The sequence below is a fragment of the Panthera uncia genome (assembly GCF_023721935.1).
Source record: "Panthera uncia isolate 11264 chromosome C1 unlocalized genomic scaffold, Puncia_PCG_1.0 HiC_scaffold_3, whole genome shotgun sequence".
NCBI classification, from domain to species: Eukaryota; Metazoa; Chordata; class Mammalia; order Carnivora; family Felidae; genus Panthera; species Panthera uncia.
In genome coordinates this window covers 26273948-26562305 of record NW_026057584.1, presented here as the reverse complement: position 1 = coordinate 26562305, position 288358 = coordinate 26273948, and the positions used below count along the sequence as shown (strand labels likewise).

General features: G+C 36.7%; 3 protein-coding genes, 1 long non-coding RNA gene and 2 pseudogenes across 10 annotated transcripts in view; 3 read left to right on the top strand and 3 right to left on the bottom strand.

Moving 5' to 3' along the window:
- KANSL1L (KAT8 regulatory NSL complex subunit 1 like) overlaps positions 1-82805 on the bottom strand; it is a 134076-nt gene extending 51271 nt beyond the window's left edge. For 4 of the 6 annotated variants that reach the window (XM_049614992.1, XM_049614995.1, XM_049614996.1 and 1 more), the window contains exons 1-6: positions 82721-82805; positions 63423-64539; positions 42715-42856; positions 33879-34076; positions 29696-29817; positions 10636-10840 (exon numbers count right to left, since the gene is read on the bottom strand). In XM_049614992.1, coding sequence (XP_049470949.1) covers positions 10636-10840; positions 29696-29817; positions 33879-34076; positions 42715-42856; positions 63423-64510 — 1755 coding nt within the window. In that variant the 5' untranslated portion in view covers positions 64511-64539; positions 82721-82805. The remainder of the gene's footprint in view (positions 1-10635; positions 10841-29695; positions 29818-33878; positions 34077-42714; positions 42857-63422; positions 64540-82720) is intronic. The other 2 variants (XM_049614993.1, XM_049614994.1) reach the window with 2 other exon arrangements.
- Positions 45232-45858, top strand: LOC125911243 (60S ribosomal protein L26-like; annotated as a pseudogene).
- Positions 66286-66932, top strand: LOC125911242 (60S ribosomal protein L9-like; annotated as a pseudogene).
- Positions 82806-98607: 15802 nt separating the features above from the next.
- ACADL (acyl-CoA dehydrogenase long chain) lies at positions 98608-156154 on the bottom strand. Of its 2 annotated transcripts, XM_049614989.1 has the most exons (11): positions 156070-156154; positions 150730-150885; positions 142617-142754; positions 140688-140852; positions 133434-133500; positions 128319-128483; positions 127426-127527; positions 126202-126315; positions 115125-115252; positions 105212-105298; positions 98608-99551 (listed from the first exon to the last, which is right to left on the bottom strand). In XM_049614989.1, the coding sequence occupies exons 1-11, from the start codon at positions 156144-156146 to the stop codon at positions 99458-99460; spliced, it is 1293 nt and encodes a 430-aa protein (XP_049470946.1). In that variant the 5' UTR covers positions 156147-156154; the 3' UTR covers positions 98608-99457. The 2 variants fall into 2 exon arrangements, with proteins under 2 accessions (XP_049470946.1, XP_049470947.1); XM_049614990.1 differs by lacking the exon at positions 126202-126315 and having other exon boundaries at positions 98610-99551.
- Positions 156155-156284: 130 nt separating this feature from the next.
- LOC125911238 (uncharacterized) lies at positions 156285-220904 on the top strand. The gene is made up of 4 exons (XR_007454292.1): positions 156285-156559; positions 161601-161754; positions 210486-210610; positions 220393-220904. It is a non-coding gene; the product is annotated as an uncharacterized LOC125911238 (long non-coding RNA).
- MYL1 (myosin light chain 1) lies at positions 220016-242023 on the bottom strand. The gene is made up of 7 exons (XM_049614991.1): positions 241889-242023; positions 229750-229777; positions 225778-225921; positions 223703-223876; positions 223172-223249; positions 220915-220957; positions 220016-220343 (listed from the first exon to the last, which is right to left on the bottom strand). Exons 1-6 carry the CDS (start codon positions 242012-242014, stop codon positions 220929-220931), a joined length of 579 nt encoding a protein of 192 aa, XP_049470948.1. The 5' UTR covers positions 242015-242023; the 3' UTR covers positions 220016-220343; positions 220915-220928.
- Positions 242024-288358: the final 46335 nt, after the last annotated feature.

Here is a 288358-nt window from a genome sequence, read left to right as displayed (position 1 = left end):
CTCTATTCCTCCCATTCCCCATCTGAACAGAGTGTCTATTCTGATTATCACCTGTCCACTATTGTATGTTGGGTATGTGTAAAGCAAGTAATAATATTAGTTCACAAGTTAATAGTCTTTTAATCCAGAGGAGCCATACTTGAGCTATACCCAAAGAACCACACACGATGGACCTACACCTAAAAAGTCTCATTTCAGGGATGCCTGGTGGGCTCAGTCGATAGAGCATGTGACTCTTGATCTCCAGGTCATGAGTGTGAGCCCCACATTAGGAGTAGAGTTTACCTAGGAAAATAAAATAGAAAAACTAAAAAAAAAAAAGTCTCAATTCAGGTACCTGACCATCATTTAATATGATAAAATTCAGGACTTTTAAGCCTGAGCTTAATGAGGTAACAAGATGAGACACAGGGATCTTCAGGAAAAAGATTACGTGATTTTTACATATTGAGAGGTCAATAAATAGGAAACAGAAATGAACTATAGTAGTTAGCCTCCCCTGATGGCTTCCAATGAACCATGTCTCCCTCCTGGTATTCTAGCCCTTGAATAGTCCCTCCCATATTAAATCTCACACTGATTTGCTTAACCCGAGAAATTGAACAAAAAAGCTCTATCCTAGTTCTAGGCCTAACTCTTAAGAAGAGCTGGCAGCTTTCATATTTGCATTTTGGAGAGGCTGAGCCACCATGTAAAACTACTCTGCTAAAGAAACCATGTGAAAGCCCACATGGAAAGGCCTGAGACTACATAAAAAAGAAAAAGAAGCCCAGATCACCAGTCCATTCCAGCCTCCAAATGATTCCGATTCATCACCATCTTATTACAACTGTATGAGAGACCTTAGACAAGACTGAAAGAACCATTCAGGCAATTCACAGAATTATGAAAAATAATTGTTTTAAATCACTAAATTTTAGAATAGTTTATTATGTAACAGTAGATCATAAAAATAAAAAAGGATGGGGCAACTCTGAAGGTGTAGCAGCAGACCCAGGCCCACTTCTATGATGAAGAACATACCTAACATAACATTTTACATATGTATATACCTGGTAACCACATCACCACTTCGATCAAGATATGAAGCAGTTCCAACCACCCAAAAACCTTGGTTACATCCTTTGCTGATCAACTCCCATCCTCCATATAAAAGTCACCACAATTCTAATTTATATTACCACCAGTTAAGTTTTGTCTGTATTTATCAGAGACTATGTACTCTTTCCTTTCACTCAACATAATGTCTGGGAGATACATATTTTTGTATCAGTAGTCCATCTTTTTTATTGCTATATGTATATACACCACAATTCTCCTGCTGATGGGACATTGAGACTGCTTTCTGTTCGGGGCTTTAATGAGTAAAGCTGTTATGATCACTCTTAACACAAGTATTTTTGTGTACATAAGTATTCATTTCTCTGAGGAAAGTTCCTAAAAGTGGATTTGCTATTAGAAGGGTAGGCGTATGTAGTGGTATCTTGTTGTAATTTTAATTGCATTTCCTTGATGAGTAATGATTTTAAAAACATTTTCATATGTGTATTGGCCATTTGGATATCCTCTTTTATGAAAGATCTGTTCATAACTTATGCCTTTCTTTTTTACTTAAAAGAAGTTCTTGTGGTAAAATACACATAAAATTTATGATTTTGACCATTTTAAAGTGTACAACTCTGGGACACCTGGGTGGCTCAATTGGTTGAGCATTGGACTCTTAGTTTCAGCTCAGGTCATGATCTCGCAGTTTGTGGGTTCGAGCCCCACAAGTGCAGAGCCTGCTTGGGAGTCTCCCTCTCTCTTTCTGCCCCTCTACTGCTCATATGCTCTTGCTCTTTCTCAAAATAAACAAACATTTTCAAAAAGTGTACAACTGTTTATGCCTATTTTTAATTGGACTGTTGGTCCTTTTCTTGTTTTATTAGTTTAAAATGCATATATATATATATATATACACACACACATATGTGTGTATATATATATATATATATTCAAGATACAAAATCTTTTTCTTCAGTGTATACTTTGACTTTCTTAATGCTACCTTTTATATAAATAAGTTAATAATTTTAACAGAGTCTAAATTAATTTTTTCTTTTATTGTTGTGTCCTGATTAAGAAAGACAGGAAGGTATTTTCCTATGTTTTCTTCTAGCTTTAATGTTTTCCTCTCACCTTCAGGTCTATGATTCACCTTTTTTTTTTTTTTTTTTTTTTTTTTTTTTTTAGGGTAGTACATATTTGTAGCTGAGTAGGTAGCTCTCTTGCCTATTTCCTGCCCATAAAATTTTCGGGATCCAATAGCTTTCTTTCATCCAGTCTGTGCCCTTTTTAGTCTAAGCTGATACTGTTTTTGTTAATATAAAATTCTCAAAAACCTTGTTATGTCAAGATGATCCATGTCATTAGACAAGAGGGTGCCCTCCAGGTCTTTTATGGATAGCCTCATCTTTATTCTTTGACTTCTGCTAAGATGGTTGACTGGATCTGTGAGTAGGTCCTATGCCTAATCTCTTCAGGAAAAGTCTGTCCAGCCACACCCCCTGAATTCTCTCCAAGACAGAGTACATGGTTTTTGTTTGGTTTTGGCAACAGAATGAAAACTTTCCAAATTATCAATTTCTGCTTCCTTTTTGGTTAACAATTGCTTCCTCAACTTATCCATTTCTTCTAATATTTTACTATAAATAGCAAGAAGAAACTACACTGTAAATTCCATACTTTGATAATTTTGTAAGCTAAATACCTAAGAGTTCAATGCTTATAGGTTCTATTTTCCATTCAACAGAGTATTTTCAGCCAAGTTTTCCACCACTTTATAACAAAGATCATCTTTCTTCTAGTTTCTAATCTTTCTAAAATCTTATCAGAAGTACCTTTGTCTTCTATCCTCTTCACTTATTTCTGAACTCTCATCAGAATCTAGGCTCACCTCAAAATTCTTCCAGCCTCTACTCATTACATAATTCCAAAATTGCTTCAACAATTTTATGTACTTGTTAGTGCGGCATCCTACTCCCTGGTACCAAACTCTGTATTAGTTTCCTAGGGATGTCATAATAAATGGCCACAAATTGGGTGACTCAAAACCACAAAAGTTTATTTTCTCACAGTTTTGGAGGCCAAATGTCCAAAACAGGTATTGGCAGGGCTGAGTTTCCTTTGAAGGCTCTGTGGGAGGATTGTTCCTTGCCTCTTTCAGCTTCCGGTGGCTCCTGGTGTTCCTTGGGTTGTGGTAATATAATTCCAATCTCTGCTTCCGTCTTTACATAGCCTTCTCTGTGCCTCAAATCTCTCCTTATTTTATGAAAACACTAGTCATAGGCCTATCCTAAATCCCAAATTATGTTATCTCAAGATCTTTAACTTAATTACATCTATAATGACCCTGTTTCCAAATAAGTTACTGTATTAGTTTGCTAAGTCTGCAATAACAAGGTACCACAACCAAGTGGTTGAAACAACAGACTTACTGTTTCCTATTTCTGGTGGCTAGAAGTCAGATCAAGCTGTCAATAAAATCGGTTTCTTTTGGAAAGAAGGAAGAATCTTTCCATGCCTCTCCCCTAGCTTCTTTTTTTGCTTCCAATCTTTGGTGTTCCTTGGTTAATTGAAGAATAACTCTGATCTCAGTCTTCATCTTCACATGACGATCACCCTGTGTACATGCATCCATTTCTGAATTTTCCTTTTTAAAAAAATTTTTTTTATTGTTTATTTATTTTTGAGAGAGACAGAGTGAAAAGTGGGGGAAGGGCAGAGAGAGAGGGAGACACAGATCCAAAGCAGGCTCTAGTCTCCTAGGTGTCAGTAGAGAGCCTGACGCGGGGCTCAAACTACAAACCATGAGATCATGACCTGGGCGGAAGTCGGATGCTTAACCGACTCAGCCACCCTGGTGTCCCTGAATTTTCCTTTTTATAAAGACATCAGTCATATGGGATTAGGGCTCATCCCAATAACCTCATCTTAACTAATTATATCTACAACAACCCTTTTTCCAAATAGGCTCAAATTCTGAAATACTAGGGGTTAGCACTTCAACATATAAATTTTGATGGACACAAATCAACCCATAACATTCATAGATACCAAGAGTTAGGGCATGGACAGGTTTTTTTGTGGGGAGACACAATTATGCCCACTAGTTGTTTTTTTTTTTCTTTCAATACTTTGAATATTTCATTCTACTCTCTGCTTACACGGTTTCTGATGAGAAGTCAGCTGCAATTCTTATACTTGTTCTTCTATAGGTAAGAGTTTTTGTTTTTATTTTTGTTTTTCCTCTGCCTTTCCTCAAGATTTTCTGTCTTTGGTCTTCTGCAGTTTGAATATGTTATACCTAAGTGTTTTATTTTTTGTTACTTCTGTTGTTTTTTAGGTATTTATCCTGCTTGATGTTCTCCTGCTTGAGTTTTCTGGATATATGGTTTGGTGCTGGTCATTAACTTTATAAAATTCTCATGTATTATTACTTCAAATATTTTTTTGCTCCATTCTTTTTCTCTTCCTTGTTCCAACTACATATCTGATAGACCTTCTGAAATTACCCCAAGGTTCTTGAATGTGCTATTCTGTTTTTTCATTCATTTTTCTCTTTGCATTTCAGTTTGCAAAGCTTCAGTTTGACTTACCCAAGCTTGCTGATTCTTTCCTCAGCCATGTCCAGTCTATAGGTGAGGCCATGAAATGAATGCTTCATTTAGGTTACAGTGTTTTTGATTTCTAGCATTTACTTTTGATTCTTAAAAGTTTACATCTCTCTGCTTACATTACCCATATAGTCTTACCTGTTTTCTACTTAAATCTATTAAAGACTTTAACATATTAATCATACTTATTTAAGAGAATTTCAGTATCTTTGTCATATTTGAGCCTGGTTCTTTTTTTTTTAATATTAAAAAATTTTTTTTGATGTTTATTTTTGAGAGAGAGAGAAGCATGAGTGGGGGACAGAGAGAGGAACACACAGAATGTGAAGCAGGCTCCAGGCTCCAAGCTGTCAGCACACAGCCTGATGCAGGGCTTGAACTCACAAACTGTGAGATCATGACCTGAGCCCAAGTCGGATGCTTAACTGACTGAGCCATCCTGGCACCCCTGTGAGCCTGGTTCTGATGGTTTCCTTGTCTTGTCAGAGTGTGTTTTTCCTAGCATGCCTTGTAATTTTTGTTGAAAGCTGGATATGATGTATCAGGTAATAGGACTGGAGGTAAACAGAATGTGTGTTTTTTTGGGTTTTTTTTGTTTTTATTTTGTTTTTTGTTTTTTGTTTTTTTTTTTTTTCCAGTAATCTATACCCAACATAGGGCTTGAACTCACAACCTGGAGATCAACAGCTGCATGCCCCTCCATCTGAGCCAGCCAGGTGCTCTGATGTAAAGAGAATTTTACTGTGAAGCATTACGTTAATCTGGCTAAGCGTGGGCAGTGTTTAATGGCTAATATCGTTGTAGGTGCCAGAGGCCTCAAAATTCCTCTAGTGTCTTTGTCTCCCTGTTAATTTTTGACTTCTTAAGCACTCCTCCTCAGAGAAAGTCTATGCTTTGCAGCTGTACCCTACTGTTATAGTACCAGAAACTTGTTGGTATGGTGGTAAAGTGTGAGGAAAAGGAAGCATACAAGGGGTGCCTGGCTGGCTCAGTCAGTAGAGCCTGTGACTCTTGATCAGGGTCATGAGTTCATGCCCCATGTTGGGCATGGAGCCTACTTTAAAAAAAAAGGGGGTGGTGCTTGGGTCACTCAGTCAGTTAAGCACCCAACTTTGGCTCAGGTCATGATCTCACGGTTTGTGGGTTCCAACCCAGCGTTGGACTCTGTGATGGCAGCCTGCTTTGGATTCTGTGTCTCCCTCTCTCTCTGCCCCTCCCCTGCTCATGCTCTGTCCCTCTCAGTCTCAAATATAAATAAAACATTAAAAAAATTTTTTTTAAAGAAAAAAGAACAAAAGGAAGCCTACCTACCACAGTAGCATAATGTACTATATTCTTACAATTAAATCGTCTTTTAGTGGGTCTACTTAGACAAGTGTTTCTTATTTTCTACACTCATTGCCTCTATAGGGGGGCAGCAGTGGGAAAATGCTTTTCTCCCAGGCAAAGTAAGACTTTACTGAAGTCTTTCCACTGGAAGAAAAAGCTGTGTTACAGACAATGCTCTGAACTCATTTCATAAAAGTTATCTCTTCCCTTTCCATACTTAAGCCACTAAGGATTCTTCTTAGCTCTTCATTATGAGAACCTTGTGGGGTCGTAGAAGTAAAGCCCATGAAAGTGTTGGGGGGGGACTTTTAAGACAGGAGTACCTAGGAGTTTTTTAATCTCAAGGTAATCCACACTCAGCCTCAAATAATTCATCCAAGTTACCATGTAAGTGTTCCTAACAGTTTAGTTAATGGTTACTGTGGCTTCTGCGCTAGGAGAGCACATCTTGGCTGTAGCTCTCTGAAGTTGCTTTTCTCTCCGTATTTCAGGGTGGCAATTTGTCCTATAGTCTTAATTCTTTGATGGGACCATGGAAACGCAGTGATTTTCAGTTTGTTCACCTTTCTCTTACTGTAAAGGTAGCAGTGATGACTTCCAGGGTCCTTATGTGCTGGAGCTGAAACCAGAAGTCTTCCTAATGTCTTTACTAGTATGATTTTTTTCTCTGCAATTTATACATGTAGTTGTTGCAATGAAAGTGAGGATCAGCCAATTACTATATGCTATGTAGTAGCAGAGGACTCCTACTTCTCCATTGTCTTTATATAAGCTTTTTACAGCCAGTACTCTGCTAGAGAGTTAAGTCTATAAAAAGTAATTTAAATAATTATTTTCTCAACTCTGCCAAGGATGCTACATGGCTACATTCTACATGCGCAGGAGTTAATTTATTACATAAAATGGATGCCTTAGCCACTTTATCCCTTAATATTTCAATGTGCATTTAAAATAAGGATATTTTCTTACATAATGGCAAAACAGTTACCACATTTAATACTGATACAGTGATACAATATTTTTATATAATCTACCATAGTACAACTGTACAGTTTTCTTAATACCCAAGAATCCCCCCTCTCTCCCCCCTCCCAAGATAATTCTAATCTGGATGAAATATTTCTTTAACTGTCATATATTTTTTTAAACTCTTTTAATCTAAAATATTCCCTTAGTCTTTCTTGCCTTTCACAACATTGACTTTTTTAAAAAGAATACAGGCTAGCTGGGGCACCTGGGTGGCTCAATCAGCTAAGCGTCTGGCTCTTGACCTCGGCTCAGGTTGCGATCTCATGGTTCATGAGTTCAAGCTCTGCATCAGGAGCCACACTGACAGTGTGGAGCCTGCTTGGGATTCTCTCTCTCCCTCTCTCTCTTCCCCTCCCTGCTTGTGCTCTCTTTCTCTCTCAAAATAAAAAAAATAAACTTAAAAAAAATTGTTAAAAAAAAAAAGAATACAGGCCAGTTTTCACAGTTTCTTAACAACATGTTGCTGATTTTGGCTTTGTCTAATATTTCCTTATAATTATATTCAGGCCATGCATCCCTGGCCAAAATACTCCATAGCGATACTGTATCCTTTTCATATGCTATGTTAGTTTTGACCACCTATTGATGACTCTTGCCCAATCAGTCTTTACTATGAATACTGCAATAATTCTCTACTTGGGCTCACTCCACATTTATTAATCAGCAACCTACTATACAGAAAAGTCCTTCCTTTCTCCTTTTTATCTATCGATCTAACAGTAGTGTGGACTCATGGTTTCCTATTTCTTCAATGGTTCACTACTGTCCTTAGTTATTTTGATGCTCAAATAGTCGTAAATTTGGCCAGCAGCACAGCCTCTTCAAACTAGCTTCTGGGTTCTTTTGACATGCCCATCATTTTCTTTTTTTTTTTTTTTGTAATATTTCCTTGCCTTCTGGTAACTTTGAGATGTTCCAGGCTCATCTTACACCTTCTGTTCCCCATGTCTGGAGACTGACCATTTCTCCAAAGATCCCTGTTTCCTCTCAGTAGGGAATAGTATTAGAAAACAAGAATGAGGGCCATATGTTACTCACTGCTGTCAGGGTAAATACAAGTCTAGACCAGTCATATCCAATTTGGTAGCCAGTATCCATATGTGGCTATTTAAATCAAAATAGATAAAAGTTCAGTCCCTCAGTTGCACTAGCCACATTTCATGTGCTAAATGTATTTAGTTACTACCATATTGGACAGAACAAGTATTCATAGAACATTTCCATCATTACAAGAAAATTCTATTGGACATTACATACTAAGACCCCTTCACAAAGCAAATTGAGGACACAAACACATACACACACTCATTCTCATTCTTCATTACCTTTTAAATAACCTCTTATATCCATTACATTAATTCTTTCACACATTAAACAATTATTTAGGGGCACCTGGGTGGCTCTGCAGGTTAAACGTCTGACTCTTAATTTCGGCTCAGGTCATGATCTCATGGTTGTGAGATCAAGCCCTGTGTTGGGTTCTGTGCTGACAGCACAGAGACTGTCTGGGATTCTCTCGCTCCTACTCCCTCTGCCCCTCCCCTGCTCTTGCTCGTGTGCCCTTTTTCTCTCGTGCACGCACTTGCTCTCTCTCAAAAAAAATTAAGCAATTATATATTGAGCATATGTTACAGGGACAGTTATTATTCAAAGCTCTGTAGGGTCAGAAATATATACTCTCTATTCTCTAAGAACGTGTAATGAGAAACAGAAAAATAAATGATTATTAAAAATGGACCATTTTCATAACATAAGGTATTTATTGTATTAATATCCCACTACAGGGATGTCAAGGAAGCCTTCCGGAGAGAAAGGACATTTATTAAGTTTAGAAAGGCAAATAACTATTTTCCTGGCAATTTGGAGGATAAATTAGGGGTGGGGGCATTTTCTATTTTCCATCATTTTCTCATCTCTGTTTCTATTAAAATTCTTTCTCTACCTCTCCTATGACTTTTCAATATTCTGTTTATCTTTCAAAACCCATATTTTATGATGCATTTCTGAATACTTCTAACCAGATAAGCCCCTTCCCTCAATCCCCAAATATAGTGTCTTTACTGATTTCAAAAGCACAAAAGATTTGGTCTATTTTTGGCATTATCGATACACTGGGTAAGAACATGGGCTTTGGAATCAGACTTAGTGCTTACTAGGTGTGTGACCTTGGGTAAATTACTTAATCTCTCTGCACTTCAACTTTTGTATCTAAAGAGGGGATTAACTATACTGCAATACTGTTATATTTTGAGATAATAATAAATAATAATGTATTGAAAATACTTGGCATTGTGAATGGAATATGACAAAGTATATGGTCTACCAGTAACAATAATGTGACACTTATTTCTTCATTTGTTTGCTGTACAAAGGCCCACGTTTACAATGTCAGGGTATATGAAGTATTCCAGCAACATCTAGCAAATCTCCAAAATTACTCAAGCAAATTCCTTCCAGTCAGAATATTTTGGCATAGTCATATGCTCAATATTTTAGACAATTCTACTTATAATTCTGAAATTACAAAATCAATTTCAAAAATATTATTGTTTACAGCATCTTTAAAAATAAAAATAAAATGTGATTTTGTATATAAAAACTTTAAATAAAAAATATTTTCCTATTTGGTTGATTACGTAGAATTTCTTAAAATTCTGAAACAAACTTAAGTTTTAAAAAAATATTTTCAAGTTGGGAAATAGTAATAAAATCTAAACTACTTAAATGGTAAAAATCAACCTATTAATAAAAACTAATTTGTCAGAATGCACATTTCTATTTAAAATTGGAGCCTATAAAACCAAATTTAAAATTGGTTTCTAATGAAACAAGCATCTTGATTTTTATACAAATATATTTAAAATAGTTAAATATATTTAATAGTTAATATAGTAATAATCAGAAACAATATTAAATGATAGTATCATTTCTTTCCTTTGACATAGTATTTAAAAATGTAATAGAAAAAAAGCAGGTCATATAACAAAAACTAGAGGTAACTCATCTTCCCTTTACCACAGTTTGTTCAGATATGCACTGAAAGATGCATACTTAACATTTTGTGAACAAGTGAAAAATATGATTTTTAAAATGAATGGCTTTAATGAAGTACATTTTAATTATAAAAAGTATAAGCACGGATACATAAACTTGCATTGCTTGTATTCCAGAAAAAGAAAAAGGCGTGCTCACAAGAATTAACAAATACCAAACCTAAAAAGGAGAGCAATGCCATTTCCTACAAAATAACTGACAGCTATACAGATTTTCTTTACTTTTTTCTTTACTAAGCAAAGGACAAATACGTAGTACACTTGTGTTTTCTTTATTACCCTTACCAGTAAAATTTTTAAATAACCATGATATGTAATATTCCTTCAAATTGGTTTAAACATAACAGTGCATTTAAAAAAATGGAGATGTGAGAAGTTTCAGAATACACTGCTATGTTAAAAAATTACTAATTCCACTTAGATATTATCAATACCTACATGATTTATAAACTATATATGTAAAGCTTTCTAGATGTAATTATTCTAAATAACCAGGTACAATCCATACCCTCCTGTATGTGAAATATACTGATGATAAAATCTTTATGTTTCCCCATAGGCAGCCTTACCTGTGGAGTCCAATAAAAAGTAGGGCTCAATCGGTAGAGTTTTCGTTTGTGGAAACTCTGAAGTGGCCTTGTTCGAGCTGCTGTACTCATGATAGTCAAGGATGGAGCTTTCAATCTTGTCCTGTCTTTTCTCCTTTTCTTACTGTGCTTCTGGTTAAGTAACCAGCTACTGGAGGAAGAGAGCTCATCTAAATTCTCTGAAGCACTGAAATGCCATGAAATAATTGGGGAGTGGAGGGAATAAAACAAAACAAACAAACAAACAAAAAAGACAAAGAAAACTAAATGTAAATTGCCTTGATCTATTAGGACAGAAGAGTATTAATTTTAGCCAATTTTGTGGTAACAATTGGCAAAAGAATTGATATTAATGGGGAATTACATATTCAAGTTGTGAAAATAATTTCTACTTCTATTTCCTCCTGCAAAACAAAAATCCCATACGTTAGAAATGCTCACATGAGTTCGCTGGTGCAACGTAAATGTTCACTGTAAATTAATAATTCACGCATGTTGCATAGTGTTGTAACTATTTACATCATATGTTTTTTGCATGTGGGTGAAATTACATAAGATTATTAGTCTGAAAAGGGCTAAAATCCCATACTGAAAATCATTAGTTGCTCTGAAATAAACACTACATACCATCTCCATGAATTCTGAAACAAACATGCATCCTACTATGTTTTAGGAACTTTTTAAAACTTCTGATGGTATAGAAGCTACAACTATAAACTGAAATAGATCACACAAGCTACACATAAAAATAAGCAATATTAATGTCATCATTATGCTTCATATTAATTTTTAAACATTATATTTAAATATTTTTAAAATCAGAATAGCAAGAGGAAGTTAATGCTCAATGCCACACAAATTTAATTTAATTTATACAGTATATTATATATAAAATAATTTTTTCAGGCACTATAATATACCAATTTCAACCTTGTTTATATAGACAGAAGCTAGTCAATTTAGTTTTTTATTTTTTTTAAGATTTTATTTTATTATTTTTATTTATTTATTTATTTATTTATTTATTTATTTATTTATTTTACATGGAGTGAGACAAAGCGTGAACGGGGGAGGGGCAGAGAGAGTAGGAGACGTAGAATCTGAAGCAGGCTTCAGGCTCTGAGCAAGCGGTCAGCACAGAGCCTGATGCGGGGCTCGAACCCACGAACTGTGAGATCATGACCTGAGCCGAAGTCAGACGCTCAACCGACTGAGCCACCCAGGTGCCCCAAGATTTTATTTTTAAGTAATCTCTATACCCATCGTGGGGCTCGAACTCATTATCCTAAGATCAAGAGTCGCATGTGCTACAGAGTGAGCCAGCCAGGTACTCCAGTATTCTAACATCAACAAGTGAATGTGTTATGTGTTGTACTGCTAATCATCATGTAAGTTCTAAATATGCTATTTGGTTTAAGCAGAATTGGTGTTTAACAGTAAATATAAAATATTGTTTTTCTATAGTAGCACCATTAGTTTTCAATCATCTTTATGGCTGCTATAAAATATTAATAGCTTGTACATAAAAAGCAAGTAATTCAAAACTGCTTTACACAGTATTAACTCAGATATAAAGGTACCTGAATGGCTTTTGTTGGTGACACCAAAAAGAATTAAATATGAAATTTGGGGACTATCGTACATTCAACAAATACTTGAATATGTACTACTGGCCAAACCAGTTTAGGGAAAAGAGCTGATAATAATTATCTATTTCACTTTTAAAATCTTTAGTCTTCAGAGAGCCCTAGTCAAAAATGTCTTAAGTCCCAGTTTGTAAGCATTCTAAAGATCTTCTGAGAAAGATTTAAGATATAACACTACTCTCAAATTAACAGGTCCAATCTCATATCCTGAAGTTATTTTCTGTAACAAGTGTATCAGCGGTCAGTCATAGTCTTCTCTTGAGAAACAGCCATGGAGTCAGGCTATCATGTCAAGGGTGAGCAGAAGGTATAGATGATAGGAATATCAAATTGGGCACAGGGCTGGCACAGAAGTGTCAGGTCAGGAAGAAGACAGGTTTCAGAAGCTGGTTGACTTAAGAAGTCATCAAGTCAGGATGCTAGGATCCAGGAAGGCAGGTCACAAAAAGAGGTTCTTCTGGCAAGTTAGAAATACCTTTAGGCAGATAGGTATATTGGTTCCTTAAAAGAGACAGGTTTTGTAATATCTACAGAATATTAAGAGCTTTTATTCCAGGACCCTGACGCAGTGTTAACCTGGCCCTCTATTTACAATTCTTTAGTTGTTAATGAGTCCTTAGTTCCCCTACCCACAGGAGACTTAGCCCTAAAGAAGGGAACCACAATCTCTTTATAGACTGACAGCAAACAGCTTTTGAACTGGCTAGAGGCTTACAGGTTGGGTTAAAGATAAACAGAAAACATGCCACTTGTTCACTAAATGTTGTTGTATTTTCAAGTTTCTCAAGTGACTGACACAATACCATCAAGGGGAAAAAAGTTTTGTTTTTTTAAATTAAGTATGTTCCTAGCTGTAGACAATTCTTCCTTAATGACTTTCAACACTCTCTGTTAAGCATCCTTGCAAAGTGTCATCAAAATTTATTCTTCTCGGGGTGCCTGGGTGGCTCAGTCTGTTGAGCATCCAACTCCTGATTTTGGCTCAAGTCATGATCCCAGGGTCCTGGTATTGAGTCCTGCTTAGGATTTTCTCCCTCACTCTCTCTCTCTCTCCCTCCCTCCCTCCCTCTCCTTCTCCCTCTCCCCCTCTCCCCACTTGCATGCTCTCTAAAATTAAAAAAAAATTATCCTTCCCAAATAAATGGGGAAATGTACTGAAATTCAAAGATGTGAAATCTGTTTATTTCATAACTAATGTGTAAAACACATTATTCTCACCAAAGCTCATTTGGTACATAAACCAATTTTATAAATAATTAATGAGGTTATTGTAAAGGGTTATTATAAATTACTGATAAATTCACTTATTTTCCACAGTGTTTTACATTAAAGAGAGAGTCAATCAATTAAACTCAATGAAAACCAGAACAAGAGAAAAATGAGGGAATTTGGAAGACAACAACCCTGCTCAAGTAACTCTATAACATAAAGCTTTTTTATCAGGAGATAATATCTAGTAATTAAGCATTACATAAGAATTTAAAACAAAGATATCATTAATAAACCAATATAAGACATCATCATCACGTGACATTCTTAGAAAAAAAAAAAAAAAGAGAGAGAGCTATTATAATATTGGGAGGAGGAGGAGGACATGGAGGCAAAATCCCAGGACAGGGGAAAAAAACATTTCAGTAAGAGAAGGCTTAATGTTCACACTGAGTTGTAGGTACACCCTGGGAACCCCAGAAACAAAGGATGCAATGGGTCACCATAAGGTACTGTCATGTTATAATTATCAAGACAATATCAATAAGTATTAATATACAATTATCACTGAACTTTTGAAATCACAAACTTGTAAGTGGGATAGTAGCAGGTGAGGCAATAAATTATACTTCTGTAGATTTCCAACTGGAAGCTATCACTGAGAGAATAATAAAAATCCCTTTGGGGCACCTGGATGGCTCAGTCAGTTAAGTCTCTGACTTAAGCTCAGGCCATGATCTCACAGTTCCTGAGTTTGGGCCCGACATCAGGCTCTCTTTTGTCAGCACAGACTCCTCTTCAGATCCTCCCTCTCCCTCTCTCCCTCTCCCCCTCTCTCCCTCTCCCCCTCTCCCCCTCTCTCTCTCTCTCTCTCTCCTTCCCCCACTCACATGCACACTTGCTCTCTCCCTCTCTCAAAAATAAGAAAAAATCCCTCAAAGGATAGATCCTTTCTGTTTTCTAGGCAGATAGCATAATTTGGCTTTAAAATGAATTAAATAATTGAGAAGGGAGAGCAGTGAGGGTGGGTTTACATCTTTCTCCATTTCCACCGTCACTCATTTCCCTAATCCAAGCTTGTGTCCAGAAATACTCCAATAGCTTCTAACTGGTCTCCCTCATCCACACTTTTCCCCCTTCAGTCCCTTGTATACCAATCTTGTGGGAAAACAAATCTTATCCTGCTATGCTCTTTCCAAAGACTAGGTCAACCCCTTTTGAGCTCTGATAGCACTGTTCACCTGTCCGCCACAGCATTTTTCATGGTGATAATTTTGCATTCATTTGTATGATTATCTGATTAATGACTGTCTTGCTTTCTAGACTGTAAGTAGTACAGGGAGTATGTCTGTTTTGTTACCCTTGTAACAGAAGTTCCTGATATTGTACCTTGCATACTGCAGATGCTCAATAAACACTTACTGAATAGAGAAATACACATTTATCATTCCAGCTCTGTGCTTATATACGGTGCATGGACAACACACACTACACCTAAATAATCAGCTTAGTGAATGAGTAGACATTGAACACTTTAACCTAAGAGCCAAAATAAGTTCTAAACGGAAGGTTATGAGAGAGCTTTTATTAGAAAGATATATATTCAGATGGCCTTGAGTTCTATTCTAAATCTCTCTTTGGTTTACAAAAGGTAGTTGTTGGTAGTAAAATATGACATATCTTATTTCATCTTATAGTCAAGTATGTCCAACATAAAATTATAAGAAAAAGCTGATGAGAACTATAAGATGTTCTGATTTGTAAAAAGAAAAAGGCATCAATCAAGTCTAAAAAATTTCTTCTAATCTAAAAAGTGCAAAATGACTGAGAGCTTTATCTAATAATTAGAAAGTTGTGAATTCACATTAACACTAACTTCTCTAATAGTTATTTAATGACTTTCTGAAATCACTGGTTTTCTATTAAAATCCTAGAAAATCTTGGCAGTTAATATATTTATGGATAATATATTGCATTCAATTTGCTTGTACAGAGTATAAATGGAAAACTTAAAGTCAATTTTAACAGTATATTCCTATACTTTCATTACTACAGGAACCAAAGGCCCAGAAGTCACTATCAAAATCATTTCCTGCTAATATTATGTACTTATTTCACAATAAATAAAACAATCTAAAGATATAGGGACACCTATTAGATTTTGGGTGTTATCTTGGTGGTAGTATTAACGGTAGCAACATCCTGCTGATAGTTGAATTTACTATCTTGTTTTCCCTTGATAGTATTCGGAGAAATGAATGCATCATACACTCAACTCAATGACATTCAGGATGGCATTAACCAATTTAAAATAAATTACATAAAATAGGGCTTACATAAACTTACTAAAATGGTTCACTAGGGGCATTACTTGTCTTCCAAGCAGCAAAAGTAAAACACCTCTCTCAAATGACCAATGAATCAAGATCAAGATAACAGGCATTAATCTGGTACAGAGAAAACTGTACTTTCGCCAGGTCATTTCCCCTACTCTAGGTATTAATTAGAAGAACTGTACCCCTTACTCAAAAATACAAGTCTCTTCAACTCTAGCAATAAGAAAATGTTTTGAAGTACAATGTAAAACAGCATTCTAATTAGATATATACCTATTCTCAAGAAATAAAGTATATCTTAATGCAGACATTAAAATGGAAAGGAAATATTTTAAGTAGAAAAAGCTTCAGATATAATGTTAAAATAACATCTAAAAGTGCTTCTAATAGAGCTCAACTACGAAAATAATGTATAAAATGACAGAAAAGAAATACACTCTGAGCAATATGATTTCCACTTTTTCAGTATTTTGTGAATTTTCCAATTTTCCTAAAATGAGCTTGTACTGTTTTTCTAAACAAACATATCATCTGGAAATCATTTTTTTTTGTATTACAGACTTTTTTTAAAGATTAAAAAAAATATTTTTTTAATGTGGATTTATTTTTGAGACAGAGAGAGAGAAAGAGAGACAGCGTGAGCAGGGGAGAGGCAGACAGAGGAGACAGAATCTGAAGCAGGCTCCAGGCTCTAAGCTGTCAGCACAGAGCCCAACACAAGACTCAAACCCACGAGCTGTGACATCATGACTTGAGCCAAACTCGGACGCTTAAGTGACTGAGCCACCCAGGCACCCACCCTTTAAGATTTTGTTTTTAAGTAATCTCTATACCCAATGTGGAGCTTGAACTTATAACCACGAGATCAAGAGCTGCATGCTCTCCCAACTGAGCCAGACAGGTGCCCTTGTATTAGAGAATTCTAATAGACTTTTAAATGACTACTTGAGAGGGGCGCCTGGGTGGCGCAGTCGGTTAAGCGTCCGTTCAGCCAGGTCACGATCTCGCGGTCCGTGAGTTCGAGCCCCGCGTCAGGCTCTGGGCTGATGGCTCAGAGCCTGGAGCCTGCTTCCGATTCTGTGTCTCCCTCTCTCTCTGACCCTCCCCCGTTCATGCTCTGTCTCTCTCTGTCCCAAAAATTAAAAAAAAAAAAAAAAAAAAAAAGACTACTTGAGAGTAAGAGACTTAGGAGATAATTACCAAATGTAATATGGATTTTGTTTCAATCCTGATTCATAAACCATATTTTATTAACCATAAAAAGATAATTTTGAAGGAAATCTGAATATGAATAGAAATTTCACGATAGCAGCACATTATGGCTAATAATATAAAAATAATAAGCAGATGATAATACCATGGTGGGTATGTTAAAAAAAAAGAGTTGGTTAAAGAAATAAATACACATAAGTATTTATAAGTTAAAATAACAATCAATATAATTTTTTTTAATTTTTTTTTTAACATTTATTTATTTTTGAGACAGAGAGAGACAGAGCATGAATGGGGGAGGGGCAGAGAGAGAGGGAGACACAGAATCGGAAGCAGGCTCCAGGCTCTGAGCCATCAGCCCAGAGCCTGACGCGGGGCTCGAACTCACGGACCGAGAGATCGTGACCTGAGCTGAAGTCGGACGCTTAACCGACTGAGCCACCCAGACGCCCCTACAATTTGATTTTTAAAAATTCACAGAAAACAATGTGTCAGGAAGGGAAATAGCTGAAATGAATCAGGAAAATCTTGGGAATTTTTTTAAGTAAACTCTATCCCTGATGTGGGGCTTGAACTCACATCTCCAAGATCAAGAATCATATGCTCTACTGACTGAGCCAGCCAGGTACCCCAAAATCTTGGGAATTCTTAAACCTGGGGAATATGTGATTTCATTTTACTATGCTTTCTATATGTCAAACTTGTCCATAATAAAAGGTAGAGAGTAAAAGAGACAATTATAGTGCTATCTGCTATTTTTATCCTGACAACTTCAAGTGGTTTTTTTTTTTGTTTGTTTGTTTTTAGTAATCTCTACGTCTAAATATGGAGCTCAAACTCACAACCTGAGATCAAGAATCCCATATCCTACTGACTGAGCCAGCCAGGTGCCCCTCAAATAGTACTTTGGTTTTAAGGGGTTTTCTGACTTATTTATTCTTGAGAGAGAGAGAGTAGGTGAGGGGCAGAGAGAGAGAGAGCATGAGGGTGTGAGCAGGGGAGGGGCAGAGAGAGAGCAGGAGAGAGAGAATCCCAAGCAGGCCCTGGACTGGCAGCGCAGAACCCAACATGGGGCTTGAAGTCATGAACCCTGAGGTTATGACCTGAGCTGAAAGAGTCAGATGCTTAACCAACTAAAGCACCCAGGCACCTCTCAAGTGGTGCTTTTTAAAGCATTAAGCAAAGAGACTATGAAACCAATGTGGTGGTTATATTTTTGTGAGTATTGAGACCTAAAGTTTGTCAAACAACTCTAGCTAATATATAGTTTGGGAGATACGGTTCAGATTCTTCAATATAATCTCTTAGCTGTTTTTCTGACATGTAATTAATTTGTTTTAAAGTTTGAAATGGAGACTTTCTGTTTTACTAATTACTATTTTTCATTTTAAAGGAAAATTTGGAAATAGAAAAAAGTTGAAAAGGATTTCAAAATCCCATCATCTAAACACAAATACAGCTTTCATTAAAATTATATCCTTCAAGTCTTTTTTTCTATGAAATGTTCCTATACAATGGTTTCGGTATCCTGATTCTTCCACATAACATTCCAAACTAAACATGTTACCATATGATTTTTTAAATACATGATATTCCATCCACTGGTTATAACACTATTTAAACAGTCCCTATAACATTAAGTTTTAGACTTAGAGGTAAAAAGAAGAATTTTTACAAAAGAAAATAACTCCTACTGTCATTACTTAAAAAACACAGCTGGGAAATTTTATTTCCTTATTGATGCCACACATTCTCTATAAAATCAGGTTTTAGAATTACAGGTAAGAAGGGGAAAGAAATGTTTTTACAAAAGAAAATAATTCCTACTGGCATTACTTAAAAAACACAGCTGGGAAATTTTATTTCCTTATTGATGTCACACATTCAGCTAATATGATAATGTGTTGCTCATATGAATCCAAAATTATGTTGAAAATATCAGCCTAGAATATGCAGCTAAGAGGGTTTTCTTGTGAGAAGTAACTATTGAAGATACTATAAGTATAAAAGAATTACTTTCTATGTAATTAGTTTGCCAGTTTTACTGCAGTTTTTCAATTATGATACCCAATTAGAAGGAATGGTTGCATTTCATGAGATAATTACCATTAGTGGAAATAAATAGCATGGCAATGATTCATTGGAATTTAATTTCATATCATGTTCTGGGTCTCATTAAGGCAAAAAGAAGCAACAATAACAATAATAAAAATCTAGACATTACTTCAAATAGAAATTCACTTTCTCAGAGATAATAATACCCCATGGGGTAAACAAGGATCCATTTACATTTTATCTTCATTTTAGAGTAGGAGATCTAAAAACTAATAACTATCTCTGATGATGATAAAATGTAATGCTTCATTTGTTTGAAGACTCAATCTTTTCAGTTTTCTCAGTTCCTGGTGACTCATCTTAGACCCTGTTGCCAAGATGAGTAAAGCTAAAAAAAACAGTTCTAACTTCTGGGAGATACTGCCATTAAATAAGAGGTGGGGATTGGCAATCAATGAATAACAAGTGGGCAAACAGGTAGCCTGGAAAATAATTAACCAAGTGAATTTACTTTAGATATTGTGAGAGAACAGTTCAGTAGGATATTGTAAAAATGACCTGAAATGTCTTTTAAAAATTATATCAAACATTGAGCTACCTCTATGTGATCCACTAAAAATTAATAAACAGAATAGTGGCCAACATTTAAAAATTCAAAACTTGAATTTCTTCTAACCTAATTATAAACAAAAATTATGATATAATGTGATATAAAGCTAGAATAAGTATGCCTTATTAGAAGAAATAAGTGAAGTAATAATAATAATCTTCACTTATGAGATTACTTACTTGGCAACCCCAAGTAGCTAGAATATGGATGAAATCACAAAAGCTTTTTAAATAACAAAAAAACCTCACAGTTCACTCCTGTTACTGTTAGGAGAGGCATTCTTTCTTACTAAGAAATGTCTCTTATAGTATAAATCATTCTACCACTTTGGTTATCTACTTTTCTGGTCCAGAGCTAAGTTAGATGAGAGGAAACAGAACTGCAGGAGATAACCATGAGAGCAATAACTAAAGCATCAATCTGACAATGGGGGAGAAAAGACAAATAAGTACAATTTCTTTTTTTTTTTTTGAGAAACAGAGAGAGAGAGAGAGAGAGAGAGAGAGAGAGAGCGCGCGCGCAGGGGAGGGGCAGAGAGAGGGAGACACAGAATCCAAAGCAGGCTCCAGGCTCTGAGCTGTCAGTACAGAACCCAATGCGGGGCTTGAACTCATAGACCAAGAGATCACGACCTCAGCCAAAGTCAGATGCTTAACAAACAGAGCCACCCAGGTGCCCCAGTACAAAATATTTTTTTATGGAATGCTGATTACCTGCAAGAAATCTTGAAAGACATTTCATTCATTCAACGAACATCTATTCTGCCCATTATGTGACTCTCACTGATGCAGATGCTAGGAAAATAGCAGTTAATAACTCAGACTAAAAAAAACTCCTGCTTTTATGGAGCTTATATTTTCTCATCCAAAAAGATAGACAATAAACAAGTAAAAAAAAAACAAAAAAAAAAAAAAGCAAAACAATGTCACACTTGTTATTTCATTTGATCCTCACAACAATCCAGGAAGCAGACTTTTTTCTTTTGAACTGTGACTTAGAAAGTTGCCCAAGATCACAATGCTACCAAATGGCAGAGTTGGGATTGAGTCAGATTTGTCTGATTCCAAAGGTATATGCTTAACAATGAATTTTCTCATAGTACCCGATCAGAGTTTAAAATTATGCATTTATTTGAGTATTTGGTTGATGGCATTTTTCTTCAACTAGAGCCTATATTGTGAGGACAGAAGCCACATGTATTTTTATTCAACATGTATCCCTAGTGCCCAATCCAATGCCTAGCACACTGAGGTCACACAGTAGATATTTTGTGAACTACTAAGTGAATTCTTTTACAGATATACAACTATTAATCTCCATAGTCCATGAGAATGTGGTCATAGTCATGAGCCTGAGTTATCAAAAACTGAATTCACCACAGTGTCATCCAAGAAAGGCAATATGCAATAAATTTTACTTCAACAATTCTTGGCTTATTTGAAAGTTTCTAGCGTTTGAGTAGAATCCTCATTTCTCCCACTGTCCCGAGTACCTCTTTCATATTAACTTCTTTTATGCTTTTAAGTTATGTTGAATAATTTGTCTCTATTCACTATGTCTCTTGATATAAGCTAACATAAAATGACTACATCCAAAGCAAATCACAAAGTCATGTGACAAAAAGACACATTTTAGGCTGTGTTGAAATCTTTACATTTTTATTGTTCATTTGTTTCAAAAAAAAAAAAAGAGTTCCCCAAAAATAAACATTTAATTGAAAAATATTAGTACTAGAAACTACTTTATAAATAGTTGTGTCCCAGTAAATTTAAAGAAATGAGCTATAAAGAGATTAACTGACTTGCTCAAGGTCACAAAATGTCTAAAACAAAAAGAATATATAAAAATGTATACTCTATACTCTCATAACCACAGGTTACCCCAAAAGAACTAAATTATAAAAACCACTATTAACTGGTTAAAAATGAATACAAGTTAAAACTTTTTTAGGGGGGCAGGGAGAGATTAAATGTCCCAATATGATCTTTTGAGAAGGTATGTTTTATATAATTTGAGAATAAAACCCAACACTATGTTTACCCTGAATTTTTACACGCTTGGTTCAATTACAGGGTACCATACCCACCAGGCAGACCAAAGGTAGGACAGCAACTTATATCTCCCCAAGAGACATGATGGAGAAACAGATGGTATCTCTGATTTCCAGTATCTATATGATGAGTGTTCAGTAACAGGTGGCCCTACATACGCCTTAAAATCCTTATCATAACCAAGACCACTTTGAAGTACTCTTAAAAAAGTAAGGATAGTTTTAAATCAATAACTAGTATAATGCCAGGATATAAAAGACATAACAGACTACCTATAATTTTAATATACAGTTTTAACATATATAATATGTTCTTACATAAGAATATCAATGGTTAACATTATTTGGCTATTTCTTACATGCCAGGCATTGTTATAAGGTTTCTGTATGTACTATCTTATTTACTTCTCATACAATCATGTACTATCTGTCAGTATTTAACGTTTACTGCAAGACATACCTTTAATTCTCAATGATCTGTTTTGTGGTATACTACATTTTAATAGACTAACATGTACCTTTTAAGATAATATGATTGTAAAAATTGGGTAGGAGTGGGAACTGAATAAGGGCCAAATGTTGTTAAGATTTTATAAAATTTTTGGAGCAGAAAGAATGTAAATATTTAGGCACCATTATAACTTTTAAGAACTATAAAGTAAACATATATTATTTATCACAGTAAATCACTAAATTTCCTATCATTTTTAAGTGTACCTTTTGCCTATATCTACATTCTGCAACTTCCTATTATTATACTGCTATTATTAGGTCTGATATTTGAATTAACTTACACATTTCAGTTGAGTATGCACCTCAAAATTCACAAGTGCCTATAAAAGAACTTTTTGATCAGAGGGACAATTAAAAATACACTACAGCTACATGTCCTTTTTATGTTTTTTAGGCATTCTTCATCTGCTTTCCACAAGTATGTATGAATGCTTTCATTTAAAAAGAATGGATATCCTAGATTAAGACAGATTTGACAGATAAAGGGCAAAGGTTATAAAATCAATTAACTGGATCATTCTCAGGGTAAATGTCCGACTTCAGCTCAGGTCATGATCTCATGGTTCATAGGTTTGAGCCCTGCATCGGGCTGTGTGTTGACAGCTCAGAGCCTGGAGCCTGCTTCGGATTCTATGTTCCCGTCTCTCTCTGCTCCTTCCCCACTCGTATTCTCTCTGTCTCAAAAATAATAAACATTAAAAAATTTTTTAATTGTTTTTTTAAACCTATTATGGCCACTGTGTTTTCTATTTATCATTTTTAAAGGGTATAATTTGTATCCTATCTTTCTGAACTTTTTGATTGTGAAATATGTTACCTATAGATAAAAACATAAAATGTTTATCTTATGTTTAACTTATGAAGCAATGCCTCACCTACTCCTCCCTACTCCTCCTACTCCTGTCCCATAATCGTCACTCAGGCCAAGAAATGGAACATTACTGGCACCTATGAAGCCTCCTCCCCCACCACGTGGACTTCCTCTTCATATTTAGCATAGAAAGATAAAAAGTTAAATCAAAATCAGTACTTTTACCAGTGCCCTGAATAATTCAAGGACTTGAGAACAACTTCAAACCATTTTCTTCCTCCTGACCTACATGCTATTGTTGCCATAGATTTTTTTTTTCTTTTTGGCCCCACTAGACATGTTTTACTACTGTTTGTTTAAATATACCCATATAATTATTTACCATTTCATTTGTTCTTCATTGTCTCTTGCATCTCCAATTACTCCTCTAGTATCATCACTTTCCAGTGCCTGACGCACACCCTTTATGGTTATCATTATAATTAGAATTTACTAGTGACATACTCTTCAGTTTTGATTTGTCTGAGAACATTTGTGTTTCACACTCAGGCTTTCAAGATGTTTTCTCTGGGTATAGAATTTCTAGGCTGGCAGTTTTCTTTCAACTCACTGAAGATCCCCTTCCACTGCACTGTGGCTCTTATTCTTGAGAAGTCAGCTGTTAGTCCAACTGTGGCTTCAGTTAAGGTGATATCTTCCTCCTTCCCCCCTCCATTATTGCTTTCAAATGTTCCATTTGTCTTTGTTTTCTCCCCATTTCCTCTGTTTCTATGGACAGATTTTTTTTTTTTTATTTGTCCTGCTCAAGAATCCGTGTTTGGCTTCCTGAATTTGGTGTCATTTATCAGATCAGGTAATTTTTCAACCAAAACCTCTTCAAATATTGCTTCTGCTCCATTCTCTATGTCATCTTCAGGTCTCCATTTAAGACTTACTCAATATGTTTACTTGTTTAAACGACTCTTTGTTATTTCCCACAGTTTTGTCTCTTTTCCTACAATCTGGAATTTTTCTTCTAATCTATCTTCTGTTATATGTTCTCTCTTCAATTGTGTCAATGTTGCCAAACTTACTTATTTTTTTAATTTTTTTAATATTTATCTTTGAGAGAGAGAGACACAGAGAGACATAGAGAGAGACAGAGAGAGACAGAGAGGGAGCAGGGGAGGGGCAGAGAGAGAGGAGACATAGAATCCTCTGGGATTCCAGGTTCTGGGTTCCAGTTTCTGAGCTGTCAACACAGAGCCCAATGTGGGGCTTAAACCCACGAGCCGTGAGATCAAGACCTGAGCTGAAGTTGGATTTTTACCGACTGAGCCACCCAGCTTCCCCAATCTTACTTAGTTCTTTAATTTCAGTATTTTTCAGAAGTTTTATTTGGACCTCTTTCAAATGTGCTACATAACTTTTATAGTTTCTTCCCCGCAGATATTTTCAAGCCTATCTTTTATTTCTAAAATCAGAAGCAGCACTATTTTCTAAAAATTATCAGGGTTTAATAATTCTGGTATCTGAGAACTTGGTAATCTGTTTTTGCTGTTATTTTCCTTATTCTTACTCCTACTGATGTCCTTACATATTTGATTATATTTAACTGTGTGCTGATCACTGCCTTGAAAAATTATTCCTAAGGATTTTCTGGGGCTAAGAAAGAAGGTGTCTTCTTCCAGTGAAGAACTGAATCTACAATTGCCTCTGCCATCTACCTTGTAGTATGACCCATTCCAAAACCATTTTAAACTAGGGATTCCTTGGATCACTCATTAATACAAATTTGAACTGAAAATCAATGTGCAAGTCCCCACCATGGTCAGGCTATAAAGACAGATAAGTTTTGTTTTGTTTCTGTTCTGCTCGGGACCAGGGCAACTCTCCCCCATGGTGCCCTATGTGGGGAAGGGGAACAGTTTTCTTCCTGAGTTACATTTACTCTGAGGCTGTAAACCATGGAGGAAGATTTCATTTCATCTCCCTATCAGAGGCAAGGTTTTGATTTATCTTCCTCTCACCCCACAAGCTATTAAAACTTCACTTGATTTTTGATTTGGCTTTGATTTCTCTTTATCCCTCCACAAAGCTATCAAAACTCAATTTTGTCAGAATTTGTCCTCAGACAATAGTAGATGCTGAGCTTTGCTTACTTTTCTCGTTTCTTGCTTTTTCTTAGCTTTTGGCTTAGAAATATCATTAACATTCACTAATTTCTCATTTTCAAAATACCTAATAAAATATTCTTATTCAATCCAACAATTCCACCTCTGGATATATGTCCAAAAAATTAAAAAGCAAGGACTCAAATGAAAACGAAAAAAAAAAAGGCAAGGACTTAAACACATATTTCTATACTCATGTTCATAGCAGCATTATTCCCAATAGCCAAAAGGTGCAAGCAACCCATATGTTCACCCAGATATCAATGGACTAAAAAAAAGTATTCTATACATAAAATAGAATATTATTCAATCTTAAAAAGGGAATGTTGACACATGTCACAATATGGATGAATCTTGATGACCTTATGTTAAATGAAATCACCCAGTCACAAAAGGACAAATACTGTAGGACTACGTGAGATATCCAAAGTAGTCAAATTCACAGAGACACAAAGCAGAGTGGTGGTTGCCAAGGAATGGAAAGAAGGAAGAATAGGATGTTACTCTTTAATGGGTATGGAGTTTCAGTTTAGAAAGATGAAAAAAAAGTTCTGGAGATGGATAATGGTGATTGTTGCACAACAATGAATGTACTTAACTGCCATTAAACATAAAAATGGTTGCAATGGTAAATTCTATGTTGTATACATTTTATTAGGATTTTATTTTTTAATTTTTTTAATGTTTATTTTTGAGACAGAGAGAGACAGAGACCGAGACAGAGTGCGAGTTGGGGAGGGGCAGGGAGAGAGGGAGACACAGAATCCCAAGCAGGATCCAGGCTCTGTCTGAGCTGTCAGCATAGAGCCCGACACAGGGCTCGAACTCACAGACCTCGAGATCACAACCTGAGCTGAAGTTGGATGCTTAAGGGACTGAGCCACCCAGGTGCCCCTGTTTTATCAGGATTTTAAAAGTTCTTATTCAAATGATTAATTTTCTTACCTTCACATTTACCGAAATACATAAAATGAATAGTATTTATATGCTTAAAAGGGACATCTTCAGAAAGTACTTTCTAGTTAAGTGTCAAGTTTGAATAACATTAAATTAATTAAGTCCTTATTCGTGAAAACCTTTGAGTTTTAAAGATTTTTTTTTTTCACATTTTACATGTGAAGAAAAAAATAACAACAATGCTGAGAAATGACAAAGATATAAGAACTAAATTTAGGCCTCATTCGGCATTTATTTACTTCCAGGATCAAAAGGCTCATAAATAGATAAATTTCACCTTCCTTCAATACAGATATCTTTAAACCAAAGTTTTTTCATGTATTACTGTAATATAAAATTGTGTGTCCAATTAATTTTCTAAATCTATGGTAATATTCTCAAATGTGAGTACTAAAATAATCTGTTAAATGTATAGAATTTCACGATTATGCATTTGCTTATTTTATAAAAAGTTCAATTACAGACTGCTTTTAAATTCTTACTAGTTCTACAAATATCAGCTAAGTATTTTTTGCAATATAGCTAAAGGGTTAACAAAAAAAAAGAAAACAACTTAGAAACCACAAAACATCATTCTCCAGGGGTAGGCTGTTCATGCTACAAAAAAAGGAGGAGGGGCAGAAAGGGAAATGAAGAGAAGAGAAATGTTTGGTCAATGTCTATCCACACCTTTACCTAACTCCTATAGCTCCCTTTGCCACTCTTGGCTAGTCACTTTATACAAACAACTGTGACTTCATCCGTTTTAATCTCTGTCATGCCACTCTCTAGGAACACATGTATTTCCACCTGTTTAAAGGCCCCTCCATAACTTTATGATATGTATTCCTATAGTTACCATCTCTAGCTCTTTTCCTTCATTTTAATAAAGATACTTACATTTCTTCCATTTTAAAAACAAAATACCTTTCTTGACCTTGTACATCCATTTTATTTTGGCCTTTACAGCAAGCAATTTTGAAAATGTAACCTTGACTCCATTGTACTTCATCTCCAATTCTCTTACTAGCTCACGCTTGTCTCTCTCCATCATGCCACTACACTGCTTGTGCTAAGGTCTCAATTTATAACTGACAAAGCCAAGAGACATTTTTTAGTACCTCCCTGTGGCATGTGAGACAACAATCACAAACCCTCAAAACTTTCTACTTTTCCTTCAGAGTTATTACTCTGTTATCTGCAATATGTTCCAGTTTCTGTGTTCCTGGTTAAATAGACTTGTATATTATGGTATATATTTATCACAAACAGAATTTTTACAAAAAATTTAATGAAACGAGAAGTATCCCCCACATCTTTTGTTTCACACAGCAGTTTGCTGGTTATGTGGTAACAAAGCATTTAAAAACAGTTAATAAACTTAAACATAAATTATACATTTTAAACAAAATCTCTAATATTCTAAATTTGCTTACCTTCTCTTTAAATGAAAGGTGGCTATATTACATTTTCTAGCAAATGTTATAAAATCTTTTCTTCACAAGAAATGTACTTTGACAACAAATGTGAGAATGCTTTTTGAAAGGAACTCATGTTATATAGAAGGCATTTTGAAAAAATGCTGATTATTGCCAAAAATAAATGAATTAGTAAAATTAATAAAACTAATGAAAACACTTACATATCAGCATACTTCAAAAAGTTGGAGAGCAAACTTTAATCTGGTCTTAAATCTATCAAACAAAGAATTTAAGTAGATTTTGAACCTGTTATAAACTTTTTTTTTCCTTTTTTTAGTTTTCCCCCCAGGCCCCTTCCTAAACTTTCAAAAACAAACTTTCCAATTAATTTGTAGGAATAAATACCTGAGATCAGGAAAGATGGCAATTATTAGCAGATGTCAACAAGAACCTCTGAACTATTAGTAGACAGAATTGAAAAAGTATCATGATTTAGTAAATAAAGCCCATGTTATACCTCTTTCATTTGGAACCATGTTATCTTTTGAGCTATCTTTTCAACTATGACAGCTATTAAAATCAAATATTCAAACAACTTCACACAATTGCTTTATTATTACATATTTTAAATTATTATGTTTCACCTATGAGACTGCAAGTTAGCTAAAAGTGGAGACTGTCTTCTTCATCTTTGTAACCTAGAACTATGACTATATGACATACAGCAAATAGTTATGCAATATGCTGTGTGAATGAGTAACGAAAAATATAGCCAAGTACATTAAAATGAAAATATGTACACACATGCATATTTATGTAATAGTGTAATACCTGGTTAGGTAAATAAGTGTTACCTAAAATGGGCATGGCCGCAAATCACAATGTTTGCACACCAATTTAATGGTATTTAATGGCTCAACTTGTAATTATGACTTTCTTTTTGTTTTTGTAATTATGACTTCCTTAATTAGCATATGTTCTCATAAATGAAGATATGAGAGTTGTCCTACACAATATGAGAATCTGCTTTCAAAGTGAATCATCAGTGATATAAAGAATGAATATATAAAATCAACAAAAATAAAGTGAAACCAACAGAAGAACTTTTTCTGTAACACAACAATGAATAAAAGACTCAGCACAAATGAAATAGTGAAAGTATCAAAACTTAGATTTTCAAAATAACAAATTAGAAATAAAACCCAAATAACACTATATTTAAGACTCAGTTTATATCCACTAGTCTCATTAAGAATGTGATAGCTACTCTGCATCATTTTTACCATGGTACAAATGTTCCTTTCATGCCATATTAAACAAAATTTAACAATAAATCATATAATTATTAATATAAATATTTCCCAATCCTAAATTATACTCAGTCCTCTATGGTAGTTAAAGGAGCCCACATTACAATTTTATTTGAAAAAAATTAGATGTACACACAAAATAATATTCTATTAGCATCTTTAATTCTAACTGAATCTTTAAAAGAGAAAAATAAGGAAAATAAAAGAGAACAAAAGATGTTCCCAAAAAAGAATTATGATCCCATATATATGTAATTGTGTATCTGCTGATAAATGTAATAAATTGCTAATGATTACAGGAATTTTTATATTAACTACATTCAGAAAAAAATTTTTTCCTTATAAAAGCTGAGATACAGATTAAGTGAAACTTAAACTGAATTTTGCGGATGAAATCTATCCATCTTCTGTGTCCAAAATATATCTAGCGTCTTTTTTCTTAAAATGCATTGAAAAGGCCATATAGAGCTACAGAATAGAAAATGTACAAAATGGAACGTGTGTTAAGTAAAGCAGTACTTCTTTAACAAAGGGTATCGCAGTTTTTCTTTTTCATAAACATTAAACATCCTGGAAAACTTTCTCCCTCGTTCTAAGGTTTACAGTAATCTTAATTATGTAAGTTTGATGCTATCTAAAAATGTATCCATGTTCTATTGATTGTACTCTAATAGTGCTTAAGAAGAAAAAAGCAGCTATACTACTTAAAAGATCAAAAATAAAATAAAATAAAATCACCAACGTCAAATTTAGAAACCAAACTATCTCACTGATACCTACCTCCTGGAAATGCCATTCGCTAGACATTTATGGCTACAGGATTTGGAGGATAGGGGTGATGAAGTTGGGGACAAGTTGAGAGGGGCAATCAGACTGTTGATGATTTCCGTCAACTGTGCACTCTGCAAGAAAACAAGTAACCTTTTTTTACTACTGCTAAGTAAGACATGTGAGTTAAGTCTCACACCTTTAGCACCTACTAAATGCTTGACTTTTCATGAAACAAGTAAATGCTTGTATTTTAGTAAATATTTTAATCTCCAAAGATGATTTATGTCACTACTAATTTTTCCATTTATTATAAGTATGTTCACATTTTAAAGTAGTCCTTTACCATATCCATTTTTGTTACAGGTCATTTATCTACTCATCCTATCCTCTTAAAACATTTGAATTTAGCTAATAGCATCTACAAAATATTTCCTTTGAGGCAGCCAAGTTAATAATAACAAAGTCATAGCTATAATTTATTAAGTGCCTACTATGTGCCAGGCACTATACAAAGCACTAAACAGATTATTTCTAATCTTTATAATTAACCTGCAAAGTAATTAGTATTAGAACTACTGATATTACTATTAAAATCAACTACAGCTGAGGAAATTGAAGCTTGAGCAAGGATTATAAAGTTGGTAAGAAATTCAGGCTTGAATCCAATGCCACACTGTTTCTCAATATTTTTCCTAATTCAAAAATATCAGGGTTTTTTTAGGTACTCCAAATTTTCACTGACCCTTACTCCAAATTTAAATATACATAATATATTTGTAATATGTAATAAATATTAAATTATCCTAAAACAATAACCTACCAATTACAATAAACATAGGCCACGTCAGTGGAAACAGTACGTTTCTACAGAAGAATGACAACTATTTTCATTACATATGTAATCTGTGCTTATTGTAGAAAAAGGGAAAGTATAGAGGGGCTTAAAAAGGGAAAAGAAAGTCTCCTGCATTCATATTTCACAGAGTAAAAACACTGCTAATATCTTGGTATATATCCATCCCTCTAGACTAAGTTTTCTGAGTATATATGAGTATATACAACACGCATACACACACACACACAGTTCTAATTTAATCGTGTCACATCAATTTTCTAAAACCTGGTTTTCTCACTTACTAATGTATGATTTTATTGTTTTAAATATGTAGACCTGTGTCACCATTTTTATTAACTGAAAGATATTCCATTATAAAATAGAGGGGCACATAAAATAATTATTTTAAATTTTTCATTTGTATGAAACTAATAACATACTATTAGAAATAATGAGACTAAAGAATATAATAGAACTAAATCTAATATTTGAATTCTTCAAAAAATCTTTGAAAAGGACCCTGAAAATTTTTTACCATTTATTTTCTTAAAAAGTAATACATACCAAATGACTTCATTTTAAAAATTATCACTCATTTTTCAATTAAAGCTCATTTTCAAAATCAGTACAAATACAGTCTTTATCCACTTGGTAAGCATTCATTAGTTTAGTCATACAAAGAAATTTATAAAGTATCCCATATTTTTCAGTCCAAAACACTGATACACTCTTTTCATTGTTCCACTGCCAAAAATATCATTAAAAATCTTCTAAGCCCCTGGAGGTAACCGGTTAGGTACATGTGAATAATTGGCTCAGAAGAACAGCATAACAACCAACTCAATCCAGCCCAATAAAAATCACAAATATCTGAGTCCATGTTTGGGATAAGAAATTCATAATAAAAATGAGAAAAAAAGTAAAATTAGGAGAGGCATAATTTAAATTCTTAAGATAAAAACTAATCAACTCAAAGTTAAAACACTTACTAGCTATTGGATAACAAGGTTTTTAATGTAAATACACCAGTTTGAAATTTAAATTACCTAAAGTTCTAAAATAAAGTTACCTTTTAATTTATGAATAAAATACATTACCTAATAATGCAAGTATACATTAATATTATAGATCAGTAAGTTGCTTTTTAAAACTCATATCAGTGTACAACTTAATAGTGCCTTTAGTATTTTAATTGCCAACTCTTTCATTGTTTTGAGATACATAAATAAATTTTGTTTGGGAAGCGAACATTTCTCTAATAAAATTAATTCAGGTAAGTCATCAATACCGGATCTATATTCAAGGTCCACTACAGTCAACAAACAGTTATATACCAACAGGTTATCTTAAGAAAAATATGTGTAGTATCAGGGTTGCCAGGCCTGCCACTTAATTCTCATCCCTCTTCAGCAGCATTTGTAAACAATTTTTTAATTGGCCTACGAAAACATTATTAGCATATGTTTCCAGAGCAAATGACCTGTTCATGGGCAATTTACTAATGACCTCTACAAGAGATTGCTGGTGTCCCTTTCTGTATCCTTTTGCTCTACTCTTCCTATACCTAAAACCATTACCATTGTTCTCACAACTCCCGGTTCCCTTCTCTTCCAAAGCCTCTGGCACTCCTGTCAGCAATGGGACCAAAAATAAACATGTGATACCCAGGGTCAACTTCATGGGTGAGCAACCTGAGCAGTCACACAAGGCTGCACTCAGAAGGGTGCCATGCTTGCTTAATGCCCTGCTGCTACTGACTTAAAACTCTTCAAAATTGTTTTTAACAAAGAGCTATGTGATTTCATTTCTCACTAGACCCTGTAAATTAGCCCGTTCTGATATTAATAACTCAGGTCTAACAAAACAAATCGGTGCTAACAAGGAGAAAAAAAAATATTAAAAGAATCTCTTTTCAAAGGATAAATAATGAACTACAGGTAAAAAAAATAAAAACGAAAACAAAAAAACAGAAGACCTGACTGACCAAGCAAGTACATTATTCTGGAATGAGAAACAATTAGGGCCAAACTGAAAGGGTAGTGATCCTATGGGATGAGAGAGAAAAGAGAGTGAAGTGGGAACATAAGCAACACTACTGAAAACACCACCTCTCTGGTAAAGTACATTCCAATTTAATACCAGATGATTATAAAATAACTTTCTGAATTACAAAATAGTCATAAAAGTAGTTTGATTATGCAATTCTGCAATTAAGGAAAACTCCAGGCAACTGTAAATGCAACAAATATGGGGGAAGAGGCGTTGCACCATACCCTGATTTACCGGAAATAAAATAGTAGTAACCTAATACTAAATTATTTCACAATATATGTCAGAAAAACTTAGAAAAATTAGATATGGGCAGGCATGAATCCACATTATCCACTGGAACAAGGTAATCATGCAGCTGTGATCCCAACTGGGTAGATTCCAGCAGATTCAGATCAGCTGCAAGTTAACAAACTCCTAGAAAGTCAGGTCTGTTCAAAAGCCACCAACATCTAAATAAAAATAAATGGTATGATTTTAAAGGATAGATACAGGAAAAAATAATTAGACTTCTAGAGTCAACCATAATAGAATTTAAATATCAGGAAAGGCTTTAGAATCAAAGTAATTTGTTAGGGGCTAATTTGCCATTTATTTACATGACCTTTTTTAAATAAAGGAACTCATATTCTGATATCTTTCATTAAAAATCTCTACCACAGTGATGGAAACATTATATATCAAAACATATTTGATTTGAAAAAGCGGTATTAAAAAGACCTTATTGGGGCGCCTCAGTGGCTCAGTCGGTTAAGCGGCCGACTTCGGCTCAGGTCATATCTCGCAGTCCGTGAGTTCGAGCCCTGCGTCAGGCTCTGTGCTGACAGCTCAGAGCCTGGAGCCTGTTTCAGATTCTGTGTCTCCCTCTCTCTGACCCTCCCCCGTTCATGCTCTGTCTCTCTGTCTCAAAAATAAATAAACGTTAAAAAAAAAAAAAATCTCTACCAATAAATTGATCAAACAACTATTCAGATTCAGATCTATTAAGTGGTATCACTCCTCTTTCCCCAGGAAAGAAAAGTCCAAAGATGAGCAATTTTGTTAGAAAAAAAGATTCTCCAACTCTTGCATAAATGAGTTATCCTATGGCTATGTACAAATACTTTGTATACAATATGTAAATAATCTTGATTCTATCAATATTATGAGAGACCAGTCACATACTAAATATTTTAACTATATTTAATGTCAAATGGCAAACTTTAATAACCAAGATCCCAAGCAGACACACAGGTTTATTTGAAGAGTTCATAAAATTGATTAAAAGTCATTTCGTGCCACTCCCATCTTACTCTTACTTCACATTACCTGTTTTTCTATGTTGCGAAGAAGAAGTGTAGGACTACTTGGTGACATTTCAAAATCTTGTTCTGGTAAAGGATCTTGACTCTCTTGGGGAATCTGGGGATTCCCTGTCGTATTTAATGAAGCCGCTTGGTCAGCAAATTGTATTTGTTTTTTCAGAATGTCTTTTGGAAGCTGACATTCTTCTAGGATCACTATCCCCTAGGCAAACAGCAATTAAAGAGTTGAAATGAAAACAAACTGACTGCTAGATCAGTTTTAATGTTACAATGCACATGAAACCATGCTTCTCATTATTGCTTGGAAATCAGAAAGCACACTTGAAAGTACAGTCTAACTGTAAAAACTTGGCTGATTTAAAACATGTGTAGCTAAAATAAAATGTATGTCTTAAGGGTTAGGTTTGTGAAATATTGTCATAAATTGTATACATGCAATTATTTTCTCTTTTATTGGTTTTAGTTATTAGCAGTAAAAAGCATGACACATTTAAAATAAAGGCTTATACATAGAATATGAATATCTCACGCTGAAATTTGGAACATTTCCTGATACAGTCTTCGAGTATTTTGGTAGCTAGCATTTCCATTTGAGTTTTATATTTGAGTACTCCCAGCTTCATAAATTAAAGTACCAAACTTACAAACATCCAAACAACATTCTGACTTTGTACTAACTTCTTTCCGAGCACTCTAAGGAGTTCCAACTCTGCTGCTGCCACCACCAACAAAGGGCAGGACTGCACTATTGAGAAAAAGTACTCTCGAGGCCACACTAGTGCTTACTAGGTAGATGAGTTAATAATACAGGCACAAGGTTTCAACTGTGCTGTGGTATTTTCTGAAATGTAAGAAACTAGAAGAAAGAGTAGGGATCTAGCTGCCTCTGTCCTCCCTGCCTACCATTCACACACACACGTATACTTACTCACAACTGGCTTGCTAAATATTGTCCCATATTCCCCAGATTCTTCACTCCAACTGTTCTCACCCTTAGGCCCCTCAATGGCAATGAAGACAGAAGAGAAAGGGGAAAAAGAATGCACAGAGATGATCTCAACAGTTTCATAATCAGTTCTCACCGTAAACCTTTTTCCCTCCCTACCGCTTCTACCACTTCCCCCCCCTGCAAAGAATAATATATATTTTCACATAATGTATAAATGTGTGTGTATATGGTTGTATATATGTATACTTGTATATTAATGGTTGTATACACACACACACACACACACAGAAACACACACACACATATGTGGTTGTTTTGCAAAATGCCAATAAGCTCCTAATAGGCTAGTTAGATAAGTATTAAATGGCTATGTGGCTGAAATATATTCTTGTAATGAAAAGCCAACTAAAACACTAATATAAGTACAGTAGTTCATGATGGAAATTAAAAAAAAAACTGTATAGGCCGGCTTATATCATGTATAAGTGCTATTTATAGGATGGAAACAGCCTATAAATTACAATGTTATATATGGATAGTTTCAATTTACACCATAATTTGGAGCACATATCACTGTAGCATGAACACATTCAGGTATGGTATCAAACATACATTTTATTATTTTGTAGCAATATATTACCACTGATGTGTGGTAAAAGTAACAAGTAAGTTATTATTATTTTTAAACTACACTTCCAACAGTGCTAGTAACTTTTACAAAGAGAAGGAGATCCAATTGTTGATCCCATCTCAATAACTATTGTCCTAGAATGCACAGATATGGCTATCAAGATATCTGAAGAAATATATTTTTTAAAAATTTTTGTTTCATTTGATATTTTTCAAGTTAAAGTAGACTTGACAGAGGATCATCAATCTCAAAAGCTCTTGACTGAAAGTATCTGAAATGTCCATTCAAAATTTGTAAAAGCGTCTCACCAGATTTTTCAACAGTATCTGCTTGTAAAACAAATACCAATTTTCATCATATCAATTTAGCTATAATTCCCATTGGTTTGATTATTTTATGAGCCAGGCTGCTGTGAATTAGCCTGTTTTCATAACCCTTACTAATAATCTTGTACATATGGAAAAACTGATCCTGAATTTCAAAAGATCAATTTTTGAACCTTTAGAATACTACCTATTTAGAAGTAGGAAACTTGCTACAATTAGTTCAATGAAAAGTGATATTTTAAAAATTCAACCAGGAAGACATCTATAATAAGGTCATAATCTATTGTTTTCCCCCTTAAACTGTTGCCCTGGACAAAACTCTCACAATGGCCGAGAATAGAGTAAAAAGGGAAGATTATATCCTTTGAAGACACTACAGAGATAGTTTCAGTTCTTAAAAATCAGGAAAAGAATACAGGTGTGTTGGGTCACCATGATGTACACTTAAATATCTTAAAATTTTATTTGTCAATCATACCTGAATAAAGCTGAATTTTTAAAAAACTCAGAAAAAGAATAGTCTAATCATAGAGAAAACAAGGTAAATAACAAAGATATGAAATGTTTTAGTGGGATGAGTTGCAATGACTGAGACCCATGAAAACTCTAGCATAAGATGAAAGCAAGTCAACCTCACCAGAAGACAACTGTTCCTGATATGAACACTTGAAGAGATCCTTACCCAGCAACTAGGTTTAGTGAAAAAATAATTGCTTCAACATCATCATCAGTATTTATATAAAGTCATGAAAGCTAAGGTTTTAAAAAAATTTAAATGAAAAATTTTAAATACACAAAATTACAATGTAAAATATAGGTAACAAACGAAATCTAAGAGAAAACATTTAATATAGGCTAACCAACTTCTCAACCAAGAAAAACTATTTTAATTTTTTTCTGAAAGTGATGAGAAGCTACTGTCTTAGTGAAAGCTGAAGCAAAGAAAAGGAGAAACATGGAAGTTGTAATGTGTTGACAAAGTGTTGGAAGAACAAGGAAGGAATGTTGCTAACATGTGCTTTCTTCTTTCTAAAAATTTAGCAAAACTTAGACTACCCCCAGTGTGTCAAAGAAGAGGCAAATGGCAGCTTAAAGACCTAAAATGTGGGGCGCCTGGGTGGCTCAGTCGGTTGGGCGTCTGACTTCGGCTCAGGTGGTGATCTTGCAGTCCATGAGTTCAAGCCCCGCGTCGGGCTCTGTGCTGACAGCTCAGAGCCTGGTGCTTGTTTCAGTTTCTGTGTCTCCCTCTCTCTGACCCTCCCCCGTTCATGCTCTGTCTCTCTCTGTTTCAAAAATAAATAAACGTTAAAAAAAATTTAAAAAAAAAGACTTAAAATGTTTAGATCTATTAGATCTCAGTGTTTCCTGACCTGTTTAAACAAGATATTTACAAAAGAACATCTCTAGATCTCTTTCCCCTCCTCTTATCTCTAATTTAACTAAGAAAGGATTTTTTTTCACTTTCAAGGTAAGTTAAATAGAAAGTTCCTTCAAGATAACTTAGCCACATGCTTCTCAATTTTTTAATTACAGTAATTCAAGAAGCCAGAAGAGCAAAGAAAGTGTAGTTTTCTCTATTCAGTATAATAATTTAACTACACTACACATAAATAAGCAACTACACACCTTGATTTCCAAGAAATGTAAGAAGAAACTATTAAAAGAAATATTGTAGTGACTTTTCCATAAAGTAAACATAACGTGATCCTTAAGAAAACAAAGGGCCAGATACACATCTAGCCTGAACTAAGAAAAATATAAATTATTAGTGGGAAGTTTAGATTTCTTTCCTAAAAATAATTTATCCCAATAGATGACATAATCAAAATTTAAAAATGTTTAAACAAGTATATAGCACTGTTTAGAACACACAAAACATTAAAACACCAATGAACCAGACTATGCAGATTCAAGTATGAAACTTAGTGATCAATTTTACTAGGAATCTACTTTCTTGGAAATTTCCTAATTGGTTTAAACTTGACTTGTTCTAAGAACTCTATTTACTATAAAAATGCCTGTGATATTATTTCCTTTAAAGAAAATGATCAGAAAGGATAAATTATCTGGTAATCTGAAAGAACTGGGAAATTACTGAAGGTTTCGGTGAAGACAGTTAAGGAACAGTAACGACTTCCATCGGGAAACTATTCTTGAACAAAATTCTCCCAAATCCAACAGAGAGAACAGGTAAGCCTAAGGGTTTAAAGTCTATCCTCCTATTCACCTTCCTACAGACAATCGACAAATTATGCAAGGAATTCAATAACATTCATTCATTCATTCCTAGTTTCCTCTCCCATCCTTGCGCAACTCATACTTTCTGCTCCTTTGAATTTTCATTCTACTTTGTAAATTCCAAAACATATCATGTTGTTCCATGCCATCAGACCTTCAAGGAATGCCCTTTTCCAGTTCCATTGGTTCAAGCAAACTATTTATCCTCCAAAACCATACTGAGGCATCACCTCTTTGCTGATGTTTTCTCTGACCTGCTAACCCCTAAATAAGAGTTATGCATTCTCTCTATGGCACTTCTATATCTTATTAAAAACATGTATCAGTGCACATATTACCTTATATTGCAATTAATTATTTACATGGTTTCTCTTCCCTACCAGAATGTAAACTCATGATAGTACCTAAAACTTACTAATCTTTATTTACATACAGACTCTTGGTACCGTTGGGCTAACCATATGAGTAAACATGTCGTTAAGAACTCTGATTCCTTTCCTTCTCAGCTTTTTCTTTTCAGACCAAAAACCATCAACCTTACAATATTATCTCCATAATGTCCACAGTTTCACTATGTAGAATACAGTTTCTCATAAAAACAAAGCTACAAAGAGATATTTAGCAATATTTAAATTAAATAGTACTTGATGGCATTGTATAAGAACTCCTCATATTATTATTTCAATGGAAAAATATACTTTGAGTTCCAAGCAAAAGCCTATAATTTTGGGGGAAAATTTTTGGTTGGAATTAAAATAACATTTATATGTGTAATCATTTGGTAATTTCACCCCCATTTGACCTAAACCCTAAAAATTTAAGAACTCTGTGCATTTTGTTCTTCACTGTGTACCTTAAGCACACATTATGCTAATAAGTATACGTGAAAGCAAAGATGGGAAAGAATGAAGGAAAGGCAGAGGGAAGGCAGAAGATAAGACAGGATGGAGAGATGAATTTTATTTAAAAACTGATACAGGGGCGCCTGGGTGACTCAGTCAGTTAAGCATCCAACTTCAGCTCAGCTCATGCTCTCACGGTGCGTGAGTTCAAGCCCCACATCAGGCTTTCTGCTGTCAATGTAGAGCCTGCTTCGGATCCTCCCCCCACCCCCCCCACCACCCCTACCCCTCTTGTTCTTGCGCACTCTCTCTCTCTCATAAATAAACATTAAAAAATAAGTTAAAAATAATTTTTTTAAAAAATAACAAAAAGTAAAAATTGATACAATAACATAGCTTTAACTGCCATTTCTACTAAAGTAACTCCAAATCTGTATCTTCCTATAAACTTGCCTTTTCCAATAACTCATATATCCAAGTCTTTCAGGACATCTCAACATGAGTTATCTGATAGAACTTTAAAGTCAATGTGTGAGAAAGCTTATTTTTATCAATTTTCCTATAAAACAAGCACTTTTCTCCAATAACTAATGGGGGAAGAGATAATGGTGATGGTTATACTAATGGGGGAAGAGATAATGGTGATGGTGATTTGTCAAAACTCAGTGAATTGCTAAAAATGTGTCTTCTGAGAACAGATAAAATAGAAATAAATCCATAATTAGACACCTATTGGTAAAAACATGTAGACCATCAAATATACAAAAACAGCTTTTAAGTTACCAGATAGACTGTTCAGCAGAAAACAATGAAATAGGATCTTTAAAGGATGAAGGGAAAAGAGCCATCATATTAGAATTTTATATCAACCTGAAGTATCATTGACGAGTGAGGGTAAAATGAAGGTACTTTGAGATAGAAGCCACTAAAGAATGTATTTCAGCAAAATGTAAACCGAGAGAAAAGGGAATGTAGCAGAGACTACAACAATCTATATCCATTTTCCTCTTCTTTTTAGAACCAAACTCCACACCTACTGGATTTTTAGCTATGCCTACAACTTCTCATTTTAAGACTGTACTGTTCACCTTTCCCTGCTACATATCTAGCTGCAGCCATATGCCTAAATCTAGGCCAATGAATGTGGGACAAAGTAGTGCAATTTCCAAGTCACCTCCAACTTGAAGACAAACTATGCTGCACTTCTCTTCTCACTTCCCAAGGGCCAGAATGAGGAGGTGACCACAACCCTGTTTAATAGTGCCATCACCACTACTCTAGAGGATAGCAGAGCAGCAAGACAGAAAAGACCAAGCTGCTCTATAGCCTGTATTCACTCCCTCGGTTATGAAGTGTTATGTATTGCATAAAGCTGCGATATTTCTCAGTTTCTTTGCTACAGCAGCTTAATCTGTAAACTAGCTTTATAGGGAGAACACAAAAGAAAAGTAAGCACATTTTTAATAAAATTAGTTAGAAACAGAATTAATTACTGATCGTAAAAAAGCAACTACATTGAGTAGACATATGCAATGAGTAGTTAAATAACATTAGAATCCATATTTTAAGTAAAAATATGAAATACTGAGTACTTTTAGTCATTGTTAGGATTATTTATAGTTAAGTATGTTAAAAATTGGGAGTAATAACAAAGAATAAACCTGTACTGAATAGCTTTTAAACCAGCATAGGGAAAAGAAAGGAATGAAGCAAATTCTACCAATCCAAAAAGGTGAAAAAACAAGATATAGGGTGTCTTGAACCTGGGTGGCTGAGTGAGTTGAGAGCCCAACTCTTGATTTTAGCTTAGGTCAGGATCTCACGGTTCATGGGTTCAAGCTCCTAGTCAGGCTCTGTGCTGACAGCTGACAGTGTGGAGCCTGCTTAGGATTGTCTCTTTCCCTCTCTCTCTGCCCTTCCCTTGCTGGCACATGTGCTCTCATGAACTCTCTCTCTCTCAATATAAATAAATACACTTAAAAAAAAAAAAAAAGAAAGAAAACAAGATATAAATACAAAGAGAGGAGAATAATGGCAAATAAAAAATATAAACCAATCAGAGTCGGTTTTTTAAAAAAAATTTTTTAACGTTTATTTATTTTTGAGAGAGACAGATAGAGTATGAGCTGGAGAGGGGCAGAGAGAGAGGGAGACACAGAATCCGAGCTATCAGCACAGAGCCCAACGTGGGGCTCAAACTAACAAACCATGAGAACATGACCTGAAGCAAAGTTGGCCACTTAACCCACTGAGCCACCCAGGCACCCCAGAGTCAATTTTTTTAATCTAGCTATTTATAGTTTATAAAAAGAAACACCTAGAATTATCAAAAATTTGTATCTACCAAGCAGCATTACTTCAAAATGTAAGAGGCAAAAACTAACAACTACCAGAAGAAACTGAAGAATTCACAATGAGAAATTTTAACAAATCTATATCATTAATGGAAAGATATAGAGGTATAAAGATATGGCAGATATATAAAGTCAACAAATTAACAAAGAATTCTATAATGAACACACAAAGAACATGCATTCTTTTCTATTATATATATATTAAAATTGGAAAAAAACTACAACATGAGAGATGTGTAATATTCATAATTGACCACATTAGTCTCCAAAATTTAAAAATATTTCACGAACACATACCTCTACCAACCACTCTCCCCCCAAAAAAAGAGTGAATGCAAAAAATAAGTTAATTCTTAGACAAAAAACATTTGATGGTCAATTACACTGAGGTCCAAATCTCTATACTAAAGAACAGTTAGAGTAAAACAGTAATAAAATAGTATTTCATACTCATTACACTGGAAAAATTAAGAGGTTAAAAATTATGAAATGTTGGCAAGGATGTGAAGAAATATGAGGTCTCATGCACTGCCATTGGGAAAATTCATTACCCAATCACATCAGTAAGAACAGGAAAGCTGAAGATAGCCAGGCCTAAGATCCAGCATTTCCACTTTTAGGCATATACCAAGAACTCTTTTTTGTTCACAAAAAAACACATAGAAGACAGTCATTACAGTATTGTTTTTACTGGCATAAAACTAAACAACGTATATGTCTATCAATAGAAAACAGGAGAAGAGATAAAACATTCCATTTGTACTCATACAAGTCCATCGCATTCATACAATTAAATAACATACAGGACCTATAAAATGTAAAATTTATGCTGAGCAAAAACAAGCAGGTCACAAAAGAGTTTGTAGTATATATATCATCTATATAGACTTTAAAAACAGAAAACTTGGGGTGCGTGGGTGGCTCAGGTGGTTAAGCATCTGACTTCGGCTCAGGTCATGATACCGTGGTTCATGAGTTAGAGCCCCGCATCGGGCTGTGTGCTGACAGCTTCGAGCCTGGAGCCTGCTTCGGATTCTGTGTCTCCCTTTCTCTCTCTCTGCCCCCCACCCCAGCTTGTGTTTTTTTTCTCTCTCTCCCATAAACAAAATTTTTTAAAATAAATAAATAATTTAAAAACCATGGAAAATAGCAGTTGTAGACACAGACATCTATATGCCAATAATATAAAAACATACATAAAAATAATAAATATCAAAACATTTTGGAGTCAAAATATTGGCTACAGTGGCATGGGGAAAGAGAATGGGATCAGGAAGGACTATCAGGACCTCAACTGAAAAGTATCTCAAGTAGCTGAACTGCTCATTGCGATAAATAAAAAGGCATGATAGTGATAGCTTCAACTTATAGCAACTAACATATCAAATATGTTAATATTAACTACATTTTTATAAAGTCTTATAATAATTACTTTGTGTGGAGAGATGAGAAACTAAAACAGTAATAATATTTTTAAAAATACAAGAATACAGACAATACCTTGGAGGCACGAATCTGCCTGTGAACATCCGTTAGCTGTTGGATTTTGTATTCTAGCTCTGAAATCTGGGCTTGAAGCCATGTCCATCGGCTGCCAACTCTTGCTCTGTCTACAAGCCACTTCCATTCAGTACTACAGTTACTGTGAATAAGACAAACACTGTTAGTAAAGGCACAAAGGCAATCAAATTTTCACACACTAAATAAATTCCTGGACTCCTGTCATATAATCCCCAATTCCTTTATAAAACACCTAATTACATGCAAGAATCACATATCAACTTATCAAAGAAAAAGTTTTAACTTCCTTATCTTTCTATCCCAACAAATGCTTGCTTTTATTATTACATACCCAGTAATAAGATCATCTCTTCTGTTACTTAATACTTTATTAATGCACAAGGGCTGAAACAGGTGTGGGCCAGCAAAGGAAAGGAAACAGGAATGATACTAATAACACATAAAAACTTACATGAAGCTTTTATATGTAAACAGAAGTACTGGAAGTACAGTCATTTAAACTGTGCTAGATCTAAATCTATGTAACAAATGTAACAAACCACAGCAATTTTATTATATGCAATTTTCATTCACTAAAACAGTGGTCATTGTTAGCTAAATACCTAAACTCAATTTAAATATATTGTCAAAAAATACCAAAAATATGCCCTACATTTCAAATAAGCCTACCAAATACATAAGTCCTGGGATGTTTATTAAGGTTAACAGTGTGTTAAAACCTGATTCTCAGGATTCAGAGACCAAAGATAATAAGGAATTTATATAAAAGGGGCATCTGGGTGACTCAGTCGGTTAAGCATCTAACTCTTGGTTTCAGCTCACGTCGTGATCTCACTATGTGAGTTTGAGTCCCACGTCAGGCTCTAAGCTGGCAGTGTAGAGTCTGCTTGGAATTCTCTCTTCTCTCTCTGCCCCTCCCCCACTTCCTGTCTCCCAAAAATAAATATATGAACATTTTTTTAAAAAAAAAATTATATAAAGACTTTCTTTCAGGCATATTTGAAATTAAGGGTTGAACCCTAGCTCCTCTACCTTTGAGCAAGGGCACTGCCCTAACCGATAGTTTGTCAGATTACAGTTAATTGTCTTTATGAAAATATTCCAACTAGAAAACAATTATTTGGGATTAGACTAATTAGGAGCTTCAGATTGCAAAGGAAAACATGACAGAAATTGAAGATATAAATGAAAAGCAATAATGGCAGAATACAAACTTTATGAAAATTGCTTAAAAATTCCATTTACAGTCAAAACTCATACAATGTACAACACCAAGAGTGAATCCTAACATAAAGTAAAGAACTAACTGATAACAATTTGTTCACGGACGTTCATAGACTGTTACAAATGAACTACGCTGGTTTGCCGTGTATTAATAGTGGGGGAGGTTCTATCAGTGTAGGGATGGGGGTATATGGGAACTCTCTGCATTTTCTGCTCAAATTTTCTGTGAACCTAAAACTGCTCTAAAAAAATAAAGTTTATTAATTTTTACATATTTAACCATAATTGAATTGAATGTCTTCCATACACACTTTAACCAGAGTAAATATTTCTTTTAAAGATCATTTGTTGGGGTGCCTGGCTGGCTTGGTTGGTAAAGTGTGCTATTTTTGATCTCAGGGTTGTGAGTTCGAGCCCCATGTTGGGTGTGGAGATTAAAGTCTTTAAAAATAATAAAAATAAAATTAAGCAAATAAAAGATCATTTGTTGTGATGAGTGTGTCATATGTAAGTGCTAAATCACTAAACTGTATATCTGAAACTAATATTACACTGTATGGTAACTAACTGGAATTTAAATAAAAACTTAAAAAGAGGGGCAGCTGGATGGCTCAGTCAGTTAAGCATCTGACTGTTGGTTTTGGCTCAGGTTACAATCTTACAGTTGATGAGTTTGAGCCCTGTACTGGGCTCTGTGCTAATAATGCAGAGCCTGCTTGGGATTCTCTCTGTCTCTCTCTGTCCCTTCTCCGCTCATTCTCGGTCTCTCTCAAAATAAATAAATAAGCTAAAAACAATAAATAACTTAAAAATAAATTATCATTTGTTGTCAGAGAAACAATACAATCATTACAACTTTACTATATAGAATATATTCATTATAACAGGATTTTACATTAAATTAATGTTCCTAAAGAGCTATTTTTGTTAAGATTCCAACTGCATACAATATGATTGAGGAGACCTTCATATAAGTTAGGAATTCTCTTGGTATCATTATGTATGTAGTTTGTAGTCATTATTCTGCTTCTGTAAATGACACCCTTTTAAATCATATTTTCATAATTATGAAAACAATAAAAGAGAATGTCTATTCAAAATAATATTTATATAGAGGCACCTGGCTGGTTCAGTTGGAGGAGCATGCGACGCTTGATCTTGGGTCGTGAGTTCGAGCCCCACGTTGAGTGTAGAGATTACTTAAATAAATTTAAAAATATATAATATTAGCTCTTCCCTTTTGCAGCCATTGCTGAAGCACCAGCAGCCAAAATGAAGTTCAATCCCTTTGTGACTTCCGACAGAAGCAAAAATCGCAAAAGGCATTTCAATGCATCTTCCCACATTCACAGGAAGATTATGTCTTCCCTTCTCTCCAAAGAGCTGAGACAGAAGTACAAGTTTCGATCCATGCCCATCCAAAAGGATGATGAAGTACAGGATGTGTGAGGACACTACAAAGGTCAGGAAATTGAAAAAGTAGTTCAGGTTTATGGGAAGAAATACATCATCTACACTGAACGAATACAGTGAGAGAAGGCAAACGGCACACCTGTCCAGGTGGGCATCATCCTATCAAGGTGGTTATCAGTAGACTAAAAGTGGACAAAGATCACAAAAAGATCCTTGAACATAAAGCCAAGTCTCGCCAAGTAGGAAAGGAAAATGGCAAATTAGAAGGAAGAAGCAACTGAGAAGATACAGGAATAAGGTAATCTTATATACAACTTTAAATAGAAACTGTTAAAATGAAAAAAAAATTAAAATAGATATGAATATCTATTATTCATAGATAATAATACTAACTGCCAATCATAAAATTAGTGAGAAAAGCAAGGGCCATGGCATGTAGCACTTGTACAGGTAATCGTAAAGTGTTGGATTTTATGAAAAAAGGAAGTTATTAGCAAGGCAGTAACAAAAAAATTTTTTCCCTAAGCACTCTGGCTACTAGGTAGAGAAAGCATGATAGTGGGATATGAAAGGTAATAAGGAAATCAATTAGATACAACTATAGTAAACTGTGTGTGGTACAGATAATTGTGATCTCTATGTATTTCACTTAGGTTGGATCCATGTAACTAGCTTTGACCAATGGGCTGTGGGCAAAAGTGATATCGTCATTTCCAGTCCACCAGACAACCTTCAAAGCCACTACTGCAGACAGTATAGCTACAAGATGTGTTGGTTGGGGATCACAACCCAAACCACATTAGATTTTATGCACGCCACAGTAAACCTTGGCTGTGTTTAAACTACTGAGATTAGAAGGTTAATTCGTTACTTGAGAGCCTATTCTGACTAAAACACTGAATAAAAAATGAAAATGGCATGAACCAATAAGGGAATGGAAGATAAAGAAGAGATGAAGATAAGAGGATGGGTTCAAGGTTCATTTTAAAGCTGAAAGGACTTGCAGAGTATGGTTTGGGAATAAGCATGGGGAAATCAAAGACGATCTTAAATATTCCTTCATTAAATTTAGTTCCAGTTGAAAATTTCCCTATAACACACAATTTTGTTTGGTTGTCAAACTCACGATTAGCTAAAAAAGAAAAAAAAATATGGGTGGAGTTCATGTTATTGTACTTCTAGCAAAAATATTCTCATAGGGAAGTTGTTTATAAAAATTATGTTTGGGGCACCTGGGCGGCTCAGTCAGTTAAGTGTCTGACTTCAGCTCAGGTCATGGTCATCAGTTCATCATGATGGTCAGGTCAGTTCATCAGTTCGAGCCCCACACTGAGCTGTCTGCTGTCAGCACAGAGTATGCTTCGGATACTCTGTCCCTCTCTTTCTCTCTGCCCTTCCCCCCAACTTGTGCATGCTCTCTCTCTCAAAAATAAACAAACATTGGGGGTAGTGGGTAAAAAATAAATAAATAAGTAAATAAACAAACATTAAAAATTATGTTTATGTTCACACACTATATTAAATTATATTAACACAAAAAAATAGTAATATCAGATCAAATTTATGTAAACTAAATAATCCTGGGACTTGTAATACATGAAATGAATTTTCTATAAAAGATACCTTATCCTTTTTTTTTTTTTTTTTTTGGAAAGTCAATCCAATTTTATAGGATAAAAAAAAAACAATAATTTATCCAAAAGTTTATGCCAGTAGTCAAAATGGGATATGATTTATGGCAAATTTCAACTGAACTAGAATTAAGTATGAGATTATCAGCTTACGTGATGGCTGATCACATATAACCACATTGAAATAATACAGAGATCCATGGGTTTAGATGCACATTTTGGAAAGAGACAGATACCTTATCCTATATTTTAATAGGACCTAATAAAATCTGTTTGGTATGGTTAAAAATGACAAAAAAGCTTCACCACCAAAAATGTTCCCTTGTTTAAAAACATATCTTTCTAAAAAATAATTATGGTTGTAAACATGTTACAGATAAGCACATGGCTATTTCACTCAAAGTATATTAACACCTGTTATATCTCAAAATCAAGACATGTCTTATGTAAACAACTTATATGACCAATGATTTAACAGCTAATAAAACTTAGAAGGTAAGTACTGACAACATAGCTGATACAACAACAAACCAGGAAGAATATGTGTATACCGAGTATCCTCTCTTCCCAATCAGCATATAAACCTGGCCTGCCAGACCACTAAGAAACCTGACTCCCTGCATTGAGTTGAACAAATCACAGACCACCACATGCTGATGATAAGGTGGGGTTCCTACTTCCAGTGAAAATCAGGGCAAAGACATCTGTGAGTGGAAACCACCGGAGGAGTGAGACTAGTCATTCCCCAGGAAGGTAGCATATTCCTTCAGTACCCAACCTTGCTTATTTGTAGTCACCACTTAACTTGCGGGGGGAAAAAAAAAATGCAAGCTATTTAGATCAAGTGGTTTTGAGTACAATTTCTCTTGATACTAACTTCTGGTCGACATCATGAACCTACATCCCTGTTTTGATCTTGAAGTGTAGTTCCCAGAATAAGACAGAGCTTTCTAATATTACATCTTAAAATACCAAGATTAAAGAGAGACTTATATTACTTCTGTTTTAACATAAAGATTTTGTTAGCTTACTGATAACAATGATAAAAAACTAGGATAAAAAATTAGAAAAGAAGATCCAATTGTGAAAAATTACAGTCCTAAGAAAAATAAGGTTTGTCCTGGGAAAAATACATTAAATTAGGCCAAACTTCTCTACTGGTGTTTGCTCACCCAGGAAGAGTTTATCTTTCCCTGGAATTTGATTCCTTCAGACCAGGGTTTTGCAAACATTTTCTGTAAGGAGGGAGACAACTCTGCCATTATAGCATATGAGCAGCCATAAATTAATGGGTGTGATGGTGTTCCAATAAAACTATTCACAAAAATAGGAAATGAGTAATCCTGAAAACAAAGAACAAGGCTGGAGGATCACAATCCCAGATTTCAAGCTATACTACAAAGCTAAACAGAGCAAAACAGTATGGTTCTGGCACAAAAACAGACACATAGATCAACAGAACAAAATAGAGTTCATAAATAAACCCATGCTTATATGATCAATTAATCTATGACAACAGAGGAAAGAAAATACTATCAGTAAAAGATAGTCTCTTCAATAAATGATATTGGGGAAACTAGACAGCTACAGGCAATAGAATGAAACTGAACCATTTTCTTATACCATACACACAAAAAAACTCAAAATGGAATCAAAAATCCTAAATGTAAGACTGGAATTCATAAAACTCCTAAAAGAAAACATTTCTTGGTTACTGATCTTAACAACGTTTTTCTGGATATGTCTCCTCAGGCAAGGGTGACAAAAGCAAATATAGAGTATTGGGACTACATCAAACTAAAAACTTTTGCATAACAAAGGAAATCATCAACAAAACCAAAAAGGCAACCTACCAAATGGGAAAGGAAATGGTATATTTATGTTTTAAAATCCCTTGCATAACATCAAATATTGACAACTAGGAACACATAAATAAAGGTAATAAATGAAATTTTAACTAATCCATAATACAGGGCCTTAAAGGAATACAAAAGCCAACTACCTGCTTTTCCACAACTGACAACAAAAAAAATATATTCCAAGAATCTCTCTTAAGAGTTCTAAGCCACACAATAAGAATGAACCTAGGAGCAAAAATTAGATTAATTCCTACCCAAATGTACTGTTGCAGGTGGCCTCAAAGTAGTAGTCACTGAATTGAGGGAGAGTTGGATGGCCTGAGAAAAATAACTAATAAATTGATTAGTCTATAGGCTCAACAACTATGAACAAATGAAATCTTTGGTTGTGATATTTTCACATTTAACTGACTAGAAGCAAACAGAATGGAAATTCACACTTTTGAGGAAACTCTAGTAGCATAAAACATCCTTTACCTGAGAAACCCAAACTTGCACCAACAAGAAGCAAAGTGGGAATCCAGTACAGCCTCCACTTAAAGGTATGTTCTCCAACATTAACTGCAGATATAGACACAAAGGATAATGGATAAGGAGTAAGTCCCAAAAAACAAAGGCAAGAGACTATGGAGGACAAAGGACAAAGAAGCCTCTCTCAGAAAGGAAAATTAGGATTCTACCAAGACCTTGTTATACTTCTAGAGCAAGATGTCTTATTAATTATTGTAAGAACCTATCATGTGTATCTTATTTTCTTTTCCTAGGAGTTTTTATTGTAGCTTTCCTGTCTCTATTACTACATACATAAAACAAACAAGAGTGTAAGAGGGTTAGAAAATTGTCTATTTATTTAATAGGTCACCACATCATAAGGAATCCAATCTGTACCTGACTGAAAAGACACTACTCCACCTATTGAAAGTGACTTTGAATTGTCATCCTGAGGAGTGGAGGTTTTCTCTATGAGAAGGGAGTATATGGATATTTGGGTGGCCAAAGAGGCAAACTAAACAGACTGTTTATTTTCTCTCAACATCTATTCTCCTCTTTTTTGATAATAGAACCCTTTCAGTTTTAGCTGAGCTCATGGTAGCTCAGCAAGGTACTATATATTTCCCAGTCTTACTTGCAGTTAGGTGTATGTCATTAAGTCCCTAACAATCAGATTTGAGCCCAATCAATGCGTTACTTGACATTAAAAAATGATTGTGTGTGAAAATCAGATGAGCAACTGGTGAGTAAGTTTCAACAATGCAAGCAAGGGCAGCATCCTAGAGGCTGGCAAAGCCAACAGGTCCCTGGCAAAACCCTGTGAAACATACCACATACCTAATTCTTGACTATGAAATGAGAGAAAAATAGATTCTACACATTCATATTGAGGTCTTCTTGCTGTATATGACACCTTAGCATATAACTTAACCAATGCACCCCTCCCTCAAAATTACTTTATGCTTTTAAGAATCATTTAGGTTAGCAAGCTCTCATTTAAAATGTTTATTATCTTTAAGAAGATTATGCCTCATTGACATACAAGTTAACAATGTTAATAATGTACCACCTAGTTGTATATACACACAGGAAAAATAAACAAGCAAACAAAAAAATAAAGGAAAAAAACAGCTGTGGGGGCACCTGGGTGACTTGGTTGGTTAAGTGACCGACTCTTGATTTCGGTTCAGGTCATGATCTCACAAGCTCTGCATTGGGCTCCACGCTTGGGATTCTCTCTCTCCCTCTTTCTCTGCCCTTCCTCTACTCATGCTTTCTCTCTCTCTCTCTCAAAATAAACAAACGAACATTTAAAAGAAAACAGTTGTGAACTCTAGGAAATTTTGGCATGGTGATAAACTAAGTTAAGGGGTAGGGTTTAGGATGTCCAAGGACAAACTGAGACTGGAACTAGAAAAGACATTAGAAATGAAAGGGAACAAGAATAATCATAATATATTGTGCAATCCCGCCTAGAACTCTGGCAGAATCCAGTGTGTCAATTACCTAAACTGAAATTTTTAGTATTAGTTTAAAAGAATTCACATATCAAACTGGCAAATTTAGGTTTGTTCCCCTACCATCTATTCACCCCTTCTCCCAGCCAAAGAGAGGAAGAGAGAAAGAAAAAAGGAGTATAGGGAATATTCATACATACTATCAATATAACCCCCTTTCTCTTATACAGAAAAAATTTTGAAAGCTAATGGCCTGCTAAATAGTCTTAACTGTGTTTTTAAAATCCTTGCATAAATCAAACACTGACAACCAAGAACATATAAGAAAATTAATAACTTTTTAAACTAATCAAAACATATATGCTAATGGAATAGTGTGAAGTCATGCCTGTCAGCATCTCAACAAGCACTGTGTGTGTGCGTGTGTGTATGCGCACATGCATGTCTCTTTTGTTCAAGAAGCCAAGCCACCATGCACCGCGTCCAAACTCTACAGTGCACAAGGGCCCAGCTGAAAGTACAAGCAGTGCTAAATCCAGCAAGAAGTCTATATTTTAAGGCTGTAATTACAAATCTAAATCTGCTCTGAGTTCTTGAAGAAGCACCTTTTTGTTTTGCACAAAAATGGGCTAATGATGGCCCTACGAGCCACTATGATGGGCACTAAAAAAGAATTAGAAAAAAATGATCAAATACCCTTGTTACTCTAAAAGGGGACTACCACAAACCTATAATTGGGCATAGGCATTTCTTCTACTGCTGAATAACCCATGTTCTGTAAAATAAAATTATCTGAACTTACAGAGAAAATAGAATTGGAGCCAGACCACTCAAAATCAATGGAATTTTAAAATCTGAGTTCTAACAAAATAGCAATCCTTATAAAAATATTAGTGTAGTTTTTTCCACTGGCATTTGTATCTACTAGAATAAGCCAGTCCACCCTTTAAAGCTTCATATCCTGGAGCTCATATTTCTTTTGATGTGGGTTCTTAAAGACAATCACTTCTAATAGACACCAGTTTAATAAACATTACAAATATCACTTAGAGATAGACTTCTTCATCAGTAATTTATTTTTAACACAAGGGAACTATCTTTGCAACTTCTGCAAAGCAACCTGCAATTTCCTCAGATCTTTTAACATAGTGGAATATATAGTAACTTTTAAGCCAATAAACCAGCAATTTACTGCACTGCAGGGTGGTACTTTTACAGAATTTTCAGCATTTTTCTTATACCATTAAGGTTTTCTCTCTTTAATTGTGAAAAAGTTTGCCCCTGCTCATTCCAAAACATTAATATGTTTTAGGTGGTTTGAAAAACACCCACACCAAATTCTTTATTATATTGACATCATTCCCCTATATGCCTAATGTTAAGTTTTTTAGAGAGAAGGAAAATCACATAGGTGAGAAACAGATCTACATAAAGAGAGAAAGAACACTGGAGAATAAGTGAAGGTAAAATAGTAACTTTTATTTTTCTTATTCTTTTTTTAAAAAAAAATTTTAGGGGCGCCTGGGTGGCTCAGTCGGTTGAGCATCCGACTTCAGCTCAGGTCACGATCTCACAGTCCGTGAGTTCGAGCCCCGCGTCGGGCTCTGGGCTGATGGCTCAGAGCCTGGAGCCTGCTTCGGATTCTGTGTCTCCCTCTCTCTCTGCCCCTCCCCCGTTCATGCTCTGTCTCTGTCTCAAAAATAAATAAACGTTAAAAAAAAAAAATTAAAAAAAAAAATTTAATGTTTATTTATTTTTGAAGGAGAGAGAGAGAGAGAGAGAGAGAGAGTAGAGGAGGGGCAGAGAGAGAGGGAGACACAGAATCCAAGGCAAGCTCCAGGCTCTGAGCTGTCAGCACAGAGTCTGAAACGGGGCCCCAACTCACAAACCGCGAGATCATGACCTGAGCCAAAGTTGGACGTTTGACCAACTTAGCCATCCAGGCGCCCCTTATTTTTCTTATTCTTAATGGATCTAACAGGTAACAAATCTGACTGGTTCAAAATAATTATAGCAACAATTAGTTGATTATGAATGTGTCCATGCATGTGTGTATGCTTATATATGCCTATGTATGCTATGTATAAGTGAAATAAATGACAGAAGTGATACAAAAAAAAAAAAAACGAGGAAAAATTAGGATTATTTTGTCATTATAAGGTACCTGCAGGTTTATTTGAGAGCAAAGTTGAATTAGCTGTAAATGTAACCTCTAAAAAGAGTTTTTTAAAGAGGGCACCTGGATGGCTCAGTCAGTTGAGCAACCAACTCTTGACTTAGTCTCAGGTCATCATCCCAGGGTCATGGGATCAAGCCCCATGGAAGGCTGTGTGCTGGGCATGAAGCCTGCTTAAGATTGTCCCTTCTCCTCCCCACCCCGCCCCTCTACCCTGTTTGCTCGCTCTCTCTAAAAAGAAAAAAATATAAATAAATAAATAAAGTATAATTGATATTCTAAGAAAGGAAAAAAAGTGGAATCATATGTTTAGTTAAAACCACAAAAGGCATTAAAAATGTGGAAGACAAAAATAGGAGCAAACAACAAGGCAACAAATAGAAAACAGTGACAAATATAGTAGATATTAATCTACTACATCAATAATAACTTTAAACATCAATGGTCTAACTATACCAATTAAAAGACAGTGATTGTCAGAGTGCATAAAAAAATAAGACCCAACTATATGTTATCTATAAGAAACCAACTTTAAATATAAAAACACATACAGATTAAAAGTAAAGAGATGGAGAAAGTTACGGTATGCTAACATTAATCAGAAGCAAGCAGGAGTAGCTATGTTAATTTCAGACAGCAGACTTCAGAGCAAGGGAAGTTATCATGAATTACAGTATAATAAAAGGGTCTACATCCAAGAAGATAACAATCTTTAATGTGTATGTGGCTAACAAAAAGAGCATCAAACTATCTGGGGCAAAACGGACAGAACAGCAAGGAGAAATAGGTGAATCCACTATTACAGTCGAAGACTATAAAACTCCCTCTATCAGAAATGCACAGATCCAACAGGCAGAAAACCAGTAAGGATACAGCTGAACCATTCATTGACTAGACATAACTGACACTGACAGCCTACTTCATCTAACAACAGCGGATTATACGTTCTTCTCAAGTTAACAAGAAACATAAAAGAGGGGTGCCTGGCTGGCTCAGTTGGAAGAGAACGTGAATCTTGATCTCAGGTTGTAAATTTGAACCCCACATAATATGCAGAGATTACATGAAAATAAAATCTCAAAACACACACACACACACACACACACCAAGAGACATAAAAGAGACCACATTCTGGGCCATAAAACAAACTTTAGTTAAAAAAAAAATAGAAATCATGTAATGTCTGCTCTCAGACCACAAGGGAATTAAATTAGAAATCAATAACAAACAGGAGTGCCTGGCTGGCTCAGTTGGAAGAGCATGCAACTTTTGATCTCAAGGTCATGAATTCAAGTCACACAACAGGTATGGAGATTACTAAAATTCAATTAATTAATTTAAAAAATAACTAACTGAAAAATCCCCAAATACTTGGAAATTAAATTACACTTTTAACTAATGCATGGGACAAAGAAGAAATCTGAAGATAAATTTTAAAATACTATAAACTGAATGAAAATGCAAATACAAGTCACCAAAATTTGTAGGATGCAGTGACAACAGTCCTTATGGCGAAGTGTAAGAGAAAGTTACACAATACATAGCATTAAATGCATTATTGGAAAATTTTTTAAAAATCTAAAAACAATCACACAAGCTTCCACTTCAGGAACCCAGAAAAAGAAGAGCATATTAAACCCAAAAGTAACCAGAAAAAAGAAATAATAAAAACTAAAAAAAGTCAATAAAACTGAAAATACAAAGTTGAAAAAAAATCAATGAAACCAAAAAATGGTTCTTTGAAAAGATCAATAAACTCAATAAGTCTTTAGCCAGACTAGAAAAAAAGAGAGATGACACAAATTACTAATATTAGAAAGAGGAGACATCACCACAGATCCTATGGACACTCAAAGGATAATAAAGGAATATTATGAACAATTCTAAGTCCACGAATATGATAACCTAGGTGAAATGGCCAATTCCTTGAAATGCACAACTTGCCAAAACTCATACAAGAAGAAATAGACAGGAAGGTGGATGGGGGTGATGGATTAAACAGGCGATGGGAATTAAGGAGCGTACTTGTGATGATCACTGATTACTGAATGGAAGTGTTGAATCACTATATTGTACACTTGAAACTGTATATTAATTAACTAGATAACCTTAACAAAATACTCCTGGGTTTGATATAAATAAAATATGTAAATTTTTAAAAAAGGGAAAAAAATAGACAATCTGAATAGGTCTATATCTATTAAAGAAAGTGAATCAATAATTAATAACCTTCCAAAAGAGAAAGTACCAGGCCCAAAGGGGTTCACTGGCAAATTCTACCAAAAATTTAAGGAAGAAATTTTACCAATTCTCTACAATCCCTTTCAAAAGATAGAAGCAGAGGGACCACTTCTTAACTCATTCTTTGGGGCCAGCATTACTCTAATACCAAAACCAAAGACATTATAAGAAAACTACAGATCATTTGTTTCATGGAGATAGGTGCAAAAATCCTCAACAAAATATTAGCAAATTAAATTCAACAATGTATAAAAAGACTTACATACCATGACCAAGTGGGATTTATGCCAGGTATGCAAGCCTAGCTCAACATTCAAAAATCAATTAATATAATTCATCATATCATTATATCAATAGATACACAGAAAGCATTTCACAAAATTCAACACCAATTCAGGATAAAAACTCTGTTATACTAAAAACAAATACAAATGAAAAACTCTCAAGTTAACTAGGAATAGAGAGAATTTCCTCAACCTGATAATCTACCAAAAACCTACAGCTACATTATATTTAATGGTGCAAAACCAGAAATTTTCCCACTAAGATTAAGAACAAGGAAATATATGCTCTCACTTCTCATTTTCAACATCACAGAAATCCTAGCTAATGCAATAAGAAAAAGAAATAACGGATACAAAGGTTTGTAAGGAAGAAATAAAACTTTTTGTTCATAGGTAACATGATTATCTATAGGACAAATCCAAAAGAATTACGCACAAAAAACCCTGCAACTAATAATTACAGCAAGGTTGCAGGATACAAAGTAAATATACAGAAGTCAACTGCTTTCCTATATACTAGCAATGTATAAGTGGAATTTGATTTAAAAACATATTACCATTTACATTAGCATGCCCATAAATAAAATACTTAGATATATGTCTTATGAAATATGTGCAAGATCTATATGAGAAAAATTTCAAAACTCTGATGAAAGATATCAAAGAGCTAAATAAATAGATATTCCATGTTCAAAGACTCACTATTGGGGCATCTGGGTGGCTCAGTCGGTTAAGAGGCCGACTCTTGATATTCGCTCAGGTCTTGATCTCACCATTATGAGATAGAGCCCCGTGTCAGGCTCTGTGCTGAGTGTGAGGCCTGCTTGGGATTCTCTCTCTCACTTTCTCTCTGCCCCTCCCCTGCTCACTCTCTCTCTCTCTCTCACTTGCTCTCTCTCAATACTAAATAAACATTAAAAAAAAAAAAAGACTCAATATTGTCAGTATGTCAGCTTTTTCCAACTCAATCTACAGATTCAATAAAATCCCAATCAATTCTTTTTATATCTTACTTCTAAACAATAACAAAATGGACAACCCAATTAAAAAATAGGCAAAGATCGAATAGACACCTAACCAAAGAACATACAGATATGACAATAAGCATATAAAAAAAATGTTCAACATCACATGTCATTAGGGAACTGCAAATTAAAACGACAGTAAGATACCATTACACACCTATTGAAATAACCAAAATCCAAAACACTAACATCAAACGCTGACAAAGATGTGGAGCAACAGCAATCTCATTCATTGATGGTTGGAAGGCACAATGGTATAGCTACTTTGGAAGAGAGTTTGGCAACTTCCTACAAAATTAAACATACTCTTACCATATGATCCAGCAATTGCACTTCTTGGCATTTACCCAAATAAACTGAAAATTTATGTTCACACAAAAAAATATGCACATAAATGTTTATGGAAGTTTTACTCATAATTTCTAAAACCTGGACGTAAGCAAGACATCTTCAACAGGTTTAATATAAGTAAATCATGGTATATCCAGACAAGAGAATATTATTTAGCACCAGAAATATGCTATCAAATCAGGAAAAGACAAAGAAAACTTAAATGCATATTATTAAGTGAAAAAAGGCACTCTGAAAAGACTGCATACTGTATGATTCCAACTATATGACTCTAGAAAAGGCAAAACTATGGAGACAGTAAAAAGATTAGTGGCTGTCAGGGGTTGGAGGAGAGAAGGATAAATAGGCAGAACACGGAAGATATGTAGGGCAGTGAAACTATTCTGTATGATACTACAATGGTGGATATATGTCATATATATTTGTCCAACCCATAGAATGTATAACACCAAAAGTGAATCCTACTAATAAACTATGGACTTTTGGTAATAATGATGTGTCTATACAGTACCGCTGTGGTAGGGGAGGTCAATAATGGGGGAGGTTACACACGTGAGGGGACAGGAGATATATGAGAACTCTCTATACTTTCTACTCAATTTTGCTGTTAACCTAAAACTGCTCTAAAATAAAATTAGCTTAAAAATATATAAAACAAGGAGTTTATTTTAATTGAAATATTACTTTCCTCAGTGATGTCTATATGGCAAGACATAAAGTATTTCTTCACCCTTTTGTAGCTATTACTCCATTTTGCAATTACACTTGAATTTCTGCTCTTCTGTCACAAACTGTCACTTAAGTATCATTACAATTTCTCTAGGATTGTTTTTCATTCAACTTTTTCTGCTTCCCATTCAAGTAAAATAAAAGAAAACCACACTTTTCTCATCTATTTCTGAAGTGTAGAGAATTTAAAAGGTAATAAATGCAAAACTAACTTGCCAACTTCACATTATACAAATATAAAGGTACTCTTATTTGCAATTTATTAATGAAATGTTGTTAGTCTCTTTACTCTCTGAATGTCAGACTGAGTTCATACTTCTATTTGTCCAATTTCTTGAAGGGAAATTCATCACCTGATTTTACCTCTTCTTGTCCTTTCCACTGGTAAAATAGAAAGCACACACTATGAGTATACACTTCTCTAGGTCTGCAAGAAATTACTTATTTTTTCAATCTAGAAAGGTTGACCTGACAGCCTCTAACTGAATAACAACAGTTCTCTCCTTTCCTGGTAAATGTCTAATTTTGCGTAAAAGAATTTCCTTATCAAGACTGCCAATTATCAAAGAAATTTGAATATATAGGGACTAATTTGGGGGAAACAAAGAGATGTTTCTCCCAACACCCAAGACAGCTGGGTGGTTCAGTAGATACTGTCAGGTTTCCTCAAATAAGACTTAACCATGTTTCTTCCTTTTTAACAACCTTGGAGGATCAGAATATGTCTGTGACAAAATCTGTGCGTTTCCCCACATGCATCCTAGATGAAAAGTAACTGATCATCATTTCCCAGAAGAAAATGCTAGCACTCTAAGGTTTTACCACCAGATGAGAGAGAACATAATTGTAGCTGAGTCTGTCAGTGACTCACCCATACCCCCTGACACTTACCAGTTCAGCGCACAAAGACCTGACTTCCAAATGCCAGCACATGCATTTCTTTGACCCAGGGCTTTTCTGTTGTTGCCTGAGCTTGCTTTGTCACCAGAGTGGCAGAACAAAAAGGCAGGGGAATTAACCTTCACCTAGTAACTGAAGGGACTTGATGTATAAATACTCCAGCTTCCTCACCTCTCAAATGGGTTAACTCAGGCATGTATTTTACCATGGTTCCCCAAGTTTCTCATGGAATAATTAAGCTCCAGTCTCTTACACTAAATTACTCGATAAGACACTCTTTATTAGCTTTCAAATCCATGCCTTATTATGTATAGGTACTTTATATTTAGTATTTCATCTAATCATCTCTAGAACTCTTTAAGGTAGGAATCTGATTCAAGGAGTTAAAAATAACATTAACGTTGCTCAGGGTCACAGAGCAAGCCATGACTATTACACAGGAGGTCCAAAACCTGCACTCCTTCACCAAAGGAACAGAACATGGAAGGGGGGGGGGGGTTTCTATTCATATTATAAGGATTATATCTCAAACCTACAAAAACCATAAAATCATATTTTCTTTTCCAAAGGAAAACAGCTTTTAAAAAAATTTTCCAAAACACACTAGTCTCTCAACCAAAAGTTATTTTTAAGGTAATTAGTAATGTCATTATGAATTAATCTATTGCCTACATTTTTTTGGGGGGGAAGAAAAGGGTCAAGTCAAATACACAATGGAAATGGTAATGGCTACAGTGAGTGCTTTCCAATTTCCTAAAAATTATATTCCTTCACAGCTAAATTCCCTAATCAGAATGAAGGAATTTGTTTTTCTTATCAGTACTTAAAAAAAAAATAGGAACAGAAGACATTTATAATAATATAATCCAAGATTTTTTAAATAAATATAATTCATTTTACTTATCAACCTTTAAATTACAAATGTTAAATATTATAATAAAATACTTTTAAATGTACATATTTTGTCATGCTGTATTTCATTTATTCATTCATTGCATAACCACTCATGCTGGTTCTAAGATGTATAAGATACATCTTGTGGCCAGTTTCGTACTAGAGAAAAAGGAAGGGAGTGGGGGGACAAAGTAAAAATAAACTACAGAATGGATGGAGAAAAGACAAACATATGGAGAAAAATTTCATAGACTGCCAACCCCAATTTTTGTATCTTTAAAACTACATTTCCAAATATAAAAAAATTCCTTTAATTAACAAATACAAAAAAAACACTAAAAAGTAGACAATGCTAGGCAGTGAATATACAATGACATCAAAAGTAGTATTTGCCCTTAAGTTACTTAAAATTAAGTTGAAGTAAACTTTAGTATTTGCCACTGTAGACCTCATGATTAAATTCAGAAGTCTGTTCATATTCAGTAGAGATAATGAAAATGTAATTGTATTAGCACTACTTAAAGTTTAGGTCCACAAAATGCATTTTAAATGTATTTTATGTTTAAGGTTTAACTTGAACTTCATTCATTAAAAATATTCATCTACATTTGAAACGTGAATTTCCAGAAACGCACAGGAAATAACAAAAATAAATTAAAAAAAATAAAAGTAGACTAAAAAAACTTATTAGGACAAATGTGTTAAATTATTAAATGAATTTAACCTGTAAAAGAACTCCAATTTAAAAAAACAGAAATCATTTTTATATTCACATCAAAAGATACAAATAATTAAGTTTGCATTATTCTCAAAATTCAGTCAGCATCAAAATTAATAAAATGGAAAAACAATATTTCCCACATTATTAGCATTAGTAAAAATATTCAAAGCAAAGTTAATATCCAATTTTGGGGGAGATACATAAAATCAAGAAATGCAAATAAAGTTCAAATAGCAAAAAAAGAACAAAAAAACCTAAACAATTATCAAATAATTCAGTGGCTTAAAGAAGTCAAAGTTGTTATAAAATTTAGTATTAATGATTTGAATCGATCAGATGAATATAACCTGAGAATGAAGTGGATCTGAACTCTAGAAATATAGGTATTTCTAGAAATACAGAAATATCTAGAAATATCTAGAAATATAGATATGAGCTTTAATAACCAAGGCATCTTAATATAAATGGCCAATAATGCAAGAGGCTTGAAGTATATCTTAAAGAATATTAAACTTCTTAAATTCACTCTTTTCTAAAATATATGTGTAGTGTCCTTGAGCCTTTCCAAGCTGATTATAGGAAAAAGAAAGAATGAGAAATAAACTTTCCAAGCCTGAACCCAATTTTTTTCCAGGCTACTTTACTTCAATTTTCCTTAATAAACTGGCAAAGTTGAGAAGAAAATAAAACGAGATGTATATTGCTTGATGCTCTGTATAAAAAACCTTTTAATAGTTTGAATCTCCCTATTCCTGAATGTTTTATACAAGTGTCTAAACTTAGTGTTCTCTGACTAAACTTAAGGAAGAAAGGCAAATCTTAAAATATCTTGACCAATCAGTAATTATATGCTTAATATATATGAGATTTTTTTTAAGTTTAAAATGTGGTTTTCAGGGATGCCTTGCTGGCTCAGTACAGCATGCAACTCTTGATCTCAGGTTCATGAGTTTGAGCCCCATGTTGGACATAGAGATTACTTAAAAATAGACAGACAGATAGATAGACAGGTAGATAAATAAAACACAATAAAATGTGGTTTCCATTCTTACTATGTGTTGGGTTATTAAGACTAACATAACTTAGGAAATCATATAGAACAAAATAGGACATAAGGATAAACTATATGGCAGATCAAGTACTATAGGAGATCAATGAAAGAAAATCTTAAAATCAGAACAGTCTAGGAAGACATGATTTTCTGATTTTTGTTTCCAACTTAAAAGAGACAAACTTGCCCATTAGCTGTCTACAACAACAGAAAAGTAAATAATTTACTAAGTTTACCTACTAAATTTTAGTAAATTGAATTACTTTAAAAGCATTATATATATGTATATATATATAAATTGGTAAATTTCTTCTTTCAGAACTCATGTACTTAATAATTCCTGTGGCTCTAAGATCAATGAATGATACGCTGACAAAGTTGCACAGTCCAATAGCAAGAACAGTGGTTTTAAGTCTCATATACATGGACAAGAATCCTAGTTCCATCAATTATTTGGCTTTTTGACCATGGGCAAGTTGCTTAACCATGCTGAGACTGTTTCTTCTTAAGTAAGATAAAGATAACAACAGTCACTTCCAATGGTTGTTGAAAGGATTAAATAATACAACATATGTAAACAGCACAATGCCAGTCATGTGCTTAATATTAACTCCCACATTCAAACACATTTCAAATATAGTGATAACAGAACACCAAAAGACTGAAATGCTCTCTTTGTTTTACATTTTATTCTTCACCATAGAAACTGATATACTGACTTTCTATTTATTAGTAAAAATTAATGTGTTCAGCTTCTAATTCTGTAATGACTCTCATTCATCTCTGAGAATTTGATAAAAATGATGGACCTCTTCCTCCCAAAATACCACATATGCACAGCATTTCGCATCAATTTAGGGACATTAACAGATTCTGTGAAAGCTAGATTGAAAATCATGTTCTGGGGCGCCTGGGTGGCGCAGTCGGTTAAGCGTCCGACTTCAGCCAGGTCACGATCTCGCGGTCTGTGAGTTCGAGCCCCGCGTCAGGCTCTGGGCTGATGGCTCGGAGCCTGGAGCCTGTTTCCGATTCTGTGTCTCCCTCTCTCTCTGCCCCTCCCCCGTTCATGCTCTGTCTCTCTCTGTCCCAAAAATAAATTAAAAAACGTTGAAAAAAAAAAAAAAAAAAAGAGAAAATCATGTTCTATCTAGCAATTTAAAAAAACTTAATTCAAATTAAGTAAAATTTTAAAATTCAGTTCCTCAGTTGCACTGGCCACATTTAAGTGCCCAATAGCCACATAAGGCTATTTGATAACACAGATAAAGAACATTTCTATCATCTCAGAAACTTCTATCAGATAGGGCTGTTCTGGAATATTAACACAGTGTGATATATAAAAAACTATTTTACCTCTGTGTTTGTTTGGTTTTAAATATTTGGATACCTCTCTTTAAAGCAGATCCTCAAGAGTGTAGAGACTATGAATATTTTGCCCACAAATAAATCTTCCAGGTCCAGAACATAGTAAGTATTCAATCTAATAGCTGACACTATAATTGACTAAATTGGTAAAGACCAGAGCTGAAAGGTGGGAACTCAAGGAGTATACAAATGTTGTAATTTTTTTTTTGAAATGGGGAGGCGCCTGGGTGACAGTTAAGCATCCAACTTTTGATTTCGGCTCAAGTCATGATCTCACAGTCATGAATTCAAACCCCATGTGGGGCTCCACACTCAGTGTGGAGCCAGCTTAAGATTCTGTCCCTCTCCCTCTGCTCCTACCCCACTTGTGTTCCCTCCCTCTCTGCCTCTCTCTCTCTCAAAAATAAATAGTTCCCAACTTAAAAATGCACACACAGACACACACAAAAAGGAGATCAATTTACATATACTCTCAACTAATAAACTCCTAAAGTCAATGAGGGCTCCCTGCATGCAGACTGAAGTTTTTAATTTTGACTATACGTATTGGCTAAAATATGCAAAATTTTCAGCCTTGTCTATAGCCTATTCTATTCAAGAATAGGAAAGATGTTTACTTTTAGCTAAAGAGCTTACATTACTCCTATATGGATTTTTCCTAGATAGAGCAGTTGAGTAACTCATTTTTAAACAGTATGTATATATTCATACATAGTTCAACAAACATTTTAAAAATTCACCAAAGTTTTATAACTTAAAGATTATGGCACTAAAGTTTTAGAAAACTTATTTCCACTTAACGTATCTTGAAATCAAGACAAAATCGCTGCTATACACAGAACAGTAAAAGGTCTAAGAATAATTTTGCACTTACACTGCCACATTTTTTCTAATGGTATATTCATCCAAATCATCATCAGAGCTGCTATCAGTTGCATCAGAATCCAGACCTTCTTCAACATGAGACAACAGCCCTGTAGCGGACAGTGCAAATCTTTGGATTTCTGCAGCTGTACACCGTGCAAAGCCATTTTTTGTATCACTCCACAATTTATTCTCTGCAGTCAACATGTTGACTTCTGGCTTAATTTCAGTGCATTTAGGTAAACTGCTATCCAAAATTGTGGTAGGTTCATGAAAGATCTTCATTTGGGGGAGTTGATGTTTCATAGAAAATTTCATTTGTTGACCATAGTGCTTAACAACATGCTTTGCCAGGAGCATCTGCAAATGTTTCTGAGTTCTTCTAGCTTGGCTAAGTAAAATTTTCTGTTTACTTACACAATGAAGTAAACGAGCATTCACTTCTTCCTCTTTTTCAGCAGCTGAGAAACCAACAGGCACATTTGAGTGGCCAGGCCCACTTTTCTTTTGAGCACAGTGCAATAAACCTTTTTTAACTTCAGCATCAGTAACTTTATCCAAAAGTGCATTCTTTTGGTACCATTTACAGTTTTGTAGTTGTACTTTATCTACATTAATGTCTTTGGTTGTATTTGAATCCAAAATAATTTGTACATCTGTCATGCACTGGCTTGTGGTATCTGACAGAGGTTCCTTTTTGATGAACTCTTCAGAATGAGAATGACAGATTTTACTAAGCTGAATGTTGCTGCCATTACACAGTATGTTTTTCAGCTTACTGCAATTAGGTTCCCCTAATTTCCTTTGTTTGTAATTTTCATTGTATTTATTTAATGTAGAATTTGAACTCATTAAAAGAACCGTCTGATAATGTTTTGACGACTGAGAGGAGCCAAAATGTTTTAAATTCACAAAGTTAGTGTTAAGAGTAGGTTCAGGAGTTGGAAATCCCAGCATCTGAGACAAAGTGTCTTCCTTTAACTTTTCATCTACAGTTCTTGGACTTTCCATGCATAGCATCTTGTCAGACTCCATGGTACTTGGTAAAGATGAAAAGCAGATACCCTTTGTTGCTGCCTCCCTCAGAGCTGGGGTCATGGCGAATCCTGCAGACAATTACTGGAAACCTAAAATAATGTAAAAATAAATGATCAAATATCTAGAAAAAAAGGTTTCTGCTTACACTTTTTCCAAGGGCAACATTTTCAATGTTTCTGATTAAAATGTAAATGAAACCAAATTCCTCCTTTATTTCCCAACGCCTAATAATATCTCTGTTCTTTCCTAATTCATAAGGAATTCAACAAAGACTAAACTATTCTTCACTCTGACTGTGGGCCCAATTCCAAAAACTCCAATTAAGGTTGCACATTACCTAGCACGTGTTAGACAAATGCTTGTGGATGTGCCTCAGGACTCCTTTTTCCTTTCCTTTTTTTTTTTTTTTTTTTGAGACAATGTTTAGTGAAAGGCAAAAGAAAAAAATTCCAACCTGGAATTGGGGAATTATATTTGCAAATGTAACTTAATCTCATATTTTCTGCCAAAGTAAGAATTACTTATCCTTATAAAATATAGTAAATTGCTCAAAACATCCATTTCTCGACTTAAATTTCATAATCTGAACAGTATAAATATTAACTAAAATAAGCTAAATGTTAAAAGATGTAAGTAACTGAACTAGAAATTAAAAAGTATATAATTTCACAACTGTTAAAATAATATGATAGCAAAAACTTGCTTGATAAGCAATGTGCAAAATTTTTCTGAAAAAGCATCTGTAATAATTTTTTTCCCTTTTCACAATGTAGAGTCATCAGTTATCATTATAAAAGCTGTTACTCCTGCCTGGAAAATAGTGGGGGCTGTAACAGATAACTACTAAAGATTAATCCTATAATTAAACAAATTTCATTGTATTTTATCAAAAGAAAAAGTGTATATACCATACAGTCTGATTCATTAAAAAAGTTAATCCTATACCATTGAAAATTATGAAGACTGAATAGTGAAAAAATTTGTATATCATTAAAAATTACGAGTTTTATAAGATACTGTGCAATGATACTACAGAAGTTTTGTTTCAACGCATGAGAGTTAATAGTCATTTAAATGGCCACACTCTCGTATAGTATGTCCCCAGGTGCTAGCTGTTAACTCTATACCCTCATTCTTATAGAAAAACAGAAAACCAAAAGGGGATTCTTTGCAAAGACTAGCAAATATGATCAAAGGTAAAAGAGCATGAAAGTTTCAATGCAGTTAAAAAAAAAATACTTAAAAGCAAGTTATAGTCTAGGAGAATATATTGGCAACATATATAATAGAAAATAATTTGTATCCAAAATACATAAAGGACTCCTACAAATGAGGAAACTAGTTAGACACTTCACAGATGACATCCAAATGGTCATTAAACACATACTCAATCTCACTAGTAATGAAGGAATTATAGATTAATAAAGCAAGAGAACAGTTTCCCAATCACTAAATTTAAAATAATGTTTTAAATCTAAAATATCACTTATTATGACAATGTGGGTAAATAAGATTTCTCACATCTATTTGGACTATAAGTTAACTCTAAATTTGATATTAATTTGGAAAATGTATTTGTCACAAGTGCACAAGACAGCAGTGTTTGTAACAGCAAAATATTCTTTCAAAGCAACCTAGTTATCTAGCAATAAGAGGATGCATAATAAAGCACAATGGAATACTATACAGCAACTAAAAAGAATGATCTTAATCTATATATATATATATCAATATGCACAAATCTAAGAGTATAAAGTTAAAAAGAATGGTACAGTATATGCTACCAAATAAATACAATACAAACACAAGCTCTCTTTGCTACAACTACTGTGAGAATGAGAATCATTCTCAGTAATCAAACTGTAGACTTTCAAGAAAATGTTGATGTCACTCTGAAGAGACGCACTGTTATTGTGAAGGGTCCCAGAGGAACCCTGCAAAGGAACTTCAATTACCTCAATGTAGAACTAAGTCTCCTTGAAAAGAAAAAGAGGCTCCAAGCTGACAAATGGTGGAGAAACAGAAAAGAACTGGCTACTATTCCCACTACCTATAGCCATAATCAAGGGCATTACACTGGCTTCCAAGATGAGATCTGTGTATTCTCACTTCCCCATCAACACTGTTAGTTATAAAAATGGTTCTCCTGTTGAAATCCAAAATTTCTTGGGTGAAAATACTTCCACAGGATTTGGATGAGACCAGGTGCTGCTTGTTCAGTATCTCAAGCCAAGATAGATGAGTTAATTCTTGAAGAAAATGACATTGAACTTGTATCAAATGCAGCTGCTTTGATTCAACAAGCCACAACAATTAAAAACAAAGATATCAAAAAAAATTCTTGGATGGCATCTATGTTTCTGAAAAAGGAACACTTCAGCAGGCTGATAAGATCTAAGTTGTCCAGCTATAGAAACAGCAAGATGCCAGATGTATTTTAGACTTGAGGTATTTTAACTTTTTTTTAAGTTTTTTCATTTATGAGAGACAGAGACAGAGCCTGAGTGGGGGAGGAACAGAGAGAGACAGGGAGACACAGAATCCGAAGCAGGCTCCAGGCTCTGAGCTATCAGCACAGAGCTTAACGTGGGGCTCGATCTCATGAACTGTGAGATCATGACCTGAGCCAAAATCAGACGCTTAACTGACTGAGCCACCCAGGCGCCCCTGAGAGATTTTGAAAATACAATAAAACCTACATTGATATGGGGGGAAAATACAAACACAAGACCACACCATATATACGTAAGTGTGTGCGTGTTTATGTGTTTACAAGAATAAAAAATGAACCAGAAAAATGTCCACCAAATCTGTGAATATCTGTGAGCTGCACATCAGATAACTTCCATGAAACAGAACTAAAAGTGGTAGTTTAAGAGAAGTTGAGTTTCAACTACAAACTTTAGTACTGGGAGGAAAATGACTTAAATGCAAAATGAACAAATGTTATTGGTTGTTAATTCTATGTGATAAAAATATAGATGTTTGGGGGCACCTGGCTGGCTCAGTCAATACAGCATGCAACTCTTGATCTCAAGGTTGTGAGTTCAAGCCCCACATTGCATGTAGAGATTACTTAAAAAATAGAGAGATGTTTGCTCTTTTTATATTTTTCTGTGTAATGTCTCAAAAAATATGTAGACATTCTTCTCTCCCCAAAGTCTATTTTTAGTTTCTAATTTTATAAGAAATATTCTATTATATTCTAATCTATAAACATCTACAATAGTATTTAGATAACTACACTGCTCTCTAAGGAAAACTGTGTTAATCACAGATGAGGTAGTCATATTCAAAAGGTCCTATACTCTATCCCCTCCCTCCCCACCTTCTCTCTCTCACTTTGAACAAGGTACTAGAAACATAATTAAAGTGACTAGTAGCAGAGGCAGAAGGTAAAATGTCATGAGGCAGCAGAGTTCATCTTAGGCCCTTGATAAACTAAATATAAGGGGAACAAAAATAAGAGGTAAAAAAATAAAGAGATTAATAGTTAAGAACTAGAGCTGGTAGCAAAAAAAAAAAGAAAGAAAGAAAGAAAGAAAGAAAGAAAGAAAGAAAGAAAGAAAAAATGCAGATTTAGACTGGCTAAGACACATTTACGGTATAGAACTAGAATAAAACACACACACAAAAAAAACTCTGGTGAGATCTCTAGGGCTTACTTGGTAGTATCTACCAGTTTCTAAAATGATCTTAATAATCCCTGTCTCCTGGTATTCATGCCCTTTCTATTGGAGTATGGACTGGATTTAGTGACTTGCTTCTAGCAAACAGAATGCAGGAGAGGTGACGGGATAGCACTTCTGAGATTAGGTTACAAAGGGACTGTGGCTTTCATCTCGTCACCCTCATTCTGGAATGCCAGCTGCCATGCTGTGAACTGGGAAGACCCACATGGCAAAGAACTAATGTCTCCAGCAACAACTACCTAAAGCCTGCCAAAATTTATGTGAGTGTTCTGAGAGACCGATCCTTCCCCACTCAAGCCTTCAGATGACAGAAGACCCAGCCAACACATGGAATGCAGCCACGTGCAAAATCTTGAGCCGGAAGCACCCAGCTAAGCCATGCTTAGATTCCTGATGCACAGAAGCTGTGAAATAGACATTAAATTGTTACAAAGCAATAGGTAACTAATACACTTGGATATGAAGACTTTTGGGTTCTAGTCTCTGGAAGCCCCATCCATATCACAGTTACAATTCTAGGATTTCCATAAAGTGCTTCTATATTCTATTCCCAAGCATATCTTATAAAATTCCCAGCCTAAAGCCTTTCTACTTTGCATCCAAAAGAAACTCCTAAAAATAGACATCTCCTGTAAATAAGAGATTAAACTGTGTTTGTATAGTTTTTTTTTTTTTTTTAATGTGATGTATCATACTGATTGATTTACAAACATTGAACTATCCTTGCATCCCTGGAATAAATCTCACTTAATAGTTTTATCATAAAATATAAGTGCATTTAATCTAATTTTAAATTATTAAATATGCGATCATTACATATTAACAATGTATCCTGATTATTCTAAACTTTACCACTTCTGACTTCCTCCATATTACATAAACTACATTTACCACTAATATTTCTAAGGATCTATGAAGGCTTGGATTTTTGACTATTTTGTTAACTACAGGCATCCCTCATTTTATCATACTTCACTTTATTACACTTCACAGATTGTGCATCTTTTACAAAGTGAATGTTTGTGGTAACCCCACATCAAGCAAGTCTACCAATGCCATTTTTTCAACAGCATATGCTCACTTCATGTCTATGTCACATTTTCATTATTCTCACAATATTTCAATTCTCACAATATTTTCATTATTATTATATATGTAATGGTTATCTTGATTGGTGATTATGACTCACTGAAAGCTCAGATACCAGTTTTTAACAACAAAGTATTTTTATAAATTCAGGTATGTACAGTTGACCCTTCAACAATGAAGGGGTTAGGGGTGCCAACTACCAATGCTGTTGAAAATCCATATATAACTTTGATTCCCCAAAACTTAACTACTAGAAACTTTACCAATAATATAGTCAATTAACACATTTCACGTGTTATATGTAATATATAGTATATTCTTACACTAAAGCTAGAGAAAAAAGTTATTAAGAAAATACATTTACAATACTATACTTATTGAAAGCATACTGTGTGTATAAGTGACCATACACAGTTCAAATCTATGTTGCTCAAGGGTCAACTGTATATTGTTTTTTTTCAGACATAATGCTATTGCATATTTAATAGACCACAGTATAGTAAAAACATAACTTTTGTATGCACTGGAAAGCAAAAAAATTCATTTGACTTGCTTTATTGCAGTATTTGCTTTGTTTTTTGGGATGTAGAACTAAACCCACAATATCTCCAAGGTAGGTTTATCATCAACATGAAAAAGTATCTGACATACAGCAGATGCTCAGTAAATATCTGGTGGATAAATAAGTGGTTACCATTATACTTAGAATAAAATCCAAAGTCGCCCTTTCTATGATCTACAAAGTTCTACGTTATCAGGTCCCTGAATGCTTCATATGCTACAGCTCTCTTCTTAGATTTACTACACTCCAACAACACTGGCCTCTGTGCCACTCTTAAAACACACCAGAAAGTCCCTGCTTCAAGGCACTTTGTACTTGTAATTCTCTCAGCCTGGAACAATCTTCCACAGATAAAATGGCTGGCTCCCTCAATTCATTCATATTTCTGCTCTACGATCACCTCACCAGAGTCTTGGCTTGACTAATACATGTTAAATAGCTTGAGCCCCTCAATTCATGACACTCCATTCCCTCATAATGTTTATTGTTCCTGATAGCACTAATCATTACCTATTATTTTATTACATTCTATTGAGGAATTTATTTTAAGAGAACTATATTTTGGTCAACATTCTAATCACTGGCACTGAAAACAATGCCTGGTACACAAAAATTGTCAGATATTTATTGACTGAATTAATAACAAACGAGTCATGATTTTGAAATGTGTTCAGAGATTTAGGTAGTAATAAATAGTAACAACACCTATTTTAATTATTTTTAAAATAATAGATTAGGAAAAGGAGAATTGTTTAAAGAGCATCTACGCAAAAGCCTAAGCGTTACTTCACCATTAATGATGAAAGACTGAATGCCTTTGCCCTATGATTGGTAATGAGTCAAGGTGTCTGTTCTCGCCACTCCTATTCATCACCATACTATTGGCCTAGCCTGTGGAATAGATGAAGAAAGAATAAAAGACACATATTGGAAAGGAAAAAGTAAAACTGTTTCTATTCACAGATGAAATGATTTTCTACATAGAAAATCCCAAGAGATCTATACAAAGAGCTCCTAGATCTAATGAGTTTACTAAGGTAGCAGATAAGGTCAAGATACAAACATCATTTGTATTTCTAAAATTAAAAACATTAAAAAATTTAAAAAAACACCAATTAAAAAAAAATCAAGGAAGACCTAAATAAATGGGAGTGATACACTGTGTTTATGTATTAGTTTATTCAATATTTTAGAGTGTTAATTCTTCTTAAACTGATCTACAGATTCAACACAATCCCAATTAATCTTGGCAGAATTTTTTGCTGATATTAACAAGCCAATTCAAAAATATACTGGAAAAGGCATGGAACTAGAAACTAAAACAAGAAAAACAACAAAGCTAAAGGATTCAAACTACCTATTTACCTAAAGTAGTCAAAATAAGTATGGCACTGGTAAAAGAATGAACACTTAACAGAAAGAATACAGAGCTCCAAAACGAACCAGCACACATATGGTCAACTGATTTTTGACAAAGATACAATGGCAATTCATTAGTAAAAAGGCTAGTTTTTTAAACAGTAAAAACTAGTAAAAAGTTTTTAGTTTTAGTAAAAACTAGTAAAAAGACTAGTTTTTTTAAACATTGTTCTGGAACAGTAAGATAACCATATGCAAAACCTGAAACTTAATCCATACCTCACATGTTATATAAAAATGGTCACATCCAATAGAATGGATCACAGACATAAAAGTTAACTTAAAATCATAAGACTTCTAGAAAAATATGCAGAAGAAAATCTTTGATTCTGGGTTAGACAAAGATTTTTTGGATAGAACGCCAAAAACATTATTCATAGAGGAAAAAAATGATAAACTAGACTTCCTCAAAGTTAAAATACTTGATAAACTAGACTTCCTCAAAATTAAAATACTAAATAAACAAAAGAAATTATTCAAAACGTAACTTAGGAGTTTCTGACATATATATGCACAAGACATATGTTTAAGTTAGTAGAAATCAGATGTGCATACTCCTGAAAGATAAGGAGTTACCATTCAGGTTAACTCTAAATAATGGTTTCAACCATTACATAGTTTTAAATTGTTAACTATTTTTAGTCACCAGCTCATTTTTATGCATAATGGACAACTGGTTAGAGGCAGATGCATAAGGAATACTGATTTAGAGCATAAAATAATGAATTCTGCAAATTCACCTCAATATTGAGCTAAACAATTCCTGGTGACTGTTGATTTGTCCCAAAAGTCCAAGTTCTTGAGTTTTCACACTACAGGTGGCAGTCAATTGTTCAACATACTGTAGCTTTTCCCCCCTAGGAGTACATACACTACAATGTGTTGATGTGGACTCTACAGCCATAATTTTCTTGCAAGTATTTTGGAATGATATATGTTTCTAATATTTTTGTGCTTGCACAGAGTTTTGATGATGGTTGCTTTTTTCCTTATTTAAGGAAAAAAATGGCCAAACAAATTTTAAAGACTTACAAATACCAACTATAAAAAAATGCCAACACGTTAAGAAAATGACATAAGCTTAATTCCATAAGCTGTATTCTGTATGATCACAATTATTTTATAGCACTTAAAGGTATCTCCAGGATTCAGAAGTCAATTTAAAAAACAAGACAGTGAGAATATCTGGCTACAACTCATCTGGTTTTCATTTGAGTATAAAGACTGTCCATACCACAACATGTTATTTATAGAGAAGTACTCGTGAATGGCAGCTGAAAACCAATTTCATCTTTTAAAAACAAAACAAAATAAAAACTTTCCAAAAGTTACAGAAATAAACAAGTTGAAAAAAAAAAGAATTAACTTTTTAAAAGCAGAAAATGAAGAAATGGCCAACTTTGAGTCATAAATATAGTTTTGTCTATTTTTGGTAGAAGCTAGATTTTTAACCTCCATTTAATATATATTCAATCTAAAACCAAACATTTAACAATTCAATTAATACACATTTATTGATCAACATGTAACAGACACTATCCCAGTTACTAGAAACATAAGAGTGAACATGAAAAATAAGGTTTCCATTCTCACAGAGCTTACATTCTAGCAAATGGTAGATATAGAATAAATACACAAATAAGAAAATATCAAGCAAATAAGGATTCCATAGTGTTTTTATAAAAAATTAAATAGTGATACAGCATGCCAGCATTGGGAGTTAATTTAGATTTGTAGATGAACAAAGGCCTTTGTGTTGGTGACATCTGTTCTGAGACCTGAAATGACAATAACATGCCAACCAAGATTTGGGGGTAAGAGCCTTCCAAGAAAAAGGCAACTAATAAAAACCTCGAAAGCAGAAATAAATTTGTTGTGTTTGTGGAACAAAAATAAGAAATATATCTAGAACATAATGAGCCAGAGAGAGAAAGTAAGAGGAAATAAGATCAGAGAAGCAAATGGTTTGCACAGACATTTTATGTAAGTCAAAGGAAAACCACTGAAGATATTTGGATAAGGTAGTAATGTGATCTAATTTACATTTTTATTTTTAAAAAATTACTCTCTAGCTGTTCCATAGAGAAAAGGTTTGTATGGAGAAAGAATGGAAATACCTTCCAGGAACAGAAGTAGGGAGACCAAAAAGCTACTTGAAGTAATCTAAACAAGAGATGGTACTGGTGGCTTAAACTAGTGAGGTAGTTGAGGAAAAAAAAAAAAAAAAAAAAAGGATGAATCTGAATCTAAGATATGTTTCAAGACAGTTAACAAAACTTTTGTCAGCCATGATTTCGTGGGGCCTAAGGTAAAGAAAGCAATTAAGTATGACTCTTAGATTTTTGGGTTGAGCAACTGAGTAATTAGTGATGTTATTTTCTGAAATTGGGCAGACTTGGGGTAACAGGTGGTTGAGGGAGAAAGAACTTTCTGGGTTATGTTGAGTTTGAAGTACCTATTAGCCATCCAAGTGGAAGCAGTCAGATAAACAAGTCTAAAGTTCAAGCAAAAATTCATAGTTAGAGATATTATTTTGGAAAGTCATTGGTTATAAATAGTATTTAAAGCCAAAGGACTAGAAGAGTTTATCTAGGGAGAGAATATAGGTAAAGAAAAGAAAGGAGCCCAGGATCAAGCCCTGGAGTGCATTCACATTTGGGGGGGGGGGGGGCGGCCACAAAGGAGGAGGAGCTACCAAAGAAGAAGAGTCCTAAAAAGTACAGTCAGTAATTGGAAGGAAATTCCCGAGTGTGTGGCAACTGAGATCCCAAAGTGTTTAAAAGTATATAAAGAAAACAGGAGCAGGTCCATCAAATTACAGTGAAGTCAAATAAAAGAAGGATAACAAAGTGACATATATTACTTTCTAAGCAATCTGTTGAAAAGCTTTGCTTTTTCTCAGTTAAGAGTGAATTAAAGAAATACACAAACCCAGCTCCTTCTAGCCATCCTGTTCTTACCTAAGAGGGGGAAAAAAACCCCAGAAGCATTTGTGCAGTTCACAGCCCAGGGGCACAGGCTTCCTAAAAGACAGACCTAATCATCAGACTATAGAATGCTTCCCCAACATCTTAGTAAAGGGCGATTTACTGGAGTTCCTTTTACCCAATACATCATGTCCCCTTTTTCGACAAGAAATTATAAGGCATACCAAAGGGTAAAATATAGTTTGAAGAGACAAAGCAAGCATCAGAACCAGACATAGATATGGTAGGAATGTTGAAATCATGAAACTATAAATTTAAAAGAACTTAAACAACAAGCTATAATTAATTTGCTAAGGACTCTAAAGGAAAAAAAGTAGATGGCATGCAAGAACAGATGCATCATCATAAAAGCAAAGAGATGGAAATTCTAAGAAAGAATCAAAAAGGAATTAGCTAGAGATCAATAACACTGCAACAAAAATGAGAATGCCTTTGATGGGCTCAACAGTAGACTGGACATGGCTGAGAAGAGAATCTCTGAGCTTGAGGATATGCCAACAGAAACTTCCAAAAGTGAAAAGCAAAGAGGAAAAAGACAAAACAACACAAAACAAAACCCAGGGAGAGAACAACCAAGAACTGTGGGACAACTACAAAATGTGTTTACATGTAATTGGAATACCAGAAGGCAAAGATGAAAAAGAAGAACTATTTGAATAACAATTAAGAACTTCTCCAAATTAATTTGATATCAAACTACAGATTCCGAAGTTCAGAGATCATACAAGACAAATGCCAAAAGTAAATTAAAATAGCATATGTCACCAGATAAATGAAGCACTATATTAAAATTATATTACATTAAGTTATACACAATAGCATACTCACAATACTTCATGTAAAAATTTTTACTAAAAATTACTTATCATATGTATTTTTCCCACTAAAATGAAAGCCACATGAAGGCAGGGTTTGAATGTTTTCCTTCAGTACTGTATCCTATAATATTGTTTGGCACACAGCAAGCAGGCCCTTAATAAGTATTTCTTCAACTAATAGCATCAAATATAACAAATTTACAATTGACCCTTAAACAACATGGGTTTGAACTGTGTAGGTTCACTTATATGTGTTTTTTTTTTTTTCCAGTAAATACAGAACAGGTACTGTAAATGTATTGTCTCTCATGACTTTCTTTAGAACATTCTTTTCTCAGGCTTATTTTATTGTAATAGAATATATAGCACATATAACATACAAAATACGTGTTAATCAGCTATTTATGTTATGGCTTTCAATCAACAGTAAGCTATTAGTAGTTGAGTTCTGGGGGAGTCAAAAGTTTTATGTAGATTTGTGACTGTATGGGGGTGGTCAGGACCCCTAGCCCCCATGTTGTGCAAGGGCCAGCTGTATTTTAAAATGTCAAGGAAGGGGGTGCCTGGGTGGCTCAGTAAAGCGGCTGACTTCGGCTCAGGTCATGATCTCAGGATTCTTGAGTTCAAGACTGCATCAGGCTCTGTGCTGACAGCTTGGATCCTGCAGCCTGCTTCGAATTCTGTGTCTCTCTCTGCCCCCTCCCCTGCTTGCACTCTGTCTCTCTCAAAAATAAACAAACATTAAAAAAAAAAAAAATTTATGTCGAGAAAGGAGGTACATGAGATTTTACTATGAAAGGAGTCTTAAGGCTAAGAAATGGTAGTATAGAATATTGCCGTCCAACAAAAATATGATGTGAGTTACACATTTAATTTTAAACTTGCTACTTTAAAAAGAAAAAAACAAAAACCATGAAATTAATTTTAATTCCACTGAACCCATTATACACAAAACATTATTTCAATCTGTAATATAAACATATCTTGAAGGGAAATTTTATGTTTTGTATGTTTGCTAAGTCACAAAATCCAGGGTTTTTTACATTTAGCATGAACTCAATTTGGACTAGCCACATTTCAAATGCTTGATAGTCACATGTGATTAAAGCCTACCTTACTGGACAGTACAAAGTATAAAGTATATAGTCCCCCTAAGTAAACAAGAATCAACCATTAACTAAATATTTCAGTTCCCAAAGTTCTTAGCTAAACATATTGTTTAGTATTTTTAGACACTAATATTTTATGTTATTCAAAAAGAATATGGAAAAGGCAAAAGCTTTCAAAGAAGCATCTTGATCTTATGAATATCTAGTTTCTAATTATTCTGGGTTCTATTATTCAGTTTCTAATCATGCACATAATTGTGTGGGGAAAAAAGCATTTAGACCTTAGCTAAATCTAAGAAATTTCTTTCTAGCTGCTAAAATACTGTAAATACTGTACTCTATTTACTGTAGGCACCATTTATTTCATATGCACCTAAGATAATCAGGCAAAACAGGCCCCCCTTCTAAGAGTTTCATATATAGGACTTTAAAGAACCTGAAACAGGTAACAGAGAAAAACTCCTTTTGACCACAACATAAAAAAGTAAAATATTAAGCAAACAGGATTTAAGAAACAAAACTGCAAGCTTAGGAACCAACCAGTACCCTTTCAAAGAAAGCAACTAGTCAGATTATTCTGATTATCTGTCAAGAAGCAACTCTTCTCGATAATCCAAAAATCAACTATTTCCTGAGCATGAATTTCGCTTCTGTGTTTTTACAACAAAGTTTTCAACTAACATTTCAATTTAAATAGTAATTAATTAATTAAATACCTTAGCACATCCAAGCCCCGACATTTTGTGTGTGGCAAAAAACAAAACCAAAAACCTATCTGTTATAAATCTGTTACAGATAATCCACTTAACTAAATAACCCTACAGCCAACAGTCCATTTTTCCAAAAAATACAAACCAGAGAAAAAACTGCAGTGAAACAAGCCAAAGTTTATGCTTTTTTTTTTTTTAAGTTTATGTATTTATTTTGAGAGGCAGAGAGAGAAATCCAAGCAGGTTCCATGCTGTCAGCACAGAGCCCAATGCAGTGCTTGAGTTCATGAACCGTGAGATCATGACCTGAGCCGAAATTGAGTCTGATGCTTAACCGACTGAGCCACCTATGTGCCCTCAAAGTTTATGCCTTTAAATAACAAACATTTAAAAACCACAAAAAAATCAAAACTTTTTGTCTTTTGTTTTGGCCATATTAAGCTTCACTATTATATACAATCAAATTAATCCACTATAAAAAAGAGTCTAAAGTCTGTATCATAAATTCTGATATTTGGTCTACAATTTAATCCAACACATTCATTGTGAATTAAGAAAGAAATTAGTTGCTATATTACCACAAATAAAAAGCTTTGCCCTGATGTCTACAAAACATTTCCATTAGTAATTTAATATTTATAAATCAGATTTATGAATTTAGTATTAATTAAATGTAAAACACTCCTGTAGACCTCATGAGATAAAGTAAATATGTCATCCCTCAAAACTGGTATGTACGTAATGAGATACTTACGATGTCAATAATTACTGAGTTGGTCCCAACACTTGGCAGATCAAATCTTTACAATATGTAAGTCACATATACCAAATAACGTTTGGCATACATTCTTTAAAAAAAATAAAATCAAAAGTTTGTTAATCTAGGAGTGCATGGGTGACTCAGTCAGTTGAGCATCCAACTGTTGATTTCAGCTCAAGTCATGATGCCAGCATTGCGGGATTGAGCCCCGTGTTAGGCTCCGCATGAGTGTGGAGCCAGTTTGAGATTCTCCTTCTCCCTCTGCTACTCCCCTGCTCCCACATGTGCTCTCTTTCCCTCTAAAAAAAATAATTTTTTAAAAAAGTTTGCTACTCTAGTCTATCTTCAGAATTGAAACTGATAATCTAGATAATTTAGATAAGATAAACCATCCTTCCTTCTGAAAATGAACAAAAATTAAACGCCAAATCTGATTTTCCACCCCCTAAAATACTCCAGACTTTGACTATGATTTATATTCTAGCACATGAATGTACATCCCACAGAGTCCATGGAAAATATCCTATTCAAATCTACCCGGAACATTAATTTACTCTTTGAACTGGAATCTGGATAATCCCAGTTCTCTTAAATGCAGTAACACAAACTAGGAATTACAGTATCACAAATAAGGCAGACTCATCTACAAGTTTAAAACAATAAAAACTACCAACAGCATTATGAGAGAGAGAGAGAAGCCTGAAGTAGGGACAAAAATTATTTTCCACAGTTACAACTTAAATGTGTTTCAGACAGCTGATCCATTATAAAAGTCAGAGAAAGAAAAGGCAAAAAAGCCAAATTCTCTTAGCAAAGTATGAGAGAAGCTCTTTCAAATATTAATAAAATATTTAAAAATTCAAAATTTTAAATTTATAACTCATAAAGAAAAATTCCAATTAAAACAACAGAAGCAATGAGAGTTTATACTGGTATAATTTTACTCCTCAAAAATACAGGAACTGATGGAAGATATAAATATAAAATAGAGTGTCATGTTTTTAAGGTTTGTTACATACAGGCATTCTCAATTTACAGCAGAAAACACTGCAGTAATTGGCATGACCAGGGTACAGTTGGCTCAGTACTCTGTACTCAGTAATGTTTATAGCAAGAACTTCTTCCACTTTGAAAACTATCCCTAAAAAGGAATTCTCTTTGAAGACTAAAGGAATTTAATTAAAGATAAAGCCACTTGGGTGGCCACATAACACATCAAACAGATCATACTTCAAGCAGAATTATTACTATTCAGTTTTAAGTGCATGACTCATAGGAATATAAATGAAGGGTTTTTTTCTGTGTACATCCGCTTGGATTCAGAAATTTACATTTAGAAATACACTATCACATTTGTTTCAATTTAATTTCATGTCGTTAAACAATGATTAATGAATGATCTACTACCAAACGATTTTTTTAAATTACCTTGAAAAACATGCTTGAGAATTCTTGGACTTATAGGACTGGAAACAGACAATAAATACAAGGTGCATTACAAATATTAATAAAACCTCAATATTATAAATGAATTTTCTCCCAATTCTGAATACTTATAGAGAACTGCCACATGTGTGTAGAAATAAAACATGCTTCTAAAAACCTTCATTACGAATCAAGTATTAAAAACCTTCATTACGAATGGTCTTCAGATTTTCATTATACTGTCTACAGGCAAGTACAATATTACCATTTTTATTAACATTTGTTTTTTTACTTATCCTACATGGAATAAGGAGCACAGTTCACGGAAATCTCTCTTTAAGACAACATTTAAGAGGAAAAAAATTAAAAGAAATTGTGTGTAAATGATACACCCTCCTTGCCTTTCTAAATTGAAGATAAAATACAGAAAGTAATGTAAGATTGTATTGATAATTCGGGGTCATCCCTATATACAGCATTCCATTAAAGTACTGTAATACAGTCAGGACTTTAGGATAGAGGTAGAAGATGATATGCTTTAAAGTCAGTAAATTGGTTGCAAAGTCCCTATTACCGGTCACTTCTGTTGCAAGTAGCCCCATTCCTTGCAGTTTTTAACTTGAGGAAGTCAACTAGTAAACAATCCTAAACACAATTCTAAAACCAAAAGAAACAGATTTCTGCCTCCTTCACAATCTAATACAGTATAGACAAATGCCAAAGGACATGAGAGGAAAATAACTGAATAAAGGAAAATAAAAAGTACAGATACATATAAAGTTTATGTAGGTTAAAGGCAGTAAAATATGTTATAGGCAATAATTGGTGGACTATCAAGAACAATGTGAATAAAACAAAGAAACTTTAGACATTAGGCTTTAAAAAAATAATAATAACCCAGTAAAGGCTACCTGTGAAACTAGAATGATCAAAATGAAATTTGTAAGTGAATTCTATACAAGATAGATAAATGAATAAAGGAAATGAAATAGTTTAAGTCATTGTGATAAATGGCATAAAAACTGGATGGAGCTCTTGGATAATGTAGCAGTTGAACAATGAGAAGTCAATGGACCTTTCAGTAGACATCTCTGAGAAGAGCAGTGAGTCCCCCACATGAAGGGAGTACTCTAATGAATCAATCACAATGACAGTATGTTGCCAACAATGTACTGGTAAACTCAATAAGACAAAAAAGGCAAGACATCACTTCCTAATCTTCCAGAGGTCAAAAAGGTAAATATTAATAGCCAAATGGCAAGTATTCACTGATCACCCACTTTGTGATTAGCAGAATGTCAAATATGAAATACACTCTTCTCCTTCCAGCAGCTTACAAGTTAGGAAAATAAAATATATGGGTAACAAAACATCAGTGGAAAAAAAATTTAATGCAAATTAAAGCAAGATTTTTTGTTTCAATACTAATAACTAGAAGAGGAAAAAAAGATATAATGTGAGGTTGGCTCATATACTAGATACACTGTGTCATACTAGTTACAACATTCTGGAAGGTAGTTTGGTGATGTTCAAGAGCCTTAAACACACACACACACACACACACACACACACACACACACACAGACTCTGACCTAGTAATTTCTCTTTTACAAACCTAAGGGGGGAAAATTTTTCAAAGGTTTATGTAAAAGGTGATTCTCTGTAGTGAAGTTTACACTTTAGCAAAACATCAGAAACATCCCAAACATCTGCCAATAGGAAAAATTTTAAATATGATAGTTACATGATATAATTTTAAGCAACTAAAAATAACTTTTCAAAGACTAATGACATCGGAACGTTTACGAGGTAGAGTTAAATGAAAATAACACATGAACCCAGTTATAGGGAAAATACACAAATAGGCATAATTAGAGAGAAACACAAATTGTATTTTTCTTAGTTGCACTCATCTTTATTTTCCAAATTATTTTATAATAAGATTAAGTAAGCAATTGCTATTTAGAAATGGCACGTATGACGCACAAAAAATAAATGTAAAAAATAAATGTGATAGAACTGGCCTGGATTTTTTAAAAATCATGTGAAACCCTAGAAGGGCTGGGGAAGAGAAATAATGATTACCTAGGTTAAAACTACAGAAAAATGGTGGCAACCTTGACGCTGATCTGAGTAAATAGGAGCAAAGTGGAGAAGAATCAAAAATAATAGTTACAACAGGTATTAAAGATATTCAAATATATCCTATTTCATGATTCATTCACCGTTTATACTCTTCCAGTATGCTGGATTAAAAAAAAAAAAAAAACCTGACTTTTGCTATAAAACCGTATTCCTTAGCAATTTCTGTATTTGTAATGCTTGGTGAAGATTTTTACTAACAGAAAGTATTTAATTATCATAACAATCTCTTAAAGTAGGGATATTATGAAACTATCTGCAAGACGAAACAAACATTGAGATCAGAGGGGTTGTGACTTGCCCAAGGAAACAGCTAGTTAAAAATTGGAAACAGCAGAAACCACTCGACGCTAAACCTCTTTCTCAAGTAATCTACATTCCAGAATACCAAGTTTTTCTCCAATATTGAATTATTTTTAAAGCCTCTTTTACCTAGTCAAAAAACACCGCCAGTTTTGTCTGCAGTACTGGTAAATATCTCTTACGTTTAATTGGTAGGTAACAAAACTACCCCAATCCTGCATTTTAAAAACATTCCTACCGACCCAAACTCAGCACCAAGTTAAGCAAACTGAATTAAGACGAAATAAGTTACCCTCTTAAACCTCACCAGCTGACTAAAGTTTGGGGAATCAAAAAGGAATGTGCTTCCCTCAGTTAAAAAAAATAATAAGAAATCGCCAAAACCCCCCACCTCCCCGCGCCGCGCCTCACAGCTGATCCGAGGTAAAGGGTGGAGTGGATCTGCCGGGCAGGGAACCAAACAAACACTAATTCTCTCGAAGTTAAGAAAGCATTACAAGAGGGTCCATCCAGTGCCTTCCCTCTTGTATGCAAAGCTAGCCTCTTCTTTAATTACTAGAAAACAGCTTTGTATTTCTAGCTACCAATCACCACATATCCTCAAATTTTCCAGCAACGTCGGTCCCTTCAGAACACCTAGAAGCAACACAAACTTGGCAACACCATTCCTTAATAATTCTTTAGATTCCTCTCCACCCCATCTAATTCCAAAGACCAAATCAACGTATGCCTGAAACAAAGTATAAAATAAAGAAAACAAGGGTCACATCTAACACAGCTCCGCTTCAGAGCTCTCCCAAAACAGCCGACACCACAACCGCACCCGCAGAGGAGCGGCCGCTAAATCAAGGGGCGGGCCCAGGAAACCACGTGTTCTGCCTTCTGCGCACGCGCCAGCCAAAACAAAAGGGAGGCCTGCCAAGCCCCTCCCCTGCCCCCACGTGACCGCGCCTAGGTCCGCCCCCACCCCTCCCTTCACTCCTTCTCTCCCCTCCCCTCAGCTTCTGCCAAGGCTGTTAGGTTTAGCCGTTTAAATTTGGCTGCGGTCCGACCCCTGCCCTAGAGCGCGATCCTGTGCCGGGACCCAGAGTCCAACAGCCCAGAGAATTCGGGGGGCGAAGGGGCTGCCGTTCGGCTGCCGGGCCCGCAAGTCCACCCGGCGGTCTTCTCCGCTCTCCCCTCCCCGCGCTGCCGCCGTCCCCGGCAGAGGAGACCCACCCCCCTCAGCCCGCCGCTGAGACGCCGGCCACTCGCCTGCTGGGGCGCCCTGGCTCCCCTCCGCCGCCGCACCTTCGGTCCGGCCGTGGTGGGGGCTGCTGAGGTGATCTCTAGCTGCCCGCCCGCCTCCCCCCACCCGGGGCGCCGCTGACTCGTCTCCAGAGCGCGCCCCGCTCCCGCCCCGGCCGCCGCCGCCGCGGTTTAACAGTCCGCCCGCTGCCCGCAGCTCCGGGCGGCTCGGGGACGGAACCCTGCCGTGGCGGAGGGGCAGTGGGCGGGGCGCGACGCCAGCCAATGGCAGCGGGGGAGGGGAAGCGCCATGCAAATGAGCGCGGGTGGCGGGGAAACCCCGGCAAGGGGCGGGGCCTGCATAAGCGACTTGGAGCGTTCTGGAAGTGGCTGAAGCGCAACGCCCGAGCCCTGGTGCAGAGGTACGGCGGCTCCCCGGGGGCGGGTTCCGGGTCGTTCTCGCTTCTTGCCTGTTCCCTTGCCAGCGGGAAACAGGCACGCGCGCGCGCGCACACACGCACCGAAAATACGGGCGGGCGACTTCCCGCCCTTGCTTTGCTATTTCTGTACCACCGTGACAGGAAAAGCAAATCGAAGGGAAAGTCGGGCTGCATGACGCCCTACCGCCCGCGCTGGGGCTGCGCCGGCTCCTGGCGTCCCGATCATCCCGTGTTGCGACTTGAGGGGCAAGTTTTAAAGCTTTGTCACAGTTGCCAAATCTATAAATCTCCTTGCGTTTGCTTGTATACACGCTCTGCGCTCAAATCCAAAGTCCTAATTCTGTACGACCCTCGAGAGGCCCTGAAATAGGGTGACAAAACTGTCCTGGATCCAGCTGGGTCGTTTTATGGTAAAACTCAGGAGCCGCTCGCTCAAGCATTTTTAAATCTGCACAAAGCTAGTTTGAGTGGCGGTAGAGTTAGCTCTGTACCGCAGTAGCGCAAATAAATAAACCGGGTTTTGTGTGGAGATAGTTGGCCAGGGACACATAAAAACGTTTCTGAGAGTTGCACCTGGCCCACCGCTCCACTCACAACTAAACTACACCCGGACATTTCCCCACACGCGCACTTTTTTTTTTTTTTAAATAAACTTTTTAAAATCTAACTCCTTAGATGATGTACTACAGGTTTTCTTAAGCGCCTAATTTACACATAAAAAGATTTAGGGAATAAAGCACACTAGAATTTTAGCTCCAAAAAGACAAATGGCATTATTTCAACCTTATTAATTGGATAAGATCATGGCAGGGGGAGGGGGGAGTCCAAGGAATTGGAGTTACAACAAAGGGTAAGGCATAACACAGATTACTGGAATTAGAAAATAACTGCCTCGTTCTCGATTTTTCTAGTGGATTGGGCCGTTACTGCAATACTTTCTATGACAAGCTGCATTTATAGCAGAGAATGCTTTCTGAAAATTGTTCATGACAATAATTGCACCTTCATATGGGGTAAGGGAAGAGTTTCAGGAAATTGATTTACCTTCACTGGAATAAAAATTGTAAGCGAATAGTGTGTTATGAAAATAGTTAAATCAATAATGACTTATTGGATATTTACTATATTCAAAAGGTTGTCCTTGTCCTTTTGGACAGAAATGCAAAAATAAGACATTGAAGTGTTTTATTTATTTTTTGAGTTTATTTTTGAAAGAGAGAGAGTGAATGGGGGAGGGGCAGACAGAGAGGGAGAGAAAGAGAATCTCAAGCCGACTCCGAGCCACCAGCACAGAGCCCAGTGTGGGGCTCAAACTCAGGAAACAGTGGTATCTGATTTTGGCCAAAACCAAGAGTTGGAAGCCTAACCAACTGAGCCACCCAGGTGCCCCTAAATGTTTTATTTTTTAATTAACAGTCTGAGAAGTCAAATGAGTGTTGAGGTAGTTCAAAGGAAAATTTTAATTTGAGCTGGATATTTTTAAAGACTTTGGGCAGAGAAGAGAGAAGACCTCAATCAGGAGATAGTATCTTTGAGTAGAGGTTGTGTTTATGATATCATTGGCCTTGAAAAGTACACGTCAACTAGACTGAGTAAATCTTGAATAGCAGGAATTCAGATTTTAACCTGAAGGAATTGTAGTGCATTCAAATGAGTGGAGGATACAGTTTTCTTTTATGAAATAATGATCATTTACAAAAACAAAGTATTCATGTACTTACTAAATGTTTATTGCACACATGTTTTGTGATGGGTATTGGAGATATGGCCATAAACAAAGTTCCTGCCCTGGTGGAATTTGTAGAGGATGGTACAGGCATTAAGCTTTGTAATTAAACAAGTTATAATTCAGAAGGCGTTTTTACATACATTATCTAGTTTGTTCATCAAACAACCCGAAGATAGGCTATTTCCAATACTCCAGGTTAAATCTTCTATCTTGTGGTCAGTCCTACAGCCTGCCAAATTTGTAGACCTTAAATAAATATTTCAATCAAAGCCATCATTCAAATAGAAGTTCTCATTTCTTTCATATTCAGTTCTTGAACCTTCAAAAATAATAGAAATTTGGGGGGGGGTAGGAAGTGATTAATAATACAGGTTTGGTCTAAAAAAATGTAGAAAAACCAAGGGGCGCCAGCGTGGCTCACTCGCTTAAGTGTTCAACTTCAGCTCAGGTCATGATCTCATAGTTCATGAGTTCCAGCCTCATGTCAGGCTCTGTACTGACAGCTCAGATGGAGCCTGGAGCCTGCTTCTGATTCTGTGTCTCCCTCTCTCTCTGCCCCTCCCCCAACAAGCACTCTGTCTCTCTGTCTCTCCCTCTCAAAAATAAATAAACATTAAAAAAAATATTAAAAAGTAAAAATAAAAAATGTAGAAAAGCCCAAAGAAGAAAAGCACAGTCATCTGTAAATCCTGCTGTACTTTATATGTATGAGATGATATTGCACACAGTTGTTTGTGGGTTTTTTTGCCCCACTTAACCGAATATTAAGCACATTATCTATTGACACTGGACATTACTCTAAATACTCTAATATTTGTAGCATATGCATGATGATTTTCCAGAAATGTAGACTACCAAAGCTCTTTAATATGAAAGCTGACATATTGAACCATTTCTCAAACTGTTTTCCGTATTCCTTATTCTGCAAATCCTGAAAAATGCACATAGTTAATTTTTTTTTAGCAAGGATATATTATTATAAAGAGGGTACATTAAAGACATTCTGATTTCTAAGAAAAAATATAACGATGGCTAGGAGACTTACAGAATCCAGCAAGAACAAGGAGAAGGGAAGGGCACCATTCTTGCTGACATAATTATTACCTGTCTAGAAGCACATAAAAGTGTCCAGGTAAGCAGTATTACAATGATTTCATGAGATAAACTTCTCTCCTCAACACTGGTTTTTATTCTGTCACTCTTTTCATTCAGGAAACATGTGTGCAGCATTTAATATACAGCTGACATTATGATAAATGCTAGTGATACAGGAAAAAGATCATATTCTAGTCTCAAGCAGGACACAGTCAAGGAGGAGTTACAAGTGCATCCTTTTCTCTCTTCCCTGTTCTATTTTTCCCCATGGTACCTTCCACCATCTAACAACACTGATTTTGATTCTTTTGTTTTTCATTGTCTTGTCTCTCTGGGTAGAATGTAAACTCCATGAGGTCACGAACTTTTACTGTTTTGCTCACTGCTGTATCCCCAGATCCTAGGCAGGGCCCAGCACATGTAGGTTTCCAATACATATTTGTTGAATGCATGCATGCATTTAATTCTCACATTTTGCAAAATGAGTTTTATATTCAATTTCCAGGTTGGGGTGTGTGTGGGGAGGGGGGAAGCAACTCAGTGAGGTTAATAAGGTATGGCCAATGTGGGATGTGAAGACAGACCTGCCCAGCTCCAAATCCAGAGTCTCTTCCCCACTACCTCTCATGGAACAGAAAGCTAATTTGAAAGCCTGTACGATTTATTCCAAAAATTTCCATGCCCAGGGCAAGTGTTCTCCACTTTTATATGCTAGTATATTTAATTCCTTCGTTTTACGGTCATGTTTACAGAGTGGGATAGGAGAAGTAGCAGGGCTAATAGATGATAACTCCTATTCAGGATAGATTTACCTCAAACTAGTCAGTGTCAACAACAAGCAGACAAAGGGCAGGGCTACGTAGCCAGAGCTATAAGATTCTTAGAACCAGGGCAGGATACAAGAGTGGCCAGAACTGGCCCATGCCTGTAGGGGAATAAAAAATGACTCTTCATGTATACAGATAGCAACTTTATTCACAATAGCCCCAAACTGGAGACAACCCTAAGAACCATCACCTGCTAAAAAGTTAAAAAATGGTGGTACATCCATATAATGAAATATTGCTCGGCAATAAAAAAGAAAAAAAATATATTGATATACAGAACAACATAGATGAGTCTCAAACAGTATGCTGAATGAAAGAAGCCAGACTCAAAAGAGAGTAAATATTTTATGATTCCATTTATATAAAGCTCTAGAAAATTCAAATTTAACCTATCATGACAGAAAGCAGTTGCTTAGGCCTGGGGTAGGGGGAATTGGCCAGGATAAGTATAAAGGGTGTTGGAAATATTCTATAATTTGACCATTTTGGAAGTTAAATGGGTGCATGCATTTGTCAAAACTCATCAAAACATACTTAAAACAGGTACATGCCAATGTCTGAGAATTATACTTCAATAAACTTGATTTTTAAAACAAGGACTCTGCTTGAAGTCAACTCAGAAATTTGAAGGAGCATTGAGTCCAAAATGCAGGCAGAAAAATTAAAAATCAGTCTGTATTGTTAGGATGCAGATAATCCATATGAAATGTATCCAAAAGCCCAAAATAATGACCACTGTAAGCAAAAGAGTTGATTATCTCTGTTATATTTTGCTGATTCTGAAACACGTTTTTTTGTTACAATTTAACATTTCTGAAATTGAAATAACCTCAGTGCTGGTGCAATAAGAATTCATTATATCAGTTTGACTGGTAATGGGCTTTCTTAATAATGCATATAATGATGCACCTTAAGAGTTAATGCAACATTGGAAAAAAAAAAAGTTTAAAGGTAGGTAGCCCCAAGCTGATATAGAAACTCCACAAGGTCACCAAGGACCCAGGCTGCTTTCTATTATTCTCTTCTGCCATTCTCAGTCTTGACTTCATTCTCAAAGTAACTTCATGGTCCCAGATGGCTCCTGAGACCATGCCACCAACACTCCAGCCACCATATCCACTTACCAGGCAGCAGATAGGAAAAGGACGCAAGGGAAACAGAGCTTTTAAGTCTCTCTCTTCCTCTTCTGACGTCCCTCTCCACAATTCTACAGTTTGTTCTTGTGGATATATCTAGTTGCAAGAGAGACTAACAAATACAACTAAAGTTGAACACATTGTTACCTCCAATAATGCATGGATTATTAGGAATAATATAGGATCACTTAGAAAGAAAGGGAGAATAGATGTTGGTTAGTCAATGGTTTCCACCAATTCGCAAAGCAAAATGTGTAAAACTTGAGCTGCTAAATGTAGCAAGCTGCTAGGGGTTGAAAGGATATCAAACAAACAAACAAAAACACCTAAAGAAATTTTTTGAACTACATTCCCTTTTCAGGCTCTGTGGCTGTGTCCAGGAGTGTTGAGAATGATGAACACACTGATGAAATTAGAAAGAATAATGGTGCATCCGTCTGTAAAAGTAGGTTAGGACCAAAATGTAGAAGGCTTCGAGGCAAGACACTAAGTAAGGAATATAAAGTTCAGTAACAGTGGAACCATTGAAGATTATTGTATAAGTAAGTGAAATGATAAAAGCTTTGTTTTCAGAACACTAATCTCATAGGTGCTTCACTAAAGAAGTGTATCTGGAAATGCTGGTCAGACATCACCACATTCAAAAAACTATCCCAACATTCTGATTCATTTCACATGAAATCTGAACATCATGGTATTTCTTGGGATCACTAGTGTTACATTTCTATTGTATTAGTTCTATTTCCTCAGTTACATGTCAATTGTAAGAACATATGAAATTTGTATTTGTCAAGATGGGTCAGGTTAGGAAGCAGTAATGAAAAACACCCAAGTCAATGATTTGAGACCAAAAAAAAGTTTGTTTCTATCTCACACAAGTCTGTTGCAGGTACAGGCAACTATCCAGAGCCCTTTTCTGCCATATGTTGGATCTGTATTCCATGCTTTGATCTTCTGTCACTTCATCACTTCTACAAGTGCTGCCACAGGGTAAGACACACACATCCCTTGTATCCAAAATTCATTGGCAAGGACTAGTCACATGGCTCTGCCCAATTGCAAGATAACCAGGAAATATAAATTTCTCACGTGCCCAGAAAGGAGACTTGTGCATGGATGAATATTAAAACTCTACTAATAAAGTCCCATCAAAAAATTCTTAAATGGCACCAACAAATGAGACATTGTCTCATTTGAGATGTGACAATCTTCAAGGCAAGTTTGTAGTTTTTTGGGTTTTTTTTTTTTCAGAGACTTAAAAAATATTTATTTGAGAGAGAGATAGAGAGAGACAGAGAGACAGAGTGGGAACAAGTGGGGAGGGGCAGAGAAGAGGGTGGGGGACAGAGGATCCAAAGCTGGCTCTGTGCTGATAGCAGAGAGCCCAATGCAGGGCTTGTACTCACAAACTGTGAGATCATGACCTGACCGAAGTCAGACGTTTAACCGACTGAGCCGCCTGGGAGCCCCTAGTTTGTGGTTATTATAGCAGGTATGTGTTAGTTGCCTATTTGGTTTCTATCCCACAATTTCCTTTTCCTAACATTCTCCTGATTTTCATGCTGGTTTCCAGCCCTCCACCAAGCTGATGTACTCTGAGTGAATCTGCTCCTACCACTACGCTTCAAAGTGGGCCCAAATTGGCTTGGGTCAATTAATGCATTTCATTTCCCTTGGCACAGTCATTGGCTCAAAGGTGGGCATGTGACTAAAACTAGCTCCATGAGACTAAATTTCAGCTCTTATGGCCAAAATGCTGGGCAAAAGTGCATTCTTTCACTCTAGACATGAATAATAAAGACCATCCCATGACCATTAGAGGAGCCACTTTTAAAATGAGGCCTATACTATAAATGACAGAACACAGAGATGAAAAGAAACTAGTAAAGTGGGTCCTTAGTGACAAAACTAAGGTGTTTGGTCAACCTGTTTGGAGTCTGCCCTGTCTCTGAGGTTTCCAGTTTCATGAGCCCTTCTTACATTTTTTAAGTCAAATTTGATTTGGGTTTTCTGTTTCTTGCAGCAGAAAACATTCTATCAATCTAAATTTCTACTGTAAAATGGAACATACTATCTCTTGATAAACTTATGTTGAATTTATATTTAAGGACAAGACTGAAGAAAAAGTACAATTTTTAGCAATCATAATATATTCAAGATATTTTTATTAAACAGAAGTTAAAAAAAAATGCCTGGGTAGCTCAGTTGGTTAAACATCTGACTTTGGCTAAGGTCATAATCTCACGGTTTGTGAGTTTGAGCCCTGCTTTTGGTGAGCCCTGCCTGTCTCCTTCTCTCTCTTTCTCCCTCTCTCTGCCCTTCACTCACTTGCGCTCTCTATCAAATGAATGAATGAATGAATGAATGAATAAATAAATAAATAAATAAATAAATTTGGTAGTAGTTTAGAACTAGAAAGACGTCGCTAAAATAAACTAGGGATATTTGGAAAAATGGCTAAATTCAGCTCTAAGTACAGAATTTGTATGGGAAATTTTGTTGTGCCAGACAGCAAGCACACTATCAGAAATAACAAGGTCATGTCAAAATGATTCAGCATTACATGATGCCTGGTATTTGTTTGTTTTTTTAATTTTTTTTTTTACTGTTTATTCATTTTTTGATAGAGACAGAGTGAGCAGAGGAGGGGCAGAGAGAGAGGGAGACAGAATCTGAAGCAAGCTCCAGGCTCTGAACTAACCACACAGAGCCTGACGCAGGGCTCGAACTCACAGACCAAGAGATCATGACCTGAGCTGATGACTGAGCCACCCAGGCGCCCCTGGTATTTGTTTTAAAATAATCCATGACAGAGGTACCTTAGTGGCTCAGTCGGTTAAACAGCCAGCTCTTGGTTTCAGCTCAGGCCTTGATCTTGCAGTTTCATGAGTTCAGCCCCGCATCAGGCTCTGCACACTGACAGCACAGAGCCTGCTTGGGATTCTCCCTCTCTCTCTGCCCCCGTCCCACTCACACACTCTCTGTCTCTCTCAGAACACATAAATAAACTTAAAAAAATAAAGAATCCATGACAGTAGGGGCTATATAGTGCTACAAGGTGACTAAAGATTAGTCATGAGTTGATAATTGTCAAAGTTGGGTGATGTATACATGGTGCTTTATTTTATTGTTCTCCGGACTTTTGTACATGTTTGACATTTTTTATAATAAAAAAGAAAAAAAAATAGGAACAAACTTGCAGAAACTCTTACTGGCCTAAGATGAAACAATTCACACATCAGAAAGAATAATGATTGTAATTAACTAAAATACATCAACATTTCCAAAATCCCTGAGTTCTTATTGAAGCCATTATCATTGGAGGTTCTTGGGACACCCACTCATACTCTAAAAACTGATAAAAGGAAAACAAAAATCAAGAATTTATTTGGCTTTAACTTACAAATTCTATTTCAGGATATGGCAGCCACGGAGGTGCAATTCTCAGATCTCCCTTCAGGAAAGAACTTGCCACTTTGTTGTAGGGAATACGGTTAACTGAGCCTCTAGCTGTTAGCACCACAGGATCCACATTAGCTTTTGAGCTGAGGCCAGGCTCTTTCCAGGCAGTCGCTGGACAATGACTGAGCAGGGAAGAAGAACAAGGGGCTGACCATTTAAGACAAATGTGGGACTCTTCTAATAAAGAGTCTTAACTCCAGAGCTCCTCACTGGGCTGTGCAAGACTTCGTCAGATCTGCTTCATGGTCTAAGGCTCTTTTCTCCTTTCCCACTGACTTCCTTCCATTTTTGTCTTTCACAGATGTTACCTCTCAAAAAACCTCTTGCACTTGTGTCTCCACTTCTGGTTCCTAGACAACTCAAAGCACACACAGACTAAACAAAAAATTGATGAAAATTCTTCTTAATGAAAGTTCATTAATGCAAAAGGAGTTAAAAATTAGAAAACCATCCTTTACCTACCTAACATACCTAATGAATGTTAAAGCCATTAGGTAAAATGTTGACAGGGAATTTCATGGAAATATCAGAGTAATACTATCTTAATCCACTGATCAATCTCAGTATCTCTAAAAGTGAGACAACTAGATATTATGTGTCTTCTGGCACAACGCAATAGAATATTCACAGCACCGTTTACTAAGTTTTCTGGGCAAAAATATTGAGACTGAATCTAATCAAGCCTTTAGCTCTACCAGTGTATAGTAAACATAGGGAATAAAGGGATAAGTTAAAAATCACCATGAAAGATCAGTCAGGTAAATCAATAATGGTGGATATTTTACAAAACAAATGACTAGGCTTTTTTTTCCCCAACAAATCGATGGCATGGAGGAAAAATAATTCTCAATTCATTTTTTGAGGTTAGCATTATTGTGAGAGCAAAACCAGGCAAAGACAGTTCAAGAAAAGAAAATTACAGCTAAAGATAGATGCAAAAATCCCCAGTAAATATATCAAATAGAACCAAGCAATATATAAAAATCATAACACACAATGACCGTATGGGGTTTATCCCAGAATGCAAGGTTGGTTCAATACTTAAAATACAATCAATGTAATTTATATTAATAATCCAAGGAAGAAAAATTATATGATCATATCAATTGATGTAGAAAAGCATTTGACAGAATTTGATATCCATTAATGTAAAAAACTCTCATCAAATTAGGAATACTATAAAACCTCTCAAACCCGATCAAGGGTATCTACTAAAAATCTACTTAAAGAAAATCTGCATTTAATGTGAAAGCCTGAATGCTTTCCTCCTAAGATCAGAAACAAACAAGGAGGTACATTTTCACAACTCCTATGCAATGTTGTAGAGGAAGTCCTAATAAGTACAATAAGAGAAAAAGAAAGAAAGAAATGAAAGGAGGGAGGGGGGAAGAAAGAGAGAAGAAACAAAAGAGAGAAGAAAAAAAAACGAAAGAAAAAAATAATAAAAGATACACAGGTTAAAAAGAAATAAAACTGTCCCTATTCATGAATGACATTATTGTCTATATAGAAAATCCCAAGGAATCTGCAAAACAAAACAAAACAAAACACAACACTCTGGACTTCATAGATGACTTTAGCAGATGCAAAGTCAAAAAACAACAAAACACATTCAGAATCTCCATGTTGAAAACTACAAAATGTTTTAGAAATAAATCAAAGAAGGGGCACCTGGTGGCTCAGTTGGTTAAGCATCTGACTCTTGATTTCAGCTCAGGTCATGACATCATGGTTTGTGAGTTCAAGCCCTGTGTCTGGCTCTGTGCTGACAGTGCAGAGCCTGCTTACAATACTCTCTCTCTCTCTCTCTCTCTCTCTCTCTCTCTCTCTCTCTTTCTGCCCCTCCCCTGCTCACATGCTCTCTCTCTCTCTCAAAATAAATAAATAAACTTTAGAAAAAAGAAATAAATCAAAGAAGATCTAAATAAATTAAAACATTCCCAAATTCCCATTCATGAATTGTAAAATCCAACATAGTAAAAGTGGCAATTCCCTCCAAAGTGATTTATAGATTTACTATAATTCCAATCCAAAACCCTAAAAGGATTTTTTTTTGTAGATACAAAGATTGAAAAATTTGTATGGAAAGGTAAGAGGATTAGAACAGCCAAAACAATTTTGAAAAAGAAGAAGAAAGTTAGAGGAATCCCATTATCTGGAATTGTAAGACTTTCCATAAAACCACTACAACCAAGACAAAGAGGGAGATATATAGATCAATGAAACTGAACAGAGTCCATAAATAAACCCAGACAAATATGGCCAACTGATTTTTGACACAAGTACAAAGGAAAACCAATGAAAAAAAAAGATATTATTTTCAACAAATGGTACTGAAAGAATTAGACATCTATAAGCAAAAAAAAGTAATGACATAAATCTCATATCTTATAAAAATTACCAAATGGAACACAGACCTAAATGAACAATGTAAAATAAAAAATTCTTAGAAGAAAACAGGAGAAAAACTTTATGACTTGAATCTGAGCAAAAAGTTCTTACATATGATACCAAATTCATGATCCATAGAAGAAAAAATTTCCAAATTCATCAAAATTAAAAATGTTTGCTCTATAACATCCACTTCAGAACTAGCTACAAGGGGTGTCTGGGTGGCTCAGTTGGTTAAGCAACTGACTCTTGGTTTTGGTTCAGGTCATGATCTCACAGTTTGTGGGTTTGAGCCACGCTTCAGGCTCCATGCTGGCAGTGCAGAGTCTGCTTGGGATTGTCTTTCTCTCCCTCTCCCTCTCATTCCCTCTCTCTTTCTCTTAAAAATAAATAAATAAACTTAAAAAACAAGAGAGAGAGAACTAGCTACAGATAGAGAGAAAATATTTACAAATCACATATCCGACAAAGGACTTGTATCCATTGAGGAAGAGCCAGAGACTGACGACCTTGCACATTTCCACACAGAATACTTGGTGAGCCCCCTGGAACACGAGAGCATGGGAGACTTGTGAGGTGCTGCTACAAGCTGTTTCTCAATGGCTTCCCTATCTACCCAGACAGCCCTCATTGTTTCAGGTTCTTATGGGGTATGAGGTTTTTCTGCCTTGTCACCCGTAAGGCACACCTACAGCTATAAAAGTAATGAGCAGCCATCATGGAATGGAATCTGCAGCAAGAGAGTGTCCCCTCATTCCTACTATAGTCATCTGGCTTCTTTTGGCTTCTTTTGTTTCAGTGTCATCCCACACAAAGGCCACAGAGAGTGGATACCTTTAAGCTACTCATCTTTTAACTCTGTGTAAACAGTAAATTTAGTCAAAAAAGGGCTCATTGTTTATTTACTGGCTGAATCTGTCAGCCTGGCTTTGCCTTGTGCTTGACAGTATTAGAATAGATAAAGAATTCTTGAAGTTTAATATTAAGAACAAGCAACCCAACTAAAAAATGGGCAAAAGACCTGAACAGAAAATTCACCAAAGAAGGTATATGGAAGGCAGTACTTACGAAAAGCTGTTCAATATCATTAGGCATTAGGGGAATGCAAATTAAAGCCACAGTACCATATCACTGCATACTTATTAGAATGACTAAAATAAAAAATGCAGTGCTATAGAAGATTCAGAGCAACTGGAACTCTTGCATTGTTGGTGGGGAGCAAAATGGTTCAAGTATTCTGGAAAAACAGCTTGGCATTTTCTAGAAAGTTAAACATACAATTACCTTTATGACCTAACAATACCTTTCCTGGGTATTTAATCTCAGCAACCAAAATGTTGTAAAGCAGATGAATGAATGAATAAACTGTAGCCCATCCACAAAGTGACATACTATTTAGCACTAAAAAAAGGAACACCCTATTCACACAACATGCATAAACATTAAATTCATTTTGCTAAGAGAATGAAACCATTCTCAAGAAGTTACATGCTGTATGATTCCATTTTTATGACAGTCCTGAAACAACAAAACCATAATAGAGAACAGATTGGTGGTAAAGGGGGAAGGAGAGTTAGAGGCACAAGAGAAGGTGTGACTATAAAGGATACAAGGTATTTTTGGGGGGTAATGGAACTGTGGTAGGGCTTGCATGAATCTATTTACATGTTACATTCAGAGAACCAAAAAAGGCAATTTTACTGTAGGTATATGTACCAAAAACAGGCACATTTACTACATGTTAATTTACAAAGTAAAATTTAAAAAGACAGAAACAAGAGAGAAGGGAGAATTGTTATAAGATTTAAGAGACAATAGGAAAAATGCAATTTGTGGACGTTGTTCAGATCCTGATTTGAACAAACCAACTACAAGAGGCATTCTTGATACAACCAAGAAAAAAAATCTGTTTAATTTGTATCTATTTATTTTGAGACAGAGAGAGAGAGAGAGGGAGAGAGAGAACCCCAAGTAGATTCCACACTCAGCATAGAGCCCAATGCAGGGCTCCATCTCAGGACCCACAGGGAGGTCACAACCTAAGCAGGTGTCAACATATCAATAGCTACCCAGGAGTCCCAACCACAACACTTTTAATGTTGATTTGGAACTGGAAGTTAAATTTAAGTTTTTAATTATAATGATGGCCTTGTGGTTATGTAAAAAACAAATCTTCATCAGTTAGATATTTATTCTGAAATATACATGTGTGTGTGTGTCTGTGTGTCTGTGTGTGAGAAATAGGATTAAGTCTGGGATGTGATTTCAAAAAAATTGAGAAAAAAAGTGGGGAAGGTACATTAGCAAATATTGAAGCTAGAGGTTCATCATACCATCTTTATTTTTTAGTATGTTTAAAGTTTTCTGTAATTTGTCTTAAAAATAGAAAATGAGATTTCAAAAAGAGAGTAGAACTTCCTTTCCACAGTTAGTATAAAGCAGAAGATATGATAGGCCTACAGGTGGTTTTCATCTCAATGTCAAATCTTTCCAATGACTCCAAATAAATAAATGCTGTGTGTGCCAAAAATAATACTGACATATGAAAAAAAAAAGTCTCCTAGAACTCTTTCATCTTGAACAATGAACTCCTAAAATTACTAGATTAGTAAAGATTTGCAGTCAGATTTTAAAATAGCAAATCAAAACAGCTTCTTTTACATATTTCCACTTTCAACGACACTATCAAAGAAATAAAGGGCAAAAATAATTTTATAGCAATAATTATGATTCTAAAAACCTCAGCTAAAAACCAAAATTACTCAGGCTTTCCGATTCTCATTAATTATTTACACAGTGTGGCTTTCTTGCTGTGTTGGTCCAGTCTGTTCTTTTGAGCATTATTATTATTTATCATTTCTTGAGCACTTAGCACAGCGTGATATACAGATGACAAATTCCCTCCCTAGGGGACAACAATGAAAGCCACACAAGCAAAATACAAAGATTAGCTATTTAAGAAATGAAAACTACATGAAAGGTTAAAAAACACATTCTGTATTCCCTTTTTTTGCTTTCAGCTTTAAGCCCAGGATACAACACATACTTCTCTTAGGGGCCCAAAGCAAGAGTGAAATTGACAAGACAAAGAAAACAACTGGCTTAGAATAGATAGAAAACATCCTAGACATCATTCCAAAAAGATACCCTATCTTACAAATCCTTTTCCTTTCTGAGGTATAAAAATTACTAAAACCTATTCCCAGCTCTAGTGGACTGTAATAGCTTTGTGCGTGGTGTATGATTTAGGTCTGCCCAGCGACTTTTCTGTTCCCTTTTTTTTTGATGATACCACTCTCTGCTTCAGGAACTGCTTCCCCTAGTCTGTGTATTCCTGATGAGACTGTCAATCATAATGCACCTTTCCCCTACCTTATAATGACATTGTGCTGAAAGCTGTAGGCCTAGAGAAGCCCAAGGTCATTTTTACAGACCGTGTAATGAAATTTCTCTACAGAGTCCATTAGGCCAATTTGCAAAAAAAAAAAAAAAAAAAAAAAAAAGTAAAATAAATGGAGGCAATGTAAGTGCTGGCAGTTCTAAGCCCCAGAACCAGGCTTTCTGAGACCCTGGTTCCTATAGTTCTTTACATTGTATGAGCTACTCCACAATCCTTTTAAGCTACCACATTCGAATTTGTGCTTACAATAGTAAAAATTAGGTTTCTTTTGTCATTTGCACCTGAAAGAATCCTGAGAAGTTAAAAGAACTTACCCAAGGTCCAGTGTCTCCTAAAAAGTAGAGTCATTATTCAAACTCAGGTCTGTGCACCTCTACATAGTAGGCTTTTCTTACTATGGCAATTTACTTTTTATGCTATGGATGTTCCTAAAATCTAGTTTCATTAAGATTGAGAAAGGAAGGAAAAGGAGCTGGGAGGAGGGGGGTCCATCTGTCTAATCCAATCTGGTTTCTTGGTAATAGGAGGGAGGTGAAAATTTATTTTAACCTGTTTTGCCTGGTATTTAAGGTATATAAACAAGAACTCCAGGTTGGGACCATACAAACTTCTATCCAAGAGCAAACCAAAGGTGTGGAATTCTAGGAAAGAATGGTATCAAAGTATTTTCTCTTCCCTTTGCTCTACCCAGTTGTAATGGTTGCATTAAAAAAAACAATGTTTGATACCAATAATACCAAATAAAATGTTTAGGTTTTCTAAGTTTACCAAGAATACATCTATTTGTTTCCATTAAAACTGTCTTTATTCACTGTATTGCAAGTATATGTAAAAAGAAAAAAAAAGTACTGAAATAATTCTAGAAGAATACAAATTAAATTAATGGTTTGTTTTTTGATAATTACTTTTAAGTGTCAAATCAAATGTTTCATCACTTTCTTATTTTGTTTTATTTATTTTACTTTTTAAAAGATTTTATTTTTAAGTAATCTCCACACACAATATGGGGCTTGAACTAATATCCCTGAGATCAAGAGTCTCATGCTCTATCAACTCTGCGAGCCAGCCACATACCCCCTTGCCTTCCTATTTTAAATGTTTACTTTGTTATTGCAGTTATCATGATTTGAAAGCATCTTGTTGTTTTTATTTAGTTCTTACTTAATTTATTGTAACTTACTTGTTTATTCACTTATTAGCAGGGATCTTGCCAGTTTCATCTGCCATCATATTTTTAACAGTTTAGCTTATAGAAGACACAATGTACTTGTTAAACAAATTTTTAAAAGTACACTGTTCCAAAATAAAAGTCACTGTTTTGGTATCTATAAATATACCAATATATTGAAACTAAAGGATGATAAATGATTCTGTGTTCTACTATAAATTAAACTGGGATGGTATCTGTTGAAAAGCCCAAGTGCCAGTAGATAAGAGAAACAACCACATTCTCTTTTTTTTTAATGTTTATTTATTTATTTTTTTGAGAGAGAGAGAGCACAAGAGAGAGCAAGCTGGGGAGGGGCAGAGAGAGAGGGAAAGAGAAATCCCAAGCAGGCTCTGTGCTGTCAGCATAGTCTGAAGTGGGACTCGAACTCAAGACCTGAGCCCCAGAAACCAAGAGTCAGACGCTTAACCAACTAAGGCACCCAGGCACCTGATAAGCCACCACATTCTCTAGCTGGAGTTGGGCAAATGAATGCTCAGTTTGAGTCATAGTGGATCCAAGGCAATAAGGCAAGAGGGCTTCCTGCTTCCACTAAAAGCACTCATCACCGTTTCATAGAGACTCTTCATAAGCTTTTGTTTGAAGAAATGATTCCACTGCTTAGAAATAGGTTTAGGGGAGGGTGGTAGAAAACATTTGCATTGTATATTATATTTATTTTTCCCTTTCAAAGTCAATGATCTCTAACTGCTATTAATGTTTTTCTAGTATAATAACAAAACTATTGCTGTCTCAATTTGAAAGCAATTATTTTTTATTTATTTATTTATTTTAGAATTTTAGGGAAAAACCAAACACCAAGGTTTCTAGAATCAGAAAATCTTTGCCTTTTAGCTATATAAAAATTAAAAGTTAAGCCTATACTGGACAATTTTAGAATCTTTGAATTCAAAGATTTCTCCTATCATTGTACTAATCTCATATTTGATTTCTCTTTCAACAGAGAGAACATATAAAAACATGTTTAGCATTTCCTCCCTTTCCAGGTTGCATTTTATCTTGAGTAGATTTAAAAGCAGATTAGTTGTAATAGGATTCCAGGATGTGGGCAGATGTCTACTTGTCACGGATGATCTCTCTTGCAATCAGCTCCTTCATTATTTCATTGGTACCACCATAGATTGGCTGAGCGCGGGCATCCACATAAGCTCTAAGTAAATCAGAAGATGATTGAATGAATAAATAAAAGATATTGGAAGTTATAAGTTTTGTCTCAGCAGGAAACTATTGATTCCTTTAAAGTATTCATTTAATGAAATCCAAAAAATAAAAGTTCTCTATAAATTACTTTTTTTTTCAGTATGGCATTCATCCTAGATTTGTATAATTATCAAATTCTATTAAGGTACTGATCATTTGTACAGCTTTTAGTTTGCTTGATGTTTAGATTACAATTTAGATTACAATTTCAAAATAACATTAAAAAATGTTTATTTATTTTTGAGAGAGAGGGAGCATGAGCAGGGAAGGGACAGGGAGAGAGGGAGAGAGAATCCCAAGCAGGCTCTGAGCCATCAGCACAGAGCCCGATGCAGGGCTTGAATTCACCAACCTTGAGATCATGACCTGAGAAGAAACCAAGAGTTGGTCGCTTAACTGACTGAGCCACCCAGGAACCCCAATAATAACATTTATTAGTATGTTTCATTTGATTTAATTTTGTAAACTTTAGCACATATACTAGCATTCTAAAAAAGGCTGTTTCAGATTTAGAGTGGATAGAATGTCTCAATTTCTTATTATCTTTAATGTTTCCTTAAAAATGTTGAAATCCACTGGTTTTATAGGAAACAAAAGAGAAAAGAAAGTATCTATTTTCTAACATCCCTTAGATTTCACCACCACTGCTGCCATCAGGAGTATAAATCGATGCTTTAGAAAATATTACTTCCCACAAAGTTAACAAGTAACTTATTTTTTAAAAATGGTTAATAGTCATTCCAGTAATGTATGACATTAAAATACTGAGTAGCTGAGTTTACTCACACACACACACACACACACACACACACACACACGTTACCAGGAATTCACTTTCGGTAGCAAAGATAGCAACCGTGATACTGTATAGTTGTTTTTACCTTTTCTCATTTCATTTTATCCTCTCAACTCCAGCATCAGGAAGGATAAATATTATTATTGTTTTGTAGGTAAGGGAACTGAGATGCAGCGTAGTTAATACACATATTAATTAATGGTTGTTATTTAGTGATCACATAACAGATAATTGGCAGGCTGGATTGAGAAGGTAGGTATCCTGCCACTTTGGCAAGTATCTTTTTTATTATATCATAGTATTTTCATTGGCCCAAGCATGTAGGATTAGTTATTGAGCTTTGGACTCAAATTCAAAGGCATTTTTTTTTTCAAGCATAGAATCTATTTTTGGTTTTTGCTTTTTATTTTTTAATGTTTTTTTAATTTAACATCTGAGACAAATTAAATATGCTGGCTCTCTAGGAACATGACCAATACTGGACTCTTCATATTCTTCATGGTACCTTATAAAAAGTAAGCATTCAGTAAATATTTACTGACTTAGTGTATTACCAAGGAATTTTAGAGTCTCAATACCTACTTTTTGTTGAAACTTGGAATCTAAAGACATTTGTATTTTCAAGTATATATATTTTTTCTTTTGAACAGATTTCATTGTTGCTCACAAAATCCAGCACTTGCAGATGGAGAATCTACGTGGCACTTTGGCCTACTTCAGCAATCTCAACGCTTTCAGACATTTTTGGATTGGATTGGGCTTTTTTTTTTTCTTTTTTTCACATTAAAGAAATTCCAATGGAGTAGGTAATGAAAGAGATCAGTAGACCTTTTATAGGTTACTAATTAAATTCAGTCATCAACTAAAATTAACAGAGAAAGGCAGCAGAAGGAATGTTTAACCACACAGTGATGGAGCTCTGTATCTCAGGCTATTCTTCCTAGCATGGCAGAGAGGTCTTGAAACGGCAATGCTTAAACCTCACCTCTTACAGGCCCCAAGCCTAATGAGTAAGAGTGAAATAAGTTCACTAGCTTAAGACCAGTTATTTAAAAAAAAACAACAAAATGAAACAAAGCAAAAAAGCAAAAAAAAAAAAAAAAAAAAAAAAAAGCACCTGTTTTATCTGCAAAATCAAGACTCAGCAACACACACACATAAATACACAAATAAAATAGCTTAATCTGAGGATATAAGAAACACCATTAGAGTGATTTTTTTTCCTATCAAATCAAAATCTGTGCACTGCAACCACATAACCCCTAATGTGTCTAATCAGCCTTTGATATTATCTACTACTCTATCTCTTGTCAACTTATGAAAAGTTCTTTCCTTGTATCTCTGGGGTGAGAAATAGCAGTCTAGTTTAAAAGTTCATACAATCTTTGAACTAACAAACCGGCCAAGAAGGGGATTATTATTCTTGAAAGGAAATATAAGTCTCTCAGATTGAAACCAGGGATTTCAAATAAGCCATCAAGCTACAATTTTTGCTTGCTACTGACCTGAAGGAATCGCCTCTAAGAAAACACAGAGCAAGACTTACTCTGCGCTCTAATCTTAAGTCATGTGGATGGGTGACCCCTCACCTCATGTATCTTCCTTAGAACCCGAACTAGACTAGACAAACTAATCCACTACATGTTTACATTTCCAGCAGCGGTTGGAACAACACATTTAAGTATAAAAATAGAGACATTCATTATGATTTGACTTTCTTAGCATTGTGAATATTGTGAATAAGATGGATTAATACTATGAATAAAACATGAAAATGCACAGAAAAAAATTCCAGTGATGATTTAATTTGTGCTAGCATAACTCAGTGTTTACTTCTGATTTCATGACTACACAAAGATAAAAAAAAAAATCTGCTTTTGATTAAGGCTCGTTTGAAGTAGTTCTGAAAGGATATACCAAAATCCAAGTCCAAGGATTGCCAAAAAAAGAAATATATAAATAAAATCATTTAGTTACTTCACGTCTACATTCCCAAAGAAAGGAAAAGCCCTAGTTGTTGCTGAGTTTTTATAAAGGTTATAAATTATACACACCCTGTGATTAAAGCTTTCTGAACTAATTTTACAGAAAATTAGCAGATTATATCTATGCTGCAGCTTCTGTTCTTAATTTAACTTAACTAAAATGTTTATTTTCCTCATTAAAGACCATAAATGTATCAAATGTTTCCAATTATGTTTGCCAAAATGATAAATGTCAAAGTCAGTTTGAATACTAATTTGATAAATTTCCCTTTAGATAGTATGTATTTACATTAAAATTAGAATAGAAAAAGTTTTTTTTAAGTTTATTTATTTTTGCAAGGAAGAGAGAGTGTGTGTGCACAGGGAAGCAGCAGAGAGAGAGGGAGAGAGAGACAGAGACAGAGACAGAGAGAGAGAGAGAGAGAGAGAATCCTAAGCAGGCTCTGCACCATCAGCACAGAGCCCAATGCAGAGCTTGATGTGGGGCTTGATGTGGGGCTTGAACTCACCAACCATGAGATCATGACCTGAGTCAAAGTTAGACACTTAACCAACAGAGCCACTAAGAAAAAAAAAAAACAAATCAAACCAAAACAAAACAAAAAACAAAAAAACCTAGAAAAAACTAAAAAAACTGAAAACAAAAAGAAAAAAATCTAAAAACTAGAAAAAGTTTTTAGAAGCCCATAGCATCCATATTCTCAGATTCAGAACTAAACCAGACCTGTCTCCATATAGTAAAACTTCTTTAAGTAAGTTTTATAAACTGAAAATATTGTTAAATTAGAGGAAAGGTTTATTTTCTAGAGCGATGATGAGAAATGTCAAGGGGAAGAGGGAAAGAAGAGATTATGGAAGTGAAGAAAGAAATATAGAAGAGGATGCTGCCTACTGACAAACCAGTACTGCTCCAAACTAATAAGAATATTCATGTGTAAGAGAGTAAAAAAGGGTGCATTTAATTTCTTTGGAAGGAAATAAAAATTATATCTGGAAAAAATTATTACTTTTAACTTGTTTTTTAGAGAAAATAATCAAATGCTTAAGATATGACAACTTAGATCTTTTTCATGTGCAAGTTTTTTCCTAAAGTGCCTTTTTTTTTACTTTTAAAAAGTGATATTTTTAAAAGAAGACATATAAATGACCAATGGTATATGAATAAATGCTCACTGTCACCAGTCATCAGGCAAATACAAATCAAAACCACAAGGAGATACCACCTCACACCTGTGAGGATGGCTATTAACAAAAAACAAAGGCCAACAAGTGTTGGTGAGAATGTCGAGAAATTGGAACCCCTGCACACTGTTGGAGGGAATACAAAACAGGGCGGCTGTGATGGAAAATAGTATGGAGGTTCCTCAAGAAATTAAACAGAACTACCACATATCCTAAAATTCCACTTCTAGGCATTTATTGCAAAGAATTGAAATCAGGACCTGCAAGCGATATTAGCACTCACATGTTCATTGCAGTATTATTCACAATAGCCAAGATGTGGAAACAACCTAAGCGTCCACGGACAGACGAATGTATACGGAAAATGGAATGGAATACTAGTCAACCTTCAAACAGAAGGAAATTCTGCAATGTGTGACAACTTGGATGGACTTGAACATTCTGCTACGTGAAATAAGCCAGTCACTGAAAGACAAATACTACATGATTCCTACCTATAATGAAGTATCTAAAATAGCCGAATTCACAGAATCTAAGAGGTATGATGGTTGTCAGGAACAAAGGAAGGGGATAATGGGGAATTATTAATCAATGGGCATAGGGTTTCAGTTAAGCAAGATGAATAGGCCTTAGAGATCTGCAGCACAACGTTGTACCTACACTTAACAGTACAGCATGGCGGGGCGCCTGGGTGGCTCAGTTGGTTAAGCATCTGACTCTTGATTTCGGCTCAGGTCATGATCTCACAGTTCTTGGGTTCAAGCCCTGCATCAGGCTCTGTGCTGATAGTGCAGAGCCAGCTTGGGATTCTCTCCCTCCTCTCTCTCTGACCCTCCCCTGCTGACATGCACGTGTACTTTCTCTCTCTCTCTTTCAAAATAAATAAACATTTAAAAAAATACAGTATGCGACACATAAAAATTTATGAAGAGGGTAGATCTCATGTTAAATGTTCTTGCCAGAGTAAAATAAAATAAAATAAAATAAGATAAAATAACTAATAGCCAATGCAAATTAAAGGAAGAATAATAACCTATTTTCTATGCATTATGTTAGCACAAAGTTTAAAAAGCAAGAACATTCATAGTTTAGGAGGATAAGTTATCCTCAGACTTTTTTCATTTGAGTAAGAGTTGCTACTAACTGGAGAAAATGATTGGGCAATGTATTAAAATTTAAAATGTGCATATTTTTGAAATAGCAATACTACTTTTGGAACTCTGTCCCATTGTAATCGAAAACACATGTATCTAAGACAAACGCATAAAGGTGTTCTGTCGCAGCATTCATTGCTTGTCATAGCAAAAAAGTAGAAATAACCGGATTATGGTTAACCAATAAAATACAATATTCAACTATAACAAAAGTGATATTAGTCCTGTAAAACGATTCAAATAAAGCCAAGTTTTATTATATACTGATCTCTTCCCTTTCTTTAAAAGCGATAAAATCCTTTCTTTAAAAGGTTATCAGGTGGGCTGATAACCTGAAGCTGTTTCATCTGGTTGAACACACTCTGTAGTCAGCTGACAAATGCAAAGATTTTGCATCTCTTTTCCCTCTACACTCAATGCACAAAGTACAGTAAAGAAATTTTCCTTTTTCTTCACATCATCCAGAAGTGCGTACCACAACAGCCATACTCACTTTGTAATCGGGTACTCCCACATGTATCCCCAGGCTCCATGGAGCTGGACACAGTCATAAGCTACAGTGTTTTGTAACTCACTTGCCCTGGATGACCAAAATAAAAAGCAAAAAAGGAACATTTGAAATGGGTTTTCGCGAGGTGCTTCACAATCAGGAAACAAATAATTTATGACTGTTTAAATACATACATTTATCAAACAATTACAATTAGACATATTAGCCAACAAGAGAAGACTGATATAAATTACATATGCAATAAACTTCTGGAAAATTTTCATGTAATGAATACTTTCTGCATCAGTTGGTTCTGGCTGGGTTTTTGTTAAAGCTAGAAATAAAAAATGGAAAGCATAGTCTATTAGGTTTTGGGCTACTTTAGGGTTGAGAAGGACATAATAAAAACTTGAATTTTGTCTAATTTATTTAAATTCTCCATATAATCTCAGTTAAATGTACAGTTATACAGCCATCTATTTTCTTTTGCCTTGTGATATGTCTTTTTCTCCAAAGATGCCACTTCTACCCGAAAATTGCAATTCTGAATTTCAGTAACTGTGAAAAAAATTTTTTAGAGTTTTTCAGAAATAAACTGAAAGTAAAAGTAAAAACCTAAAAAGTACTATTAAAGTACATACCATCATATAGGAAACTTTTAAAAGATTACTTGGGTATTATTATTCCCAAAGTATATGTATATTAATATGAAACACTTGAGAAATATTCTTGTTTGGTCTCATCACAGTAATTTTAACTACCATTAAAATTCATAAGATAACTGGTAGGGATTTTATTCATCTCAACATAAAAATATAAGTTCAAAATTCTTTTCACCCCATTTTTCTTTTTTTTCTTTTTTAATTAGAGATTCCTTTTCATGTTTATTTAGTTTTGAGAGAGAGAGAGAGAGCAAGCAGAAAAGGGGCAGAGAAAGAGGGAGACACAGAATCTGAAGCAGGCTCCACGCTGTCAGCACAAAGCCCGACATGGGGCTCAAACCCACGAACTGTGAGATCATGACCTGGGCCAAAATCGGACACTCAACCAAATGAGCCACCCAGGCATCTCATTTTTCCCTTAAAAAAAATTTTTTTTTATGTTTATTTATTTATTTTTGAGAGACAGACATAGTGTGAGTTGGGGAGGGGCAGAGAGAGAGGGAGACACAGAATCCAAAGCAGGCTCCAGGCTCTGAGCTGTCAGCACAGAGCCAAATGTGGGGCTTGAGCCCACAAATCGTGACATCATGACCTGAGCTGAAGTCTGGCACTTAACCGACTGAGCCACCCAGGTGCCCCTCCTTTTTCTTTTTTTTTTTTTTTAACCTCTGCCCACAACATGGGACTTGAGCTCATGACCCTAAGATCAGGAGTTGCATGCTCTACTGACTGAGCCAGCCAGGCTCCCCTAAAAGTATTTTTCAATAATGGGAAACCTAAAGCAAAAGTAAGCATAGACACATTTGCCTATTTTAAATAATTTTTAACTCTCAGCAATAGCCAAACCATGGAAAGAGCCAAGTGTCCATTGATTGATGAATGATAAAGATGTAGTATATTTATATAATGGACTATTACTCAGCCATTAAAAATAATGAAATCTTGCCATTTGCAACAACGTGGATGGAGCTAGAGAGTATTATGCTAAGCGAAATAAGTCAGTCAGAGAAAGACAAACACCATATGATTTCACTCTTATGTGGAATTTAGATACATGTGGGAAACAGATATACATATGGGAAGGGGGGAAAAAAGAGAGAGAGAGAGGGAAGCGAACCATAAGAGACTCTTCATGATAGAGAACAAACTCAGGGATCGATGGAGGGTGGTGGGTAGGGGATGGGTTAAATGGCTGATAGGTATTAAGGAGGGCATTTGTTATCATGAACACTGGGTGTTACATGTACGTGATAAATCACTAAATTATACTCCTGCAATCAACATTATACTATATGTTAACTAATTAGAATTTAAATAAAAATTTGGGAAAAAAATAAAATAACTTTTAACTCAAGCCATAAGACAGGTGAGGATGTTTCTAAAAAGTACAGCAACAATATAATGATTAACAGGTAAGACTCAGGAGGCAACAATATTTGGAATTCTATAAATTTTTGTATTTTGCAAGTATTTTAGTGAAATATTCACTGGGTATAACTAGCTGCTTCCTCTCCTTCAATGTGAAGTAACAGTATGTCTATAAACTTGGTGTTTTTAAGAACAATGAGGTTAATAGCTATCTGAATATTTTTTTCTAAAAATACCTTACCTAAAAAATTTTTACACTTTTCTAACTAGTCACAGGATTTGCTATAAATGTACATGTAAAATATCTCCCCCTAAAAGAAGTTCCCAGTAATTCCACATCAGTTCCAACCTGGCAGTTTTATTATTTTGGAATCATTTCATAAAGAACTATTCTGCATACTTCTCCACTCTAGTTCTGACTGAACTGAACACAGGTTAATGAATAATGACAGGAATTTTCTTCTAAGTTATTTTTGGGCTAATGAGATATGAGAATGTTTGTTTTTAAAACAGAGGAAACCAAACCCATTTTCAGTATCTGATTTAAACTATGTTCTTGAGAGGTTCCGGAAGATGGCGGCGTAGGAGGACGCGGGGCTCACAACGCGTCCTGCCGATCACTTAGATTCCACCTACACCTGCCTAAAGAACCCAGAAAACCGCCAGAGGATTAGCAGAAGGGAGTCTCCGGAGTCAAGCGCAGACGAGAGGCCCACGGAAGAGGGTAGGAAGGGCGGCGAGGCGGGGCGCGCTCCACGGACTGGCGGGAGGGAGCCGGGGCGGAGGGGCGGCTCGCCGGCCAAGCGGAGCCACCGAGTCTGTCTGGCAAAAGCGGAGGGGCCGGGCGGACTGTGTTCCGACAGCAAGCGCGACTTAGCGTCTGGGAGGTCATAAGTTAACAGCTCCGCTCGGAAAGCGGGAAGGCTGGAGGACAAAGGGAGGGAGAGCTGCTGAGCCCCCGGACGGCAGAGCTCAGCTTGGCGGGGAACAAAGGCGCCAGCGCCATCTCCCCCGCCCCTCCCCCAGCCAAAATCCCAAAGGGAACCAGTTCCTGCCAGGGAACTTGCTCGCTCCGCGCAAACACCCAACTCTGTGCTTCTGCGGAGCCAAACCTCCGGCAACGGATCTGACTCCCTCCCGCTGCCACAGGGCTCCTCCTGGAGTGGATCACCTAAGGAGAAGCGAGCTAAGCCTGCCCCTCCACCCCCCGTGCACCTTGCCTACCCACCCCAGCTAATACGCCAGATCCCCAGCAACACAAGCCTGGCAGTGTGCAAGTAGCCCAGACAGGACACGCCACCCCACAGTGAATCCCGCCCCTAGGAGAGGGGAAGAGAAGGCACACACCAGTCTGACTGTGGCCCCAGCAGTGGGCTGGGGGCAGACATCGGGTCGGACTGCGGCCCCGCCCACTAACTCCAGTTATACACCACAGCACAGGGGAAGTGCACTGCAGGTCCTCACCACGCAAGGGACTCTCCAAAATGACCAAACGGAAGAATTCCCCTCAGAAGAATCTCCAGGAAATAACAACAGCTAATGAACTGATCAAAAAGGATTTAAATAATATAACAGAAAGTGAATTTAGAATAATAGTCATAAAATTAATCGCTGGGCTTGAAAACAGTATACAGGACAGCAGAGAATCTCTTGCCACAAAGATCGAGGGACTAAGGAACAGTCACGAGGAGTTGAAAAACGCTTTAAACGAAATGCAAAACAAAATGGAATCCACGATGGCTCGGCTTGAAGAGGCAGAGGAGAGAATAGGTGAACTAGAAGATAAAGTTATGGAGAAAGAGGAAGCTGAAAGAAAGAGAGATAAAAAAATCCAGGAGTATGAGGGGAAAATTAGAGAACTAAGTGATACACTAAAAAAAAAATAATATACGCATAATTGGTATCCCAGAGGAGGAAGAGAGAGGGAAAGGTGCTGAAGGGGTACTTGAACAAATTATAGCTGAGAACTTCCCTGAACTGGGGAAGGAAAAAGGCATTGAAATCCAAGAGGCACAGAGAACTCCCTTCAGACGTAACTTGAATCGATCTTCTGCACGACATATCATAGTGAAACTGGCAAAATACAAGGATAAAGAGAAAATTCTGAAAGCAGCAAGGGATAAACGTGCCCTCACTTATAACGGGAGACCTATAAGACTCGTGACTGATCTTTCCTTTGAAACTTGGCAGGCCAGAAAGGCTTGGCACGATATCTACAGTGTGCTAAACAGAAAAAATATGCAGCCGAGAATCCTTTATCCAGCAAGTCTGTCATTTAGAATAGAAGGAGAGATAAAGGTCTTCCCAAACAAACAAAAACTGAAGGAATTTGTCACCACGAAACCAGCCCTACAAGAGATCCTAAGGGGGATCCTGTGAGACAAAGTACCAGAGACATCACTACAAGCATAAAACATACAGACATCACAATGACTCTAAACCCATATCTTTCTATAATAACACTGAATGTAAATGGATTAAATGCGCCAACTAAAAGACATAGGGTATCAGAATGGACAAAAAAACAAGACCCATCTATTTGCTGTCTACAAGAGACTCATTTTAGATCTGAGGACACCTTTAGATTGAGAGTGAGGGGATGGAGAACTATTTATCATGCTCCTGGAAGCCAAAAGAAAGCTGGAGTAGCCATACTTATATCAGACAAACTAGACTTTAAATTAAAGGCTGTAACAAGAGATGAAGAAGGGCATTATATAATAATCACAGGGTCTATCCACCAGGAAGAGCTAACTATTATAAATGTCTATGCGCCAAATACCCAAGCCCCCAGATATATAAAACAATTACTCATAAACATAAGCAACCTTATTGATAAGAATGTGGTCATTGCAGGGGACTTTAACACCCCACTTACAGAAATGGATAGATCATCTAGACACACAGTCAATAAAGAAACAAGGGCCCTGAATGATACATTGGATCAGATGGACTTGACAGATGTATTTAGAACTCTGCATCCCAAAGCAACAGAATATACTTTCTTCTCGAGTGCACATGGAACATTCTCCAAGATAGATCATATACTGGGTCACAAAACAGCCCTTCATAAGTTTACAAGAATTGAAATTATACCATGCATACTTTCAGACCACAATGCTATGAAGCTTGAAATCAACCACAGGAAAAAGTCTGGAAAACCTCCAAAAGCATGGAGGTTAAAGAACACCCTACTAACGAATGAGTGGGTCAACCAGGCAATTAGAGAAGAAATTAAAATATACATGGAAACAAACGAAAATGAAAATACAACAATCCAAACGCTTTGGGATGCAGCGAAGGCAGTCCTGAGAGGAAAATACATTGCAATCCAGGCCTATCTCAAGAAACAAGAAAAATCCCAAATACAAAATCTAACAGCACACCTAAAGGAAATAGAAGCAGAACAGCAAAGGCAGCCTAAACCCAGCAGAAGAAGAGAAATAATAAAGATCAGAGCAGAAATAAACCATATAGAATCTAAAAAAACTGTAGAGCAGATCAACGAAACCAAGAGTTGGTTTTTTGAAAAAATAAACAAAATTGACAAACCTCTAGCCAGGCTTCTCAAAAAGAAAAGGGAGATGACCCAAATAGATAAAATCATGAATGAAAATGGAATGATTACAACCAATCCCTCAGAGATACAAACAATTATCAGGGAATACTATGAAAAATTATATGCCAGCAAATTGGACAACCTGGAAGAAATGGACAAATTTCTAAACACCCACACTCTTCCAAAACTCAATCAGGAGGAAATAGAAAGCTTGAACAGACCCATCACCAGCGAAGAAATTGAATCGGTTATCAAAAATCTCCCAACAAATAAGAGTCCAGGACCAGATGGCTTCCCAGGGGAGTTCTACCAGACATTTAAAGCAGAGATAATACCTATCCTTCTCAAGCTATTCCAAGAAATAGAAAGGGAAGGAAAACTTCCAGACTCATTCTATGAAGCCAGTATTACTTTGATTCCTAAACCAGACAGAGACCCAGTAAAAAAAGAGAACTACAGGCCAATATCCCTGATGAATATGGATGCAAAAATTCTTAATAAGATACTAGCAAATCGAATTCAACAGCATATAAAAAGAATTATTCACCATGATCAAGTGGGATTCATTCCTGGGATGCAGGGCTGGTTCAACATTCGCAAATCGATCAATGTGATACATCACATTAACAAAAAAAAAAGAGAAGAACCATATGATCCTGTCAATCGATGCAGAAAAGGCCTTTGACAAAATCCAGCACCCTTTCTTAATAAAAACCCTTGAGAAAGTCGGGATAGAAGGAACATACTTAAAGATCATAAAGGCCATTTATGAAAAGCCCACAGCTAACATCATCCTCAACGGGGAAAAACTGAGAGCTTTTTCCCTGAGATCAGGAAAACGACAGGGATGCCCACTGTCACCGCTGTTGTTCAATATAGTGCTGGAAGTTCTAGCATCAGCAATCAGACAACAAAGGGAAATCAAAGGCATCAAAATTGGCAAAGACGAAGTCAAGCTTTCGCTTTTTGCAGATGACATGATATTATACATGGAAAATCCGATAGACTCCACCAAAAGTCTGCTAGAACTGATACATGAATTCAGCAAAGTTGCAGATACAAAATCAATGTGCAGAAATCAGTTGCATTCTTATACACTAACAATGAAGCAACAGAAAGACAAATGAAGAAACTGATCCCATTCACAATTGCACCAAGAAGCATAAAATACCTAGGAATAAATCTAACCAAAGATGTAAAAGATCTGTATGCTGAAAACTATAGAAAGCTTATGCAGGTAATTGAAGAAGATATAAAGAAATGGAAAGACATTCCCTGCTCATGGATTGGAAGAATAAACATTGTCAAAATGTCAATACTACCCAAAGCTATCTACACATTCAATGCAATCCCAATCAAAATTGCACCAGCATTCTTCTCGAAACTAGAACAAGCAATCCTAAAATTCATATGGAACCACAAAAGGCCCCGAATAGCCAAAGTAATTTTGAAGAAGAAGACCAAAGCAGGAGGCATCACAATCCCAGACTTTAGCCTCTACTACAAAGCTGTCATCATCAAGTCAGCATGGTATTGGCATAAAAACAGACACATAGACCAATGGAATAGAATAGAAACCCCAGAACTAGACCCACAAACGTATGGCCAACTCATCTTTGACAAAGCAGGAAAGAACATCCAATGGAAAAAAGACAGTCTCTTTAACAAATGGTGCTGGGAGAACTGGACAGCAACATGCAGAAGGTTGAAACTAGACCACTTTCTCACACCATTCACAAAAATAAACTCAAAATGGATAAAGGACCTGAATGTGAGACAGGAAACCATCAAAACCTTAGAGGAGAAAGCAGGAAAAGACCTCTCTGACCTCAGCCGTAGCAATCTCTTACTCAGCACATCCCCAAAGGCAAGGGAATTAAGAGCAAAAGTGAATTACTGGGACCTTATGAAGATAAAAAGCTTCTGCACAGCAAAGGAAACAACCAACAAAACTAAAAGGCAACCAACGGAATGGGAAAAGATATTTGCAAATGACACATCGGACAAAGGGCTAGTATCCAAAATCTATAAAGAGCTCATCAAACCCCACACCCGAAAAACAAATAACCCAGTGAAGAAATGGGCAGAAAACATGAATAGACACTTCTCTAAAGAAGACATCCGGATGGCCAACAGGCACATGAAAAGATGTTCAACGTCGCTCCTTATCAGGGAAATACAAATCAAAACCACACTCAGATATCACCTCACACCAGTCAGAGTGGCCAAAATGAAGAAATCAGGAGACTATAGATGCTGGAGAGGATGTGGAGAAACAGGAACCCTCTTGCACTGTTGGTGGGAATGCAAATTGGTGCAGCCGCTCTGGAAAGCAGTGTGGAGGTTCCTCAGAAAATTAAAAATAGACCTACCCTATGACCCAGCAATAGCACTGCTAGGAATTTATCCAAGGGATACAGGAGTACTGATGCATAGGGGCACCTGTACCCCAATGTTTATAGCGGCACTCTCAACAATAGCCAAATTATGGAAAGAGCCTAAATGTCCATCAACTGATGAATGGATAAAGAAATTGTGGTTTATATACACAATGGAATACTATGTGGCAATGAGAAAAAATGAAATATGGCCTTTTGTAGCAACGTGGATGGAACTGGAGAGTGTGATGCTGAGTGAAATAAGCCATACAGAGAAAGACAGATACCATATGGTTTCACTCTTATGTGGATCCTGAGAAACATAACAGAAACCCATGGGGGAGGGGAAGGAAAAAAAAAAAAAAAAAAAGAGGTTAGAGGGGGAGAGAGCCAAAGCATAAGAGACTGTTAAAAACTGAGAACAAATTGAGGGTTGATGGGGGGTGGGAGGGAGGGCAGGGTGGGTGATGGGTATTGAGGAGGGCACCTTTTGGGATGAGCACTGGGTGTTGTATGGAAACCAATTTGACAGTAAATTTCATATATTAAAAAATAAAAAATTAAAAAAAAAAAAAAACTATGTTCTTGCATCTTAAAATACACAAAGGCCTTATAGGAGTCTCTTTTCAATTAACTCATCTTTAATACAATTGCTAGTCATCTTTAATACAAATGAAAGTTCTTTCCAAATTTAATAGGACACTTTCCCTTTCACTTAATAGAGCATGTGCAACTTCTGATTGGATAATCAATTTTTCAGAAATTTTTCTTAGATCTGGACACATTTTAAAATAAAAAATGGAGTCTAATCTACTCATTTCAGAGATATCAAAATGTTGGTCCAGAGAGAATTGTTAATATTTTTAAGTGCATTTATTTATTTTGAGAGAGAGAGAGAGAGAGCGCACAAGAAGAGGAGGGGCAGAGAGAGAGGGAGAGTGAGGATTCCAAGCAGGCTCCAAACTGTCAGCACAGAGCCCAACTCGGGGCTCAAACTCATGAACCGTAAGATCATGACCTGAGCCAGAATTAAAAGTTGGACACTTAACCGAATGGTCAGCCAGATGCCCCAACCCAGGGAGAATTAAATTTAATTATAGTTATTTAATGAAAGAATTGGGATTCAATCTCAGGACTCTAAGTGGTGCTGTTCTTTTGTGGTCTCACTATACTGCCACTCATCAGATAATTTGAAATTAAACTACTACTTGAATGAGTTAATCAGTCATCCTACTTCAATACCTTAATATCTTACTCTCTTTTTTAAATGTTTATTTATTTTAATGTTTATTTATATTTGAGAGAGAAAAAGAGAGAGAGCATGCACGCATTAGTGGGGGAGGGGCAGAGAGAGAGGGAGACACAGAATCTGAAGCAGGCTCCAGGCTCTGAGCTGTCAGCACAGGGCCTGATGTGGGGCTCAAACTCACGAACTATGAGATCATGACCTGAGCCATTAACTGCCTGAGCCACCTAGAGGCCCCAAATGTTTATCTATTTCTGAGAGAGAGAGAGAGAGAAAGAGAGAGACAGAGAGACAAAGTTCAGAAAGCGTGTGTGGAGTTGGGGAGAGGCAGAGAGAGAAGGGAACAGAGGATCCAAAGGTACCTCTGTGGTGACAGCAGAGAGCCCAATGCAGGGCTCGAACTCTCAAACCTTGAGATCATGACCTGAGCCGAAGTCAGACTCTTAACTGACTGAGCCACCCAGGCGCCGCAATATCTTATTCTCAATTGCAAGCTAAAAGTTAAATCAACTTGAGTAATTTTTAGCATACTATAAATAGGCTTAATGGGGCCTTTCAGCGTTTTTTAAAAAGTTGGTTCCTACTGTTAGTTTTCATTTTCACAGCCTTCTTCTTTTAAGACCCTCAAGATTGAGTTTAAAGTTGGAAGAATTCCATAACAGTCTATGCAAACACCACATTTTAATTACTGAGGCACGCATACCAATATTTCGCCATGGCAGCAGTGGCAGAGTCCAGACGTTTCTTTTCATGCAGCTGGAGACAGTTGTCCACAAAAGCTCTGGTTACACAAATGTGTGTTTTTAATTCTGCCAGCTTATGCTGCACTGTCTTGAGTTTAAAAGAAATGAAAGGGGGAAAAAAAGTGAGCATACTAAAAGAGCACATTTTTAGTCACCTAGCATATCTAAAATTATATAATAAAAGACCTTTAGAGCAAAACAAAAGTGGAATTACTGTTTGTTTGTTTGTTTGTTTGTTTTTTTACTCTCCAAAAGAGGCAAATATTAACTAAATGGCTTAAATTTAAAACCCACAATACTCATCACCACTAAGGAAAGTTGTACTAGAAGATGGAAAAAAAAAAAAAAAAAGATAAATGATAAATAACATCTCATGTTTTAGATTAAAAAGTTTAGACCATTTAGGGAAACTGCCTGAAAACCAGCATGACTTTAATAGGTGAGCACCATCTTGTGGTATAGTCCTTTAAGTACAGCTGTTAAAAACACATTTTCCTCTGGAATCTAAAACCATGAAGAATTTCTCTCTCTCTCTCTCTCTCTCTCTCTCTCTCTGTCTCTCTCTCTGTCTCTCTTCTATTTTAGAGAGTGAGAGAGAACTGAGGAGAGGGGCAGAGAAAGAGACAGAGGGAGAGAGAGAGAGAATCTTAAGCAAGTTCCATGCTCAGCATACAGCCTGACTCAGGGCTCCATCCCACGACCCTGGGATCATTGCCTGAGTCAAAATCAAGAGTGGGTTGCTCAACTGACTGAGCCACCCAGGCACCCCCCATCCTTTTTTTTTTTAAGTATACATATTTTTTTAATTAAGTATATATATATCTCTATTCTGATTCTTTGTTCTAGAGTAAAATAACAAAGTAACAAGCTGGAAAGACAACATTAAAAACATTAATTAAACATTATTTTATATTGGGAAGTAGTTAATCTAGATCTATAGAATGCAGTAGAAGAATGACATCAGCACTCAAGAGATCAAAGTCGTATCCTTCAGCCTCTTCCACCTCTCTCCACCCTCCCCCACTGACCCCCCTCAATAGCTAGTCTCTAACTTGAACTGAATGGTCTGGAATGGTCAACAACGTCAACATATTATACTTTCTCTTGCCAGCCACAGACAACCTATAGCAGCCTTGGAAATCATTCTATCTAGACTATTCTCAAGTGTTCTTGACTGCTTTCATTTCAATCAAATATTTTTACATTCCAGATTCTTGGCTCCCACACCTTAAATTCTGAGTTTACATTTGGTCTCTTCGGCACCAACTTTTGAACCTCCTTCAGGAAACTGACTTGATTTTGACATATTGGCTTTCCACTTTGAGTAACTCCCCAAAATACACCCCATTCTAGTTGACCTCTCAAGTTCAAGGCCCAGGACTGGTCAGCTGGCTTTCCCTTCCTTATGAAAATACAGGCAGAAACAGAGTTTTGATCATTCCGCTATAGGATTTATAAGTGAGACCTTCACTGTGGCTAAAAAAAAGCATGGAAGTTAGTGAAAAAGGTTGCACAGTTCAACTCAAACAAGACATTAATATGCCCCACCTATGTACTGGCAAGTTCAAAACCAAGATTGAGTTCCTAATAGGAAGGCTTCAGGGACCAGATTCTCATGAGGATGCTGGCCCTGCCTGCCATTCGTACTGGTTATAGCAATTCTCAAACCACAAAACTGAACCTTTCAACATCATTGTAGTGGGGACAGTTTGGGAACTTTCCATTTCTAGAAAAGGAATATAATAAGACCGTGGACCAGGCAAAACCAGGGTGTCAGGAGGAGTAGGAACTCTGAGGGACAGATTCCTCAGAGGTCTATCAATATAACTACCATACTAATGAAAAACCCAATTGACTGCCTTTCCCTTGGCTTTATTCCATCCTGTTCTAGAAACAGACAATATAGCTGGCACCTAATGGTTCTAAAACCAAACAGTAGGATGGCTGATGCCACACATTTTCCACCTCTGTATCCTGGCCTCTAATTCAGAACATGCTGGGTCACATCAAAACTTTCTTCCCCTCTCACTCTTTCCTTACATTGTCTATCTCCCTTTCTATCCATTTATATTTAATTAGGCCAAATCTCTACACAATAAATCAGCAAAGAGTTTCCCACCTCTGCCAAGATTACTCATAGAAAATCTAGAGAAAGAACAAGAAAAAAAAAGTGGGGAAATATTCTATACATTGAAAACAGATGAGTATATATTCCCTCTGAATCGACTCCTGGCTTCGTTCAAGGACACCAACCATTATACTTCATTTGGAAGATAAGGGAGAATCTGACAAGTGTCCAGATAGTTTTGTCCTCTCCCTATTGTGATGGCACACTTGAAAATTTATGTACTATTTACAGTATGAAGGAATCAAGATCTCTAAGCCCAATTCCCTTCCATGAGAGCTGTTTTTCTGGGAATTCTGGGAGCTTCCAGAAGCTGAAGTTAAATTTTAGACCAGGATGGGCTCATTTAGAACTCTTTCTTTTAAAAGAAAAATGAAAAAAAAAATTGTTTAATGTTTACCTATTTTGAGAGAGAGACAGAGACAGAGAGTGAGCGGGGGAGGGGCAGAGAGACAGAGAGAGGGAGACACAGAATCTGAAGCAGGCTCCAGGCTTCGAGCTGTCAGCACAGATCCCAATGCAGGGCTGGAACCCAGGAATCATAAGATCATGACCTGAGGCAAAGTTGAACACTTAGCTGACTGAGCCACCCAGGCGTTAAAGAACTCTTTCTTTAATTCGCTTAGTGAGGTCCACAGGTTTGAAGAAATTAATGCCTCCAAGAGTACATAATTTACTCTCTGGGGATAAACAGATTATATTTGCATATTCTTGGCATCACATTGGGTGTTACTATATAAAATTTGTCTGGGTTCTTCACCACAGACATTGTATCTAGCTTTCAGAAATTATTGTGTAATGGGTGGTGGCTAATAATTGTACCACACATTATTAGCAAGGTGTTTTTTGTGAATGATCAACACTTGTAACACTACTTTTAAACATTCATTACTAATCGCTAATAGATAATACTACAGCTAGCATTTAAAAAAAATTCCTCAAAACTTACTAAGTGCATCAGATCAAGTCTCTTTCAGAGTTCTGAATGACATTATTCTCAGAATCATGGAATTATAGAATTGGAATACACTTTGGAGAGGTTATTCAGCCCATATTCCATTTAAACAATACTGTTAATTGTACTGTAATATATTATGATTCAAATATAAAATATAACATCTTCGGTTTGCTACCTAATTTTATAATTAACCCCATACTCAAGGTCTTAAGAACAGGATAATTACATTTTGGAGGAATGTAAGGAAGAAGTATCATTTTTTTTTCCTCTCCTATCCTTTTCATAATATTCTGTGCCCTTAGACTCAAGAGCACATCCCACACAGGAAATAACTAAAGTTTGTCTTAGAAAAGAACATTACATTTTCACTTCATCGCCCATGGGTGAGGGAAGTGAGGAAAGAAAAAAGGTCTATCTACTTTCAATTTCTGGGTAGTAAAACTAGGATAGGAGTTAAGAGTGTACGTTCCAGGACCGCCTGAGTGGCTCAGTCAGTTAAGCGTCCAGCATCGGCTCAGGTCACGATCTCAGGGTTCCTGGGTCCCAGCCCCGTGTCGGGCTCTGTACTGACAGCTCGGAACCTGGAATCTGCTTCAGATTCTGTGTCTCCATCTCCTCTGCCCCTTCCCAGCTTGTGCTTTGTCTCTCTCTCTCTCTCTCTCTCTCTCTCTCAAAAATAAACATTTGAGGTGTCTGGGTGGTTCAGTCGGTTAAGCATCTGACTCTTGGTTTTGTCTCAGGTCATGATCTTCCAGGTTTGTGAGTTCGAGCCCCTCATCGTTGGGATCTGCGCCGACAGCAGGGAGCTTGCTTGGGATTCTGTCTCCCTCTCTCTCTGCCCTTCCCCCACTCACGCTGTCTCTGTCTCTCTCAAAATAAATAAATAAACCTAAAAAATAAACATTAAAATTTAAGAAAAGATTTAAAAAAAAAGTGTAGTTTTCAGAGCTATAATGTCTGTGTAATCTTGGGAAACTTGCTTAACCTCTCCATGCCTCAATCTCTTTATCTGTAAAATGAAGGTAAAAAGAATGCTTATAAAGAGAGTTGTGAAGAAAAAAACAAGATAATCCATTTAGCACAGTGTCTAGTACATGGGAACAATGTAACAAATCAGTCATTATCATTATTTAATAACTGAATTTTACCATTTTATTATCTATTCCATGGAAAAATCATAAGATTTGACATCAAATATCTCCATATTTGAATGGATGAAAAGGAATAAAAATCTTATAATAATTGCAACTTAAGTATGGTTAGGTCTCCATTCTACAAAGAAAATGATTTTTTTGTGAAATGCACCGAAATGGTCAGAAAGGCCCCAAATGTTCAAAATTCAAGCATAACAAAGATAAAGGAAACTGAATAGTTAAATGATTGTAAAATGACATTTGGCTGAGTATAATACAACATTTAAAGGTCTTCTATTTCATATTAATAACTGGAACAATAGTGTACCAAGCTCTAGAATAGGAGGTGTAACCATATATTGGTCATTCATCTTCTTTGAATACATTCCTAGATTGACTATGAAAACATTCAAAGATCTTTATTTCAGTACAGCAGAAAGATTAGAAGAAATATCCCAGAAATCTGAGAACATAATAAATTTACTTGAAAAACCAGACTACAGGTAACGTAGTACACTGGTGGAAGTGATACTACTGCCACCTAGTGACAGTTTGGTAAACTCCCTTTGAAAGACGGTAGTGCTTCATAAAATAGCGCTCGCTTTGAAAAAGATTAAAACTATATTCTCTCTTTTTGCTGTCAAAGTGTATGTATTTATTTAGTAAATATTAGTCAAATACACATATTACAGACTTTTTTCTTCTCTGGGAAAACATTATACCAGTTTCTTATTTCCTTTATGGTCAAATGTCAAATCATATTTAACGTTCTGAGCTATAAACAACCTGGGTAATATCATAGTCATCTTTATTGTAATTTAATATGAATTCCATAAAAGGAGATGTAGATTTCCAAGGGGATGGAAAATATGCCTATTTGATTTACTTTTTATAGTGTCCATAACAGGGCCAAAGGCGTGAGGTGGTGATGGTTGGTTTTCAGAAGCAAAAGCTATTACAGGCACACTTTGTTTTATTGCTCTTTGCAGATGTTGCATTTTTTACAAATGAAAGGTCTGTGGCAAATCTGTGGAGCAAGTCAATTGGTGCCATTTTCCCAATAGCATTTGCTCACGTGTCTCTGCGTCGTATTTTGGTAATTTTCACAGTATTTCAAACTTTTTCACTATCATATTTGTTATGGTGATCAGTGATCTTTTTTTTTTTTTTTTTTCAACATTTTTTTTATTTATTTTTGGGACAGAGAGAGACAGAGCATGAACGGGGGAGGGGCAGAGAGAGAGGGAGACACAGAATCGGAAACAGGCTCCAGGCTCCGAGCCATCAGCCCAGAGCCTGACGCGGGGCTCGAACTCACAGACCGCGAGATCGTGACCTGGCTGAAGTCGGACGCTTAACCGACTGCGCCACCCAGGCGCCCCTGATCAGTGATCTTTGATGTTACTCGTCTTCTCGTTTTGAGGCACCATGAACCACGCCCATATAAGATGGCGAATTTGATCGATACATGTGCGTGTTCTGACTGCTCCACTGGCCAGCCGTTCCCCATCTCTCCTTCTCCTTGAGCCTCCTTATTCCCTGAGACCCAACAATACTGAAATGAGACCAATTAATAACCCTACACTGGCTTCTAAGTGTCCAAATGAAAGGAAGAGTCACACGTCTCTCACTTTAAATCAAAAGCTAGAAACGACTAAGCTTACTTATGTCAAAAGCCAAGATAGGCTGAAAGCCAGGCCTCTTGTGCCAGTTAGCCATGCTGTGAATGCAAAGGAAAAGTTCTTAAAGGAAATTAAAAGTGCTACTCCAGTGAACACATGAATGATAAAAAAGTGAAGAAGCCTTATGCTGATATGGAGAAAGTTGTAGTGGTCTAAATAGAAGCTCTAACCAGCCACAACATCCCCTGAAGCCAACACCTAATCCAGAGCAAGGCCCTAACTCTCTTCAATTCTATGAAGGCTGAGAGAGGTAAGGAGCTTGAAGAAGTCTGAAGTTGGCAGAGGTTGGTTCATGAGGCTTAAGGAAAGAAGCCGTCTCCATAACGTAAATGTGCAAGGTGAAGCAGCAAGCGCTGATGCGGAAACTGAGGCAGGCTATCCAGAAATTCTAGCTAAGATAATTAACAAAGGTGGCCACACTAAACAACAGATTTTAAATGTAGATGAAACAGCCTTACAATGCAAGAAGATGACATCTAGGACTTTCACAGCTAGGAAGATGACAATACCTGGCTTCAAAGCTTCAAAGGACAGCTGACTTTCTTATTAGGGGCTATTGCAGCTGGTGACTTTAAGTTGAAGCCAATGTTCACTTACTATTCTGAAAATCCTAGGGCCTTTAAGAATTATGCTAAATCTGTGCCTCTGCTCTAGAACTGGAACAATAAAGTCTGGATGACAGTACATCTATTTACAACGTGTTTGGCTTATTGCATATTTTAAGCCCACTATTGAGATCTACTGCTCAGGAAAAAAATTCCTTTCAAATATTACTGTTCGTTGACAATGCACCCGGTCACCCAAGAGTTCTGACTGAGATGGACAATGAGATTAATGCTGTTTTCATGCTTGCTAAGACAACATCCATTCTGCAGCCCATGCATTAAGGAGTAATTTTGATTTTCAAGTTGTATTATTTAAGAAATACATTGTATAAGGCTGTAGCTGTCATAGATAGTGATTCCTCTAGTGGATCCAGGCAAAGTAAATTGAAAACCTTCTGGAAAGAATCTACCATTCCAGATGCCATGAAAAACATTCATGATGCATAGGAAGAGATTGAAATACTAACAATAACAGGAGTTTCAGAAGTTGATTCCAACCCTCCTGGATGACTCCGAGGGATTCAAGACTTCAGTGGAGAAAGTGACTGTGGGATGTTGTGGGAATAGCGAGAGAATTAGAATCGGGAGCCCACGGGTGCCTGGGTGGCTCAGTCAGTTGAGTGTCCAACTCTTGATCTTGGCTCAGGTCATGATCTCGCAGTTCATGGGACTGAACCCCACATTGGGCTCTGCGTTGACAGCTTGGGATTCTCTCTCCCTCTCTCTCTCTGCCCCTCCCCTGCTTGTGCACACACCTCTCTCTCTCTCTCTCAAAAGAAATAAGCTTAAAAAAAAAAAAAGAAGTGGAGCCTGGGGATACGACTGAATTGTCACAATCTTATAATAAAACTTTAATTGATGAGGAGTTGCTTCTTATGGATGCATAAAAAAAAAGTGGTTTTCTTGAAATGGAACTACTCCTGGGGAAAATGCTGCGAAGATTGTGGAAAAGAAGACAAAAGATACAGAATATTACATAAATTTAGTTGATAAATTTAGTTGATAAAGCATCAGGTTTGAGAGGATTGATTTCAATTTTGAAAGAAGTTCTACTGTGTATAAAATGCTATCAAACAGCACTGCATGCTACAGAGAAATTGTTTGTTGAAGGAAGAGTCAGTTGATGTCGCAAGTTTTGTTGTTGTCTTTTAAAAAAGGCACAGCCACCCAGCCTTCAGCAACCACCACCCTGATCAGTCAGCATCCATCAACATGAAGGCAAGACCCTCCATCAGCAAAAGATTACCACTCACTGAAAGGTAGATGATGGCTAGCACTTTTTAGCAATAAAGTATTTTTTAATAAAGGTATGGACACCATTTAGACATAATGCTATTGCACACTTAACAGACTACAGTATAGTGTAAACACAACTTTTATATGCACTGGGAACACAAAAATTTCATTATAATCGCTTTATTGTGATATTCTGGAACAGAACCTGCAATACTTCCGAGGTATGCCTATAACGCACTTTGGGTAAAGTTCCGAAAGTCACAGAGTAATACCACTTCGTATTGCTAGCAGCTTATAGTGTGTATTTTCAGAATCACACCTATCAAATTACATTTCAGCATCTAACCTTTAGAAGGCAGTCAATACATATTTGCTCAGTGAAACAAAATGGAATAAGTTATGTATATCACTATTTCTCAAAGGGAGACTCTTGGCATTTTGAGTGAGACAATTAGTTGCTATAGGAAACTATCTCTGAATTACAGGACATTTAACCATACTGGCCTCCAGAGCACTAAATACCAAACACACCCCCAGTTGCTGTGTACCCCACCTCCTGAGGGGTTCTAAATGCCTGAGGGGAAGAGGGCAATCACTGAGAATCACTCATAGGTATAAATTAATGATATGCAAATTAAAAGGAATTTACAGTATAAAATCCTCACTCTGTTTTTGTATAAAGTCAATTCTTCTCACTATTTTTTAAATGTTTATTTATTTGTTTTGAGAGACAGAGAGAGAACACGAGTGGGGGAGAGGCAGAGAGAGAGAGGGAGAGAGAGAATCTCAAGCAGGCTCTGCACTGAAGTGTGGAGCCTGACCCAGGGCTCGAACTCCTGAACTGCAAGATCATGACCTCAGCCCAAATCAAGTATTAGATGCTTAACTGACTGAGCCACCCAGGCACCTCTAAAATCCTTACTCTTTTTAAAAATTTTTTTATTATTTTTTCCTTTAAGTTTATTTATTTATTTTGAGAGAGACGGAGCACAAGCTGAGGAGGGGCAGAGAGAAAAAGAGAATCCCCAGCAGACTCCGCAGGGTCAGTGCAGAGCCTGATGTGGGGCTTGAACTCACAATACTGTGTGATCGTGACCTGAGCCGAAGTCAGATTCTCAACCGACTGAGCTACCCAGGCAACCCTAAAATCCTTACTCTTAAGGAAATCACAATTTAGGAAAGTCAAGTCATACTGCTTTTTTAAAATGTTTTCTAAAGTGTGTGCCTCATGTTTACAGATTCAGAACAACTATTTTTGGATCTGTTATGCCAATAAGAAAGTTAGGATCTAAAGAAGCTTTTTCAGAATGGAAAAAAGTTACTTTGATGAACAATGGAATAGGTTCCCTGTATTGGAACAAAATAGAAGACGACATTACATAAGGCAAAAATAGCAAACTGTAATGAGTGCTAAATTTGCCAGGCAATATTCTGACCACTTTGTGTATATTATCTCAGCTAATCCTCACAGCAATTCTATAAGGTAGCTACGGATATCATTCACATCTTGCAAATAAGAAAATGTTTCCTAGAGAGATCACACAACCTGACTAGACCACGGAGATCCAAGTAGCTGAGCTAGGACTTAAAAATGACTGAAGTTAATTCCATAAAGCTGGTCTTCAAAGGCTACCAAAGTGTTTCATCTCCGCCTTGCCCTTCACAAAGCCCTTCATAAGCCATTCCACTTGAAACTGTTTAGGTAGATTTCCAACTCCAGGTTTTTTGCTGGCAAAATGTTGAAGCAACTTTATGGCTAAATTGTTTATAAACTTTTCTTTCATTTAAGAAGAAACTAGAGTCTAATATTTGATTGGCATGGTTAGTGATTATGGCCACCTTACGCTGAGTTTTTTGGCAAATACCTTAAACTTCCTTGCAAAACCTTAAACAATCATCCACCTTCTCTGTGTGTGATCATCAACAGCTAAATCCTTCTAGTAAATCTAAAACACAAAAAAGCAGAAGGTACCACTATACACCCATAATCATTAACCTTATCTGAGTCCTCAATACTGCTCACAGCCTTATTATATTTCTCTAGTTAGTTCAGTCTTTTACTTTGAAAGGGTATTTCAAATATTCCTCTCTCTCCATGGACACCTGCATGCCCCCTTCACTCACCTCTTTTTCAAGAGCTGAGTTTCCCTATGTTATTTAAGGAAAATGGAAGTCTTCATAAAGAGCTTTTGCAATTTTCTACCAACAGAGCTAAGTGTCTGACTGAACCCATACCCATTCTTTCCTCTTTTCTTCCCGTTACAACGGAGGAAACACCTCTGCGGTGGAGGTGGGAAGGACTACCTTTCCATATGCTTTCGCACCCACACCCTGATTCTTTCTCAAATATCATAGCAGTTGTCTTCTTCATATCTACAATCTTTCTTTCTTTACTAAATCCTTTTTCTAGGTATTAAAACATGCTCCCAGGGGCACCTGGGTGGCTCAAGTTGGTTAAGAGTCAGCTCCTAACCAACTTCACCTCAGGTCATGATTTGAGGTTTGTGAGTTCAAGCCCCACGACGGGCTCTGCGCTGACAGCTCAGAGCCTGAAGCCTGCTTCAGCTTCTATGTCCCCCTCTCTCTCTCCCCCTCCCCTGCTTGCTTTCTCTCTACCCCTCTCCTGCTTGCTCTCTCTCTGTCGCTTAAAAATAAACATTAAAAAGTTTTTTAAAAAAGTGCTTCCAGCATTCTTATCCTAATAATAACAAAAAACCCTTAAATCTTACAAATATGTCACTTGACCCCAAGATTCTACCTGTCACCCGCCATCCTCTTCTTACTCCCTAGTAACCTACCTACCATTCACAGCCAAACTCAGGAAAGAGCTGTGTGCCATCAGTATCTTTACTTCCTCATTTCCATTTACCCCTTTACTTACTCTGGCCTGGTGCAACCACACTCTAGTCCGTTATCAGCTCCCTATTGCGATGTCCAATGGGCACTCTTGATTCTCATCTTGTTTTCCCTTTAAGCGACCTGTGGCCCTACTCCTGCCTACTTGAAATCTCCTTTTCTCTTGGCTTCTATGACCCTACTTGCTTGATTTGCTTTTTTCTTTCTAGTCCTTCATTCTGTGTTGTCTTTGCTGGTTTTTCCCTACTAGTCCACCTTTAAATACTAAATTTTTCTCAGGACTCTGTCCTAGGACTTCTTATCTTACTCTCTACTCTTTATCCCTCAATGGTCTCATCCACCTCAATGGATTCTAATACCACCTCTATGAGAGTTATTCCATATTTGTGTTTAGATGAGGAAACTGATGTCGCTCAATACTAAATCATGACAATAAGCTTACCTGTAGATGTGCAACTGTTTTCCCAAAAGCTTTTCTTTGTCTAACGTAATTCCTGGTTTCTTCGAACATGAATTCACTGGCTGAAAGTCCCATTTCAGCAATCAGTAGCCTTTCCTATAACCCCAAATAAGGTCTTAAGCATCATTCTAATTCCACAAGATTTTGATGATAATAAATTCAATAAATAATCGTTATAAAACTCCTAAAAGTTAATTTATTTCTTAATTCTATAAGAAAATGCTCCCATAGATTTATAAGAATATTGGACATAGCCATAGTAATTCTTTAAAACAAATCCTTTATTTTTATAAATGTCTGTCTTTACTACATATACATATATACATAATTTATTTAATTCCTTCATCAGTCATCTATGAGAAAAGAAATATGAAATTGTTGACTTTTATTTATTGATCTCTGCACACTGCATATTCTAATAGGTCTATGGAAATCAACCTTTTAAAGTGGATAGGTTAAATTCTGCCTACTAGTATCCATGGTCAGTTTAAATCCATCTTGCTGGTGATTTTTCTATTCTGTTCTATTTCCATGGCAGTATTCCTAACCTTGTCCCCAATTTAGCCCAGGCTGTGGCAGTCACTAGACAAATGCACCTATGTTTCTATGCTGGCACGTGAGGTTCAACAATCACGTAGGCACTACACTCCAAAAACACAGATGTGAGAGCTAACTATGATGGACTAAAACTTTTCAGTATGATGATTCCCTGGTATCATTAAAAAAAAAAAATCCTGCCAAATATTTTGGCTGATATTTCCTTACAAGGAGATAAGAATTCTTGACTTGTAGCTAAGAAGCTAAAATCATTCTAAGAAGGTATCACAGAACTAAAATACCTAATTTTCCTACTCATTTATAAGCTTTGATTGGATATCCTTGAGTTCAGTTATTTACTTATCTAGGCTACAAAACTCAGGTTTTTTGTTGGTTGGTTGGTTGGTTTATGTAGGCTCCACACCCAGCACAGAGCCCAACGTGGGGCCTGAACTCATGACCCTGAGATCAAGATCTGAGCTGAGATTAAGAGTCAGATGCTTCACTGACTGAGCCATCCTGGCACCCCAAGAAGTCAGGGTTTTTTTCAACTTTAACTTTACTCAAATGATTGGCTATGTCATAAGTTTTATATGCACGAATTTACATAGTTCTATTTCATACCACTTTATTAACTAATCAAAAGATGGAATATTTAATAATTCTGACCTGTGGAAGTTCTTGCATGAGGTGATAGAAGCCTTTATTCTCTTCTCCAAGTAGGGCACTAGCTGGTAACCGTACATCTTCAAAGAATAATTCTGCAGTATCCTAAGGGATCACACAATTAAGTACAGAATGATCTCACTTAAATCTCCCAACACTCTAATGAGGTGACTATTATTTCCATTTAAGAAAACAAAAACAAGAACAAAAGAAACTGGAAGCCAAGTTGGAGTAGTTAATGAATACATCTAGTAGGTAATAAACCATGGATTCAAACCCAGATCCATTTGATTCTAAAAATTTGTGGCTTTCCCACTGCAATACACTGTCATTTTTCTTTTTGGTAATGAAAAAGCTACCAAATAATTACCAAATAATAGAAAAATATTTTCTGCTTTTATTCCATAATTTTCTTCAATCAATTTAATAGAAGGTCTATTAACATATAATTTTGCCATTTCTGAAGCAGATATTCAAAATATGCTGATTCACTTCCACTGCTGAACAACAGAGATAATTTGGATAAATGGAATAAATCTCTCTTACCATTTCTTTTCTTTTTTTCTTTTTAACATTTGTTTGTTTGTAGAGAGCAAGCACGAGTGGGGGAGGGACAGAGAGAGAGTGGGAGAGAAAGAATCCCAACCAGGCTCCGTGCTGACAGCACAGAGCCTGATGCAGGGCTCAAATTCACAAACTGTGAGATCATAACCTGAGTTGAAATCAAGAGTCAGAAACTTAATCAACTGAGCCTCCCAGCACCCCTCTCTTTGCTTTTCTGAAAAGCATATTTTAGGAATCTGGCATAGGAAGGTATGATTTGCTATATGTAGTTCTATAAAGTATATTTGAGTACATGCAATTATTTATAATTAATAATTCATATTGTGACTTACCTGGGCTTTTAGTCCCATTTTATGTAGCTTTCGTCCCTTGATAAATCCTTTCATTCCATTTTCCACCAGAAAAAGGCTAATGCCATGGGCAGGAGAGTGAGCTTCACGATTTGTGATTGCCACTACGATCACAATGTCACTTAGCTGCCCATTACTGATGAATACCTGCAAACCCCAAATTTACTGTGACACTTCACAATAAACCAGGTCGATGTTTAAGTCATGGTGGGAGGAAAGTATATTCAAGAAGACTAAACCAGACAAGACATGCTTTATGCCTCTCTTTGTACTCTACCCAAATATCTTCAGTGTTGATTATTCATATATGAGGTTATTAAAAAGTACAGGGAAAACAACCCATTGCTTCAAAGAATGAAGTCAGTACATTTTCATTCCATAATTAATACTGTAAATAATGAACAGAGCTTATTATGTCTTTTCTAAATTAAAGCAAAATACTCTATGATAACTATATGATAAACTATATTTTAGAAAGAAACTGCAGATGAGAAAAAGGAATCTGTTCTAAATGGCAACATTAAAGTATTTGTACTCTCACAACAGTTTTTGCAAAGGCATGGATTTGATTTTGATGATGGATGGCCTACTTCTTTCCAAATGGCCTCAATAAGGAGATAATGATTAAAGAGGGATAAAATAACATACTAAATAAGAGATATTAGATTACCAGATGATATTTATTTATCAAACAAATATACCCAGCACAAATTATTAACTTATTCTGTGCCTTTCTTGGGTCACCTCAAGCACTTCCATGGCTTTAATTACCATCTATCTGCTAATGACTCCAAATCTTTAAGTGAAATTTCTTGCTAAGTTTCAGACCTGTATACCTACCTGCCTCTGGAGAGTCCACCTGATGACTCATGGGTAGAACATATCTTTTCCTACCCTTAACTCTTAACTAATCTTGAATATAAATCTATTTTTCCTATCTCAGTGAATGGTGCCAAAAAAAAAAAAAAATCATGTTATCATCTTGCTTCATATTCAATTTGACTTCTAATTCTCTCTAATCCATTTCAATACTTTATGAATCCACTCACTTCCTTTCTCTTCTATTGCCATTACCTTATTTCGGGGCCTCATCATTTCTTAAGTTCCTACAACTGATGTCCCTGCACCTCTATTATTCATCATGATCTCAGAGACCTTTTTTACAATGCAATCTAATCATATCGTTTTCATATTTTGAAATTTCTGAATAGCTCATAATAGGCCTCAGGATAAACTGTAAACCTTTAGGAGGACATATAAAACTCATCAAGAACTGGCACTAGCTTATCAGTCCAACCTTATCTTTTATCTCATTTTTCTCATTCCCTGTCCTTAGGTCAACTCCACTGAACTATTTGCTATCCTTTCTATTCTAAGGTCTTCTTTACCTATGTGTCTTCAGAAATCTTGTTTCCTCCACTGGGTGGCTGTTTCCCAACGCTGCTAGGATAAATCCTACCATTCTGGACTAAAGTCTTCCCAAATTCTCCAGGCCAGGTTAAGAGCTCCTGTAAGCACTCTGAATTCACCACCATCTTAGCATTTATCAAACTGTATTCAAATGATCTATTCTTGTCTCTATCCCTTTGAAATACTAGGAGTATAAAATGGCATCGGTTACTTCTATCACCTAACATCTATGCCCTTTTGTAAGATTTATCTTCTCAAATCCACAGTGCTGTACATAAAAATAATGGGAAATAAGCCAATGATGTTAGTGTTGTGTACATGATAGCAAGTGAAGGCCGTGGTGGTGGCCTGGTTATAAGTGACACAACAATCAGAGACTCTCAACATTTCTCTCTACAAGGAACTCCTCAAGGGCAGGGACTGTCATCAGTGCTTAGAGTAGTGTTTGGCATATAGAAGGCTTTCAAGGATGTTTGCTGAATAAATGAGAAAAATGTGTTCCTAGAAAAAAAAATTATACATCATGGCCAATGTATTTTTTTCTACAATATTGCTCCATTATACCACTTGCTCAAAAACCTTTCAAGTCTCCCAATTTCATATTTTTCTAAGAGAATAATGACCATCTGTGTAGGTGCACAGTTGAATTGCTGAAATAGCGCTTTTCTGTTCTGAATCACATGTCCAGGGATTAGTGTCTATAAGCTCTAAATCCACGGCCTCAGACATATATTAACAGAGGTTATTATAGATAAAAGACAAACAATGGAATGAAAGGAAGGGAGGAGCTGTTTATACGAAAAAAATCGTTCACTTTAACACCCTGACTTCAATTTGGAAAAAGTGAATAGAATTCTTCAACAGTTTTTCTTAGACACAATTATGGAAGAAGGTTAATCGATTCTGAACCATGTCTGCAAGAGTCCAACAGAAGGCGAGTATTTCCAGCATGACTGCTTTCCTTTTCTTATAAGAAAATTCTCTTTGTAAAAGGACTTTCTCAATTTCGTTCTTAATTATGACAGTCAAAACTCTTAATAGGGCTGGGATTATCCCTACTGAGGGCCATCATTTTTTTGGGTATTGAATGTTTATAAGTTCATTGTAGACGTTATATATAGTATATTGTTATAAAGAAAAAAAAAAAATCCTCAAGTCCGTCATGTAGATATCATTATGAATTTCCTTTCTGTTTTTTTTTTCCTTTTAACATAGTTGAAATGTATGTGCATTTTGTTACTTAGCTGAAATCTAGGTGTATAAAAGTTAATATGATCTCTTCACTTAATTATTTTCCTAAGCCATTAAAAACTTTGTGTCATCACTTTGATGGGCACGTCTTAGGGTCATTTTTTTAAAGTTTATTTATTTGTGGGTGGGGGGGGGAGGGAAGGGCAGAGAGAGGGAAGAGAAAGAATCCCAAGACACAGGGATTGGTCTCTCGAACCGTGAGATCACGACCTGAGCCGAAATCAAGAGTTGATGCTTAACCTACTGAACCACAAGGCACCCCTTAGGTCATCTTATTGAGGTACTATATTCACTTACGTATTCCTTTACTTTTGCTTCCTTTCAATTTTTTGTTATTTCTAATAGAGGTTTGGACATAGTCAGTGGAGTTTTCTTGGGTGGTTCCCACAGAAGAACTGCTAACAAAGCTGGAGTCATAAGAGAATGTGTTTCCCATTTGATCAAATATCTTAGTCTTCTGTGGCCCTCTGTGTGCAGAGTTAAGTGATTATTATACTGGAATCATCTTTATTATAATCTTTATTATACATCTTTACTATAATCCTTAAGACAAATAGTTTAGACTAAAATTTCTAACCGTTGGGGGGAATAAGCTTAGGAATTCCCTGAGGTTGCACCAATGGCTTAATAAGGCATAAGGAATTAGAAACCCACAGAATGAACACACCCAAGTTTGGCTAAATAAGATTAGGTAAACAAAATTAGGTAAATAGGTTGCAAAGGCCCCAGTATAGGAGAAAGGTATAGGAATAGGAACCAGGATGTTTTCATCATCCAAAATGAGGTAAACAAGATTAGGTATTCAGGGTGAAAATGCCCCCCCCCCCAAGTTAGTACAGTAACAGAAAGCTGCTTTCACAGGAAGGAAGGACAAAAACAGGAAAACAGGACTTTGGACCACAGGAGGATGAAGTTGCCCAGAGCTGGAGATAATTAGCAAAAGAAAGATGCCTTGTTGACTCTGAGGTAGCATGCTCTGCCGTTCTTGTCCCCTAGACCAGTTTAGGTAAACAGAGGTGGCGCCTCATGTCTGCTGTAAACAACTTTCCACCCAGCTCCAGGTTTAGTGTTGACCCAAACCCCTAACACTGAATATCTTCAAAACCCCCTTTCCCTCATGCCCATGAGTTCATGTTCACGATTTCATTGTCTCTTTGTGTAAGTCCATCACGCTTGTAAGCCTTCTGGTCCTAATAAAAATGGAGCAAGGATCCTTATTCGGCACTCTCGTCTCCTCCCTGACATTAGCCTCTCTCACATTTCAATCCTGCATCTGCTCTCTTGCTGGACAAGAGAGAACGCCAGACCTAGAGTCTATGACAAAAAGTATGTTTGGGAAAATACTAGTGACTCAATCTATAAAGATAATTTCCTAGGGCATAAGACATACTATACCAAACTTTTAGAGGTTTATAATGCACATTAGCATGTCAAAGAGTGAGAAATTGCACACATTTTCTAAATTTATTTGACACCACAAATACTGGTTTTTTGTATAACAACTATGAAACTAGATTATGAAATGGTCTTTAGACCTGGGCTGCTCAAAATGTGTTCTTCAGACCCATTCCAGTCCACAAACTGCTATTAGTCCTTGACAACATAAGTACAGAAATCAAGGCTGTTTACAAAATTGAGAGCAATTTGACAGTAGCACAACATTCAAACTTGTGATTTTGTAAATGCAAAGGTATTAGTCTAAAACTAATTAGAAGTTTTAAAAAAATTCAAAGAAAACAAACATAAATTAGTTCTTCAACAGGCTTTGAAACAATTTTCAGAAAGACCTCCTTAGTTGCAGAAAATAAACATCTTTCCTTCACTTAACACTCAGTCAACAATAAATATTTACTGAGTGTATACCAGACACAGTTTTAGGTAAACAAAATCCTCTGTCATCAGTGATATTAGATTCTAAGGGATGTATTTACTCCTAAGCCCATCTGTAACCTTAACTGGAGGGGCTTTCCAATTCATCTAGGCTGATGTGACTCTCAGAAGGACTGAAGGGCTCTCAAATTCTATCAAAGCTATCCTTCTTTCCTAAGAACTTTTGAAAGTCTTCTTGATATTTATAAGAAAATCTTATCTCCAATTTTTCACAAACATCAAGTTTATTAATTATCGTTTGTCTCATATTTGGACAATGTGAGCCTCTCCTTCCCCTTTTCTGGCTTGATAAGGGTCGTTTGGACAGTAAAACATTTGCCATAATAGTGAGGGGAGCATGTAAAATGGAACATACAAGAAGAACAGATCTCATGTAATATAAATGTTGCAAAGTTCACATTGTCCCCCAAACAAAACAACTTAAGTAAATTCAATACTTACATGAGTCCATAGAATGAGACAATCAATAATGAGCACTCTTTGAGACACTGTTACTTGTGGCATGGACTCTGGAGAGAAGGGCTATGGGAGCCCCTCTTTACATACCTTGCTTCCATTGAGAATCCAGTCACTCCCATCCCTTTTGGCATTTGTTCTTATTCCTTGCAAATCACTATAATTTTTTAAATAATGAAGGAAAATTCATTAGTTGGTGCAAACTGAGTTATTCAAGTATTGTTGTATAAGTATGCATATAATGTGCTAATTCAAACTGTTCATACTATGAAAAGAATTGACTTCTAACTAACATTAAGAATGTTCACACAAATGCACTGAAAAACCACATCTGATGTATTATATTCTAAACCACTTACACAAATGAATATATGATTAAGATTACATAAAGTAGCCAGATTTTATAAAGCATAAAAACTCCCAAGTAGATCCCCAAATTGGACTCAGATAGCATCTCAAAGCCCACTATATTTGAAATTATTTGCCACCATATATCTGCCTCCCTCTATTCACCTTGATTCCTTCCCTTATCTCTATCGATCAAAAGTTAGCTATTTAAAAGACTTATGTCTCAAATGCTTCCCTTAACAAGACTGCTCTAAAAGTAGAATAGATTATTTTTTCTAAGTATAAAATAAACAAATATCCATAGTTAAAATACAAAAGATAGACAATATTTCTGACAAAGAAAAAATACTGAAAAAAAAACTTACTTCCTGGAATAAACATTTCTAAAATACATCCTTCCAGAATTTTTCAGTGAAAATAGATACACACATATACATATTTTTATAAAACCAGAGCCATACATATGATTTTGACCTCTTAATAATATCTAACGTTTTTCTATACTTTCATTTCTATCAATGGCATAGAATTACATTGTATAGCTTTATCATTTTTTAAAAACAATCTATTATTGAATACTTAGTTTTCCATTTTCATAAATATCCTACAATGAATACCATCATGTATAAATAGTCTACATCACTTTTTCTGATTCTTCTTCTTGAATATGGTCTTTATATTGTAAGTCAGTATGAAATATTAGTTCTTAAAATCAATACATGGCTTATTAAAATACTTGTTCTATACAGGGCCATATCAAAAGTAACAAAGGTAATGACACAGCTCAGTTTGTGGATTAAAAAAAGCTCTTGAATGGTAAACATGAAATATTAAAAATATACTACTAAAATATATACTACTTAGTATTGCCAAGAATTCAGACCCTTACAATAATCGTATTAAGTAAGTATCACTGATACAGACATTGAGGTTCAGAGATTTCACCCACAATCACACAGCTGGTGTCAGAATACTCTGGATCCAATGTCATCATAGATTAGCTCTATGAGTTTGGTTACAATACTTCATTTCTCATTTTCTGTTCTCCTTTATATAGGAATCACAGTATATCTTCATATAGATTATTGTGATAGTCCAAACAGAAAATCAACATGAAAGATACAAAATGTTAAGGTATCCTACAAATACACATAATTACACATTAAGGAGTCTCATATGTACGTGGAAAGGAAAAGAGGCAGGGATACTCTGAATCTTTTCTAGCAAACTCCACCTTTTTTGGTGAAGGCCAAATGAAAGCAAGAATGTAAGAGTGGCCAAGTTGTTCCTAAAATCCGGCACAACAAACCATCTCCCATCTTTATTCCTTCTCTCCCACATGCTTTTTCTTTCTTTCTTTTGGAAGTCCTGAACACTCAAACACTCTTCTGCATCTGCCGTCTTCCTTCACTCCTGCACTCACTCATATGGCCCCTTTGCTCGGCTCTAAATACCTGACCAATTTGCTACCCTTCCATCACTTATACCAGCCTTCCAAACCATCTGCCTCTTTTCTCCATTCTCCTTCTCAGTTTCCATCTTAAGCATATTCACCTAACCCCAGATGAGGACAGAGAATTTAAATAAGCACAAATCAAGCAGCCTTTGTTTGCTTGTGTAAGTTGGGGACAAGTTAGGATCTCTGATTTATATTGCCTCTAAGTGAGAACTAGCGTTCAGTGGGTTGGAACAGGAACATACTGTTCCAGAGCTAGCATGATGTAATCCAAATTTTGGTCAGTCAGTCACTTATCTTAGAAAAATTATCTAACTTAAAAGCAAAGGAAGATTAAATTTTTATTTCTTTTAGATCACATTTTTAGGCAAAAGAAGCAAACAAAAACCTTTTACCTTTGGCAAAACTAAGAATCAGGATTGGCCTCTAATAATAGGTTTATATTTGGGAAGGAGAAATACAATTCAAGCACGTTGCCAAGTCACACTATGGAGCGCTAAGCCATTTAAAAATAAACAGCAGTATCAGAAAAGCAGTGTAAAACATGAGGGCCTGATCTTTGCAGAAACAAGCCTTGGGTTTTCAATTACTGCTTCTGCCACACCTTTAGGTTGTTGCTCTGCACTGCCTGTTTCCCGTTGGCCTAGAAGTTGCTGTTCCCTTCAACATAAACCCTTCCCCTTACTGTGCTGGCCTGTCACAGCACAGTACTGTCTCTCTTTACACTCTCTTTCACCACAAACTCTGAAAGATTAGTCTGTGTTCTCTACATCTGATTTCTCAATACCCAACTCTCTTCCAAAGTAGCCTCTCCTCTCTACTTGAAATGACGATCTTTCGATTTTCAGGCAGTGGCCTGCCATGACCTTTTCTCAACCCTCAACATTTTTGTGGCCTCGACATTATTAACTTCTCACTCCTGTCCTATCACCTTTTCAAAGTCACTTCACCTCATGCTCATGACAGAGCACTGGTGTAGATCTCCTTCAGACTCCATCCTTTTGTCTCTGTGGCTGCCTTTTGTACAGTTCCAAAGGAAGCATAATGCCCAAGGTTTCCTGTCTGCTCTCCTTGTCATCCTTGAGGGTCAGGTCCCACTATGTGGAAGCTCCTCCCCTCCATTCTTGCAGTTGGTTCTTTCTCATTTGTCACATCTCACTTTATTATTTTTTTAATGTAGTAATATAGGTGTTTATTTTATTTATTAAGTTTTTAATTTTAATTCTAGTAAATAGATAGTGTTATATTAATTTCAGGTATACAATATAGTGATTCAATAATTTCATGTGTTATTCAGTGTTCATCATGATAGGTGCACTACTTACTCCCCATTGCCTATCTCACCCATCCCCCTCACCTCCCTCTGGTAAGCCATCAGTTGGTTCTCTATAGTTAAGAGTTTTTTCTCAGTTTGTCTCTCTCTGTCTTTCTTTTTTCCCTTTGCTCATTTGTTTTGTTTTTTAAATGTCACATATGAGTGAAATCATACAGTATTTGTCTTTGACTTATTTCACTTAGCATTATACTCTCTAGCTCTGTTCATATTTTTGCAAAGGGCAAGATTTCATTCTTTTTTATGGCTAAGAAATATTCCAAAGTACATAAATATATACCACTTCTTTATCCATTCATCTATCAATGGACACTTGGGCTGCTTCCATAATGTGGCTATTATAAATAATGCTGCAATAAACAGAGGGAGATTTATTCCTTTGAGTTAGCATTTTTGTAATTTTTGGGTAATTGCCTACTAGTGCAATTACTGGATTGTAGGACAGTCCTATTTTTAATTTTTTGAGGAAACTCCATACTGTTTTCCACAGTGGCTACACCAGTTTGCATTCCCACTGAGAATGCATGAAGGTTCCTTTTTCTCATCTTCACCTACACTTGTGGTTTCTTATGTTTTTTGACCTAGCCATTCTGACAGGTGTGAGATGATATCTCATTGTAGTTTTGACTTACATTTCTGTGATGATGAATAATGTTGAGCATCCTTTCATGTGTCTGTTGGTCATCTGTATGTCTTTGGATAAATATCTGTTCATGTCTTCTGCCCATTTTCAAATTGGATTGTTTGGTCTTAGGGTGTTGAGTTGTAGAAGTTCTTTATGTATTTTGGATACTAATCTTTTATTGAATATGTCATTTGCAAATATCTTCTCCCATTCAGTGAGTTGTCTTTTAGTTTGGTTGATTGTTTCCTTTGCTGTAAAGGAGCTTTGTATTCTGATGTAGTCCCAATAGTTTATTTTTGCTATGTTGCTATGGCTGATGTCAGAGAAATTACTGCCTGTGCTCTCTTCTAGAATTTTTATGGTTTCAGGTCTCACATTAAGGTCTTATACATTTTGAGTTTATTTTCATGTATAGTGTAAAATGGTCCAGTTTAATTCTTTTGCATGTAGGTGTCCAGTTTTTGCAACACCATTTGTTGAAGAGAGTTTTTCTAATTGTATATTATTTCCTCCTTTGTCAAGGATTAATTGACCATATAATTGTGGGTTTATTTCTGGGTTTTCTATTCTATTCCATTGATCTATGTGTCTATCTTTATGCTAGTACTATACTATTTTGATTAGTACAGCTTTGTAATATGACTTGTAATATAACTGGAACATTCTCCAGAATAGATCACATATTAGGCTACAAAACAAGTTTCAACAAATTCAAAAAGATCAGAGTCATAGCATGCATCTTTTCTGACCACAACATTATGAAACTAGAAATCAACCACAAGAAAAAATCTAGAAAGAGCACAAATACAGGGAGGTTAAATAACATGCTACTAAGCAATTAATGGGTCAAATAAGAAATCAAAGAAAAATCAAAAAGTACATAGAAACAAATAAAAATAAAACACAATAGAATGCAGCAAAAGCAGCTCTAAGAGGGAAGTTTATAGTATTATAGATCTACCTGAAGAAGCAAGAAAAATCTCAAATAAACAACCTAGCCTTACACCTAAAGGAGCTAGAAAAAGAAGAACAAACAAAACCCCAAACCAGGAGAAGGAAGGAAATAATAGAGCAGAAATAAATAATATAGAAACTAAAACAGCAACAAAAACAACAAACAAAACAATAGAACAATCAATGAATCCAGGAGCTGGCTCTTTGAAAACATGAACAAAATTGATAAACCTCTAGCAAGACTCATCCAGAAAGAAAGAAAGAAAGAAAGAGAGAAAGAAAGACAGACAGAAAGAAAGAAACAAAGAAAGAAAAAGAAAAAGAAGATCCAAATAAACAAAATCACAAATGAAAGAAGAAAAATAACAAATACCACAGAAACACAAACAATTGTAAGAGATATGGAAAATTTTATACTTAGAAGAAATGGATAAATTCCCAGAAACATATAATTTACCAAAACTGAAGCAGGAAAATATAGAATATTGGAACAGAGCAATTACCAACAAGGAAAGTGAATTAATAATCAAAAAACTTCCAGCAAACAATAGTTCAAGATCAGTGAGCTTCATAGGCAAATTCTACCAAACATGTAAAGAAGAGTTAATACCTATTCTTCTCAAACTATTTCAAAAAATATTGGGCACCTGGGTGGCTCAGTTGGTTAAGCATCCAGCTCTTGATTTGGCTCAGATCATGATCTTAGGATCGTGCTGGGCTCTGTGCTGGCACCCTGCTTGGGATTCTCTCTCTCCCTCTCTCTCTCTCTGCCCATCCCCCACTTGTGTTTGCATACTCTCTCTCTCTCAATAAACAAACAAACAAATAAATAAATAAACATAAAAAGAAACTATTCCAAAAAATAGAATAGGAAAGAACACTTCCAAATTCATTCTATGAGGTCAGTATTACCCTGATACCAAAATCAGATAGCCCCCACAAAAAACGTGCACTACAGGCTAAAATCTCTGATGAACATAGATACAAAAATCCTCAACAAAATCCTAGCAAAACGAATCCAACAATACATTAAAAAAAATCATTTACCATGTTATTCCCAATCAACGTGATAAATCACCTCAATAAGAGAAAGAGTAGATGCAGAAAAAAAAACCATTTGATGAAGTGCAACATCCATTCATGATAAAAGCTCTCAACAAAGTAGGTCTAGCGGGAACATATCTCAACATAATAAAAGTGTCATATGAAAAACCTACAGTGAACATCATACTCAATGGGGGAAAACTAAAAGTTTTTCCCTTAAGGTCAGGAACAACACAGAACTGTCCACTGTCACCACTTTTATTCCACATTGTACTGAAAGTCCTAGCCACAGCAATTAGACAACAAAAAGAAATAAAAATGCATCCAAATTGGTAAGGAATAAGTAAAACTTTTGCTATTTACAGATAACATGATACTATATATAGAAAACCCTAAAGACTCCATCAAAAATGTATTGGAACTGAAATGGATTCAGTAAAGTTGCAGGCTACAAAATCAATGTACAGAAATCTGTTGCATTCCTGTATACTAATAATGAAGCAGCAGAAAGAGAAATTAAGAAAATAATCCCATTTATACTTGTACCAAAAATAATGAAATATCTAGGAATAAACTTAGCCAAAGAGGTGAAAGACCCATACTCTGAAAACTATAAAACACTGATGAAAGAAATTCAATACAACACAAAGAAATGGAGAGACATTCCATGTCATGGGTTGGAATAACAAATACAGTTAAAATACCTATACTACCCAAAGAAATATTCAGATTTAATGCAATCCCTATCAAAATACTAATAGCATTTTTCATAGAACTGGAACAAACTATCCTAAAATTTGTATAGAATTACCAAGGACCCCGAATAGCAAAGTGATCTTGAAAAACAAAACAAAACAAAACAAAATAAAACAAAACTGGAGGTGTCACAATTCGAGATTTCAATTATATTGTAAAGCTGTCATATCTCAGTTTACATGTAACTACTTTTTATAGGCCTTCTCTAGCACTCATATCTAAATTCATTTTTCCCTTTTCTACCAAACACACATACACCATTAGTCTCTAGCATAGCACCATGTTCCCTTCATAGTACTTATCATAATTTATAATTAGGAATATATTTATTTTTGTGTTTCTCATTATTCTCCTCAATAAGCACAGAGACCACATCTGCTCTAGTTCACCACTGTGTATGTGGCACATTACAGGCACTTAGTAAGTAACCTTCAAATGACTGAATAAATGATCTTATTCTTTCTCATTGCTCCAATTCTTGCCACCCCAGCTTGCATCCAGAATCCCACATCTTTCCTGGACATTGCCATGTGAATGTCGCACCACATCCAAAATCTACCATGCTCCAAATTCTAGTCATACCCTACCATTTTATTTGCATTGCCCTATATTAATATCTGAAAAACAGCATATATTATGTTTTATTGTTCTTTATATATGATAAGGCCTTATTTTCCTACTAGGCTTTGAAGTTACTTGAGATTGTAAATTGAGCTTGTGTTAATCTTTGTATCCTTCCTCGTACATCATGTAAATATTTATACTGTGAAAATATTTGCTGTTAGGGCACTGCTTCCAAAAATCAAAACCAGATCAATGTTGATTTACCTTCCAGCCCCAGGCTCTGTCATCGCTAGGGCGCCAATACATTTCCCAGCAGTCATCTGGGGGATGAAGTGCTTAATCTGTTCTTCAGAGCCATAGTTTACAATATAGGGCATGACAATATCTGAATGAAGACTAAAACCTGGGCCTGTACAATTTGAATATGCTCTTAGAGAGAGAAAAAAGAAGAAAATTTAAAGCACAAAATAGTTATTTTGTTCTGCTTTCAGTTTCTTTGATTTTCAACTAAAGAACAACAAATCATTAAATCTTATCACATTGTGTCACAATAGCCTGTCTCCCCACAAACCTAGAGCTCTTGAGGATTTTCTCTTTGTTTTTACTAATCTTTTAATTTTTGCACATTGACAGTACTGTAACAGAGCTCCATGAGTACTTACCTAATGAATTAAAAGATAAAACATTTCAAAGTATGGATCACCTACAAGTGTATTACCCTAACATAGCAACTGTTTTCATTTTGGCAAATTACCTTTGCCCATAAGCATATATTCTAATATAGTTGCAGTCGTGGTGTGAATTTGTACTTAACTAATTTTTTTTAAGTGTTTATTTATTTTTGAGAGAGAGAGACAGAGTGTAAGTGGAGAAGGGGCAGAGTGAGAGGGAGACGTAGAATCCAAGGCAGGCTCCAGGCTCTGAGTTGTCAGCACAGAGACTGTCTGATGCAGGGCTCAAACTCACAAACCGTGAGATCATGACCTGAGCCGAAGTCGGATGCTTAACCAATTGAGCCACCCAGGCATCTCGTTAACTATTTTTTTTTTTATTATTATATGGCATGAAAAAGTCCTTTTTTTTTTTTACATGTTGTCACAACGATAATCTGAAATAGCTATAAAGTATTCCAAATTGTTTATGTAATATAATTTACATTTTTTTTTATAATTTACTTATTCATTCTCCCAATACCAGACATTTAGATTGCTTCCATATTTGGATGTTTATGATCTAACATGATAATGATTTCTGTACATAGCTCCTCTTTTTTCTATTAAATTATTTCCTTAAGATAAATTCTCCAAAGTGATGCCCTGGATCAAAGAGCAGAAACATTTTCATTTTTTGAATGAAAATTGGTGAATGCTTCACCAAAGCATTTGTTGTTCTAATTTATAATGCCACTAATAGTGTGAGTATGCCATTTTCATGGCAACCTTGTCAGCAGAGGGTATTATGATTTTGAATTTTCACTGACTTTTGCAAATACTCAAAATGATCACCTCCAGGTTAATTTAATTTACATTTGATTGGCAGTAAGGGTGGGCTTTTTTCATCTAGAAGAACCTATTTGGGGGTGTCTAGGTGGCTCAGTTGGTTAAGCATCCTCCTTCGGCTCAGGTCATGATCTTGTGGTTCGTGAGTTGGAGCCCCTTGTGGGGCTCTGTGCTGACAGCTCAGAGGTTGGAGCCTGCTTCTGATTCTGTGTCTTCTTCTGTCTGCCCCTCCCCTGTTCATACTCTGTGTGTGTGTGTCTCTCTCTCTCAAAAATAAATAAACATTAAATAATTTTTTAATAAAAAAATAAAAGAACCTATTTGTATTTTGTTTTGATGAACTGTTGGTTCAAATCTTTTGCCCATTCATCAACTGAAACCTTTATTTCTTCTTATATATTAAACTTTAAGTATATTTGATGGGGATATTTTTCCACTTTTTTTTTAAAAGAAGAAAATGAACACATAAGGCAATTAGAAATGAAGCAATCTCTAATTTTCAGCAGCAACTATTTTAATAACTTAATAGGGCATTTTTCTATCTTCACACATTAAAAAATGTGCAAATGATACATATATTCATTCGCATTTTAGTTTTCAATATTATAAGATTAGAAAGCATATTTTATCATCTCAGAAAAGTGAGCAGTGTCCTTACAAAACAAGATTCCACCTCAGATGTCTGCATACTTACTGTTCTTCCCACATTATAGCTGCTGAATACAAGTCTCCACCAATACCACCATGATGCTTTGCAATATTGACACCGAGAAGTCCTTGTTTGCCAGCTTTTTCCCAAAGCTCCCTGCTCACTTCTCCAGCTTTCTCCCATCTGCAAATAGCAAACATTTTAAAATCAGAGAAGCTTTTTTCATGTTATTTAAATGGTCATAATTTGAATTTATGAATGATCTTGTACTGGAATGTTCCTTTAAGGTAATTGTTGTTGACATTGGCCATAACTTTCTATTTGCATTGGACTCTTTCATCATTTCTCTCCTTATTCTCTTCTTTACTTCTTCATATTTGCCACTGTTCTCCTCCCTTGACTTTTCATCAGACCTATAAATTACATGTACTGACATTCATGGGTACAGTTTGTCTCAGCTGGTCCTCTTAAGATGGAATCTTAGTTGTGCCATATAGTCATGGGAATCTGTCCAACTTATCCTGTAAAGGCAATAGCCCTCTGTATATTTCCTTAAAGTGCTGAACTTAATGGGATGAGCACATAAAAAGGTGACAAGAGCAGACAATCTTATTACAGTTTAAGTTGGAACAACAGAAGCACATAAGCATCTTGCAGCACAACTGCTGTCCAATGAACTTCTGAAAAGAGTGGACATTCAAATAAGATTGTGCAACCTCTGCTTTTTTAAAAACAAGAATAGCAGGGCGCCTGGGTGGCAAGGTCAGTTAAACTGTTAAGGGTCTGACTCATGATTTCAGCTCAGGTTATGATCTCACAGTTTGTGAGATGGAGCGCTGCACTGGGCTCTGTGCTGACGGCTTGGGATTCTCTCCCTCTCTCCCTCTGCCCCTGCTCTGCTCACACGTGCACTCGCTCATTCTCTCTCTCTCTCAAAATAAATAAACATTTTTACAAAATGAGACAGGCATGATGAGGAAAGAGATAGCTAGTTGGAAATAAAGAATCTGAGAATTTTTGTTTCATTTTATTTTTTTAAGTGCGAGTTAGATATACTTACCAAAAATGAGGTATATTTTTGGAGATACTGATGAAAGGGAAACACAGATGCCTCAAGAAATTTTAAAAGAGTTTGATTATCATGTATGTTTTGATGTACATATTGCCTAAATTAGCTTTGGAAACATTTTTATCATTAATCTCAAATCTGTCAACTTCTATCATTTTTACTTCAAATCTTCATCAATAATTTTTCTGGAACAAAGTTTCGAATCAGTAGAGTAATGAATAAAAAAGATTCTCCTAGAGTGTACCATAATAAATTTCTTTCTTTCTTTCTTTCTTTCTTTCTTTCTTTCTTTCTTTTTCTTTCTTTTTAGAAATTGTTGCTTTTCACCAAAGACTAGTCATGGCATTAGGTTTAGCTAATTTTGGTCATTTTTATAGAGAAAGCATTAATAAAATCTTAATGGAAGCTATATAAATATGTTTTAAAAAACATTTTAATTATAGTAAATTACTGGCAGTGAATGAATTTTAGAAATATAGCAAAATTCTACTTTCATAGAAATGAGAGTGTTTTGGTCAAAAAAGTAGGTGATCACTGCCTAAATAACCCAGAAAACCACCAGAAGACTAGCAGAACGGAGTCTCGGGAGCCAAGCACAGACGAGAGGCCCACGGAAGAGGGTAGGAAGGGCGGTGAGGCAGTGCGCGCTCCACGGACTGGTGGGAGGGAGCCGGGGCGGAGGGGCAGCCTCCCGGAGAAGCAGAGCCCCCGAGTCTGGCTTGCAAAAGCGGAGGGGCCGGACGGAGTGTGTTCCGACAGCGAGAGGGACCTGACATCTGGAAGGTTATAAACTAACAGCTCTGCTCGGAGAACGGGAGTGCTGGGGGACAAAAGGAGGGACAGTTGCTGAGCCCCCGGACGACAGAGCTCAGCTTGGCGGGGAACAAAGGCGCTTGCCAGCGCCATCTCCCTTGCCCATCCCCCAGCCAAAATCCCAAAGGGAACCAGTTCCTGCCAGGGAACTTGCTCGCTCCGTGCAAACACCCAACTCTGTGCTTCTGCGGAGCCAAACCTCTGGCAGCGGATCTGACTCCCTCCCGCTGCCACAGGGCCCCTCCTGAAGTGGATCACCTAAGGAGAAGCCAGCTAAGCCTGCCCCTCCTGCTCCCGTGCACCTTGCCTACCCACCCCAGCTAATACGCCAGATCCCCAGCACCACAAGCCTGGCAGTGTGCAAGTAGCCCAGATGGGCCACGCCACCCCACAGTGAATCCCGCCCCTAGGAGAGGGGAAGAGAAGGCACACACCAGTCTGACTATGGCCCCAGCAGTGGGCTGGGGGCAGACATCGGGTCGGACTGCGGCCCCGCCCACTAACTCCAGTTATACACCACAGCACAGGGGAAGTGCCCTGCAGGTCCTCACCACTCCAGGGACTATCCAAAATGACCAAACGGAAGAATTCCCCTCAGAAGAATCTCCAGAAATAACAACAGCTAATGAACTGATCAAAAAGGATTTAAATAATATAACAGAAAGTGAATTTAGAATAATAGTCATAAAATTAATCGCTGGGATTGAAAACAGTATAGAGGACAGCAGAAAATCTATTGCTACAGAGATCAAGGGACTAAGGAACAGTCAGGAGGAGCTGAAAAACGCTTTAAACGAGATGCAAAATAAAATGGAAATGATCACGACTCAGATTGAAGAGGCAGAGGAGAGAATAGGTGAACTAGAAGATAAAATTATGGAAAAAGAGGAAGCTGAGAAAAAGAGAGATAAAAAAATCCAGGAGTATGAGGGGAAAATTAGAGAACTAAGTGATACACTAAAAAGAAATAATATACGCATATGTGGTATCCCAGAGGAGGAAGAGAGAGGGAAAGGTGCTGAAGGGGTACTTGAAGAAATCATAGCTGAGAACTTCCCTGAACTGGGGAAGGAAAAAGGCATTGAAATCCAAGAGGCACAGAGAACTCCCTTCAGACGTAACTTGAATTGATCTTCTGCACAACATATCATAGTGAAATTGGCAAAATACAAGGATAAAGAGAAAATTCTGAAAGCAGCTAGGGATAAAAACTCTCTAACATATAAAGGGAGACCTATAAGACTTGTGACCGATCTCTCTTTTGAAACTTGGCAGGCCAGAAAGAAATGGCAGGAAATCTTCAATGTGATGAACAGAAAAAAATATGCAGCCAAGAATCCTTTATCCAGCAAGTCTGTCATTTAGAATAGAAGGAGAGATAAAGGTCTTCCCAAACAAACAAAAACTGAAGGAATTCGTCACCACTAAACCAGCCCTACAAGAGATCCTAAGGGGGATCCTGTGAGACAAAGTACCAGAGACATCGCTACGAGCATAAAACATACAGACATCACGATGACTCTAAAACCGTATCTTTCTATAATAACACTGAATGTAAATGGATTAAATGCACCAACCAAAAGACATAGGGTATCAGAATGGATAAAAAAAAAACAAGACCCATCTATTTGCTGTCTACAAGAGACTCATTTTGGACCTCAGGACACCTTTAGATTGAGAGTGAGGGGATGGAGAACTATTTATCATGCTACTGGAAGCCAAAAGAAAGCTGGAGTAGCCATACTTATATCAGACAAACTAGACTTTAAATTAAAGGCTGTAACAAGAGATGAAGAAGGGCATTATATAATAATTACAGGGTCTATCCATCAGGAAGAGCTAACAATTATAAATGTCTATGCACCGAATACCAGAGCCCCCAAATATATAAAACAATTACTCACAAACATAAGCAACCTTATTGATAAGAATGTGGTCATTGCAGGGGACTTTAACACTCCACTTACAGAAATGGATAGATCATCTAGATACACCATCAATAAAGAAACAAGGGCCCTGAATGATACATTGGATCAAATGGACTTGACAGATGTATTTAGAACTCTGCATCCCAAAGCAACAGAATATACTTTCTTCTCAAGTGCACATGAAACATTCTCCAAGATAGATCATATACTGGGTCACAAAACAGCCCTTCATAAGTATACAAGAATTGAAATTATACCATGCATACTTTCAGACCACAATGCTATGAAGCTTGAAATCAACCACAGGAAAAAGTCTGGAAAACCTCCAAAAGCATGGAGGTTAAAGAACACCCTACTAAAGAGTGAGTGGGTCAACCAGGCAATTAGAGAAGAAATTAAGAAATATATGGAAACAAGCGAAAATGAAAATACAACAATCCAAACGCTTTGGGATGCAGCGAAGGCACTCATGAGAGGAAAATACATTGCAATCCAGGCCTATCTCAAGAAACAAGAAAAATCCCAAATACAAAATCTAACAGCACACCTAAAGGAAATAGAAGCAGAACAGCAAAGGCAGCCTAAACCCAGCAGAAGAAGAGAAATAATAAAGATCAGAGCAGAAATAAACCATATAGAATCTAAAAAAACTGTAGAGCAGATCAATGAAACCAAGAGTTGGTTTTTTGAAAAAATAAACAAAATTGACAAACCTCTAGCCAGGCTTCTCAAAAAGAAAAGGGAGATGACCCAAATAGATAAAATCATGAATGAAAATGGAATTATTACAACCAATCCCTCAGAGATACAATCAATTATCAGGGAATACTATGAAAAATTATATGCCAACAAATTGGACAACCTGGAAGAAATGGACAAATTCCTAAACACCCACACTCTTCCAAAACTCAATCAGGAGGAAATAGAAAGCTTGAACAGACCCATAACCAGTGAGGAAATTGAATCAGTAATCAAAAATCTCCCAACAAATAAGAGTCCAGGACCAGATGGCTTCCCAGGGGAGTTCTACCAGATGTTTAAAGCAGAAATAATACCTATCCTTCTCAAGCTATTCCAAGAAATAGAAAGGGAAGGAAAACTTCCAGACTCATTCTATGAAGCCAGCATTACTTTGATTCCTAAACCAGACAGAGACCCAGTAAAAAAAGAGAACTACAAGCCAATATCCCTGATGAATATGGATGCAAAAATTCTCAATAAGATACTAGCAAATCGAATTCAACAGCATATAAAAAGAATTATTCACCATGATCAAGTGGGATTCATTCCTGGGATGCAGGGCTGGTTCAACATTCGCAAATCAATCAACATGATGCATCACATTAATAAAAGAAAAGAGAAGAACCATATGATCCTGTCAATCGATGCAGAAAAGGCCTTTGACAAAATTCAGCACCCTTTCTTAATAAAAACCCTTGAGAAAGTTGGGATAGAAAGAACATACTTAAACACCATAAAAGCCATTTATGAAAAGCCCACAGCTAATATCATCCTCAATGGGGAAAAACTGAGAGCTTTTTCCCTGAGATCAGGAACACGACAGGGATGCCCACTCTCACCGCTGTTGTTTAACATAGTGTTGGAAGTTCTAGCATCAGCAATCAGACAACAAAAGGAAATCAAAGGCATCAAAATTGGCAAAGACGAAGTCAAGCTTTCGCTTTTTGCAGATGACACGATACTATACATGGAAAATCCGAAAGACTCCACCAAAAGTCTGCTAGAACTGATACATGAATTCAGCAAAGTTGCAGGATACAAAATCAATGTACAGAAATCAGTTGCATTCTTATACACTAACAATGAAGCAACAGAAAGACAAATAAAGAAACCGATCCCATTCACAATTGCACCAAGAAGCATAAAATACCTAGGACTAAATCTAACCAAGGATATAAAAGATCTGTATGCTGAAAACTATAGAAAGCTTATGAAGGTATTGAAGAAGATATAAAGAAATGGAAAGACATTCCCTATTCATGGATTGGAAGAATAAATATTGTCAAAATGTCAATACTACCCAAAGCTATCTACACATTCAATGCAATCCCAATCAAAATTGCACCAGCATTCTTCTCGAAACTAGAACAAGCAATCCTAAAATTCATATGGAACAACAAAAGGCTCCGAATAGCCAAAGTAATTTTGAAGAAGAAGACCAAAGCAGGAGGCATCACAATCCCAGACTTTAGCCTCTACTACAAAGCTGTCATCATCAAGACAGCATGGTATTGGCACAAAAACAGACACATAGACCAATGGAATAGAATAGAAACCCCAGAACTAGACCCACAAACGTATGGCCGACTAATCTTTGACAAAGCAGGAAAGAACATCCAATGGAAAAAAGACAGTCTCTTTAACAAATGGTGCTGGGAGAACTGGACAGCAACATGCAGAAGGTTGAAACTAGACCACTTTCTCACACCATTCACAAAAATAAACTCAAAATGGATAAAGGACCTGAATGTGAGACAGGAAACCATCAAAACCCTAGAGGAGAAAGCAGGAAACGACCTCTCTGACCTCAGCCGTAGCAATCTCTTACTCGACACATCCCCAAAGGCAAGGGAATTAAAAGCAAAAGTGAATTACTGGGATCTTATGAAGATAAAAAGCTTCTGCACAGCAAAGGAAACAACCAACAAAACTAAAAGGCAACCAACGGAATGGGAAAACATATTTGCAAATGACATATCGGACAAAGGGCTAGTATCCAAAATCTATAAAGAGCTCACCAAACTCCACATCCGAAAAACAAATAACCCAGTGAAGAAATGGGCAGAAAACATGAATAGACATCTCTAAAGAAGACATCCGGATGGCCAACAGACACATGAAAAGATGCTCAACGTTGCTCCTTATCAGGGAAATACAAATCAAAACCACACTCAGATATCACCTCACGCCAGTCAGAGTGGCCAAAATGAACAAATCAAGAGACTATAGATGCTGGAGAGGATGTGGAGAAATGGGAACCCTCTTGCACTGTTGGTGGGAATGCAAATTGGTGCAGCCGCTCTGGAAAACAGTGTGGAGGTTCCTCAGAAAATTAAAAATAGACCTACCCTATGACCCAGCAATAGCACTGCTAGGAATTGACCCAAGGGATACAGGAGTACTGATGCATAGGGGTACTTGTACCCCAATGTTTATAGCAGCACTCTCAACAATAGCCAAATTATGGAAAGAGCCTAAATGTCCATCAACTGATGAATGGATAAAGAAATTGTGGTTTATATACACAATGGAGTACTATGTGGCAATGAGAAAGAACGAAATATGGCCCTTTGTAGCAACGTGGATGGAACTGGAGAGTGTTATGCTAAGTGAAATAAGCCATACAGAGAAAGACAGATACCATATGTTTTCACTCTTATGTGGATCCTGAGAAACTTAATAGAAACCCATGGGGGAGGGGAAGGAAAAAAAAAAAAAGAGGTTAGAGTGGGAGAGAGCCAAAGCATAAGAGACTCTTAAAAACTGAGAACAAACTGAGGGTTGATGGGGGGGAGGGAGGGAGGGGAGGGTGGGTGATGGGTATTGAGGAGGACACCTTTTGGGATGAGCACTGGGTGTTGTATAGAAACCAATTTGACAATAAATTTTATATATTGAAAAAAAAAAGTAGGTGATCAGTAATTAATTAGTTAAGCAATATACATCTCATCCAGTAGTAAAAATACTTTAAGGTGGTCCATTGCCAACCAAGATTTGTCAACTGGCCTGTTGAGCTTTCATGTATTTTAATTCACTCATGAAGCAGAAAAAAAAAAAAAACAAACATTTGGAATTGACTAGTAATTACTTAATTGCCATTTAACCAGAGTATTCAAAATACTACTCTTAGATAGACCTGCAAATTTTCAAATTTACTTACTTTTAATTGTATATTTTAAAATTAATTTAAATAGCTTTGGACTAACTTAAGAATCCTGAGATCTTCGAGTATTACAGTTAAGAACAGCAAAATGTTAATAAAGCAATTAATACAGTATATTTTCTGTAGAACAACATACAACATTCTAGGAAATGGTTCGTTTTTTTCTTTTTTAAATTTATTTATTTTGAAAGAGAGAGAAGAAAGAGAGAGCGGCATACGGAACATGTGAGAGGGAGAGGGGTAGGGAGAGACAGAATCCCAGCAGGCCACGTGTTGTCTGTGCAGAGCCTGACTCAGGGCTCGAACTCATGAACCCTGAGATCATGACCTGAGCCAAAATCAAGAGTCAGACACTTAACCGACTGAGCCACGTAGGCGCCCCCAGGAAATGGTTCTCAATGTTCTCTTTATGCAAATTACTTTAAAGGAAAATGTACCACTTACTCTGCGTGGTGAGGAATCACTTCTTCTTGAAAAAACTTCCTTACACTTTCCCGGAAAATGTCATGTTCTGAAGAAAAGATTCTTCGAGTTCCTATATCTGTTAATTTTTCAGCAGAAGGAGTTTCTAGACGTTTCTCCTCCCCGGAATGAGAAAATCTTTAAAATATACGTATACATTAAGAAAATTAAGTGAAATTGTTACCCTTCATACCCAAATTAATGCCACCGAACAACATGGAAAAATGCTGATTTTCTTTCCCCCAGAGACACTATAGAGGTAGGTAGGAAGAGTGTGAAATTCGACAGACCTGAACATTCAGACAAATCTGAACATTACCACTTTTGATAGGATCTACCTCACCTGGATGAGATCAAGTAGTATGTTCTTACTCAGCTCACTCTTCACTTCCAAACCCATGACTAACCTACATGTCTGAGTTGAGGTAAAATGGTGTTATCACATGATGCAAATTAAATGATGTAAAAATTCCAAAACCACCATAGAATATTGATAAGTGTTCATGTCATGTACAATATTTAAGATATTAACATTTCCAAATTACTATTTCATACAGTACCACCATAGCATATTGAAAAGTTTTCATGTCATGTACAATATTTAAGATGATATTAACATTTCCAAATTACTATTTCATTCCGAATCGCACAATTTGAAATGGCAGGTGTGTAAGATACAACTATGGTGATGCTACTGCCATATTAGAGGCAACCTGGGTATAAATTTAAAAAAAAAAAATGTCCATGAATCTCTGTAAGGATTAGTACAGAATTATTCAAGATCTTCGGAAACTGACCCTTCCCTCTCCATACCCCCCTCATATTACACTTAAAATAAGACTGTTTTGTAGTTCCTTTTAGTTCAACAGTCTTCAGATTTATTTCCCTCTTGGGGTACTCCTGAAAAGATTCTGAAAATCTGTGTGTCAGTTTGTATAATTCAAGCTCATATTTAAAAAACAAAACAAAACAAAACTTTTTATCATATATCGAAATATTAGCAAAGGATGTTTTTCTGTTTTGCATGAAATGCTGTTTGGGGTTTCTCTCTTCCTTAAATGGACCCTTGTTTGTTTGTTTGTTTTCTCTTTCCTTTCCTCCTCCTCTCCTTCTTCACATTTTTGTTTAAAAGACAGTCTTATTTATGGGCAATTAGGTTGTCTCAACCTTTTTTTCCCCATGAAATGAATTATTTTTACTTTATGCATTTTCATTTAACGCTATGAATTGAGTTGTGTCCCTCCCAAATTCATGTTGAAGCTCTAACTCCCACTGTGATTTTACTGAGTTAGTTAAATGAAGCCATGTGGGTGGGATCCTAATCCAAGAGGATATGTGGCCTTATAACAGGAAGAGAGATCTCTCTCTCTCTCTGTCTCGCTCTCCCAGTGTGCATGAAACAAGACCATGTGAAGATACAGAAAGAAGGCAGCCATCTACAAACATGAAACAGCGCTCTCACCAGCACTTTGATCTTGGGTTATCCAGCCTTTAGAACTATGAGAAATAAATTTCTGTTATTTAGGCCACCCAGTCTATGGTATTTTGTTATGGCAGCATGAGCTGAGTAATACATTTAACATGCATTTTCTGTCATTGTGCTTTAGGTTTATCTTTTATATGCAACTTTTAGTGGAGTTTATGAATATAATTTGAGATGCTTTTTAGGTAGTAGTCGTTGGTTGTGAACATGCAGTACTACAAATTTTATACTTAGTCTGCCTTTTGCCTTCTTAGTTACTACCCATTCATCCAAATCATCATTTTTAATAGCTTATTCATTCATTTGGTCAACAAATACTTTGAGTACCCTTTATGTACTAAGCACTGTTCAGGTAACTTGGGATACAACAGTGAGCAAAATAAAGATCCCTGTCTCCAGACTCACATTTCTAGAAGGAGAGTCTGAATAACTATACTATTTATAGTAAGGAAGCAAATTAAAGCATATATGAGAAGATGATAAATTCTATGGAAAAGAAAAGCAGAGTAAAGATCAGAGTGTGTGTCTGGAACAAGGCTGGGACATTGGCTGCAGCATGGAATAGTGCGGTCAGGGTAGGTTAAGTTAGAAAAATGAGAATTTGAGCAAACGTCTCAAGGTGACAGTCAAGCAGATTTCTCAGTAGAATTTAAGTCAAGAAAACAATTAGAGCTGGGTGCATGGGTAGCTCAGTCAGTTAAGCGTCTGACTGCAACTCAGGTCATGATCTCTCAGTTCGTGGGTTCGAACCCCACATAGGGCTCTGTGCTGACAGCTTGGAGCCTGGAGCCTGCTTCAGATCCTGTGTCTCCTTCTCTCTCTGCCCTTCCCCCCGCTCATGCTCTACCTGTCTGTCTCTCTCAAAAATAAACACTAAAAGAATTAAAAAAAAAAAAAAAGAAAGCAATTAGAGCAAAAGCTGTCAGGCACGATGGTATTTGATGCATTCTAGAAAGAGCGGGGACACCAAGTGTGGATTGAGTGCAAACAGTAGATGAAGTGAGAGGTAACAAGATCAGGATGTACAGGGGTCTTACATACCATTGTATCGTTACATCAAATAGACTAAAATTTACTTTATCCTCTAATTGAAATGATTGGTTCCAATTTCCTGCTATTGGAAATAAAACTATCATGCACACTTTTGTCCATATAGCTTTTCTTTTCCATACTGAGAATTTTTCCTCAGGATAAAAATGTGCTGAGACTAGGCAACTGGTGCTCTGCAACACTGAATCATTTGGTAACGTAATTAACAAATAACAGAATGGAATTTATATTCCAGTCTGCCTGGATCTTAAAATTTTATATCCCATATTACCTTAAGAAAACCTTGGAATATTTCTAAGTTAAATACACCAAGACATTAGAAAGTGAAAGAAGTGCCAGAAAGAATAAAGACTTTCAGGCCAGTCAGAAGTATTCAAGAGAGCATATGAAGAAGAAAACCAAAACACTTGCACCAAGTATGTTGGTACATCCATTTCTTGAAGACCAAGAAAACTTCACTGAATTGGCCCCTTTTCTCCCTATAAAGACCAGGAAATCTGTACAAAAAGAAATTTCTACCAATTTAACAGGCTAAGCTCTAATTGTTAGTTTTACATTTTTTTAAATGTTTATTTATATTTGAGAGAGATGGAGACAGAATGTGAGTGGGTTAGGGGCAGAGAGAGAGGGAGACACAATCCGAAGCACAGAGCTTCAGCACAGAGCCTGACGTGGAACTCGAACCCACGATCTGTGAGATCATGACCTGAGCTGAGGTCCAACCGACTGAGCCACCCAGGCGCCCCTAATTGTTATTTTTAAAAAACTTTATTTACATTATAAAAGGGAGACAGCTTCCACCAACACCTTCAGCAATACTTGGGAACTGGTTACAAATATACAATTTCAGATCTCACCCCAGATCTACTGAATCGAATCTGTATTTTTTTTTTAATTTTTTAAGTTTTATTTATTTATTTTTAGAGAGAAAGAGACAGCATGAGCAGGGGAGGAGCAAAGAGAGGGAGAGAGAATCCCAAGCAGGTTTCACACTGTCAGTGCAGAGCCCTATGTGGGGCTCAAACTCACAAACCGTGAGATCATGACCTGAGCTGAAATCAGGAGTTGGATGCTTAACTGACTGAGCCACCCAGGCACCCCAGAATCTATATTTTTAACAACATCCCTGAATGATCCATATGCACATTAAGAAGCCTGCTATAATAAAACAGTCCCAAGCCTATTCAGATGGTCCCTCAGGTCCTCCTTTTCCCAAAATTCCCTGTGAGATTTTCTTCCTATACTTCAACCATAATAACTTACCCCAACAGACGTAATGCAGAAACAGATATGAGAATTGGGCTGTCTTCTACTAAATCGGACATTAAAGAATCCATGAAAATGTAAATAATGTCTCTCTTCTTGTTTTGAAAAAGCTATTTTTCATAAAAATGTTATTTATGTTAACATGCAATGGGCTTATTATTGTTACTTTTACTTATTTATTATTGAGATATAATTGACATAATACCATTACAGTAGTTTCAGATGCACATGATTTCAATATATGTATTCGCTGTAAATAATCAACACGGTAAGTCTAGCTAACATCCATCACTACACATACTCATTTTTTCCTTCTAATGACAACTTTTAAGATATACTCTTTTAACAACTTTGAAATATACATGCAGTATTAACTATGGTCACTGAGCTGTACATTACATTCCCATGACTTACTTTATAGCTGGAAGTTTGTACCTTTTGACCCCCTTCACCCATTTCCATGCCCTGCCCCCAACCACAAATCTGTTCTCTGTGTCTAGGAGTTCTTTTTTTTTTTTTTTTGCTTGTTTTCTGTAAGAGTCAACTTCTAAGTGAAATAATACAGTATCTGTCTGACTTACTTCACTTACCATAATCTCTATTGTTCCTTTTAATGAACTAAATTATGTACTTGTACAATTGGTTTTGATACCCATATGGATAGATACAACCCCCCCCCCAATAAAAACAATCTCTGAGGGGGTCCTTTAACTTTCAGGGCATAAAAAAGTAGTGACACCAAAAATCTGAGGATCACACTCTTATGACGTTCTGGGGAAGAGCTTAGAAAAGTATGTGCATCCTAAAGTCAGGTCACCGCCTCGGTGAAGTCTTCCCAACTCTCCTCTGGAATAACACACATGTTTCCTCTCCCATAGCATCTCAGAGTTCCACCAATGTTGTAATGAGCTAGTTTATCATTCCTGTCATTCTCCTTAATAGCGAATCCCGGACGCTTCCAGTTTATCCGGTGAATGGATTTTATATGATCTAAACCTTTTGATCTTATAAACACTACCTTAATAGGCACAGAGCCACTTAGAAACTCTATTAACTCTTCTGGATTTAATTAATTAAAGGATTTGTTAAATAAATCTCAGTGTCGTTGTGTGATGGGGCTGGTGTCAGGTCTTTGCTGTCCCAGGCTGCCTTCTTCGGGGCACTCCTCCACATAGGCTTCGCAAAGGGTGCTCCTGCGATCTCCAGATCTGCCAGTCGGGGAGTCCCAGTGACCCGTTCACAATCAGGACGCGGCCTTCAGCCACCTTTCTAAGATGAAAGGTTGCAGCCCGAACTCGAGCAACCCCGCGGTGGGCTTTCCCGCGGTGAGGCGGTCACGGCCGACACCCCCGCCCGCCCTCGCCGACGTGGGTCCCACCAGGCCCAGCCCCTATCCGCGGAGTCTCCCGCCCAGTGCGCGCCGCCACGTTCAGGGTCCCCAGGAAGGGTAGGTGTCGCCGCCCGTACCCCGTAGACCACCCCCTGCCCCCGGGCCGTTCAGCTGGAGCCCTACGGACACTGACCTCGCGGCCGGCGGTGAACGCAGGGCACAGCGGCCACCCGACATGCGCAGGGAGCTGCGGAGCAGGCGTGCAGCCATGATGGCTGGACGGCGAAGGGAGGCCGGCGCTCAGGATGCCACTCCTCGGCGACTCTAGGGCGGAGTTCCCCGCGAGCCGACAGTCTTTCACGGTCCTACTCGGCTTAATGGGGATAAATGCGCCCGGCTGCGGAGCCGGAAGCCAGAAGACCTGCCAGCCCTCGAGCAGGCGGGCGGAGCGTAGCCCAGCGTTGCAACACTCCCCTCTTCAGAGTCGCAGCCACCCAAGTAGTATTTGATTTGAATTCCTGCTATGCCAGTTTACAGAAGTCATGAAATACCGTGTAATAACCAACATTCCAACGGGATGATAGTCTGAGCTGTTGAAATTTACGAACTTGGTTTTTGGAGATGGGAAATCTCTGAAGGATTTTGAACTCTAAACAGGGTTTAGCGAGTGGAATTCTAAGGAGGTAAGGGAGGCCATTTAGACGATTCGACTAGTGAAGGACAGTTATCAAGGCCTGAACTTGGGCAAGTGAAAACAAGATTTTGTGTTAGAAATCAAGAACTTATTCACTGAATGCAGAATATCAGGAAGTTAAAAACTAAAAAGGGAGTTAATACCGATCAGGTATTAATATTAGGTGAATAATACTTGTTGACTTGAGGGAAGCACCGGGCTCCGTGCAGGCTTTCCAAAATTCTAGACTTGGCTGGCTGGTGGTCTTAGGACCTCCGCCATTAGGAGTCTGTGCCGGGTATTTATAAGCTTCATGGGACCAGACTTGGTTTTTCAAGATGGTAATTGGCTGATCAAATTACCTGTCTGTATGGGGCAATAAGAGACCTTTTTCTGCATGATCTTGCTGAACGTCTGAAAAAAAATAATACAACACTGCTTTAGAGTGCCTCAGTGTGGTCTGAGAATCAGGCAGCAGCAGCACTACATTTTGAATCATAACATTTGATGATGAGGTCCAGGATCCTATGGTTACACATCTCACAGGTGATTTTTTTTATAGGCTTATTAATTCACTTTTAATTACCTCCTATGAAAACACTGTGGTGGCAACAGCTGGAGACTGGATCCTCTGCATGGAGACTCTTCTGTGTTTTACTAGAAGGTTCATGAACTCCTGTTAGGGAAACTTGGTGAACGGGGCCACTTTCTAGAGGCTGTCTTGTTGAGATAGCCATAGAGCTTAGAGATGGCATAAAAGGTGACCTTGGCAAAATTGCCCGTGGTGGCAGTGCAATCTTTGGTGTAGGTGTGGCTGTTGTCTCTATCAGTTATCCTCAGCAGCTTCTTGGGCCCAGATGAGTCTAGTGCTTCCAGAGGAAGCACTACCAGCTGGAAGCACTACCAGGCTAGCCATACCAGTGATGAAATTTGAAGTGGGGTTTGCAAGAAAACGGCTAAGAAAGAATTATTGAGACATCTTTGGTGCAAAAAAGGTGATTTTATTAAAGCACGTAAACAGGACCTATGGGCAGAAAGCGCTGCACTGGGACTGTGAGATGCGACTGATGATAATACTTTCAAGTTTGTGAAGGGAGGGGGGTATAGCTAACTTAGGTCTCCAAGGAATTTCTGGATGCTGAAAGTAGGGTCTCACAGGACCCTGAAGATTTAGCTATTCTCAAGATAAGGTTGCTTTTAGTTTAGTTTTTTTTTTTTTAATGTTTATTTATTTTTAAGAGAGAGACAAAGTGAGAGTGGGGGAGGGGCAGAGAGAGAGGGAGACAGAATCTGAAGCAGGTTTCAGGCTCTGAGCTGTCAGCACAGGGACTCACACGGGGCTCGAACCCAGGAACCGTGAGACCATGATCTGCGTGGAAGTCAGATGCACTGAGCCACCCAGGTGCCCCTAGTTTTTAAGGAAGTGTAAACGTTAAGGCATTATGGCAACCATAAAGGTCTTGGGGAGTGTTACATGCTGCAGGTCTCTGACATCTATCAGTGGGTTGCAGGCTAGAAGGGAATTTAATTTAAACTACATTTTTCTTGCCTTTATTTACCTCATTTCCCCCCCTGAACAACTTTGACCCTTAAATCTTTAAGGTTGTTAAAGGCAGAAGGTCTCATCTTCTGTAGCATCTTCATGCTGCAATAAGGGCGTAGAGATGGGCTTACCTAAGGGTCAAGGCTAGTCAGTTGAGAATTTAATAGGAGTTAGAAAAGCCTAACTGAGCAGTATCTAGAGGGGATATCATATGGGAGTTTTCTTGAGGAGAAAGGATCATCTGTTGGCTTGAAGTTATAGCATTGAAGGAGTCTCGGCACCAGGTGGAGAGTCATGGGAGAAAACAGCAAAACATGATTAAAGTAACAAAAAGAGGCCCAAATAAGAGTCCTTTGATAGTTGACAAAAATCTTCCTTTAGTTCGGTCCAGGAGTTCAACCACTTATTAAAGGAAAGACAAGGATCATTTAAAGTGCCAATTTGAGTATTTTTCAGTTAGAAACTCAGAAATATTTCTGTGGTAATCTGAATGTATACACAGCACTTTGTTTTTATGAGACCACAAATTCCACCTGTGCAACAGGTAAAATATCTAAGGCATTTTATTTTGAAGAATTGTTTAATGCATTTGAGTTATTTTAGTGTTTAATAATTAATATAATGTTATTTTGAGAATCGTTTAAGGCCTTCATTGTGTAATAGGTAGTGTTAATCATCATACAGATTCTGTTTTGCTTAGTCAGGTGATTAGTAAGTGATAATTATAGAAACAAAAATACAGGTTAATGGTTAAAGCAAAATTATAAACCCAGAGTCTGTCAGTTCTACCAGTGAGATTTTTAGATGTTAACCTTGAGGCATCCTCAGATAGACTGAGAACAGGCAGCAAGAATCAGATGGGGTTTTCTGGTTTGTAATTCAAATGTCTGTGGTGATCCATCTGAATGGCCCATAGAGCAACAGGCACAAAGATTGTCTATACATGAGTTTTGTGACAATTTCTCTGAAGTTTGCCTCAAGTTGTCTAGTGTAGGCAAACAACAAACATTTAAAGGCAATCAGAACTAGAATTTAACATCCATAAAGGTGCGTTATTGAAATATAATTTTTCTCTCTAGTAACCCTGATTTCCAGAGAGAGCCAAATCAAGATGAATACATTTGTAGAATGAGTCCACTTTTAACAAACTCAGCCTAATTATTTACATCAGCTCATCAAGAACAGTGATTGGTCATATAGATCTTTTAAAATTTGCTTTGCTGGAACTTTTTATAAGGAACCTCTAGACTGAACTTCTAGTAGCCTCGCCAGGCCAGAAGCCAAGCCAAGTACTTGCCATCAGACATGCCTGCAATACCTATAGGATTCTGTGAATTCCTCTTCATGAGGTCCCCAAGGTATCCTGAGGTTCCTGCACCTGCCGGGAAGTGACCTTCTTTACTCACCTAGTAAGGCTGCTGGGAACTCTCTAAGCGAGGTATCAGACCAACATTTCCAAGGGGCTTTATTGGCTTCATGCTTCATAAAGTCAATCTTAGTTCCTTAAAACTGTCTGGTCATATCTGAGTCTATGCATGTCGCTCTCAAATATGACATTCCAGTCAAACCCTTGGTAAAATAACCAGTACCTCCAAGGGTGAACTGTTACAAGGAGAACAGATTCTTATTGAATTTATGCAAATAACTGTAATGACCATGAAAGAAAGAATCCTTATTGAGAGCTTTTGAATTTCAGAGGGTTCAGGTAGGGAGAAAATTAAATGCTTTATTTTGTTCACAAAGGAATATTTTATCACATTTTTGTAAGTCATAGGTATCTTAAGAGAAAGTTTCCTTAATCTGGAAGAACAAACATTAGAGGACAAGCAATATTTCCAACAAGAGTCACAAAAACTATAATTTTCCTTTGTGTGTGTGTGTGTGTATATATATATATATATATGTAATTTTTGAGCAGTGACAGCATTTACCCAAGCAATACAACCTCAGGTTTACCATTATTTGTTTGATAGTGAGGAGGAAGCATAAGGCAGGCTGAGGGCAAAGTATAGGCTGACAGCAATCCTGCTTCTCCCCACCTCGCAGGTGGAATATGTGTGATATTCCTTGGATACTCCTGGCCACCCAAAAACAAAGGAAAGGGGTTTAAGTGCTTGCCATGGTGATGTGGGAAACTAAGGCAAATGAAAAATTAAATTCCCTTACTGCCTACAGTCCACTGACAAGTCCTTGAAACAGGCAGAGTGACTTCCCTCTATGAGCTCAGCTGCCTCCGTAATGACACTTTGCTGGGGGCAAAAGGGAATCTTGGCTTAACATTATCCTGACCGCCCCCCACCCCAGGGTCCTGTAAGTCTACTTTAACATATAAAAATTCCTTTGGAAACTTCCTTTATCTCAACTACCTTAACATATATGCTGGCAATCATAGCCTAAGCTTATGGCCCCCTGATATACATCTGAAGGGTCTCATGACTGAGGTTTTACTAAATGGCAATAAATGGTGTTTTCCTAACAGCACCTCCCTTCTCAAGGTCCTGGAAACTTTGCTTCCAAAATGCCTTAGAGACTTACTCCATCCCTAACTCCCTCTCAACCTGAGGGTATATAATTAGTTACCTGTCACAACCTCAGGGCAGCTCTTTCTGACCACAGGTCCTGTCCCCATGCTTTAATAAAATTACCATTTTGTACCAAAACCCCATCACTCACTGCCCTGTGTCTATAGCGAAGTGGGCCAAGACCATGCTCCAGCATGTGGCAGAGGCTGTCTCCTTGGAGCACATAACACCCAGAAACAACTTGGTCATTGTAGTTCCAGATGGTGAAAAATGCCTTGAACTCAGTCTACTGGCCAGCGCAGGTCTCCTTTTGCATGGCCCTAATCTTTAAAGAGACACATTAACAGAAAAAAAGTTGATCTCAAACTCCTTAATAGGCAAGGAGAAGAGTTAGAACGCCAAGGGATATGGTATGAAGTGTTGACCTTTGGAGCCAACTGCCAAAAAAAGAATTCTTGAGACATCTTTGGTGCAAAAAGTGGTTTTATTAAAGCATGGGGACAGGACCCGTGGGCAGAAAGACCTGCACTGAGGTTATGAAGAGTGACTGATTATATACTTTCAGGGTGGGAGGTGGGTAGGGACAGCATAAGTCTCTAAGGTAGTTTGGAAACAAGGTTTCCGGGACCTTGAGGGGCTAGCTGTTGTTAGGAAAAGGTCATTTATTACTGTTTAGTAAAAACTTAGTTATGAGACCCTTCAGAAGTATATCAGTGGGCCATAAGCTTGGAGTATGATTGCCAGCCTATATCTTGGTACAAGAAGTTTCCAAAGGACTTTTTATATGTTAAAGTGGACTTACAGGACGCTGGGGGGTTGGGATAATGTTAAGTTAAGATTGTATTTTGCCCCTTAGCGAAGTGTCATCATTGAGACAGCCGAGCTCCTAGAGGAAGGTCACTCTGCCTGTGTCAAGGACTTGTCAATGGGCTATAGGTTATAAGGAAATTTAATTTTTCATTTACCTTTCTTTCTCACATCACAAGGAGTTTATCTTCATGTCCTTGACCAGGAGGCCCAACTTAGTGAGGAGATATCCTTGGCCTTGCCTTGGCAAGTTCTGCAGCCTCCATCTCACCTGGACCACATCTAGGACCCGGACTAGGGCACTGTTGCTGAAGCCTCTGCATAGAACTTTCTGTAAGTGTAAGCTGTTTTTATTCTCCTCCACTCACATATTCACATTTTCAGGTAATCCTGACTTTTAATAATGGCCTTTAATAATCAATTTGACAACAATCAGATTTTTTCTAACTCAAATAATTGGCTCTGATAGTGATATTTCAGATCAAGAAGATCTGAACAAGATAAAAATTCATTTGCCTCAAGAGGAAATGGAAGTTTTGGGGCAGACCTATGGGGGAGCTGTCTGAAGCAAGCAGGCCTTTGTGGTACTTTGTGGCTATGTTTTGAGTCTCTGAGCAGGACCAGGCATGCCCATGTAGATGGCAAAGGCAAGATTTCTCTAGAGAGTTTTAGAATTATTGCCAAATCCCTAGGAAATGCAGTAACGTAAGTGAGGTGATTTGAAGTGTTGGGGTCCAGAGTCAATGGCCAAGAAAGATTTCTTGAGATGTCTTCAGTGCAAAAAAGTGTTTTTATTATAGCATGACAGGACCCTTGAACAAAAAGAGCTGCACTGAGATTGTGAAGAGCAGTTGACTGTATACTTTGGAGTGGGGGTGGGGTGGGGCGTGTAAAGACAAAGGAAATTTCCAAAAGGATTTTCATATGTTAAAGAAGACTTGCAGGATCCTGGAGGCCTGGCTATTGTCAAGCTAAGGTTCTTTTTCCCTCTAGCCAGGCATCACCATTAACACAGCTGGGGGAGTCCCTGGAGGAATGTTACACTCTGTGTCAAGTATTTGTCAATGGGCTGCAGGTAAAAGGAAATTTATTTTTATCTACGTTTCCTTTTGCCTTTGTTCTCCACATCATTGAAGAAACCCCAAGACTCCTAATTTTAGAGGCAGTGATTAGTGATGTTTGTGGAGATGGGTTTCATTATACATTTCCATTTACATGAAGAGATTAGGAAGATATTATCTATGTGTTTAATGAAATACAACATTAAATGATCTATAAGCCATTTTCAAATGTGAAAATACTAAATAATTGTTTTGGATACTTGCCATACCTCCTTGAAATGTGAGCTGATTGCCCCTTTGACATGTAATCTTGTTATTTTGCAACTTTATCTCTTCTTTTCCTCAATGAACTTTTTTGTTTTTCAAAATAAAGTTTTTTTGAGCACTTTAGGTCATCTTAATTTTTCATCAAAATTAGCTCCTTTGTGGATAGATTGGATACATCATGTCCCGTTCACTTCTAGTGTATATTTCCTAAGAATAAAGGAGTTCTCTTAATAACTGTAGCACAGTTATCCAATGTAGAAATTTAACCCTGATATATATTCTTTATTTAGTTATATTATTCTTATTTTGTAGAGTAAGCTGTACTCCCACTGTGAGGCTTGAATTTACAACCCTGAAATTGAGTCACATGCTCTACTGACTGAGCCAGCCAGGTGCCCTGAACCCTGATATAATATTCTTAAATTATATCTACAGTCCATATTCCAATTTCAACAAGTGTTCTAATAATATCCTTCCATTACAGTGAAGTCTGATAAAATAAAAAATGGAGATCAGCCCTTAAAATTGCCTGAGTGCACAAAACCAGTTCAGTCATAAAACTGAATGTAGCTTATTTTCAAGACTAACTTGACCTGGGTCATTTATTCCTACTGCCTCTGAAAATCGCTGGCAAAACTTGAACTCTTTTTCCAAGATTGATATGAGGACCAACTCCCTTTCATTTAAGAAAATCCCAATATTATAACTAATAACTAACCACTGTGAAGAATAGTCACTGTCTTCCTTACCATACAGTAGTGCTTCCCCACTTACCTGCTGGGGATAAGTTCCAAGACCCCATAGTGGATGCCTGAAACCCTGTATATACCATGTTTTTTATACATACTATTGTACCTGGGATTCAGGAGTGCAAGAGCACCTGACTTCTGGGGTCTGAAACAGACTGGGTTCAGCAATTCTCTGCTGACGAAATCCAAAAGTGGAGAAACCAACTGTGGTGAAACAAGAAAGGAATGTATTTCAGTGAGGGCAACACCAGGAAGACCGTGGACTAGTGTCTCAAAGACTATCTTCAAAGTGCTGAAATACTTCCAGGTTTATATAAGGAAAATCTGGGGCAAAGGTGAGTGGGTCCATGTGGGTAGGCAGTGAAAGTCAAGTCAATCATTGTCTTAGAGTTAATCCAAACTTATTTGTCAGGTCTTGCTGGCTCAGGGCAGCCTTATTGCTTAAGAGGGTAGTTTGGATTCCATCAGGGGATGTTTCGGCCCCAGGGTCTTCTTTTTTTTTTTTCTTTTAATGTTTATTTATTTTTGAGAGAGAGAGAGAGAGAGAGAGAGAAAGAGATAGTGCAAGCTAGGGAGGGGCAGTGAGAGAGGGAGACACAGGATCCAAAGCAGGTTCTGCGCTGACAGCAGACAGCCAGATGTGGGGCTCTAACTAATGAACCATGAGATCACGACCTGAGCTGAAGTCAGACTCTTAACCAACTGAGCTACCTGGGCACCCACCCCCAGGGTCTTCTCCCTGAGTCAAGAAACAAACTGGAAAGAAGAACCCAACTAGAAACTGTGAGGTCAAAATGCGGGCAGCAGAAATCCTCCTTCACTATGATAAAGCTTAATTTATGAGTTAGCCATAGTAACAGATTACCAACAATAATAGAATAATTATAATAATGTACTATTAAAAAGTTATGTGCATATGATCTCTCAAACTGTCTCATTGTACTGTACTCACCATTCTTCCTGTGATGTCTATGTGATGAGATGTAGTGAGGTGAATCACGTGGTCACCATGACATAGTGTTAGGCTACTGACGATTTGTCAGAAGGAAGATCCTCTGCCTCTGGATCACAGATGACCATGGGGAACTGAAACTGTGGAAAGCAAAACTAGATTGGGGTGGGGGTGGGGTACACTACTGTTAAACTGCTTTATAATAATAAACCCCTAAGCCTTATTCTATGTTTTGGTTTGAGTGCGTCCCATTTGTGAACTTTTGGTGTGTGCAGAAGAAACTTTTACTAATTACTTCTTCAATGATTCACTGGTTTGATTTGGCTATTTCTGAACTTACTGACAAGTCCAATGTAGAATATTTTGTTATCTTGCCTCTCTAATATCCTTTCACCTGGCACAGTTCCTTTTGTCTGATAATTCATGACATTAACATTCTTTGAAGAATACAGCCAGGTAATTTCAAAAATATAATTTATTGTCAAATTGGCTAACATACAGTGTCTAAAGTGTGCTCTTGGTTTTGGGGGTAGATTCCCGTGGTTCATCGCTTACATGCAACACCCAGTGTTCATCCCAACAAGTGCCCTCCTCAATGCCCATCACCCATTTCCCCCTCTCCCCTGCCCCACCATCAACTCTCAGTTTGTTCTCTGTATTTAAGAGTCTCTTGTGGTTTGCCTCCCTCCCTCTCTGTTTGTAACTATTTTATTTCCCCTTCCCTTCCCCCATGGTCTTCTGTTAAGTTTCTCAAGGTCCACATATGAGTGAAAACATATGATATATGTCTTTTTCTGACTTATTGCACTCAGCAAAAACCTTCCAATTTCATCCAAGTTGTTGCAAATGGCATGATTTCATTTTTTCTCGTTGCCAAGTAGTATTCCATTATATATATAAACCACATCTTTATCCATTCATCAATTGATGGACATTTAGGATCGTTCCATAATTTGGCTATTGTTGAAAGTGCTGCTCTAAACATTGGGGTACACGTGTCCCTATGAATCAGCACTCCTGTATCCTTTGGATAAATTCCTAGTAGTGCTATTGCTGGGTATTAGGGTAGTTCTATTTTTACTTTTCTGAGGAACCTCCACACTGTTTTCCAGAGTGGCTGCATCAGTTTGCATTCCCACCAACAGTGCAAGAGGGTTCCTGTTTCTCCACATCCTTGCCAGCATCTGTTGTTTCCTGAGTTGTTAATTTTAGCCACTCTGACCGGTGTGAGGTGGTATCTCAGTGTGGTTTTGATTTCTATTTCCCTGATGATGAGTGATGTTGAGCATCTTTTCATGTGTCGGTTGGCCATCTGGATATCTTCTTTGGAAAAGTGTCTATTCATGTCTTCTGCCCATTTCTTCACTGGATTATTTGTTTTTTGGGTGTTGAGTTTGGTAAGTTCTTTATAGATTTTGGATACTAACCCTTTATCCGATATGTCATTGCAAATATCTTGTTCCATTCTGTCAGTTGCCTTTTAGTTTTGTTGTGTTTCCTATGCAGTGCGGAAGCTTTTTATCTTGATGAGGTCCCAATATTTCATTTTTGCTTTTAATTCCTTTGCCTTTAGAGATGTGTCAAGCAATAAATTGCTGAGGCTGAGGTCAAAGAGGTTGTTGCCTGCTTTTCCTCTAGGGTTTTGATGGTTTCCTGTCTCACATTTAGGTCTTTCATCAATTTTGAGTTTATTTTTGTGTATGGAAGAAAGTGGTCTAGTTTCATTCTTCTGCATGTTGCTGTCCAGTTTTCCCAGCACCATTTGCTAAAGACACTGTCTTTTTACCATTGGATACCCTTTCCTGCTTTGTCAAAGATTAGTTGGCCATACATTTGTGGGTCCAATTCTGGGTTCTCTATTCTATTCCATTGGTCTATGTGTCTGTTTTTGTGCCAATATTATACTGTCTTGATGATTACAGCTTTGTAGTAGAGGCTGAAGTCTGCCTTCCACTTTGGTTTTCTTCTTCAATATTACTTTGGCTATTCGGGGTCCTTTGTGGTTGCATACAAATTTTAGTATTGTTTGTCCTAGCTTTGAGAAGAATGCCAGTGCAATTTTGATTGGGATTGCATTGAATGTGTAGATTGCTTCGGGGAGTATTGACATTTTAACAATATTTATTCTTCCAATCCATGAGCATGGGACGTTTTTCCATTTCTTTGTGTCTTCTTCAATTTTTCTCATATGTTTTCTATAGTTTTCAACATACAGATCTTTTATATCTTTGGTTAGTGTTTTTTTAATTTTTAAAACATTTTTATTTATTTTTGAGAGACAGCATGAGTGAGAGACGGGCACAGAGAGAGGGAGACACAGAATCCAAAGCAGGCTCCAGGCTCCAAGCTGTCAGCACAGAGCCCAATGCAGGGCTCAGACCCACAAACTGTGAGATCATGACCTGAGCCGAAGTCAGACACCCAACTGACTGAGCCACCCAAGTGCCCCTTTGGTTAGGTTTATTCCTAGGTATTTTATGCAATTGTATAAATGCAAATGTTCTTTGTGCAATTGTAAATGTGATTAATTTCTTTTTTTTTTTTTTAATGTTTATTTATTTTGGAGACAGAGAGAGAGACAGAGCATGAACAGGGGAGGGTCAGAGAGAGAGGGAGACACAGAATCTGAAACAGGCTCCAGGCTCTGAGCTGTCAGCACAGAGCCCGATGCGGGGCTCGAACTCACGGACCGTGAGATCATGACCTGAGCCGAAGTTGGACGCTCAACCAACTGAGCCACCCAGGTGCCCCGTAAATGTGATTAATTTCTTGATTTCTCTTTCTGTTGCTTCATTATTGGTGTATAGAAATGCAACCAATTTCTGTACATTGATTTTTTACCCTGTGACTTTGCTGAATTCATGTATCAGTTCTAGCAGCCTTTTGGTGGAGTCTTTCGGGTTTTTCATGTAGAGTATCATGTCGTCTGCGAAAAGTGAAAGTTTGACTTCTTTGCCAATTTTGATGCCTTTTATTTGGTTTTGTTGTCTGATTGCTGATGCTAGGACTTCTAACACTATGTTAAACAACAGTGGTGAGAGTGCACATCCCTGTTGTATTCCTGATCTCAAGGGGAAAGCTCACAGTTTTTCTCCATTGAGGATGATATTAGCTGTGGGCTTTTCAAATATGGCTTTTATAATGTTTATGTATGTTCCTTCTATCCTGATTTTTTTGAGGGTTTTTATTAAGAAAAGTTGCTGTATTTTGTCAAATGCTTTTTCTGCATCTATTGACAGGATCATATGATTCTTATACTTTCTTTTATTAATGTGATGTATCACGTTGATTGATGTGCAAATATTGAACCAGCCCTGCAGCCCAGGAATGAATCCCACTTGATCATGGTGAATAATTCTTTTAATATGCTTTTGAATTCTATTTGCTAGTATCTTGTTGAGAATTTCTGCATCCATGTTCATTTGGGATATTGGCCTGTATGTGGGGTCTCTGTCTGGTTTGGGAACCAAGGTAATGCTGGCTTCATAGAATGAATCCTGAAGCTTTCCTTCCATTTCTAGTTTTTGGAATGGCTTGAGAAGGATAGGTATTAAGTCTGGTAGAATTCCCCTGGGAAGACATCTGGCCCAGGACTCTTATTTGTTGGGAGAGTTTTGATAACTAATTCAATTTCTTCACTAGTTATGGGTCTGTTCAAATTTTCTATTTCTTTCTGTTTGATTTTGGTAGTGTGTGGGTGTCTAGGAATTTGTCCATTTCTTCCAGGTTGTCCAGTTTGTTGGCATGTAATTTTTCATAGGGGGCGCCTGGGTGGCTCAGTTGGTTGAGCGTCTGACTTTGGCTCAGGTCATGATCTCGTGGTCTGTGAGTTTGAGCCCGCGTTGGGCTTTGTGCTGCTGACAGCTCAGTGCCTGGAGCCTACTTCGGATTCTGTGTCTCCCTCTCTCTCTGCCCGTCCCCCGCTCATGTTCTGTCTCTGTCTGTCAAAAATAAATAAACATTAAAAAATTTTTTTTTTCATAGTATTCTCTGATAATTGCTTGTATTTCTTGTCTTGGACTCTAAGTCTAAAGTTCTTTCTTGTCTAGCAAGAATGCGGGACACAGGATTAAATGCGAGAGATGACTAATGTCTGGGAAAAGACAAGAGCCCCGATTAAGGGTCCTTGCTCTGTTTTTATTAGGATCATAAGGCTTACAAACATAGTGATGGACGTGCACAAAGAGACAATGAAACTGTGAACATTAATTCATGGATGTGAGGGAAAGGGCATCTTGAAGATATTTGAGGTTAGGGGTTTGGGTTAATACAAAACAAAATCCTGGTGCCAGACAGCTGGGCTGAAGGTTGTTTACAGCAGACATGAGGCACCACCTCTGTTTATCTTAGCTAGCCTAGGGAATAAGACAGAGAGAGCAAGTAACTTCAGCGTTAACAAGGCACCTTTTCTTTTGCTAATCAGCTCTGCTCTGGGCAGCTTCACCTGCAGTTCAGGGGTCTATAGCCCTATTTACCTGTTTGCCTAATTTGGTCCTTCCTTCCTGTGAAAGCAGCTTTCTGCTATAGTACTAAATTGGGGGACACTTTTGCCCTGCATACCTAATCTTGTTTACCTCATATACTGTAATGGGGGCCTTTGCCCCACCCTTTCTATCCTGGGGCCTCAGCCCTGCCTTCTCTATACTGGGGCTTTTGCCCCACCCTCTCTATACTTATTTACTTAATCTTGTTCACCCAAACTTGGGTATGAGCATCCTATGGCTTTGTAATTCTTTTTGCCTTGTTAACTCATCAGCGCAGGCTCAGGGAATTCCTAAGCTTATTCCCCACAATTTCTGAGGGATTGTTGTGATAAATCCGTTTTCATTTGTGATTTTATCTATTTAGTTCCTCTCTCTTTTCTTTTTGAGAAGCCTGGCAGGTGGTTTATCAGTTTTGTGTTGTTGTTTTTTCTTTTTTTTTCTCAAAAAACCAGCTCTTAGTTTCATTGATCTGTTCTACTTTTTTTTTTTATTCTACATTGTTTATTTCTGCTCTGATCTTTATTATTTCTCTTCTTCTGCTGGCCTTGGGGTTTCTTTGTTGTTCTGCTTCTAGTTCCTTCAGGTGAGCTGTTAGATTTTGTATTTGGGATTTTTCTTGTTTCTTGAGATAGGGCTGGATTTTAATGTATTTTCCTCTTAGGATGCCTTTGCTGCACCCCAAAGGGTTGGACTGTTGTGATTTCATTTTCATTTGTTTCCATATATTTTTAAATTTCTTCTTTAATTTCCTGGTTGATCCATTCATTCTTTAGAGGATGTTCTTTAACCTCCATGCATTTGGAGGTTTTCCAAACTTTTCCTGTGGTTGATTTCGAGTTTCATAGCACTGTGATCTGAAAATGTGCATGGTATGATCTCAATTGTTTTATATTTGTTGAGGGCTGTTTTGTGACCCAGTATGTGATCTATCTTGGAGAATGTTCCACGTGCACTCGAGAAGAGTGTGTATACTGCTGCTTTAGGATGAAAAGCTGAATATATCTGTGTCAAGTCCATGTGGTCCAGTGTATCATTCAGGGCCATTGGTTCTTTGTTGATTTTCTGTCTGGATGATCTGTCCATTGTTGTAAGTGGAGTATTAAAGTCCCCTGCAATTACCACATTCTTACCAATAAGATTTCTTATGTTTGTGATTAATTGTTTTAAATATTTGGGTGCCTCTGAATTTGGTGCCTAAACATTTATAATTTTTAGCCCTTCTTGATGGATATACCCCGTAATTATGATATAATGCCCTTCTTCATCTCTTGTTACAGCCTTTAGTTTAAAATCTAGGTTGCCTAATGTAAGTATGGCTACTCCAGCTTTCTTTTAACTTCCAGTAACATGATAGATGGTTCTCCATCCCCTCACTTTCAATCTGAAGGTGTCCTCAGGTCTAAAATGGGTCTCTTGTAGACAGCAAATAGATGGGTCTTTTTTTTTTTTTTAATCCATTCTGATATTCTACGTCTTTTGGTTGGAGCATTTAGTCCAATTACATTCAGTGTTATTATTGAAAGATATGGATTTAGAGTAATTGTGTTATCTGTAGATTTCATGCTTGTAGTGATGTCTCTGGTCCTTCGTGGTCTTTGCAACATTCTACTCAGAGTTCCCCTTAGGATCTCTTCTTATAGGGCTGGTTTAATGGTGATGAATTCCTTCAGTTTTTGTTTGTCTAGGAAAACCTTTATCTTTCCTTCTATTCTGAATGACAGACTTGCTGGATAAAGGATTCTTGGCTGCATATTTTTCATATTGAGCACATTGAATATTTCCTGCCACTCCTTTCTGGCCTGCCAAGTTTCAGTAGATAGGTCTGCTACTACTGTTATGTGTCTGCCCTTGTATGTTAAGGCATGTTTGTCCCTAGCTGCTTTCAGAATTCTCTGTTTATCTTTGATTTTGCCGTTTTTATGATATGTCATGTAGAAGATTGATTCAAGTTATGTCTAAAGGGAGTTCTCTGTGCCTCCTAGATTTCAATGTCTGTTTCCTTACCCAGAGTGGGGAAGTTCTCAGCTATGATTTGTTCAAGTACACCTTCTGCCCCTTTTTCTCTCTTCTTCTTCTGGAACTCCTATGGTACAGATATTATTCCATTTCATTGAATCACTTAGTTCTCTAATTCTCCCCTAGTGGTCCAGAATTTTTTTTTATCTCTGTTTGTCTCAGCTTCATCTTTTCCTATAATTTTATCTTCTGTTTCACCTATTCTCCCCTCTCACTTTTCAATCCTCGCTGTCACTGCCTCTAGTTTATTTTGCACCTCATTTACAGCTTTTTTTAAAATAACCTTCTCGCCCTGTTTTTTTGAATTTTTTTAATGGTTTATTTATTCTTGAGAGAGAGAGAGAGAGAGAGAGACAGAGCACGAGCGGGAGAGTGACAGTACGAAAGAGGGACACAGAATCAGAAGCAGATTCCAGGCTCTGAGCTGTCCGCCCAGAGACCGATGTGGGGCTCAAACTCACAGGCCATGAGATCATGACCTGAGCCGAAGTCGGATGCTTTACTGACTGAGCCACCCAGGTGCCCCTCATTTACAGCTTTTTTAATTCATCATTACTATTTTAGTATTTACTCATTTACTATTTTAGTTCCTTGATCTCTGAAGCAATAGATTCTCTGCTGTCTTCTATGCATTTTTCAAGCCCAGACAAAGAGAGTTATGACAAGGATGGGAAAAAGAAAAGAAAAGAAAATTGACCAGGCAAAGAAAATCTATGGCTTAATCCAGAGAGAGAGAGATGGGAAAATAAAGGAGATACAGAACAGGTATAAAGAGAATAGATTAAATATGTCTGCTTAAACAAACCAATAACCAGGATAACCAGACTAGAGAAGGGAAGAAATAAGGAGAAAAGGAAGAGGAAAAAAAAAAAAAAAAATATATATATATATATATATATATATATATATAATAAGAATTGTCCAATAATTAAATCAGGAAATGAAAAACTGCTGGGTGCCTTGCAACCAGTGGCACTGCTAGTCTGGAGGAGGGGCTGTCTGGTTCATCAGCATCAATTCCGCTCCAGTAGCAATGCAGTTCCCAGGCACAGAGGGTTGTGGTTTGGTGTAGGCTGGTCCTGCCTCCCCTGTGGGCCCTCTTTCCATTCCCTGAGATCCCACCTTATTGGTGATGGGGAGAAAAATGGTGAAATCCCAGTCTCTCCTCTACAGATCGGGTGTCCCAAACCACTCTGTTCTGGCTGTCCTTGCAGTGCCGTGGGCATGAATGAGGCAGTTTGTCTAACTCCGCTGACTCTCGTGCTTCCCTGGTGCTCGACTGGGCTTAAAACCCCAATGTCTTAAAGGGTCCCACTCCGTGCGCCCCAGTACCAGGGGGAGTGCCTCTCCATGCTGCCGCTGCCCATATATGGTCTCTGCTGGCGGGTGCAGGCAGTCTTTGTCCTTTGAACGGTTTTATACCTTCTTCTCACAGCACTCCAGGGAGGGGATTGCTTTCTCCCACTGCAGACTATGCCTCTGAACTAGTCATAGCCCAGGACTGGCTCCCCTCCTCCCCAGGTATGCAAACTGAGCAGCTGGCCCCAGTCTGGAGGAAGCCCCGCAGTTAGAGATTGGATCTTTCTGTCCTAGTCCATGGTTTTTCACTTGTTCAGATACAGATGTACACTCCCCAGCCTCTTGTTCTCTTCCCTGTGTCTCTCCACAGAAGGGGATCCCTCCCCTTCATGCCTATGCCACCCATTTTATCTCTCCCAGTTTGCAATCACACACCTATGGCCCACCAGGTTGTCCCAGTGGGCCCCTGGAGACATTTTTGTCCCTCTACAGCCCGGACTCTTGGAATTCAAGGTCCTTTGGCATCAACACTGCTGTGTTTGAGGGACGAGGGAACTCCGGGTCCCCCTACTTTTCCGCCATGTTGGATCTCTCTTGTCTGAACCACCTTAATTTTAATATCTTAACTTGGTTAAGATGATGTTCACCAGGTTTCTCCATCACAAAGGTAATATTTCATAAGTTCCTGTGTTTCATTTTGTGAATTAAGATCAAATGTGCTTCTGAATGCAGAAATGATTTAGTCAAATTGCCCAGTGTTTCATGAATACTTTGAGCCGTTTATATCTCCTTGGCAGGAATAAGTCACATCTTTTACTTGATAGTTCTACTGGCAGGTTAGCATACTTTTATTAATTGAAATGTAAATTAGGGCCAGAGTAATCAAGGAATGTTCCAGTTAGTGCATATACCTTGAATTTAGAGCTTTAGTAATTAACAGAAGGGAATGAAAGATCAGGACACTAGAGGAGCTTGGAACAAAACTAGGAAGGCTTCTAGAAAGGAAGGACAGTCTGGAGGATGGATATTGGGAAGAAGTAGGAATTCAGGTTCATCAGATAAGTAGTGGCTGGGAGGCACCCTGGGACATAGGCTTGCTGTATGGATTTGGGCATGAGACCACCTGGGTTTAATCCTAACTCTCTTCCTTACCAGTTGCCTGTTGTCATTGTGGGAATTAAGTTCTGATGCTTATGTGAAGGGTATTGCAGAGCCGTTTGCTGCATTGTAGCTATTCAGTTCAGTTACTGTTGGCCAGTATTTTTATTATTACTAAATATCACACCAATTTAGATTTGATGTAGTAGGAGGTAGAGTCCCTAAGACCTAGGAGAGTAGAGTTCATTCATTTATTTATTCTCTTATTCAGTAAATACTAGTTGGGTTCCTCCTAATGTTAAGGGTACAATATTGTACAAGATAAAATATCTGCTTTCAAAGATCTTGGAATACAGTTATGAAAATAAGACTGGTATAAGATAATTTAAAATGTAAGACAGAGCATGATAAATGTAAGAGTAAGGTAACAGTCCAGAACAGGGAACTGACACTGTGGGTGGCCTACTTGATTTGCCTCTTTTTCCCACTTTATTTTTATGGGCTAGTGGAAAAATCATGGGCATATAACATTCCACAGTTCAAGACTGAAGTTGGAAACCTCTCCCTTGAGTTAATTAATCTCTCCTCCATGCCTCTGTTTCCTTATTTGTAAAATGGAGATATTAATAGTGTCTACCTCACAGGGTTATTCTGAGGCTAAAACAAGGCAAAACATGGGTAGCATCCAGTCTGGCAGCAATAAGAGCCCAGTTCATAGTAACATCATTACTGTTTTTCCTTACCTTCATCCTTAGGAGAGGCCATCCTCTTCCCAAGTTGGTAGGGAAACAAAACCCATAGAAACTGCCCCTTCCTTCCAACTGAGTTAGCCCTCATTCATTTGGAAAGCTGCTTCTTCTAGTTTCAGATATTTAGGCCAGTGTCTACTGGTCACTTTAGTTAACCCTTGTATTGTGAGGGTGAGCAAGGGTTACGGGCGCTAGCTTTAAGTCTCTGTTGTGTTGATTTCTTTCCATAGCTTGTTCCCATTTTAGAGAAAGCTAAAGTAAGCCTCCATTACTAATATCATTTGAGAAAATGCTGCCCTTTGCTTGTCCTTCATCTGAGAGTTTGCAACCAACACTAGGGATCTTTCAAGATAAAACAAATGTAAGCTAAGGTGCAAAAGACTTTCATTTGTCCAGATTCTAAAATTGAGCAATAATCCTGGTTAAATGTTCTGATATGGTATAAACAACCACTTTGAATGTTAGACTTTAAGCTTTATTTGCCTTTAGGGGAACAGATATTTTATATTTCATATTTTAATATTTTAAAGGAAAACCCAAGATTACAGACCATGAAGGGACAGATGGGTTGTTAAACTCTCTGGAAACTTTCAAATTTATTTAGCTATGACAATAAATACATCAAAGTCACAGGATCACAAGTCAGACAGCAGTAAAGTCCAGGAAGTGGAGCCAAGAATAAGAGGTAAGATGAGATTGATATCTCATGATTAAGACAGATGCAAGGGAAGGCGTGGCAAGGATAGGGCTCACTGGAATCTATCAGATGTTGGGAAACCTCTCTGGCTTGCTTGGATTTTTTTTTTTTTTTTTTTTGAGAGACGGAGAAATCTTGAAATCGTGAGCGTGCATGGGACGCAGGAGGGGGAGAGGGAGAGGAGCCCAATGGGGTTCCATCTCATGACTGTGAGCCAAAATCAGGAGTCTGATACTTAATCTAGTGAATCACATAGGCACTCCTTGCTTCAATTTTCTTAAGGCTCCTTTGTACACAGTCTGATTGACACAGGTCACCTCAGAGGTGGCATGGACTTAGTAGATACAGCATAATTCTCTTAACTTCCACTTACATGTAAATGAAGAATAACAGTGTCTATATCATGGAATTGTTGGGAGGATTTTTCAGAAAAAGAGGATGAAGTGGTTAGAACAATGGCAGGATTATAGTAAGCGCTCAATAACTTGCAACTATTCTCATCCTTGAGAAATATCTATATTTTGGAATACAAAAAAAAGGCAGAGAAACTCCTAAAAACACTAAAAAAAAACAAACCCACAAAACTACAAGTTTAAAGAAGAAGAAAAAATTACCACCAGTTCTCCAATTGAAATATAAGAATCTTTAACCCTTTGGAGTATATGAAGGAAAAAACATCTCCTTAACTGTATTTAGCTCTCTCTCTCTTAATAGTACTTATTAGAGATTATACAAAGATACACTGTCTTATATGTTTAAGAATTGTGTATGCCATGTCTCTTAATTAGAGGGTAAGTGAGGTATAGGGATTGCATATGTTTCTGTCCTGATACCTGTTTGTAAATATCAGGTCCACATGGTCCTTTTCTGGACTGATGGAAAAGCCAGCTTCTCTAACTTCAGTCACTCGCTGTCTGTTTATAAATCTATACAAATGGAGTGACTAAGATTATTTTATTATTTTATATTTGATCTGAAGAGTATCTTTTTTTTTAATGTTTTATTTTTGAGAGAGAGAGATTGAGAGAGAGAGAGACAAAGTATGACTGGGGGGTGGGGCAGAGAGAGAGAGAGAGAGAGGGAGAGAGAGACAGAATCTGAAGCAGGCTCCAGGCTGCTTGGTATCCCAGGACAAATTTCATTACCAGTGCTCATGGAGGAGAAACAGCCCCAAAGCTTACAGAAGCCACAAGAGACACCCTATGCTTTCAGAGAATGCAACGTTTTGCCTGAACTTCCTGAACTCTGGCTGGTTGCTTGAGGTCTGCAATTTGCTGTTGTCTCGGTCACAAGCTGGGTATACTCTCCAGATTGGTGGTGAATATTGCCTTGGCAAACCAGCAGTGAGAAATGCCAGAGTTTTCTTTATTTACCCAGAGGGTGAAAATGGTTTTCTTTTATTATTCAGAGAGAGAGAGAGAGAGAGAGACTAAATAACAATTGCATTGTGAATTTTCACCCAGATACTTCTGGGTGGAAATACACTTTATCTGTGCTGCAATATATCATCTTTGCAGCTAATGAAAATTCTGGCACAATGTTACCTGTTGAAACTGACAGTCAAAGAGTTGATAAATACTGTCCCATTTTTTCAGTCTAAAGGTATTTACCTTCTGGAATATTTAGCAAAGCATCTTCATGATCTATAAAGCAAGCCATAAATTTGAAGGTAATTACATTTGAAGGTTCACTCAATTAAATAAGATCTATTTATGTATCTCAAAGTTTAACCTAAGTTATGAAGGACATACATACCTTGATCCAAAGCTGTATAAAATTGCTTTAGAGATCACCTTTCTCCTAGTACACTATTACAAAATCAGAGTTGTACTAGAAACATCCCTAGAGTTTAATAATTTAATCCCAGTGGGAAAAAATAAGAGTTCTTTCCTTTTTTAATTTCTTTGAACTTTCTTCTTATCATGGAGGATGATTTTCCCGGTCCTTGGGAGTTATGCAAGAACTCATTATTCCATTAAGTTTATACTCCATTCTTATGATCCCAGATTTTAGAATTTAAACAAGAATACAGTCAACTGATACATTTAGCCATGTGTATTTTTTGCTTAGCTCTTAAAAGCCGAAATATTTTACTGTACCTGTTGTAGTGAACTTCAGTCACAAATAATATATTTAAATTGCTGGAATTAAAGTCTATTAAAAATTATAATAGCAGCAAATATTGGCTCTCCATCTAAAATTATTATTCCTGGGGGTTACTAAATATGGTCTCTTATGATTTTTGAAACTAGGAACTAATTGCTTAACATTTACTCAACATAACTACTACTATAAATGGACTTAAGCCTATTTGGCCACATACAACCCTTAAGATTCTTTTTGTCAGATAATAGTAACCACGGAAAAGTTTGAGGTGGGTGAAGGTTGTCCATTTCCCCACATTTTGATGACAGATTATAGTAAAAGCAAGTCTCAGACAAAATTTTACCCCTTACACAGACATTTATTAAACATGTATTTGCAGGCAAGCACAAAACAGTTCATACTACAAAATAAAAAAAAAAAACCTAGCTCTTTGTTAAGTGTGGGAAGCATGTATGATATATTTCAGCCAATCATGTATCTTGAACACCACGAATTTTCCCAGTGATAATCTGAATAACAATTATGATGACCAGCAAGTCATTAATTTTACCTGTGAAAATATCTTTCTGATATTCACTTTGCTGATTAAGAAAGCATCTGAGTTTGATATCCCTTTGGTAAAACATGAAAAGCAGAAGTATTCTGATGTAACTGAGGCACAGAAAGATAAGTAATTCCTCGAAAGTCACCTAGCCAGCAAGTGGCCCAGTTTGTCTGCTTCTGTATCCCACAACAATGGGCCCGTATTCTTCCTCTTAATCTCTCTAAATTACCGGTATTGGTAAGTTCTCTAGAAGCAAGTTGATCTACTGCTTTGAGGGTAGAACTAAAAAGTATAGGCTGTAATCGAACCTGCAGAAGAGAGAAAAGAAAATCTGACACAAGAAACAGCTCCAGGTTTTAACCATAGAATGCAGAAAGCTATCCTAACTAAAGACATCTATTTTTAGAAAGATAATATCAGATCACCACTTACCTTGATGGTCATTGGGTAGAGATATTCTGGTTAAAAGGAAACATCCTGCTTAGTAGAGATTCACAATAGAATCTCTACTTTGATCTACTCATTTAAAGGGAATCAGATGCTAACCAAATAAACAGGGCACAAACCCTGAATTGAATTGTATTATTTTCTTGATAATATTGATTGTATTGATATCCTGAAAACATCACATGATATTGAGCGCTTCAAGATTTTATGATACTGGTAGAGCATAATTGTTCCTGTTAATAGGAACAAAATACTAATGATTTTTCTAGAAACTCATCCTCCAAGATACCGGAAGGTATCTTTGCAATAAAGGTAATGAGTATGATGAAGAGTTGGCTATAAAGACCTGAGATGAAATTCAGAGTACAACTTCTGAAAATTCTGGTTTTCAAGGAAAGTTTTTGTACTTCAGACTCAGCTAGATGAACATCTTCGATTTATCCCCCTCCATTTCAGTTTTATTTTCTTTTTCTTCACCCATCTATACACTATGTTTAAAATAAAATTTATTGTTTCCTTCACTCCCTTACCCTGAAACTTATCCGAGTCTGATGTACCACTGTTCTCCAGTCCACTTAGGCTTGAATCATTGGGCCAATTTCTCTCACTTCTAAATATAGTCATAAAATACTAATGATTCTACTTCTAACATTTTTCAGACATTGCTTTCTTCACATTTCTACTACTAAACACTCTGTATTAGTTTGTATTTAAAAAGTTTCTTTTAATGTTTATTCATTTTTTGAGAGAGAGATGGAGACAGAGCATGAGTGGGAGAGGGGCAGAGAGAGAGAGGGAGAACAGAATCTGAAGCAGACTCCAGGCTCTGAGCTGTCAGCACAGAGCCTGATGCAGGCCTTGAACCCACGAACTGTGAGATCATGACCTGAGCCAAAGTCAGACACTTAACTGACTGAGCCACCCAGGTGCCCCAGTTAGTTTGTGTTTTATCTTTATTGGACCCTTTATAATAGCATCTGTAGTGAGTTGAATTGTAGCCCCCAAAAAGATATTTCCAAGTTCTAACCCTTGGTACTTGTGAATGTGACCTTATTTGGGAAAAGAGAATTTGCAGATGGAATTAGGGATCTCAAAATGACATCATTCTGGATTAACTAGTGGACCTTGAATCTAATGAAAAGTGCCTAAATTAAAACAATGAGATATACCTGCATACTTACTAAAATGGCCAACTTCTAAAACCCCAATATCTCTAAATGATGAGGTTATGGAACAACAAGAACTCTTACTCATTGCTGGTGGGAATTCAAAATGGTACAGCCATTTTGGAAGACAGTTTTGACAGTTTCTTATGAAACTGAACATATTCTTACCATGTGATCCAACAATCGTGCTTCTTGGTATTTACCCACAAAGGAGCTGAAAGCTTATTGTCCACAAAAAACCTGCACATGAATGTGAACAATTTTACTCATAGTTTCTAAAACTTGGAGGCAACCAAGATGTCCTTCGGTAGGTAAATAGATAAATAAACCAGGGCACATGTAGACAATAGAATAGTATTTAGTACTAAAGGAAATGAGCTATCAAGCCTGAAAAGACACAGAGGACCCTTAAATACATATTACTAAGTGAAATAAGCCAGTCTACAAAGGCCATATGCTGTAAGTTTCCAACTATATGACATTCTAGAAATGGCAAAACGATGGAGAAAATAAAAGATCAGTGGTCGCTAGGTTGCCAAGGGTTCGGGGAGGGGATGATGGGTAAATAGATGGAGTTCAGAAGCTCCCTAGGGCAGCAAAAATACTCTGTATGATACTATTATGATGGATATATGGCATCATACATTTGGACAAACCCATAGAATATACAACACCAAAAGTGAACTGTGGTGTAAACTAACTTTGGGTAATTATAATGTGTCAATGTAGGTTTGTCAAACGTACCTCTTTGGTGTGGAATGTTGATACTGCGGAAGACTAAGCATGTTTGGGAGCAGAGTATATATGGGAAGTCTCTGTACCTTCCTCTCAGTTTTGCTGTGAACCTAAAACTGTGCTCTAAAAAAATAAAGTTTTTTTAAATTTTTAAAATTTTATTTTAAGTAGGTCCCATACCTAACATGGGGCTTGAGCTCATGACCCTGAGATCAAGGGTCACATGCTATACAGACTAAGCCAGCCAGGCACACACCCCTCCTTTGTTTTGTAAAGTTATCTTTTAAGTTTTTTGTACGGGGAAAGGAGAAGGCATATGGAGGAAAAGGCCAAGTGGAGATAGAAGCAGCCATTGGAGTTTTGTAGCCCCAAGCCAAGGAGTGCCAAGAGCCACTGGAAACTGGAAGAGGCAAAGAAAATTTCTTCTCAGACCCCACGGAGGGAGCATTGCCCTGCTGAGACCTTGATTTTAGACTCCTGGACTTGCAACACTGTGAGAGACTAGATTTTTGTTGTTTTAAGCCAGCCCGTTTGTAGCAATACATTATAGCAGCCCTGGGAAACAAATACCATATCTATTTTCCTACACTCTGCTTTCTACTGTGGTCTGTCAGCCAGAAGTAGTCATCTATTGACTTTGCTAACCCGAATCTATTCACCACTTTTTCCATTAATAGCATTCATGTTTTCCTTGGAATAGCATCTCTCTCCCATTCTGCCCATAGGGTATCCAGGGTTGTGGTAGATGGTTCGCTTTAGTGGTCTAAGTCCTTCATCCTTCTTTGTAGTACACCCGTTAGTATGTAACTTTGGGGTTTCTCCTATAAAGTTGAAATTCATTTCCCCAACCTATGTGATTTTCTTTGGCCTATAGCCTTATGGGAAAGTGAATCAAAGCCTCAAGAAGATTTGCATGTTTCTGATTCTTCTTTTGCACTCCTGCTGTGCCATGGAGGTTCACGAAAGGGACCAGAGCCTTCCTATAGCCAACTCCCAGCTCTCCCCCAGGCATGTGAGCAATAATGCTTATTATTGGAGGCTTTTGAAGCTGTGTAGTTGTTTGTTACACAGCATTACTACTGTAATAAGTAATAGATATAATGGGTTATGGTGGGGTTCAGAGCAGGCTTTTCTCAAATATGCCTCTTTGGCATATTGATTATTTTGAGTTAAAGTTACTGAAATAGATGGTACCAGAAGGACACCCTGACTGTCCTTTGTCCCCCTGAAAGCAGGACATGAATTCTTCATGGAAAGACTACTCTCCCTGTTCTCACAAGTTGCCTTCTATCCAGAAAGCATCCTTATTATCAAAGGTAGGAAACTCAGGTCTGACAAGGCTGTATAAACAAGCCTTGTTACTGCTTCATTAATGTGCTACTCCAAACCCCAACTTCTTTGTCTTGTCAATTCTTCACAAGTTTATTTTTTCTTTGTCTGAAAGGTATAAGAGCTATCTGCTTTGGTTACTTCTTTGAGTCTCATTTTTATGAGCTCCTGTAGGTATGAAATTAAATTTGTTTTTCTCCATTTGATCTGTCTTATGTCAATTTAATTATTGTATCAATCAAAGAATGTAGAAGGGAAAAAAAGGAAAAACATTTCCTCCCCAACAGTTTCTATTCTCTGGCAGCCAAGAGCCTGTGACCTGGACCTGAACACAGTGATTATTTTGAGCTGTGCATGTTAATCATGTTCTCTAAAAATAAACTCACTTCTGAGTTACAAAAGAGAATCTTGTTCTGCTGGACTTGATGCTAATAGAAAATAAGATTGGAGTTACTGGGAAACATCATGACTATCATAAGAGATAATAGATAATAGAATAAACTATTACAGGGGAAAGCTGAGTAATCCAGGGAGAGACTGAGTTCAGAGTCTTATTGAAACCCTCAATCCAACTATGCCTGACTTTTTAGTTATGGGAGTCAGTAAATTCTCTTTTCTGATAATTTAACTTGAGTTGTGATTTTATCCCATCCAAAGAACTAAAAGTTTTATCCAGATGACACTGCTGCCATCTAGATTTCCTAAAATACTATTTTGATCGTGTCACTTTTGGAAAATTACTGCTCTTCGTTTGCTTTCAGATTAGTTCATCAATCAAAGCCCTCCTGGCCTCTGACTGGGTGTTTCATTAGGTTTGATTTCTTCTGACTCTTTTCTTTCTTACACTTTGCAACCATTTGATATTATTGTCCTTCCTTTTTGCTTTTGTTCCTGTGGCTCCCTCTGCCTGGAAAGCCATCCTTTTCTGTATTAGTCAGAGCTTAACTACTGTAATAAACAATCCCAACATTTCAAGAGCTCAATATAATAAAAGTTTAATGTTTGCTTATATCACAGTCTTCATGAAAGTGGTAGGGAGGGAGGTGGTTAATGACATGAAGACATTTATGTACCCAGATCTTTCTGTTACATAACACCATGTCTTTGATTTGTGACCTCTAAGATTGTTGAGAAAAAAGAAAAAAATGGAGCAGAAAATCTAAGTGGAGACCGACTTTAGGGGCTGCCCTGAAGTAGCCTACATTCTTTTGACCCATGTCCCATGGGTCATAACTAATCACATGATCCCATATGGCTTCATTTGACCCCATCACGATTAAGTCTGGAAAATATTGTCTTCCTAGGGGCCTGAGTGGCTTAGTTAAGCGTCTGACCTTGGCTCAGGTCATGATCTCACAGTTTGTGGGTTTGAACCCCGTGTTGGGCTGTGTGCTGACAGCTCAGAACCTGGAGCCTGCTTTGGATTCTGTGTCTCCCTCTCTCTCTGCCCCTCCCCCACTCATGCACTGTCTCTCTCTCTCTCTCTTCTCAAAAATAAACATTAAACAAAATTTTTTTTTTATAAAAAAAATATTGTGTTCCTTTGTGTTCAGGTGGGAAAAAAAAAAGGTTGGTGACTTTATAGCCTTGACTCTGTCACATTTGCCATCTCCATCTGTAAAATCCCCCCAGTAAAATGTGATTTTCCATATTCTTTTTGATTTGTCAAGGTGATTTTCTGTCTGTTTACCTTAGCCTCCTTTTAAATTCATTCATTCAATCAGGAACATATGTAAGCACACGTTTGTTGAATTCCACAGATATAAAGATGAATGTGACCTGCTTCCTGTCCACAAGAGCTCACTGTCTTGGAGGAGACATAGACATAAACAATTGTAATCTGATGTAAGAGGCACGGTAATAAAGGTATTTACAAATTGCTAATAAAGCATAGAGGAAATAAGTTTCTTGATGGTAAGGACTATGTCTTTTTTGTCTGTTTATCTCCACAAGTACAAAGAATGTGTGCAGGGGAGGCATGCACATGCTAAACACTCAATGATTTCATTGAGTATGAGTAAGTGAGCTAATAGAGGAAGAATGAGTGAATGAATTCATAAGGACTTTGAGGTATACAGAGGTAGAGTATAGAGGCACCTATACAGATGGGGGTTTTGTTTTTTGTAATTAAATATCAAAAAATATATACAAGAAGATTAAATGAGAGTGTTAGACATGTATAAAAGGCAAAATGCAGAAAAGTCTCAATGAATAAAGGTTTCTCCTGCTATTCAAAAATAGCGTATTCCTTTGAACAAAATAGAAGCAATAACCATTAATTTATATGTTAAAATTTGGGGCATACCCTCACCCCAAAAATAACCTCTTTTAGGCTTTACTGGTACCTCAGGGTACATTTTGCTAACAGATGCACAAAATAAATTGTGATAAAGCACAGAGGATCACAGACACAGTTCAAGTCTACAGTGGCTTGATGGTGAGCTGCTGTGTGGTCCCTGGGGAAGGATCTTGGAGGGGCCCTCCAGCCTCACCAGGTGTATGCCAGCTCAATAACAGCTTGCTACAAAACATACAAAGCTATTTTCGCTTTTTACCTTTCATCGTGAAAGTGAAAATTCTTCAAATCTATTTCAGTTAGTGAAAACAAGTACTAATGTGGATCTTTTATAAAAGCCAAGTGGCCTAACGTGAACTCAAAAAATGGGGGAACCTGTATTGGCAAAGTACCTCCATCTGTGATCTGCCAAGAGGTAAATCTACAAAGAGGTAAAAACCTCTTCATAAAATTGTACTTTATATTATTTTGACTTCATCTTCAATATACTTAGTTCCAATGCTTAATTTCAGTTGCTAGGGGGATATAACAACTTAGGACAGTTATAGATAATCACTGGGATATAATGAAATGTAGTTTTTACCTGGAGTTCTACATCCTGCATCAAATTTTAAGAGATAGTGCTGATCTTTCATTTACCTACCAAAAGCTTTTATCCAAGTGTGAGTGACTATTGGAGGCACTTCAGGAACATTTTCAGAGTAACCTGGTCCCATAAAAGATTTCATAAGTCAGTCACTAGAAGGCAGAGAACCAGTACCTACTTCCTAAAAGTTCTGTCTTCCTGTATTAGTTTCCTTTTGCTGGGATAACAAATTACCACAAAGTTAGTGGCTTAAAACAACACAAACTTATTACCTTACCCTTCTGGAGGTCCGAAGACAAATAAGTTTCACTGGGCTAAAATCAAGGGTGTTGACAGGCATGTGTTCTCCTGGAACCTCCAAGGAGGGCTCTGTTCCCTTGCCTGTTTCATCCTCTAAAGGTTGCCTCCATTTCTTGGTTCATATCTTCTTCAACCACTCTGCTCTGCTTCTGCCTACATATCTATTAATGAGTTAGATCCTCCTCCCTCCCTGCTATAAGGAAGGACCTTTGTGAACATCGGGCTCACCTGGAATCCAGAATCTACCAGTCTTGATTTAATCATTTCTGGGAGGTCCAATCTTACCATGTAAATTAACTTATTCACAGGTTCTGTGGATTAGGACATGGACATCTTTGGGAAGCCTTTATTCAGCCTACTGCATTTCCTTCATATGCAATTAAAAAATATATTTATTTTGAGAGTGAGACTGCAGGCACCCCCAAGTGGGAGAGGAGAGAGAGAATCCCAAGCAGGCTGTGCTTTATCAGTACAGAGCCCGACTTGGGGTTCGATCTCATGAACTGTGAAATCATAACCTGAGCTGACATAAAGAGTCGGACGCTTAACTGACTGAGCCATCCAGACGCCTCCCTTTCATATATAATTTTTAAAAGATGAGGATTAATTTACATTTGTGAGTAGATGAGTAAATTACAAAAGTAAATGAGAAATGCATGTGAATAAAATCATAGGACCTGCTGCATAATCAGTAGCAAAGAAATGTTAGCTATTATACTTTTAAAATGTTTTTTTTTTTAATTTTTTTTTTAATGTTTATTTATTTTTGAGACAGAGAGAGATAGAGCATGAACGGGGGAGGGTCACAGTGAGAGGGAGACACAGAATCTGAAACAGGCTCCAGGCTCTGAGCTGTCAGCACAGAGCCTGACGCGGGGCTCGAACCCACGGACCGTGAGATCATGACCTGAGCCGAAGTCGGACGCTTAACCGACCAAGCCACCCAGGCGCCCCTAAAATATGTTTTTAAATAGAATTCTGATGAGTGTAGCATTGTCTTGCCTTATTCACTGCCACATTTGTCTTGTATAGGGTAAATGTTCAATGAATACTTAGTAAATGAATGAATAAATGCTGAATTTCTACAGTGGGTGCATACTAACTTTTCCTTATGTTCTATTGTTTCCTTATGTTTCACAATCACATGACCGAATTCCTTGTAGGGAGATTATCCATCCTACTGTTCCTGTTCTCTGGAGAACCTGCTTAAAACATACTGAAAATTTGAAAATTTAGAATTCTGGTAGAGCTGGTGGTAGTTGCTTCATTAATTTTCAGTGGGAACTCAAATAGTGAGCTGCCCAGGCTAGGAGTGTGTGATCTAATTTCATGCTCCCCACTTGTATGATCTTTTTTTTGACTTGAATCCAGAGTAAAGCAGCTATTATAGCTGTAGAAAGTAAATAATGCATATTTTGTTTCTGAATATGAAGCTGGAGAATTCTTTTGAAAGCTCTCAGAATTATAAAGATCCAATAATTAGGATTAAGTAATGCAATTCTCTGAAACATTTCTAGGAGGACAGATGCTTTTAATAAACCCATTCATCCCTAATTCAGTTTCCTGCTCCATCTAGAATCATTGCAATTATACCAGTGATCTAATTCTTGATATTAGCAGAAAAATGACATTAAATATGATAGCTTTAAAATGTCTATATTTCTAAATGAGGGAGCACAGGCATGTACTGGCTAGCATTTTAGCCTGAAGGGAAATTCTATGTTGTTTATAGCTTTTAAGTCTGTCTCAAGTGGAAAAAAATAGAGGGGCAGGGGTTTATTTTCTTGTTCCTATCTTGCCCATTCAAAACCAAATACACACTCATTAGCATACTGTGATATAGAATTGTCTCCATGACTCCTCCCCCACCTCCCATTTTTCTTTCTAACCTATCCCATTAGTTTTGAGGAGTGGATTCTCGATGTATACACTATTTCTTGGTTAAAGTAAAAAGATACATGAGACCACAAAATAGAGGAGCAGATGGTTTTTCATTTTGTGGATCATCTCTACCTTTCAGGTAGAGAAGAGCACTTACAAAGCCTGGAGGGAAAGCCTGGAGGAGGAACAGCTTGAAGGTTTAGCCTGTTTGGAATATAATGTAGTGAATGAGTGGGAGGCTGGTGTAAGATGTGGGAAGGGGGCAGCTAATCTGAGGCCAAGTCATACAGAGCATTGGAACCCAGGAGAAGGGTTTGAGATTTTACTTTAGCATCAAAAAGAGGCCAGGGGAGGGTTTTAAGCAGGGGAGTGGAATGATTGTTTACATTTGTGGAGAGGGGATTGGTGGGTGGTTCTGTGGATCCCAGTTAAGAGGTTACTGTGCTCTTTTGGTGAGAGATGATGGTCATCTGGAAATAGATGTAGTGGGGATGGAAGGAAATGAATGGATTCTCAATATATATTTTTTGGAGATAGAATTGACAGGGTTTGACAACAGCCTTGATCTGTTCAGGCTGCCATAACAAAATATCATGCTCTGGGTAGCTTGTTCAAGAGTGGGGTGCCAGTACATAGGTTTTGGTTTCTCTTCCAGGTTACAGACTTCTCATTCTATCCTCACAAGGGGGAAGGGACAAGATATCCTTCTGGAGCCTCTTTTATAAAGGCACAAATTCCATTTCTGAGAGCTCCACCCTTATGACCAAAACACTTCCCAAAGGCCCCATCTCCTTATACCATCCCATTGGGCATTAGGATTTCGACATGAATTTTGTGGAGAAAGAAGGCCACAAACATTCAGACTACAGCATCAACAGATTAGATGTGGAAGCTATAACGCCCCCGATTTCGAATCCGAGAGACCACCAAGGAGCCCATACCGATGCAAACACACGAGCGTTTATTTGCAAGCTCGAGCTTGGGCCCAAGTATACCCGACACAGTGGAGCAGGGACTTGGACCCCTAGCTTAAGAGGCGTGGCAGTTTTATAGGGGCCAGTGGCCAATGAGATTGTAACACACACAGAAAGTTGCATAGTCATGCCAGTCCACACGCAGGTAGCCAATTGAATTACAATTTACCCTATAGTAACTGTTTGAACTAGCCTATCACTCTGGTCAGAATTGGCGTGCAAGTTTGGCGGGCAAAAGGCGGGGTTTACATTCTTTGGCGGTTAGGGGTTCCACATTCCTATATGAGCCAGTTTCCAGTAAGGCTGTGCTCAGCGGCTTGACTAGGGTGGGGGAGTGTCTTAAGCAATAAGTAGGTCACGTGGGGGTTATACATGAGATGGTGGGTGTAGCACAAAATGGAGTTAGTCTTGCTCTGCTTGTCCAGGGGTAGGGGGTTTTTGTTAAATTCCTTGGGTCCCACAGAAGCAACATTTCACTTGAATATTGATAGAAGATATAGCTCAGTAAGTGGTTGGAAATATGGTCGCTTTACAGTCATGAAATAGTCATGAAATAGTTTATGGAAAAATCTGTCATTTCTTGTCACTTCTACCTTGAACTGTTAAGATTTCTCTGGTGTGGATTCTAAGTTTATAAGACTGGTTCAATGAACCATTCTACTCTTAAATAACATGTGACACTATTTAAACAACAGTTACTGGGATTTCATGTTCTCTTCATTTAGGAAGGAAGTCATTGTCTTGTGCTATAAACTCCCCAGTGATTTAATGCAGGAATGGAAAATAGAAAGGGTAAAGTAAGAAGGGAGGAAAAGTGGGGAGAGAGTGGATGAGCTGGAAGCCAGTGAGTAAGGTCTGCAGAAGTGGATCTTTTTCATTAAGTATTAGTCTTTAACTGAAGAGTGAGCCACTTCTGTGGGCCCAGAGGATTCAGGAGGATTTGGGATTCAATATTTTTGAGTGTATTAAACTAAAGTTCTTATCCCATGCTTCAAGGTCTCAGTCCTTTCTAATCCAGGAATCGTTAGATTTAGCAAGATTGAGAATTTAATCTCCTCTGTAGCTCTGACACCGTTATAATTAAGTCCTGGGCCTCATCCTCAATCTTTACCCTCTCTGGCATAAGAATGCTTAAAATTTTCTTTCTTATATCCTTTGTGTATACTAAAATAAAATAAAAAACGTTGTCTTTTATAAAATAAAAAACACTGGTGAATAAAAAATTTCTCAGTAAAGTAAGGATTGATGGATATTTCTTCAAACTATAGACTATTCTATTTCGGCCCCCAAACCAGTATCATGATGACTGGAAGCACTAGAGGTTTTTCATTTCACGTCAAAAAACAAAAAACAAAGACAAAGCTTTCAAATAGGGTATGTGAGGGCAAGGCCCTGGTTTCATCTCTACTGAGGAGACCTGGATAAACAAACAAGCAGAAACGCAATCTCATTTATGTTTAGAGCTTTTAAAGAACGTAATGAAGACTGAGTAAAGTCTTCAGAAAGAGTGAATCATAGAGGATCTGGGTGGCACATCAGAGAGACCTTCAGACATTTCCACCCCCAGGGGCAGTTGTCATGGGAGACAGTGGGCAGAGGAAGTCTACTAGGGCAAGGAGAAGCCAGTTGAATTTTTAGTTTAGTGGCTGAACATAAGCTGGTATGGAGCATTGGGATTTCCAGGAACCCAAACTCAGAGCTAATCATTCCTGTCCAGGTTTCCACCCTGAACTTCTGCTCAGTAAACCTCAGTACCACTAAGAGGATTACACATTATTGGTGGCAAGTGCAAATTGTTACAACCTGTAAGGAAGACAACTTAGTAATAACTGTCCAAATATCAAGTGCTTATACCTTTTGACCCAGTAATACAATTTGGAGGAATTTATCTGATGGTTATGCTTGCATGCCCAGCAAATGATCTATATGTAAATTATTCTTTGCAACGTAGTTTGTAATAGAGGAAAATGTAAATATTACAAATGTAGGCAACTGATCAGCTAAATTATGTTCACTCATGCAATATAATGTAACATGTCTGTATAAAATGAGAAAGCATCATATGTAGAAATGTGGAAAGATCTCCCAAGATATATTGTTAAGTAAGAAAAAAAGCAATGCACAGGATATTGTGTATGGTATGGTGCCTTTTGAATAAAAAGGGGGCTATAATTAGAATATATTTTGTATTTGATTGTACAAGTATAAAGAAAATCTGGAGACGTATACAAGAAGCAGTAGTGGTTACTTGTGGGGTTATTTGTGGCGAGAATTAGTGGCAAGAATATAAGCCAAATCATGATAAAAATGTGGTGTAGAGAGAATTTTCATAGCTTATTTAAAATTTGTTATGCTATATTAATATATTACACTTCGAAATCTACCACAAGAAAAATTTTGGAAAGACAAGAAATACTTGGAGACTAAAGAACATCCTAGTAAAGAATGAATGGGTGGGGCGCCTGGGTGGCTCATTTGGTTAAGTCTCTGACTTCTGCTCAGGTCATGATCTCTCAGTTCTTGAGTTTGAGCCCCACGTTGGGAGCTCTGTGTTGACAGCTCAGAGCCTGGAGCCTTCTTTGGATTCTGTGTCTCCCTTTCTCTGTGCCCCTCTCCCATTTGTGCGCGCTCTCTCTCTGTCTCTGTCTCTCTCAAAAATAAACATAAAAAAAAAAAAAGAATGAATGGGCTAACCAAGAAGTTAAAGAGAAAATTAAAAAGTACATGGAAACCAATGAAAATGATAACACCACAACCCAAAACCTCTGGGATCCAGCAAAGGCGGTCATAAGAGGGAGGTATATAGCAATCCAGACCTTCCTAAAGAAGGAAGAAAGGTCTCAGATACAATGTAACCTTACACCTTAAAGAGCTGGAAAAAGAACAGCAAATAAAACCCCAAACCAACAGAAGATGGGGAAATATTAAGATTAGAGCAGAAATCAATGCTATCGAAACAAACAAACAAACAAACAAACAAAACGGTAGAACAGATCAATGAAACCAGGAGCTTGTTCTTTGAAAGAATTCACAAAATTGATAAACCACTAGCCAGTTTGGTCAAAAAGAAAAAGGACAGGACCCAAATAAATAAAATCAAGAATGAAAGAGGAGAGATCACAACCAACATTGCAGAAATACAAACAATAATAAGAGAATATTATGAGCATTATATGTCAATAAATTGAGCAATCTGGAAGAAATGGACAAATTCCTAGACACATATAAGCTACCAAAACTGAAACAAGAAGAAATAGAAAATTTGAACAGACCTATAACCAGTAAAGAAATCGAATGAGTAATCAAAAGTCTCCCAAAAATCAAGAGTCCAGGGCCACATGGCTTCCCAGGGGAATTCTATCACACATTTAAATAAGAGTTAACACCTATTCTCTTGAAGCTGTTCCAAAAAATATAAATGGAAGGGACACTTCCAAACTCATTGTTGAAGCCAGCGTTACCTTGAATCCAAAACCAGACAAAGACCCCACTAAAAAGGAGAACTACAGACCAATTTCCCTGATGAAAATGGATGCAAAAACCCTCAGCAAGATACTAGCCAACCGGATCCAACAATACATTAAAGGAATTATTCACCACGACCAAGCGGGATTTATACCTGGGATGCAGGGCTGGCTCAATATCCACAAAACAATCAATGTGATATATCACATTAATAAAAGAAAGGACAAGGATGACATTATCCTCTTAATAGATACAGAGAAAGCATTTGACAAAATAGAGCATCTTTTCTTGGTAAAAACCCTCAAGAAAGTTGGGATAGAAGGATCATATCTCAAAATCTTAAAAGCCATATATGAAAGACCCAACGCAAATATCATCCTCAATGGGGAAAAACTGAGAGCTTTCCCCCTAAGATCAGGGACAAGACAGGGATGTCCACTCTGGCTCCTGTTATTCAACATAGTGTTGGAAGTCCTAGCCTCAGCAATCAGACAACACAAAGGAATAAAAAGCATCCAAATTGTCAAGGAGGAAGTCAAACTTTCACTCTTCGCAGATGACATGATACTCTATCTGGAAAACCGAAAAGACTCCACCCCAAAACTGCTAGAACTGATCCACGAATTCAGAAAAGTCTCAGGATACAAAATCAATGCACACTTCTAAAATTTAAATTAAAATTCATAGTCGAATTACAAGAAAGTTAGGTAAAGCCCAGCTATCAAAAATGAAGAGGGAAACAAATAGCAGAGTAAGTGGGAATTGGAAATGTAGTTGCCTTTGGAGGCAGGAAGGGATCTTCCTTGATCTTGGTAATTAAGGGCTTGAGTTTAAGTGTTTAATTTAAAAGGTGGGAAGTAGATACTGAGAACCTACATTAAACTGGAATCCTCAAAGGGCTACATGCTAAGTGAAAAGGCAAAGAAAATGCCTGCTGTTGCTAAAACAGTAGATCTTACAAAGTTCTCATCATCACAAGAAAGAAAAATAATTGTACCTATATGGTGATGGATGTTAACTGGACTTATTGTAGTGATCATTTTGCGGTATATACACATAGAAAATCATTATGCTGTATATCTGGAACTAATAATATGTTATATGGGAATTATATCTCAAAAAAAAAAAGAAAGAAACAAAAAGAAAGAAAAAAGAAAAAGAAAAATGTCTACCCATAAATGCAAGCACATAGGTGATAAGGAAGTTTATGCATCTCAACCTGACTCTGGGTATGAGAAAAATACTTTCCTAAGGATTTAGAACTATTGGCCTGACTTCACTTAGGTTTAGGTTTCAAATATGTACCCACAAGAATGGCTAAAATTAAAAAAAATAACACAAAGTTGTTCATTACTGCCATTATTATTTAACATTTTATTGCAGTCAAGAAAAATATATACATAAAAATTGAAAAGGAAAACTAATTACAGATAATAATATTTTATATCTAGAAACCCAAGAAATCAACTAAAGAAAGTATTTTATACAACAATTTTTGTAAGGTAGCAGGGTAAAAAATAGTGAACAGAAATTTTCCAATACATGAACAAGTAATTTTTTTCTGTGCAAATATATGAACAAGTAGTTTGAAGAAACAATAGAAAAAATATTTTGAGAAAATGGAAAGAAGACACAAATAAATGAAAAACATTGTGGGGAATGTAAATGAGTTAAGCTTGCCAGTTGAAAGACAGATCATCTGGTTGGATTAAAACCATTAAAACAACAACAAACTCCTAAAATTAAAAAAACAAACAAACAAACAACTATGGGCTGTTTATGAGAGACATGCTTAAAACATACTTAAAACCTGGAAAGTTTGTAAGTAAAAACATGTAAAATAGGTTAGCTAAGAGTGAACCAGTAGAAAGCTAATGTAGCTATATTAATATGAAACAAATCAGATTAATGGAAAAATTGTTTGAGAATAAAAGGACCATTTGATAAAATATAAACCAAATCATGACAAAAACTTTTAGTAATGTAGAAGAAAGGAACATCATAAACCCATTAAAGGGTGTGTACAATACAATCTGCAGTAAATATTATAATAAATGTCAAAATCTCACAAGTATTCCTTTTCTGATATCACATCTATCCAAAATTAATTTCTAGTTATTAGAATGGTAAAATTGGGGGTCTCCTGGCTGGCTCAATTGGTAGAGTGTGCAACTCTTGATTTCAGGTTTGTTAGTTTGAGCCCCATGTTGGGTGTAGAGATTACTTAAAAATAATAAAATCTTAAAAAAAAAGAATGGTTGGAAAAGAAATAAAAGTTATAAATAATGAATAGAAAGTACAAAAGTTGTTATTATTATCAGATAAAGATTGCCTGTATGGAAAAATCCAAAGGAATGCTGGGACAAATTATTAGAAATAAGATCTCAAAGTTTACTGTATATGAGATCGGCATTAAAAACTCAATTACTTTCCCATGCACATCAGCAACAGAAAATGTGAAAGTGGCAGAGCTGACTGTGTACCAGACCAACCACCTAGTGTTCATTGTCAAGACTGTTTATTAAGTAATCTGCAATTGATGAGTAATCAGTGTGGATGAAATACAGCTTCACTGAAGAATGGGCACCAGTCACGTAGCCCTGAGAGGACTTCGTGACTAGAGGGTAGAAACCTGGAGGCCCTCAGTGCTGATGGCTTCACTGAGCTGAGCTATTCTGCACATTCAGTTTTGTCTTTCATGACCGCAAATGACCATATGGTGATTTTTGGAAATTAGGAAGCCAGGCCTGGGCAACACCAGACTTTATGTCGTCATGTATGCTGTATGGCTGGCTGTTGTATTTTCTTTCTTCATGTTAAGTAAATGTGGTACTGGATGAAGTCAGTCATTTCTTGTGAATTTAATTGCCAGTCCATACTCAAGACTACTACTGTTCATAGAGAAGAGTGGGTGTTTCTTCTCCTGAAATTATTTTATAAATTTAATAAAATTACCATCAAAGCAAAATCATATATATATATATATATATATATATATATATATATATGACCAAAGGATCAAGAAAAACACATTTCTGAAGAAAGACAAGATGGGGAAGGGGCTTACAAAGTTGTGTTAATTAAGACAGTGTGTTATTAATGAGAAGATAAACAAATGAACCAATAGGACAAATTAAGAGAGCCTCAAAACATACCTTTTCATTTGTGGAAACTTAATTTATGAGAGATGGCATTAAAAAATGGTGTGAGGGGTGCCTGGGTGGTTCAGTTGGTTAAGCATCAGACTCTTGATATTGGCTCAGGTCATGATCTCATAGTTCATGGGGTTTAGCTCCATGTTGGGCTCTGAGCTGACAGCACAGAGCCTGCTTGAGACTCTCTCTCCCTCTCTCTCTGCCCTTCTCTCACTTGCATGTGTGCGTGCGCACACACACACACACACACACACACACACACACATCTTTTTCTCTCTAAATGAATAAATAAAAATAAAGACATTAAAAATTGTGTGAAAATGGGTGAATTGTTCTATATAAATTGTGCTGGGACAACTCCTTACCTATATGTAAAGATAATATACGTTCTTAGTTTATACCTTATCCCAAAATCAACTTTAGATGTAAAGAAAAGCTATAAAACATTTAGAAGAGAAAAATAGGAGATTATCCTTGTGGTCTCAAAGTAGATTTTTAATAAATGTTTTACACAAATTTTAAAGGAAAGGATTGGTAAGTTTGATTATGGTAGAATTGAAATATTCTGTGCATTACAGACATTGGATTATTATCCAAAATATAGGAGCACTGGGTGACTCAGTCCGTTGAGCATCTGACTTCAGCTCAGGTCATGATCTCAGGGTTCATGAGTTTGAACCCTGCATTGGGCTCTGTGCTGACAGCTTGGAGCCTACTTCGGATCCTCTGTCTCCCTCTCTCTCTGGCCTGCTTGTGTGCACGTTCTCTCTCTCTCAAATATAAACATTTAAAAAAACCCCACAAAATACAGAAAATACTTCTACAAATCAGTGAGAAAATGGTCAAAACTCCTAAAATAAACAATGAGAAGAATAGGCAAAAGAGAGAAAAACCAATCGACAAATAAATACATGAAAAGATGATCAATCAGATCAGTAATCAGAAAACTAATTAAATCTATAATGGGATAGCATTTCAAATCTGGCAAGTTGACAAATATAAATATGAAAATACCAAATGTTGAACAAAGAGAATTTACAAAAACTGATAATGGAATTATCAGTTCTTATACTGTCTTTGGAAGTGCAATGTGGCAATATCTAAATAAGTTCAAGATGTATTTATCTTGAATGGAAGTCAGTGTAGATCGTGCATGGAGTGGTTCCATTCTTCAGTGTAGATCGTAATGGAGTGGTTCTCGAAGGGTATCCCTAGACCAGCAGCATCAGGGTCATGTGGGAACTTTTTAGAATTGATAATTTTAGGTTCTCGCCCCTGACCATCTGAATTGGAAAAAATGTTGGAGATGGGGCCTATCAACAGTGTTTTAACCAGCTCTCCAGGTGATACTGTTAAACACTAAATTTTGAGATCCACTCCCCTAGAGAAAAATTATGTGTGACCATGAAGTGACATCTACAAGAATGTTTATTGCAGAGTTATTATAATACTGGAAAAATGAGAAGTATCCTAACTATTCATTAGTGTAGAATAATGTGTAAATAATGTAAAGAATAATGTAAGAATGTATAAATAAATATGTATTTGTATGATTTATTATATTAAATAGAGAATAATTTTACATATAAAATGGATCATATGGGGAGATGTAGTCAGGATTAAGGCAAACTAGAAATCATGCCCCATCCAAAGGGGACACTGTCTACTTGGGGCTAGCCCATTATTACCGTGGAAGAATGCTTATGCAATTGTAGATCTTCCAATTTTTCAAGCACAGTCAAAAGTTATAATTTTATATAAAACACACTAATATTTGAATATTTGTAAGTAATTAAAAAAGAAATCCACTATGCAGAGCTAACAAAGTGGGACTATATTTGCTTCAGTTAGCATGTTATTTAATTTGCTTCTTGTATAGTACAGATAATGTCAACTCTAAGGTATTAAAAGTTTGGGATAATTCCATTTGATTTTGGATTTGTCTTTTCCTATAGTTACATTTGAGTTTATTGGTTCACATTAAAGCTATAGTGTTTTAAGTATGGTAATGGACAACATTCTCCAGCTTGTATGCAGCTGACTACAATGTGTTAATGCTGGGCATTAAGTTAAAGGAAAGAAGGGTGGGGTGTAAGAGTGGAATGGTGTAGACAAGGGCTAGATATTGTTTTCTGTAATTGCTTTAGATTTTTATTCAAATAGTGCTAATTAAGTGCTTCATATAACACTAAAGCATACATGTAACTGGGTGATGATAAACTCGGGCTGCCATATGTCTATGGAACACCTGGGTGGCTTTGAATAAGCCTTTTCCTTTACTTAGGGCTCTAGCTTTTCCTGATGGGATGACCATGTTTTGGTTGTTCTATCACAGGCACTCAGCTCAGTCACAGATTCATTAAAATTTGTTTAATTAATACATGTATTGGGGTGCCTGGGTGGCTCAGTCAGTTGAGTGTCCAACTCTTGATTTCAGCAGATGTCAGGATCCCAGAGTCGTGGGACTGGGCCCCACGTTGGGCTCCTTGCTCAGTGTGGAGCCTGCTTAAAATTCTCTTTCTTTCTTCTTCTGTCCCTCTCCCCCATCATGTGCATGCTCTCTCTCTCGTTCTCTCTCTCGCTCTCTCTCAAATTAAAAAAACAAAACAAAAAAACAAAAAACAAACCCTAAAGGATACCCACTTTAAAAAATAAAATAAATGTGTTAAAAAATAAGTAAACTCATATATAAAGTGAAGAGCTTAGTTTAAAACCATGCTGTGTTGCAATTTCCAGAATTCACATCTTGAAATACATAATGCTATGATGATGTTTCTCACCTAGCTGTGCAACCAGATTAACATTTATAAAGTGCATTTTAGAATAAAACCAGAAGATGGCAATAGAGTAACATAAATCTTAACAGTAGAGGCATTTATGTAGTTTTTCCTAGCCCTTGTCCTTCAATATGCTTATATTGGCTACTTATCCAAACTTTGTCTCAAAATTCTTACAAATAGTTTATTTTGCAAGTAGACTGAAATTCATACTTAAAAAAAAAAAGAAAGAAAAAAGAAAGTCAGTGACAACAAAACCTTACCTGATATCAGCATTCTCTTGTTCTGTGCAAAAGAATCCTCAGGACCCTTTTTTTTCCCCGAAACTTAATTTTCTCTTATGTAAAATAGGAGGAATAATAGCTGTTATTTTGTGGTGATATTGTAAGGATTAGATGAAATGATACATTTAGCTCAGTGCCTGACATGTAATATGAAGCTAAAAAATGTTAGCTATTATTCTTCCCACTAAACTAAGGTGGAAGAAATTTGTGTTGTACTGTTGACCCTTGAACAACACAGGTTTGAACTGTATGGGTCCACTTACATGTGGATTTTTTCCCATAAATACAGAACAGTACTATAAAATGTATTTTCTCTTCCTTATGGTTTTCTTAACATTTTCTTTTCTTTAGCTTACTGTATTGTAAAAATACAGTAGATAACACATATAACATATAAAATATGTGTAAATCTACTGTTTATGTTATCAGTAAGGCTTCTAGTCAATAGGAAACTATTAGTAGCTAAGTTTTTGGTAAATCAAAAGTTATATGCAGATTTTTAAGTTGCCCCTAACCCCACATTATTCAAGGGTCAACTGTAGTTTTGAAAAAACACTAACCATTAGATTCTGTCAAAACATTTTTTGTTGCTTCTTAAGTATATAATTGAAACAAAATAAAATAAATAAAAATTTCCAAGAACAGGTTGCATGTTTCTATTTATGGTGGACACTAATTACTCCCATTATGTCAGAGATAGGTAGAGTGTGGTGTTTTATTTAGAGTGTTTTCCTTTCTTTGCCACAGATACTTTATCCTTAACATGGTGCATTCAATCTCCTCTAATCAGTTTGTGAAGTAAATGCAGGCTCATTTCCACTCATTGATGATGTGATTATAGCTTTATAGAGCAGAACTTGTGAAGTGATCTCATTGTGTCAGTAAAGGTAGTAAAAATATCAATAAACTGAGATCTTTCTATTGCTGGACCTGAGAGATCTGGTACTCTATAGGAATATGTTAAGTTTTGCATTTTAATTTGCATAAAATAACAAACTGGATTCAGATTAGCAGAGGGGGCTCCAATCTATAAATTAAAAGAGAGAGAGATACACACACACACACACACACACACACACACACACACAGAGAAAGAGAGAGAGAGAGGCAGAGACAGAGACTCACAAAGAAAACTACCATTAAGGGTGACTTTTCTTCATAGAAGTCTGTGTGTCTGTAGAGAGAAATTAGCACCATTATTGATAATTTCTTTCATAACAGTTAAAGCAGAGAGTAGTGAACTGTAGTACACAGAATTATCCAATTCACTGTCTTTATAGACATGTTACCTGTACACTGTCATTTTTTCTCCTTATGAAATCTACACAGTACCAATAATTGATGCTAAGTACTTTCCATTTTTCCATTTAAATACCAAAGTTCTATGAAGCCAGAGGTTCTCATGTTTGGCTGCACATTAGTGACCTTCGAGGGTTTTAAAAATGCCAGAGTCTCATCCGGATTTCTTAAATTAGAATTTCCGTGGGCAAGAATATAAATTATTTTTTAAAAAGCATTTCCAGGTGATTCTACTATGCATCTAGGATTGAGAACAACTGAGCTAAGTATTATTAGTATTCGTGAGACTAACACTTCTAGCTTGGCCTTGAACAATCTTTTATCAATTCTCATCCCATTTTCTCTAGCTTTTGTGCAAACGTGTTCCAGTCTCCTCAGCTTTCCCGCCTGTATCTTTTGCCAGGCCTATCCTACTTAACCAGATCTAGTTCATCTGATGGGATTTCCTCAGTTTCCCTCCTCTCTATTCTCCACTGTGCCTCCACTTCATAGATCCAGTTCTCTCCCTTTGTCACAAAGGCAGACACGTCCTTTTTCCTTTCCAGAGGCTTTCTCCTCCACTTCAAACTCTCCCACTTCCTTCAAGACCATCCTCTTTCAATGATCCTCTTGTGTCTTGAATTTTCAGTTCAAGCTCTACAAACTTTTGAGTGTCCCCTATGTGCCCGGAGCTAGGGCTACAAAGGAGAATGAGATAGTTAAGGAGTGCAGTCAAGAAGGAGAGACAAAAATACACACCTAATTATATTGTCGTGTGATTTGGACATGGAAAATATGCAAAGAGCACAGAAATAGCAAAAACGAAAGTGATTGCCAATTTTTCTGTCCCTAATCCCTTCTTTGCTGGAAAAAAGTCAGTTTTGTAGTATTGTAAACGGCAATTACTCTCCCTTGATTTTTAAATTAATTGTCCTTTTCTTCCGTGTCTTTTCTTTCTTTGCCAAGTTTCTTAAAAGGGTAGCTCACATTCTCTGTCTTTAGTTTCTTAGTCTTCTTCTTCTAGCATCCATTTTTACTGCTAACATTTCCTGGCTCACCAGTAGCCTTGCTGTTCAATAACCTAACTCTCAACAGTATCACACACATTGAAACTTTCATTTTTGCTGACTTATGTGATATTACAGTCCCTTCAGTCTCCTCCTGACCTCTCTGAAAAGTCTTTGTCTATTTCTTATTTAGGTTCTTCTTCTTCCTCCCACCCATTAAATAGGTGCTCTTAAATATTCTAATTTAAGACTTCTGTCTTTTTCTGTACCTTTCTTTCCTTGAAGATCTCATCAAATGATTATTCCTATATAGAAAAACAATCTAAAATTTGGATTTCTAGTCTAATAAACAACACATTGAAGTTGGGAAGAGCAAAGTATATTTAAAAACATTTGATAAGTTTTAGATCAATTCAGTTTGATAAATTCCTAAGGTTCAGCTCTTTATTTCTAATTGGTGGTTATCTCTATATGCTCTCAAAAATCTATTTTGTCCTAAACTGATCTTTTAATTTATTCTCCTAAATTAATCTATTCATCTTTTTTTTTTAAAGAAAGTTTATTTATTTTTGAGAGAGAGACAGAGACAGAGACAGAGCATGAGAAGGGGAGGAGCAGAGAGAGAGGAAGACACAGAATCCAAAGCAGGCTTCAGGCTCCGAGCTGTCAGCACAGAGCCTGATGCGGGGCTCCAACCCATGAACTGCGAGATCATGTCCTGAGTAGAAGTTGGTCGCTTAACTGACTAAGCCACCCAGGCGCCCCAATCTACTCATCTTTTGAACATATATGGACCAAATAATCACCAGGTACCATGTACTCTAGCCACAAGGGATACATACATTGTTGAACAAAGATGATCTGATTGCCTTTCTCAATAAAGATTACCCTCTAAGGAGTTCCTGATTTATCACAATACTGTTTACCATTTTTTTTAGATATCTAGGTCTAATAACTGACTTCTCATTCATTGATCAGGTCTTTAATATTTTACCTTCCCAATGTCTCTAGCATAACTGGATCATTGTGATATTCTCTGAATTGCTTTTCAATGTCTTCTTGTCCAAAAAAATATTCCTAGAGCCCTACTCTGAGCATTTTATACTTCTGTTTGAATACCTTCAATAGTTTCCTTTTAAAAAAAATTTTTTTTAATATTTATTTATTTTTGAGAGAGAGAGAGACAGAGCATGAAGAGGGAGGGGCAGAGAGAGAGAGGGAGACACAGAATCTGAAGCAGGCTCCAGGCTCTGAACTGTCAGCACAGATCTGACAAGGGGCTCAAACTCATGAACTGTGAGATTATGACCTGAGCCACAGTCGGATGCTTATCCTACTGAGCCACCCAGATGTCCCCTTTCTTTTTTTCTTTTTTTTTTTTTTTTAAGTAGGCTCTACATCCCACGTGGGGCTCAAACTCATGACCCTGAGATCAAAAGTTGCATGCTCTACCAACTGAGCCAGCCTGGTGCTCCCAGTGGTTTCCATTTCACTTCTCTGCTCACTTTCAGTGGGTTCAGAACCCATAGGCCAATATGCAGGATCTTCTTCAGTAAGGCCCCGCTTCCCTTGCCAGCATTTTCTTGTGTTGCTCTCTTTCAGTACACACCTGTTCCAATCAGACTGGTCACTTCGCTGCTCCCTGAGCACACATTTCACTTATTTTTTTTTTTACTTCTGGGCCCTTACTCTTTCCATGTGTTCTGTAAGATGTGGCCTCCTCTCTTTTCTTATTTATTGGAATCCAAGCCACTTGTAACAGTTTGGCTCAAATACTACCTTCTTTCTGAACCCCTTTGCCTCTGCACAACATAATCTCCTTTACTTAGAAATTGCTGTAAGGATTGCTGTTATCATTGGTTTTTTTTTCCTAGAACTTTTTGGTTACCCCCTATTGCATCCATAATATACTATCTGCATTTATCTTTCTGGTAGCAATATGAATACATAAGACCAACATCCCCAATTCAAGTTTTTTCTGTAGGACCTGTCCTTTCATTGCTCAAGCTGACCAAGTTATTTCATATTATTAGGTATTTCTGTACTTTTTAATAAGAGGAATAAAGTAAAGAACATACATTGCTCATCAAAAAATTGAGTCACAATAACTCATTATATGAATTATTTTACTAATCTGAATTCATAAAGTTAGAAAGAATTGCATGTGGGTTTATAATTTTCCATGTTAGTCAATTAGTGGTATTTTTAGTTTACTTATTATTTCCATTTGAAATAAATTAGTAGATATGAGAAGCCAGCATGTAAACTGAAGTGCTTAGGAATAAAAGAGTATGATATCTACAACTTAGTTCCTTATGTGCGTGCACGAGAGGGAATGATAAAGTAAATGTGGGAAAATGTTAGTGATTACAAATACAGTGAAGTATACATGGGAGTTCTTTGTACTATTCTTGCAACTTTCTTATAAGCTTGAAATTGTTTTACAGTAAATTAAAAAAATTAATCCGGGGTATAAATATCTTTCCTCTAGTTCTTTGTGTTGAGGATAATGCCCAAATAAATTCTGTTGAATGTTAATAAATAAAATTTAAAAATCTTACAACTTTTAAACCCTTAAAATTTCTTTTAAAATTCTTTAAAACAAAAAATTTTAACTCAAAAGAACAATAAAACATTTCTTTTATATTTAAAGATTACTTGGATAGCCTTTATTTTTTATTTTTTTTGTATGACAAATAAGCAAATATTTTTCAGTAAATATTTACTGAAATATCTACTTTGTGCTAGGCACTGTTCAAGGTGCTGCACACAGTCCCTGCCCTTATGAAGTTAAATTCTGCTGGGGGAGGGAGGTGCTGATAAATGAACAAATGATGGCGTATCTGAAGATGATAAGATCTACAGGGATGAATGGAGCAAAACAAGAAAGATAGGTGGTCAAGGTCAGTGTATGGTTCATCTGAGCAGAGATTCATAGGAAGTAATGTAGTGAGCCAAGAGTGTAATCAGTGAAGTGTTGTCCAGTTAGGAGAATAACAGAGGTAAAGACCCTATGTGCTCACCATATTCAGAAAACAGAAAGGGGACTGGAGTAGCAAGCAAAGAATGTGCTAAAGGGAAAATGATTAAGGGACGAAGTGAGAGATGTAGTGGGAGCCAGACAATATAAGACCTTACAGCACATTGTAAGGTCATTGGCTTTTACTCCAAGTGAGCTGGAAATGGATTGGAGAGTTTTAAGCAGGGAGTGAGATAATTCCATTTCTATTTTAAAAAGGATAATTGTGGCCGTGTTGTAGAGAATAGATTGTAAGATGGACAAGATGGAAATTGGTAGATGAATTCAGAGGCTATTGCTATAATCCAGTTGAGATATAGTAGCTTGAACACCAGGGTTCTAGCATTTGTGGTGGAGTGAGGAAAGGTCAGAATTTGAGTCTATTCTAAAGATAGAGTTGACAAGATTTGTTAAAAGATTGGGTGTGCCAAGTGAGAGAAAAAAGACCAATCAAGGCTGATTCCAAGGTTTTTCACTGAGATGGGGGATAATGTGTGAGGAGGAGACTTTGGAGGGGGAAAATCAGAATATTAGTTTTGAATATGCTATGTTTGAGGTAACTGAGACATTTCCATGAAGAGGTTGACCAGAACTTAGATATATGAACCTGGAGTTCAGACGAAAGAACTGGCCTGGAGAATCAATTTGGGAGTTATTAGCACATAGATGGTATTTAAAGTTATAAGACTGGATGGGATCCCCTAGGAAGTGAATGAAGAAAAAAGCCAATGACTGAAGTTATGAAAACAAGTGAACTTTCAGGAGATAGAAGGAAAACCATGAAAGTAGCAGAGTCCTGAAGTAAGCGTTTCAAGGAAGAGGAACGATTGACTTTCTCAAATGCAACTGAAACATCAATTAAATTGCGGACTGAGAATTCACTTATGAAATGAAGTGCTTTGATCAGAACAGTTTTGGCGGAGTGGTGGGAGAGAAAGTCCAGTGGGTTCAAAAGAGAGAATTAGAAGGGAGAAATTAAAAACAATGAGTGGAGACAATGCTTTACTAGTTTCTCTGTAAAGGGCAGCAGAGAATTAGGGAAGAGCTAGAAGAGAGAGTTACATCAAGAGGTAACTTTTTGAAAACATGGGAGGTATTACAATTGTGTATATTGATGGAAATGATCAAGTAGAGAGTGAATATTAATAATGGTGGTGGTGGAGGGATTGTAGAACCTATGTCCTTGAGGAGCCACCAGAGGATGGAATCCATGCACAAGTGAACAAAAGTGGCCACAGCTAGATTTTCCATAATAAAATGGAGATAAGGCAAAGTGTATGGGCACAGATGCATATAGGCTGGTAGAAAGGTTGGGGAGGGCTTGTGGAAGCTCTTTTCTGGTTTATTCTATTCTGTCAGTGATGTAGGAAGTAAGGGCATCCTCTGAGAGTGAGATGGGTTAGGAAGTTTAGAGATTTGAGAGGGGAGGAAGAAGTGAGAAATAGTCATCTAGAAGAGTGAGAAAGTAAATGTCTGAGGAAAATGTAATAGTTTTACTAAACCAACGTCATGGTTGGTTTACTAAACCAAAGTAAATTTAAATGGAGACTAGTCACCACCACTGTTTTTCTAGTCACTCTCAACCGTGCCAGGTGTCACAAAGTAGGCTGTGTGATGGATTTCACCAAGGTTGAGGTTTGGCCATGTGAGTACTACAGACAACAAAAGGGTGAGGAAATTGAAGCTGTGTACAGGGGTGTAATTATAATTATGGATCATGGAAGCTAAACTAGATAAAGTGTGAAGTGATGTGATAAAGGATGTGAAGGGGTGAGAGACAATAGAAAATCAAATGGAAATAAGATCTGTGGTTTGCTGAGTTGTTGGGGTCAAGCTACCAAAGACGGTGAGGAAGAAAATTAGGGAGTGCTATGAAGCTGAAATTTGAGATTTTGGAGGGTGTGTAGTGATGGGTGATGGCAATGGCTTAGGGCATGACCATATGAGTAGGTGGCTGAGACAAGGTTAGAGGACAAGATCATTGAAGTGGAAAGGGCCATGGTACTGTGAGGTCAAAATGTTAGAAAGATCATCTGAATGGATATTTGAATCCTCAATACTTGTGACAGGGAATGACCTAGGGATCTGTAGATGACTATGGTAAGAAGGGACAGCAGCTGACATGGCTTGATAGCAGGAACTTCAAAGCTGGAGTGTTCTAGGGTGAAGGGAGAATTTTCTGGAAGTGGCTCACTTCATCTCCAGATATAATATATAATATCATAGATATGATATATATGTATATGGGATTCAGTGTGGAAAAAAAATAGGTACTACTTGCAGGGCAAACCGAGTCTCTGGGGAAGATCAAATATTGGTTAGAATAAGAAGAGGAAGGGAACTTCAAGAGATTGAGGATATACTTTCTCTCTCACTCCTTCTCTCTCTAAACTGATCCAATGCATTTTCTTTTAAGAGATTAACAGTTGTTCATCCTACCACAAACTGTTTTAAGAATGTTGCTGTCAATCATTGCTACATTAACTTGAGATAAAATGTTTACGAAGTAACCTATATTTTCCTTATGAAGTACAGATTATTGGCAAAAGCAAGTTCAGTTGAATTCTCTAATGAAGTGTACTGTATGCCATTGAACCAATTAATCTAGAAGGCTTATGTAAGACTAAGATTTTTTTTGTAGCTAATCAGATGTTCTGAGCATAATTATCTGAATAAAGAGCAGTATTACTTAAAACAAGACAGAAATAATAGGATCACATCTGATAAATAGTTGCTTCATCTAAAAGTAAATTTTTTTTCTACCAAATGAGGATAAGCATTTGTAATTACATGGGAAGATTTCAAAGGAGACATCTGAAGAATGATGACTTCATTTGGATTTTAAACTCAGTTTGATACACATAACAACTTGGATGGACCTCAAGGAAATTATTCTGAGTGAAAAAAGCTAATCTTGTATGATTCCATTTTTATGACATTCCTGAAATAACACAATTATAGAGATGGGGAATAGATTGAACGTTAGAGATTTGGGAGAAAGAGTGAGTGAGTTTAACAAATTTTTTTTTAATGTTTATTTAGTTTGAGAGAGAGAGAGAGAGACAGAGCACGAGTGGGGGAGGGGCAGAGAGAGAAGGAGACACAGTATCTGAAGCAGGCTCCAGGCTCTGAACTGTCAGTACCGAGCCCAACTTGGGGCTCAAACCCATGAACCACAAGATCATGACCTGAGCAGAAGTCGGACACTTAGCTGACTGAGCCACCCAGGTGCCCCAAGAGTGAGTGTGTTTATAAAGGAGTAGCAAGAGGAAGTTTTGTGGTTATGGCAAGGTTTTGTATTTTGATTATGGTGGTAGTTACATAAAGCTACACATCTGATAAAATTGCATAAAACCACATGCATACACACACACACACACACACACACACACACACACACACACAAATGAATGTCTATAACTGGTGATGTCTGAATAAGCTCTGTGGAGTATACTCATGTCAATTTCCTAGTTTTGTTATTATATAGTAGATATACAAGATGTCGATACTGGTGGAGGAAGAATGATTCATGGCAATTGCCTGCATATTTATTTGCAACTTCAGGTGAATCTACAAAACAAAAAGCTTATAAAAATCTTGCTAGATCTCAAGAAACATACACACAAACACAAAAAAATCATAAAAATAAGTAGATGCATGATTTAGAAATGAATAGTGAGTTGTGGGAGAAGAATGGCATCCAATTTAAAAGTAACACAAACAGGAGTGCCTGGGTGGCTCAGTCGGTTGAGCATCCAACCCTTGGTTTCCACTCAGGTCATGATTTCACGGTTTGTGGGTTCGAGCCCCACATTGGGCTTCTTGCTGACAGCGTGGATCCTGCTTGGGATTCTTTCTCTCTACCCCTTCCCAGCTTGCTCGCCCTCTCAAAATAAATAAATAAAAACTTAGAAAAAAAGTAACACAAAGAACCCTTTCCTATTTTCATGCCTTGTTGAACATGAATAATTATTAACTGCTATCCCAATAGACTTTCCAACATTTAAAGACTAGAAAAGTATTCTCAATACTTTCCACATATTTGTCTTATTAGCTCATCATTATCTAGCTTTTTTCCCCTACATTCTTGACATAATTTTCCTTGGACATGGGTTCCATAAACTCTACTGTGTTTACATGAAGAATTATTAATGCTTCTTCTAGTAGGCGATGATAGCAGTGTAGTCCGCTGTTTCCATTTTGCCTTGACTCTATGGAAATTCAGAGCTAATATATAAGAAATAAAAAATAAGATTTACATACAAGAGCAAAAGGCATTACTTTCATACATAAGTAAATTAATAAGAAAAATATCTTTTTTTTTTTAATTTTTTTTTTCAACGTTTTTTATTTATTTTTGGGACAGAGAGAGACAGAGCATGAACGGGGGAGGGGCAGAGAGAGAGGGAGACACAGAATCGGAAACAGGCTCCAGGCTCCGAGCCATCAGCCCAGAGCCTGACACGGGGCTCCAACTCACGGACCGCGAGATCGTGACCTGGCTGAAGTCGGACGCTTAACCGACTGCGCCACCCAGGCGCCCCAAGAAAAATATCTTTAAAATGTCATTAGAAGTAAATGAGGAGTACTCTTCCACTTACCCTGACTTTGGTTCTTCTGTGGCCCTCTCTGTTTTAGTTTTTCAGTAATTAATCTTACTTTGTTAGCATCCTGCCTCTGCTTGATCCTCTTTCAACTACCAGAGTGCCTCTCTTATACAATAATTTCTGTCTCTTTAGTTTCACTAGTCACCTATAGGAGAAATAAGAAAGATGTCTACAGCAGGTCCTAGGAAAGAATTCAGATTTTCTTAAGGCAGTGTATTGCTCTTTTGGCAAGACTATGTTCAAGTGTTTGATTCTGTTTATTTAAATGAGCACATTCATGGCACCCTGCTCAAAGTCTTAGAGCTAGTTAGACATAGACCCAGGGCTCAGCACTCTCCCTTCAGTGCTCTATCATATGTTTCATGAGGTTGGGAGATGAATTGTTCATATACATGCATGTTGCTGACACTAGCAAATTGTGTAATAATTTTTAAATGCAAGGAATAATTATCTTTTGAAATTTAATTGTAGTAAAAGTACTTCTTGAAAATGTATTGCAGTAATGGTATATATATATATATGTGTGTGTGTATATATATATATATATATATATACACATATATATGTGTATGTATATATATCAGTTTGTATGTTTAGACAATATCCCATTTAGTAAGCATCATTATATGAAGAGTCTTTCATTATAACAGGTTTTCTAGGTCCTTGTGGATAGCAGATGATAACAATGATTTACATTTATCCGGTGCTTTTATAGTTTCTCAAATATTTCCATTTGATAATTCACAGCAACCACGTAAAATAAGCAGAATTGATTTTGCCACCATTTTGTGGCTTAGAAAATTGGCGTTGGCCAGAACCCGTGGCAATGCTGGGATTAGAACCCAGACGCTTTGCTGTTGAACCTTGTGCTCTTCTCACTAAATCAAAGTGTTTCTCAAGTCAGCAAATGTTGCTGAAAGACTCGTGGAGGAACAGGTTGTATGTCTTCACTTGCTGCCGCCTCTGTGAGGAGAAATGGCACATCTTAAGGGCAGGACAGTGCAACTTAAGGTGAACGTGGATCCTGGAAGTATAGTTGAAATCTGGCAGTATATAAATATTTATCCTTCAATTTATGGATTAAGGTATTATTCAAACTATAAAATATTATTTCACAAATTATTTCATGGAAAGTTATGTCCAGCATTGAGATAATATACAGGACTATTTCGTGATTGTAGGATTATGGCTTCTGTCTAAGGGATACTAATCTATGCCTGATCATGTCTGGCAAATTAGGTGAGAGGGCTTTTCAGAAGCTCCTTTGCACAAGGATCCAGGGGTCTTCTGGGATCACTCATTGAAGAAATTGGTGGTGTGCACAATGCATTTGATTGAGGAAGAGAGCCATGATTCTTGATTCCGAGAAGGTGGAGGGAAGGGTGGCTCTGAAACTGCACAGTGTGGGTCTCTTGGTTTGGTTCCTTGCTCCAGCCTCACTAAGTAGATACATGTGCCATGGGTTGCTGCAGCCCTTGTAGTGCTGTTGTGCAAACTAGGAAAAGGCACCGCCTTTGGTCACATGCGGCCCCAGCAGCACAAGGCTCAGTGGCTCAGCAAGATAATGCAGACTTTGTGAGAAGAAAAAGACTTCTCATCCTCCAAGGAGATGTAGCTCCTAGAAGTGTGGGCACTAACAGTCCATACTCGACTCTTCATTTGGGGACCAATTGTGTACTCTTATGCAGTTGCCCTAACATGCCCTATTTGGGGAGGTTATAAAATTGTACCTTAATAAAAACTAATTTCATTTAGACTATAAAATGTTGACCACATCAGCAGCAGTAGGTAGGGACCCTTCCATAGAACTTAACATAAGGGTGAGGAGTGACATTGTCTCCTACTTTTATTTTTATTTATTTTTTTAATGTTTATTTATTTTTGAGACAGAGAGACAGAGCATGAATGGGGGAGGGGCAGAGAGAGAGGGAGACACAGAATTGGAAGCAGGCTCCAGGCTCTGAGCCGTCAGCCCAGAGCCCGACATGGGGCTCGAACTCACGGACCGCGAGATCGTGACCTGAGCTGAAGTTGGACGCTCAACCGACTGAGCCACCCAGGCGACCCTCTCCTACTTTTAAATAGAAAACTGTGTTGTTCTGACAACTTAAGAGACTTTGGTCGCTCCATAGGGGCAAGAGAATAGTGGTGTCCAGCTACATGGCCATATGCAGCAGACACACAGTGGCAAACTGTAGGTGTCCAAAAACATCCTGGTGTCCAGTGGGTGCCTATGGAAAATGGCACTTACACAGCAGAGTTGGTAGGATTTAGCAGCTGCCACCAAGCTAAGGTGCATGGTGGTTTGTACTAGATGTACTTACTCAGTAAGGCAGTGGTGAGGCTCAGCATGGGGGACTTGAATACACAACTGTGAAAAAGACCTGGGGACTTCCAGAAACAACTGCTGGGAGCAGGCAGTACCCTTTGTAGGAGCTTAGAGGTATTGCCTTAACAAGGTGGGGCGTTGGGGGCGGGGGGGGAGAAACATGAGTGAAGTCTGGGTTTTTGCTGTTATCATCTGCCCATCTGTTCCCACAATCTGGTGGGAAGCCTGGAGTAACTCAGGTTACACAAATAAAACATTAGAGATATGCTCCTTAATGTAGCTCACCCTTAATATTTTGCTCGAGGTCAAACATTAAAAGGATTTTAGGAAAAAAACATGTGTGATCCAGTGCCATTCCTATAAGAATATTATATTTTTCTTTTCTGGGAAAGAAAATTTGATAGGCTTGTACTTTTGTTCAAGCCACATCCAAATAATCCTATAATTAATTCTTAATGTAAGAAGGAATGATCCTCCACACCCCATAAATAGCTTTAATAAAAGCGAGCTGGCTGAACAGGTGCAAATTGACAAGGAGGTGATGAGGAGGGTCATTGCATAAGTGATGCACAAATAATAGGTTTTAGAATTTAACTGACTGGTTGAATTCAATGAAGAGGAAAATGACTTTTGGGGAGGTGAGAAAATCACTTAGAAAAGTTCTTTTGGTATTTGGTTTAGTAATTAATTTTGCAGAGAGAGGGCAATGACGCAGTACAAAGGCGGTGGCATAGCTACACAGTCATCATCGTCTTCTGCTGTGAAAGAGGTAGGATCACAAGGAATTAGAGTCCCAAAATAGCCATGCTTTTGAGTGGGCGGCCTTGATTGGGTACAAGCAGAAAACAGCTTCATTTAGCCTCACCACTCTTCTTGAGTCTCTCTGTTGAATCTCTTCCCTTCCGGATCAAATTTTCCATTTGTGATGTATCTCCCACTCACTCTTATGCAATAAAAACATTCCTGTTACTTTCCGGCACTATATTAAGGCATTTCTTAAAAGCATATACGACACTCTTCCTGAGAAAAATCCTACTAAATGTAGTTTTCTCCATCTCATTCCACAAAACATGACTGGTGTAGTTAAATGGACAAGGGAGGGGGAAGTTGTGAAAAGCAAGCCTTTCATTTGTTGACTTTGTCCCCTGTCTGATGGAAGACAGGTGACAGGAGGATTCCTAACAGAGACCATCTCCAGTTATAAATTATTTAATGGTCGTCCTGTTCCAAAACAGCACTATTAAAAGAGAACCACCAATGCATTTGCTTTACATAATTAGAGCTTGCAAGGTGAGGTAATAAGTGTCAGTAATTAAGTAAATCGGGACTTTTTCCTTGGAGGAGGAGAGCTTTAATCCTACTTTTTGAAACATGCTAATCCCCCTTCCGCTCTTCTCCACTTCAAAGGTTTGGGTCATTGCAATGACATTATCAGAGAACTGCCGCTGCTCTTCCTGCAAGCTCAGCATGGTGCTCTTGCTCTATACCACATGGAGTCCCTAGATACAGACTCAAATGTTTCCTCTTTTCAGGTAGGCCATTGTGGTGCCTTTATATGTGTTTGTTAAGAGGCCGATTCATATATTTTCCTTCCCAAAAGTATCTCATCCCTGTCACTATAGTAACATGTCTTTTCAGGATGACAACTTAGGTGACTCCCTAAATGCTGTGAGCAATTAAGGTAAAAGCCACAGTAGTTCACACCCTAAAATGTTGTATATTCAATTCCAGTGGGACCTTTTGGAGAGCATTCAGCACAAATATTGGAAGAAAAGTTAACCAGAGATATCATATTTATATGAACTATATGCAATTTAATTTAGTCATATTTATATGATATGGTATATTATATTATCTATATGATATATATATATATATTACCCGTAGCAAAACTTACAACACAGAGCCATAAGCTGCACATCAGAATAGCAGCTTACACCTAGAGAGTAATTATTATATATGCCAAATGCAGGCAAGATCACCCAGTCCTCACCATGCCTGGGAATGCAGTTTTATCCCTGTTTTTATAAAAAAGGAAACAGAAATTCAGCAAGATTAAGGGACTTGCTTATGATTTCCTATCTAAATCTTTCTGGCTTTTTAGCCCATAACCTTCTAACAAAACAGCCTGCCCAAAGAGCAAAACAAATGCAAATAACTTTTCTTATTACTTTATAAAACGGTAAGCAAGCCATCATTTATTCAATAAATATTTAATTTATAATTGTGTGTTCTACCTCACTCCAGAAAGGATGAGGAAGCTTATCAGAGTAAATATAGTAAACTGAATAGGTTATCAAAGGAAAAAAAAACCCACTACCTACAGGGAATATAAAAGCAAACTAGGTGAATCAAGAGAGATAAAGTTACCATAACATAGGTACAAAAACTGTCTGTATTGCAAGTGTGGACCCAAAGAGTTATGTAACAAAAGGAATGTTCTTTGCCTTTTAGTCTCAGTATTTGCATTATACATTTCCAGTTTTTCAACATGTTCTTTTAATTTATAATCGAATATCTAGTCAACCAACACATGAATATGGAATTGAGGCTGTCTTGCTGCTTTGGTACACTTAATAATTTCCATCTTTGTTGATTTGTTTTATATTTATGGAGCCTATGCTTTTATCAATATCACAAACACTTTCAATTTTCAGTTTTTAACTCATTTTTGTAGAATAGGTACAAAATGCAGTAAATATTCAACTAATTCCAGAAAGACAGAGGTGCAGGCAGTCCACTGAACAAATTCAGTGTTCCTGGCCAAAGGTAAACTTAGTTGGCAGGAAATGACAGAGAGAGATAGGTGGAAGCATCCATTTGACTAGAGGCCAAAAAACAACGAAACCCCCATATTAATTTAGCGTATGAAAAGAGATTAAAGAATTTCACTGAATAGTGTTTAAAAGAATAAGTTGTACAAAAGTTGAACCTCAAAGATTCGCACAGAAACTCATATCATAGAGTCCTTCTGGCACAGTTGCTGGAAATGGGTTGCAAATGTGTCCCATAGATCATGCGATATAGAAACTAAGTCAGTTACAGGTTTTACGGTGTCACAAAATTAGAAAAAAAAATCCATTATCCAGGACAAGTTTTCAAAGAGAAAATCTATGGGGTGCCTGGGTGGCTCAGTCAGTTAAGTGTCAGACTTCGGCTCAAGTCATGATCTTTCAGTTCATGAGTTCAAGCCCCGCATTAGGCTCTGTGCTGACAGCTTGGAGCCTGGAGCGTGCTTTGGAGTCTGTGTCTTTCTCTCTCTCTGCCCCTCCCCCGCTCACACTTTGTTTCTGTCTCTCTCAAAAATAAATAAACATTAAAAAAATTCAAAGAGAAAACCTATGCATACGAATATTTGATGTCTCTCCCTTTAAGAGTCAAGAGGATACCATTTTGGAAAGAAGTCTTCAATGGGTAGAATTGTTTCTTGTTTTCTACAACTTCTCTAGTAAAGTACAGAAATTTGCAAATGGCAACATTGACTTCTAAGCCTACCTAACAATCTGGAAACAAATTTGTATTCGGTACAGATTTTTTATTTGTATTCAAGCTTAGTGTAGTTCAAGAGACAAACAACACACACGATGAAATGATGGTACCACAATCAAGGAAAGAATGGCATGGGGTTTGAATTTCAATCCTGATTCTACAGGTTAGTATGAAGGGAATTTCAAGTGTCAGTTTGACCTCTGAAGTAAGGACACCCACCCTAAGATAGTTGAATTTATCATTATTATTACTATCTTGGGAGGGGTCCTCATATTTTCTATTATATTATGATGACCCTTGTTGATTTTGATTTTTTTTTCAGTTAGAACAGGAAAAAAATAGAATTTTGGTTGTTTAGAAAACTTTAGCTAATTCTCTTTTTATCTGGGTTTAGCAAACTCAGCAAATAATAAGTGTTAAACTCTTAGCCTAAAGCCATGTGAATTTCAAGGGAAATTAAATCTGTTTCTGATTTAGTTATACATTACTCATTGAAATATTATTTGGTGGAAAATGCTTGATGTCCAGAAACCTTATGAGCCATTTTATCATCTTTTTATTTGATCCAGGAAGTTGATTTTCATGGGTAGTAAATAAAGTTTATATCTGGAAAGATGAAACCATGAAGTCTATCAATATGGTTATTATAGTTTATACCACCAATCTTTGCAAACAGATTGAAATGGCTTAAAATAAAAGAAATTTCAATAGGACAGTTAAAGGTAAAAATTGAGATAAAAAAGATGTAAAGAAGAGGAAAATATTATATGGAGAGAATTGTAAAATATATCAAATTTGTTGTGAGCTTCCTGACCACCAAGGCAAAAGGCAAAGTAGATGGTTTTACGTGAAAACAGTCTGACACTTCCTTTCATCGTGGCTAGTGCACCCATCATGTTATGAGAGCAAAAACTAAGTAAAGAAACCAACAATACTGGAACACCTGTTTAGCAATAGTTCTCATAATAAGTAAAAACTTCAGCCTTCTTGCAAAGTACTTCCTAACAGAAATAGCTTTATCCCTGTCTTTTGAAATCACATGGGAAAATTTTATATTATATTATATTATATTATATTATATTATATTAATTATTATATTGTATTATTATAACCATAAACAACTGAAAAATGAAAACTGGGTAATGTGGTAATTACATGGAAATTTTCGTTAAATCTTTACTTTTGATATGGATACCCATTCCTTTTAAAACCTAAACCTCCTTACAATCTTTCTTTCAAGTAAACTGTCTTTTAAAAATGTTTTTGTTACCGTATCTTCCTTTTGACATTAGTTCTACTACTATTATGTGGTATTTCAAAATTCAAAGACTTCAAAATTAAAAAAAGTATTTATTTTGTTTTTAATTGCTAATCACAAAAGCAATATACCCCTACTATGAAAGTCAAGAATTCCTACATAAAGAAAACATGCAAACAAACAAGCAAAAATCTCATCATTATCCATATCGACATCAACAATACTTGTATCTTTCTTAGCCTTTTGAGTGTGTGTGTATATTTTGCAGCATAAAGTTTTATTGTGTTTTATTTGCTGTAACTTATAGAACTTGAATTTGGAATATTGAGACAAAAATCAACTGGAGAGATATACTAATTTTACTGGATTAAATATTGGTAGATTTTATTTGCCATGTGATGTTCAGGGGCTACAACTTAAGGACTTAAAAAAATTTTTTTTTAATGTTTATTTACTTTTGAGAGAGAGCGTGCCTGCACACAAGCGGGGGAGGGGCAGAGAGAGGAGAGAGACAATCCTAAGCCGGGCTAGAACTCACAAACTGTGAGATCATGACCTGACCCGAAATCAAGAGTTGGATATTTAACCTACTGAGCCGCCTAGGTGCCCCCACAACTTAAGGGATTTGACAGATAAATTCTAAACTCCTATATTCACAAGGGATCCACAAGGGAAAACAAGGCAGTGATTTGGATTACTTATCAATGTAATCCAATGGAGACGAAACCATTTTTGGAATTAAATACATGAAACAATTGGCTTAACCTATTCCGAGTTTTTTCTCAGCTTTCTCTGGTCTTCCCTGGTCTGTCCCTAGCCCTCTCCTTCCCTTTTTGCTTTGCATTCCCTCTCCCTACTTTCCATTTCTCTATAACATAATAGCCTTCTAAAATCCTATATTATTTATTTATGTATTTGGTTAGTTATCTGTTTTCCCACCTGCAGAATGGAAATCTATGATGACTGCTGTATTTTTATGTTTTGTTCATTGATGTGCTGAGATAGAACATGGCCCAATGAATAATTTTAAAATGTGATCAGTTCAGTATTGATCTTATAATATCTGACATTATTGAAATGGACTGATTTGATGAAGAAAACTCCCTAGACTCTCAGAAGCAACAAATTCATGGCATGCATGCCATTACTTACCCATCCTATCTTAGGGCAGACTTCACAATACTTATTTTGATGCTAATCAATCACAGCATTCTTTCCTGTTGAACTTGGGCATAGCCACATAATTCTGGTTAAAAAGGTGTTCCACACAAACACTACCAATCAAAAAGAGTTTGTGCCCATTTGTTACCTGGTCCTAGAAGGTGGTTATATACTTCAGAGTATAGGAATTGTATTCAGAGTTGTAGGAATTTTCATTTATTAATACATTCTTATGTAAATTAATTCATGAATACATTCACTGAACTTTTAGTGAATTGAATACCTATTGAGTTTATTATTCACCTAAAAATTCAGGATACACATGTCAATAGGACATGTTTTTTTTTGTTTGTTTTGTTTTTGTTTTTACTTCAAGATTGAGGGAAGGGAAGACATTAAATATAGTTTCATTCATCTATTTATTCATGCTTTTAAAAATATTTAATGCTAACCATGTGTCAGGCACTGTTCTACACTCTGGGGATACAGATATGTTGTGATGCAAACAAGTAATTATGCTATATTATACATATGGTAATAGATACAAGGTACTATAGGATACACATTGGTGAGGATTTCTGGGTGGATGAAGTGAGGAAAGGTCAATGGAAGAGGTGATAGCTGAGTAAAGTCTTAGATGTAACGGGCACCTGGGTGTCCCAGTCAGTAAGCATCTGACTCTTGATTTTGGCTCAGGTCATGATCTCATGGTTTGTGGGTTCCAGCCCTGAGTCAGGCTCTGTGGTGACAGCATGGAGCCTGATTGGGATTCTCTGTCTCTCTCTTTCTTTCTTTGCCCCTCTCAAAAATAAATAAACATTAAAAATGATATGAAATAATTTTTATCAGTAGGAACTTTCATAACAATTTCAAGAGGTGATGATTATAATACCTACCATTTCCTTTGTTTAGATTTCACAATAAATAGCTCTTCCATAGGCACTCTATCTATATTGCCTCATTTAACTCACACAGCGGGGCTTCCTAAGTATTCTATTTTATGTATGATGTAATCAATATTACATATCTAGGATGTGACAGAAAAGATTGAAACCTAAGTCAGAGCTCTTACCCACTGTACCATTCAGTATGATTGGGAGGAAGAGTAATTAAGAAGAAATACCAGGAGACAAAACTGAAAAAGTTCCTAAAAGCTCTTGTGTGTCTTGATAATTTCAGAATTTTATTCTCTCAGTAATGGGGAGTTATTAAAGATTTAACTCAGTACTCCATATAAACCCAGAGGATAGTACTAAAGAAACTGAGAAGAAAAATAGTTGAGTGCTTGCCACATGCCAAATACCTCACATTCTTAATTTATTTTAATCCATAAAACAATCCTTCCTTTTTAAAAGACATTTTATGGAAGATAAACTTGAGACTTGCAAAGGTTGAGTGATTGTGCCATGGTCACACAGCTACTGCTGTTACAGGAGTAGTAGCAGTAAGGATCAAACCCAAGCCTTGACTAAAGCACCCGCCCCTTAAGGTGCCCCTCAAGATCTTCCTAAGAATATCTAACTGATGACGATGGAAAAGTAAGCAAGAGAAACTACATGTTTGCTATTTGAACATTTCTGCTGAATTATGGTTCCAGTGAATCTTACCAGTGGTCATCAAATGATTATCATTAAGCACACTTTTATACAAGTTATGGGTTAAGTCTTTAATATATATATTTTAAGTATAAAAATTTTCTGCAAATATTTTTTTGCCAACCACTTTTTTTTAATGTTTATTTATTTTTGAGAGACAGAGCATGAGCAGGGGAGGGGAAGAGAGAGAGGGAGACACAGAATCTGAAGCAGGCTCCAGGCTCTGAGCTGTCAGCACAGACAGAGCTTGAACTCATGAACTGCAAGATCGTGACCTGCACTGAAGTCGATGCTTAACCAACTGAGCCACCCAGGCGCCCCTGCCCATCACTTTTAAATTCACTTTTTATTTTTTTAATTGTACCACTAAGCATTATTATCCATTACTACTCTTCTAATAGCATTATACTTATTCTTACCCTACACAATGAATATTATGAGATGAGTTGATTTTCTCCTTCATAGGTTGGAGGAAGACAATAGGAAAAGATAATCTTTCTTTTTTTTTAAGTTTATTTACTTTGAGAGAGAGAAAGAGTGAAAGAGTGTGAGTGAGGATGAGGGAGGGGCAGAGAGAGGAGACAGAATCCCAAGCAGGCCCCGTGCTGTCAGCATACAGCCTGATGCCGGGTTCTATCTCACAAACCATGAGATCATGACCTGACCTGAAATCAAGAGTTGGATGCTTAACCAACTGAGCCGCCCAGCCACCCCAGAAAAGGATAAGCTTTTTTGTTTTTTTTTTAAAAATAGAAAGAAAAGCCCAACTTATTTGCTACTCAAATTTTTCTTGGCCACCTATGTGATTACTGACAAAGGAATTTAACTTCTGTTATTTTTTAAAAGTTCAAGAAGAAGAGGAGTATTTCTACTTTTTTTTTTTTTTTTGAGCATTTCTGGGCAACTTCAAGATCTGTCCCTGAAAAGTCTGACTTTGTTCTTTCTCAGCAGGCCTACCCCTACATGTCTGGGGCTTACTCATTGAACTATAAAATTGAGATCATTGACTGAATTATTCCATCATTATGCTCTTCCTTAATTTCAGTTATTCTGGTAATTTAAGGGAACATACCACTTCAGTCTGGACTCCCGATACTTGCTGTTTAATCTCTTTTTTTGGAGGGGGTGGTATAGACTTGGTTCGCTAAATAAATCTATAGATTCATGGTTTCACTAGACTTAGAATTTAAAGGAAGACATTCTTTATCCATTCTATGATAAAGAATGTTTATGAAGTTCCAAGTTTTATTTGCCAGTATAGAAAAAAACATGTAAATATAGTTAGAAAAATATATGTTAAGAGCTCTTTCTGATATGTTTTTTGAGAAATATTACTATGAAGTCTCAAAAACTAATTTTTATTTCCCTGATTTAATAATTGTTTATTTTATTCATAGAGGGGAATAAATTAAGTTCCTGTATGCTAAGTTTCAAATATATATATATATACCTTGAGGCCCACAGTGTATAATATTACATTTTTTTTCAGGAAGGTAACTTGAAGGTAGTTAAAAAAACAAATTTGAGAATATTTGCTTATGCAGCACAGGCTTTCAAAAGTTATTTTTAAAGACTGAGGAATTAAGCACCTGTTGTTTCTGCCAGCTGGTATAGATGTTAAAAATTACTGTCACTCTCCCGCTCGCTGCTCTATTTTGCACCTGCTACTACTTGAGTTATGGGCATTTCACACATGGTAACTTAATAAGGTTAAGTCCCATGATAGTGTACAAGATGTTATTCCACTGGGAGTTAAAGCAGTTTTATAAGGTCTTCAGGGAAAAGCATTAAAGAGGAAGCTTGAGACTAAAACTTTAGTACCTTGTAGACACCACATTTTTCCAATTAAAAAACATTAAAGAAGTGTAAATGTTAAATAAGTGAAATTTAGTCACATATTCCGAAACAAAAATGAGTCTTTTATGATTGGATTATTTGTACCAGCCACCTTCTCTCCATGGTGACATTTGTCATTTTTGAAGAGCCTTTTTATTGCCTGATGTGACAACCGAATTAAATATATATTGAAACCTGTGCTGTTCAGTATGGTATTCATGAGCCACATGTAGCTATTTATATCAATAAAAAATTTAATTTCAGTCACACTGGACACATTTCAAGTGCTCAGGTGCCACATGTGGGTAGTGGTTACCAAATAGGACAATGTACATGAAGATTTCTATATTTACTGAAAGTTCTAGTAGGCAGTGCTGTGCAAAATTTCTGAATCCTGATCTTAGGAAAACGTCCTAGATCCTTGAGGCCATAGTGAATTTTCCTTAAAAGAGTGATTATAGGGGCACCTGGGAGGCTCAGTCAGTTAAGTGTCTGACTTCAGCTCAGGTCATGATCTCACGGTTCCTGAGTTCCAGCCCCATGTCAGACTCTGCTGACAGCTCAGAGCCTGGAGCCTGTTTAGTATTCTATGTCTCCCTGTCTCTCTGCTCCTCCCCCACTCACTCTCTCTCTCTTTCCGTCTCTCTCTCTCAAAAGTAAATAAACAAAAAAAATTTTTTTTTAAAAAGAGTGATTATAATGTCTCAACATCATCTTGGCTACAAAAGCATAGGTCAGAGTTGAAGCTGTTGGCTCCCCGAGCTCTGGGTACCCTTTGCTAAAGGTGGAAGGTCATGTTGACCTGAAGCACCCAAAAATTTCAGCTTCCAAAAATGTATAGGCAGACAGGTACTTTTCAGAGATTTTATAATCACATATATTACAGGTCTCTCTTTAGAGAGCGGGAGAACTATTTGTCACTTTATCTCTTACGTATAGATGACTATTAATTTGCAAATTCTTCCTCTGTTCTAAAGAAAAAAGTGATACCTGATAGCATGATGAGATTATAAAGTAAGTTTACACTCTGAACTTTTCAATCATTAGTCTTACCATTTAGGACAAGTGTTAAAAGGTTGAACCAAGATTCAGGGACATGGGCATGCAAAGTAGAGGGGTCATATTTGGAGACAGAATATAAATAGACAGGATCTTGAGTTCTTGAGTAACAGTCTCATGCAGAGAGGTTTTTTCAAGTAACCATGGAAAGGTCACTTTAAATTTTATCCTTGAAGACATTCAGTGAGAAGGATCAGGGCTTCGTAGGACTTTCTCTTATGAATAGGCTAGATTGTCACTAGAAGTGATAAGTCAAGGCATGTACACGATGATTTACACAAAACTGAAAAAACCTGCTTCATTCTTAAACTGCCTGGATAATTTATATTAAAATGTCTCTGATCCTACCTGAATTTCCTCAGTTCCCTATTTCATATTTTCAATAATATTTTGATGATGATTATTCCATTTGTGATTACTATGCAGACTGCAAGGATTTATTCTTTAGAAGCTTACAATTCATCCATATTCTGTACATTAACAAAAGACTTGAAAATTTAAAAATTATTTTCTCTAAGGAATAAGGTAAAAACACAATGCAACTTGAACGTTCCCGACTGACCAGAATTATTTATTGATTTAGTGTTTTAAGGATGTTCAATGACCCATGGTAGAAAATAAAGAATGGTGCTTGAATTTGAGGTTGTGAGTATTTTATCCTTCTTGTCTAGAGCAGGAAGACACTTGGCTTGTGTGGTATGAATACAATTCATAGAGGAACGTGAAGTATATAAAAATTCAGGGAGTCCTTCCATCTAGAACGGTCCACATCGTTTTGTTTTCTGAATGATGGGACGCAGATCTGGGCAGTGAGTCATGGGTGTTATTGCAATAAGTTTCCAGCCAGTTGTCCTAAAAATGCTTGATCTACAAAGGAAAAGGGAAAATGAGTTAGATGTTGATTGCATCTTTTCAGAAAGAAAGCTGGGGAGGAAATAGTCTGAAGTGCAAAAGAAGAAAAAACACAAAATGAACCAGCACTTCCAAGGTAAGCCTTTTCCTGCTTATAATAACCTTGTTTCAAGTGCTTAACTTTGAACTGTGATAACCTCGTTTTCTAGAGCAGTAATTATTAAAAGTGACATCTATTATTCAAAGAACTTAGGCCCCTACTTTTATTAGTGTTATGTTCCAGATAAATTAATGAACTAGTCTCTGGCTTGTTTGAATCTTCACTGCATAATTACAACACAATCAAAGATAGGGTTTATAGATGGAAGCAAAGGTCTCAGAGATTTTTGCTTACACATTTATACAAAAGCCCTCTATTTCCAAATAACCCATTTCGACGGGTTGATATTTTCTGGTAAATATAAATAAATCTTAATTATGAACTAATACTAATTATGTTTATAGCACAAAGTGAAACTGTTAAATTTATAAAAAAAATACAGCATCAAGAAAGAGCTTATATAATAAAGAGCAAACAGATATTTACCTTGAGAGCTCCATTTAATTAGACATGATATGCTTGACAAAAGCTGTGGGCATAATATAGACGGTTTAGAGTTAGAAAACCATCAAGTTTAATAAAAGAGAGGTTTAGCAAGTTAGTTCAATCTTAATTTTCCTTAGCTGTAATACTAGCATTTATTTTTTTAAAGCTCGGTATAGTCTACTATTCTTCATCCTGGATTCATGGCCTTTCCCCTGACTTTGTAAATTTAATTTTTGGAATAAATGGTACATTAACATGGTTAGAAGTTTCTTTAAAGTATGAAAGAGTTTATAATAAAAAAGAAATATTCCTCACCACTGCCTCGCATCTATCTAGTGTCTCTCTTTATGGTGAAATTGGTGGAGGTATTATGCATGTATGAGAAAATACAAATATGTGTTTCTGAAACTCTTTTTCACCCTAATGGTGGCATATTCTACAAACTATTTTTCTTTTTCTTTTCTCACTTAATGACTGCAAACCAGAGTATCCTTATTATTTGGGGAGTGGGGAGGGAGCTGTGGGGAATTTCATTGTGTAGGCGTATTTCATTGTGTAGTGTACCAGAGTCTATTTGATACATACCACGTTAGTGAACATTAAGTTATTAAAACATTTGGCTATTACCAACAACAACGTAGTGAATAATCATGTATCACTTGTTTCAAGTGCAAGCATATCTAAAAGCTACATTCCGTGATGTAGATTCGCTAGAATTAATAGTTAGTACTACATAACCATATTGGTATCTTAATGATATGCCTTCCCAATGGGAATGCATGAGATTTCCTGTTTCCATCCACTCTTCTCAACCCAAAGTGTTGTCACACTTCTAATGCTTGGCAATCAGCTTATTGAAAAATGGTATCTCCTTGTACTGTTAATCTGCATTTCTTTTATTATTAGTGAAGTTTAACATTGTATTTATAGATTTTTAAAATTTCTTTTTATGTGAATTTCCAATGTACTTATGAATTTTGCTATTGGGTTGTAGTCTTTTTATTAATATGCAATAGTTTTTTTTTAATTAGGAAAATGAGCTTTTTCTGATACTGATTACTTTTTTTAATGGCTTGCTATTTGTCTTTTGGCTTTGCTTCTGGTGGCTTTTGCCATATGGAATTTAAAAAAATTATGTAGTTGAATTTATCAAAACTTGTAATGCCTTCTGGGTTTTTATCAGTGTTAGAAGGACCTTCCCACTCTAAAAGTTATAAAAGAATTCGTCCATGGCTTTTATGCTTTTGGCTTTTATATTTAAATTTTTGAACCATTTGAAATTTATCCTGGTATGAGATCCAGATCTGACTTTATTTTCTAAATGACTAACCATTTGTGCAAACAATATTTATTGAATGATTCTTCTTTTATATAATGCATTTATGGCAATAACCAAACGTAAAACATTGTTTGCAGGGGAAAAAGTGTTTAATTAAGATTGTCAGTGAAAATGTGTTTGGCTGACTGCTTACCTCTTCTCCTGCCCTCTCCTCCCCTCTTCTTCTCCCTGCTTTTCTGTTCTTACTTTTCCCCAAGTCATTAGCCTTCATCTCGACATTTACATCAAAGCTATCAACGTAGCTTTATTGAAAAGTGGCTAGATTAGTCTTTTTGATAGAAAAGTTTCTCAATTTTTTTGGAAGTTTTAAATTTTACAAATTATGTCATGGAATTTTATTTTGCATCTGTATTTTGTGTGGAGTGTTGTTTTTCCAACCCTTTGGGTGAAGCTGCTCTAAATTGGTAGCACAGCATAGAGAGTTGGCCATGAAGGGAAGAACACCAGACAAGGAGAAGAACTAAATTTTAGTACCAGCCCTTCCATTAATGGTGTGACCTTCACTGAGTAACTAAACCTCTTTGGCCCTCAGTTTCCTCATTTTCATAATTACTTGCTGTTAAAGATTTTGAGATCTCTCCAACTTTAATATTCTATTAAACCCTATTCTGGCATAAACCCTGTCTATCTTACAGAAATGTGGTAAAGATCTAGCAAGAAAGAATACATGTGAAAACATTTTAAGCTATTTAACAATGCCCAGGATTGTCAAAACCCACAGGAATAAAAATCTTATGTACACGGGCAGATTCTTAGAGAATATCTTTTTAGAGTTATTGTGTAATTGATTGATAATAAATAACATGTATATGTTCAGTAAAGAAGACAGAGATGAAGTTATTTTAAGCTTGGAAGGAGTCCATCAACAACCCAATCAGTTAAGAGTTGCTGTAAATACCAAAGCACATGAGATTGTACCTTCATAGTTGATGCAGCCATTGGAGTCTTCTTGACCTGCCATCAAGGCTTCCACTTCTTCCTCTTTCATTTTCTCACCTGATGAAAGAAAACTCTTTGTTCAGAAAGAAGGCCAGAGAATATTTTCAGAATTTCACCATAACTGATCAGTTTTGGGTTCCTTGAGACTATGATTAAACTCTTAGAGGATAGAAATCAAGCCCATCCTGTTCTTCTGGTACTTAGTATGTTGTCAATGAATTGTTTCTAATGAATGACCTAAATACACATTATACCTGATCATCCAAGCTCTATCCTATGTGGACTACCATGCTTTACTTTAGTTACTCATTACTAGTAACTTAAGTTACCACTTTCCCCAAACAAACTTGTTGGCACTGAGGCCAGTAGAAATGGTCATTAATTTTTGACTATTCTTTTTTACCAATAGCTTTTCTTCCCTACCTACTTTGTTATAACTTGATTTCCTTAATTCATGCTCTTTCCTATATATTCTGTCCTATGAAGCCTACTGAAATAAATTTTCCTTACCCAATGTGGCTAGAACATGACGGAGTTCAGCACCCATGACTGTGCCATTGCCTTCCTTGTCAAAGACACGCAGACCCTCAACAAAGTCTTCATATGTGGCCTGGTCCTTGTTGTTGGAAATAGCTTGCATCATGGGCAGAAATTGTTCAAACTCAATTTTCTTGGCATTCATCTCTGGAAGAAATTGCAATTTGGAGAGTTATTAGTTACCATAAAATGTCATCTCTGAATCACAAATTGAACTTGAAAGTTCATTCCAGCTGATCTAAAATATCTTCATATAGCTTAAATTTCAGTTAGTAAATTGCTGATGACAAAAAGTTGGTGATAGATGATAGCATGAGTTCTGGAGTCCCAGTGCTTAAACTTCTATCCCCAATCCACCATTTATAACTGTGTGATCACGGGCAACTTTCTCACCCTTTTTTGTACCTCAACTTTTTCATCTGTAAAAGAGAGATTCCTCAGAGTGTTAGTGTGAGCCCTAAATGAGATAACACATGCGAAATTTATTACAATACCTGGGACAAACCGAGTGCTGAATAAGTGTTAACTGCTTTTTATTAGTATTGTCAATTTAATATTTTCTACAAATACTAAAGAAGCAATGTAAAAATATACAACAAACAAGGTAAATCGCATTTACAACAAAAGTATAAAACAGACTATCCAGATGTATGTGAATGGACAAAGTTATGTAGCCCTAAAGTCAAAATTCCCTTTTATTAGTCCTTCCTCATAGAATGGAAATTGAACGATATTGAAAAGACCACATCTGAACATTGAATAAATGAACATTTATTTACCTAATAATGCTGTTAAAGATAGATGTTTGGTAATTTACAAAATGGCGTTTACAAAGTAAGATTTGGCTTATCATTTTCTCACTTTATCTCATGCTCTCAGCTACCTTTTGAATGATTTACCTAGACATTTTCCTCTAAAGAAAGTGAAGTTTGAGAAAAATTCCAGTGGAGTGATTTAGAAGTCCGTTTGCATAAATTCAAGCTCCACTTCCCCCGCTTTGGTATAAAAGGAAAATAGTCTTTTCAGTTATCAAGGGGAAAATGAGATTACTTGTTCTCCCCTCCTTCTTTCCCCCTCATGGCAAAGATAAACAGCTCAAATATCTACTTGAAAAAATTTCAGTTTTTTTCTCATCTTTTTTGTTCAGTGTGCTATTCTCCAATAGACTATTACACTGTGCCATGAATCTTTGGAATTAAAAAAATATTTTTGTTCCAGACTAATAACTGGATGACCATATCAAGCAAATGATGTCTGCAATTTGCCACTTAAATATCTACTGTCTTTTGTCCTGGGATTTACTTTGGGGGACTGAATGTACATTTTGGCTTCAATTTTTAAGTCCTCTTGTGATTCTTTGGGAATAGAAAATACTCTTATTAAAATGACATCCTGTCTATTCTTAATTAGGAGAGGTGAGTTTCTTTTAAAATGGCACAGAGCAGGGTGTCAAGAGACTGAGCACTGGGCAAAGTCAGCAGGCATTGTCAACCTCTTGAAAGCACTGTGATTTTATTTCTACAGCTCTTATCAGAGTAGATCTTTTCTAGAAGTGTGCCATTGCAATTTGCTGAGTTGTTCACAAAATGTATTGTGTTTTGGCCATGTTAAACATCTTTGTCAAAATGTATTTTTGCCTTTGAAGGTTTGGAAAAAATGTGCAGATTTGGATATGATTTTATTCATTAACCTTTAAATTATGAGCATTAGATGGGATGATGATGATGACAATGTTAGCATTAGATTTTATTTCTTTTCATTGGCATGAAATTTTATCATGCTTGCAAATTCTCAAAGGAAGGTTCACTTATTTTATGAGGAAAAACTGAGATTCTAGACAGACAAGAAGCACATTTACCATCAAGAACAAGTTAAGCTCTATTCTATGGATCTTATTTCTCAATAAAGTTCCCTTTCTGTGTCTCTCCCCTCCCCCCTCCTTGTGGTGTGTGTGTGTGTGTGTGTGTGTGTGTGTGTGTGTGTGCGTGTGTGCGTGTGTGCATGCACACACAATCTTGCTTCCCAACTTCTTGGGAAAACACGGTTACCTTCATTGCTGGGGTTTCCCAGAACCTTCTTGACTTCTGCATTGGTGGGATTTGTGCCCAGAGCCCGAAGGACATCACCGACCTGGCTTAAGGTGATCTTAGAATCACCTGTTCTGTCAAACAGGAGAAACGCCTCCTTGAATTCTGCAAGAAGCAAGAAGCTTTAGGATACTTTTTCTCCCTTAGACCTATAAATTACCCCTAATTTCATCAAGGATCCAGTTCACTCTCCTCTGTTTTCACCTTTTGCAACCACTTATGTTGTTATCTTTGAACTCTTCCTTTTCTTAGCTCAAACAGTCATTGGCAATCCTTTCTGACACTTCTTTTGGGGACTATTTTAAAGCAGCATTTCCAGCCTCAAATCATATATTGTTTTTAATCAGATATGGAAATTGAAGCTCCTTGATGTATTTATTCATATTTCCTTCATCTGCCTGAGAAGTATGACTGGGTTAAGAAATTCTGAGGTCTTGAGAAACCTTAAGAACTCCTCATAATTGAGAAAGTTAATAAAATTTCAAGAAGACAAATTTTCAATCAGGGTTGTGTTATAAGAGGTTAACCCAGGTTTCTCAAATTATTTAGAAAACCCTCTTCCTGAAGGACAAATCTCTTAGCCTCCCCCCTGGACTAGTTATCTTCAGGAGCAACTTCATTTCTCAGGAAAAAAAAAATTAGAAAGGTGAAACAAATCTCTGAGTTCAATAGTGTCGTTTAACCACTGTAGTGTATGACTTTAATGGGCTCCCAATGTAATCGATTCAGAAGGAGAAATATTTGTTTGGATATATCACTATCATAATCTGTTTAAACTTTACTCTTTTTCAGATAATACATATGACAGCATGTCGCCATATTGGCTTTAGAATTTAAGTACACATTTTTTTAAATTACAATTTTATGCAGATAATTGTAAATTCACCTGCAATGTTAAGGAAAAAAAATTACAGAGAGATCTCTTAAATACTCTATCTAGTTTCCCCCAATAGTAACATTTTGCAAAATTATGGCAATATTGTCACAAACAGAATATTCACATTGATAGACTCCACCAATTTTATTCAGATATTTCTAGTTTTATTTGAACTTTTATGTGTGTGTATAAGTACATATCTTTAAAGTGTTGTCTATTTTTATCACAATCACTTTGTTGCTGACTTTACCTAAATTTTGTCACTCTATGTTGATGGAATTGTTTTTGCCTTTCAGGATTATGTTAACAAAGTATATGCCAAAAAGACAGAAAAGGGTACTACTATGGATTTAGGGGCCAGAAGTGACATTTTAACTGAAACTTTCTAAACTTAACTAAATTAGACTTTCTGGAGAACCCAAAAGTATTGATGACAACTTGTTGGATTAATCCCGACAACACTCAAAACAACCACTTTTTAATGAGCTGAAAACAGTGTTTTTAGACCATTAATGGCCTTAGATCAAAAGATGCCATCTAGATAGATTACTCAGCAAAATGCCCTATTTTATCATCCCTCCATCCCTTGATGGAAGGTTTTACCAGACATATTCACAATCAACTATAGATCATGTCACCATTCTTGGCTAAAGGTTTCCCTTCAGATTCTATGCAATTTGACTATCTCAGACCATTCCCTTAACCTAAAAAGCACGCTGCAGGCACAGTAGGATTATTAGTCAAATATTATTTTTCATCTTTCTAAGGGACATGTGAAACTGAACTATTCTTGTTACTGGCTCCATGCTTTCATGCACAGATTGCTCGGAGGGCTCACTATTACCCTGCTTAGATGCTGATATACAAATAGGATTTTATGGGCTGTAATAGAATCTCTCTGACATTAACCCTTTGTTGATTTAAATGCCAAGGACAGACAGATATTGCTCTTCCTACCCCCAATTTTTAAGATTTATTCTCTTCAAGAGTCTAGAATATGGATTAGCAAACTGCTACCTAGGGGCTGGCCACCTGTTTTTTAAAATAAAGTTTGATTGGAATGTAGCCCATTATTTTATGTATTGTTTATGGCTATTTTTAAACCTCAACAATGGAGTGGAGTTGTTTTCTGTACTCCCAATAAAGCCTAACATATTGACAATTTGGCCCTTTAAGAAAAAAATTTGACAGCCCCTGGTCTAGACCAACACTAGAAACCTTTTTTGTGACAATCAAAATGTTCTATGTCTGGGCTGCCCCCAAAGCCCTGTGTGGCCCCTGAGCACTAATATGAGTAGTGCAACTGAGAAAATAGCTGCTTAAATGCTTTTATTTTTAATTAATTAAAATTCAGGTTTAAATGGCCACATGTGGCTAAGTGGCAACTCCACTGGACATCACAGGACTTAGACCTTTAGAATGCAATCATGTTCCTTTTTTTTCCCTTTTCTTCCAACCTGTGATACATTCAAATGGAGCAGCCATGACCAAAACTCTTTAATCATTGAACAAGGAAGGAAACCAAAGAAGTTTTCATTCATTTCCACAAGCATTGTATTTCCATTGAAATTTTAAGAGCTTACATTCGCTTTCCTGGCACAAGGAGAAAACCAGTCCACCCCACCAATGCTTCCTGAACTTTTATATCTAAAACTTCTTTCATATATGTAGTTATAGGTTTAATGGTCAACAGTAAGTCCTTCTGTCCTTCTGGCCAACAGTAAGTCTTCTGTTGCTTAGTCCCACCATAGTTTGGCAGCCAAAGTGACACCGTAAATTGGATATTTGAGAGGACTGGGATGCAGTAGCTGATAATGTAGCAGCATCACTCGTTAAAAATGCATTAAAATTCAAACAAAATATAGTAAGATTACCATTTTTTTTCAATAAGAAAAAAATAGTCCTTTGTAGTATAATTTCAAATACTCTTGAGTTCTGAGTCATTGAATCACCTGATCTGTTGACATGAGATCATCAACCATGATGTAGATACATGTGAGTTTTTACTACAGCAAATATCCTTTTTTTTTCTTAATTGACGTCCAGACATGAAATATTCTAGGCATTGAAACAGACTGAAAAATGTGGCATTTCTTAGGTACAGAACCAAGTATTTGAATAGTTTCTTATTAAACACCTATAATTATAATTATTTATGTATGCTATCATATAACTAAAGTTTTTCTCTCCCTCACTTCTTTAGATGTAATTTCTGTGTCAGTTTGTTTGAACTTGTGACACTTTCAGTCCATAAAACATTCTCTCCTACGCTTCTAGTGAAAAAACAAACTTCGTGGGACATGGGATCTCTTGGGTCCAAAGACCTGAAGGAAATGTTAGGGAAAGTACTCAGCTTCTCTTGAATTTTAAAAATTTGAAATCTTCTAGTTAGTAACTTTTTGTGAAATAAATTTCTAATTAGTTTAAACTAATACCAGAGTTTGGGCCTGTTACTAATATTTTGTGTCATTGAACAAGTCCTATCAGCTCTCTAAAGACAGACCAGGAGATGTCTAATGTTTCTTGCACAGTTTTATGATAAACTTTTCCTCCTTCTCTGTCTCTGAATTCACTTTTATTCTGTATCCACTTCACTTGTTTCTCTCAACTCACTGTGATGCCCATTGAAATTACGTAGGTTTGGTAATTGGGCAGGTTCACAATCAATATTATTTTCTAAATGGAACAATTCAGACCTCTCAAATCTGTCTTCAGGAATTTGATGAACAGATTAGCCTTTCAAAATCTACAACTTTTTGGGGGTTTATCTATGGTATTGGCTACTCTATCAAAATGGTTTTACTTAGAACAGTGATTGCAAGGACCTATTTTATGGTGTCTATCTTTTGTTTGCATAAACCTTTGATTACTGATTATAAGCAAGAGGTTCAAGTTGAGAAAACTTCTATTTAGAGTGATTGAGAGCATTTATATTTAGAGTGGCTACACCAGTGGGGATAATTAGGAAGAGCTGATCTCATCTCAGGGGAGTTGGTTTTCTCACATGCCATCTTTATGAGTGTGCACACATTAACAACTGTATCTTTTAAACTTACCATCCTGCTGTGCCTTAGAGAACTCGATCTGTTAGAAAGAAATTAACCACAAAGAATATTTTAACCAAACAAAAATGTCCTTATTTTTAAGTGTATCCAAGCTCATTCCCTGAGTATTCTTCAAAGTAAGCTCCAAAAGCAAGCCTACTTTTCAGAGGTCAGGCATAGCTTGGACACAAACAGGTTGAGCCACGCAGTAACATGCCTTAGAGATAAGGGATATTTCAGAAACCAGGCAGTGCTCTGCCTACATCTGGAGTAGAGAAGCTCAATTCACTTACCAGCAATCTGGTCGGCACTGAAGGACTGCAGTGTCGAGAGAGGGAGAAAGAAAGAAACAATAGTACTCTTTCAAATGCATTGACAGAAGCATGAGTGCTCTCTGTTCTGAGATTTCTAGGAAGATATGTAGGTGTCATAGAATAAGAGGTGGCCTTAGGATACTTTGGAATCTAGGAAAAATAAGCTTTTGCAAAAGATAATTAGGGAATATCTCTCTGCATCTTAATCAATGAATCAATGATTTAACAAATGCTAAGTCAAATACTTCCTGGAATAACATAATAGTCTGTGATGTATTTAAAATATGTCTAACACAGATACACTGAATTAAGAAATAGAGATACACTGCATTAAAAAGATCACCTTAAGTCTTTCTTCTATTTAACTAGGAGGTTTTTGCTCGACCATGTGTCTGATGGGTCGGAAATAGCTTACTTATTTTAGCTGTCTTCATCAGACTGTTTTTAAAAGTATAGTATTTTGCTATAGTAGCAATTTCCTTTCCCCCATGTTTAGATATAATAAACCTTATGTCATATAACAAAAGTTAGTGAAGCATAAAGTACTGCTTTGGGGAGTAAGATGTTCTTTTTCAGTTAGCATAATAGCTCGAATTCATCTATCCTCACCCCACCTCAACAAAAGCAAAAGTAGATTCTACAGACTTATACTGAATGTTCTTTCCTTAGTTCTGCTCCTTTACTGCCTTTCTATTCAGTAAGGTCATATCCACGGCTATATCCTCCTATAAAGGACAAAGAGTTTTCTCACAGGACCCACCATGGCAGAACTTCTGGGCTGAGGAACAGCGGCAAAGCTGAAGAGTGAGTTGAGGGCCGCTCCAGTCCCTGAGTGGGGCCTGCTTGCCGAGGCTGCCTTTTATTTCTGGGGAAGCTGTGACCTCACAGCTAGCATCAGGTTTCAGAGAGACGTGGCCACTCCCCTTGGAGAGTTCTTTAGCTTTCTTAGGGCAAAGGGAAGGAGGGCTCTGTACCCTGAGGGCTATTTTTAGGAAACTAGAACCTAGGAGTGGACAGCCATAATGAGACGAAGCCTGTCAGTACTTTTATGGTCTTTATCCCTGAGATGTTCTCTTGGAGCCTCTTCCTTTAAGAAGCTTCTTACTTGTTCAGTGGCAGAGGAGCTTAGAATTTCTTGAACACTCAGGCTGACCCCTTCTCTCGTTGAATTATGGACTTTGCAAACTTTGCATCAGCAAGTTTTGATATTTAATGGAATTTATTGGATGGGACTGGGTTGGGGTTTCAAATGGCAATTACTATAGAAGGAAGAGCCTGCGGAGCTCTGTCCTTGGTGGTAAAGTTCAGAAGACTTGAAAAGGCCATGCACATTCTTCGTGTTTCTTAGAGTTCAGCCAAGTGAAGGTGTGGTCAGTTCTTGAAATCTCTAACTAAAGACCACTCTTTTGCAAGTTGTGTTCTCGGATGTATAGAGTTTATCTAAGCCAGGATAGTTCAAAGCTCCATTTTCACCATTCTCCCTTAGTTTTTGTACAGTAAAATGGGTATTTCCTCCATCCTCAGAGTCCAGACTGAGAACCAGAAAAACCCAAAGCAGGGGCTGTAAAGTGCCAGTTGGCACTTTAGGATTTTAAAGGTATCTAAGGGATTGGCTGGTAGTGGGTTTTCATGGCAGCTTACCTGAAAATAGGAAGGAACTCGATTCTTGGAATGATACTGTGAAAAGTGGTCCTTAGGAAAGATCAGTCCTAGAATGTCCACATACATTCAGACATGTTTATCAGTTTTCTACATACCTAAAGCAGCTTATATGTGCAAAGAATGTTGGAGATAAATTTTGATTTAAGTATTGTCTCAGCAACTATTTTTAAGGGAATGGTCACAAAAAGCATGAAGTCTCCATTCACTAGACAGAAGAATCCTTTGTGGCTTTACTTCAAAACATTTAGGAAGAAATCAAATATTAAATGCATATCACTTTTTGTCCCAAATTCACAAGTAGTGAAACAAATTTCATAGGGTGTTAAGTCCCAAAGTGAGGACTGAAAACATAATTTAAAAAATATTAGTACCCAATAAAATGTATTTTAATAAATAGACATTTTGAGAATTTATGAGAAATGGAAGTTAATAGAAAATCTTAGATGCTTTGGATTATTAGGAGGAAATGGAAGGGAGGGACAAAGGTGGAAATTTCTAACCTTTGATAAGTGTGTAATTTGGAGCCTCATGGTTTTTGATGCCCAAATTAAAGCCATGAGAGCAGACCATATTTCTTTGTGTTCTTTTTAGTCTTATAATTATATTTATGTATTGTGTCGTTAAATTGAAATTGCCCTATGGCTAACATTGAAAACTAGTATATATCTTTAGTAGAACTAAAAACTACAAATAATGAAAAATAAATCCATCAAAGTTGCCCTACAGAATGCCTATCATTTGCCCTACATAATGCTTATTGGCGAGGTTTATTTTTGAGCAGAAAAATGTGTCCTTGGATACATACAAAATATGGTCAATTTGTATAATACTTGTGGAGTACACTGGAAAATAATTCTTAAAGTTGTATTTATACTATGATTAAGCTATTCCTAACCACTTCAATATTATGTAAACGTTTACTATTATTAAAATAGAAGTGGCAGGCGGTTGTCAGACAATTTTACTCTACTTTCTCTATATAACTTTACTACATAAAGGATGAGAGCTTAGATTTTTTTGTACCTATTGAGAATCAAAGTAAACATTTAAGCAAGTTATTGATAACAGCAGAAAAGCGACAGTGTATTCTAGCCTAGAGAATAAACTACAATTTAAAAGTTAAAAGACCTGAACGCTGTGGCCATAGAATAAATGGGAACTGCTACTTATTCTCTGGTACACTTCTACAAATGATGAAAAGTTTCCTTTGCATCTCTTTCTTGGTGTTGGAATGATGAAGTAATCAGTTCTTTGAACAAAGACATGATATTAATACAAAATGTCAGCTGATTTTGGCCTCCGTTTGCTTTGTCATCATTTGGTTTGTTTTAAAAAATTAGATTTAAGTCCATTCTACCTGGAATCCTCTCCTCTCATCTCTGTTTCTTAGAAATTAACTATTCTTCAAAGCCCTGATAAAATCTCCTCTTGAAAGAATCTTTTCTCTCTATTTACTCAGCTCCTTTCTTCCCACTGAAAGATGTTTAACCTTCCTGGTTGTAAACTTCTGGAAAGTCCAGGCCATTAGTGAAAGCCATTTACCTTTGTCCATGATGCAAACTGGGCATGGGCCCACCCCAATTTTTTCCCCCTAGAGTGCTTCCTCTGTCTTATTTTTATAACTCATTTCCCATAGCTCTATAAAATACCTTGTCTGTATTAGTTGTTCAACAGATTTTCTATAAATTAAAATCATTAGAGCATATGCACAGTAAGTTCCAACCTCAAACATTAGTTTCTCCTCTAGAATATTATATTCCATGAGGGAGGAGATTTCATCATCTCCTTCAAAGAGCTTACATTCTATAGAAGGTGATATGTTCTTCTTCAGGGGTATAGGTCCAGCACCTAGAAATGCCAAGCACATACAAGGCATGCTCATTTTGAATTATTGATGTATGTGCCTTTATATTTCCACAGTCTTTCCTTAGATTTTATGTAAATGTTTATGCTTAGGAATTCTAATTTGCCAACCCTCAATTTGCTTTTCCATCTTAGCCTACATACCTATATTAGACTGTTAGTACAACAGCTATATGCCATATTTTTGTGACTCCTGTGCTCTTTAGAACTGGATTTAAGTAAGTAGTAGTTTACAAGGGACTGGTGGTGAAAAGGATTTTTATTGCAATGTTTACAGATGTTTTCTCACTTTGAAAAGTACTCGTGATGTTCGTTTAACTGATTAAAGACAAAATAAAGCTTCTAGTGTATAGAAGGAATTAATTTATAGGGGAAATATTAAGATGAATTTAATCAAACAGGCTCTGAAATTGTTGTATGTTAAGCTTTAGTATATCAAGAAGAGCTATAATTAAGGATGATCTGGGAGATCCGTGACGTTGAATACTGAGAGAAAATGCCCTAGGAAGGAACATAGACTATGGTCTTTAAACAGCCTTCATCTTCCCTGCAAGACATAATGAGGCTAATGACTGGTAAGGCTAAGTAAAGAAGTTAATCTAAGCAGGGCCAGTTTTCAAGCAAGAAAACATTGCTGCATGTTCTCTGATTTAATGCCTGGCAGAGAGGCATTTAAAGACCTAGAATGTATGCAAAACCTAAGAAAAACTTAGATTATTATTTTTCATTCTAATCTCACAGAGTTACCGTGAATCACCATAAAAAGGCAGCAGAAATACTGTTTTGGAAATTAGAATTTTGTGCCTCAGAGTAACTTATTTGATTTAAAGGAAATGCATATTTTTCATTTCATTTTTTATTTTACCTCAACAAAGGATATACTTAGGCTGGTGACTATAATATGAAATAAAAGGGAGAAATTAAGAACAATGAGAATACAGTACCAGTCCAGGCTGTCCAACATAAGAGAGAGTAGATGGCTATATTGGATACATTGATCTGAACAGAAGGAGAAATAAGTAATTCTATGCTCAGAAAGTGTGGACTAGTCAACTGAATTCAGTCACATTGGAGCAAAGGCTGAATTTGTAAGATAACACAATTCAGATCTACAAGACTTAATGAGAGGCCTAGGTGAATTTTAATAAAAATTTAAACATGTGGCCTAAGTCTATACTTCTTCAGCTTACCTATGGTTAATAACTGATAAATTTAAGATTTTTTAAGAGTTGTACCTTCTCTACTTTGTACATTTATTTATATGCAATTTATTAACAATCCAAGTCGTGTTTTTGTTCCTTCCTTCCTCTTTTTATTTAAAAAATGTGAGCATTCGAAAAATTCTTGGTGTATGTGTTTTAAGAAATTTAAAGTATCTGCTTTTTCCTCATCTGGAATAAAAGTTCTTTTTGTGACCACAGGGATTTATGAATATTGGCATTACCATTTTAGAGATTTCAGGTCTTTTGATATGATGGGAATGGAACTAGACAGGGATTGAAACATTCAGAATTTTGTTCTATTATAATAAAGCATGTGTCTTTTGATTAAATAACTTATCTGGGTCGCAGCTTCCTCTGTATGATTTCTAGGTTTGCTATGTTCTGCACTGGTGTGAATTTTCCATGCTTTTGTTAGTAGAATCAACCTCAACTTCCTTTTTTAATGGAAAAGGGCTTAGTGCTTAAAAACTCATTAAGCAAAATTATTTTCAAGTAATTTAGATAAAGAGGAGTTAAAATATAATTTCATAAACTGTGTTCAAGTGAGTCAGATGCTTCAGAAACAGGAGACGTTGAACCATTAGGCACGTGCTATGTACAAAGACTTCACTCGCCACAACAGAAGAAAGACTATTAAGTTGAGTAGATGTGGTTTTATCTCTAAGGTAATTTTTTTTTCCTCTGGCTTCAATTCACTATTATTAATTTATGGCCAGAATAACAAGGATCTGTCATCCATATAGTTTGAATTTTTAACTAATATAATTGAAGCGACTACAGCTTGTATATTGCAACTTTTGCCCTCCAAATTCTGATTTGGAGTGAGAAACAAACTGTAGAAGTTGATATAGAAACAAACTATAGATCTCATTTTCATACAAAAAGTATTTCAGTATGAGGAGAAGCAGAAGAAAGTGTAGTATCAGCAGACTAAATATAATCCTTTCCATAATTTCCATGAGTCAGATGGTGCTTAATGCTGGGTAATTATGGAACGACTTCTAAAGACAACTTGCCAGGGGATTCATTTGCAACATTAGAATGTCAAGAGTCTAAATTTGTCACTGTCACTTTGTGGTCTCCTTGTCTTGCAAAGATTTCATTATCTTTAAAATTAAAAGTGCTATTCACTATTAATTGGTGAACATATCTATTCCTTTCCAAACTGCATTTTACTTCGCAAAGATATTATCCAGGTACATATCATTCAAAATGTAATTTTGGAGAGTTACAGAATGCCCTTTAGTGTTTTCTCACTCCATTTCACCTGTTCCCTTCTTGTACATCATAGATGTTTAAAAGTGGAAACTTGATATGGTATCTAGTGGTAATCTCAAATAATTTTTTATTTGCTCCTGAGGTTAAATTCACACTGCAAATGGATTGATATCACAATTTGTTACATTATAGTTGTATTAAAAATTAATTTGTGTTATTGAAAGGTCAAGATAAAAAAACAAATTCTTACAATTACCTAAAGAAAACTTAGAGACACCTTATAAATGTTTTCAGTCATTCCTTCTAATCAGAAATTGATTATATGTGTTCTTTTCCTAGTTCTTTTTCTCAAGCTGGTTAAGGTTAAGATTTAATCATTACACATGTGGTATTATATTTCTGCGTATCACTCCAAGAGACATATGGTTGATATTTCCTTACAGTTAAAATCATGCTATTTGTAAACAAAATAGAGATCCCATATTTTTCTCAGAATATTGGCCTGATGGCAAAATTTGGAGGTCAGTTTTGGTATATGTGTATACTTAATTAAACAAAACCAAAATTATTTTAAAATTCAATATGTTTCATTACATTTAAGAGCATTTAAAAAACTTTTTTTAATGTTTTTATTTATTTTTGAGACAGAGAGAGACAGAGAATGAGCAGGGGAGGGTCAGAAAGAGGGGGAGACACAGAATCTGAAGCGGGCTCCAGGCTCTGAGCTGTCAGCACAGAGCCCGACGTGGGGCTTGAACTCACGGAGTGTGAGATCATGACCTCAGCTGAAGTCGGACACTTAGCCGACTGAACCACTCAGGTGCCTCACATTTAAGAGTATTTTAAAAATACTTTGGTATAGTTTATTTTTTCCAGCTTTATTGAGATATAACTGACATAGCATCATGTAAGTTTAAGTAAGGTGTACAACATGATTTGATGTGTGATGATTTTGATATTGTAAAATGATTACCATGGTAAGGTTAGTTGATACATCTATTTAATAGTTTTTTAAAATTAAAAAACAATTTGTGTATGGTGTGTGTGTGTGTGGTAAGAACTTTTAAGATCTACTCTCTTAGCACCTTTCAAGTGTACAATATGGTATTATTAACTGTAGTCACTATTCTGTATATTAGATCCCAGAACTTATTCATCTTTTTAAAAAAGTTTTTAAATGATGTTTTTAATGTTTATTTAATTTTTGAGAGAGAGAGAGAGAGAGAGAGAGAGAGAGAGAGAGAGAGGCAGAGAGAGAGGGAGACCCAAATCTGAAGCAGGCTCAGGGTCTGAGCTGTCAGCACAGAGCCTGATGCGGGGCTCAAACCCATGAACCACGAGATCATGACCTGAGCCGAAGTCGGACACTCAACTGACTGAGTCACCCAGGTGCCCCTAGAACTTATTCATCTTCTAACTGGAATCTTGTACCCTCTGACCACCTTTACACATTTACCCCATCCCCAGCTCCATCCCTGACAACTACTAATCTACTCACATAATGACTTTTTTTTTTTAATATCTATGTTCCATTTACAAATTTTTTATAGGAAGCTAGAACAAAGTGACTAGGAGTCTTTCTAGGTTCCTAATATTCCCACCTTCCATCTGTAAAAGAGAGCACCCAACCTGTCAGTAACAGGTGCTAAGATAGGGGAAATCTGTAGAGAACAGAAAAGTAGTGAACGGCCAAGGTCAACAGTCTTCGTGAACCTGCTCTGATTTGTGTCTATCACCCCTAACTCTGGCTACACAGGACTGTGCAGGGCAATATGAGATCCACTCTACCCCATACATTTAAGAATAAAAAAAAGCCTTCTTCATGTATTCTTAACAGCAATTTACTCTTTATGAACAGGAAGTAGTTTGGGATACAATTACCACAGTTGACTCTGGACTTGGCCTGCAAGATTAAATCCTAGCTCCACCACCTACTAGCTATCTGATTGTGAACGTAGCACTGAACCTCATTAGACTCAATTTATTTTCTTGCAAAACAAGGCTAAAAACCACCCCAGTATAACATTTTGAGGATTAAATAAGCTAATAGGGCACAGGAGTTAATTCACAATGAATATTTATTATTATATTACAAAGAACTTTGTAGTTTTCAGAGCCTTTCATGGGCCATGACCTCATTTGATTTTCTCAACAATTCTTCAAAATGGGACTGGGTTTGTATTAGCCTTGTTAGAGCTGAGGAAAAATGAATTTGTAGATTAAAACAAATAATCCTATACCTGGACCAGAGCCAGTCAGGTAATGCGGTGTATATATAATATTTGCCTCCATTAAATACCCGTCAGTAAATACATGCATTTATTGGGAATGCTGTATTCCTACATTACCATTAAATTGAAAGTTTAAATCTCCCCAAGTGTGTGTTGAATCATTTAGATTTGTTATTTGATAAGTTTCTGTCAATGCATTCTGTACCTTTACCACTTTTTGTAAATACCACCTGCAGCGTCTAGGCAGAGATGACCTGATTGAATTACAGTGAAAACAGTGAGAATTAAAACTTAAACAGCACAAGGACAGACATCATTCAAAGTCTTATATCCTCATAGCAATCCTGACATATCAGCTGCGGCATGCATCGTGCAAAAAATTTATTTACACATGATCTTTTAAAATCTAGGCACATAGTCATCTCATTATTTATTTTCTTTTCATTATTTCAACACTTGGCTGAAGTGTTGGGCAGCAGGTGTTAATTCTTGTGTTTGCGCCTGCAACTATGCTCATGGGGGGTTTTAATTCCTACACTTGAGAGTCTGTCAGACAGTGTTCTTTAGTCGGGCATTGTCGCTGGAAGTGTCAGCTCTCCGAAGGCAAAGAGTGTTTAGAACCATCCAGGAAAGTAACTTTAGTGTTCAAATATCAGCTGTCTTTGTGTTTTTGAAAAGGACACTCCTGGAAAATCCATGGTCATAGGACATCAGGTAAGCATTCCCTCAGTGAATATCAGAGGTTTTATGTCAGAACAACTGAACAAATGTTCTAAATAACCAACAAACTAGGAAATCAGGTTGCAAAGCACATTAAAGAAATTGATAAAACTAATTAACAATATTAAAGATTGTTCAGAGTTTATGGGGACTTAAATACATAGCTGTTAAAGATGGTATATTATAAGGCAGAACATAGTAGCTGGGAATAGTAGTGAAGAATTAAATATTACTGTTGCCATGCCTATAATACTACAGAGATAGTTACTTAAACTTTAGCATTACTCAAAGTCTCAAGGACAGCTGGATTTCTAATATTATATGATTTATGAAAGAAAGTTTAAAATCCAATTAAGTTTTGTTCTTTATCGAGTTTTCAGAAAGTTAATGAACACATATAACAGCTCTATTAATTTCTTTAGAGTTCATTTTCTCTGCCTGAAAAAAGTTTATAACTTATATGAGGTAATATATCTAGAAATATCGTTAGGTGATTAAAAGCATCATAATATGAAATGTTTTAATGTACATTTTAATTTGCCTTGTTACCTACTGGGATGAAATTAAATTTTATATACTTCTCAAGATGTAGTCCATTCTTTGACTATAATACCTATAAGTGTGCACTGGTTTCATAGTGATGAATGCAAATCATTGAAGGCCTTTAAATTCCTTTACAAAAACATGTTACTTTCAGTCTTATCCTTCTCCCTTTCTCTCTCTTTATTAAGAATAGGCCCTCTGAAAGAAATATAAAGGTTAAATTCCTCCTGTTTCTTCTAGATGCATTTAACTGCTCCATTTTAGTTTGCGTCCCTTATCAGGATCCATCGCGTCTCTCGTTCTGCAATGAACTAGTGAAGATGTTACATACCTCATCACTGCAGAGACGCCCTAAGATTGTTTTCTTCTTTTGCTTAGTTGTGCTAGCTACATTAGCCACCCTAGCATGAATTCAACATATAGATGAAAGGATAAACCTTCAAGATTCAAAACAGCGTCACTTCTGTGCTGTGGACAATCAGTTCAATCTCTGGATTTAAAAAAGTGATGTTTTGTCTTTCCTTAGACACTTACTGCCAAACTAAATTTTTAATCAATCGGTCAATCAATCAATCAATCATCAATCAGTGTTATTGGTATTTCTTCAGGGAAGAGAATTAATGCTTGCCTTCATTAGTGGGATATTTTGTTTTCTTCTTAAGAAGGCACATCCTCTATCCCCCCACAGATATTTGTAATACTGGATACAAAGAGGTAACATTGTCTTATAAATCACAACAAATATAGTGGAATAGCTTTGACACTGATTCATATCTCTAGTCTTAGTATGGAATGGAGAGTCAAATAATACGGATGATTAGGATTCTTGTAGTGGCCATAATCACGTTCATTGTATAATGTAGTCAGTGTGCATCTATAAAGATACATTAACTAGAATTGCTGGAGATGAAAAATTTGGTTTTTTCTTAATGAACTATACGCAGTCCTTTAGGCAGAACACCATTTATCAGAAAATCTGACATGCATTTCTCCTCCTAAGTGGATATTCATTAAGAAGAGTTCCTAACCAGTATTAGATTCTCTGACCAACTTTTTTCAAATATGGCTTTAGGTAACTAAAAACTCAAGATAAAATATTTGTATTAATCCACTCCTACTTTGGAACATATAATTTCATGTTTAACCAGAATGCTATAAAAATTATGAATGTATTTATTTAATGTCATCACATAGATCTGAGGATGATCCAATTCAATATTTATGTGGGGAGTATTTTTTTAAATCTATGATTATACTAAAATAGTCAATGAAATGTTTATTTATAGGTCAGCTTGGTCATTACAGGTAAACAGTATTAAATTAGCAAAATTTAGATTTATTATGTACAGAACTTTTGGCTTAAGAGAAAAGATCACCTAATAGGACCTTTTGCCCATTAGTTTTCCATATAAGGCAGAGTTCCTAAAAGATTTCAAACTGTCATTCAGACCAGTCAAGCCCCAGTGAATGAGGAGAAGGAGCACATTTGATGGATCACAGCACTGAGAGGTAACAGGCACATACATGCACAGCGTCATTTTCCCAAAAGCAGATAATCTGTGGCAACTGAGAACTTTGATCACAGCAAAGTGTCGACACAAAAATCAATCACATTCTCCTTAGTTGAAGATCAGTATGCAAGAGCTCAAAGACATAAGCTAAAAGCCATATAACCAAGTTTTATAGTATTTTGGGGGTTAGTTTCATTTAGAAGCAACTCACACATTCTGAATTAAATACTATATATAAATAAACAAGATGACAGTTATAGTCACTGAAACACTTGAGTGCATAATTGTCTGCACTGAGATCTAATTTGGTGTTGTATCAAATTTTATTAAGCAAAGCTGAAGGGGGAATTAACTTGAATTGCAAAAATCCTCTGTTTTTCAGAAGAAATAAAGCAGCTGTCAAATAAATACGCCCAGGACAACTGGGTCATCAGCTGTTTTAAAACTTTTGGAAACAAGTCGGGGCTAAAAATTTCTTTTGATGTAGCATTAAGGTAAGGGATCCAGTTTCCACAGAGATTTTGTTTAAAACAAAACAGAACAAAATAAAACACTGGTTTAAGTATTTGCGAAACACCTTTTCACACTCACACATTTTGTCCCTAAATTGCACTTTGACCATTTAGGGAAAAAAGAAAACCAGAGAACAAAAACTGGAGCAAAATACAGGCTCCATAGGCAATATCACATTCATAGTAATGACAGAGTTTATTTATTTTTAATTTGGATTCTTTTCTCCCCAAATCTACCAGTCTGTGTGGTAACGCCACTTCTCTCAATGAAAAATATGCCCCTTTGCAAGTTCCTAGAGTTTCCTACTGTTGAAAGATGTTTCAGTGACCAAACATTTCACCCCTTTTAGTTACCTTAATGGCAGAGAGGTCAATTTTTTCTTCTTTGGGTTTGGCTGGGGCAGGCGCAGGTGCAGGTGCAGGTGCCGGGGCAGGGGCTGGGGCGGCAGCAGGTTTCTTCACGTCCTTCTTTGGTGCCATTTTGTTTAAAAGGATAGGTTAAAAAAAAAGGAGCACCTCCAAAAGAACCTGTCAAAATGATTCTTGGAAGAGGAGTGGTGCTTCAGTTGATCCACAGCCCAGTGTCTTGAAGGTGGACCCAGAGTGTTAAATGGTATAAGGGCATGCATATATATTTCACTAAGTGCCTAATAGAATCTTGACACATGCGGCTGGATTGGACGGTTCGCTAGTCAAGGGGGATGGCATTCAGGCTCAGACTATAAATGGAATCTAAAGGGTCAGGGCTTCATCAATTTTTTTTAAACTCCTCTTGCTTTTTTTTTTTTTTCCCCCCACCTCCATATATAAAGGAGAAAGAAGTATGACAAAGCCAGCTTCAGATCCTTTGGTGACAGTAAAGTAGATTGACTGATACTTTTTCTTGGTAGAATTACAATTCTGCTGAAGTTGTAAATCTTTTTTTTTTTTTTTTCATGCCCAAGAAACTTTACCGAAGGATTTGATTTCAACTTGGAACTTTGGCAGGGAGTATCACTAACTTTCACCCTGCTCCTTTGCTCATGCTCCGCCCCCCTTGCCATAATTTGCAAGAAATTGTTGGTCAGCAAAGAGGTGGTGGTGTTTAAAAATAAAAAGCAGATGTAAAAGGAGAGCCCATCAAATATTAAAAGCTTTCCCTTCTAGGGAGCACAAACTCTGCCTCCCTCACTCTCTCTATCTCTCTCTCCTTCTCTTTTTGTAATTGTAAGGAACCGCATATTAAAGAAAAATAATTCAAAACTACTTCCTATAATTTAATTTTCTTTCTATAATGAAAAAAAATTAAACAGGATGTAAGTTTTACCTTCTTGCAAAAGAGCTTTTCTAATAATGAAATAACAGTCAATCAAAGTAGACACTTATCCATTTTACTTCTTAAATGGCGTAAAGCCTAGTTATTTATCACCTGATTTTTTTTAATCCATATTAGGGAGATAAGGTATATTTTTAATCTAAGTGGCCAGACAAATAAGGAGAGAGAGAAGGACTTTAATTACTAATACTGTGTGAATTTTGGTGGGTAACTTGAAAGTTTTTCCTTTTCTGTCTTTGGGTTCCTCAGTTGATGAAGCTAGATTCTCATATTAAGAAGCATAAGATTAAACAATGTACCATCTTCACTTCAGTTCTTTTAACTTGTGAGATATTTAATGAAAGAGTAGTTATTAGTTAGTAAACAACAACAACAAAATAAACCAAAATAAACAAACAAAAAACCCCCCAAAAACCCACTAGCTAGTTTGGGGTTTTACAAAAGCATATATCAGATATATAAGATATATAAGAGCATATACATATATATACATACATGTATAAGTATGTATGTGTAAGTACACATATTTGTATTCTAATTGTTGCATATTGTTATTTAAAGATATAGATTTATTAGCCATTTTCTTTTGGTCTGATATAAAAGCATTCCCCAATTTGGGGAAGGTCACTATTCCTCTCCACATATTATAGCTAAGAGTGATTTAAAGTCTCATATTAGCAATAATTCACTTATCACATCTGACCCATAGTTATCAGTCTCCTTATATCCTGAAGTGGCATGATCTACTTGACTATATTACCCACATAGGTTCAGGAGAAGTATTTTATTAGTTCTTTCCTTCGCTACCCCACACCAAGGATTCAATCATTACCTACATTAGCTGCTGGTACTCATTTTTTATATACAAGACAGTCAGGAGAACCTGAACATATTTTACCTAAGAATATGGAATATCTCAAATTTAAATAATTAGAATAGAATTTAAAAAAGAATGCTATGTTTTATAATAGAAACACTGTATTTTAAATAATAGAAATGTAGTCACCAATTTGTTTTCCTTTGGACTATCAAGGGAAGAATAGGGTTTTTCTGAAATTACTGAGTGATGGATAAACTGTTACTTTAATTCACAGCCTGTTTTATTTTATTTTTTAAGGTTTATTTATTTTGAGAGAGAGAGAGAGAGAGCGAGCAGGGGAGGGGCAGAGAGAGAGGAAGAGAATCCCAAGCATGCTCCATGCTGTCAGCATGGAGCCCAACTAGGGGGTCAATGTCACAAGTTGAACGGTGAGGTCAGGACCTGAACTGAAATCTAGAGTTGGAAGCTTAACCGACTGAACCATCCAGGAGCCTCCACAGCCTATTTTAATACTTCCCTATGTGCAAAATCCTTTAAAGTCTAAAAAAAAAAAAAAAAAAAAAAAATTAAAAAAGGAAATCCCTGAAAATCTATGACAGGCTTACATGTAAAAGAACTTTTTATGTTCTGAGTCAAAAAAAAATTGAAATAAGAATACTTTACTTCATATTAAGGAGGAAATGACTTGATTTCACTATATATCTAAATCTCTTTATGTTACCAATTATATATCTCAGATTTATTTATTGACCAGAGGAAAGTATGTTGGTATAGAATTTTCTACTTAAAAAGTGGAGCTCACAAACGTACATGTGCCATTCATATCATATCAAGGGTACATGCTATCAATATGATATTACTATTGATATTAACCTTGACCATGTTGCTGAGGTAATGTTTGACAGGTTCGTCCCAAAACCATAACCTAGTATAATCATGAGAAGAACAACAATCAAGTCCAAATTGAGGAACATTCTACAAAATTCCTGATAAGCACTTTTAATAATTGTCAAGATTATCGAAAACAAGGAAAGACTAAGAAAACTTCATAGACTAAAGGAGCCTGAGGCAACATGATGGGTCAATGTAATATGGTGTCCTAGATGTAATCCTGAAATAAAAGAAGAATGTTAAGTAGAAAACGAGGAAATATGAATAAATCATGGACTTTAGCTAAGAATAGCACATCAATATTGGTTTGTTAATTGTGACAAATGTACCATACTGAAATAAGATGTTAATAATAGAGAAACTGGGTGTGGAGTGCATGGGAACTTCCCTCAACTTTTCCATAAATCTAGATCTATCCTAAAATAAATTAATTTAGAAATTCTAAAACATGTAAAAATTCATCTTGAAACTTCAAATAAAAGAGATGTGAGGTCTCATTCCTACTTAGTCAATGTTCTTTGTGTTTTAGTCAGGTATAGTATAGAAGGACAGTCTAAACATGTTCATAATTTATAACACTGAGGTCTTTTTAAAAATGGTTAGTCCTATTGGGCACAATGTGTATGTCACTTGGTTAGCCATTATTTGTTATACACAGAACTTACATGTAGAGAAAGTAGAATTTTTTAAAAATATTTTTTAGGTTTATTTATTTATTTTGAGAGACAGAGAGACAGTGTGAGTGGGGGAGGGGCAGAGAGAGAGGGAGAGAGAGAATCTCAAGCAGGCTCAGCACTGTCAGAGCAGAGCCTGACGGGGGGCTCGAACTCATGAAACCATGAGATCATGACCTGAGCTGAAACTGAGAGTCGGACGCTTAACCAACTGAGCCACCCAGGTGCCCCCTGCCTTTTTTTTTTTTTTTTTTTTTAATATTCTTTAGGTTTTGAGAAAGTAGAATTTAGAGACCTTCTACAACTATGATCCTGAGTAATTTAATATGATAATCAGAATCAAAACAAAATTGCTGTCTTGACCCCTCCTTTTTATAGGACTATGTGACAAGACTTACTTATAAGGGGAAAGAAGGGGAACAGCTGAGGAATCATGTTCTCAGTGACAGCTGATATGCTCTGTGCCCAGATCTTCCAAGTGTTCCTCATGCTTAACTGTACCATTGCTGTATAAGTTTTCTTAGATGTTTACCAAAATGCAGGAGAATGGCAGAGAGGGGACAAATTTATTACTAAAGACGGCTCATCATATTCTACCTTCTAATCTCTTTGTGTTTTTGTTTTTGTTTGTGTGTGTGTGTGTGTGTGTTTTGTGTGTGTGTATGTTTTTTGTTTGTTTGTTTTGTTTTTACCACACGGTCAAGATTTGTCACACATTAATCTGTTTCTTGTATGGTAGTGTAGGTTTTTAGGTTCTTTTTGGCTAAGATAAAATACTTGTTTTTTGTTAACTACACTGCAATTAAAATAAAAAATAAAATAAAATAAAATAAAATAAAATAAAATAAAATAAATACTGTTTTCTATTTGGAAATTCTAGGCCTGGGAAATGAGAGCAACCAGCATTTCTCCTTCATTTTACTGGTCCTTCTCAGAGCCTAACATGCTGAATGACTGATTAAACAACCACAGGGACTGATTCATTCTACACATATTTACCATGTATTAAATTCTATGTGCTTTTATAATAGGCATTAGGATTACTGGGTGAGCAAGACAGATTGGGTTCCTGATCTCTTGGAGTTCTGTTGGAGATTTGGGGTGTGAAAGACCAATGACATGAAATGATTGCAAATTGTCACAAGTACAGACATACTCATTTTTACTGTGCTCCGCTCTACTGTGCTTCACAGATACTGTTTTGTGTTTTTTCTTTCCTTTTTTTTTTTTTTTGTTTTTTTTTACAAATTGAAGGTTTATGGCAACCCGATGTTGAGCAATTTTACCGGTGCCATTTTTTTCCAGCAGCATTTGCTCACTTTGTATCTCTGTGTCATGTTTTCCTAATTCTTGTAATATTTTTAACTTTTTCATTATTATCATATTTATTGTGGTGATCTGTGCTCAGTGATTATGCTTGCTGAAAGCTTAGAGGATGGTTAACATTTTTTTTTAGCAATAAAGTATTTTGTAATTAAGGTATATACATTGTTTTTTGAGACATAAGGCTATCGCACACTTAATCGACTACAGTATCATGTAAACATTACTTTTATGTGTACTAGAAAACAAAAAGTTCATTTGACTAACTTTGTAGTGATGTTTGCTTTAAGTTGGTGGTCTGGAACCAAACCAGCAACATCTCTGAGCCATGCCTGTGATACAAAGAAAGCAAACCCAGTGCTGTGAAAATAATGACTTCGGGTGGAGCAGGCACTCACTTTATATAGGCATTTCGGAGGAGCTCCCATTTCAACTTAAACAGAGACCCTTTTTTGGTACTTGGTTTATGCTTTCGGATTTCCTGAGAACTTTACTTAGAGCAGAAGTAATGATACTACATAATTTAAACTGTATATAATTTAACTGTTTAAAAAATGAGTTCAAAATGCAGAATGTATAGACCCTTCAGCTCAACTATTCCAATTCTTCATAATTAGTAATGATTCTCCACCTTGACTGCATATTAAAATTACTTGGGGAGATTTTATTAAACACCCATGCCTGAGCTCCACTCCCAGATTCTGATTTAACTGGCCTAGTGGAGGGAGGGGCTAGGGAGCATGGGCAGCAGTATTTCTAAAAGCTCTCCGGAGGATTCTAATGTGAAGCCAGATTTGAGAAACACTAACTATAAATACTCACACCTATGAACCAGGAGTCTGAACAAGGATGGTATTACAGCATTGTTTCTAATAGGAAGAAGGTCACAACACAAATGCCTGTCAATAAAAATTGGTTAAATTGACATGGTATGTGTGTTTTTTTTTCCTATACAATTCTATGGAATAATGAGGTAGGCCAATATATTCTGATATGGAAAGATCTGTAAGACATGAAAATAGCAATTTACAGAATATGAAGTATAGTTTGATACCATATGTGTAAATATACTCACAAAAATCTATATAATTCTTTATGCATATATCAATGCATGTCTGTGTCGGCTATTGTTCAGATAGGTGAGAAAGGAGTTATGGGAACTTCGGAAAGATCCAAGCTCAGTGTAGATTCAGGGACAGTAGGGAAATATTAGGAAGACTACCTCCCATTATGCCTCAGAACAATGAAGCATGATATCAATCTTAGGATATGAATTTGAAAATGATGTCACTATGTTTTCTAAAATGTTCATGGCTAAGTGTGTTGCAGTGGAAAGGTGATAGCTGAAAATGACTTGGGATCTGGAAGGAGAAGGAACAGGGACTCAATTTTTGCAGTCTCACTCATTGTTATGCTCTCCCTTTAATGGCACTCTAATGGCACTCTCCCTTTAATGGCACTTTCTCAGTTGTGCCCAATTTATGGATGTCTGGGAGACGTACCCTACACAGACACGTGCACACACACACACACACACACACACACAAACCCTACAAGGACACACAAACTCACTGACACACACACACATGCTACAAGCACACACAAACTCATTGTAATGCACATGTGCACACACACACACATCCACTCTAAGAGCTTCTTATTACTTGTCAAAGGAGATGAATTTTGAATGCCTATAATTGTGATGTGAAAAATAGTAATGCATGTAGATTATGGCTTTTCCTCTTAGCATTTGTCCTCTGATGAAAGAGAAAGTCTTCTGAGTAGTTCCTGTGAGGAATGCAATTAAACAAAGAACCACACTACTCAGGGATTACTAAGATGGAAGGTAAGAGCTTTGGGGAACTTGCTGTGGGGGACATAGGTGCTGGCGGAGAACCAAGATGGCAGGACAAGGCAGACGTCTCTAGAGGTAATAGAGGAAGGGGGGACTTAGGAATTGTGAAGTACTAGAGAGCAAGAGATGACAGGAAATTGTAGTAAGAGTTGTCATGGACTAAGTTCTTGGACTTCCTTGATGTTTTAGAGAGAGAGGTGAATAAAATGTAAACCCCTGTTTGGGCTGGATTTCTTTAATTGTGACAACACTCAGGGTTGTGGCTGACCCATATCAGATGCTCAGAATTTGTGATGAATAGATAATTTTGGACAATAACATGTAATTGTTTAAAGAAAATGAGTTTTATCTGAAACCACAAGGAAAAGCAAGACGATTTAAATAAAAAAAAAATGTGTGTCTCAATTAAGCAAGTGAATAAATGGCAACAACTTTTAACAGGACTTTTGGGTTCCTCTTTTAGTATGGGGAAGGTGAGCAGACCTGGAATTCGTATTTCTCAGGTATACGATGAATCATTGTTAAACTCAGTCAAACCTTTCCATAAGCCACGGACAGAGAGTATAGATTTACTCTATGCTCCTCTTCTAGTGATAATGCAGTGTACGGAGCCTGCTGTGGGTATTGCTATATTTAGAACAAGATGCTTATTTTATTTTATTTTATTTTATTTTATTTTATTTTATTTTTTAATGTTTATTTATTTTGAGAAAGAAAGAGAGTGCGCATGCATTGGGGAAGAGCAGAGAAAAAGAGGGAGAGAGAAAATCCCAAGCAGGCTCCACAGTCAGTGAACATGATGACCTGACCCCAAATCAAGAGTAAGGCGCTTAGGGGCGCCTGGGTGGCTCAGTCGGTTGGGCGTCCGACTTCGGCTCAGGTCACGATCTTGCCGTCCGTGAGTTCGAGCCCCGCGTCAGGCTCTGGGCTGATGGCTCAGAGCCTGGAGCCTGCTTCCGATTCTGTGTCTCCCTCTCTCTCTGCCCCTCCCCCGTTCATGCTCTGTCTCTCTCTGTCTCAAAAATAAGTAAAACATTAAAAAAAAATTAAAAAAAAAAAGAGTAAGGCGCTTAAACGACTGAACCACCCACATGCCCCTAGAGAAAGATGTTTTTATTAAGGAGGGGTTACTTACTTTAGATGTGGGATGGGTGAAAAAATGATTCTCATGATTCTTGAAAAAAATATATTAATGCAAATGTGTAGTAGAGTTCCCAAGTATCTACTCAGTGAATGCCAAGCATTTACCGTATACTACACCTACCTTGTGTAGAGCACTGCATCCAGATGATTGGTTTTAGGGAACTTTATTCAACAAACATTTGTTATCTAGCATGTCCTATGCATTCTTCTGGGCATTGTAAATACAGTTGTGAGCAAAAACTTGAGCTTACAGTCTGGTGAGGGAAACACTGGTAAATCATTACCCAAAGAAATATCAACTTATAACCGAGATGAGTGTTTGAGAGAAAATATGAACAGGGCTGTGAAAACACTGAGTTGGAAAAACTTGTGGGCATCACGAAGTCCTCCCTGTGGGCATGATGAAGTCCTCTCTAAGGAGAGGATATTTGGGTTAAGAAGAGGAAGAGAGGGTTTCATAGGTGAGGGGGAAGGCGTGAGGGTTCTAGACAAAGAGAAGAGCAGTGCACAAGCCATCCTGGTAGGGGCTGCCATATGCAATAAAGCCAATATTTATATAAAAGAAATATTAAGGCAAATTAGAAACTACAGTACTTCAATGAGAGTAAAATTTTAAAGTAGATTTAAAGTGGCTGCATCAATTGTCTTCCAAATCAAAAAGGCATTTAAAATTTAAAAACTTGACTTGTTGGCTGAGTCCATGTCTGCAAAATAACTCAGGAATCCCATCTGTCCAGCAGAGTTTTAGCAAACTCAAAAAAAATCCTGAGAACGCAAAGTGTGTAATGGACTTTTCTGTCTTTCTCCTTGTGAGGAAAGGAAAAGACAGGTAGTAGTCCCATTTCACAGTGAAGACTTTGAAAAAGAAGAGCATTGACCGCCTTAGAATCAGAAATTCAATGTGTGTTTCTCTCCTTCTACCAATCATGTTGCTCAAGTATCTGAATTTTTTCTCTGTGTTCCTCGCAGATATAATTTCTCAAAAGCGTAGACACTGTTTTGTGCTTCCCCCAATATTGGGACCATTACAGGTGTTTAGTAAAGTCTTGTTGAATTACAATGGAATTTTTTGTCGTAAATCCCTTATATATTCCCGAGGAAAAGAGGTTGTTGGTTAAGTATCTAGTAAACAATCATTGTGAAAATTTGAAGTTTTTCATATAAAATGTTTTTTCCCTTGTGATAATCACTTTTCAGTATAATGTTTGGTTTAAAACTTTGTGTCAATTTCCTTTGATGTATTACTTTAGGTAAAATAAGAATTAACTTGGATATGGGAAGAATTTGTGTGTGTGTGTGTGTGTGTGTGTGTGTGTGTAGATGGCAAGATGTTAATAATAGTTATCTCTGACTGGTAAAATTATACATAAATTTCCTTTTGCTTCTTCATATTTTTATATTTCCTATTTTTCTCCTACGATTGCAGTTTATTTATATAATAAATAAGCAAATAATAAAATAATTTTAAAACCCAATAGTAAGGACTAAATACAAGTATAATATGCAGAGTTCATGTAAAAGCCTACTTTTTAAACTTATGCTTAAGGCTCAGGATTTTTCCCCTCACACTTATATAGGTCAGTTCATGTCTGTGTGATAACTATGTGAAAACCTGCCAATGACAGGCACTTGAAATAAGAGGGTTTCATATAATTCCATGCCAGAACAGCTACTTCTCTAGATTTTGGCCCTTAGATGACATATTCACTGTGCCCAAAAATTTGCTTACTAAAGCTCTTCTATAACCTGTAATTTATTTTCTTGTGAGAGCTTTGACTATAAATTACAATCCACATTTGGTGGATGAGATCTATATAACAGCCACATCTTCTTATTGACTTTTTCCACTTAACAAATTGGATAAAAAGTAGAATCCATGGTTCTGAATCTCTCAAGTCCTCAAAAATAGCATTTATTAAACCACACACTTTCCCAATCACAATTTGCTCCATCAGGTATCAGAATGTCTGCATGATTTATTCAAATAATGATTATGTAGCTCATAAAGCCCAATCTCAAAGCTAAAGCAAGTGGTGAATGGTTGAATTATTCCTCTGTAAGACTATTGACTTGAGAAATTTGGTGAACTTCTGACTATGTGACCATTGATAATTTATTTAGCTTCAGAGAGACTTAAATACAAAATAAGAGAAATAAATGGAGTAATATCTAACTGGTTTTACTACAAAGTTCTATCGTTTTTGCTTTTTGAATGTCATTGTTATTAATGACCATCTCTTGAGGGTTAATGTGTATTATCTCCATCAATCATTACAGCAACTCTTAGGTAGATATATAATTTCCACTTTATGGATAAAAAAAAAAAACAACTCAGGAAGGTAAAGTAATATGCTAGTTACACACAGTAAAAGTGTCAAAAAACAGAAACACAACCTGGTTTCGATTCAATCTAAAGCTTAATCTCTTAACTATTGCTTCCTATTGGCCAAGGGTAAGATAGTTACATGGCAAAAACTAGGTGTATTGTGTCTCAGCCCTTCTGTTATGGTAGAATTAAATCTTAGCTTGTAAAAAAGGATTCATTTGAAGGTTGTGTTTCAGAAGAAGAGGGGCTTTAAGATAAAAAAGGAGGCTAGCAATGCTGATGGCAGAGAGACCTTGGGAGTTCTGGCAACCACAAAGTGGAAGTGCGCATGCAACAGTGATAGGATCACACTCTTGGATTCGTTATCCAGAGAAAAACTTACATATATGATCACCAATGACCTGTGGGATTTGCAAGTCAGACTCCTAATGATAGCCAACAAGGCTGGATTTGATCTGGTTCCCAACTGCCTCCCTAGTGTCCCCACACTGTTCCCTTCCCTTTGAATATCATGCTGTGGTCACAGTGACTTTCCCTACACAGGGTCTGTCATTGCTGTATCCTTTGCCTGGAACCCCTTTTCACATACATTTTCCTTGGCACCTCCTAAGATCATTTAGATTTCAGCCAAGTGAAATCTCTTCGGAAAGACCTTCCACAATCATACAATCCTAAGTAGCTCCTATTCCAGTCATTCTTTAGGCCAACATATGGTTTTATTTTCTTCATAGCCTTTATAAGTTTTATATTTTTACTTTGTTTTCTAATATATTTTGGAAGTGAGACCCATGAGATGAGGGATTCATCTGTCTAGTTCTATACTGAAGCTCAAGCTCTTACTCACAGTAAGCTTAAAACAATTATCTAGTTACCGAATGGATGAATAAACAAATTGAAGACTGTCATGAATTTTGATGTTACCAGTTATAATTAAATGACCCAAGACAGTTTGGAACTCCAAAAGTTGAGTTTGGAGTATGGCAATGTGTGAGTAGAGAATTGATGGCTAGAACCCATTCTGGAAAGATGAAGACTTTGATGTTATTTAGTCAAAGGGAGGAAAAACAGTGGCTCAAGGGAAATTTTCATTACGTAAAGTGTCATAGTAAGAGAATAGTCATCAGCTATTCTTAATATGAGACTAATGGGGATGAGTGAAAAGATTTCCGGTTGCAAAGAAGTAACTTACCAACTGGAGATTATGAGATACTCAAACGTGTTCTGAAATGTTGGAAACTGTTTCCTCTTAAGAATAGATAGGTGTTAAAGTGCAAGCTTGCTAAAAGACTAGAAGTGGGTAATAAAGATAATTTTTTAAATATTTATACTCCTTTCATCACTAAGTTTTTAACCGTATTATTTCTTTAACACTCCATAAATCCCATCCTTGTGTAAGTAGGAGATGGGTATTATTTTTCTCCTTCTGCTCTTAGAGTTACCTTGTTAGAGGTCATGCCACATCCAGGGTAAGCCATGGCCAGTGCTTGGGAATCTTGTCTTCCAAGGGAGAAGGTGAGCCATGTGGAAGTGGAGACAGAGTGATTCTTTACATGGTTAGCATGCTACTTCCCTTGGAGTGGCGGGGGGTGTAGGGTTTCTCAAGGAAGGACATTTATAGTGATTAAAATTGCTCAGAGCTTGCTTCATTGTGTAATTCTGATACTGTAGTATGTGATTCTGGCAAGACGGGAGTATGAAAGGGACAGAAAATCCCAGACAGTGGCACAGAAGGACATACGGTATTGATGTTACCTCATGAGAAGGGGCTGTGGCAGCAAGAGAACACTCACTGATTGGTCAGACTCTCATTCAGGAATGCTTCTTGGTTGCCTCCTGAGAAGGAGGGCTGAGAGTCCAAATGCCCAAGGGCAAAGACTGTCCATTGGTCCACTATCATTCTGTGATAGAGAGTAGAGCTCCAAGAACAAACTGGCAGAAGCAGCTCTGGGAGTTGATATTTTTCTGGGAAAGAAGGCACAAAGTTTCTTCTAGGACAAAAGCATCAAGAACAATTTCTAACTGGGGGCACCTGGGTGGCTCAGTCAGTTGAGCGTCTGACTTCGGCTCAGGTCATGATCTCACGGTTTGTGGGTTCCAGCCCCACATCCGGCTCTGTGCTGACAGCTCAGAGCCTGGAGCCTGTTTCGGATTCTGTGTCTCCCTCTCTCTCTGTCCCTCCCCCCGCTCATGCTCTGTCTCTCTCTGTCTCTCAAAAATAAATAAATGTTAAATTTTTTTTAAAAGAACAATTTCTAAATGTGTGCACACATTAAAAGCTAGGTATAGCTTAGCTCCACTCCTAGGCGTATGCCCTCCAAAAATGTCTGCATATATGCATCAAGATGTACATAAATGTCTTTAGTAACATTCACAATAGCACAAAACTGGAAACAATTCAAATGTCCATCAATAGTAGAAAGGATAAGTAAAGTATGGTATATGATCATATATTGCCCAGCAATAAGAATGGACAAAGTACAAGTATGTATAGAAGATGGATGAATTCATGTAGTATTGAGTTACTGAACTCAGATCAAAAACCAATATGTACTGTCTGATGCCATTCATCTAAAGTTCAAAGCCAAGTGAAACTGGCTGATGGCATTACCCCTGAGAGGAGGGTGGGCTAGGGATGGAGAGTGAAGTGGCAAGCGGTTACACGAATATGTTCACTTGGTGATAACATCATCAGGCTGTACTCTGAAGATTTTTGCACTCTTCTGAACGTAGCTCATACTTTAATTAAAAACTTAATTAAGAAAAAGATGTAATACTACCTTCCAAAGCAAAGTGAATGACATTAAATGGAATCAAAGGGTCAGGGGGCTTTGTTTTTAAGCTTGTGTTGGTAGCTTCAGATAGCATGAGTGTCACTGTCTCCATATTGAGGACAGGCAGCAACTGCAGGGACAGGAATAGCCCATGGCTGACGGTGCATTTGCTTCTGGTCCTGGTCAAGGTTTTCTAATTCAGGCGCAGGAGAGTATCCATGTCTCCAGGAGACCACACTGTGGCACGTTAGGCATCCTCTAGGGACCGGCAGCCTTAGTTCGTGCATTTGGAGGAGCTCTGGAGGAGGGGACAGGACAATGGTCTCGCCTGTTCTGCTGTAAACCAGCACCAGGATTTTTAAAATGCGAGACACCTGCTCCCCTGTAATTATAAATCTCCACGTGAGATTTCTAGCTTTTGAATTGCCCGATACATTCTTCTTTATCAAGTAATTGTGGGCTTTTCTGACATGGAGAGAGTTGGGACCATTACAGCTCGGAAGGAGGTAAATGGAGTGACAGCGGCCCTTTTCTCAGCGTGGAATGAACTATTTGTAGTCAAGACCAACTACACGTATTGATTCTCATCAAGCGGGATTCTTTACAGAGTGAAAACATTGTCTGCCCTGGAGGTGAGCCCCACAGGACTGTTCCTGCCATTCTCTTTCAAATGCACAGATTAAACTCCTCATAAAAGGAGTCTTCTGACACATCCACACTGTATATATTAAAATCCCCTTGGTGCCTTTTTGACAGTTAGGATTCAAGTAGCTTCGATGGTACAGCCTGTGTACCAGCTGGCAAGGTAATTTTTTTTTTCCTTCCCTGGAAACTGTAAAGGAACAAGTCGATTGCTGTTTGTTGAAATAGGCTGTATATCTCACAAGTTCCATCTCAATAATCTTCTAGAGGCAAGAATGAATTTGGGATTGTAAAGGGCATTACAATGTGGCTAAGTAAATAGCATAAGGTCCCTCAACACCTGGCCAGCTAGCAATGTTACAATGTGATTTGGAGACTTTACATTCCAGTGTCTTTCTTCAGCAAACACAGCCTGAAAGGTCTTACACAGAGACAGAATTTTAAGTCCAAACACTGAGCACACTTGGTCTTCAAACTCCAAAGCAGTCATATAATCCTCTGAGAAGTGCCAGAAACTTCCCAGCTAAACTTTCTTGTCTCCATTATTTTTTTTAAGAGAGAGTGCGTGTGAGAGGGTGAAAAGGGCAGAGAGAGAGGGAGAGAGTCCTAGACAAGCTCCATGCTCAATGCAGAGCCCGATGTGGGGCTCGATCTCACACCCTGGGATCATGACCTGAGCCAAAATCAAGTCAGATGCTCAACCAACTGAGTCACCCAGGCACCCCTCCGATGATTGTTAAATCCAATATGCCTTAGATTTTCCCTAAAATTTAGCTTTTTGAGATGTATTCATATTCTTGTATATTTCCCCAGCTTTAAGACTAGACTCTGCCATTATGTGTCTCTAAAGAAAACCTATAGTGCTGTGCATTGATATTACAAGTCTAGAAATCCAAGATATCTTGGCAAAAAGAGGAAGACATGTGGTTGGGGCTTGGAAGAGTGAAGAACCAGCAGGTTGAGTGCTCAAGTTTGTTGTTTGGTTTGATCCCATTTCTTCTACCAAATTGTAAATGTTTCTTTAAGTGTGAAGGAGAAGGACTATCTAAAGCAGGCCTTGTATGTGAGTGAGATTATTTTTATAGTCTTCTCACAATGATGTATTTCTCCTAGAATGTTGAAGACACATGGATAAACTCATACTTCAGGTCTTGCTACTTTTCTCCTCACACATTGGATTCTTGTCATTCTTCCCTTCTTCAGTTCATTCATTTTTATCCATGTACTTCAACTCCTTTGGATACTTGGATACGCTATCTTCTCTCCCTGGATTGCCCTTCCCACCTTTCTTTCAATGATCGTTTTCTTCCTATTTGCCAAATCTTAGCCTAGATATCTCCTTGGAGAGGCCTTACCTATCACACTAACCTGAAGTAGATTCTACTTCCCCTCTTATGTATTGCAATACTTCATTCACTGAACTCATGGCATTTATAAGAATTTGAATTATTTGTTTACTTGATTGTTGTGCATCTTGCTGATTCCAATGCAAATCCCATGAGGCAGCATTCATGACTCTCTTGTTTAGTGTTGTAGTTATCTAACTTAGCACAGTATCTGACATATAGTATGCTCAATACATATTTGTTGAATAAGTGAATGAATAAACTCATTTTTGGTGATATATTTTTCTTTTTACTATAGGTTTTTTTTTTTTTTTTCTGAGAATGGTGTCTTAGATGTCTCCCCAACCTCTCCCCAGGAGAGGACTGTTTTAATTTTTTTATGTTTATTTTTTTTTTAATATTTGAGACAGAGAGAGAGTGCGTGAGCAGGAGAGGGACAGAGAGAGACAGAGACAGAATCTGAACAGGTTCCAGGCTCCGAGTTATCAGCACAGAGCCTGACGTGGGGCTAGAACTCACAAACCACAAGATCATGACCTGAGCCGAAGTCAGACACTTAAACTACTGAGCCACCCAGGTGCCCCAACTGATTTAATTCTTTAAATAAAAAAAGTAAAAATAAACATTCATTACAGTTTTGGAGAAAGGAAGTAAGAGAGCTGCTTTTCATTCCTCTTTCCAACCCTATATTTGTTATCTATTGCTGCATAACAAATTACCTCAAAACAGCCTAAAACAACAATTAACATTTATTATTTCACACAATTTCTATGGGTCAGGAACTCAGGATCAGCTTAAATGTGTGGTTCTGGCTCAGAGATTCTCATGGGGTTGTCAATATGTCAGCCAGAGCTGCAGTCACCTGTAGACTTGCTTGGAACTGGAGGGTCCATTTCCAGCGTGGTCCACTCATCTGGCTAGCTTATAGGGGCTGGATATTGAGAGGAGGGCTCAATTTCTTGCCAGATTGGCCTCTGTTTATGACCATTTGAAGGTCTTCACAAAATGGCAGGTGACTTCCTCTACAGCAAGTGATCCAAGAGAGCAATCTTAAGCCACAATGATTTTTATGACCTTGCCTTGAGAGTCACGCTTTTTATTCTCAATGTACTATTTTTATTCATGTCAACCTATTTGATGTGGAAGGGGACTTCCTAAAGGTGTGGATACCAGGAGACAAAAAATCCTTGGAGGCCAGTTAAAAGCTGGCTTTCACAAGCCTCTCTTTAGTTTCTAGGTTTTTTTCATTCTGCTTCTTTTCCTCAGTCAGCCAGTAGCCACATCAACCCCGTAATAAAGGGATAGCTCAGGACATAGGAGACACCATAGTAGATATCTGCATGCAGGAAGACAATATTGTCTGTGCTTATCAATATCAATTTCTGTGTGCACAGAGATCTCTTAGGCCTATCACTGTGCCTGCATAAACAACAATATATAGAGCGTTCTCCACAAATAAAAAATTTTTTGAGTGAGAATGAAAAAGCAAACAACGGGATTGATTTCTTCCCTCATGAACCTGAGGGCCAGTTTTGTGCTGTGACTTCCATATACAATTACCAGTCTTCAGAAATACATATCAGTTTTAATAAAAAATAATTAAGCATGCTATTAACTTCTAACTTTCATCGTCTGAGTAGATGCCTAAAAGACTCAAAACCCACTCAACACAAACCAGACAATTCTTTCACTTTCACTCATGGGTAGTTTTATCCCTTTCTTTTTCTCTGATTTAAAAAAAAAGAGTACTTGCATTTGGTGAAGCTTATTCCAGTCATTAAATTTAATGTCCAACACACAGAATGGGTATTTCTAATCCTGTACCTACTTACCTTAGTCATAATTCATCACCAAAAACTGTTCTATATATGTTAACCCTATGGACACAATTACTTTAAGTTTATATCCTACTTATTTGTAAAATGCTTTGGGGTTTTTAAAAATATCCACACTCCATTAATACTTACCCAAGTTATCTTTCCATAAAAGGTACAAAGACTGTAAGACCCAACTTCAGCAGTGGTGCATCAGGTGACATTTTATATCATGGGAATGTCATTCATTCTGACTCTTCTTTAAGTGATTTGGTAGTTAGGCTTTGCTAAAGAGAATTTTAAAAGGACTGCCAGAAAATTAAAATTAGGAACTCTCATCCTGTGCTTGTGGGAGTATACGTCTATGGCATAACTACTTTGTAGATCAATTTAACAGTATCCAGTGAGGTTGAAGTTGTATATATCTGATGGCCCAGTAATCCCAGTCCTGGGTACATATATTAGGAATACTCAGCCACACAGCATGAAAATGTGCCCCGAGCATTGTTGTAGTGAAAAATTTAGAAAGCATAAAAGGTAAAAACACAAATGAGTGGCAACATAAACCATGAAATATATGAGATACTGATATAATGCATTCAATGCAATACTCTCCAGAAGCAAAAATGAATAAAACAGTACATATATCAACATAGACGAGTCTCTCAAACATTACACTTAAAGATAAAAAACAAATTGTAGAAGCTATACATAGCATATGATTCCATTTGTATAGCTTAAAACATGCAAAACAATATTATGTATTGTTGATGGTCTAAACAGAATAAAAGTACAACATTGATGAAAGTGACAAACCCTGAATGTAAGATAGAAATTTTCTTTGTAAGAAGAAGAGAAGGCAAATGGGATCTGGGGAAGGTAGATAAAGGGGTATAATTATAGTTGTAATGTGTTATTTCTTGTGCTACATGATGAATGTATGAGTTTTATTTATTTATTTATTTATTTATTTATTTATAAGAGAGAGAGAGGGAACACACTACTGGGGGAGGGCAGAGAGAGAGAGAGAGAAAGAGAGAGAGAGAGAGAGAGAGAGAGAGAGAGAATCGTAAGCAGGCTCCACACTCAAGTGCAGAGCCCGATGCAGGGCTTGATCCCATGACTCTGAGATCATAACCTAAGCCAAAATCAAGATTCGGATGCTCAACCGACTGAGCCACTCAGGTGCCCCTGTTTTAGTATTTTTTTTCTTTGTGAAATGTTTTGTAATTAAAAATCCAAATAAAGTGCTAAAATCTTCTGAGAACTATTAAGTGTGGTTACTTAATGGTAAAAATTGGGAAAGAATTCTAACATTGCTCAACTTGTATGCAAATATTTTCTGTGATATTTTTTACTGGAATTTCTGTATTTTTTATATAGACCTCTGCGCTTCCAACATTGACTTCACTTTTTATCCAGGTGATTATTTTGTATAAAATCAAATGTACCTCTCTTTCACTTCAATTGGTGACATAAGGTCCTTTTTGGCTTGATGTATTATTTGACTGTAATGTTTGATTTATATATAAAAATCTGGCTTTTAAAAAATAAAGATCCTAAGAAATAAATCTAGGTTCATAAAAGTGACAACTACATGCTTTAGGATTTCCAAACTGCTTCCCCCACATATTCTAAATAAGCTTTAAAATAGAGCATTCAACAATTATTTGCTCTTCTGCGCTTTCTGTTTGCCTTTTCAGTCTTTCATAAGAGTTCAGGAAAAGGAAGAAAGGAAGACAGGAAGGAAAGGACACTGAGAGTGGCTAGCTTTTTTCTGTGCATGATGTAGTTGCTGCACTTTTATCCTCAGGCAAGTGCTTAGGGGTTTACAGATTAAATTTATCTCATATAGTGCTTTGGAATTTTTCTCATATAGTCTCTGGAGAAATGCACATCTTGAAGCTTGGCACTGGCTATCCTGGAATGGCTGTACCAGTTATATGTTCCAATAATTATATCTAAATATCTGTGATCTTTCAAAAATGTCACCCCAATATTCATAGAGTGAAATTTCCAGCAACCTGTCAGAAACATAGCAAACAACAAACAAAAACCTAGGGAAAAAGGAAAAATAAATCCCAGATGCAAAGACATAGTTGTCCAAGTTTCATTAAAGCCTTGGTTCTCACCCCATCCAGATTTCTCAAAAAGAAAAAGGAAAGGACACAAATAATAAAATCACAAATGAAAGAGGGGAGATCACAACCGACACCACAGAAATACAAACAATAATAAGAGAATATTATGAGGCAATTATATGCCAACAAATTGGGCAATCTGGAAGAAATGGACAAATTCCTAGAAACATATAAACTACCCAAACCAAAACAAGAAAAAATAGAAAATTTGAACAGACCCACAACCAGTAAAGAAATTGAATCAGTAATCAAAACTCTCCCAAGAAAAAAAAAATCCAGGGCTGGATGGATTCCCAGGGGAATTATTTTAAAGAGGAGTTAACACCTATTCTTTGAAGCTGTTCCAAAAAATAGAAATGGAAGGAAAACTTCCAAATCCATTCTATGATGTCAGTATTACCTCAATTCCAAAACCAGACAAAGACCCCACTAAAAGGGAGAATTACAGACCAATCTCCCTAATGAACATGGATGCAAAAATTCTCAACAAAATACTAGCAAACCAAATCCAACTATACATTAAAATAATTATTCACCACGATCAAGTGGGATTTATTCCTGAGCTACAGAGCTGGTTCAATATCCACAACCCAATCAACATGATACATCACATAAGTAAAAGAAAGGATAAGAACCACATGATCTTCTCAATAGATGCAGAAAAAGCATTTGACGAAATGCAGCATTCTTTCTTGATAAAAACCCTCAAGAAAGTAGGGATAGAAGGAACATACCTCAAGGTCATAAAGGCCATATATGAAAGATCCACCACTAATATCATCCTCAATAAGGAAAAACTGAGAGCTTTCCTCCTAAGGTCAGGAACACTACAAAGATGTCCACTCTCACCCCTGTTGTTCAACATAGTGTTGGAAGCTCAGCAATCAGACAACAAAAATAAATAAAAGGCATCCAAATCAGCAAGGAAGAAGTCAACTTTCACTCTTCACAGAAGATATGTTATGCTACATGGAAAACCCAAAAGACTCCCCCAAAAAACTGCTAAAACTGATACATGAATTCAGCAAAGTCTCAGGATATAAAATCAACATACAGAAATTGATTGCATTTCTATACACCAATAATGAAGCAGCAGAAATAAATCAAGGAATCAATTCCATTTACAAGTGCACCAAAAAACACAAAATACCTAGGAATACACCTAACACAAAAGGTAAAAGATCTGTAGGCTGAAAATTATAGAAAGCTTATGAAATAAATTGAAGAAGACACAAAGAAATGGAAAACCATTCCATGCTCATGGATTGGAAGAACAAATATTGTTAAAATGTTGATATTACCCAAAGCTATCTACCCATTCAATGAAATACTTATCAAAATAACATGAGTATTCTTCACAGAGCTACAAAAAGCAATTATAACCAGAAAAGATCCTGAATAGCCAAAGCAATCTTGAAAAACAAAACCAAAGCTGGAGGCATCACAATTCCAGACTTCAAGCTGTATTACAAAGTCATAATCATCAAGACAGTATGGTACTGGCACAAAAACAGACACAGAGATCAATGGAATAGAATGGAGAACCCAGAAATGGACCGACAAATGTACGGCCAACTAATCTTCAACAAAGCAGGAAAGAATATCCAATGGAAAAAAGATAGTCTCTTTAGCAAATGATGTTAGGAAAACTGGACAGTGGCATGCAAAAGAATTAACCTGGACCACTTTCTTACACCATACACAAAAATAAATTTAAAATGAATGAAAGACTAAAATGTAAGATAGGAAATCATTAAAATCCTAGAGGAGAAACCAGGCAACAATTTCTTTGACCTCAGCCACAGCAACTTCTTATTAGACCTGCCTCCCAAGGCAAGAGAAACAAAAGCAAAAATGAACTATTGGGACCTCATCAAGATAAAAAGCTTCTGCACAGTGAAGGAAACAATCAATAAAACTAAAAGGCAATTGGCGGAATGGGAGAAGATATTTGCAAATGACATATCAGATAAAGGGTTAGTATCCAAAATCTATACAGGATTTTTAAAACTCAACACACAAAAAAACAAATAATCCAGTGAAGAAATGCACAAAGATATGAACACTTTTCCAAAGAAGACATCTAAATGGCTAACAGACATGAAAAGATGTTCAACATCACTCATCATCAGGGAAATATGAATCAAAACTACAATGAGATACCACCTCACACCTGTCAGAATGGCTAACATTAACAATTCAGGAAACAACAGATGTTGGCAAGGGTGTGGAGAAAGGAGAACTCTTTTGCACTGCTAGTGGGAATGCAAACTGGTGCAGCCACTCTAAAAAACAGTATGGAGGTGCCTCAAAAAGTTAAAAATAGAGCTACCCTACTACCCAGCAATTGTACTACTAGGTATTTATCCAAAGGATATAAAAATGCTGAATAGAAGGGGCACAAACACCCCAAGGTTTATTGAAGCACTATCGACAATAGCCAGCATATGGTAAGAGCCCAAATGTCCATAGAGTGACTAATGTATAAAAAAAAAATGTGTTATATACCCCCCCCCCCACACACACACTGGAATATTACTCAGTGATCAAAAAGAATGAAATCTTGCCATTTGCAAGATTTGTGGATGGAACTAGAATATATTATGCTAAGCGAAATAAGAGAAAGATAAATATCATATAATTTCACTCATATGTGGAATTTAAGAAACCAACTGATGAACATAAGGGAAGGGAAAGAAAATTAAGATAAAAACAGAGAGGGAGGCAAACCATAGGAGACTGTTAAATACATAGAACAAACTTAGGGTTGCTGGAGGGGTGTTGGGTGGGGGGGATGGGTTAAATGGGTGATGGGCATTCAGTAGGGAACTTGTTAAGATGAGCAGTGGGTGTTACACATAAGTGATGAATCACTAAATTCTACTCTTGAAACCGTTATTACACTATATGTTAACTAACTTGCATTTAAAAAATAGTGTTGATTTTTAATCTTGGCTACACATTGGAATCACTTGGGGAACTGTGAAAAAACCCACTGATGCCTGGTGTCCTTCCGGAGATTCTAATTTATAAGGTGTGGATGCAGTCTGGGCATCAGAATTTTAAAGAAACTTCCAGGTGATTCTAACGTGCAGTAAAGTTTATGAGCCACTGCATTAAATTGTTTAACTTTTTTTTCTGTATGAGAGAAGTTGAAAGTGTGATTCAAAATTTACTGAATCCTAATTCATATATAGTCCTAACCACTGTTGAATCAGATTATGCAGATTAAAGGTAACTAGTTAAAGGCTAATTCTGTGTAAAGCCAGGCCCAATGCAGACTGTAATGAGAGCCGGCAGCTAGAATGCAAAGGAGGAGGAGGAATGCTCATTCTTTCCTCCTGTGTGAGTATTTTATTTTTTATTTATTTATTTTTCCAACGTTTTTTATTTATTTTTGGGACAGAGAGAGACAGAGCATGAACGGGGGAGGGGCAGAGAGAGAGGGAGACACAGAATTGGAAACAGGCTCCAGGCTCCGAGCCATCAGCCCAGAGCCTGACGCGGGGAGGGGCAGAGAGAGAGGGAGACACAGAATTGGAAACAGGCTCCAGGCTCCGAGCCATCAGCCCAGAGCCTGACGCGGGGCTCGAACTCACGGACCGCGAGATCGTGACCTGGCTGAAGTCGGACGCTTAACCGACTGCGCCACCCAGGCGCCCCACCTCCTCCTGTGTGAGTAGAAGCAGAAGCCTATTAACAGTACTTCTGGATGTTAAGCATCTGAGAAATGATGTCATGAGTACTGAGCAGTGCTTTGGACATAGTGAGCATCTAATACAGATTCATGAAAAAAAATGGATGAATAAATGAATAAAAGGAGGAAATGTTGAGAGGAATACTCAGTGAAAGACGCATGCTTGGGTGAACTAAAATCACCCTGCAATTCTCTAACACTTCTGAAGTAAAGAGGTTGCGAGTTTCATATCTCTCTTCTATTTATTCCCCTGGCATTTTCTGTAGAAAGGAACTATATCTTTGCAATGTTGATTCTCCCTGATCCTAAACAGGAATGGAGATTGCTGTTCATCTCCGTTCTGGTTTGAGTTCACTCATCACTTACTTCCCTCCCAGGAAGCTAGAAAAGGAAAGTTCTTTCTTCACAGCTGTCCCAAGATCAAGAGGTTCCCAAAATAAAATTAAACACCGAACATTCAAGGACATTTCAAGATGAGATATGCTTCCTTTTTTACTTTCTCAGCACTACCTTAAGTATTGAAAAGAACATTTGATGAATGATAGTTTTGGGGCGATTTTTAATTTCCTCACCAGCTCAGGAAGCATGTTCCCTCTCCCACTTTGCCATGCTTGCCTCACTGCCCTCTGCCCTGCACCGCTGTAAACTTGTTCACAGAGGATGTGCCTGTGCTTTGAGACAGCCCTCAGCTTCCTCACATCAATTCTGTTAACGGGGCTTCGTCTCAGGATATTTACACCACTTCAGGTTGAATTAAGTCCTCCTTAACCTTCCCGGAGGAGGCAGGGAAATATTGAAGTGCCTGCTTCCCTTATCCCTTCGCTAAATCAATACTGCACTTGACTGGCTTCCACTTGACTCCTTATGTGCAGTATTAAAGAATTTCTTTCCAGCAAACACTGAAGAGGATCGGACCAAAAAATGAAGTGCCTAAGTATGTCAGACTAATGAGGACAGAGAAAAAAAAAGCGGGAAAAAGTTTTGTCTATTTTTGCCTTTTATGAGTCCTGGTGTCATGATACAAGGTTGCCATTTCCGTTCAGTCTCCAATACAGAAGGGAAGAAAGGCATAGGGAAGTGTCTGGTTTTTCACTTTATTTTTTTAAGTGTATTTATTTATTTTGATAGAGAGAGAGACAGAGGGAGAGAGAGAGAACAAGAGGTGGAGGGGCAGAGAGAAAGAGACAGAATCCCAAGCAGGCTCCACGTTGCCACCACAGAGCCTGACGTGGGGTTCAAACTCACAAACAGTGAGATCATGTCCTGACCTCAGATCAAGAGTCAGTTGCTTAACCGACTGAGCCACCCATGTGCCCCTGGCTTTTTACTTTAAAAATAGAATAACTGGGTTTCCTGGGTGGCTCAGTCAGTTAAGTGTCTGACTTCAGCTCAGGTCATGCATGATCTCAGGGTTCATGGGTTCGAGCCCCACGTGGGTCTCTGTGCTGACAACTCAGAGCCTGGAACCTGCTTCAGATTCTGTGTGTCCCTCTCTCTCTGCCTCTCCCCTGCTCGTGCTAGGTCTCTCTCTCTCTCTCTCTCTCAAAAATAAACATAAAAAAAAGAATTGCCCCCACTTATTTATTTTAGGAAAAGTCTTATCTTTTATTGTAAATAAAATAAAAATTTTAACATGAAAACAAAAATAGGCAAAAGACTCAATGACATAACTCTTGGGTTAAGTTTTTTTAATGATTTTCTTTGTTGTTTAATACACTAACATCTGCTCATTGTAAAACATTTAAATACTGTAGAATTCCATAATTTAGAAAGGGCAAATTTTCCATAATGCTAATCCCAACAATAATAGTTAAACATATCTTTTTCAAGTTTTTTTCTGTATCTATCCTACCACATATAAAAATAATGGCATTTTAAAAATAAAAACTAGATTGTATTTTATGTATTGCTCTGCAACTTTCTTTGTTTTAGTTCACAATATATCTATACTAGAATGTGTTGTATTGCTCATTCTGGGTCACTTAATCCAAAAAAATGTGTGTCAAATTTTCATATCTCGGGTGGATTCAAAACCTTACTCTCAGGCAATTGTCTGAGAAAGGATTTTGCTACTTGATTGTTTATTCTCATTCATAGAAATAGTAGCCAAGTTCCATTTGGAAAGGCAACACAAGCATTTACTGAACACATACCATATACTATGTGTAGGGTGACATAAAAATGAAGAAATTGTTTCAGCCCAGGATCTAGTGCAGGTGACAGACAAGAGTAATTACAGTCTAAAGCCATTAAGTTTAGGTTCCACAACAGTGGTCTAAGTGAACTTGCTTGGTAGAATAGAGGAGGAGAGACTAATTCTGACCCAGGAGAATGAGCAACACATTGAGAAGAAAGTGCATTTTGCATTTTAATGACCTCAAAGGTTGGGTTGGATTTTGAAAAGTGGGTAAGGAGAAATCTTTTGCACACAGCTCAATTACAGAACAAAGCATGTTGTGTTGTGATTGTTTACTTATGTGGTTTGTAAATGTCTTCCACAAAACAAAACAAAAAACCCCAAACAAACCAACAAACGAAACAGCGCTTTTGGAACAAGAGATAATTTCTTATTCAGCTTTGTAGACCCAAAACCTGGTAAAGGGACTGTCACAGTAAGTATTTAATAACCATTCAGTCGGTTTTTAAAAGTTATTTATTGAGTAACTGCTGTGAGCTAAGTAGGTTCTCACACATGATATTTCAATTACGCTTGTAAGACAAGTATTATAGTCTTCCTTTAAGAAATGATGAAATGGAGCTCAGAGAAGTTCTGCATTTGGCTTGGAGTCACACAGCTAGAGAGCTGCCATTCAAACTGAGGGTCTGTTAACCAAGTCCTGTTTTTCTTTTCTTTCTTTTTCTTGCTACTCCACATTACTTCCTAACAGAAATTGTCATGCTTAGAGTGAATTTCTGGGCTATGAGTGTACCTTTATGTTAAGATGCATTTATAGTAGAAAATTATTTCTTGTTTATCTGAAATTCGACCTTAACTACGAGTCCTGCATTTTCATCTGCTAAATCTTGCAACCCTACTTATGTACAGTTAGCCTTCTCCAGTTAGTCCAGCTGATTCTCTTCTTTTCCTTTCTCTTGCTTTTTCTTTAGCACCTCCAGATGCAGCCTCTAACTGGTTAGTTGTGCCAATAAGTGCTAGGATTCAATGCGCAGGGTTGTTTTGCAGATCTATGGGAAGGGGATGGAGATCCTTTCTTTCTTGTATGCTTTTAACGGTATCAGCACCCAGTACCTTTGGGAAAAGAGATTGCGATTCTGCTTTGTTTTGATTTTGAAGACATAAGCGCATGTAATATAAGTTCCCTCTCAGGAAATTTTGATTAATATAAGACCCATCCTGGACTTTGAGTCAACCTTGTGCTTAAAACAGCTACTGTAGGGCACACCTAAGAGAGATACCAGGTGTTTGCTTTCTGGTACTCATGATGGAAGTTTTTATTCTTTTTTTTAACCTATAAAAATTATGAACTATTTCATACATATAAAAATATAGGGACTCATAATAAAATACACTTCTATATTGTACATAGTGAATATACTTCTTCATTTTGCTTTATAGATTTAGCATTGTTTTCAAGATTTATTCCTGTTAATACATGTTACTCTAACCTGTTCATTTTTCATGACTGTATAATTTGAAGGTCCAAATTACCATAATTTATTTATTCATTCTTCTATTGATTTTGAATGATTATTCCTGTATATATGTCCTTACATACCTGTAAGAGTTTCTTTCAGAGCTATAGAATGGACTTGCTAATCCATAGGGTACAGGCGTCTTCAACTTCGCTATATATTGTTGGATTGATCTCCAAAGATGGACCTCAATTATACATTCCTGTCATGGATGAGATTTCATAATGCTACAACTTCTCACTCCAAACTGAAAAAATCAGGCTTTGGAATCATATGTTAGTCTAAATAGGTATAAATTAACTTCTAATTTTAATCAGCATTTTGATTGATTATTAATGAAGTTGAGTATTGCTAGTAATATGCTTAGTAGCCATTCAGATTTACATTTTGTGAAATGCCTGTATGTAGCCTTTGTCTATTTTATGACTTTTTTTTGCCTTTTTCTAATTTTTGTAGGAGTTCTTTCTATATTCTGAATATAAATGATTTTTATATGGCTTGTAAATATCTTCTTTAAATCTGTGGTATATCTTTTCATTCATGTGTTGTTGTATATGAGTTTTTAATTTTAAAGTCAAATTTAATAATCTTTTATAGTTTGTACTTTTTCTTTAAGAAATTATTTTTTTTTATTTTGAAGTTTATTTATTTTGAGAGAGAGAGAGACAGCAGGAGCAGGGGAGGGACATATATATATCATATATATATATATATATATGTGATATATATATATATATCATATATATCACATATATATATATCATATATATATGATATATATATATATATCTTAAGATAAGAGAGAGAGAGAGAGAGAGAGAACCCAAAGCAGGCCCCTCCCTGTCAGCCTGGAGCCCAGTGTGGGGTTCCAGCTTGCGAACCATGAGATCATGACCTGAGCTGAACAGGATGACACTTAACTGACTGAGCCACCTATGTGCCCCTTAAGAAATTATTATTATTATTATTATTATTATTATTATTTTAATGCTTATCCATCTATTTTTGAAAGAGAGAGAGAGAGAGCACAAGCAGGGGAGGGGCATAGAGAGAGGGAGACACAGAATCCGAAGCAGACTCCAGACTCTGAGCTGTCAGTGCAGAGCCTGATGCCGGGCTCAAACTCATAAACTGAGAGATCATGACCTGAGCCAAAGCTGGCCCCTTAACTGACTGAGGTACTCAGATGCCCCAAGAAATTATTTTTAAGAAAACTTCCCAAATCCAAGTTCTTTAAGATATTTTGTCTTTTCTTCTATACTTCTGTATTTTTGAGTGTAATATAAAATAGGGATAATTTTTTACATATTAATAATATGTCTTAACACTAGATATTGAACAGCGAATTTTTCCCCTACTGATTTGTCATAACACTTCCAAGAAACATGCGTCCATATATCTGAGAATCTGCTTCTTGAATTTCTGTTCTGCTCCTTTATTCATTTTCTCTCTACCTCCACTAAAATCTCAAGGGCCAATCACTACAGTTGTATAATAGCCATGCTGTAAGGAAGGATACTTTTCCCAGCGATGCCGTTTTGGAGAAATATCATATTCAAGTGTGTTGATGGTTATTATTCAATTAAAATACATTTAATCCTAAATGTATGATTCATAGAACAGACCCACGCACCTCCTTATTCCCTCTAGTTCCCTCATTTTTTTATTGTAAAGAGGAAATTAAACTCTTGGCTATAAGATCTCTTCCTCTAAATTCAAGCTTTGCAAAGAGTACATAGCATGCTTGAAGGTCATTGCTGATGAACATCTTGGAATCAGGCTATTAATATTCACGGAACATGCCTATGCTAAGTGACATGATTGTAAAATATTCTAGAAGCCAACCTTGTAGTACTTTCTGGTAGCATTAAGTGTTTCCAATAAAATCCCATTAAAGATGGAAGATTAGTATCACTAGTAACAACTTTGTATGTTTCATCTCACTATAACTTTATCAAAAAATGAATCTAATGTACATAATAAACCTTTCTGCCTTTAAGAATTGATCACATTTTCTTCATTTATTTTTTTTTCCATTTTGCTAGTTACCTAGAAGTTTTACACCTATTGTTGAATAAATTTAAGGATAGTTACAAATATATTTCACTATGAACCTTAACAATTAAGCAGTTTCTACTGGCTTCCCCTGAGAAAGCTGAACACTTTACATACATACTTACCTTCTCCCTCTCATTTCCTAGAATTTATTGATCTAATCTGGAATTTTGGATTCAGATCATTATTTTTTTCATTATACATCTTCTTCAAAAACCATTTCTTAACATTGACAATAGTTGTTTGCATAATTCTTCAACTTATTTTAAATTCTAGGTCTTCCTCTTCCTCAAGTTCTTTATTCTAATTTGGATGGATCACATCATTGAATAAAAATTTAAAAACAAGATTTCCAGCAATGTCACCTAACCATACAACCTATACATGTGGGTTGTAAGAAGTTCATGGGTCCCCTTTCAATGTAGACTCCTGTGTTGATATGGAGAGACTCAGGCAAGATGGAACTTCTTTCCACAGTATTGTTCCATCCCCTTCTCATTTCCATCTCATCTTCTGATTGAGAGAATTTTCCTGGGAATTCAGAGACAAGAGAGAATCCATTCTATCTTCTACTTGGCTTCTCCTCAGCCTGTGATAAACAGTGACTGACATTGCTTCCCTCATACTTTTTTTTTTTTTTTTAGCTGCTGTATTTCCTGTAGAATTTAGTCAAAATGTCATGGTTTTGGTGTGATTCAGTTTCCCTCAGAGGTAGTAAGGGTCATTCGTATACTCAGAAAATGCCCATGTTTCCAGGTTATGGGCAAAGCTGTCATCAATTGAATTGTGGTGTTAGACTTGACCTAGCCGTAGTGCTTAATAAATATTTGTTGAATAAATAATGCATGAGTTCCAATTAAAGTAGGGGCAGAGAGCTATACTGTCCTGGGGTTTCCTACCCTGAGAAAATGCCGGCTCATGAGAAATGCCTCAATTCATCTTTTCCAATTCCCTTGTTGATAGGTTTCTGTGGAAAAATTTTTAGTGTTTCCTTAATCAATTTTACAATGATTCTGTATCCAAAAGTTGAGGTATTTTTCATTGAAATGGATTTTATTTAGTAAAATGTTGCTAATCAATGAAGGTAACTTGTAATAAGAATCGATATGCATCTCTAATCACTTAAATATTTTTAAAATACCCAGAAAATGCTTTTAATTACTAAATTTAATGACAAATGTTTGTAAAGTTCTCTTTGAAAGCATTAATATTTAACGTGCAGCATGGAGTCTCTGGACATGCACATTCTCTTTCCAGTTGGAGATTTTGAGGCAGTGCAAAGCTCTCTTTCAAATATAGTGCTATTGCGCGTAATTGAAGGCTATTGGAGAATACAATGGGGCTTAAAGTGGTATTTGTGTAATTAGTTCTAAATGCATCTTGTTGATTGTGTGTGAGATTCAAAAGAAAAAAGGAACAAGGCTTCAGCCATGGTATTAAAATGAACGACAGCAGAATATTTCTGAATTCTCTTTCTGAGCCTATTCTCTGTTCTCAGAGATTATGTGAACAATGTTCTTTTCCCCTGAGCAGCACAGAGTAAAATGAATGGAGGGAACAGTCCAAGAAAATGATGCTGGGGAATGCTTATAGCAATGACATCTGGAATCAGATGGACTTTCTTACTCAAAATCTAGATGGCTCAAAAATAATACAATAAAATAAAAAACAATTAATGCACGATTAGGGGAATATCTTCTGGAAGCTGGTGTTACCCACTTAATCATTGTTTTAACAAATACAGTGGTGATATAATGGTAGGATTTGTAAATTTTTGTACGTGGCCCTGGCAAGTTTGAGTATGAGTTTTATCAGCGGTTATACCATGTTATACTTTTCTCTCTTCTTTGTCATAACTTGCTCAGATTTTAAATTACAAGAATGATTAATCATTAACAGGAATGAGTGTCCAGCATGTGTGTGGTGCGACACTAGGGCTAGAGGTGCAAACTTGGATTTGACAACCTCTGCATGGCCAACCCTCACTAGAATTCTGAAGAGTTCTCCACACATATGTACAACTTCTTACTCTCTAGACATGTGACTCTGAACCCCACCCCCACCCGCCCCGGCCTTTTACTTTACTTTCCTTTTTCAGATCAATGTGAATTTTGATGCCTTGTTTTCGTCTTTTACCTTAAGGTGTAGATTGAATGCAGTTGAAAAGGACCTGTTCCTATTTCCCTTTTGCCAAGGTCTTTGTGAAGCTCTGGGGCTTTTTTTTTTAATTGCTAGAGAAGGAGATAAGGAAAAGTACAGAAAAAAAAAAAAAACAACCCAGAGAGGCATCCTTAATTCCCCAAAGAGAACTGGCCTAACCCTCAATTTCCTTTCATCTGGTTCTATTCAGATTCTGTCTGACATCCAAAAGGGAGTGGACACCTCTGTGTCCCATTTACCACACAAACCAACAGCAAGGGAGAGAGGGGAGAACCATTGAAAGAACACCATGTAAAGGAGAATTCTGAGAAGAACAGAGTTCTAGAAAGTGTTTGTCTTGACCTCACACAAAGGGTTCATGCATATGTTTCTTAAGACTCCATTTTGCCCAAGACTTATATCTCTGAGCTTCTGCTCCTGGGGAGAAAAGTGGAGGAGGGGAGAGTGGGAGGTCAGTGTTGATCCTTTGAGGGTCACTTTTATTGCTATTTCAATGGTCCATGCTGAGTATTTGAATATGTGATGTAGAACACATGTCAAGTATATTGTCTATAATTTAATTCTAAATACTCAAGTATTTTAAAACATAAGAGGTATGAAATGTATGCATATGGTTTAATGTAGTATATATCCAAGGAGCAGGAGCACATTAGTGGTTCTATAGTGTTTGAAAAACCCTCTTCCAGAGCCTGCACTCCAGAAACAATAAGTACTTCAAATGTTGCTCTCTGAACCTACATTAGAGAGTTCATTACCTAGCATGAAGGAAGTTAGAAGTACTTTTTCAATGGTGCATTGAGTGGTGTTAAAGATATATGGATTGGCCAGAAATACAGAACACGCACCTCTACAAAACGTTTTATAAATATGGAGGTATCAAAAATATCATTTGAAAGGTATTCTATTCTAGGGCCCCTTTGTTTCTGGTCCCCACAACTTAACTAGGAATTCAGTTGACTTCTCTGACCTGAAGGCTGATGATCCTGCTGTTAGAACACTGTCATATCTGCCTTGGGACACTATTTTGTTCAAGGTGCTGATTCCAGTGCTGGATGGACAATGAGCTGGATTTCACAGAGCTTCCCAGGACAGGCTGTATGCCTAGATAGATGCTTTTGTGACAGAATTCTGTCTTGAGATTCATTTTTCTAGATAATATGCCAATGTGGCAGCCAGATTACAAGGAGATATGGGTCTCACCTCTTTCATTGTTAGAGACTACTAATATCTACCAGACAGATCCAACCACTGTGAAGCTCAAATTGGCTTAAGTCACTTTGCAATATCAGGAAGAATACTGATAAAAATAAGGCTCAACAAACACTGGCACTTCTTGGTGGGATGACCATTATTTTCCAAAGTGAGAAACTTTTAGTAATGAAAAGAGCATGATTAGTAATTAGGCCAATAACAGTAGGCATAAATCAGGACACTCCCAGGATGTGTGGTCATCCAATGTCTTTGAGACCCTATGTACCTGCCACCGTGCTAAGTCCTAAGGATAAAAAGTGAATGTGTTTGCCTTTATAGTAGACAGAGGGTGGTGAGAAACCTGGGTGAAAGTGACCAGCAGAGTATAATTCCTATATTCACTGTGTTCACTCTAAAATTCCAGTTTTCTCTACTAAGTATTTTTGTATCTAAATAGAAGGGCTGAGAACCACCACTTTTCTGGACCCTGCCCTATTTTAATCCTGATGAAGTCTTTATTAATCTTTGAAATTGTTTCTCCAATTCATTTAAAAATATTAACTTTGTTAATAAATGGCAATAAGGCTTAGAATCTAGAGTTCCTAAAACAAATCCATTTCAGTAATTAAAAAGTAAGAAGATAGATTTCTAATAAAAAGGTTATTTTTCTAATTTTTTTATTGAGATGTGACTTATAAAAAGTACAAAATGAATTTTTACTACCACTTCAATCAAGATATAGATCACTCTTGACAGCTCAGAAGGTCACCTTATGCCTTCTTGGGAAGCCATTTTGATGATTTCCAGGTATAGTGGATACTCAAATAGGCGTATTAATTTGTTGTCAAATTTCATATTTGGTCTCAAACCTTTTGCATTCAAAGACTCAAGAAACTGTTATAACAGCAGGGATTGGCAATTTCTTCCTAAGTCTCCAAGGAAGGTAGGAAAGGAGTGGAGGGGTAAAGGAGCAAACGGCAAGTTCTATGTTCATCCCAGATAAACTTATCTAGGATAAACATAGAACAGGCACTGTCCAGCTCTTCTTCCTCCTTGATCATTCCAGAAATGATAAATAGCTAGTTGCATCTTTTTTTTTTAAATGTTTTATTTATTTTTTGAGACAGTGTGAGTGGGGGTGGGGCAGAGGCGGGGGAAGAGGATCTGAAGCTGGCTCTGCACTGACGGATGAGAGCAGCAAGCCTGATATGGGGCTCGAACTTAAGAACCATGAGATAATGACCTGAGCCAAAGTTGGATGCTCAACCTACTGAGCCACCCAGGTGCCCCATCAGCTAGTTGCATCTTTAACATTTGAATATTGAGTATTCACTAGGAGCCTGGGAGCCAGGTGTGCTAGACGCTTTTTGTACTTTATGTACGTTGCCCTGTGGAACCCTCAAAACCACTCTATAAAGTGAAGAGCAGTATCATTGTCTTCATTTTATACTTAGGGAATCTAACGTCCCAGAAATGTTAAGCAATTTGCCTCAAATCACACAACTTCTAAGTGTAGGAACCAGGATTCAAGTCCTTTCTGCCATTACACCAGTTTTCTGCCAACAATGTAAATGCCATTCCAGTGCAAACTTCTCATCTATAAAATAAAAGATGGACTTACCATTGGTGAAATAACTTGATTGGCGTGGATAGTCTCCAGTCAACAGCACTCGTGTGCAGTTTACCACTAGTTAGGCAGATAGGGAAAGGGGAGGATAAAGCTAATAGCAATCAGCATTGCCTTCTTTTACTCCTTATTCATTTGCCTATACATTCTTTATATTTTTGTGGGCAATATATGAACTTGCAAAGAGGAATTCCAAAAGATGTCTACACAGGGAAGTAAAAGAGAGAGCTGAGCCAATTATCTGGACATATAAATAAATATTATGTAAATAATAAATATTTATGTGAACCATATGAAATTGCAGTTTTATGAGTCAGAAAACAGTAGCATATCAGCGAGGTTATGATTCAACTATTACTGCAGTGGAAGAGAACCTGTGATTTGAATATGAGCTCTTTTCGAAGATGAAGTCAGGTATTATTCTTTAACTCTACGCCTGATGCTGTCTCTAAAAGCCAAGGCTATTTGCTCACTCTATTTATTTTTTATTTATTTTATTTTTTTATTTAAAAACATTTTTTTTAATGTTTATTTATTTTTGAGAGAGACAGAGACAGAATACCAGTGGGTTGGGGCAGAGAGAGAGGGAGACACAGAATCCGAAGCAGGCTCCAGGCTCCGAGCTGTCAGCACAGAGCGCGACGCGGGGCTCGAACTCATGAGCTGTGAGATCATGACCTGAGCCAAAGTCGGACACTCAAACGACTGAGCCACCCAGGCGCCCCTATTTGCTCACTTTTTAACCTTGATCTTAAAAACACTCTATTTCACCCAGGAAGTGTGGGAAAGTGCAGGAAAAATCGCTCTCTCAGGAAGACTTCATTAATTTATTTTCGAGGAGAGATGATTGTAAGCATGTCAAGACAAGGAGGCCGCCTCTGTGATGTAACGGAACAGCTGCACAACTGGTTTGCTGCATACTGGCTTGCAGGACAGATACAGCATGTGGTGCTTCTACTTGAGGAATCTTCTCTCAGGGTTAAGGCAGTGTGGGCTTCACCAGTGAGAAAGTGCTAGGCCTTAAAAAGGGAGCAAAGGGACTTGGGGACTAAAATAAAACTAAACCAAATGGTGGAAACATGCTCAAGTCCTTAATTTATCTGATTAGAGCCAACAGGCACCACAGCGTAGAACATTTGCTCCCATTCCAAATACCATTAAGGAACAGAGAACTATTTCTAGGCTTGGCTCCAGATTGGTGAAGGCATGAACTAACCGTGGATTTGGTTTCAGCCTGGAGTCACTGTCGAACGGTGACAGACTGCAGTCACTGCAAAAGTCTGTAGGCATCAAGTGTCCCCAGTACTGCCTGAAGAGGCTTCCCCGCCCCTCAGAAACACTCCTCTGACCCCATCCCAGTCCAACCCCACCTCTTCCCCTATATTTCTCTGCTTTGTTCTTTTAATACAGGAACATGGTTGCTTAGACTTAAGAGTTTTGAGTAGAGTTTGTTACGCGTAGTAGGCTACCTTAATACAGTAGTTAATCATTGCCTGTTAAAATTGCACTATGAAGAAGGTACAAAGAGGGGTAAACTATCTTTTGCTGTTCTGGGAAAATAGCTATCAGCAAGAAAAAAAAGAGAAGGCTTTGTTTTAAGGCAGTGTATGGAAATTCTGACAACCGTCTCCCGACCTTCCGCCAAATCAGTAGGCCCGTGCCTGCCCCCTTCCCTCTTCCCTCCATCAATCTGTTGCTAGCTGTGTGCCCTTGGATTACTTAACCTCTTTGGGACTGACTGTTCACTCATTTACAAAGGGAAATGTTTGAAGATCTTTTAGGATTTTCAAAGTGCCAACATGTAAATGCTATGAGTATGAATGTGAAAGTGGCTTTAAAAGGGTTAAAATTTCTATAGAGAAAATTATTACATAAAAGTCTTCCCCAAATTAGCCCCTTCCAACTCTGTTGTTAGGTGACTGGTCAATACCATTAACTCTGTTTCACAGAAGTAGAGATGATTTTTCTAATAATTTAATTGAAATGTTTATTGAGCCCTTGTGCTAGATACAGAAGTGTGTCCAGGTTTGTGGGAACTGAGTCTTCTATGATTTGGGAGACGCTGTTTACAAAAAGGCAACTACAAATACAACCTTAGATGCAAACATTTATTTGGAATGAGAAAGGCAATCATAGCAAGATACTGAGGCTTACAGGTTTAAGTCCCTTTCTTTGAGCATTCTTTAGGCAATTTACCAGAATTGCTTATGTAGAAATGCTTCTGATTGAAACCTGGCTTCATTTCCTTACCTAGATAGAACATTCTACGGCTTCCAGCAACTCCTAGTGCTCAATGGAGCCTATGCCAGCGAACATCCCTGAAGTTTAAGCTTCATGAAGCTTCATGGTAAATCTGCTTCTAATTCCCTAAGTTCTTTAGGGAATCAAGACACATAAAATAGGGTTCCCAGCCTCAAGAAAAATTACAGTAGTTTATAGCCACTACCCCCAGAAGAACTGTCTGGTAGTGTTTATTTATCTGGAACAGTTCCACAGGCCAGCAAAAGGATTCAAATGATGACAGTTATTTACTTTATTTAAAAATTAATTTTGAAATACATTTAGACTTACAGAAAGATTACAAAAATATTATGCAGAGTGCCCATATAGTCTTCACCTACCTTCCTTCATGTTAACACTTTACTATGTGTAATTATGGATGCCAGGACATTAACATTCTTACAATACTATTAACTGAATTACAGATTTTAAATTTTACCAGTTTCTCACCAAATTTTCACCACTGGTTTATTGTGTTTTAGGATCCAATTCAGGATCCTACATTGTATTGGGTCATCCCGTTCCCTTAGTCTCTCCTGTTTGTGACAATCCTTCAGTCTCTTTCTTGACTCTTCTGAAGAGTACTGCTCAGGTATTTTGTAGATGTTTCTCAGTATGTTAGTTGTCTGATGTTTCCTCATGATTAGATTGAGGTTATGTATTTTTGGCAAGAATACTACAGAAGTGATGTGCTCCTGGGCCATAATCCAATACTATTATTTATTTTCTTGCTAAATTTCTTCAGCTTTGGCTCTTAGGAGCAGCTTAGATTGGCTCTTGTGTCATTTCAGCATTCCCTCAATATTTTATTGAGCATTTCCTTACTTTGTGGCACCCAAAGAGGTTTCAGGCTCATCCTAGCTTTCCCCTTCCCACCCAAACCTGGATCAGTCACTTCCACAAGAAATTTAATATCTGGTCTTTTTGGTTAGTGGTTTCTTCTCTTTGTTCCTAAAATCCTGGGTCTTGAATAGATTCTTTCCTAAAATAACTCAAATACATGTATCGTCAATCACTAATAATAGGACTGTATATTCCTTTTTATTTTAATTTTTTTTAAGTTTATTTATTTATTTTAGACAGAAAAAGAGAGAGAGAACAATGGGAGGGGCAGAGAGAGAGGGAGAGAGAGAATCACAAGCAGGTTCTATACTGCCAGCACAGAGCCTGATGCCGGGCTCAAATCCATGAACCAGGAGATCATGACCTGAGCCAAACCTAAGAGTCAGAGCTCAACTGACTGAGCCTCCCAGGTGCCCCTGCATATTCCTGAAATTGTAAAAGAACACAGTATGTGAGTTCTGACCACACTATCAAAGGCCAGGTGTGCTTCAAGGACTTCCAAGCAAGCCTTTCAAGGCAGTTGCTAAATAGATCATCATTGACATTTCCCTCCCCTTATCACCTATATTAAACTCGCCCCCCACCTACAGTTATGACAAGGCTACCCCCTGTGTTCATCTTCACTGACACTTCTTGAGTTCTGATCTTTTCTGGGTTTCCCTGGGACATTGCACAGCCTCCAAATGGCCTTCTTGCCTCTAGCCTTTTCTTTCTTCCAATCCATTTTCCATGTGAATAAATCAATAATCTTTCTATTTGCAATTCTAGCCATATCATTTACTCTGCTGAATATAGAAGAGGATCATTTTCCCCCTCCATTTTTGGTGGTTTCTCTGAACCTATCATTAGTGATTTGGCTCCCTAATGTTCTCAAATTTTAGTGTAAATCAGAATTGGCTGGAGGGCTTGTTAAAACACAGATGAGTAGGTTCCACCCTCAGATTTCAGAGTCAGTAGGTCTGGAATGGGGTCTGAGAATGTACATTTCCAACAAGTTCCCACGTGATGTTGATGATGCTGGTTCCGATAACACTAGCCAACAAGGTGAAATCTAAACTGCTTAACAAGAAACCTAAGACCCTGTCACAGTTATGTCCTTGCACTTACTTCCCACCGCTCCCCACCTTTTCCTCAACTGTGCCTTCGCTTTTCACATCTTTGCAGGACCCTGAATGTACTGATCCCCCGAATGGTTTTCCCATGCCTCCTTGTCACCCACGGTTTTACACATGTTGCAGACAACTATCCTGGTTCCCCTTCATTTCTTTATTTTTCTCGAATCTCAGAAGGACTGTCTCTCTTCTGTGGTCCAATACTACTTGGTAGCACTGGCCATGAGAATTACAACTTGGTATTGGATTTAGTGGTTTACTTATTTGATTCTCTCTGTAGTTAATGAGTTTTCTAAAGGCAGGACAGTGCCAAAGTCTTATTCGGCTTTGGCTCCTCAGCACCCAACCCTTGTAGTATCTGGCTGACATCAGATGGGCACTGAATAAATGCTGTTGAATGAAACATGACCTTTTCAAAGAAGGTATTGTGGTCCTCACACTAAAGAAGGTAATAAAGAGTTTATAAGAACACTTCAAGGTTTATTACTGTTATAGGTGAAAAGGATATTTTATGTATTTATTTTTTTAGATATCAAATTTATTGTCAAATTAGTTTCCATACAACACCCAATGCTCATCCCAAAAAAAGGATATTTTATTTATTTTTTTAAGTTTATTTATTTTGAGAGAGAGAGGAAACAAGCAGAGAAGGGGCAGAGAGAGAGAGAGAGAGAATCCCAAGCAGGCTGTGCACTGACAGCTCAAACTCATGAACCCTGAGATCATGACCTGAGCTGAAATCAAGACTTGGATGCCTAACCAACTAAGCCACCAAGGTACCCCAAAAGGATACTTTAAGAGAGTATACTAAGATATGGAATTAGCCAAATGACTTAGGGGCTCTGAACAGTTCTTTAAACCAGGTAATTAGAATCAGTATCCTCTCATAAGTCTGGGATGGGCCTATATGGTCTGGAAACACGGAATGAAATGGAATGGATATCTGACAATGCTGCTGTGATTGAGATAGGTGGTTCAGCCCTCATATCTGTCTAGGCTGTTAATTAGCTAACTAAGGAATTGCAGATTGCCCTTTGCATTCTGTTTTTGCCATCCACACTTGCCAGCCTAGTGACCGCCCTTAGTCTTAATGGCATCATACACATCTACCTAACTATAGAACCACAGTTCTTAACCAACCGTGATGGTTGTTAAGTAGATTTGGTGGTCTACAAACATGGGTGGAAAACAATCACACTTTAGTTTTTGCCATGTTTTAACTGAACTTAACCATTTCCCTCAATTATTTTTTTAAAATATTTATTTTTGAGAGAGCACAAGCAGGGGAGGGGCAGAGATAGGGGCACAGAGGATCTGAAGTGGGCTCCACACTGATAGCAGTGAGCCCGATGTGGGGCTTGAATTCACAAACCATGAGGTCATGACTTGCATCAAAGCCACACGCTCAACTGACTGAGCCACTGAGGCTCCACTCCCTCAATTATTAATGTAGGTAATGAAAACAATAGTGTTTGCACTCCCGAGACTTTGTCATTGCTGGGAATGACCCATATTTTTAAATCACATGATAGCAATTATTTCTATTCGTCATACTTCAAAATAATAATAGATACAGCACTAGATTTAGTTATTAGATGTGCTAATAAAAAAGTACATATACAATATCACAATGAAAACTACTTTGGTATCTATATTTCAATACAGTTGTTTTCCTTTGTAATCTTACATATTAAGATGTTATTTACACACTGAAAACAAAAATCCTAAGTATTTATTTTATATATTTAAAACATGTTCTAAGAAGGGATCCATAGCCTGCAATAGATTGTTAGAAAGATCCATAACACCAGAACAGTTAAGCACCCTCATTGTAGAAGGGAAGGTTAGGATTGAATTTTGTTCACATTTACTCTGTAGCATAAATTTGGTAGGAGAAATTTTTAAAAGCAGTACCAAAAATTCAAATTCACTCTGGGTGCTCAAGTTTCCATTTAAAGAGTTTGTAAAACAATAGAATAGTTAATGAGCAGTAACAGAACATTCTCTTCTATTGTTGTGTACAAACTGCAAGTGAAGCATTCTTTGATTTCTTGGGCTACATGCTCACAGTGCAGTAATAGTTAAATTAATTTCTAATATGTCTCATCTCATTATAGATCTATGCAATCGTCTCTTTCAATTTTAAATTGAGCTTCAGGGAAGATTAAATACTTAGGTATTCCAGTTTGTATAAAATTTCTAGATCCATACAAATTAAACTTCCTCTGTCTAAATGACCCTAATCATTCTAATTTAACTAGATGGAGCCTATTTCCTTTTGACAGAGCTTGTCATGTTGAATCTTATCCATGGAGATGAACAGCATGCCAAATGGGTAATAAGTATTCCAGATGTTGTCTTGCCACTTTCCAACAAAGTTATTAATACAAGTCAGTTGCTTCTTGTCTTTTTTTATCCTCTAATGTTGGTGAGAATATAAACTTCCTTTCTCCCCATTAAGATATGGTAATTTAAAAAGTACAGTAATGGGCTGCTGCAGAGGAAAGTGATTTTATAAAAGTACCTCTCCATCGTGAATGGTACCTCAGGGACTCAGGGTAGTGTGAGACGTGTCGGGACTGTGGATGGGGGAAGTATTAGGGGATATGAAGAAGACTGTTGAGCCCTGAGGTTGAGATCGTGTGTGGGGTGTGTGTGTGTGTGTGTGTGTGTGTGTGTGTGTGTGTAGGAGACTGAGCTTCAAAAGAGCCATTTCATTTACTGTTGGTTAGGAATAAGCCAATAAAATGGAAATAGCTGCTCAATTGACAAGGACCTGTCCTGGCTGAAGTGTGGCAGGATGCCCAAGGCCTGGCAGCCTACCTTCTATCTGCATCTCCCTGCACTATCCCTGGGGCAGCAAGAGAGACCTCCAACCTGTGACCTCTGAGGTTTTTTGGTGGGATTTCATGAATCTGTCCTCAAGGCAATGGAAGGAAGATGTGGGTGCAGTGTGGAGAAGAACAATGGAGGCTGGAGGGGAGAGTCAGAGGCCAAAGGACACCGAGCTTGATTCCAGGACAATCTGTGCTAGCTGAAGATATTTCTTTTAAGCTTTACCAGAAGGATCTGACATTTCTTAGCTATAAACAAATTAGACATTCAGAGCTAGGAAAAGCCTAATGATACTAATGATAATTATAATATTTCCATTGTGATGGTTTCATCAGTCTCTTTCAAAACACTTTGGGTTTGGTGAATTTGAAATGGATTTCCCTTCAATAACACACACACACACAGTACTTTTACTTTGCCCCCTATGTTTTTAAATGTAAAGCCATGGAAAGGCCTTTATATTTCTAAAAGTATAAAAGTATCATTTAATATTACTCTACAGAAAGAAGTCCAAATAATTGGTGAAGTGAAATAAAGTTCTGGTCTTCAGAAAACAGTCTCACCAGCATCATAATCCACATATGAATAATCTTATATATACAGCCTTGCTCTCCTCCCCTCACTAATGACTTTGACTCTAGTTAGCAATAATCTGATGTCCAGTGTAAAATACTTTGAACTTTGAAGTGGAAGAAATTTACCATTAAGGCCATGGTTGTTTTGAAGTCATATACTGTTGTGAAGTCAATACTTGCAGCATTTCCAATATGCCTGAATTGTTGTAAGGAGTTTTTGTTGCAGACACCATTTCCTAAATGTCAACAAAGAAATGCTATCCCTCTTATTATCATCTCCATTAATTTTTCAAGTTCATTAACAACTAAATTATTAAACTGAGCTCTACTGACATCTGCTGGACAAAACCTGTTTTTCATTGTTACCAACTTTGCAATGCTCAGGTTTTACTAACTAGATGGTTACTATTAAAACAACCAAGCAAAGTTGTACTTAACAAATAGAAAATAGAACTAAGCTAAATATAAGATCAGCATGTAGTAAATCTAAGTAAAGGTTTCTAAGTCCATTTCTCTAGCTGGTCAAATCGTATCTCAGTTGAACATTTAACACACATTTTCTCAGTGCTCTGTGTGTGCTGTACAAGTACTTACACATTGGGTCCAGAACTTGGAAGGGCCCCTTCCTGCATGAGGTGCTGACTTAATAGGTCTTGGTTGGGCCTTAGAATGTGCATTTCCAACAAGTTTCAGGTAATGCTACTTAATGTGGCTGGTCCAGAGACCGTGTTTTGAGAACCAAGTGGGAGAATGTTAATTAACCTTTTTTGGCTTAAGCAGCCAGGCAATACCATGAACTGAATTAGGAAATTCAGCTGAGGGGCAACTTGAAGGAGAGGTAGAGAAGGTGATAAACTTGGCCTTTTCAAGGAAATGGAAGAAAAGATCATCAAAGCCAGACCTAAAGAGGTTCATTTAATACATTTCAATAAAATATGAATGCAACTCCATTTTAAGAACTTGTAAAAGATAAACATTCTCTGTAATAAGTGGTAGGAAATGTACTGGTAATGTGAGCCATCTAAATTTGGATAAGCGCCTAGTACAGAACACCCAGGAAATACCCAGGAAGCTTATGTGAACACGAGTATATGGCCACACTTATTTGTATTAGCCTTTCAGTTTAGGAGTTGAGAACTAATGGGTTCTTCCTATTTCCAGTGAAGTTTCCAGACTTCCTGGGTCAGCCCTGTTCTTTAGTTCTGAAGTTTTCCTGGATGAATGGCACCTGAGGCACTGTAGACCCATAGCCCTTGATAAAATTCTCATTTAGGAAACATGGCAAATGAGAGATGATGGTAAATAAAAGCAAACAACACTTCTAGTGTCCATTTACTACTCAGAACATGCTGAGGAAAAAAGTGGAAACAGGAATGTGATTGACCTGCTTTTGTGTTTCAAGCAACTTCAAAAAGTTGGCTGGCTAATTATGGCTCCTCATAAATTCTAAACAAGGGGCAGAGGGGTCTGATTTTCCTCATACAAGCCTTGACGATCCTAGATGACTCAAATTAACTTATTTTATTTTATTTTATTTTATTTTAATTTTTAATTTTTTTTTAACTTACATCCAAGTTAGTTAACTTATAGTGCAACAATGATTTCAGGAGTAGATTCCTTAATGCCCCTTAACCATTTAGCCCATCCCCCCTCCCACAACCCCTACAGTAACCCTCTGTTTGTTCTCCATATTTGAGTCTCTTATGTTTTGTTCTCCTCCCTATTTTTATATTATTTTTGCTTCCCTTCCCTTATGTTCATCTGTTTTGTATCTTAAAGTCCTCATATGAGTGAAGTCATATGATATTTATCTTTCTCTGACTAATTTGGCTTAGCATAATACCGTCTAGTTCCATTCATGTAGCTGCAAATGGAAAGATTTCATTCTTTTTGATTGCCGAGTAATACTCCATTGTGTGTGTGTGTATATATATATATATATATATATATACCACATCTTCTTTATCCATTCATCCATCGATGGACATTTGGACTCTTTCCATACTTTGGCTATTGTTGATAGTGCTGCTATAAACATGGGGGTGCATGTGCCCCTTCGAAACAGCATACCTGTATCTCTTGGATAAATACCTAGTAGTGCAATTGCTGGGTCGTGGAGTAGTTCTATTTTTAATTTTTTGAGGAAACTCCATACTGTTTTCCAGAGTGGCTGCAGCAGTTTGCATTCCCACCAGTGGTGCAAAAGAGATCCTCTTTCTCTGTATCCTCGCCAACATCTGTTGTTGCCTGAGTTGTTAATATTAGCCATTAGGTGTAAGATGGTATCTCATTGTGGTTTTGATTTGTATTTCCCTGATGATGAGTGATGTTGAGCATTTTTTCATGTGTCAGTTGGCCATCTGGATGTCTTCTTTGGAGAAGTGTCTATTCATGTCTTTTGCCCATGTCTTCACTGGATTATTTGTTTCTTGGGCGTTGAGTTTGATAAGTTCTTTATAGATTTTGGATACTAACCCTTTACCTGATATGTCATTTGAAAATATCTTCTCCCACTTTGTCAGTTGCCTTTTAGTTTTGCTGATTGTTTCCTTTGCTGTGCAGAAGCTTTTTATTTTGATGAGGTCCCAATAGTTCATTTTTGCTTTTGTTTCCCTTGCCTCTGGAGATGAGTTTAGTAAGAAGTTGCCGCAGGCAAGATCAAAGAGGTTTTTTCCTGCTTTCTCAAGGATTTTGATGGCTTCCTGTCTTACGTTTAGGTCTTTCTTCCATTTTGAGATTATTTTTCTGTATGGTGTAAGAAAGTGGTCCCGGTTCATTCTTCTGCATGTCGCTGTCCAGTTTTCCCAGCACCACTTGCTGAAGAGACTGTCTTTATTCCATTGAATATTCTTTCCTGCTTTGTCAAAGATTAGTTGGCCATTCGTTTGTGGGTCCATTTCTGGGTTCTCTATTCTGTTCCATTGATCGGAGTACCATACTGTCTTGATGATTACAGCTTTATAATATAGCTTGAAGTCCAGGATTGTGATGCCTCATGCTTTGGTTTTCTTTTTCAAGATTGCTTTGGCTATTCGGGGTCTTTTCTGGTTCCATACAAATTTTAGGATTATTTCTTCTAGCTCTGTGAAGAATGCTGTGCCAGTACCATACTGTCTTGATGATTACAGCTTTGTAATACAGCTTCAAGTCCAGGATTGTGATGCCTCATGCTTTGGTGTTCTTTTTCAAGACTGCTTTGGCTATTCGGGGTCTTTTCTGGTTCCATACACATTTCAGGATTATTTCTTCTAGCTCTGTGAAGAATGCTGGTGTTATTTTGATAGGTATTACATTGAATATGTAGATTGCTTTAGGTAGTATTGACATTTTAATGATATTTGTTCTTCCTATCCAGGAGCATGGAATATTTTTCCATTTTTTGTGTGTATCTTCTTCAATTTCTTACATAAGCTTTCTGTAGTTTTCAGTGTATGGGTTTTCACCTCTTTGTTTAGGTTTATTCCTAGGTATTTTATGGGTTTTGGTGCAACTGTAAATGGGATCAATTCCTTGATTTCTCTTTCTGTTGCTTCATTGCTGGTGTATAGGAATGCAACTGATTTCTGTGTGTTGATTTTATGTCCTGCCACTTTGCTGAAATCATGGATCAGTTCTAGCAGTTTTTTAGTGGAATCTTTTGGGTTTTCCATATAGAGTATCATGTCATCTGTGAAGAGTGAAAGTTTGACCTTCTCCTGGCTTATTTGGATGGCTTTTATTTCTTTGTGTTGTCTGATTGCTGAGGCTAAGACTTCCAATACTATGTTGAATAACAGGGGTGAGAGTGGACATCCCTGTATTGTCCCTGACCTTAGGGGAAAAGCTCTCAGTTTATTATTGTTTTTATTTCTGCTGTGTTGGTTGTGATCTCTCCTCTTTCACTCTTGATTTTATTTATTTGGGCCCTTTCCTTTTTCTTTTTGATCAAACTGGTTAGTGGTTTATCAATTTTGTTAATTCTTTCAATCAGTTTCTGGTTTCATTGATCTATTCTACAGTTTGTTTGTTTGTTTGGTTTCGATAGCATTGATTTTTGCTCTAATCTTGATTATTTCAAGTCTTCTGCTGGTTTTGGGTTTTGTTGTTTTTTTTTTTTTTAACGTTTATTTATTTTTGAGACAGAGAGAGACAGAGCATGAACGGGGAAGGGGCAGAGGGAGAGGGAGACACAGAATCGGAAGCAGGCTCCAGGCTCTGAGCCATCATCCCAGAGCCCGACGCGGGGCTCGAACTCACAGACCGCGAGATCGTGACCTGAGCCGAAGTCGGCCACCCAACCGACTGAGCCACCCAGGCGCCCCTGGTTTTGGGTTTTATTTGCTGTTCTTTTTCCAGCTCTTTAAGGCGTAAGGTTAGGTTATGTATCTCAGACCTTTCTTCCTTCTTTAGGAAGGCCTGGATTGCTATTTACTTCCCTCTTATGACTGCCTTTGCTGCTTCCCAGAGGTTTTGGGCTGTGGTGTTATTTTCATTGGCTTCCATGTGCTTTTTAATTTCCTCTGTAACTTCTTGGTTAGCCCATTCATTCTTTAGTAGGATGTTCTTTAGTCTCCAAGTGTTTGTTATCTTTCCAAATTTTTGCTTGTGTTTGATTTTCAGTTTCATAGCATTGTGGTCTGAAAATATGCACAGTATGATCTCGATTTTTTGTACCTGTTGAGGGCTGATTTGTGTCGTAGTATGTGATCTATTCTGGAGAACGTTCCATGTGCACTCGAGAAGAATGTATATTCCACTTCTTTAGGTTGAAATGTTCTGAATATATCTGTTATATCCATCTGGTCCAGTGTGTCATTCAAAGCCATTGTTTCCTTGTTGATTTTCTGATTAGATGATTTGTCCATTGTTGTAAGTGGGGTGTTTAAGTCCCCTACTATTATGGTATTATTATCAATGAGTTTCTGTATGTTTGTGGTTAATTGATTTATACATTTGGGTGCTCCACATTTATAACAATTGTTTACATATGTTAGGTCTTCCTGGTGGATAGACCTCTTAATTATGATGTAATGCCCTTCTTCATCTCTTGTTACAGTCTTTATTTTAAAGTCTAGATTGTCTGATGTAAGTATGACTACTCCAGCTTTCTTTTGTTACCCATTAGCATGATAGGTGGTTCTCCATCCCCTTACTTTCAGTCTGAAGGTGTCTTTAGGTTTAAAGTGGGTCTCTTGTAAACAGCATATAGATGGATCTTGTTTTCTCATCCATTCTGTTACCCTGTGTCTTTTGATTGGAGCATTTAGTCCATTGATGTTTAGAGTGAGTACTGAAATATATGAGTTTCTTGCCATTATATTTCTTGTAGAGTTGGAGTTTCTGGTGGTATTCTCTGGCCCTTTCTAGTCTTTGTTGCTTTTGGTCTTTTTGTTTTTCTTTCTTTCTTTTTTTCCATCTTTTGTCCCCTCAGAGAGTCCCTCTGAAAATTTCTTGCAGAGCTGGTTCAGTGGTCACGAACTCCTTTAATTTTTGTTTGTCTGGGAAACTTAATTTCTCCTTCTATTTTGAATGACAGCCTTGCTGGATAAAGAATTCTTGGCTGCATATTTTTCTGGTTCAGCATATTGAATATATCCTGACATTCCTTTCTAGCATGCCAAGTTTCTGTGGATAGGACTGCTGCAAACCTGATCTGTCTTCCCTTTTAGGTTAAGGACTGTTTTTCCCTTGCTGCTTTCATAATTCTTTCCTTGCCTGAGTATTTTGTGAATCTGACTAGGATATGCCTTGTTGA

What these genes read in the sequence shown, in the direction of transcription:
- ACADL (XM_049614989.1), bottom strand. Translation starts at nt 156,146, where the DNA reads ATGGCTGCACGCCTGCTCCGCAGCTCCCTGCGCATGTCGGGTGGCCGC. An exon ending in AAATGGGACTAAAAGCCCAG is followed by an intron (nt 127,528 to 128,318) that starts GTAAGTCACAAT and finishes GTGATCCCTTAG; the next exon opens with GATACTGCAGAATTATTCTT. An exon ending in TGGGAGTACCCGATTACAAA is followed by an intron (nt 99,552 to 105,211) that starts GTGAGTATGGCT and finishes TGATTTACTTAG; the next exon opens with AGCTTATGTGGATGCCCGCG.
- MYL1 (XM_049614991.1), bottom strand. Translation starts at nt 242,014, where the DNA reads ATGGCACCAAAGAAGGACGTGAAGAAACCTGCTGCCGCCCCAGCCCCT. An exon ending in TTGACCTCTCTGCCATTAAG is followed by an intron (nt 229,778 to 241,888) that starts GTAACTAAAAGG and finishes TCTTTCTAACAG; the next exon opens with ATCGAGTTCTCTAAGGCACA. An exon ending in GGGAAACCCCAGCAATGAAG is followed by an intron (nt 223,877 to 225,777) that starts GTAACCGTGTTT and finishes AATTTCTTCCAG; the next exon opens with AGATGAATGCCAAGAAAATT.